The following is a 210,302-nucleotide window of genomic DNA, read 5'->3' as shown; positions in this document are numbered from 1 at the left end:
CAATAGCTGGATAGAAAGATTTGTCTGTTATCTCAACCAATACTGGCCGTATTACCAGTGCATTTACTATTAATATGCATTGTCATACAGGATGACCCCGTGACCTTTATTTTAGTGTCCCTCTCAGGTCAGACTAAGGTGAAAGATGTATACCAACAACCAATGTTGGAAGACACTCTACACACTTGAGTAGTAACGCTACAGGATGTACATACTCTCAAAAGTAAAAGCCCCGTATTCAAAATATTAGCATCAGGGTATATTTGAAGCACCAAAGGTAAACTACTCATTATGCAGAATAGTCTGTTGGAGAGCAATTTATATAATTGGGTCTGAATTTGTGGTGTATTAATATGTACATTGATTTAATATGACAGCTGATAAAGGTGGAGCTTATCTTAATTGCTATATATGCTGTTGGGTATTGAATTTGCTCCGGATATCAATAATATGCTAACCTTTAATAGTACATTGTAATATGTTATACTTTCTGATATGTATCAGAATCTGCAAGAAAAAATATTAACTTAAGTGGTAGAATAAAAATAGTAGAGTAAAAATGTTTACCTTATACAATTGTGCAAAAATAATTTGAGTAAATATACTCAGTTTCTTTCCAGCACTGACAACTATACTAGCCACGCTTCCACAGCTTTTTTATAGAAACTTAATCGGAACAAACTGCATTGATTTATTGTGCTTGTTACTCAGTAAAAAAAAGGACCGAGACCGATGTCATTGAGCAAGATCCCATTGATTTGGCAAAGTTAAATTTGTTTAACCTCGAACTCCTTTGCACACAAAAGTTCCAGTGTGTGTGTGTGTGTGTGTCTGTGTTTCTTTTTAATCTGCATGTCTATCTAAAATTCACTGCTTTGATCTTGTTGTCCGTGGCCTCCACATGTTCTGCCACAAACTACTTCAGCGAAGTGTCAGAACTCACTTAATGGACTTGAGAAGGACAACCTTGCTATAATTTATATTAAATCCCTCTTGGAAAAAGGCTGGTAAACATGCACATTGACTAAAGAAATAGTGTGGTTCCTGAAAGTGTTGTCCTTGTCGCGAAATAAAACTGTCCCAGCTAAAAGTCACAAGGGGAGTGTCGTTTAAAGAGCCATCTGTTGGTAATAGAGGAAACAAGCGTGTTACTGTCCATCCCAGAAGGTTATGCCAATAAATGTTGTCTCTGGGATTCACAGCTAAATAACACATATTTACAGGGGTCTGTGGAAAGACACAGTCGGCAACCCAATGACAACAGCTGACACAAACATTAGATTTTATCTGAAGGGTGTTAACTTGATGAGCGGAAGGAAGCGCTTAATTGATTTTAGGCTATCTATAAGCAATACGACAAAGTGAGCCGCCGCTACAATTTATATTACCTCGGCAATCTGTCTGATTTCCTCGGCTGTAGTGGACAACACAGGGATGTTTTGAACGTAAAATTGCAACGGCAAAGAAATATTTGTTTTCCCACCAGATTTCTGGCAGCCGGTTTTTCATCAGTGCACAGTTCACGCGGGTTTCACCTGCTTTTAGCAGCAACAGACAGCGAACACAAGTCACCTGTGGCAGATTATCACTCCATACCTAAAAGTTTAGATCACTGTGGAAAGACTCAAATATTCTCACTACCTCAAATATTTCACTTTACAAAATGTATTATGTTGCGTGAGTCAAATAACACTTCAGTGATTATACAGATCCTGATACATTAAGGGACTGCAGAGTCTAGACTATAGTCTGACAGCAGCTTTAGTAAAAAATAAACCCACCAAATTCCATGGAGAGGAAACATTTTTCAAATAAAATGAAGACCACATTTACAAACACTTCTCCAAAGATGGATGAGGTTCAATGCAACATGTCTCAGCTATAAAAGAAGTCAGACAATCTGATCTTGATTTGTTTTTCCCAAACAGAGCAAGTCACCTAAATAGAGCTCCAAAGAGTTAACATGTTAAGATTTAACATGTCAGCAGGTGCAATAGAGCACAATAGAATTTGACAAAATCATTTTGCTTGTTTACTGTCGTTTCTTGTGGGTCTGCTTGACTTTTGTAGTTGTTTGTTTGATGCTGGTCTGACCGTTGCACTACACACATGCTCTTTTATTCATATCATATTAAGAGGCTTTTTTCAACGATGGCTTATTGCTGTAAAACCTATCTATCTTAGATGCAGAGATGGAATCAAACCGAAAATGGCAGATTCAAATGTTTTTTTCTATAGCAGCTTTCCTCTGTTCCCAACCTATTCACTCAAGTATCACCCCAACAAAATCTTCTATTCCTCCGTTTCCTTTTCCCAAGACACCATGTTTACAACCCACAGTGGCAGTAATTTATTCATTCAGAGAGAATTCAGATGATGTTGATGACGAAGCTTTGAGCGTCCCCTCCCTGTTGTGCTGAACTGTATGTCCCACCGCTGAATCCTATTTTAGTTGGAAAGACGATGACAGATGCAAAACACAATTGAAATGCCAGTTTCGACTGCCTGTGTGACTTTAATTGAAGCTGATACAAACAAGCTTCTCATTTGCCTAAATTGATGTGAGTATACAAGCATGCTACACTGATATCATAATGAAAAAATACAATTAGTCTTTCAATACCTGTAATTATTCTTCAAAAGATTTTAATGCATCCAAGCTGAGAGAATTACTTCCCAGAGTGTTCAATCTCCATAATACACCTCTAAGGCAAAACAATATAGCGTCTGGAAGATAGGCGGGAAGTCAGCGCATAAAAATGATGCTCTAAATGTTTTAATAAGGAACAGAATAGACAGAAACTGCCTCCAGCTATTTATTACACAATTTAAAATGATGAAAAACAAAGTGGTGCATTAATAGCAGCAGCATCTCTTGGAAAAGCAAAGCTTTGAGTATGATCACTAGGTCCTAATTGTAGAGGCTTCAACTTATGACTTCATGCAATCATATTAATGTGGAGCAGGGCAGAGAATGTACTATTTACTCCGCAGGAATACTGGATAAACATAAGGAGAAAAAAAGACATTCTTTTTAAAGTACGAGGAACATAATTGTACTTTTCTTATTTCTGGATAGATGCAGTAGATGTTTCAGAAAATGTTCAACTCGTGGCATGAAAAGGGTGCTGCGTCCCTTTGTGCCGTACTTTCGTTTGAAAAAGTCAGCGAAGGAAATGTTTGATTCATTTTGAAAGACACAGACAAGGTAAAGGAAAACTGTTTTTCAGAATATTCTTCACAATGGAGAAGCTGACAGTTTGATGTGGAAATGAAATGCTAAATCATGTGCTATGTTTCTGAGTACCATGCGAGGAAACTTTAATAGGCAAGTAAATGAGCAAAGAAAATGAAGAGGAACTGGCAAAGTCTTTTAAATTGAGATAGAAAGTGACTCTGTAAGACCCTGATATTTATTAACCCATTTGTGGCCAAAGATTATGTTGAGTGAGTTCTGTTCCGGTTTAAAGTCTTAAAATATGGGGCGAACATACTTTGTGCAAGTGCAACAGTACAATTTTGGCATTTTTAGATCACATGAAACAGCACACTTATTATAATTTTTCAAATGTTGTCCGTAAGATTTTTTTTTACATCTTTTATATCCAGCTTGTTATAAATACAAAATGCCCGATTGTTTTCTGAAATGCAGCTATTTTCTTATCATACAACATCTCATATTTACAAATGTTTTTCCCTCAAATATAACGGAGCCAATTCATTTACAATATCAGTATTTTCTTCAGATTTGAGTTAACGCAAGACCAAAGAACATGTCCTTAAGATTGAAATTAAAAATGTAAGTTGCAGTCAAAATGTGAAAAAGTAGGAAATATAGCCGACAACAATCACACAACAAAATTGAAGAAATACACAGACACATGATATTTCCAGATGAAAGACCACACCAAGGAAAACATATGAATTAAATATAGTGGACATCTCAGTCTCGTATTTTCAGCTAATTTGATTCTGATATATGCACAGTCTCTGAGCATTGCAGCTCTGATTCTGTGCGTGCAGTGCTTGATTAAGATGAAGAAGAAGTAGTTTTGGTTGGGGAGCAATCGTTTTTAAGTGACTGTGTGGACAGGACGCTGCCTCACAGCAGTTTACTGAAGAAATATATTTTCAGGGGAGCCGCTTTTCGAAACAACAGACATCTCCCAACCCGTGCTGTCAGACAGGAGTAGAGTCAGCTCTTCTGTTTGTGACTTGTTGGGGGGAAAAAAAGGGACAATTTATTTGCATCAATGCAAAACACATCAATCAAACTCAACAAAAGCATAAGGCAATGCTTCTGAAACTGCATCCACAACGTAACATAATTAGTATACATTTCCTAAGCCTCAAATCGCAGCTGATGTCAGAGTCTGTGGAACTGAATGTTACATAATTCCTCATCAGACAATTAGGTTCAGACGGTTTTGTGCTATACAGTCCATGAACACCGACAATGAAAAAATATGCACTCGACGATGCATTTCCCTTGGTAACAATTTCTTTAAAATGGATTTATATAAATAAAACTCTTGATATGCTATATTGTAACAAGTTTTGATGCCACCGAATGAAAATGTATAATACACGTTAAAACAACAAAGCAACATGATCAGGCACAATACAGCCGACCGCTTTCTGTTGGGGTGCAAGCTATATGTCAGGGATAAGTGTGCTGAAATATTGCAACCCATATAAGTGTTCTGACAGAAGGACACCACTTCTCCATGAACGCTACCGAGTGAGAAGGGTATCGCCAGGCAATAAAGGGAGCCAGCTAGGATGGGAATGAAGCTAATGAGAGGCGATAAGATTCACTCCAGCCTTCAATTTCGAAGATGGAGAAGCTGGGATCTCAGAAAGAACCGCAGACTGACACGGGGAGGGAGATCTTTAACGAGAGACATCAGAGGAGGTGGGAGCGGTGATTTCAGTGTGTGTGTGTGTGTGTGTGTCTGTGTGTATGTGTGTGTGTGTGTGTGTGTGAGGCAGAACACAAGGTATGCGCCGACTGAGCCCACCAGGTACATGAATCTCTTCAAAGAGTTGAGATATCCAGGTGGTATGTCGTATCAGCGTGCAAACGTGCATGTGTACTCTTTCTGAATGTTTCACAGCCATTGGGGATATGTGGAGTGAGTTGAAAATATGTGGTTTCCTACGCTTGGCGTCGCGGTTTTGGATGTAATTTGAGGACACGAGGAACCAAGCGGAGCCTGTATTGCCACACTCAGGGATTTTGGCAAAAGTAATTTATGAATTTCTAGACTAGTCAGCCCCTTCAGAAGGAGTGGATTGTTAACACCTGACCTCACACTATAACAGGCCAAATGGTTTAAATCGAGCAGCGGGGACTCAAGGGATGCCGCCAAAGAAAGAGGGTGAGGAGGCCGAATTTCCGCTGGGCCTCGGAGAGGGGAAGTCAAGGCTTTCTTAACAGAAACAAGGAGACGATTGTCAAATAAGGTTAGAGAAAAAATAATTACACTGGCCTTCTCAAGATCGAATATAATATATATCCAGATGACTAATTCAATACCTGCCGTTTTCATAATTGACTTGCATGACACACACACACTGAGGATGTGATATCTCTCTTGGTCTTAACAGGTCCAATCCGACTGTGTCTTGAACTAGAAGCTCTCAGTATGTTGCAAATAAGAGCATTAGTCATCTCCTGAAACAGAAAAAAAGAACAAGGGGATTTTTTGCTGTTAAAATACTGGTTGAGGTGAGATTAGGCTCACAAATCGCCACAACGCACATGTTTTTTTTATTTTTTACGAACATTCAGACCTTAAACCCTGAAACAAAAGTGCAGTCGATCATACGTGCCCAATTTCCATTTTGTTACAAAGATGAAAGAGGTATTAAAACATCAAATGTGTGCTGTATTTACTTTTTTTTCACAGTGTGAGATTGCGTCTTCGCAACCTTTCAAGATCAAGCATTGAAAATGGGAAAAGAAACAAAACTAACCAGATGCTGTTATTTAGGAAGACAGAAAGCTACGAGAATACTTAAGAACATGAGTGAAAAATATGAATATTCAGAATGAAAGAGCCAATATCTTTTATTTTGTTAATAAGAGACAAACTACAGGAACCTTGGCGTTGTTGGGGACATGAGAATGTGCAGCTGTCTTGTTAGTTTCTTTTTCAAATCCAAAACAGTGACCAATTCAAACCAGTGAACATTTGCATTAAAATCATAAGCTCAAGAGGCACATAATGTCCTCGATTAGCCTGAATGAATGCATGAATGCCTCGATGAACTGAAGTCAATTGTGCCAATAATTTGACAGGACACATCATTAATATATAGGGTATTTGACTTATAAATACATAACCTGCTCAGTCAGAAATACCATAACCTAGTAACATTAAATTACCCTCACACTTGTCACAGAGGGAACAACATGTCGGTATTAACATAGCCTTAATGTATCATTAAAGGCATTTATCAAAAGAAAAAGCTGTCCAGTTTTTTTTTTCTTCTGCATGTATCAATCAGTTTGACTGATGTCTGCTAAAATTAGCCCCATTTATATGTGCTGCACTTTATATGTGCTGATTCTCTTCACGATAACAACATTTTTTATCAGTTGCTAATGTATTTACACATACCAATAGTAAACTGATTTGTGCTTTTCTTTTTAGCTGCTGGCCCTGAATATAATACACAGAAATGCAGAAATAATGTACTGAATGAACATTAACATTTACCCATTTTACAGTTATATGATGTAAGTGGTGGTAGTCATAATGGAAGAAACAGACAAAAAGTCCAATTATCAAAACAAGATATTCTTAGAGTTATTGATGCACTTAAAGCACTAAAGTGCATACAATCCAAAAGAAAACATCTACAAAACAAAAACAAACAAAAATCTTCACGAGACTTGAAAGCTTAATCTTTCCATTTCATTGCTAAAAACAGTGGAGTAGTGGAGCCATTCAGCCAAGCCTCCAACCATTAGTGGCAGCACTGGGCGCAGTAGCCCTCTCACATGACTTAGGCTGCTCGTCTTTAAGAAATATCAAATCCACCTTTTGCATTAGGTGGGCTTTTAAAACTTCCCCTCACTCTGCAGTGACTTCGATGGCTTTTGAACTGCTGCTGCTGCTGCTGCTGCTGCTGCTGCTGCTGCTGCTGCTGCTGCTGCTGCTGCTGCACTCTTTTGTAATGCTGCTTCCAACACCTGGTGCTGCTGCTGTGATTTACACACTCGCTCGCCTGCGGACAGTCGTACCATCTGGGATTACAATGCCTTGCTTTAGGGTGTTTTGGGGGGGTAATATTTTGTCCATCAGTTGTCTGATGTTCCCCAAAGTCGAACTTCAGGCCAACTTACACAAGTTAAGTGCCTTTTGTCGAATTGCAATATTTGTAAACTGTGAAGTTCACAACACTTTGTTGTTCCATGGGTTCAATGTCATGAGGTTTGCTGCTGCTATTTATTTTCATGTGTGTATTACTTTCTTGTTCAGGCAGAACATATACATATTTCCTTTGATTATCGTTGAGCACTTGCATTATAATACTCCTATCATGCTGCTGGAGATAGCTTTATATATATATATATATATATATATATATATATATATATATATATATATATATATATATATATATATATATATATACATATATATATATATATATATATATATATTTATATAATTAATATTGGCTTCATAGAAAGATTCATATTATAAAAGCAGATTTGTGATTTCAAAAGGCTAAGTCTTTTTTTATTTTTTTTTATTTAACTTGATCATTTTCTGTCAGTTGGTGGGGAAATCCTCAAGTTTGTGAAACTATACTCCAATGCTTTGTCATTGTTGAAGCCTGAAATCCTAAATCCATCATTCAAATCCTGAAAGAAAAGTGTGGACAACACATGTTTGCAGAGCAACAGCAGCTATTAGAAAGTTTGACTGTGTATTTTTCTGTGTTTGTGTCAGGCCATTAAAAATAAAAGCAAAAGAGATAAAAAAAAATAAAAAATAAAAAAAGAGCTATGAAGCGGGAAATACAATCAAGAAACCCACAGTTATATCTGCTGAAAGAGACATTATGTTTACGGATGTTATGGCCAAGTGGGAACATCTACAAGCAAAACAATATAGGACCTAAAATGTAACCCTGTGGGACCCAGCAAGTAACAGTGTGTCTGGCAAGGAAGATGATAAATTGCCGACGGTGAAAGAAAAGGTTCTCTGGGAAATGTAGTAGCTGAGCAAGCACTGTGCTGTATCTCTGATACCCAACCAGTGCTTGAGGCAGTCAATTAAAATTGCATGATCTACAGTATCAAAAGCCTCGCTGAGATGTAAAAGGATTAAGATCGAACATTCTCCAGCATACACTGTTAAAAGGTAATTTGTTACTTTAAGAAGGCATGTATCAGTGCTGTGTAGCACTTTAAAGTATCATTTGAGATTTAAACATGCTTTATGCGAGATTGGGAGCATTTCTATTGCCTCTGAACATGGCGACTGCTGAGCCTGCGTCTTGCGGCTAACGGTGCTAACGGTGCTCACAGCGCAGAGAGTGTTTAACTGAGGGGGAGTCAGAGGGCAGGTGCTTCTTTTCTGTGTTGTCAGATGGCTTTATCAACCGTAACCGCCGTATGAACCAGTGCAGAGCAGCGGCCATTAGCTATACATCTGGTGTGGTCATATGCACGCCACAAACATGCACTAAAATCATAAGTGGCCAACTCAGTTATGTCAACAAAGAATAAAGAAGCTCGTATCACAACCTACAGAAAGAGGGACTTCATGTTCTGCTCCGGTGGACATTACTCCACTATAAAAAGTTGTTTACTGCTATAATAATACTTTTAATATCAAATGTAAAAAATCGTCGAATCTAGTGCTTTAAAAAACAATAACAGATGAGATTTAGTACCTGTATTTCTGATGGTTGACGAGATTGTTAAGATTTAAAACTTGGAAAAGTTTCAGTCAGACGGAGAACCATGTTTTTCAAACTTTGATAAAGAACTTAGTGAAAGGCCTTAACGCCATAAGGGCCACAGTGGTTAATTCGGAGGTATTTCTCTCTCAACAGGACTCAACATTATCCTAAGACTTTCGTTAGGCCATAAAATGCACTTTGATTGCCCTCCATTATAGTTCAGCTATTGCAGTCACACTTTAAAGACCTCCCTCTGTGGCCTCATGCTACTGCTCAAATTCCCTTGGTTGTTTGAATGAAGTACAGTACAATGACTGACATGTGATTATCTTCACGAGTCGCAAGTTCCGGTTTGTCAAAGGTGAATTAGTCAAATTGCTCCCTCTTAACCGATAATGTGCTTGTTAGGTCTCTTTGAAAAACTCCATATGGTTGTTAAGGGCACAATAAGGGGACAGCAGCTGTCAAAAGTCTTTACCTTTTTGATTACATAATACGTTCTAGAAATAAGTATGCATGTACTTGTGGTTTTCATTTGCCTAGAAACTGGTGAAAGCCAGAAATACTTCTGAGAATACAGATATACAGCTACAAATGTAATATGTGACAGTGGGTAGGTGCTTCATTTTAGGGGTGAAGTGAAGCAGTATTACGTACAATTGTTTTGTATCCAGATTCACATACAGTATGCTCCGGTTAAACAATGACGAGTCTCCAGGTCCAAACCTATCGAGATTATATCTCTTCTGATGATATTGTATTTGCCATTTTTACAAAAAAAGAGAAAAATTTGAGGGGCACTTCAAAATGTTCTGGCTTCCTCCTTGGCCCATACTTCACTCTTCCACCAAATTCCATGAAAAATTAGATGAGTACTTTATCTCTCATCTTACTGACAAACCAAACCAAAATCAATAATTCTTTATTTTTTTGTCACTTAAATTTGTATTCATTTAGACATATTAACAATATACACAGATACACTATTTAGTTTTGTCAGACAGTAAGGATACAATAAAAAATAAAGAGATACATAAAAACAAAAACAAAGCATACATCAACTTACAATAACTCCTCCCCATTACTTTACTTTTTTTTCTTTTTCAAATCTTTACTTTAGTAAGTTTATCAATGTTGAGATACTGACCTATAACGATGTCGTGAAAATTGTTATTCAGTGCTGCCACGCTGTTGTATTTGTCTCTCCGTATATTTTCTTTCTGTTGTCATATTATCCCAGAATGCATTAGGCAAAAATCTGGAAAACTTTCTTTAGTCAAACTGACCGGAATGTCCTTAAATGTCTTTGGAAGATGGGAGAAAACTGGACAAGAAAACAGAGAATTCAGCAATGACTGTGATGCTATTATTGGTTTCTTTTATGAACCAACCTTCAAGTCTAATGAATGGGTTTGATGTAACGTAATGCCTTATGGACATGGTATTGTCTTTCATAAATATATTAACATAATACATATTTTAACAGTAGTCTATTTTGCCTCTGTCTCTCTTAAGGTGGTTACACAGTATACTTTACAATTAAGTGTAAATTACCTGGACAGTGTCTATTGGTGAGTTAGTTGGTGTTTGGGTCAGTGCACTAATCTGTTGGTCGTAGCTCATTTGAGAAAAGGAAGCTTGTACTTTCAGTTGTGGGCATTTATGAACTGATTAATGGGGGGTCATTTGTTTATTTAGACTTCAACAACAACATAAATGTATTAGAGACTGATTTTACTTCTTTTTAGATTTTCTTTTTTAATTATTAGGACTATTAGAGTTTGGTTCTTGCTGCATGCAGCATGTTAGTCCTATAGAAGAATATTGTGTTGTGTTTTAAAGGTATATTTTCATGCCATTCCTATGCTGGTCGTATACGAATGCACACATATCTTTCAGACAGTTTATCAGACCTACAATGACTGTATAAATTGATGTTGATATCCTGAGTCGAGCACTGTTGTGGCAAAATGTTTTATTATTGTCAGTGTTTTTCAGATGTCACTAAAATTGTCTCTGTCAAATGCGTTGACAGGATTTGTCAATCATCAGGAGTCGGATTTGTGACATCCGTCCTTCAAAAGTAAATGAAGTTATTTTGTCGCCTCTCTAACAAATCAAATCACCAAAACAAAGGCTCTATCTGATATGAAGCATTGTGATGCAGGAAGTATCTGAAGTTTTGTTGTTGTGTCACAGGTTTTGTTTTTATAATTCTTGCGAGTCACTCACAGTTGTTCTGACAGAAAATTGAGTTTTGATAAACTCAACATCAGGGTTCTGAAACAATAACAGTTTCCATCCTTGCTAACACTGAAATATCTGACTGTTCAAGAATGGATTATTTACGTATATGAAATTATTGACAAGAGATTTTTATCTCTCTCTCTCTCTCTCTCTCTCTCTCTCTCTCTCTCTCTCTCTCTCTATATATATATATATATATATATATATATATATATATATATATATATATATATATAGTGTGTGTGTTTGTGTGTGTGTGTGTGTGTGTGTGTCTGTGTGTGTTTGAGTCCCGCTAACAGTCCAATTAATGGCGATGGCATTGTTCTGCAGACGAGGTGAGAGCAGGCCATTATATGTCAGTCTGACTTCGCCTCCTCCTCTCGGCGCCCTGATAGGGCTCTTCTCTGTGCAGACTTGTTTTGGAGTAATGCCACAGATGGTGATGAGCCTGTGTAATCCCTGTAGATTTCCACGGTTTATAAACAGCAAGACAAGCAGCAGGTCCCTCCGATCTGAACAAACACTTCTAAATCAGGGGGTGTTTATCATGCCTGTTTGGGGTGGAGGTTGTAATTATTGCAAACAAGAGCAAACATGCAAAGAGAAATGGATTTCACAGATCTAATTGATTGGGGGACGCGCAGCAGATTTAGCTGCTGTAACCAGCTCCCCTTCTCCGCTGCAGAGCTGCATGAGACTATTAGATTTATTATAGTTTATAGAACCTGAAGTATTCATCATTTCAAAAAAGATGCATTCAAAGCGATACGGAATGCATTTCATTTCCGAGGACTATATTTGCAAAACTTAAGCACAGTTGTAAATTGGTCATTGCTAGGTAGCTCACCGAAAACAACATATTTCTGCCTCATAATAGTCGAAAGCGTGACTCTAACCCTGCATGCACAGACAGAGAGTGTATCGAGATAATTGACAAATTCCTTGGTGGAATGGAATGCTGTGCACGCTGAAAGCAGCATCAGTGTTTGCTTTCTGTCTGGCAAAAGAATCGCTGCATTTTGATGTATTGCCTCACCCCTGCTCAGAAACACATTCTTTTTGTCAGGTGATAGTCCCTCCCAATTTTCCAGACAACAATAGAAACGCCGGGAAATTGGTTTGATCCATGACATGTTGACATTTCATTTGGAGGAATCAATCAAGATCTCCCAGCAAAAAAGGGTTTATGAAATGTGAAACTGCTGAAATCAAAAGTTTCATGGGAATGGTTTTGGAATATGTTTTAAGTAAATGAGATATATCAGAGGGCCACACAAGTCACAGGAGATTTTTTTTTCTTGCACCGTTAGTGAGCGATAATAGCCTACCCAGGGGAAATTATTTTTATCTGCAAGGCTAGTTTTGTTTTCTGGTGCTTTAATGTGAAACATTTTAACTGTGCAAAAATTACAATTTAGAAAATCTGTTTTGATCGACAATACGTGACATTAAAAATCCTTCTAATGTGTAGCACTGAAATACAGGCTTTATGTTAAGTGTGCTTTTGTTTTTGTGGTTCACCTTGTTTTACATGTACAGCGACGAGAGAGTCGTCTAAAATTAGCTGCACCGTTTGAGAAACAGCAGGTAGTGCACTCTCCTAATAGACACTGGAGGTGAATTAGCCATTAGCTAGAAAGGCTAATTCACCTCTGTAACAGATGTCTTTGTGAGGGTGAAAGTGAATTTGTAAATGAAACACCAACAGAAGGGCTGTTCGAAAAATGTGTTGATTGGACCAAAGTGTATATGTGTAAATCTACAATGTTGCACCGCAGTCACGGTAAAATATTCAAATTTGCAGTTGATGTAATATAAGTCATGTTAATATGTGGTACATGTTGATATATTTACAGTAAATAAAACAGACACATTTAAAATGGCGAAATTTCTCACACTTGATGATTGTCAGGGAGGTTTTTGCTTGACAAAACATTGTCCTCCAAGGTCTGTAACTGCTGCCCAGGCTGCTTTGTTTTGACCAGAGAGCATATGTCGAAATACTCTCTTTAGAGAAGAGGTGCAAATGCATTCTAATACCTCTGCCGTGACGCCTGTCAGGTCTGCAGACCCAGCCATCGTTAGCACACGGTGCAGCAACGCACTCTAATGACCCTGCTGTGGTCTGACACGCTGTTTGAGAGAAGCATCCTAAAGTTTGAACCAGCATAAGTGCACTTTCAAATTCTGGATGAGTGTAAAAATCTGACTGTCAGCATGCTGCTTTATACTGTATTCATGTATCAGTGCTGGAGTTTGCTTGACCAAAAACATCGTTATACAACTCAGCCTTAATGCATGTTTCCTTACCTATCACTTATTTATATCAGTTTATTTTACTTTGATGTGAGCAAAGCTTGTAATTGCGTGTACCTCAGTCATCGTGTTTCCTTGATGAAATTTTCAGCTCTGTATGAATTATGTATTATTTATGCAAATTGCACTGATGTATTCCAACTCTTTCTCCAAAACAAAACTCATGAAAATATATATTTTAATTTCACTTGGCGGTAACTTCCATATGTGTGATGCTTGCGCCATCATACTAATATAATTTGCAAACACTACTTATCTGAATGTTACAGAACAAGCGGACCTCAATGTGTTGACCACAGAGTATTATTGCACCCACATGCATCACTCTGTTTAGGCTGAGATGTTTTACAGCAGTCTTTCAGCGGTGAAGCAAAGAGTGCGTTAGTCATTCCTTTTAAAAGCCAGAGGCCAGCAGTGCAGTTCTTAATACACAGGAGCGGATGCCAGCCACTGGCTGCTGGAGGAAATGGAAAAAGTGTAGCGGCCTGTCAAGGAACAGGTACAATAATGTGCTGTGCGAGAAAACGAGGTTGTGTTTTGAATTAGACAACTTACAATCTTCTTTGGCACAAACAAGAGGAATATTTTGCCTGTAGAAACTGTCTATAAACATGGTGTTGAGTTGACACACCTAAGAACATTTGTTAGTTTGGTGTGGAAACTCTACAGTACAGACTTAGCCCTCTACGAGCTGTCACTGTTGGGTTTATGCAATCGTGAAGGTTTCTTTTTTCTCGCCCTATGAGCCTGCTGGTGCCTCTCTTATATCCATACTTGCAATATATCACAGCCGTGCGGCCATCGTTCTGCTCTTCAAACCAGCGTTTCTTTAGCTGCGTCGATGGACCAGAGGGCCCCACAGCGTACAGAGCTACTTCTATACTCATGGAAATCTGGAGTTACAATACGTAACCAACGCTCTATTTCGTACAGGCTTCGCTCTTCAGGAGCTGCCGCTATTCGGTTGCTCGGTCTGTCAAGCTGACTTGCGGGGTAGCCGCGTGCTAACCGGGTGTGCGCCAAGATGATGGCCCCAACGTAGCTTTACAGGTGGGAGGTCTGACGAGGAAGTAGCCAATCTGGCAGCGCTATACGTTTTGATCTTCTGAACTTTAGGATTCCTCAACGTTTTAAAATACATTTATTTATACTTTTAAACATACATTTTATTAAACATTTAAACATACACTTAATTATACATTTAAACATACATTCATTATCTTTTACATGATTTTGCATTAATTTGCCATATTGGGATTTACACACTGTAATGATGAAAAAACTACCACTTGTGTTATTGATTTTGCCATAACCAAACACAAGCTAATTAAGCTATAGTTATAGATAGCTATAATATCTTTTAGCAGCAGAGTGTTTTGGTGATTGTTTCACTATGCGACTGAATCATATTTAGATATGATATTATTGGTACATCATGTAAAAAGTTGAATGACCTGCACATTCTTGTTTTTACCATTCCACACAATGTAAACAACAGAAGTTAACATAAAACAATTTGTTCAATGTGTGACAACTCACTCATGAAAGTGACAAGTATTTTAATGTGTTTCATTATTGCTTTAAATGCTTATACATTGTTTTTTTGTTTTTTTACACCAAACACATTTGAATCCTTTTTTATGTCTTGCAGATTAGTTGCCATATTTGCATTATATAGCCTGATGCCAATTTCTACAATGCTGAAGATGTGACACAAATCACAAGTGTGTGTGTGTGTGTGTGTGTGTGTGTGTGTGTGTGTGTGTGTGTGTGTGTGTGTGTGTGTAGAGGAAGAAGATGATATCAATACTCAGATTGCCTCAGTATGGAGAGGATGTAGAGGCAGAAGCTGGCACACTCAGAAGATTGGCAGCAGGGAACAGATGGTCAGGAGGAGAAAGGAAACATGACCAGGATGTGTAGTTATGCAAAGATAAGCAAAGGAGGTGCTGTGAGTGCTGATGAGCTGTGAGACACTGGCATCATCATTCTGTTTATAACACAGCTACCCAAGTATCACAACTTTTGGTAGCGCTTGCCGTGTCAGACTGCTGAAGAGGTCGTGCAATGCTTCTCAAACTTGTTACTCATCTTTTCTCATTTCAGCTGATAGACACCAGATGTGGTGTTTTGTTCCTTCTATTTTCTTTTGATTGATGGAGCCGTTTAGGTTTCACGCATTTGGATGTAGTACGTCATGTAACATGAGCTTCATTCGAGTTTGTGTGAGAGATACTAAAGGTTATCCTTCCTCACTTTTGACAAATGTGATGCAATGACCTTGGAGCTTAAAAAAAGAGATGCACTGACTTTTTGAGATAGTAACACCTGGACTTTACAGAGTACCGATCTGATACCAGTGGGTTATTAATAAAATGTATGCCTTTCCGTGTGGACGAGACTGGAATCAATCTTTTATGTGTATAGGGCAACATCAGGCATGACTTAAACATGACTCTTCTTAACTTTGCAAAACAAAATGCAACAAACCTGATGCAGTTCTTAAGTGAGTATTGGACCAATATCGGTATCAACACGTCTGGTTTGAATCACATGTACATCATGACTGTCATACCATCTGTGTCACGACCGGGTGTGGTGGGGCAGAGACTCAGGAGCAGAGGAGACGACAGGCGTCACGGTTAGGCAAAATCAAAAAGGTATTTTACTAAACAAAGTCACAAACAAAGATAGGTACAGGGCACAAAGACTAGAAAATCAACAACTACAGATTGAAGGCGACGTACAGACATGGGAGACAAAGAAGACAATCCTGCAAGTGACAAGCGAAAGACAACTACACAGGGGAAGACAAGCAATGAGGCACAGGTGGAAACAATGAGGGCGGGGCTTTACAATCGCAGGGGAAAGGCACACGAGGAGGGAGGAGTCTGGAACAAGAACAGGTAAAGGGAATTAACAATCAGGAAACACTGGGAAGACACACAGAAGGCACAGGGTGTTACAATCTGAGCTTCAATCGTCAGTTCAAATGCATTACATGAAACACATGAAATAGCTGTAGAAGTATAATGACAATAACTGCAGCAACACGTAACAAAACCGAGACTGCGGTTTAAAATCTTGCTGCTAATCTTGTGCAAGTCCATATCAAAGTGATTCTGGCCCCAATAAGCACAGAGTTAGGAAGCCACCATGGACTGCTTAATCCTGAAAGCGGTCCATTTTCCATGCAGTGGTCTGTGAGAACAGCAGCTGCTGTGGGCCATCGTGGACGTGAGCCCTAACACAAAGCACTTCACTATGCATATCCAGGGCACTAGGTTTTGTTTGTATCAGCAAGGATGGAGAGGTGGAGAGGGGAGCGTCTGCTTGAATATGCCACCGAGGTCCCACGAGGGAGGAGTGTGCCCTTGAAGAGATGCTCAGTTTGTAAAGTTAAGACAAAAAGCCAGTATTGATTGAATTATTACGGCTCCACGTTCCTGGAACTGTGCAATAAGGAAACAGTAATTACCTTGCTTCTCTCCTGGCACAAAGGTGACTCATCTTTCACTAGTAGTTTCTCTAGAAAAACAGTTGGGGGTCTGTTGTCCTACAGTGTTTATTTAATATTTCATTTGTAATTAATGAGCCGTACTCTGCCCAGTAGTTCAATGATGCAAGTAATACAACAGTGCACTGTGGTGCTGTGCTGAGTATCCTTGGAACCACTTCCACATTAAATTGTGCTGAAATATTTTACTTCAGCACAAACCCTCACAGCCGGAGTTGTAAAATATGTCAGATTACTTGAAAACTGCAGGCAATGTTGGATAATGGGGCTTCTTAGGATTAATGTGCAAATATTTAGACAATAGTATGCTCCAAGAAAAATGTCTTCTTCCATTATATATTAAAATAACGTTTGAGGTTTTTCCTTGTAGTTTGTCTGGCTTTATTTCCAATAATCCTCCGTTGCAGAGCGTACTGTACTTGTTGAAATAGAGAACATTGTTGTGTTGTGCTCGGTTTCAACGTACTAAATTACCCAGATAAGATTATCAGAATAAAACCCAGAACAGGTGTTACACAACAAAGTGACTCCTCCTCCTGATGATATATTAACTGCAAATAACATTATTATTAGTTAGTTATATAATATAGTTGTACAGTGTTCCATAATTCCTTCAAACAAAGCTATAAGCAAAAGGCCCTTATAGTTTACTTGCTTAGATTAATCATGGGATCCGGATTATATGAATTGATCCCAGACGAACACTCAATAGTTTTTCCGAGATTGTCACTTTGGACATCACTTCAGACTAGAACCAATACATACGAAGGTCTGTCCTTTGGCATGTATTATTAGTTTCTGAATCTGAAAAAAACATCAAATTTTCCCCAAACATTTCTGGACGTCTGAACTATCTCTTTGACTAAATCACACACATTTAAGCTATTCTATTTCATCTTCTTTTGCTAACTGAAGTAGTTTTCGATTGCATTCATTGAGCCTCCCATTAAACTCCCACTTTTAAAGCCTCTGTCTTAGAAACATTTGTGACCTCTGCACTCCGTACATTAATTTGTTTTTCTGCAGCGCACAGAAGAAAACAATAGTGAATATGTATCTCTTATCCAACATTTGATTGCATCTTGTCACAGATGGCTGTCCAAAATATTAAAATGTTTTCCTGGGGTGAAACCAATATTTGAATGCAATATTTTCATACACTGCGCCAGATAACTCAATCATATTGATGATAACTCGTAAAAAAAAAAAAAACCTGAAAAAAAGTCAAAAAGTCAATTGTCAGTGGCCTTCAAAACAAATTATATTATTGTCAAGCCTAAATGGTAAAATGTTTTTTGAGGATGAGTGATGTTTAGTTGCTGTAGGTTCAGCCACACTAGCTATGTTTGATGATGACCAACAGGTCAACTAAATAAACCAAGGTGGTTTTTCAGCAATATAGAAATAAACATCTGACGAATCCAATATGAAGGCTCTTTGAGTTATAACAGTTGAATGTTGCTAAAGGGCCTTTGGTTTCCCTTCATCACCGTCTGTGACATTGCCACACAAAGCTGAATCACTTTTGATTTTTGTTACTCATCCAACTGACTAATGCTTTAGTTGGTTGGCAGCATATGGCTGATATGAAGAGAGCATTTTTGAGTTTAGATAGCTGATCAGATTAGATGAGCATATGGTTGCACTTTTATTGGAAAACAGTCCTCACAACCGCCGTGTATAACAATCATGACAGGACACGCTGTGTAAATTAGAGTACATTTAATGCTGAAATTACGTGAGGTGCATACATTCAGACAACATGAAGGATTAATACTTATGCCGCATACAATGGAACGCACAGAGTGCTGACCTGCATGCAATTTGGTACAGAAAATCCATTATCAAATGCAGCGGGCCACCATGTCCTGTCGATAAGGCAATAAAAAAAATGAATTTTATTCTTACAGGGACGGGGAACATACAACTCTCATTATAACATGTTGTTAAAGTTCAAGCTGTGCAAAGCTTAGAGCAGGTGTTATTTCCCAGCGGACCACTGACATTATACAACTTGATGTGTTAGACACGCCGGGTCAAAACCAGCTCGGTACACAAAGTATTGCACTAATGTTGTACTGTAGTCTGGAGAGTCACCAGACATCTATGAGAAGCAGTGTTGCACCTTAAATGAGTGTCTTCGTAATGGGCAGTGATGCAGGGAAGCCATGATATATTCCCATCATTCAGAGAAATGGTATTGACTCCAAATGCTCCTCTTCATCTGTGTCTTGCAACACATGCTGCACATCATTACCCAGAAGTAGGATGCAGCGTAATGAAAATGATTTGTGGACAGACATATTGGTGTTCATCTCATTGTGCTAGTGTAGTGCTAATTACGAGACTCGGTCCATCATCAGCATGCAGCCTTTTGAAACCTCTCAAGGAAAAAAAAGGAGAACATAACAACCACACATGCCACAGTAAATCTACTGTATGTTCTCAGATAGAATGTTAAGTTGATCTCCGTTCCTCTTTACTGTACTCGTTCTCATAATAATAAAAAAAAGTCCTGCAACTAAACTGCAGCCCACGGCAGTCCAGTGTGCCAGGCTACCTTTCTAAACTAAAGAACTCCCAGCGTTCAACAGAGGAAACATACGTGCTTGATGATGTGTCTGTGGAAAACGCGATAAAAAGTTAATACCTGAGTGACAACATTTGCATTATGTATTGAGTATGTTGTGGGGATAGAAGCTCGGCTAGACTCTTCCACAGTGATCAGTCTTTGTATTCCTGATGTGTAAAATGTAACTGTTATATTCCCTCAAGGTATGCATCAAACTGCTTTGCTTTTGTGAGGGACTTTTAATTGAATCTGATGAATTTATTAATTAAGGCTGTTTTGGGAGCTCATTAGTGTGAAACCTGAACGTTTAAATCTCAGTGCATTTTCTTGATATTTCTGAATCCTACCAACACCCATGCATACTGGGAACACAATGTTTAATGCAGCATTTTCAAAGATGGACGACTCCTCAGTGATTATGAAATACAGAGTTGTGTACATCTTGTTGAAACGGGACTGATTTAAAGTGACCTCTGTTGGGTTAAACTCATCCAGTGCAGAGTTTGGCAAACCAGAACCCGATAGGAAATTTCCATGAATAATAAGTTCAGCCTTTTGCTTTGTGCTCTCTAATTAAAGCCAAATTTGTCATGGGAATGTGTAACAGTCCAACTGAGGTAATTTAAGCTGCGCTTGTCCAGTTGTCAGCTGATAAGGAAATAATATGAATAGTTAGAGCTCAACAAATACTGGATTTTTGAGACCAGTAGCAGAGCTTCAGATTACTATTGATATTGGTGTGCCTATCTTTTTTATTTAGGTGAACAAGTAAATGATTTTGGTGCAACATTTCTTCATTTCCGTCCTGTTTTAAGGTTGTGATGTCACCCGAGCAGGAGTACAGAGCATAGTTTCACACATATATATCCACCAGCATTCATCGTTTCAATGCAATGTGTATGTGTTTGCATACAACATAAAAGTTTTTTTTTTTAATATAAAGCCATTTGACTATAAAAGCGACTAAGGCATGTACTGAGCAGAACATTTCACAGTTGAAAATGTAACTTATAAATGCTCTGTAAAGGCAACACTGTTTATTATCTAAAATATCTTCAATCATGTACTATCCTCTGTGCCAACACAATTATTGATACAATATATCTGCTATAAGCTCAAAGTTGGCTGATCTATTAGTGAGGACAGACATTGTAATGGTGACCTAATGTGGAGTTTTAATGTAATGTTTCACGATACAAGAAAAAACTATTTTGTAAAGTTTAACCTTTTAAATCTCCATTTAATGAAAGGAAAGTGTGCTATATGAATGTGACACAATATCAAGGCTATTACTTCAAGTCAAAGTATCTTGTTGAAAAAGGTAATGTTAACACAAACAAAAATCAAACCCAACTGTTCAATGTCTTTGGATATGGTTTGTATGTATTGCTTGAATGACAAAATGATTTTGTCAGTCCTGATTGCGTGTGCAGCACTTTGTCACTCGCCATTTCCAAAAAGCATTCAGCCTTCACGACTGCTGTCATTCAGGCCCATCCTGAAATGGATTGTGCACCGAGTGTGTCTGGATGAGTTGTTTTTCAATCAGCCCGAAGGATTAAATGCTATCAGTGACAGGTTAATGCATATTAATGTTACTCAGCTTAGCCTAAACTATTGTCTTTTGCCTTTGTTTTGATTCTCTCTTGTGGTCTTGAACATAGAATCTTGTATTCTCATTTTTAGTGGAAACTCTGTATTGTCAATATAATTCAAAGATCAAAAAGGCCGGTGACCTTGTACATCTGACAATGCACACAATATTGGAAATGATGCAGAGCACAGAGTAGGATACGATATAACATCCCAGAGATGCACGCAAAGGAGACCGTGCTCCTCTGCATTACAGATCTGTGTCAGCAACTCAAGCTATTTCTGCTGAACCCACATGGTCAATAAATTCTCTCCGTTTAAAAGGCGCATGAGTAGAATTCCACTCTCAAAGATCTAATGAAATGACGAGGAATTGACCTTCAGGACACATGGGATTTATTCTTTACCACCAACCTCATGGTAATTGGCTTTCTATAGTAGCTTTGAATTATATTATGTATTGCGAATGTATGTCACACAAGAGTGTTCAGTGCTTCAAGGTTTAGAGTTGAAAGGCAACAATGGTTCCCGGGGGATTAGAGATGTGCGTGGTTCCAAGTTAAAAGACTAAAATGCAACATCAGCATGCGAAAGTCAATGAGCACACGTTTCAGTAAAAGGCCCCATTCTGCCTATTCTAATTAAACGCTGTGATGGATTAGATTATGCAGAAAAACACATTAATTTCTTGGTTGCAATGAAAATTAGTAATCCAAGTGAATGCTTTTTTAGATAATGAGCGGCACATGTCATTTGCATGTTATTCTCATACTGAAAGAAAAAAAAACACCCTGATGATTTAAAAACCTGGAATACAATTTTTGCACCGCAGCGTTTTCTCAGGTGATACGGCCAGGTCAGCAATTTGATTTGAAGTGGGAGTGGCGTGGAAGGCCACTGTGCAAAATTGAACCAAATTCGACCGGCAGCACGTTAAACCATGTGTAAAATCCTTGCGATGGGTTTAGAAAAACCATCCCTGGCTGGAGCAGCTGCTTTCCTCCCACCTCTGTCTTTAGGGATGGTCACACTCATGTGCACCGATCATAGGAGCCTTTGAAGGAAGACGGATGTCCAGGAGCCCATTAACCTCTCCTGTGCCTGTGCACTGATTCCTGACATGAGTGCCGACACCAGGTCACAACCTCTGGGGAAAGCAACGGCGTTTTCAAACAACACGGGCAGGTCTCTTTCTTTGACCACTGCATGCTGGCCTTTTTTCTTTTTTAATTGTACTTCTAAGAATCCAAGAAAGACACTGTGTACATTCTAGAATTTCCCAAGTGATAATAATTGTCAATTCTGCAGTGACACTTATTTTGAGTTGTCTAATGTTGACTGCAGGCTCATGTGTCTGCTAATAAAGCTGTAATGGTTTTGTGGCGGCTGTTGAAAACTGTCTAAAAAGTGTTAAATTAACACTAGCGCTGTGGGCATATTTTAATACATTAAATCACTGGAATGGATTTTTTTTTTTGCATTCTCACAGTTAAGACTAACACTGTCAAAAACATGGAGTAGAGAGCATCATCATTATTTCCTTTTAGAGCCCGAGAGAGGGCGGAGAGTTGGCACCCATGACCTTATTAGTCTATATATATATATATATATATATATATATATATATATATATATATATATATATATATATATATATATATATATATATATACATATATATATACATATATATATATACATATATATATACATATATATATATACATATATATATATATACATATATATATATATATATATATATATATATATATATATATATATATATATATATATATATATATATATATATATATATATTCATGATGGTCCTAAATTGACACCATATTGCTGCAGAGGCATATTGCTCTGCTCTGACATTTGCTAAATTATCCTTCAAAAACTCATCAGAGGATTACTGATGTTCCCTCTCGAAATCGCTGTAAGAAAGTAGCCCGTATGTGACACGGTGTAACTGTTTCGACAGTTTACCACAGATCATAACTATTTCTAGGTGTTCCCCATTGGAGAAGCGTCTTCATTAGTCAAAAAGCGTGGGCGGGACTCTTGCTCTCTGCAGCGAGTCAAAGAGAAAGGCAATAAAGGGAGGCAGGAGCTGCACTTTGCCGACGAGCATCTCTGCCGTCCTGCTAGACTCCAGTCATCACAGCCCCCCTACCCCACCCCCTCAGGATCTGCGAGAAGAAGAAGAAAAAAAAACCCACACACAGGGACTTCTCTGGAAAAGGCTGAGTTCATCAATGTGACTCCGGTCAGTCCGAAACTGCGCCGTTCACCTGGATAAGTCCATCCCGAGGAGACGAGACCAAAAGAGAAAGAGACAGAGACGAACGCGAGTGGACTGTCGACGTAATAGATTTGCGAAGGAAAAGAGAAGAATATGATTGTCAAGCGGAACTTGATCTTCATCCTTTACAGCCTCTGTTCAAGCGTCTTTAAAGGTGAGCGCTGGATGTTGCTGTATAGACGGGCGTGGTGTGCGGAGAGGCGGCGGCTGCGTTAAGTGTAGCCCGAAGCCCATATGTGCTCATGTCACACGTGAGTTCAAGCATACAGTGGAAAGAGACTTGATTTGCCTTATTTGTTCTAAATAACGTGGGTTTGCGCAGCAGTTTCGTCCGGAAGACGTGCTGGCTGTTGTCTGCTGTCAGATCCGACTGTGCTGGAATGCCTGGAAGTTGAATTGTGCGGCGCAATGGAAAGCAGAATGCGGCTGCACAAGTTGTATTGTTTCGTATGGGAGACAACTTGGATGTTGCCCTTCCTTTTGGTAGTAAGTGGCAGATAAAACATCCGGCTGCAGATGAGTCGCCGTTCAGCCGCATCCTGTGTGTATATGTGTGTGTTCATCCAGTGCCGCCTGTCCCCTGAAGCTGGCACAGGGATGCACGGAAGGTGACAGCAGCTGGTGGCGTGCGTCTAGTTTGTTGTGAGACCGCGGGTGTCATTGACTGGGTCGTTTTTCAGTCATTATGTCGGATCTCTGGGCCTTTTTTTTTTTTAAAAAAAAAGTAAATTTCCCTCGTGACATCAGTGCCTTTGCAGAGGAGATAATAAGTCTCCCATATAGCCGTGGCTGCATTAGAGTTGAGCGTTTGTCTCCAGCGCGGCCAGTTTGCGCACCGTGTTTTTAAGTGCGCGCGCGGGCGCATCCTCCTGGACCGTCAGTATTCAGACAATACGCATTAGCCACGTCTACTCGCCCATTCAAAGTTGGGGCTGCTGGGATCAGACGCAGGTCTAAACGGGTTGCGTGATGCCTCTCTGCAGCCAGGCGTCAGTGTCGACAACTCCCTTTAACTCTGCTCACCGTCCCGCTCGTGGACATGCTTGCGCAGCCACCGCCCTGTAGGCGACTTGTGCGCAGATGCATAACGCCGACAGCGCAGGGGTACATGACACAAACTCCCAGAATAAAAGCAAACAAAACACATAGGGACTCCATTTCCAATAGATTGTGTCCCACATGACAGCAAGGGGAAGATGTGTCTTTGTCACTGCTTATTCAGAAGACTGTTGGGAGGAGATAATAGAAGATGATCCTGACAGTGACCCATGAGCTGAGTGTTCATCCTAAAAAGCCGAGGAATCTATTTATTTAATTAATTAGGTTTATTATTATTATTATTTTGCTTTTGGCCATCTTTCCCAGTGGCGAGTTTTGACCCCACTCATTTGTGAGTTCATCGTCACAGTGAGTTGTCAAACTTGAAAAGCCATCAATTGTGTGTGTGTGTGTGTGTGTGTGTGTGTGTGTGTGTGTGTGTGTGTGTGTGTGTGTGTGTGTGTGTGTGTGTGTGTGTGTGTGTGTGTGTGTCTGTGTCTGTGTCTGTGTGTATAGTGTAAAATGACCAAGGATGATCAATGTGTCGAGGTTTTTTGTTATAGGAAATCTTTTTTTTGTCATGATTTATTACTATCCAGGTAGCCTTTTGTGTCTGTCCATGTCAGCATTGTATGAAAAATGAATCTGCAGGTACCTGGAACTTGCTTTGAATCCCTTTTAGTTGGTGCATTAATTACTCCTTTATCTGTGATATTGACCTTCAATAAGAATTGAATTAATGGGTTGTTTTGTAAGGAATTGCAAAGTAAATAGCAATTAAGGATAGCAATGTGGTAGTGTGTTCTATCACAAGGTTGTTGTTTGACAGCAGATTGTGAGCACATGCCACATCAGAAAAACAATAACTGTAGAGATGGACTTAATAATCAGTTTCCCGGATTACCTATTTTAGGTTCTGCAGAAGGATTTTAAAGCTGCTGAATCTAATATAACAGTTGAAAATATACTTGGATGCTTTGGGAAATGGTTGGAAGTAACATTCAGTAAGTAAGTTGTAGTTAATAAAAGGTGATATGGAACTTCACTGGCATGATTTTTAGGTTTGTGTTGGCTGCCCTGGATGCTCGGTCTCAGCTTTATCTAAACTGAAGTTAAATCAAACATCAAACCATTTTCATGTTTGAATGTCAAATGCAAATCTTTAAATCTAAATAGCAAAGTTGGAGCATTAATGCAGGCTTCAGGTGGTAAATACTTGCAATAGTTTATGACTGTGCTCAACAAATCACTTCATCATTTTTGTGCTTTTTAGTGGACATTAGACATTGCCACATTATACAGCTGTTTCAACATCTGGTCGTATCAGAGATCTTTGCAAACAGTACGCTTGTTTTGCTTTATAGTCTATACTATACTGCACTGTGTATATATTGCAAGGCGTACAGCAAAAGCTAAAAAGCGGCAAGGAGTAGCATTTGTTGCAATAATACTATTAGCATCATGTGCTAACACAACAATGTTGAGTAGAAGTGGACAACCGAATGCAAGGCCATTTTGCAACAGATTTGGGTCCATGACATCCTGCCAAAGAGAACAGGGCACAGAGGGTTTTTATCATCTTGTCCAAAAGGTCTACTAAGATACTGCCCATTTCAAGGGCTACTTTAATTATTGATGCAATGTGGCTTAAGTTTAGACACATGAACTAGGAGCACCCAGGGCACTGCGCCAAGAGTCTGTGGAGGAAGCACCCGGAAAGCACAGACCTCCGACGGGGCGGCACTTCAAATGCGATATCGCAATGGTAAATTTTGTATTTTTTTTTCCATCTGCATTGGGATCAGGATCTGCTGCAAAGATGCACGGAGGTGAGGAATTAATGGATACATGTGCCAGATTGTTTTCATTCAAAGAGCAGTTTGGGAGTAGTCGTCTGTGGCATGTGTTCCATGAATCGAGCGGCGTTAACAAGCCCATTCAACAAACTGCTGATCTAGATCTAGTTCAGGCCATGGCTTAACCTTTCAACAAATCCATTACAATCCGTAGAATTCATGTTTGAGATGCCGTGCTTGCGAACAGACAACAAACCAGCAAATGGAACTGAAGATATAACCTCGTCGCCGAAAGTACCGCGGTGCATGCGTCCTCTACGCGATCACAGCCTAATCGACAGTTAAATTGCTGTGCGCCGCATCACACACTGCAGTGGTACCGTGCACGAGACCTCAGCCTCAGCAGCTCTGTTCATGCTCCATAATGCTGGGAGTCATTTCAGGCAGCCTCATCCCTCTTGGAACAACTACACCATTAGTATTTTTGCTTAAATACATTGCTGGAGTCTTATCTACAGCTGCAGCAGCCTATGAAGTATACTGCCTAAATGTTTAATACGCTGTTGTGACAGAATAGATTTATTCTTATTTAGACTTTGTGCAAATCTATTGTCCTCCTTTCTATTGTCCTTGTGCCCTATGTGTGAGGCCCTGTTATGTCCATATGAGCACCATAGGAGCCTATAACATTCTGTGAGTTGTTGGTGAATCACTGCACCATGGTCACACAGACAATGTTCCACCAACAGCAGCTGACACCTGACAGACTTGTTGGAGCCAGGTAAGAGGTTAGATGGCAGGTGCGGCTACACTTGGTCTCTTTGACAACCTGTGGGCCGGTTACGTACGACATGTACATTGTATCATTGGTGCGTTTCTTTGTTGGTCCCAGCTTCTCTGGTTTGGTCTGACTTTCTTTCCACTCAAGTGTTTCATCACTTTCCTTCTCGCAGAGCACAAAAAGCTCCCATACACCGCCAAGGGAACTTTTCTTTTGTTTGAGCACGCAGCCTTTCATCATTTCTTATCTCGTCAGACATTTTGGCATGTACAACCTGCGGGTGGCGTTTGAGCGCTGGTGTGTGTTTGACCATAACGTGTGGGGGCAGTAATGAGGGCAAAGCATGAAATAAATGAAAGTTGCTGGTCTTTTTTACAGCGTTTAATCTGGTATAAAAACCAGGGATATCAAAACCACAGACAAAGAGAGACAAGGAGGTTGGCTTGAGGATGAATAATTCTCTCATAATGTAAAGTAAAAAATTCTTCCATGATTAAGGAGGGAATTGAGGCAAGTCATTAAAAATGCAAAAGTGCCTTGTAAAACGTTTGATATCTCCTTCAAATATTGGTCCAAAAGTAGATCCATCCGTTTCTGAGGGTTAAGAACTCGATTATTGGATTGGATTTGTGAAATTAATGAGAACAGGATATCATGTTATCATTACAAGCTTTTGTGATTATATGAGATAAATTGTTGAACAAATTTATAGAAATGCAATTGAAAAATTACATTGAAAGCATCTTAGCCATCAAAACACGTCAGAAATGCAACTTTACATTTACTAGACCACTGAACAAGTTGATGATCCTCAAAACCATGTTAATCTTCAACAATCTTCAAGCTCTTTCATAAAGAAGTATGCACAACACATGCATGTTAATGCACACATAACACATCATACAACGCTTTCGTTTTCATTTACATTCATTTTGTTGGAGATGCCAACAGATGAGAACAAAGTCAATATAATGTATATGAATGAAGACGTTCTGCTCTGTATGGTTAGGATTCTGAGTAGTATACGAAAACAATCCAATCAGCTTTGACCAGCCTACCAGTAGTAAAGAAGTACATATTTAGTTTTCAGAGTTTCAGAGGGCCAGGATTAAAATCAATCATCAAAGTGTCTCCCTTTAGCTTTCTAGTAGCCTCCAGTTGTCTGGGGCAGAAACCAGCGTAATATACAGTAGAGTGCAGTGAGGATTCCAGCAGTAGCACTCGAGAGTGAACACAGATGTGATGAAGTGTCCTACCTGCACAGCCGATTTGTCCTTTAAAGTATTACAGCATTGTGCATCACTTCAGTTCTTGTGACAATAGAACTTCCAGCTTGGAAGTTAAATCACAAGTGAACGTGAACCCTACAATCTCATATATATATATATATATATATATATATATATATATATATATATATATATATATATATATATATATATATATATATATATATATGTGTGTGTACTGTGAGCACAGGAGCGCAGGAAGCCCTTGAAATGTATGCAGGGGCGCTTCTCCCGTAGATTGGAATAATCAGGCAGCGGGAACAACCCGGTGGAGCTGAACACAAGGTATGGCAGAGGAAGGGAAGGTGCTTTACAGTCAAGGATACCCGTTGCTCACAGCTCAGGGTTAGCTTAACCCTGCAGAGCGTCTCCCAGCTGCCAAGTGCTGGCTCTGATGCTGTGCTGTATACCACTGCAAATGAATAATCCAGTAAAGGGGACAAATGTGCTCCAAAAGAGCCGCTGCTGCCCTGCTTGCCTTCTGTTGACAGATATACATCTGTAGGGATAAGCCTCAAGCCAGAGGCAAATGTGCTCAGACAAGTGAGGAGCGGGCTTAAAGATTAGCTGCTTGCTTCCCGAACCAAGCCGCGTGCTGTCAGTCTCCCTTTGCTATGCTCTTTGTCATAGTGCTTTCACACGCCATGCCCCCTCCAAGTGGGTACAGGCTTAGCAATGAAGCCGCTAGACTGTGAGGGCAATTATGCTATTAAAGATTATTTTGACTCGAATTTCAGCAAAAGAGGTGAAGACATTTTTTTTACTTGCCAGGAAGCCTGTCTCAAGATACTCCCGATAAGTTTAAAGCCATGATTGGTCACGCTGAAAAGCAGTTAATGCAGCGCTTATATCACTCTCGGGCTCCTGAAGAGGCACCTGTGTTCACACATCTGAGAAGGGAACAGAATTTACATGTGTTCCTCTGGTCCCGGACAGCTGAGTCAACACGAAACCAAATCTAAACGTGAGCGACGAGCTGCCGAAGGTGAAAGCCAAGTTTTTCATTTCTCAAGTCATCAAGGAGCAGATACTCTATTTACAACACGAGAGAACTGTATCTTTCAAGTTGCATACCTGTGTCAAAATGATCCACAGCCGAGGTAGGATGTTGTATTCTCGTTTGCAACTACATTTGTGAATGGAGGCGTATTATTGGACCAAAGTCATTTATAATGATGCTAATTGGAAATCTGCTCATGATATATATATATATATATATATATATATATATATATATATATATATATATATATATATATATATATATATATATATAATTCAGATACATTTCAGAGTACTGCACTCCCACTTAAAAAGTGGCAAAAACTTGTGGAGGAAAACCCAATGAAACCTAAATCAAATAATAATAAATACATGAATGATTAAATTACAAATATAATTGGGTAATATTGGAAACATATTTGTAAATTATTTTAGCCATAAGTTAACACAAGGCTGTAGTCCTTGAAAAAAGAAAATAATGAAATGAAGTGAGCCAAAGATAGTAAATAACTGTATTGAACCCGACGGTTCTGTCTTTTTTAATGATACAAACATAAAACATGTGGATGTCCAGGACTATGTTTACACTGTTTACTAAGTGCTAATGTGTTGTAATGTGTTGTTGGCTTCACACTTTCATTACTTTCATGATGCAAACGCAATATGTAGTTCACCACAAAAGGGTTAAATGTCCCCAGCATATCCAATAAAAATGCAGTAGAGCTGATCCCGCTTGCATATCTACTGTGAACGGCTAAAACAGGCGAAAATGAAAAACTCAAAGTTTTGAGACTATTTGGTTAGAATCTGCACAGAATAGAATAAAAAAAAAAACATTTCTGATTGAAGATTGGATGAACGGCATTGGTCTGTGCTCTTGTGAAGCTGGTCACCGTCTTACAGTGAGAGGTTTATGATGTTTATGCATTCACTATGTTTCAATATTTTGCCAAAAATGAAGCCTATGCACTTTATTTTATGCCCGTTTGCAGTGTTGACCTTTACCAATCTCTCTTGGCCCTCATCTCTGTTGAAGTGGGCTTTGTGCCTGACTATGGATGAGCTTCTGAATCTCATTCAGCCTGTGTGATGATCTCCCTTTTCTCCTCTTGCTGCAGTCTCTATGAACAAAGTTAATATATTTTTTTTTGCTCAGAAATGACAGCCATACACCATTCCCTGACCCAGCGGGCATGTAATCTGTTTTAGGCTCTCTTTTTTTCTCAGACGTACTCACCGAGACGTTATGTTTTCTGTTGAGCTCTTCTGATAATTATCACAGTGGACTTCATTCTTCTAAGAGAAAAACACACGTTTTCCTTATTTATGTCAGTGAGAGAGGTGTTAAGTGCAGATTGTTAACTGTGAAAAATTGGGTTGCATCATTATCTGTGTGCTATATATGTCATTTTCTGCTTCTGTTCTTTGGGAGGTTTCAAGAAAGCGTGATTGACTATCTGAGGTATCACACTGCAGCCCATCACCTGGCAGCCTATATGGCCATTTAAATGTGCATTGAGTTCACACAACCTTTCCTCTCCATCGTTTTATTTGTACAACGCTTCAGTATTAAGGAACAGGAGTCCTCAGTGAGCCTTGGACAATGCCTCTTGTGTAGTAAGTATTCAGAGTTGCTTATTGATTTGCTTAACGCTGGTGTTTTTAATATGTTGTTGTAATGTGTTTTATACACTCGCTGGCCGCTGCTTTTAAACGTTTCTATTTGTATGTGTTAAGACAGAAATTCCATCAGTCTCAAGGTCGATAGGATTTTGCATCACTGGGCTGCTGTGCTCATGAAGCCCCTTCAGTCGAGCGGTCAGGCCGGACGGCTGAGCTTCAAATAAAGGAGTCTCTGGAAACTAGATAGCTGGAATAAGTCATGCATTTTCATTGACTTGTAAGCAGCACATAATGGCCAATGTAGTTATCTATTTCAGGGGAATGTTTGGCATTTTATGGCTATATGATTTGAGATGGTTCGTGCACAATGCAAAATTAAAGACCCTGAAAATAAACAAAAACGATGGAAACGAGAAACCTGGTGAGGACAGTTTGTTGACTAAAAGAGAAGGGAGGTTGTTGGAAGAAGAACTTATTCACGCTTAGTCAGTTACTGTTTCACTGTTATATTCAGACTTCTCATCGAACTGTCTCCATTTAATCTTACACACAAACTTAACACGTCTTCTGATAGCAACGAGACTGGGGAATCTGTAGGTTTCTGTCTGACAGAACGTGCAGTTCCTTTGTTACCATATGACCATTTCTTGCAAATCGCTCTAAGGGAGGACGGGGGGAAAGGTTCACGGTTAGGCCGAAGACGTCATGAGGGTTTTGGTTAGTGGGTCAGGATGTGTATTTAAGAGGTGGCTCTTTGAGAGATCTTTGAGCAGACTTGGATATGCAATTTGTCTATCACGTTGTACTTCTGACTCTGCCTCTTCCTTGCAACGAATAAATGTCCTGATTAATGATTTTACCACCAGGTGTCGAGTACATTTTTCCAACAGAGGCTTGTCGTTATGTTTTGTTGAGGCACAAATAAAACCCATTCATATTCTCAGCTGGCTGAATCCCTCTCAGGGTTACAAGGAGCTCTCGTGTATCCGAGCATACACTTTGCAGAATGCGGGTAGGTGCACCTGTCCACCGCAGAGGCCATCATAGACAAACACACGATAACATTCATGTTGTGAGGCAATTCAGTGTCTCCAGTCTTTCTTCAGACTTTGAAGGTTTGTAAATGAACGAGCAAATATTATACACCTAACAAAAAGGAGCCTTAATAAAAATGTCTTCGTGTCTGGCCATATTTCGGAACATTTTCCCATGTGCTTTTTCTTTTCTCCCTCGACTCCCCAGTGGTGTTATCCCTGCAAAATAAGTAAGGTGACTGTTGATTCGCCTGAGAGAATCCAGGACAAAAAAATGTACCCATCTAACAGTTTGTTTTCTTACAGCAATTAAATTTGACAATTTTATTGAGCAAACTCGCTTGTAGTTATCAGTAGACTATAATTCCCACTGCATTCGCTGTCTGACGGCAGCAGAACATTCAGGTGAATCTCTGCATCTTTACAGTTGCATTATGCAACCGGTCCCTGACAGTTGTTTCAGAAACGTTTACTGCTGTGTCTGTTAGTGATGTTTTCTTTTTATTATTGCTGATGTTGGAACAACAAAACAATAAGCAGCTTTTTACATGCCACATGACTGTTCTAATGTGCCTAGAAGGTAGAGCTCTCTTGGTAACTATTTATATTTATGTATATGGATGGAATAAAGCCTGTGAGGCGTAAACATCCATATCCATGTGAAGTACCTTGAGTACCTTTCAAAGAGCTATACAAATACAATGAATTATTATCATTATGTCACGCTGGCTAGCCTATACATTGTAAAATAACTTTAAAATGTGCATTGCTTTACATGAGGAGGATTTTCATTTCAGTCTGCCAATGTGTAACGTGTTGAATTGATTTGAACATGCAATCAATATCCCTGTATAGAAAAGGTCCTTAATGTAAAAATGAATTTCCCTGAACTAGTGAAGAAATTCAGTGTTTGTAGATGCAATGCAGAAGCAGAAACATTCACACATCTCGCTCCAGTGCAACAACTGGAAAGTGATTTTGTTCTCCATTAAAAGCCAACTTCGTAATAAAGACACAAAAAGCACAAACTTAAGCTCACACATGTTTATACCCTTTTATTGACTTCCTCTTTAAAGGCTTCCCACAAGTCTCTAAAGCTGGAGTGTAGATACTGAATGCAGGCATATTTGCAAGTGAAGGTGGGGGATAAAAGCATTGAAACTCATGTCCTCATAAAGAGGGATCAGCAGTCTGAACGGGAGCTGCATACCGATGCAAAGGATGCCAGTGCTCAGAGCCAGAGACCATGCTTTGCTTTGCTGGGGGAAAAAAAAAGAGCCCTAAAGCCGCTAAGCTGAGAGCAAGAGGAGGAAAGGAAGAGGTGCGAAGCAGGAAGGCACACCGGAAACAGCAGAGCGAAGTAGGTGTAACCTAATCTGATATTTCCTTCATCTGCAAGGGGTTAATGCAGTTTAAAATAATGGTTCTAGCATTACATGTGAGATATTGTAGCACACTGTCTATCCACAGATCTACGCGAGGAAAGAAAGCAGAAGATGTTTCAGGGATTTAGGCATAAATCCAAATTCCAGTGTTCAGAGGAGCATTACAATTAGCAAAGACAGATGACCTCCTCTTCACGGAGACTGCATTGCATAGGGAGTCTTCTTTATGAAAAGTGTTTCACCACCTGCTGACTGCTGCATGAGCGTGACATTCTGAGGGTGTGTTCACACAGAGTTTGTCTCTTTGAAACATGTTATTCTTACCCTGGAGCATTATTGTTTCAGTGTGGTTGGGTTTGGCAGGCATGAACCGTGCCTCTCAAACTGCAGGTGTGCACGTTGAGTAACCGCTCTGAGAACGAAGGTGCAGCCGTCGTACAGCAGGACGTCTTGCGCAGTCTTGAACCAGTTTTTGTGAAGCTCCAGCAAGCTTGCTTCAAAATGACTTTAGGAGCAATGACTGACCTTCGACACAGTGTGTGTGTCTTCAAAGGTGTAAGGACCTTCCTTGGAGAGCTTAATGAAAAAATATATCAAATTATAATTATTATAAGCACTACAGATATGGAAAAGGTAGTGATATGAAGATGTTTTAAGGTAAGAATAGGAGCCTGCACAGCAGATGAGGATTCCACTTGAGACTGTTTACAATATTACCATCTATAGGATAATTTTCTTTTTCTTTTCCCTGATTCCCCAAAATTCACTGCAGCAGAACTGTGATTTCCCTGACTATAATTGTGTCCACAGTGGAGTTATGAATTGCAGCCTCATGCTCGACAGCCTTGGTCTTTGGGGAACATTTGGCCTGACTAACATCCTTTTCAGTAGACTATACAGTAATGATACAGTGGACCTACTACGTGCTCTGAAATGAAGAATAAAGGGTGCAGAGGACTTTAATTTATAAGGGCCACTGTAGCGAAAGTGTGCTGTGAAGTTAATTTCTTTAATTGCATATTCACTGACAGTTTGCATATTCTCACTACCTTCTGATATTCGAACAAAAGCTGGCCTTTAAGTACACGCATTGATTAAATGGGTCCCCCCGTATAATTGTTGAACAGGCATTCTCACCAGAGTGTCATAGGGTCTTTGATTTAAATATTCAGACTACGAGGTAAGTGGTCCTGTTTTAAATGCAAAAACTCCAGGTGTACCTGGTTTTAGCTGGGTCATTTTCCTTCTAAAACATAGCAAATTGCTTCTTTTTTTTTGCAATTACACCTTCAAAGCGACTGTGAGCAGAGCTTGAAGTCAAAATCCAAAGACGTTCCAAACCCAATATGAGGAGTAAAGGAAGAAATGGGATAATGAAGGTCAGACCTTTATAGAAACATGTGGACATGGACGGTGCTGAACTAGAAAAGCTTTCCATTTAAATGCATATTCAATACTCAAATCTGTTGATTTTTCTCGAATGGAAATACTTATGTAAATGATTTAAAAAGGACTCTTACGGTTAAGTTTAACTTCTAAAGTGTATTGTATTTTGATTCTGAAACATTTAACTTAGTCAGTTATCAGCACCCCTGTCATTAACTCCCTGCCTACATTGTAAATACTTTACTCATCTTTTCATAGGCAAAGACTTGTATTATTTAGAGCTGCAAAGAATATTTAAAAAATAGTTTACTAACAGATTCCTTAGTTTAGAGAATGTAAACAAAAGGGGAAATAATACCCATACAATGTCTTAATTAACTAAACACTCTACAATATAGGTATAGGCTTTGTCTCATAATAGATGCCCCATTGGCTTTATCCTGGTGCTCATGCAAAGTCATGAAGATGTGTTTTTTCCATCGCTTGCATCTGTGCGACCACAGTTCTGTACCCGATTTCTTTTTGCGAAGTCAAGTGAAGAAGTAAACTTAGAGGTCCCTGACAAACCCAGATGAGGACCATTGGGATGGGCACCATTCTGCTGACTCAGCTTCCTCCATAGTGGGTTCTATTCCTGTCTCTTAGCCTCACGGTTGACTTGCTTCGAAGCCTCGCATTCCTGTCTTTCCCCTTCCTCAGTCAGGATCCCTGCAGCAGTGGCTTTCCCCTTTTCCGCATCATTAACCTACCGCTAAGCCAATTATTCAGGATCTTCTGGGCATCATAAAAATGGCAGCAGATGTGATGTAATGTTGGAAATACCTGTAACTGCTCTGAGGCCAAGATGTCTGTCAGCAGGAGCCGCAGACCAGTCATCCCCCAGTGTTACCTCACCAACCAGAACTCTGGCCCTTTTACCGAAGCAGATTTTTGACCCTGTACCTTGCTATGAGCCATTTGCCAAAGTCCACGGGACAAAGACAACTCAACGTGCTCCGGCTTGCATCCACCAGGTCCAACCTGGCACCCGGGCCGTCCCATACACGACAGCGTCAGTGGCAGTGACAGGATATGGGGAACGTGTGTTCTCTTCAGGGCCCCTCACTTTCTTCTAAAGGAGCAGTTTCCTCTCAGTCAGTGTGCACAAGGGCACGACACAAACCTTTACACCCACAAGTGACAGCTCTTAATTCGCCTATTTTCATAGAATCCGGAGTAACAAAACGCAACATTTCAGCTCTTGCGCAAGCTGCGGATTGCTTTTCTTGGAACACATCTTACCGTGAAAGACTTTTCACTTCACCACCGATAATCACTATTCATTTATTTTATTTTTTCATTTATCGACGATGGATATATTTTTTTTGTATTTTAAAATTGAGAAACAATTTAATAATATTCAACCACAAAAGTTTTAGTTTCCGACATTGGAAAGTGGAAACGGTGGGAGCAATGAGCAGACATGAGTTTTACTCTCAGGATGAACTTTGAGCCCAATAAGAGTCCTGCCCTCACCAGAGTCAGTTATATCTGCTCTATCTGTTTGAAAATGCTAGAGGAAAAGATGTGCTGTTTTGGATTGTGTTGCTGAAATAGCAGGATATAAAGCCAGGATGGACCCTACAATAAGCTCTTATAATGGCCAGTCTGGATAGACCCTGTCTTTTGTGTGCTCAGAGATGATTACACATTTAGTGTCTTCCAGTACTACAGGAGTGTGAGGACATCCGGTGTGTTCCTGGTGACCTTAACTACTGGAACTGTAGCCCTCCCCCAGATAATGACCACTCTGAACCCCAGAAGCAGGCCTCATCACCCCATAAATACAGGGACCGTATGGACCGATGGTGGAAAGCCGCCAACAGTCACTTTTCAAATGGACGCATACTCGCAGGAAGCTTTTGTGCTGTGAAAAAATACTTGGTTGGCATTTTCACAGGTTCATGAAGACTGTGTTTTGTGGAGGCTGTAGTTCAGTCAAATGGCAGAACTCTCTCAAAGTGTAATGCAATTTGTCAGCGTGTTCTCAACCTGATGGGAACTATGTTTGGTTATACTGACTACATCTGTGATTGTGGAGTGTTGAAAGAGCCAAGTTCAGGACAAATTCAGGGTCACTGTGGAACAGATCATTTTTAATTATTTCATCCCAATATGGTAAGTTTAATAAAAGTCTACCGAATGGAGGTTTAACACATTACTGACGAAAACACAGAAACCACAAATGTCATACTGAAGGTGCCTGTTGGACCTGTAGCTCATGTTTCTAGACAACACAGCACCACATGGCCTGTAGATCTGTGAAATGATACTTAGGATGAGGTTTCTTTGATATACCATATTGGCTTGAAGATCTTGCAGAGCCACTTCCTTGGAAAGGGAAACATAATGTATGGAGTTTTGTCTGCATCTATAGCTTTCATCCTGATTGAACAATTGATGTGTGAGGTAGCTTGATGTAGATGTGGGCTCTCTGGACACAATTGCTTTTTGTGATACACACCAACCAATTCTGTGATGCTGGTCTTGAAGCACGGATATGGCTCAACCAGGGATTAGCATCTACAATCTGATGGTTTGCTTCACATCTACAAGGTTTCTGAAGACTCCAAGTGCTTTGTGATACCAGGTGATTCATAACTTAGATACTTTTTTGCTTCTTCGATTGCATGAAAATGTTTTTTGTACATTATTTTCTTGGAGGGAAATATGAGTAACTTTACATCACATAATCATGTCACAATAGTCAAATACATGATATTATAAAATATTTAAAATACCTGTATAACAATGAAATACTAAATAATACACAATACTAAACAAACTTAAAGTGTGTAAAACACAAACATTAAAATATATGATAATATATTCCAACAAAAACAAATTCACTGATTCACTGATGCGTGTGTGTGTGTGTGTGTGTGTGTGTGTGTGTGTGTGTGTGTGTGTGTGTGTGTGTGTGTTTGCCGTCGTCTGTGCATGTGACACCTGGATGACATCACAGCGACCGGATACGACGTTATTGATGTAACCTGGTGCCAATCTGAACATAATGCAAACTGGATGCAACAGCGCCACAACTAAACTCTCTGACCTTATTTACAATAACATCTGCATCTGGAGAACGACATCTGATCACTGGCCTTCGCATTTCACCCGTGCGTTAATGTTTTGCTCATCTTGATTGTGTCTGCACTTTGATTGGATCTCAATGTGTAAATAAAGTAGGTGGAGGGAGGTGATGGTAAACTAACTGGGAAACAAGCAAACTCAATAAACCCCTGATTGTGCTTCTTCTTCTTCAAAAAAAAAAAAAAGTTTTACATAATAAGACAATTGTTGGCTTTTATTGTGAATATTTTACAGGAAAATATGTACCAAATTAGTAAAACTTTGTTGGAGACTATTAGTCTAGTGATATTGGATTGGAACAAATATTAGAATAAAACACATGCAATAAAAATACACAACCGAAACAATCAACAACATGGACTCTCTGGCTCTGTTAAAAACAAACATGAAATGTCCAAAGCAGGGAAACACCTGCTGGTCTAAAGAGCGGCAAGACGAGAGAAAACCATATATTTCATCACTGGGATTCATCACATGAAAAAAGCATTAATTTGCACAGTGCAAGTGTGGCTGATGATACTTGTAATTGTGTCTGACTTTAAACCATTCTCTGTGCTCTACTTTCTTCAGGTTCCAAACACAATCAGTGAAACACAATCAGGATATTTTAGGATGTTCTTCTCGAACACCGCAATTGGCTGAACCTGAATTACTTGCACTTTTGCCAATGGCAACGCAGGAGCAGTAATAAGAAATATGGGTTTTCAAGATATTCTTAGCTCTACAAAGGCTTTGTCAAATGTATCCTGGATTGACAGTCTCCAGTGGGATTTTCACATCCAGTAGTAACACTGAAACTATAACCCCATGTTGTTTATTCAATATGAGATAAGATTTAACTCAGAAAATGTTGATCCACATTTGATGTGTTGCTTATGCCTTATTGACACACACATAACAGTTTGATATTCAAACACAACTTCACAGTCAGATACTGCTCATGACATTAATATTCAGAATTATTTATGTATCTAATTACAATCCTATCACAATCCCTTTTGTCATATACTTTCTAAAGAAATCCCTTTATTACATTGCGTTTCATTTTTCCTTGTGATGCTACATTGTTATCATTATTAAGACTGACCCACAAAGCAAACATATTTCCCAAATCAAATTCCAAAAATAACTAAGACAGAGATTTAAGCAAGCTATATGAAATACTTTACATTATTTATTAAAAGCATATGTATTTAAAGTAGTGATAACATATTTACCGTTTTGTGTGTAGGCGTGGGGGTCAACCTATAAAACCTTTATAAATTCAACACACTCGTTACAAAAACCAACAATGTGCATCATAAATAATGATGGTTACTATGAGCACACAAATCCATTTGGTATGTTATAAAATAATGCATATATATATATATATATATATATATATATATATATATATATATATATATATATATATGTATATATATATATATATATATATATATATATATATATGAATATAAAGATATAGAAGCATTTATATGCTTCTATATCTTTTCAGTCTTTCTGTTTTTTATATAATAAACAAATTGTGGCTTTCCTTGTATTGTATTGTAATGATTGGCTGAATAAAACACACAAACAATGATGGTTAAATGAGTGAAATGTATCACACGTTATGCTCTATTAAAGTATAATGTGTGTTAAGACACATAATTCTCTAAACCATTAGTATGCAGATGTTTTTTATAGATGTAAATTGTACAGTGAATCAAATGACCCGAAACCACAAACCTTAAATCCACTTTTACCTGATGATTTGCTCCCCTATACTTCCAATTGACAGAACCCATCTCTAATGTTGGTGTAATTCATGCAAATGAATGTTTTGTAGGTGCAGTATAATTTCTAAATGTATCCACCACATTGAGTTAAATGTAGCAGCAGCGGTTCTGGTGAGCGCTGGGTCGTACATGATGAGACCGCACTAAATGAATCACAACGGCATCTCTGAATTTAGAGGCGAGCAGTTAACCTGACGAGCAGTCAACCTTTTCATATCAAAACTATTCATTTACTACATGTTATTAATCAGCTTTGGGACTCATAGAAAAGCGAGTGAATTGTAATACATTTTCTTCATTGAGAAAGCCACTTTATGCACAATTACCCACTGCTTTTCATTACAACACATTTGTTTACGTATTGATGTTGTATTTATTGCTCTGAGGAATTACATGTGATCATCACTTTTGATTGCACTAATAGAGTCCATAATTATTCAGTGGCTTGATGTGCAACGGATGCCCCGTGCGTGTGTTGTTTCCTGTTTTAGTTTTTTAATGTGGTAAGGGCTTTCAGTTTAAAAACATTCACTCGACTGCTTCGTCTGGGATGTGTTTTTTGTTTTTTTTCCAAAAAGTCTGAGCAGATAAAGTACGGTCGCTAAGTTTGGGCATATGAGAGCGAGAGAGAGAGAGAGAGAGAGAGAGAGAGAGCGCAATGCATGTCCAAGCAACATTTAAAACTGCTAATTAATAAATGCTTTGCTGTTGCATTCATTTTCCTAAGCATTTTTTTTATGACTTGTTTTTTCCTTTGTTATATTATTCTTTCATTTACACTTATTTCCCCTGCCTGAACCAAACACCACCCCCGTAAGAGCTGCAGCGTCTGTGGCTTGATTATGTGTACATACTGTAGCACCTTATGGAAGCTTCCAGCAACATTTTGTCTTCCTCTGTACAGGAAATGGGTTCTTATTTTGTATTTAATTTACTGTACACGTACAATTATTTATATACCAAGCTAAGAAAAAAAACATAATGTTGAATGTATATGTCAAGGTAGCCCTCTCCTTCTGTTACATAAGAACTAAAGATGTGCAATAAATCAAACACATTGTCTTCTTCTGCCCACTTCACACCTCGCACTGTAAAAGAAGAAGACTTCTTCAATGTGGGGGTGTTACATTTTTTCTTCAGGTTACATTATAATCAAATCAAGCATGTACTGTATTTCCTTTACTGTATCCTAAAGGATGCTGGCAGGAAGGATTTATTTTCATAATCTCTCGCCAAGTTATCACATTACACTTTTCCTTCCATCCATTCTCCATCAGAAACTCTAAAGATGATTTAGATTTTTCAAATACATTTACAGTAATGCGCTCTCGAGTGACTTTCATTTTGTTTCTTTGAGTCGTTGATGTGAAGAGGGGTTTGTCACTTGATCAAAGAACACTTGCTGTTCAATTCTGAAAATGGAGTACATCTACGTACTGTCTGGTATCTGATCCTTTCATGCGTTGACACTGGTCTACGACATGGTGATTTGCTTAAGGAACTATCTCACAGTTATGGGGTGAAACCCTCAACATGCAGCAAGGAAAAACGGTCTCTTTGTTATATATAGTGGCAAACAGATCCCGTCATAACCGTCGCAATTGTTACATTATTCTTAAAACCAGGGTGCTTAAGTGCTTTTCGCTCCGACTCGCTCAGTCTGAAAAGCTGCACAGTCGCAGCCTTAAAGGCCTGTCTGTGTTCAGCAGTTACGTAAGTGGCCTGCATTCACAAGAGATTACAGTGGGGTGCCTGTTGCTTTCTGTTTTCACTCGCACTCTATCAAAAATGCATGTTAGGCCTAGATGTGAGGACTCAAAGTAATCATAATCATAATTAGGGTAATTATATTTCATGAGTTACTTAAGAAAGTGTGCTTCTCCCTTGAATACAGTCATGATTAAGTTATTTACTTTCTTAATTAGATAGATAGACAGACAGACAGACAGACAGACAGACAGACAGACAGATACTTTGTTCATCCTCAGTGGCAAATACTGTTTAAATAGTATGTAAAATACTCAATATATACGATACAATAAAATAGCAGAGCAGAACATATTCAATTTAAGAAAATTAAGTACAAAAAATGCAAAGAAGCAAGGTACATACAGTGTATATAATGTGTATATAAAGTATATATAACGTATATAAAGTAAATAAAGTATATACATTGTATCATAGACTGACAAGAGGTGCGATTTGGATCTGTTTATATAATCTAAACATTAGTACCCTTCACCTTATAGCTGCTGTATGTATTGTAATGTACGTGCCAGATTATTCAAAGAGGATTAGATCGCATCCACACACCAAGCTAGAAAAAGTGATCCATCCATTTTCATCAATTGTTCACATGGCATTCTGCAGACGTTCTTCAGACTTGAGTTTTATTTTGAAAACGGATTCCAGAATGGATCGATCTGAAGATAAAGGCCTCATCGTGTTTTTGTTCAATCACGATGCCAACTTTCTGTCTCATCGAACCCACTCTGTTACCACTCATGCCAATACAGTCGATCATGTACAGGAATACAGGAGGCGTCGTTAATCTGTGGTAATGTGTCTTTTGTCAGAGAACTTGGCAATCATGAAATAATGATTTGAATGACATCTCGGCGCTGCGGCACAGGAAGTGCTGTTGGATACCGTGTCATGATGAGGAATTTGCATGTACTACTTACACCCACAGTGTCACATTTCACAGATCATTGTGGCTTGAAAATTGCACAAAGACTTGTGAGTCCTACAGGGCTCATGCGTGCTCGTGCATGGGTTACAGGTATTGCATTTGTTTGTTTGGAGAGATCGAGCGAGACAGAGGAAATTCATTTGTGTTGCAAATCAACGATTTGCTCTAATGAAACATGTTAAAAGACACACTGGAGAGCAGGAGGGGCCAGAATGTATGTTTAACCAGCTCAAACTAAGCAGAGCCTGTATTATATATTAGTATTATTATATTTTATTAGCTCGTCACATACATACACGTTGTGGTTATGTGTTGGCCAGTAAGTATTTAGATCAAAACTCTTTAGTAACCAAACAAAAGGATCCTTATTGGAGATGTTTGTTAATTTTTAATGCGAGACAGATAGTTTAAGATTTAAACCAGCTCATATGCAGCCCTCTATTGAGGGTCGTAGAAAAGCTCCAAGCAATACCCATGTCCGTATCCTCATTACTGCCACTGCTCTGAGTTTCAAGAGGGTGCTTATGCTTATCAAAGAGTGAATTATCAAGCATGACATAAACAGGCCTAATTAGACCATCAATCAAGTAAATTAGTTATGGATTATCTCTCTGTAATTGACCCTTTTGTGTCCTGAGTTTAGAGGAAAACTGAACCGAGTATTTTTTACAGTAGGCTGTGGCTGTGATTTATGTTTTCCTTCCTGCCTCTTACTAATATTGAAGATGGTATTTTTTGTGTATATGCTCAGCAAATTCCAGCAATAACAATCTCTCTAGGTTGATGAGGGACTCGCTTGAAATCGTGTCTGAAGGCTTGCAGGATATCACAGGAAAGAGAATGGATAGAAAAGGGGTGGGAGTTGGTTTTAAGTGTATCATAGGCTAATACTCAAAGGCAAAGCTTGGCTATGAGCCGTCTCTGCCAATATGGCACTTTCAGGATCCTGCAATGTAAATGCTTTCTGGCCGGGCTTCTCGGAGAATCCTAAATGAACTTGACGTACTGTATCAGAGGAGATAACAACAAAAGAGCTGCCAATGTGCGGAGATGATTTGCATTGAGGCCCTGCTGGGCCTTCTGCTATACCTGAGTGAGCTCTCAGACAGGTTTCTTGACACTCTTTGGTAAAACAAGCAGAAGGCTGTGATTGTGATGTCTTGAGATGTTTACTGCAGAGCTGAGCAGAAGGAGGTGTGTCAGCAATGTCTCATCCTCCGCACAGCCCCACGAGCCAGGGGCTGTTGCTGGAAAAATGACTCAACCAAGAAGTTGAGTGAGCACTTTGAGATTTGGGCACAATGTATTTTAATTACAGTCGGTCACACTTGCAGCATATGTGACATGATCGATAGTTCACTGAAGGGATGTGTAAAGCAACAGATATGCAACCATGTGCTGGTTTCAGTTTCTCAAATTTAAAAATCTTTAACATTTCTAAGTCTTTATATTATTGTACATCAAATATCTTTGGATTTTAGACTATCGGTTGTACAAAACAAATAGATGCTTATATAATAGGGTTTGGCAAAACTTATACGAAACACACTTTCCAGACAAATTGTATCAATATCATGATATAAAAGTACAAAGATTGTATTTATATGAATCACTATTTGGTTATATTACGTGGATATTTCTTCTATTTAATGACATCTTAGAAAAACAATCTGTTTTAAACCCTCAACATGAATTAATAGCTCAAAGCAAACATAAATCTAAATTTATAAAACAGAGGTCAAGCCAAGGAGATATTGAGGTAAGCCAACAACCATCACAGCCGAGTGTAATAGCTAGAGACACCACCTGTCAGCTGAGCAAACTCGACCCCAAACATAGAACTCTTTTTACATTTCTATACCTTCTGAGAAGAAAAGGAGACGCATTAGAAGAAGTGGCATTAGATATTCAGAGCCTAACTTCTGCTGGGAAAAACAGTTGACTTTGTATTTCTAGAGAGAAGTTGGAAGTTTTCCCATTCACATCAAAACAGTTTTATTCAGAGCCAGCATCTAGCAGCCATCAGGGAGCTTCATCTTAAGGCACTTCCACATTAATTTCAACATTCAGCCATGGTTGTTGGCGCTCTTGGCTCAATATGGCATGTGTGGACCTTGGCACTTCTTTTTGTCCTTTCACAATTACTGAAAGCTTCCAAAGTTTGGAATTTAAGACTTTTGCCTAAAAGCATTTTTAATCATTTTTTCATTAATGTCAATTGCATTTAAGTCTGCATTAGTTTACAAAGCCCACTCTGCCATCTTTGTTTTTGCATGATTTGGACTTTCTGATGAAGTGCAGTGGTGCAGATTCTCACTGCAGTGAAGATGTGTCATTCTTATATTAATAGAAATAGTATCTCTCCTTATGAGTGTGTGGCCTGTTAACTTTGTAAAAAAATATCTACAAATCATATCAAGACATAACAGCAGACAGTAGCAGCAGGAGCCAAATAAAAAGTAGTGAAAGCTGCTCTGACAATGGCTGCTTTTGTTTTCAAACAATAGGCTTCTCAGTGTTTTGAAAATGTCAGTGTCTTAATTAATGTCATAAATTTAGCTTGCCATCTTTCTATGAATGCATCCAGAGGCAAAAAAAAACTCTTCTTTTACTATCAGAAAAATTCAGCCCTATCGGCACAATCAAGCTCTTTTTCTTCAATATCTGAGACACTCTGATATACAAAACTAAATGCCATGAAGATAAATAATAGATGTCTGTCTGCATCTGTTTTAGGAATGTGATTCCACACATGAATCAGAATCTATGCCTTTAACAAAAACACACTGAACACATTCAACATCTGTTGAGACTGACGTCAGATACTCTGAAATCCGATAATGACAAGATCAGGTACCAGAAAGCAAGCCTATTATTTTAGATAGGGAAGGACTGATATTGAATACTGACTCAAACTGTCGGATTAGGTATCAGCGACAATGGGGCAGATCAATTTAATTTGAATATCCATTACAAATAAATACACACACACACACACACACACACACACACACACATATATATATATATATATATATATATATATATATATATATATATATATATATATATATATATATATATATATATATATATATTTATATATATATATATATATATATATATATATATATATATATATATATATATATATATATTTGGTCATCATTAGATTGACAAAGTCAGACAAACAATGTTCAAGCCTGCTATTGCCTTCCATAGACTAATGATCCCATGTCATCTCCACACAGTGAGGCACAGCTCAATATTTAAACACTGGAATTAAATAGGTATTGAGTTTTGGGGTATCAGGGGTGAAAACGTTGTACTGGTGCATCCCTTATTTTAGAGTTTCTTGTTTAACAGTACTTATTTCATGGTGTGACTTATTTTCCATTTCTGCCATCGCAGTCATTGCAGCAGGAGGTGAAGATTGTGGAGCACTGGTGTCTTCAGTATTGGATAACTGCTGTCCTGTGTTCCTGTAGTCTGAGTAGTGATGTGTGTGTGTGTGTGTTTGTGTGCAGACGCCTGCAGGGAAGGCCCATGCTGCGGATATCTGTCACTCACGTATTCCAAAGAGCTTATCACAGAGGGAACATTTTCTGCTTCACCAGTTATTTGAATTGAGTTTTTTTTCAGTATGTCTGCGTAGTACAGATTCTTACAGGATGAAATTGGCAGTGTTAATACGAAACCTAGATTTTAAATACTAGATGTGCTGCCAAACACTTTCAAATTAATCTCACACTAGCAAAAAGCCTGTAGGAATGCATGATCTTGGCTGACCCAAGTAAAGCAGTGTGTGTTTCTATCTTTACACTATTGTGAATATCTAACTTTCTAAAGGTTACCGTTTTTTGTGAGGAAAAATCTATCTAAATGTTTGCCCTAAGTGTAATTGTCATAGCTATGAGTGAAACACTTTTGATGTGGTGGTTCAGTGCTCTCACCGCGGGTATTAATGTCCAAACCATGATGCAGCAGATGGTAAGGAGATGCCTCAGGTGAAAGTCCCTTCAAGACATCTGTTAATTGTTCTTTAAGACAAACAGGAGCTGCTGCATGCAAGACCTGTTACTGACGGTGACATCTTTCTAAGTTCTATCATTATTAATATTACTATTATCTTATCAGATGACTAGTCATATTTTTGATTAACATCAGTCACGTGCTGTTGCCACCATTTTGTAAAACAGCTATGGACTTTTGCTTTTAAGGTCAAACCTTAAAATATAAAAGTTGAGAATAATTTCTGATGCTCATCCCAATGGGCCTGACTGAATGCAAAAAAAACAACATATCATGATTGCTTGAGAGATTGTGATAATCACCTACAGTACATTACAGTAAGACTATACAGTTAATATAAAGCGTTGTGTGTTACACGGTCCCAGTTTGTGTGTCAGCTGTTCTTGTGAATATTATAGATTTATTTGAACACCGATGAAATGAATTGCCTGATCATTACAACACAAATCCAAGAAATAGTGGTTAAAGGTCCTTTGTATATGACATGCTTTAGGTGCATGCTGGTGCATGTTAGCGTGCACAACTGGCTTGCTCATGGCGGCCGACCGATGGCTTCATTGCAGAAGCGTAGCGCCCACACTCTGGTTCTCCATCAGATATCCAGGTTAGTCCTGTCTGCAGTGTAGCCTGCGCAAGCTCATGTTGAGAGCTGCAGGGAGTCACTAGATGCTTTGTTATTTCAAATTTAGCACCTTTGAATAGTGTTGATGTGCACAGTTCACAGGGTCTGGACTTTTGAATAAATGTCAGATTTAATGTCTCTCAATGCGATACAGCAATCCTTACTCATCATAGATTTTCAGACAAATAGCATAAAAGCCTTATCAAATTGCATTCTGACATTCATAATATTTGTATTTCACTTCCCATTAAATTCATTGCCTTCCACACATTGATTTGGCCTCTGTATGCACTGGCTAGACCCATACTAATTCCTCAACTAAGATATTCAGACATTGCCCTTTTTAGCAGCCCCAAAGTTTCCCTACCAACTTCACGATTATAACCAATCGGTCGCTGAGTCCGGTGTTGTGTTGTTGCCTGGAATTTATTTGTCCTCCCATAAATTATTCAGTATTTTGCATCGACTAACTGCCATACCTTTAAGGTTGCGTACTAAGACCTTGGCACACCTTGCATGTTAATATGGTCAGACTCACAAGGTGAAAGACAATCCTAAAATGACCCAGGCTTTAGTAGAGTTATACTTAGACAAAGGAGTTTTGTCATGCTCTCTTATTTTTTTGGTCAACTTTCACAACTGTTGTGCCAGGGGGTCTGTTCTTTAATTTCTCAGTCCTGCATGTCATGCTCTAAGCTTGTTGCTATCTGCGCAGCTCAGTAACAGCTTGTTGGGCAGAATGTCAGATTATTGCACTGTGGAAAGCTCCTTTGTTGTCAGGCCAACATAGTGTGAGGTATCATGGCCTGTCACCATCAGGAGGTCAATGCAGATCCTCAGTCCATCTGTCTACACACATCTACTGTGAGGACACATCCCATCCCCTCTGACACTCAATACAATTACAAGCGCCTGACAGAGGAATGGCAGGCAGCAGCCGAGATAAAACAAGCTCACTGTGAACCATATTGCTTACAGTCGATCTTGCAGCAAGTCAGGAAATTAAGTTGAACCTTTACATGGCAGTTGTTGTGGGCACCTCAGACAACCATCTAAAAGTTATTTTTTCTCAAAGGTACAAGGCTACTATACAGTTGGTCAAGAAACCCAAATGAAAATGTGTTGTAATGTGAGAAAACGTAAACATTTTATAATTGCTGAGATTAGAGAATATTGCAATCGTCTCATTTTATTAATAGTTAATAAATAAGCATGCCCTACAGTTACTATTTAAGATTGATTAATAGAGGAGCACCCATGTAAAATTGCTGAAAGTAATTGTTGGGAATAAATGATGAGAATCTAGTGGCGGGCGTGGAATTGGTACCCATGGAAGCTGTTTAGTTCAACAGCTGACCACGGCGCGCTCAGGTGTTGAACTGATCGACAGACAGCAGCAGACAATCCTGTTGAGGATAAGCTGTGAACGGTGCAGCTGAAATATTCCCCTTTTACCATGTCCACTCTCAAGAGCCATGAACAGGAAGGTCACAGTAATATGCTGTTTGCTGACGTCACGTTAGCTAACGGGTAATGAAGACCCTCAAACTTTCAAAAATTGAAATGGCTATCTCCTGCTGCCACCTGGGGCAACCACAGTGCGAAATGTCCAACTGCAGGTCTTAAAGGATGTAAAGACCGACTGATCAGCAGGTAATAAGTACTTTGCAGTATTTGCACCTCAGCTTTAACTGTGAAGTGTTTAACTGTAAAGTGATGATTGTCTTGTTAAACCTCTGGATGTACTGAAGGAAGTTAAGGTGATGACACACCAGGAGAAAACACGCCTGCATAAGTGTGACTTTGGTCTCTCGGGTAACTGCATGGTCTCACACGGCTCAGAATAGAAAACTTAGAGCACAGGCGTCGAATTGATCATCGCTGGCCATACACAATGTAAGTGGCTTTGAACAAACATTACACTGTGCCTAAATAACTTGTCTTTCTACTACACCTGCCATTACATGATCAGACAAACATGAAATCTTATAAAGCAGTCTGGTCCAATCCCAAACAATGTGTGTCTTCAAATGGTGTACATTTTAGAACTGTATCTTAAGACTTCAATAAAATAATCTGTTCTATTTCTTTACAGGGATGAAAATCATCATCAGTTTGGCTCAACTGAGTAGACTCTTAGTTGAGTTTATCAAAAACTGCAGACCCTAACACAATGTTCAACTCTATTGGTAGCTTGAAAAGTGTTGTTTTTAAATTCTTGTGAAATTTAAGAACATTTGGTAATCGGGCCAAATCTGATTCATGCGAGCTATAGCAATAAATAGCATTTATTTTCAACGCGATTTAAACTGTAAGATCAATCAATCATTTTTATTAACGTTATCTTAATTGAATCTTTCTTCCTATTCATGGTATTTTGTCAAATGTTCCAGAATGAATAATGTTTCTGAATAATGTTCAGAAAGTCATTTGATCAAAACAAAAATGTGAGGATTAATTGTTTTGTGTGTAAAGCTTGTTTTCCTTCATGACAAAGGAAGCAGGGATAATTTTGTTTTTATTCTCACCATGTGAGGTTTGTTTTTGATAACCCCTGCCATATCACTGACTCTGTAAGGCCGACATGAATCGTATTGCATGTAGGTTGAAGATTCACTGTCGTGTTGTGTGACCAATCAGCAGAGATGTGTAAATGTGTACATGTTACAGATTGTTACTTTAGACTTGTTGTTTTGCATCCAGTGGTAGTTTTATAAAGATACTTTTGGGAAAGGAATCTTCTTTTAAGAAGCATATTTAAACGTGTAAGAGAATATACATCTGACCATTTGCAGTGCCGGTGTGCTGACGTCAGCCATCTTGCTTCTTTAAACTGCATATTAGCTTAGGTACAGTAGCGCTGATGTGGTGGCTCAGGCTGCAGGCGGGCCAGTTTTTCTTCTTTTTTTTAATGTATTCAGGCAAGGATTGCTGGCCACACATCCTCACCTCCAGTCAGTCGTTGCCTCGGACTCAAATCACAGCCACACCTGGGAGCTGCCCAGTACAACTGCAGTCTTTTAATACTGATCACTGAGCTGCTGAAGGTTGCGTACCTTACTTAAGGGCATCTTTAAGGTAATCTTTTAACACATTTTCCCAAATAATAGGTGGATTTGAACAAATGACCTTCTGCTTTTATTAAATCTGCATCGGTGTACTGTCTGTACAAAAGGCATTACCTAAAGGTGGATATTTTATGTATTTTAAGTTATTTTATTTCTCATCTTGATGGTTGACAAAGTACATTATGCATATTAGTCAATCACACTATTTTAAAGTTGTACGTGATTACTGTTGCATTGCAAAATGTTAACCTTTAAGCGTTTGCAATGTTGCAGTCCGACAGGATGTTAGAAAGCATTTCCCTCACCTTGAGACCCTTTTAAAATGCTTGGTATGATCTATGGTGAACTCTTCATGATTAATATGATATGAAATGATAAAAAGAGATGACATAAAGGCTGATGGAGGAGTTGTCATGAGTTCTGCATTGGTAATGTCATCAGATTTGTTTTTTCTAACCCCTCTTTCCAGGGTGTCACTATTGTGCCATGTCGTTCTATAGATAAACAAAGATATACATTTCCATTGATCGCTTTTGGTGCGGGGCTTTGACTTATAGTCCCAAGAATTTGAGACATGCATCTACTTTGATTCCTGCTGCCAACTCAATACATTTGAGGTGAAAGAAGTTCGAAGCTCAAAGCACTGAAAAAGTCAGCAGCATGTGTTTTTCCATAAAACAGTCTCTCTGGATAATCCACGAACTTCAGCAAAAGTAGTTTTTGTTGGAATTTCTTGATGAACAAATAGTCCTTATGTTCAAAGCTTTCGATTATTCAGAGTATCCAGGAAAGGAACATTTTTGAGAGGCCAAAACTGAATTACTTTCAAATTCACTGGGGCGTCATGGGAATGGCCGTCTTGAAATCACAAGGTAGTCGGTATGTATGTAAAATATATAATATGATGTTTGTAAATTAGGATTGGTATACTTTGCAGCTGAAGTTTCAGTTCCATAGACAGGTATCTCAAAACGTCAGCATGGTTGGATACTGTTAGCAATGGCTGAATACAAAAATAAAAATAAATACTGTAATTTTCATATGAGTGAGTTGACCCTTAAAGGTTTTTCACTTGCAGATATTGAAATCACTCGAGACCTGGCTGTACAGCATATTCACAGTTCATAATAAATGTATCTACCATTGCTCACCCCTGCTTGCCCTGTCAGCTGGTTACATTTACTAAACAAGATAACCAACAAAATTTGCAAATAATCCCCATGCGGCACAAAAACGCTGCAGAGAAGCACACTCACTCGGATAAAAGGAAGAGTTGGAGGAGGCAAGAGGAAGGATTATCAATTCAATCTGATCTCCCACGCTCAGTCATTACAGCAATATGTTGTGTGTGCATTCTTCAGCAGAGTGCCTTGTAAGAATCACTTAAATTCAGGAAGATAATCATTCTTTGCCAGTTTGGGTGTAAAGGGTCTTATTATAAAAGATGATTATCCCCTGAAATGTGACATTTCAAGCAATTAAGAGCATTGCAGCTGCTGTAGGGAACACAGGATCCACGGATCTGACAAAGGAGAGCTGACAGTTGAACGTAGCATTTATACATTGAGATTTAAGAACAATTCAGAGAACTTGAGAAACCACTAACTACTCTTTGTACTCATTCAACAAGTTCAGCACTCATCTGAGCACACTTATCCTTGCAAGGTTGGAAGCTTCAAAGTCAGACAAATAGCTCCTTTTATTTCCTCAGCGGTGAGTTTGTCTCCATTATGCACCATTGGCTGTGAGCTGTGGAGTTTGCACAGTGAAATGCTGAAGGTTGCTTGAGCAAAGTGCCTTCTATACTCAAGTGAAGGACATATTTTTGAGAAAACAGGTAAGTAATTATTATTTCTATCAACAATTTGTGTCTTTGAGACAAGCTGAACTCCAAACATTCTGCTGCTGACTTAGCTCTTAAGTTTAAATTAGACTTCCTGTGGGAGAACATCCTTTCTCTGTCAATTTTCTCCTGCAGTAATCTTTTCAGATTATAAATAGGAGAAATTCTTGAAATTAATTTCATCAGTATTTTTGAATATATATTTAAATCATCGGGGGTGAAATTGTTTACACTTTGTTTTAAAATGAGAGCGATGGCAAGACCCTCAGAAGTCTGGAAGTAATGAGGATTGTTTTTACTTCTGGCATCAAGACAGGAATATTTGATGTTTTTATGTTTGATATCATAGCTGTCGTAGATGATGGTACAAATCTCAAATATCGTCATAAATTGGGGTGACAATGTAAATTTCCTCAGTTTTCCAAACATAACAAAGCTCAAGTTTTGCCTACAAAGATACTTTAGTATTTTTTACTAATTTTTACAGATAAAATGTAGGAACAAGGTTCAAAACTAGCTGATGGTGTAACATCGTAATCATACAAAGCAGCTAACTAGGATGCTGTGAACTACATCAGAGAGTAAACAACCAATTTAGAAATGTTCTAGGATGGCATCCTCATCCTCCCTAATATCATATTTACAATGATACCCAGCATTTCATTTTTTTTTTTTTAATTTGATATTTTATTAACTTATTTTTTTACAAGAGAAAAATACATCACTCAGAAGGTAAGAAAAAATACAAAAAAACAAACCATGCGTCTGGTTAAACCAAAAGGGCCACAAGGAAAAAAAACACACAAAAAAAAACAACCAAGCAGGTACATGAGTAAAACAAATAAGATATTATAATAAACCAAAACAATCAAAACAAGCCAGCATTTAAATGTACCTCACTCTCCTCTACAGTCAAATGTCCCCACCTTAATGTCGTTATGGAGGTTAGCATATTTGGGCTTCAATTTAGATACACTTTCACCTTGGGCTGGACAATAATTCAGGATGATAATGTATTGCCTTTAAATGGAATCATTCAAAAATTATGAATATTAATCAAAGAATCACCGGTTCTATCCCCGGCTCCACTAGCCAATGTCAACGCATCTTCGGGCGAGACACTTAATTAAAGGCGTTTACTCCAGTGTATGAATGGGTATGAATTATTGCAGGTGAGCAGGTGGCCCCCCTGCCATCTGTGTATGAATTGGTATGAATGGGTGAGTGAACATGTAGTGTTAAAGCGCTTTGAGTAAAAAGAAAAGCGCATTACAAGTCCATTTACCATATTTTATGATATATATCAATATCAAGATACATTTTTTTTTGCGCTATCTTGATCCCTTTGCCCTCCTTTTACTCCTCAACAATCAGCAAAGTCTGTGACACTTTGGTAAAGTCACTCCCTTATTTGAAAATAATGGTCTTGCCCTGGCACAATAAAATTGGTCCGCATGCCCTGTGTCAGTGAGGTGTGGTGTTTTTACAGAGCCTTAGTTGGATATCGGTTTCAGGGAAACATCACAAGCAATATGTGCTTTTACAGTCCATATAAATTACACTTCACTCTGAAAATACATAGCATTTGTCCGGGCTACACAATAAATCAGACACTATCAAATATTAAAGGGGAGTTATTCAATACCCACAAATGCAAATCATAATAACTGTCGGCAACGCCCACACACATACTGTACAGTGCATAGTCAATATGAGACAGTTCATAAAAACCTAGTTCAGAGTGGGTATCACAGGCGGCTTCATCCTTCCTCTCTGCTGTCTGCCGTATCTATTTTGCAAGGGCACTTAGTGCCCAGGATGATTTTAAGCCAAAGCGTTTTGCCCCCTATACCAGAACGATACGGCGTGTCATTAGGGTCGACACAGTGCTGTGGAGATAGGTCTGGCTATGCGAGAATAGAGTGGGGTTAACGCTTTAATTCCTGTCTTCAAATGTCTGTTCTGTTGATTCGTGTTGGTCTGAATCAACTCTAAATGAAATAATAAATAAACATCATAGCAGCAGTCTTGTCCATGTGAAGATTCTTAGGTTTTTGATTCATGGAGTGATCAATGCCGAGCTGATTATCAGAGTAGTGGCATGTGAGAATTATAAAAATATGAATTTGAGCTTTTAATATGATTTCTGAAGCAAAGAATCATTGTGTATGAAGTACTGTTAGTCTATGCTGGAAACTCGGGTGTGCTTTCAAGACAGATTTATGCTAAAAAGAGCACTGCTTTGAAATTAGGTCTCATTAGCATTTTGATTTAATGTAACTGGGGTTATTTCTACAGCTTCCTGTGCATTATACATATCATAATGTAATCAAAATATGCTAACTCTCATGTTGACGATGACTGACAGCAATGGATTAGAAAGAAAGTCTGTGTCTCTAAAGAAATTGTAATGGCAGTGGAATAAACATAAGAGTTTATCAGAGTTTCTCATTTATTTAATACCGTACAATATTCAGTGCAAAAGAAATCATTCTGGCTTCTATTAAACTCAGTTAAAATAAATCCATCTTAAAATGCCCAAATAAGGCCAGAACAAAAGGGTTTTCTGCATCTGCAAGAGGACATTCAGCAGAGATTTCACATCCAACACCGTCGGTCCAGGAGGTATTTGGTAGTTGTGTGCCATTGAGTGAAAAAAAAATAAACAAAGCTCTCTCGGCTGTGGAGTTTCAGCTATGTCGATATTTTAGACATTTTTTTCCACATTGGTTCAATATTAAACAGTAGTGTGGACTGGGGGTTTTAACAATTTAATATGGACTAGTCACAAATAACCACAAACGTATTTGAATATTGCATACTGAGTTATACTCAGGGATAAGACACCAGTAGATGCATGGGTGTAGACCAATCATTTTAAGAAAGAACAGGGCCTCTGAAGATCAATCTTTGATGCATACGACTGTAAACATCTGCTGGAGCAGAGCATCTCTTGTCATTCTGAATGCTGAAGTGTGAACCATGACTCTTTGGATTCAAGTTTGCATAGTGAAGTCCCCTCTTTCCACTTATAAGGCTCCTGTTCGGCTATCAGAGACTCTAATAAACAAGATATTTTCTCCTTCAACTCATCATGCCGCTCTCTGGTCAAAGTCAACTGAACTGTCAGAAGCCTGTGAGCTCATTTCCATATTGTTTGCAGTTGTATAATGACTCAAAATTAGCTTCTAATTAAATCTTAGGAATTCACACTTGAGTGCAGACAGAGTGTGTGTCTGTCTGTGTGTGTGTGTTTGTGCGCACATCTGAGTGTGTGTGGGGGCTGCGTCCACTGAAATTCATTTAGCAGTTCTTCACGGAGGAGGCAGAACATAATGAGTGATACACTCAAGCGAAAAAACATAATCATGGATCAAGTTTACTTTAAGCGCAGGTAAATGTTGCTTGTATCAGTTTCAAGCTGCAAGAATTATATTATTTAGTTCATCAGGGTTTTTTCTTTTCTTTCCAGAACTCCGGACTGATTTTAAGATGATTGCTCCACATTTAGGGGTAATACAACGTTTTTAAATTTCCCTAAAGCTGCCTGACATTATAATTTGTCTGAGACAAATTTGACAGGTCTCTTCTCAAAAACTCTTTAACAAGTTTGACACAAAGAAATTGCTGGAATTGGTTTTAGTTGTATCGATTCTGTTATCCGTGTTTCTACACCCATGGCATTTTAAGCGTGATATTTTTTCACTTGGTCTGATCCTGCCGGCTACTGCGTGGTGCTTGCTCTGACAAATCACTTATCAATAACTGCTATGTGTTGGCACAGGCTATCAATCAAAAAACATGTGGGATGCAGCAAAGTAAGTAAATGTTCCACTCCACCCAGGCCTTTTTTTCCCCAGATTCTAAATTGCACTTATCATTATTCAACTAGCTTTTGTTATCCATTTTGCTTCAATATAACATATTGATGGTTTTTAATTGCACTATAAGCTCATCTAGGCAATTTGCTAATTTACTGCACAATGTAAGTACCTTCCTGTAAACTATTCAGCTACTTGGCTGTACAGAGGCAGATGGTTTGATTTGTATGTGGTCGTTAAACCACATGTCCTCCTCGCTCATCGGTTATTTGAATTTGCATTTAAATGTGTTTGACCTTGAGACTTTGCACACGCTGCCTCCTCTTTGTTGTTTCACACCTTTAATTGGCTAATTATTTTGGGTTTGTGCTCAGCCTGCTTCATTATATTTTGTGTTTATTTTTACTTCCTCATAGGTTGCTGGTGAGAGGTGATTAGGTGGGAGATTTGTAAGTGTCGGATTTTCTCAGTAATTTAGTTTTTGAAGGATTCAGTAAATTATCTTGGAACTCGGCAAACGTAGTCTCAAACTATAACGTGTGATAATGCCTCCCATTGCTGTAAAAGGAAGTCAGATGAGCATATTAGCATAATCTAAATTGACCAAGTGACTGTGAGAGCTGTAGTTTGGTCTGGCGGAATTAAACAAATATGATAAACAGTCTCAGACTGAGTCTGCACAGGATCACAGGAGGAGAGCTTCTGAGGTAGACCCACCGATCTCAGCACAAACACAGCACAGGTGGCAGGTAACAATGTGAGCCAAGAAGCAAAATGCTGTGGGAAATTAAACAAATAGTGGTGTATTGTTGTTTGTGTTAACATAGGCGTTTGAAGCTTTAGAGACTTTTTAGAGGTTCTCAGAGAGAGAGGTGCTTTGCTTGCTCATCAACACCACGATCATTGTACGATTCTCCAACCTGTCGAGTGGTAGGCACAGTAATTGACAGTTATGACATATACTCTGTTCACTTCGTGATATAGCTGACGGATGATGACATTTGTCTTGTGCATCAGATAGAATTGCATGTGACAAATCCTGCAGGAGGAGCCAACAATGAGAGAAGCTTCCCATGGCCACAGAAAAATAGCTTTTAACTTTAAAGCTCTGCATTACTGTCGGAGTGACAAAGATGAAGCCATTGTAAGGGAGAACAAAGGTGCTTTACCTCCTTTTTAAAAAAGAATATAAGGCACAAAGTGGCTGGACTGAATACCTAACATTGTGATGGATAAAACCTACAATCAATTCTCCAGGTGTATAGTAATAGTACTCACTTGGGTAACTACCAATACAAAAAAAGAACTTGCGCAGCAGTGCCCAGGCCGAGAAACAAACATGTAAATAGCTTGTTGAAATGACAAATGACATTTTAATCTGACATCACACAAGGCTTTTCAGTCACCTTGGAAAAGCCCTCTGGTCCTGCCCATTAAGGGGCTTATAATGCCAACGAGCTGTCCCATCACAACAACAGTTTGTCATTTTGCTCAGCCATCCACCTGTGGCACAATGGTGACATGTTTACATCCCAGTAAGCCCATGACGCTGAGAGGCAAACGCTTGTCTGACGGAGGAGACACAGAAGCAATCAGGTTCCTTTTAGGTAACACAAATATTCGAAGCAGATGGAAATTGGCCTCTTGAGGATCAGTGATGAAAGCGGTTGCAATGGCTAACCGCAGTTCAGCAGGAACCAGTCTCTGTCAGATATAGACTCTTTTCATGCCCATCACATCTGTCTCTATCTGTATATACGATCTAAGTGCACACTGAAGGCTTGAGGAGCTATTCATGCTTCATGTCCGCTTTTATTGGTGCTTTAATTCCTACTAGGGAATATAAACGGGTTTGCCTGAGTTTATTTACATGCATGCAGTGTTCTGAATATTGGCTCATGCACTGGTTACTATTCCAGTGCAGGTGTTAGTCAGGATGTTCTGGACGAAAAACAACACAATCCAGATAAGGCGCTTACATGCCACAGTGGTGCAAGTAATGGAGCCAGCAATATTCATGTTCAGGGTTTACAAGACGGAGGATAGAGGCTTTTGTCTGCTTCTCAAACGGGATCCTTTGAGGCACATACAGTTAAACTGACCTGTCAGATTTGACCATCAAACAGATGTCAGGATATTCTGACATATGCTTTTAAGTATGTTCATTTAGAAATTAAAATCCTAATTTGCATACGCCTCTGTGGTGGCTAAAGGATAAATGTTAAAACCAGTCCCCATTATGTGATGCAAGCCTGGTGAGGAATCATTTAAATGTAAAATGTCAAGGCACCTCTCCATCTAATTTCAGCTTTTATTAGATTTTTATTAGAAATCCATCTCCTGTAGGATGGTAGTTTCGAGTTGCATGAAAAGTGCTTATGATGTTCTCTTTTAGTTTGTTGTGTTTTATGTTTATTCTCATTGTTGCTTTACCTTTTCTGAGGCTTAATGCAATACAGACCAAACGCCTTCATCAAGCTAAAAGATTCCTTTGATGGATTGGTCGATGCATTCAGACCGAGCCTCTTTATCTTGTTTACTCCACTTTCAAATGCTTCTCAGTATTGTGAGCAAGACCATCTGGTTGTATGGAAGCACTAAACGGCTTGCTTGTCTGCATTGCAGGAAGATTCCATGAGAATAATAAAAGCATTTTGAAAATAGTTTCCACAGACAGCTGACTATTTTTCAAAAGCCTTAGCTTTTGTTCCTAATTACATCAATGTATTATTTTATTTTTTTCCAACCTGAAATCCAATGTTTGAGGTGTATGACCTTCCAAACTTATAATGGCGACTTCAGTTGAGGTGCAAGCAGTTAAAGTAGCACACTGTAAGATGGCATTAAGTGCCTTTAATGGTGAGCACTGGAGATTGGGAGAACACGTTAAATAAAAAAAGGTGGAATATCAGATACAATTACATTTATAGACCTAAAAATGTGTCAGAATTTGTACTGTGTTATGCATTCCCGATTGTTTTTTTAAATTACTTTTAATAATATGACGTTTCGTGAATTGATCTCAAAACCGACACCAGTTTATTGAATGTTTAAAACTTGGAACAAGAACTGTGAGCGAATGCAATAAAGAATTAATGATCGATGTGTAAGAAAACTGCAGCTGATAATTTTGTCACATTCCCATATTTCCATAGAGGAAATGCTTTGCTAACTTTTCAGTAAAAAGAAAACTGTTTCCTCCGTTTTAAACCATTTGTGTTGTATTATTACAACAATGGAAGGTGCAGGCCGTTTAACAGAACTAATGGAGAAGAGCACGACCCTATTCTCAGAGGACCGTAAAGTCCCAAGATCAACAACATGAAAAAATAATGAGTTCAGCCCCTAAAAAAGCAAACACAGCAGAGCAACATAATGATACAGTAGCTGCACACTGGCTGCTCTTTATGGCCACCGTCGCTCCTCTGCATCCGACTTCAATGACCGTGAATGATTAGCGGATGTACAGAGCAGTGTGATGACATGTCCGCTGATACACATGCAGGATGTGGTTGTGATCAGCTGGTTGTATGAGCAGGGTTGGGTTGTTTTAATACATTTGAACAAAGACAATGGAATTAGAAAAGAGCCTAAGGACAGTGATCTTCATATAATAGTAAATTAGATCATGTTTAAAAATGAAAAATGTCATTGTTTTTTTCCATTTCAAAGTTACTTTTCTACTGTTTAAGTTGAATTTCTTTCCAGGATACAGAGGCATGTGTTGATGACGAATGTATTTGTATTAGTCATGTCAGAGTTGGATGTCGAGCTGAGTCACAACAGGAACTAAAGTTTGATGAAAAATAAATCTGTTGTAGCAAAGTGAAATATTGCTTGAACATAATGTGGGAAAATTGTTTTTTCCCCCGGTCATTTTTCTTTAAATGTACTTCAAGTAACTTTTTGTCAAATGGTTGAAAGGAAGAATTGCCCAGCTCCATTCTCTCTTGAATTATTTCCCGTTACAGTGGATATTTTTGCACGACGCACACACGTAATTGTATCCTTACAGCATTGATGGATGAGGCTCAAGAGTTAAAGTCGGTCCGTCCAGTGTTATTTTAGCTGTCTCTTCCGGCTTTCCCTGTTCTCTTGAGTAGACGGATGAAGGTAGGTATGGGCAGAGTGAGGGCAATGGAGTGTGGGTTGCCTCAACCCTGTCACTTTGATAGAGTGAATACATTGTGAGAGATAATGGAAACTTTCTATTCAGCGAGGGCTGGTATAAAGAGAGCCTTCCTCCTCATTCATCAACATTGATTACTGTAAAGCCCATGGCCTGGAAAGAGCATGGGAGCACTACTCCTCACAAAGACTTTGCTGAATTGCAGGTCGAGGAATCAGAAAACAACAAAAGTGCAATACTGCCCTTTTAAGAAACATCACCCCAATTTGTTTCAAGGTATAGCCCGACACGATCAGAAACTCTGGGCTTTCGGGTTGTAAAGGGTGCAGAATTGCCGAACAACGTCTAACAGGGTGCAGAGGCAAATATTGATATCGGTGCACATGCAATGACATTTTACATGAGAGGTACAGCCCTAAAAAATAAACACCATTAAAGCTGACACTGTAAATTATGATCATAAGTCACAGTGAAGACATTACATGATATTAGTGACGACTTAATAGGCCTCCTCTCACATTGGCATCTTACTAGTATATTATTTACATAAGGATGTTAAGATGTCTGGCCCCAGAGGACATATTACCAGGTCACTTTTATTACATTCATTTCATGGACAACATGGGTACAAAAAATGACCCTAGCTAAGATTTTTAATTTCATATCTTTGTTTGTTATGAATTGCTTACTCAATATTTCATTGTTTCTTAACATCACACACACGTGTTTGATGCTTTAAAATAATGATGTTTTTATTTTTTGCATAATCTTAAGTTTCTAAAGGGGCAAAAAAAAGTCAATGAGGCACCTGCACGCAGAGTTTTCTAGCTGTAGCTTTTGCTGTGTTTTATTTGAGCATAGTTTCTAAAAAAAAAAAAAAAAGTCAGAACCACTGATTTATGTTCATCATTTTTTTGAATTTTGAAATTTTACCCAAGAATTTGTAACAGCCCAACTTCTGTTTGCAGGATTCACCTGCAATGTGATGCATATGTACGCTTCTGTTGTCTATTAGTCACTGAACATACCTACACACTTTATATACACTGCAAATACTTTGAAAATGTTCCACTTTCTTTATTGTTTTATTCCCTAAATGAATACGCTCTGCTGTTTTGTTGTATATGTTGAGTATTTGTTCTTCTTCTAATTTTCCCTTGGGGATAAATAAAGCATACATATATTGATCTTAACTTAAAAAAAAAATCTTTACCACTTTTATTTTAAATAAATTGTTGAGCCCATAAAATGTTTGTACATCAAAAAAAGATTACAATAATAAACAATCAAAATCCAAAACACAAAGATAGAAAGATTTGAGGACCACATTAGAAAACTAACAAGTGTTTGCCAATTTTCCTGATAAATGACCCGTATTTATTCGTTTAGTTGCCAATGATTTAGAAACATCACAGCACTTTTTGTCGCTCTGAATATTTTAGGCCCCTGTGTGAAGGTGTTTTGCTTGTGTGCTGCAACCCCCACTTTGTCACTTCAGTTGGACTCCTTTCAAGCAAATCGGATAAGACGAGGTGGAGGCTCAACTTCCGTAGCAGTGTAATGACGGGGGATTTTGCAGTCGCAGCTGTTGAATGTGAAGTACTTCAAGTTTCAAGTGACAATCAGAACAATCTGAAAACATTTTTTTTTCTTCTTTCGCTGCTTGATGAAGCCAAAGCAGCAGCGATAATTGTCATTATATTATGAGCTGCTCAGTTTGCTTCGACACACTCCAGTGGTGTTTACTTGTAAATATTTTCCCTCCTCCAACTCCCTGGAGCAGGTAGTGTATAGCGATTATGGTTGAGCACCTCATGTTCTGCACTGCGTTACGAATCTGTTCCTTCAGCATTACTCGGGTGTCGTGTCATATCACACAGCGAGCTGGTGATCAACTTAAAAACTGCTGGATAAATAGGTTCAACAGACCTAGTTTCCTTATTCATTTGTGGGCCGCCTTCTTTACTCCCCCTGGGTGATGCTTCTCTATCCATAGCCTGCGATATCCAGTGGAAGTGAAAACTGTAGCATGATTTAAGAACAGTTTATGTTGGCAAACATGGAAAAATAAAGCTAACAGTTTGGTGATTCACATATTTACACCACTAGGCCCCTTGGCACACAAGGCCTCTGAATTAAAGCAGTTTGTAGCAAACTACAGTCTTAGGAATAGCTTTTCTATCAAGTGGCAGTTGGCTTGATAACAAGCCTGGCGTGTTAGCTTAATATAATTTCACTACAGTTGTCTGGGACAGAGTAAAGACTCTGCTCTGCCACGGCTCTGTGGCCAGAGGCCTGTGACGCATATTGAACAATCCACAGAGCGATGCTATGAAAACACACACAGAGAAATTCTGCCAGTGCTGTGAATTAAAACAAATGCCTGTAGCAGCATCAGTCCCAACTTTTTGGAACATTTTGTGATAAAGGGTGGATATGAAGTCAGACATCCCCCATTAAAACATGTCACAAACACACATATAACATAAACATCGTGCAGTTTGAGAAATGCTTGTCAATGTTGTAGACTTCTCCAGGCTTTGTTTGTGCTGACACGGATTTTCTCAATAACGTGTTTCTGGACAAATTGAAGTACAGAATACTTGCATTATCTGAATGTAAAGGCCTTTTTACTAAACATTGATGGTGCGAGGTTCGCCTCTACAAATACAATTACACACAGCCGACGTCAACAAGACTGGATGAAAGTTAGAAAATACATTCCTCTCCTCTTGATTCACTGCATGCATCTGTATTTCAAGGTTTCAGGCCCTGTGAGAGGAAGGCTTTCTTGGTGACCTGTCAAGAGAATAATGCTGCCACAATAGTTTACGATCAGAACAATAAGACATCTTGCTGAATGAGCTGCCGCATGTCTCAGCATGGAGCTGGCCCATTAAAAACCTTCTTAGTTCATTCGGGTTTCAAGGAAAATGTTCTAAAGCTCTTTCAAGGGTTATTCAAATTGATAGTTATGGCTATGTGACAGTAGCAAAGTTATAAATAACGAAGGCAGCTACATCGAGCTGAATTATTTTCAATTATATCAGTTGATCATTTAATAAGTATAAATAGGACCAAGTGATTGCACAAGAAATCCTTGATTGATACCTTCATTACGTGTCTACACAGCTCAGTACAAGCTAGGTACGAGTGCAATCCAGCAGCCAGTGCCCTCGGCAGGTAAACGCAACCGTGAATATGAAAATGAAGAGGGATCTCTGTTACAACAGCTGGTGCCTGCATTCAGTACATGTATCTTACCGATTGGTGTGACTGTTTAGCATAATGCAAGTATTGCAAGATGGCAATTCCCAGGGCTGAAATTGTTTTAGAGGAGATGGCCACCAGATGTGTCTCACCAAGTATTGTGCATATGCAAAGATTAAATTGTAGCTCTTGCAAAGTGTGTGTCAGATCACTTGCTTAAGCGCTCCCCCACAATCACTAAAATGGGAGGGAAAAGTCACAACAGCACAACATGCGCTCTGGCACAAAACCATTTTTTAATCTCAACAGTATCCAGACCACCCAAACTTTCCCTTCGGCACCAGATCTGTAGTTTTATCAAGACACAAGACCAGAGAGAGAGAGATAGTATCCTGCTTCCTCCTCATCTATACAGCTCACGTTGTGATGAACTTATCAAGTGTTATCTGGCTCACCAGGATGTAGAGATCGACTTGCAGACTCTGGCACAATGACCTAAAGAATTGCGTTTGACCTTGAAGGTGGGAGAATTTAGCTCAAGACAACATTATATTCAGGCCAGTCTACAGTCAGTGTATGTTACATAGCAATAATCAGCATTTTTCATCTGCAGTTGCATCATTTGCAAGGTTATTTTTGACCTCTTACGTATATTATCTCTAACATGATGCATCGTCGGTTCAAATGGCAAAAAGAAGTGGCTTTCCACAAGCCTGTGAATGGGTGTGCTGCAGTCAAATATCAGCAGGCTATTGTGGGCTTATTAAACATGTTGGATACTGGGTGGGGAGACAAATATGTCCTTCACACAGAGGATTAGATATTATCAGCTTGTGTTTCCCACAGCTAGCCCAGCCCTCTCAGTGTACACCTCAGGACTGCATAGTTAAGCAAACAGAGAAGCCCGGAGTCAGGCGTGGCTGCTGGCAGGCCGACGAGGATGAGCAAGGAGAATGCATGCTGGTATGCATGTAGAGAGGGACGGATATATTCCTGTCTATGAGGCCCGTTTTGATTAAGTCCTGTCTGAGTCTTCATTTTGGGTGTGTGTGTGTGTATAAGGAGGACACACTTTCAGGTCTGTTTTATTATGCCGAGACACTGGCGACAGCGTTGGCTGGTGGCATTATGTTTTTAGGTTGTCGGTCCATGCGCTCAATTCTTGTGAACGCAATATCTCAGGGAATTTGAAGACTACCCCTCAAGAATTGATGTAAATTGTGCACAAATGTCTATTCCGATGAATGATACATCAATGACATTAAGGACAGACATGGATGTGAACTGCAACATGACCACAGTGGTTCTGGTTCATTAGGTGCCAGTTAATGACAGCTAAATTATTCAGCCGGATCCCATGTCAATATCATCACACACATACTGCTGTCATGATTATCTGCTGTAATCTGCTAGTTTCCTCCTCACGCTCGACGCTGAAAATAAAAATAAACTCAATTATTAACTGCATATTTTGGCCTTTAATTGGTTTTCAATATGAAGCTGCACTGTGTGCAAATAGCTGCAGTTTTACATATAAAAGAGGTCACTTATTATTCCCATTGTGTTTAGGTAACATGCACTATGTTTATTTTAAGCTGATATCAATCATTTCACAACAAAGCAGCACCAGAGCCAAACTCAGAGTCAATTTCCAGTTATTTAGTTGGCCAGGAAACAAGGAACTATAATTGATGGAGCGGGTCATCCTATCCTCGTAGCACGCTGGGCTCGTCTCCATAGATAGCAACAAGCGGCAAGCACACTACAGAGTTGCTAATGGCATTTATTATGAGTGAAAGAGGTTTGCTGGACCCGGTCGTGTATTGTTTCTGTCATTCTGTCAAGGTTTGCAAATTGGAAAACATCTGAGGAGGACAAAGTCTCTGAGCCCACTATCAAATAATTACGGTCACACAACACGTATCTGACCAATCATTCTCTAACTGTGAATTTACCTTGCGGTAAACTGGTAACACTGAAGGTTGAGAATGATTTGTTTTTCTATCTCTGTGAGAGGCAATAGAGAAGAAAAAAAATTTGCTAAGAAAGATTTTACAGTAGCTCCACAACTTCAGCACACCGCATCATAATATTGTCACAAAAACATTAAAAGTGACAGGGAAATGGTTATATAATATTAAACAATGTGGACCAAAGAGCAATTGGCAAGGGAATGGGAAAGATTAGTTCTACCTGACCTTTGATGATTTGAAACTGATTTGATTGAATTAAACCTCAACCGATGTGACAGACTTTGTGTTGTTTTTAATCTGATGGGATTAATACTGGTTATGATTCAAGTTGCCGCTTGGTTGTATCAACTGTGGTGTGAGTACATTGTAAATATGGAATCTGTTTTGTTTTGCCTGAATGATGGGTGACGGTGGGTTTGAATTCTACTGCAGGTTTGTATGTTACAGGCTTTGTTTCTGCAGGCACAGCAGAAGGTGCACCGCACTGAAGTATACGGCACGGTGCTTTCCGTCTTTCTAATTAAGTTTGCTTGTGGCATTGGGATCTTGGGCTTTCTTGTCATGACCACCGACTGGAAATAAAACGTGTCATACTTTCTTTAGTGCCACATTCACTTGATGAGATTCTACAAAATGGCACGATCGTAGGTGCAAAGACTTACTCAGATAAATCTGTCTGAACTCTCCCATTATGTGCCAAGTGGGACACACAGATTAAATCTGCTGTTGACTCGTGGGTTTATCAGCAGTCACATTGCCCTTGGTGAGGCCTCCTGTTGCTTGACTTAAGCACAGCTTGTGGCCATGTTTGTCTTCCTTGAAAAGATATTAGCCTTTATAATTGAGACAGGAGACTGGGCGTCCAGGCGTTGATGTCCTATTTCGAGGCTATTTCTTAGTGCTGTGCCGAGTAAATTTTCTGAATGCAGATTTTAAGCCATGAGCAGCATGAGCACTTAGCTTTCTTGTTGTGTATATACATAATCAAGTTGTCATGAAGATGAAAAGCATGCAGGGGAGAAAAAAAAAGCTATTACGTACTAATTTATTACAAAAACGACAATTGGCCCATCATTTAAACAGTTATGGGTTCGTCAGTTGTTGCACAATCTCACTTTGTCTTCTATCATGTTTATACAACCTAATTTAAATTGCTACATTTGTGTCAACAGTCATTAGATAAATATTAAAACTGACAGATCTATTTCATCTCAGGAAAACTGAACAGTTTTATCCCTGATCAAGTTTGTCATAGACCCTGTTTTCACTGGCTATAGTCACTTAATTGCAGAATTGATTGCCGTTGATTAGAGTACAACACTGATATTAGTTGGTGGCGGCAGACAACAGATGATATCTGTCTTACCTGATTGCGGGTGGCTTATATAAATGACCCCATTATAATCAGGGAGATTGAGCAAACTTTAGATCTGTTTTGAAGCTGGAAGCTCCGTCTCTATTAAGTGTGCAGTTTGACCTGAAAATCACCAAAAAAATCATGTTTGGAGGGCTCTCAGGAAACTTTGCATAACGTCGTATGTGATTTAAGGAAGGCAGCTCCTCTACAGCTGAGGGGGCTCTTTATCAACAGAACTGAAAAGGAATACGACTTAAGTCAGACAAGTTGAGCTGCAGAGTTATTTTTGTACACAGATGGGCATTGCAGCCTACAAAACATTACCAAGCACCTCTTTAACTGAACCATCAAACATTTCAATAACTATCTGGATGAATATGTCATATAAGGCAGTGATTACATGATGGCTCAGGATAGAGATGATCTTGTCGTGTCTGTATACATACAGCCTAAAGTGGTGCAGATTCTTGTACATTTAAGTGTTTGTAATTACACAATGCCTCATGAAATGTGTTTGTGATTTATGGTTATTGTTTTGTTCACAGCATTCCCTCGGTGGAATTGGAATATCTAGCTAACACATTTTTTTAAAATTGAAATGTCTTTAGGCCTCTAATGAGTAAAAAGACTTAGTTATAACAGCGGTGTAACCTCTTCACAATAGACTATTGATGCTTTAGTTTTTCTCTCTATTACTGCTGAACAGTTTTCTGGCAGTCCAGTGATGAAGCAGACAGTTTTGAGATGAGATCACTGTGCAGACCACCACTTTATGTTTTGAATTTAGCTATCCGACTTTGGCAACATGACATTCGCAAGGCAGTGAGTTCATCCTTTGAGGCTGTACTCTTTTAAGTGGTTTATTATCTCTTTTACTGTATCTATATTTCAGTAGTGTCTAAAATATGTGCCAGAGACCGTATCTGTCTGTGCCATTTCATACTTGGTGCCAGTGGCTGGCAGTTTAGTTCCAAGGGCACTAGAGCTGCAGCCCTTTTCAGACTAGGCAGTAGGATATGAGTCATAAGCTGAAGATTACGCCAACCAGTGGTCGATGAAATGGCAGACGGGTGAGAACTTGTGAAGCATCCCATTAGCTATGTGCTGTAACCGTTATCTCCCTAATTACTTATTCACTTTGGGATAATTACAACTGGATGTCACCATTTTAGCTGAGGAGGTGGTAGAACAAAATGACTGACTGCTGGAATAAGTGTTTTCTGTGACGCAAATCTATTCACTTCACAAAAATAAATCCATCATGTTTATGGTAAGGCCTGGCATACTGCATTGTTTTAAATGTGATCATTCAAATGAATGAAATAAATATCTATGGAACTCAAATGCACAAATTATCAGCATGTAACTGTATGTAATATATATATATATATATATATATATATATATATATATATATATATATATATATATATATATATATATGTTTAAAACTCTTTATTCAATTATGGCTGGATTGTCAGGGGCTATGGGGAAATGATACTCCACTGATGTTGAATAATTAGATTAGGACAATAATAGGATTCAATATATTTCTTTGTCCTCTGTGGCAGATATTTTAATATGAGCTGAGATCCTACCAGGCCATTAGCCAGATGGGTCAGAGCAACTTAATCTCCAAACAATGTCTTCAATGAGGAAATGACCTAATTAGCTTTATAATACGCGAAACACTACACAGTGATCTGCAAATGAAGAAACACAATATTTGTAGTTCCGTATTAAGTGTTAATATGCGTGTTTTAAGTGACGGCAGTAAAGCAGACAAGTTGTAAAGGCACAATGACACACCTTGTCAAACCTAATACTCAAACATATTAGTAAATTGCTCTTAGTTAGGAAGAATATTCCTATTGATATTTTTCGACCCTTCTGACAAACTCAGACAGTTGAAGATAAAAGGCTCTAAAATAAACCTCTCCTATCAGACGCTCTCATGTATTTGAATATGCGACTGATTTCAGAGGTGAGAACCTGCTCAGTTAACCTCCATTCTCTTTGTTAAGTGATTTCCAAAAGGAGCCTCTTCTCCATAAAGCCTCTCGAACCCCCCCTGGGTGCCATCATGGAGTTTTGCTCATCTGGCGACGTAACACGGTTCATTTGTTTTGAGATACAACTGATTAGCTTTTATTTACGGAAATTCAGTCTGTTTTGACAAGCTGCTCCGTTGATTCAGGAAGTAAAGTGTAATGGGCTCGACACATGGTGGGCGACAGAAGACAAAGCCAGACGAAACACGCCGCCCCCCCATGTGAGGGATGTGAGAATCGGCTGCTTGTGAATGTGGGTGCTAGTTGTGCTCGCTGAACAGCCCTGCGAGCGGTTATGTTAGGAAAGGAGATGAACTGCATCGCTTTGTATTTGTCTGTTTTTAATTAAACAATAACTAGAAGAGGACAAAATGTTTCACATGATGCCGTTCACAAAGTAGCGTGTACATTGCTTGCTGTGTGGTGACACCGAAATAATTAAGAGTTGAAAAGTCTTCCGCTTCGTTCTGATAACGCGGCGGTTTGCAATGCAGTCTATGAGAGCAAAAATAAATCGGGAGATTTAGAATCTCAAGGAAATGATGTAGTTCCACAAAACATTTTTTTGTGGTATTTTCTTTTGCATTTGTAGTGAAAGCAGACTAGAAACATGGCAAAAGAGAGAGGGGTTCAAATGGAACAGGTCCCTGGATGGACCCAAACTAGGGAAGCTGCATTAACACGAAGCTCAAGCGTACGTTCAATAAGGAAGACGATGCCTCCTCTCCAGTTCATTCACAAAGCTCAGTACCAGTCTCACAGCGGTTATCAGCTGATTTGGGGCGTGTATGTTAAATAAACCAACCAGTCAGAGACGGTGCAAATTCCGTAAGCCAATCACAGTGTTGCTGTCAAAGTTTGAAACCGTTTCCCTGCTCTGCTTGCTGTCTGTCAGTTGACATTTCAGCTCAAACCGACGCGACCCTCTTCCACCGCAGGCTCCTCCTATGAGCATTCAGTCCTGCTCATCATTCATCATCGGTTTACTGCAACTCCCTTCTTCAACACCGCCACCAGTGTCTGGACTCCAGGGGGGATTCTGATGGTGCAGATGTCAGCATCACTACCCCTTGCTTATCTTAAGTCAGGATAGAGTTCAATCACCAACAGACACTATTCAAATATATGCAATTGTTATAAATTATTGTTAAACTCTGAAAGTCTCTCCTGTTTGAACTGGTGAATCTCTGAGACCACTTGGTAACCACTACACTGTCCACTGGGTTTCATTTAAATTAAATTGAGGTGACGAGACTTGGCCTACTGTGTCTTAATGCCTCAACGCTCCCCTTAAGTTTTACAACATGTCACAGGCATTTTATTTAAATATCTATTGAAAGGAGACAGCCTTAAAGAATAACATTTCTACTGAAACACAGACAAAGCAGTAAACTGATGCAACATTCTTATTTTTCAAGATTAGCATACGATTTATCAATAGGTTTTGTCCAAATGACATAATCTGTAATTCAGTGGCAGTTATCCAATTATAACACTGGAGGTGCCGCACTATGCACCTTTTCTGTGAAAGATTGCGCCCCAAAAAAGGAGCGAGGAAGAGAAAGTGTGTGGGTGGGTGTGTTTGCAGCTAATAATCCAGCAGCACACAATAGCTGTGGTGCTGACTGACGGTGGCTATCTATCCCATTTATGAGCATTGGGGATTGTGGGAATTACACATCTTTACACTCACCTAACAACCACCCACAGCCTTGTTTGGCATCACCTTGTGCGGCCTGCTGTTAGTTCTGAATGAATTGTGTTTAACTGGGGATGGCGGCTACATTTGTGAGGAGGCAATATTGGGCCTTGCAGGCAAACTGGATGCTCAAAGAGGAGGCGTCGTTTCCAGTTGAAGTGGCCATTGTGACATGGTTTTATTGTGTCTGTGGCTGCTTTTGATATGCCTCTGTGTTTTCTTCTAATATCAGAACGGCAGCTAAAACATTACGCAACAATGGAGAGAGGTTTCATGTTGCAGGTGCTGAATACTGCAGCAGAAGAGAAGAAATACATATACAGCACAAGGTGAATGGTCTGGTGCGTGGCCGTGATTGGACAATAGTTTTACCCATGGGTCGAATAGAGGCCTCGGCCTCGATTTATTTAACTAGGGTTACAATATAGTAACTTAATTAATGCACCATTATGCCATGATACTTCCCTTTATATATTGAAAGCTCATGCTTGTCACATCCGATGCCCGTAGGCATAAATGGAAGTGTGAATGACTGTCTGTTAAAGCCCTCTGTTGAGCTGTCCGTTAGGTTTCCCCAACTTTCTGCTCAAAGCGCAATGATGGGACTGTGTCCATGACCCTGAATAGCAAAACAGGGGTGAATGAATTATGCATCTTAAATCGTTAATTTTCACATCTGATTGAATGTCCAGAGTACTCGGGCACATTTAGGACGTGATGCATCATCCTCGCCTTGAACGATGTGGCTTCCCTTCAATCCCATTAGCCAAAAGCTCGGTTAGCGACTAAGCTTCTGGGACTTTATTGACCTTTGTGGTACTTCAGCTGCTATATTGTGCACCAACCATGTTGTTTATTTGAAATGAAATATCTCAATAATATGCACCAAAAAAAACAAGCCATAGACGTGTGACAAGATTGATCTTTCAAGCAGAGCACAGTTTCAGCCTTGACATTGATCAGGGTCGATTCTCGGATCCTTTTCATTTCTGAACATTAATTCGCATGTTTTCCTTTCCCAGTGTGAAAGTAGTGCCTTTTTTAATGAAGTCACCTGTAATCAAGGACTTGTTTTGTGTAAATACACATTCATAAAGCTGTTGATTGTGTTGTTGAAGATAATGAATGTATTTCTTAATTCAATATAATAGATTAAAGGCCCTCTTTGCATCACTTGAACATCAGCCTCCTTAAAGGTTATTTTCTTCATAATGTAATCTTGAAGTTTGGTATGGTGTCATTATTTCTTTGGCCATGAGCCGTCAATGATTTATTCATTTTTTTGCTCACACGTAAAAATGCCAGGATTGTCACACTTGTGTCTCTTGAGATTCCACAGTTATTTGTCAACGTTCCTTCTTTCATTTCATCCGTGAATCATACGATGTTTATTTATTTATATATTTCCAAAACAAGATCCATTTGTTTTGACAGATGCTTGTTCTGGGGCAGCGGCCAAAGCTCAGCTTGATTTTCTGGATTGTCACGGAAGACTTGTGGTTAAATCTTTGTTGTCAGACAAACAAAATTATTAATTAGTCACATTGGTGAATAATTATCTCTCTGTAACTGTTGAACTTGTTTCAATTGGGGGGGACGGAGGACATTGATTTCCGTTTGGAGCAGCGCTTTGACCTACTTGTCAGTTTGGCCGTCGTATAAAGCCCAGATGTAGCTCGAGTGCTTATTAAAATCTTTTTGGAAGGCTTCTGCAGACAGACAAATTCATGTTGGATAGCAGGACAGTCTGGATTGAATTATCACAAGAATAACAGCTGACATATTTTTGAAAGATTGAGAAAGTTTTCATTGGCTTCAGGCGCAGCGGTTTAGTTTATGTGTCTGAGCTGATGTTGTGTTTTGAGCAGAAGAATTACTCGTGGAAGATTTAAGCCGGCCGATCAGGAATCCCTTGAGATTTTGACAAGTCATGCCCTTCATGCAGTAGCTGTTAATTATGTGTTTAATCGTTTAGGATGTCTTTACTTTCAATCTTAATAACTCACCCTTTCCCCTCAAGCACTTAGCAAACGCAGTAGATTAGCAGTCATGTTTGAAGGTATATCTCTAAAGGTGACGGCAATGTCATTTTTCACGGGGCATAAGAAGTGGCGGCAGGCAGAGATTTCAAGTGGGCTTACAACGGAACCAAAAGGCGTGTGATTTACAAAGTGGAAAGGAAAGTAGAAACACATCTATTTACTGTTGCTCGGACAGCCCCGAGTGATCAGATTTTTATCCTCACAGGTAGCTAATAAGCTTTTATCGCAGAGGAGGTTTGTTCCTTTCTTTGTGTGAGGACGGAGCTGCTGACGAACATTTTTTTCTCAGGCGCGTGTGCTTATTTTACTGTTTCACATCAATTCAAAGGCCCTGTTTGTTCTATAGCCTCCTCATGGAGCAACAATCCTCATATAATGCCATAGGTGGATCACGCCTAAAAATAAAAAGCTGATTTTTTTATTAATTCCTCGTTTTCAATATTTATAATATTCCCTGGTTTCCCGAAATTACAATCTGCTTCCGTCAGTCAGGGAGGTTATCTTCATAGTTTACAGTCCCAACTAAAGGTCAACGTTACCCCAGAGAGCAGCCAGGAAATGTGTTGCACTTTTTTTTAATCCCCAATCAGTTTTGGATTGAGTGGCGACGCTTTATCGTTTGAGCTTTGTTTTCTTCGCTTTGATAACGTTGGATTGTAGCAAATCGTTTTATCCACGCAGATGTTTGCAGCGGCGACGTAGTTAACAGTTCACACAGCCGTGCTCCGGCAGCTGGCGTTACCTCCGAGGACTGGTCCAATCACAAGAGGCTTTCATGTGTCTTTCAATTTGAATAGTGACCTCTGTGACTCAGCGGCACGCTGGAGATGTGTTCTGCAGGTTGCAACGCTAATCTTGGCTGAAGTCTAAACAGGGGTTTATTAGCAATGCTGCGTACACGCATAACAAATTCCCACCGCAGCTACATTTTTAAAGCTTTTGAGTATTCTGGAGGTGTCGGCAAGGATATTTGGAGGTGAGTTTAATTAGAGCACAACTCCCATCTGCAGTGCTGGCAAAAGAATGCTTAATAGCTTGAAGACACAAGAAAGCCGCTTTTCATGTCATGGTTTTGATTTCTTTACTCTTCACTTTATTTCTCTGTGTTCCTGCAGGATAGGTGTAGAAACAAGAAAAAAACCTTCTGTTCAAGGCAGGACAAGTATTATGACAGACATATAATAATCTTTCTTGCTTGCAGAATTGGTTAACCTCGGGCGCTCAAAGTATTTCTTGAAAAAAAGCTGTCTCTCTCGCTCTCTGTTGCTTGCATGTAAATGCATTCAAATATGAGCGAAAGCAAAGTGTTCTTTTCCTCTAGAAATGAGCCAGCAAGAGTCTGCAGCACGGCGACACAAGGGAAGGGTAATTGTTGGTCATGTATATCTTGGCAAAATGTTGGCTCCTTAAACACCTCTTCCAAAGAATAATTCATTACAATTGCGGCCATGACCTTATGATAATATAGGAATCTACACATTCTATTTTGTAATGGGGTTCAAACGGCAGTGAATTAAATGGAGGGAAAAAAATCATTACCTAAACAAAGTCATTTCCAGATTGGATAATTATTTATGTCTCTGTGTTCTGTGTGTAAGTAGGTCATGATACATAGTCGTGTTCCCACCTGTTTTACTCATTTCCAAGGCCTCACAGAGCCGTCTTTCTTTCACACTGAGCTCCACTAAAGGCTGATAACTGGATAATGGCGTTTTAACATGATCATCCCTCTGTTAAAGACTCTGTGTGGATTGAGCATACCTGTGAGAGAGTGAATGACAATCATATTCCCAGATTAGTCAGTGAAGATTAGGAGCGATGATGAGCTCTCTGCTGAAATAGCAGTTAGTGTGTTTCAGCGCACGTTCCATCGAGACACGGGTCAGTGTGTGTCAGCTCTCTGTCTCTGTCCTGTTGTATGGCTCTGTTTCAAAAACATTGTCATCTAACAGTGCAGAAATTAAGATTTCATGGTTACTTCTTACATAAATAGAATATTACAGCCAAGGACATTAGTTTTGTTCTCCCGCCAATCCTAGAATATTAATAAAGGTGTGATAAAGGCTAGTTCACCATGGCACAAAATTGTCTTAATACTGCATATCTCCAGCGGTAGTTAACTAAGTCTTAACAATGACTTTGCTACAGTTTGAGATTCCTTACTTTAAAACTCAATTTTCAGCCCACACTGTCTGAGACTCAGAGTCATAAATGTAAAAGCAAAAGAGTAATATTTAGGAGTATATATATATATATATATATATATATATATATATATATATATATATATATATATATATATATATATATTTCCTCTTCCAAGAAGTAAAGACATCCAGTTGAAATCCAGTACCTCCACAAAATATGTTTCTATTTGATCTCTATTTTTAAATCTCTACTTTCAAGATATGACGTTGTTTGTGACCTTTTCAAATCAAATGTAATTTGTAAAGGCTTTAAGCAGTACTACCAAAAGCACATTGTTGTATTAGTTTTGGCATGACAGCATCTGCTCGGCTCCACTTACATTTCCACTTACACTTACACAGGCCGTCATTGAAACTATGAACATGAAAATGAAATGGTCACAAATTGACTGACCTTTGTTTTGTTTTTTGTTGGAACAAGAATAAAAACGTTGCTTAACCACATCGGGTGGATATAAAGTAAAGGTCCCATTATTCTCTTGGGTTTGTCTTTCCCGTGTTCGACCAGTTTCAATGTTCTTTACCTTAAATGCATTTTTTACTCATTTTGACGGGGGATTAAGAGCGCCACTGTTTTCTGTAGTGAACACTCAACATGAAAGCAGAGCAGAGGGGTGACCTCTCGCTCTGTCTCTCTCTTGATGTGGCGTTCAGGTATGAATCAGACAGCCAGCTGTGACGGCTGATCATGGAAGCTGTCAGCCAGAGAACTTCTCAAGGCAGTCCAGGTTCATCGCCAACCGCTTCCGAGCAAGATTGATGCCAGTGCTGCGTTGAAAGATTGCTCTCTGGTGCAGTCATTGGGCACGGAGATTGAGGCTCACCCATGGCAGAGCAATGGTGACACGACTCATCACCGGAGAATTATATGGAGAGAAGGGAGATGGAAAACACAAGGTCCCTACTCAATCAATCCTGTTTACTGGAAATTCCGAATGAGCATCAAATTGGAGGATCAGAAGACAGCAAAACAAGAAGCCTGGAGCTGACTAGCTTTTTATTCACAGGGCTGCCGTTCGGCTCACAATGGATGTTTTTTTTATTATTGTTTTTTCTTTTTTTTTTACCAAATGTTACTTGATGTGCTGAGTAACACAGCATCACACGGTTCTCAAACAAACCAGCAACAAATAAAGGCTTAAACACACAACAGCAAAACCCAAATTCCCCATGCATTGCACTGTTTCGCCCAACCATGTGCAATAGTAAACCCTAGTTACATTCTATAGATAGAGGAAAACCAGCTACTGGGGCTTAAAAATATGCCTTTCAGCAGAAATGTGGCAGTTTAGCTGAATTCTAAGTACACAGTCGCTGTCCACTACAGGCTTGTTTAACAGTGCATGGTATGCGGTGGAGTGCTGCAATGTCATCCTGTCACAGAGAAATGTCAAAAGCTGTGTTAATATTTGGTTTCCTGCGCATCCATAATGTGGCTCTTGATAAGGAAGCCATTTGTATTGTCATTCTCACTCAGACTGATACAGAGTTTGTTGTGGGACTTTTATTCAATAACAATTTTTCAAGTAAGATAAAATTGTTTTCATTCTGTCCAGACATAGTTTAAAAATGGCACATACCCATATTGCTTGCTTCATTTGTTTCTTTTTTTTTCACGGTCCATCATTATTTCATCCCCTAATCGTTGTATTTGTTTTCACAAAAGTGCCTTGTGCTCAATGATTTTCTTTTAAGAATAGATGGGCTCTGCAGACAATTATTTTACCGGAGTGAACGATTAGCTCTCTAAACAAATTCCTCTACCTAGTCCCACCAAGGAGGACTGAAGGTCATCCATCTGTCTGATTCCATTTTTCCTGTGCTTTGTTGTTTAGTTGCTTTTCCAATATGTGAGGAGAGTCATTCCGTTCAATACACCGCCTGCCCCGGCACTACTGCTCGGCACAGTAATAAATCACAACACAGAGGAACAGAACTTTATTTGCATTCAGCTTCCGTCTACTTTTGAAGTCGCCGATTTGAAATTGAATTTTTCCCCTCCCAGCTCTCTCTTTCTCCTCAGTAAGAGGCTATGATCTCACAGCTCTGCGCTATCTACCTTGTTTTTCAGGGGGAACCTGATTCAGCTTGAATCTGTTAAAGCACAGCCAACGTTTGCATAACCATATAAAATGCCACTTGCAGGTTACCGTGTTCTCTGCTCAATAGCAGGAAATCTGTGTGTGTGTGTGTGTGTGGGGGGGATGTTTTAGTGCAGTAGTCTTTCAATCTAGCAAAAACATTAGAAGGTGCATGGTCATTTATGTCACCATAAGTTATGGTGATTACGCTGAGAGGAGAGGGCGGCTGGGGCAGGCCCAGAGGATGCAACCCGCCACCAGATTTTGGAAGATAAACAGCGGGGCATGTGGCAGGATGTTGACTGGCTCCCTCCTGGCTTCGCAGACTGCAAAGGGGAATCTATCACGCCAAAGAGGCCATAGCCTCCAGCCTTCTCCCTATTGCTCCCTCTGCATTACGCGCTCGCACACACATGCACATTCACACGAGCGGGCCTGCTCAAGGGCTGGCCCCTTCCACTTGACCGCTCTCGGTGGCAGAGAGGGTATATACTCCCTGGGACAGTGGCACTCTGTTGTCCTCCTGGAGATGGAGCTCAGCCCCTCCAACCTGCCTCGCTGCCGAGAGCTGGCCCACATCGAGCCCCGTGTGCTGTGACCTTCGTGTCCTACAAGCAAAGGTGAAACTCTGGGCGATTCTGGAACGGCAGCCTGCATCCAGCTCCTTGTCGGACGATCTTTTCTCATTCTGAACAAATTAGAGATATTGTTTTCATTCATCTGTGAGTCAAATGAGTAAAGCCAGGCCAATCTGCTCCGCTCGATCGGATCTGAAAATCACTGGCAGAGTGCTGATGAAGCCAAGAGGTTGTTCCACTTGGATTTCATTTCAATTTGAGCCAACCTCCCTTCCTCTTGGAAACAGAACCAATGAACTTCCATGCATCAGGATGCATTTAAAGTACACGCCCCACATATTCCGCCCATGTTATATGATATGTTATATTTGTAAAATATATTAAGCCTCAACAATAACAGTCACGTGGTTACAAACACATGCAATCACAGAACTAAATTTTAGTTTTTACCTCACTTTGTATTTTTGAAGCTCCGTAAAAAGAGGGATAGCCACAATTCTCAAGAGATTTCAGGCAACTACACATTGTTGTGGAAGGATTACATTGCTGCTATGCTGCATGCATTTAAAATATATAAATCTTGGGCAAGAAGTTTTCCTGCAACTTCTTTATTTCCTTTTCAAAGGTTCAAAAGTTTTTACATGATGCATGAGCATGAAAGTTTTGAGCAAATACCAAACTTCAATGTACCTGAATGCTTGCTTTACGCATTCAAATCATTTGTTGTGTCATAGTATCACTATTGGTGGAAGGTTACTTGGGAACAAAGGTGTTAGTTATACCCTAGAATTGTCAAACTCACCATGTACTTCACAAATGCTGCCTCATAACCTAATAGTGGTAGCAGTTTACTCTTTTGAGTCCAAGAGGTACGTTTCTGGTAGCACACCTGCTGCTTTTGTCGAGTGCAATAATTAACACTGAGAACTTTCTCAACAGGAGTCTGAGCACAGTAGCACTGGTTCAATTATTTTCTTAAGAGTCACAAGTTACTATTACCACCTTCACATAGATGGTTGTATGCACTGCTGGCCTTTGCACCATTAAATACATTACGCATGCTGTGATTAGATCTTGAGTGAAGGCATTATGTGGGAAATTGATTTGATCCTTTGAAAAATCATTCTCGCGCTCTTTAATACAGTCAATACAGTGGGCAGTAATAAGTAGCACGCAGGATTACATTAGAGGTCCTTCGACATTTTACTGGGTCCCAGATTGCTTTAGGCAAAGACATCCCTCCTTGCTAGGCCTAATGAAGCATTGTGCACTCCTGTGGCAGCCTACTTAATCTCCCCACCATGGCTGCATTGTTTGAGAAGAAACCCTGTGTTGGGAGGTTGGAGGTGTGAGCCCAACTTCCCGTCAGGAGTTCACAGAGGCAACATAAGGTGCCATCTGTTTAGGTGTGCAGTCCAAGTTGTTTGAGTTGTTTAAGTGTTTTTAGACTTTTTTGATGCGATGATGCACATCATTATTTTGGTGGTTCTCAAATGATTGTGTGTCTCTGTTCGCTGCTGCCAATATCTTTAACTCTAGCATTGAAAGCACAAAATGGTGGGAACATACAGTAAATCCTAGTATTTCATTATATGTTTGTTTGTTTTGGAAATGAAACAAACATAGTGACAACAAAAAATGTTTACCCTTTAATGTCAACACTATAACTAGTTATGTCTTATCAGCCAGGTGAAAGGTTATCTGAAATCCAAAAAAATATGCAACTTTTCTTTTCACTATATCCTTCTATCGCTGCATCGTTATGCTTCCCTTCTGACAGTTAAAACCTTGTTCCTTGTTAAAGCACAAGCATAAAATGAGCTTCACATACAGCAGTACTCAAATAACCAATTAATTTTCACTAATCTACAATATTGAAAAGGATCGCAGAGTCGGCTGCTGTGCCAGTCGCCGCACTGTTTGGACGACAATTGCAGCACAGATTCAGAAGAGAAGGAATTTGGGTTGATGGCTACCACTGTAGGTTGGATCTGCTCACTTGTCACAGTTTGCCACGCTGGAAGCCAGCAGCACATATACAGAAAAAAAAGTTTGACACCATCCTTTTGTCTCTGAAAATGCCGGAGCCCTGACACTGCTGAATGCCGACTGGCTTTTCTTCTTTATGATTATAGAGGCAGCGAGTGCTTCACCAGATGTCATCACGCTGTTCTGTTTATGTTGGCATGTTGAGGGGTGAAACATTGTTATAGAAATGCATTACCACCCTTCATTAAACTGAGACCAATCGCAGGCAGGATTATGGAAATGAACCCTGATATGAGAATCAGTATGCCCAGGACAGCGGTGCCAAGCAGAGCTGGCTGGGAAGCTCTCACTCGGAGCCAAGAGTCTCTGGCTCCAGCAGTGGAGAGCATGTGTTGGTCCCGATGTTGGAGTTACTTTGCATTTTCGCTCCTGACAGTCTTCATCACCCGTTTGGAAATCGTGGAGGTAATTGGGGAATATGTCAGCACAGAGATAAAAAGGAAGTCATTAACTCCTTTTGGAAAAGGCTTTTATTCCTTATTGTTTGACAAAGTGAGAGCAGTGGTCAGAATGATGCAAATCACAGTGGAAATCAATCAAGAAATGACCTTAGCCATCTGTGCATCACCCTGTTCTTTATCACATCAGACTGGCTGGTTACAATCTGGCACGTATACATAGGCGCATACGTACAGACACAGAGAGGGAGGGAGACACCACAGTCATTAGCAGCATATTTCGGAAGAAATCACTTCAGTTCTGTCGCTGGAACTGTTGCAATTAATCTACACTGCTTGTTATTTCACAAGCCGCTATTATAAGCCGGGTGCATATTCCGTTGAAACAAAAGAAGGGATAAATTGAACACATACTTTTAGATGTGGCTGTATTCGACAATTGAAACAGTCTAATTCAGCATTTTATAATAACATTAAGTGGGCTGCGCACAGTGAGACTAATCCCGTCAGCTCAGGAAGGGAGCAGTACCTGCACAGTAGCTCCAAGAGTGCTCACATTTCCACACAATAAAGATGGACATATTCCCAAGTGAGCACCACTGGGCACATTTTTTAATATTTCCATAAAGAAGAACCTCCATCGGGAGAATCAGCATCTCTGATTGTGTGGCTGCCCAGAGAAGTAAAGCTCCACAAGGCTGAAGGTAATGGCCATATTGCCTGCAGCTCTACCAGGGGAGGGATGAGTCTTGCCGGAGGCCACTGTCAGGAGAGGAGGGCTGAGCTCAGTACTTGTCACGGCTTCTGTATGAAAACCGCTTTGAGATCCCTTCCCCAACAGAGTGCTTTCCTAAGTATTGGCGGAGGAAATTCATGCTGATATTAACTGTTGCTGCAAAGCTCTAATGCGCACTCCATGAAATGATGATTAGATGACAGCAGCTGGAAAGATGCTCTGATTTGAAAATTAGACCGTATCAATTATTCAAAGATTCACCTGGCTTCTTTGCTCACTTCCGGGCCCCAAGATTCATTGATGCTCCTTTCAAGTCTCTTTGGGATGTTCACGGAGTGGCAGAAGCAGCTCGTATGGATGGCTGTGTAAAACAAGAACAACAGTACTGTTGACTGATGTCCCGTGTATCCATAATTAAACTGAACATCATCCCTGGGGCTTGATATCTATCAGAAAAGATGAGTCATGCAATGGGCCTATGGAACAGCATGAAATAATGCCCTTGGTTGTGAGCACTTTGTCATTGAGCCACAGATCACAATGACCAGACCCCAAGGCACCACAGACCACTAGCAGTGCACATTATTACAGAAAGGCCTGTGGTTCTGATGTGATGTAGAGTTCACCCTGAGGATGTTCACCACAGTCTTTTATGGTCATTCTGTCAGTGATATATTGTACATAATTCAAAATGAGTGGCAATGTGAGGCCTTCTTTAATAGCCTTTAGAATCTCCCAGAGCAGATTGTTGGTTTACTGATGTCTTTTTAAGTGCAGAGGCTCTTTTAGCTTCTTTGATATTAAATTGTGTCTTTGCAGGATTGTGATGAAAGACAAAATGCATCACAGCACATTTTAAGTCTTCTCCCCCACCACGGTAATGACAGCATGCACTATGATCAATATATTTAGGTTCTTTGCAGGTAGTATTTACAGTCTACATTCCCTTGCTGTGGACAATCACCTCCCCTATAGCCTAAAAGAAGGAGAGAAAATGGTTTTGATGGACGCATCACTGAGAGCTCTCTGTGAGGGATTATACAGAGGTTAGTGTAAGAGGTGCTTCTCTCTTCCGCAAAGCACTTATGAGACCAGGCAAATGTTTTAAGCTATTGTATGTGCATTTCAATACCAGAGATATTGGTTAAGTTACCAGAGCTATTCTTCTGAGATGTTGCATTGCTGCCGTCCAATCCCTCTTACTTTGAAAAATCCCAAGGGTTCTACCATTTGTTAATACATCATCCCTTGCATAATCAGTTAATAGAGACATTTGGCATTGAGAATGACAGCTAAATCTAAGGTCAAAGAGGAGAAGGAAGGGAATCTGTGAATTTGGTGCAGCTGAACACTGTTACCCGATGCCAACATATTGGGTAGCTCTGGTTGCTCTTTCTGGAAGTCTCCTGGGTCCCTCTGGGAGCAGAAACACGATCAGATTTATAGGGCAACAGCTGCCACCCCGCTCTCCTCAAGCTACTTGGCTGCAGGGAAATTTGTTAGTATTCATTCTCATCACTGATAATTTGATATCCATGTTTGACCGAACAGTATAATGATGATAATTCTTAAGAGTGGCAGCTTATCCCTGACTGCTCCACTAGACCAGTCCATTTATACATGTGTGTGTGTGTGTGTGTGTGTGTGTGTGTGTGTGTGTGTGTGTGTGTGTGTGTGTGTGTGACAGAGATAGACCGTATAGATATTATTGACAATTCTTGGAGGATTTCACTATAAGGAGGTGTTGAAGTGAGGTCAACCACTTAATCTGTCGGCACAAGGTTCATCTGTACAATCTGTGGTTTTTGAATGCTTACTACAAGTCTGTTGTAGATGTGATACAAGGAGGTGGTATTTTGGTTTAAAATATCCATATGATGAATTGTCTGTAAAAGACAATCAGACATTTTACACCAAACTTTAGGATGACTTGCTGAAGCGATTGGGCTTGCCAATTCATATAACACTACTTTATAAATGTGTTGTCCTAACAGTTGTGGAGATACAGTCTTGTGTGTCTCTGTATTGTATTTTTTATTGTATTTCCTGTTTCCCTCAGTTTGTCATGTATGGCTGGAGTTGCAAATTAGTTGTGAAAGACTGTCAATTAATGTATTGGACTATCAACTAAACTATTTTAATGAAGTTTATTTGACTGCCAAAAGTAAAATTCACCTTGTATAAAGCTTTGTTATTTATCACAGTACCCAATATGACATACATATTTCTATGTGCCTCTTCTTGATCAGTTAGAGGACACAAGTGCTGCTACCACATGAATCCATTAGTAATAAACAGCTAACAGTGTTTTCATCTCGTGATATAACATTCTGGGTTCCGTTTCACATGTTGAGAACCACTGACTAAACTAAAAGATCTCACTAAGCCTCCCTCTATTTGTGATAAAAGTAGTCTTGTTTGTTGAACTCGATACGAAGGCCCAACAGTGCCAAATCCCAAGAGGAAATAGTGTCAGCTCCACAGATGGAGCGGTGTGCCCTACTGGACCTTCCATGTAGGATGTCTGAGTGGTTTGTGCTGTCTGGCTGGAGAGTTGGAGGAGTTGTTCAAAGAGTCACCGCTGATAGTCCTGGGGAAGCCAAAGCTCGATAGTTTTAGTGAAAGAGAACATTCATGACGAGCCGATGATACAGTCTACTGCAACCTCTGCCTCTGTCTTCTGCCTGTGCTTCCTTGCCAAAATTGGATGCCGTCCTTCTGTCATGAGCCATTGGTTCTTTTCAGCAATGTGAAACCTGTTCAATCTGGCTCTTTCTTGTGTGCTAATGAAATTGAATGAACAGAATGCTTGTCAAAACAGAATGAGTGGTTACTATTCATGAAAGAACATCCGTTTGTCGAAGTGATACTGTAGATTTACCCCATGTTACGTTTTTTAAGTTGTCAACAGAAAAGTTCAACAAACACATTTTACTTCCTAAACGTTGGTGGATGATTCTTGATGAGTAGGTCTTAGACTACACTTTAACCTGCATGTACCTTCCTTACACACACTCTCACACACTGATCTGGTGTTTTCCAAAACCAGCAGCCTACCTACAGCATAGCTAAGATGCTCATTAGTTCTCTTTTTTTGCTGTGGATCCTGGGCCAGATGCTTACGCTGTAGTAGTTCTGTCAGGCCAAGCTGCTGGTGTCTGAAATAATGGTACTGTAGGTGTATGGGTATAAAAAAAAGTGCGGTGAGTGCACTTTCTTTCGCTACAAAAGAGGAATAATGAAGTACATGGTCCAGGTTCCCATGGGTGTTGTAATTCCATTTGCAAACCTGACAATCTGTGATGTGTACTCTTTTTTCAGGAGCAGAGAACATGATTTATTTGCTTCGCTATTTTTGTCTGACCTAATTGGACATTATTCACATCACATCAATGACAGGTGTAAATGTACCAAAGGAATATCAAAGTCACATAGTATTCCCCAAAGGCTGACAATATAGATATTCTTGCTTTATAGTGGAATAAGAAATATGTTGTGCTTTCTGTCCTTGGTTAGTGTTATATTTCCCAAATCTGTCAGCTAAACCATGAACACAGAATCATGAATCAACTATGAGACACAGAAAAAGAGAGAGGAATATTGTGACAAATTCAGTCCCGTCTTTCCACCTTTCCACCGTGTCGATTACTTGATCGCGCCCAAACTGTGACCACATGTGGCCACATAAACTGATGTTCTGCCACCTGTGTCAACAAATCATAATAAGCTTACGGTCCTCTTTTGAGGGTTGTGTGCTGTTCCAACCTTCACTTTTACTGTAGTTCATGTGTAAAATGTTGTTTGAGCTGCAATCTGCAGTCCAATATCAGCTGCCCTATAAAACCAGAGCAATCTCTCCTCGCGGCTCTGTTATGGGATTTTCATCTCACAACACGTGTGTCAGTAATGCTGTCCAGATACGGGAGCTGTTGGTATACACTGAGGCTTTGTATGTCACGCTTAACTTCATCAAGGATATAATCTTTGATCAGCCTATCTTGCGATGATGATTTAGTTCCACTTAAAAAATGTAACCCTTGTATACCATTTTACCCAGAAATAAATAAAAATGTTGGTGGAGAGATCATCATGATTATCTAAGTGTTTGTACTTGGATGTTCTGCAAAGCAGTATCTTCAATTGGGCATGTGGGCATCTCACAGGTGATTTTAGCTGCATTAGCTGCTGGGAGTAGAATGCATTTTCCCAAACGATACGTTGCATATACCTATGTTCACCATTCGGAAAGATTTAGGGCTACTTCAAATTATGAGTGCTCACAAAATGTATTTTCACTATTTTAACAGGGAGCAAGTTGCTATCTCAGCATGTGTGATTAGATTCAGCACAAACCTATTGCTCAAAATAAAAAAGGGTCCTTTCATTTTATTTATTTATTTATTTATTTTTTGCACCATCAGTCCATTATAGTGCTAAACAGCTCTTTTGCTTGTACATGTCTGTGTTTAATTGTTTTTACTTGCCCAAAATTAAATCGCCTTCATGGATTAATAAAGGTGTTTTTTAATTGAGTTGAGTAACATTGTCTTACAATTTATATTACACTTTAATTGTGTGGGTGGCTAGGTTAGTCGTAGTCCCATTAATCATATTGTAATAACAGTCAATCAATTTACTTTGTGTAATACGAGGGGGGTCGTTGTTAATGTTTGACTTGTCATCCGCTACCCCCTCTGCTTTAGCTCACACCTTTAAACATCCATCAGATGTGCTGTAAAACCAATCTCACCACCCACATTTATTATATGTATACTCGCACGTATTCCAGCAGCAGTAGACATCTGATAACTTTGCTCATTTAATAGTAAAGCAGCCACATAAAAAGTTGATGTAGTCACAGAGTTTAGCAACAGATTGACAATCCTTGTCAAAAAATTAAAAAAAATAAATTTAATCTCAGATCACTTTAATATTCCTATAGTATAGTATTTTCAAACTTGGCCCAGGATAAACATAATCATCTTCTGTATGTTTAGCAACTAATCATATGAGGCTTTGAATTGCGTTATTGAAATTATATTAATTTCGGAACTAGAACAATAATAATGCTGAGCCCTTTTTGGCCCACAATACACACTTCTTGATTTAGATAAACCTACAGAGTAAAGGCTTAAGTGCTTCAAACTGGCCTGATTTGAAGAAATGCTTCCATTCATTCATTTGTAATTTCATGTAGCTAATCTGGCACTGCCTGTAAAATCTGGTGAAATGTTATGTTGTTTTTCTGCTGAAGATGTGAATCCATGCACACGGCATCCATTAGCACCATAACAAGCGATCATGAATGAACCCTTAATTGTTTTTTATTATGTAATACAGATTACACGAATCTCCAGCAGATGGGGTTTGGCTTGTTTAATTGATGCAAGATGAGTAGTTGAACTGGATAAGAAAACATGGCAGACTGTTTCAAGTCTGAGAGGGGATTTTTCTTTTTCATGATGAGCTGTTGATTTTCAGGGACAATTGGCAGTTGTGACATTTGTAAAATAGCAAGGACGAGATTCAGTTTGACCCTTTACTGTGGTCACATGATGAAGGCAACTCTTCGTCTGTTGAATAATCAAAGAAATACGTGGCTTGTAGTACCTGAAAATTAACATTCATCTATTTTCCATTTGTCATTTTGTGAGTTTGTTTTGGAGGTCAAATGGAAGCAAAGCTTAAACTTTTCAAAGGGTTGGAATAAATACATAAAAATCGTTGATTTAAATTAAATAAACTAGTGCTGAATGGTTTGGTCACGCTTCTGCTGATCGTATAATATCTACCATACAAAGAACATTCAGGGACAACAAATGAGCATGCAAATTAATGATATGATAGGAGAAAAAACATGTTTTATACTAATACAAATTGTTTAAAATTGCTGTCATTATTATCGTCAGGGTTCTTTTTTTCGAAATGGTGATTTTTGTTTCAAAATGCATGTTAATGAATATGATGTGCAATGACTAATTTGATATCGGAGCAGACTTTCACCATTCAGAACAAAACCAGTTTGATTTGAAGTCATCCGTTTGCACATCTAAAATATCATTAATTTCCGTGTCAGACTTTTATTAATATTTTAACTACCGTGCATATTAGATGTACCACTTTGGATGTAAATACTTGATATCAAAACCTGTCTGGACACAGATTGAACACACATGTCCTATCTCACAAGGTTAATCTATCCCAACAACCAACAGCGGGCAATCAATCTTTGCGGAGGAAGAGTATTCTTTCTGTCCATCTTGTGAGGAGTGTGATGGAGGGCTCAGCCAGGGACATCACTTAGCTATCACCCCACCCAGACTCCGCCTTTTCTCTAGGGCCTGAAATGGTACTTCATCAATGGTGTGCGAACAGCCCCTTCCCATGCCGTGCATCCATCACTTCGGACACATAGCAATCACGACACATTAGTCGGAGGGGATTTAATTTTGATTGCGGAGAGGTTGCTTGAAAGGCGGTGTTAATAAAAGTAGGGTAAACACTTCGGCATGCCTTTTCTTTGTGGCGTATAGTAAACAAACACATGAATGATATCCTGCAGGAGAGAGCGTTTTGTAGTCAAGGGCATTCAGTGTGGCTTGACTGGGATGACTGCTGAACTGACAATGCTGATAAAATTGAAGCCCTTGTTTTTCTGTCAACATAGGGACATGCGCAAATCTGATGATTGTTGGTCTATGAAGGAACTCTTGGCAAAACTGTCATAGATATCAGTTATGACATTGTTAAATTACACATTGCACAGGAGGCAGAGAACCGCATGAAACAGAGTCTTGTTTGGACAGGGGGCAGATCAGAACATGTTGAAGTTTTATTGAGAATGTGAGAAGCTTGCCCTGGCAACAGCAGTCAATCGTGATATTTTCTTATTTCCTCTGGAGTAAAGAGGAAGGCCATGAATACATAATAGAACAAAGGCAAAAAAAGTCCAGTACAAGCAACAACCCCATTAGTATTAGCCGCTTGGGCTGAACCAAAAAACAAATTCCACTTTCTCTTCAACGTTGCTGCATGGGGAATAACATATGGTGGCAACATGAAATGCTCCTAGAGCAGAATGCCGCTATTAATAAACAATGGATCAAATTCTTTAGCACAAAAGCGTTTCCTTGTGATTGCTGGACATACCAAGCCTCATTTTAAAGCACTGTCATCACCCTTGGACTCCAGCAATTGGTGGATTAGAGAGCTATAATTATCGAGCACGGTGTGAGAAAAAGGTATTTATTGGCATTATCTCAGTTCACGATGTCAGACTGACTCGATTAACTCCTCTAGTGAAGAGTGAATGAGGTTATGAGCCTTATCAGGTGGGATTGTGCCTGTAAGCTGTTTGCTGTTTGTCTGTTTGCCTTTTGTCAGTCACGAAGACCTTTTTACTGATGGCCAGGGTCCGGGAGGCTAAACCGATATTATAGTTTTTAATGGCAGCCGTGCAGATACTGTGCTCCCTCTGCAGCGGCACTGTGACACCTTTGTTCTTCCTGCCTTCAAGCAAACATGCCTTTAATCAACTTCTAGACCTTGTGCTGAACAGTAGCTTAAGAGATCTGTTAATGAAAGCGATGAAGAAGCACATGCTCTATGCCCATAGGCAAGGATTGACACTGCAACACATTGCGAAAGATGTTTGCAAAGCTATCATCCTAACAACTTATGTATCACCTCATACTCTTGGCATTGTCTGGGGTGGACAGACTGAAACACAGCACTGATGACAGATGACAGTTTGTTCTTAGCTGAAGATATCTGTGGGCATCGAGACAAAGACAACAGATTACACATGATGGATGAAAAGAGTTGACTTGCCACTTTTAGTGCATGCTCCAAAAAGTCAAATAAGTAGAACGCTGACATCCATTTCACAAGGATGCAGTAAATCTCTTCTTATCATGTGGTGACATACTTTGGAAAAGCAATACTATCTTGAATGTGCCTTTATTGTAGTTAAGCTTCAGCACTCATATACAGAAGGGATAAAGTAGGATGATGCAAGTACAAGGGAAAATTATAACACAATTCATATTTCAAAAAGAAAGAGATGGTCAGCTCATTTCCAAGATTGTTCATGAAGCTAAATACAACGATTAGCATCAAGGAATGGAAGAGATGTTCCTGTTTGGAGAGAAGAAAACAAGTGGACTCAGCTGTTTGATCCAATGGTTATCTTCATACATATAGATCTCTCCACTGCTTCTGAGAGCATTGTTCGAGCCTGTTTAAATCATTGTCAGCTGCTCCTTCCCATGATTGGAACAGTTTTGCTCCTGCTGGGAGATTAGAGGAAGTTTAGGTTACTGCGTGAGAACGTGGTCTGAATAAATACATATTCTGTTTATCAACCAAATGAATATGCCATGGTAGTTAGCCAAGGGAAACTTTCTGTTTGTTTTGTTCTACATTCATGGGTCATTTAATACTATAGACGCGTAAAAGAAGCTTTACAACTCTTTTCAAAGGCCATTCAGTTACCGTAATCTGTGGATGGTGCGGACTCAAGGTGAATGTGTGTAATTTCTCTTTCTATTTGCTGTGACATGTTGCAGAAAGACTGGATGCCCTCAGAGCACAACTTTGATGATAGCTTGTGATGGCCTGCCCAGGTGCGAGAATAACATTAGGCCTGCCGGACAGGTGGCTATGTGAGAGAGCATGGCTTGGAGGCTCAATAATGAGGGGTACACCAGCTAGACCCCCATCTGTTACCATGCACAGAACTCTGATCCATTAAATTGCGGCACACTCAAGTTTTGTCACAGATGAGAAAACGTCTACTCCTCTGAAGTGTGATAGCGGGGCTTCTAATACCTTCAAGCCATTTTAAGTCACCTGTTAAAGTACATATTAAATTGGCCATCTTGTGTCATCTAGTCTAGAACTATTTTTGCGTTGACGGTTTTTATTTTCAGGAAGAATACCTACAATAAAAAGGTACAGTATTTCATTTTTACAAAGTACATATTTTCTCCTAGCCATATTGTACTTGCTCTGCCCATGATAACCTACAGGAAAGTTATTTTTAAAGAGCCCACTCAGCCTGTGTATTTACTAATTTCAATATGTGGCAGTGCTCAGAGGAAGATGCCTCATACTGTAGGCAATGAAATGCAGTGAAGCCAGATAAGAACTCCTTAAAAACGTTTACTAAAACAGGTAGTACTAATAAAACAGGTAGTTCTTCTTCTCAAACCCACTTTTCCTTGAAGAGAATTAGTTCAACCAAATCAAAATGATCCCAGTCCAATGCAGTTGAATGGATTTGTATTTGTGGGACTCACAGTTTTGACAGAAATACATTTATTACATTTCATGTTTTACAAAAACATTTCTATTGCTTTTTTTGTGGTATTTTAAAATGCTCTTCCAAAATCAGTTTGTCAGCCAGTAGCAGAGTCTATTTCCTTGGATAATCCACTGAGCACATACTCTGTCTGTAGGGACATCTCTGAATGATCAAAAGTAAGGGGAGATTATATCAGAAAGATTGTCACCATTGGAATTGTTAGGATATGCATTGTACTGGTTTAAGCACAAGAGACAACATTTCCATTCAGTCGGGAACGGGGTAGAAATCAGCTATTATTTCAGAACTGTATGTTACTTCAGATACCATGAGGCACTATATGTGATAAAATATGCTATTTGGGAACCAACCCTTTAAAAATTATGTATGGAATGGAATACTATAATAACTGTGTGGAAAAAACTATACCCATATACTTTTTTATGTGTTCCACCAAAACATAAACAAACACCTGATCCATCTGAAAGAAAACTAAAAGAAATCCCGTTTTCACATGAAATGCCACCTCTACCTGGAAAGGCACAGAGTGACATGTGTAGGTCCCGGCAGGAGATTTTGCACATCACAGTAAATACATCTTTGAGTGCATGTACATGCTTCGGTGTTCTGCTTTCGTCACTTTCAAAATCTACTGTGACAATTACAACAATCTCTTCCTTATTTTACCTTGTTTTTTTTAGTGCCATTCTCTCTCTCTCTCTCTCTCTCTCTCTCTCTCTCTCTCTCTCTCTCTCTCTCTCTGCTAGCTCCATCCTTCTCAAACTGTGTCATCATGACTGCACTAAATCCAGCAATAAACATAGTAGAGCTGCTCAAACTAAACTCTCTAAACTCTAAACATCTCTCTAGTTGGGCTCTGCTTAGATGTTGTGCATTGTTTTAGAAGGGAAACAGAGAGTATTTTAGGGATTAAGATACATTGTGGCACAGTGGGAACTGAGCTACTGGGAATTACCCTGTCGGCAGGGGTGTTTGCGAGGCAAGCAGTTTCCTTGGATTTCCTACTTTCTGCAAAGTGGTTGCTGTGTTGCCAGAACTTGTGGTGTCAAAGAAAAGTAAATTCCCACAAACCCTGCCTGAGAACCAATCTGGGCACTGTGCATCTTCCGGCTCATTTTCAGCAGACACATTGTCTTATCCAGAGCAGGTGTGGAGGGGGACATATATATATATATATATATATATATATATATATATATATATATATATATATATAAAAAGAGATGATAAAGTTTATTTTATCATCTCACTCAACTATTGATCATAATGCTAGATAATGTACCAGCTCTAGCTGGGTGTCTCAGTCTCTTATTGATACTGACACTATGTGAAAAAAATACAAGGCTTTTATTTCTTACACAAATTGCTTCTCTTTCTTTTTTCCGCTTAGCTCTACGACCACTGCAAGCATTGTGAATTGTATTCCTTAAACCGTATCCTTACTGCGTGGGGTAAATACTGTATATTAGTTTGTTTTCAACATTTAATTGCTTTTTTTTATCATTTCCCAAAAAATATATAAAAGTTAATCATTTGCCACCTAATCATTTGAAGTCGTGGAAAGGGAAGAGGGCAAAAATAGTAAAAATTATGAAGAAAACAAAGAGAAAAGAAAAATAAAATATTAACCTCTGACCACAGTAATAATGAAGGAGTTTTTCACTCACTGGCTAAAATTGATTTTACACTGCCATTAAAGACAAGAGAATGCAGCTTAATGCCACATCATAGTAATGCTTTTTTTCCCACTGCATAGAGAGGACCAGCTGGCACTAAGCAGCTACAGAGTCCTGCCACGAGCCAAAAAAATAAAAGCTCTTTATGGTCATGCTGATTCCCTTTAATCAGTAAACGATTACATGCATATCCCAAAAGGCACTCAGCAGGAAATATTTAGACATGAACTCCAAATTACTCTTCAGGTCGTAAACACAGACAAGTGCCAGACAACTTGTTTCCAAACACTGCCACAAAAGCACGAGAGAATAAAACAGTTGTAACGCCTTATTGTCCACCTTATAAAATCATAGGACAGCATATTGAGAAGTTTGATTCTTTTAAATTAATTTTTTTTAGTGATTACATCTAAGCTACAAATTGGCATCTTTTCTGAAATTGTGCAACTTAAGCTCTCTGGCCGTCTGCAGTACCTTCACTAGTCCAGAGCAATGTGTTTGAACTCTCTGCATTGACGTACATTTGGTTCACCAATAACTTACGGAAATCTTGCGCTGTAACATCAAATTAGAATAATATCAAAATGGATGGTCCCACCATAAGGATGACAAATGGATTTGAGACTGGGGCCAGAGTAGCTGTTAATTGCATTACTTAACCTAATGCTGTAAATCATTGACATGAATGAAGCTATTAGTTGCACAAGGTTAATTTGTTGTGATTGCATTCAGCAGCATCATCTTTTCAACCAGAAGAAACATGGTTTATTAGAAATGTCTTAATTCAGAGATACAAAGACGGCATCACTGGTACGAGATGAAGGCTTCTGGCCATCTGAGTGTCAAAACGAATTAAAATGTGATGCATACAGATCAAATTTGTTATGTATGCTACAAGTAGCAACTTTACAATAATTGAAGAATACCCACTGTTGGATTTATTGTCTCCCAAAATTCCATTAAACAACATCTAAAAAAAAAGACACTGTTGAAAATAACTTCAAAATAAAATTTACATTTGACTATTTCTCATCAAACGCCACTTTTACTCTATGAAGTGAAGAGGCAGACCTGTACAGTGATACATATTTGGCATTGAACATAAAATGCCATTTAACAGCAGGATGCGTGTATTGAAATCCAAAAAATTGTCAAGACTGAAAAGGGAAACTGAAACACTTCATGACACAGATATAGAAAATGTGAACTTGGAACACTTGCTGAGTTTTTGAGCATGTACATACAATGGTACTTTATCTATTCCTTTTTGTGGGCATTCTCTTTTCTTGAAAGGCTTTTGATCTTTTTCAATGACAATTATTTATTTTTTTTGCTTTTTCGCCAGAATTCATTCAAATTATTCAATTGGCTAAATGAAGCGAATGTACCACATAAAGTTGAGTGCGTGAACTCAAGCAAAAAAGCGTCGCAAAAAAGCTTAACTCTTTTGGTGGGAGCGCAGCGTTACAAATTGTTAGCTGAGTGAGTGTAAATAGCTGTATTTAGCAATATGTGACGTAGGTATGTGTAAAAACATGCAGCATTGTATAAAAATAGTGTGTTATATTTAGAAACCAGACATTTCTCTATGAGGGAGAATAAAAATTAATTTCGACTTGCATTAACTTGAATCATGTTGCTCAGAGGATGACATGCATCACTATCATGGACCATGTTTCTGTTTCTGTTGCCACAGTTCTCTGGCCGGCCACTGGTTCAGCTGCAGCTGAACCTTGTTTTAGCCGGGCAGGCCAGGTAACATGGATCCAACAAGCCTCTTAATTTCCTCCAGCAGCCGCTTTTGAAGAGACTCCAAACAGGCACAACATGAGGCGAATGATGGAGATGGACTGTTTGCCAACATCCTGATGCCAAATCTTAAACTACTTTCCATTTACAGAATCTGAATTTTCTCTTAAAAATACAGTTTTAAATATATTATGTTTATGTGTTATGCATGTATTTGTGTGTTTTTCTATTAAGTGGCTCGTGCCTGTCACCGTTGCCACAGCCCCAGTGATTTAAACTGCTGCCACTTACAATGAGATGATAGTTTTGAACAGGGTTTGAAGGTTCACTCGCCTCCTTGCCTTCAATGGCCTTACTAACAATCACAATACATAAAGCACTATTATGTCAAATAAAGTAGAGCAGTTGGTAAATTCCAGTGTCTTTTGGCGAAAGAGTCACTCTTCACACAACTCTTGTTGACACAAAAAGGAAAAAGGAAATGGATTCATTTTAATGTAATGCTCGGCATCTTGTGCAGTTGGTAGTCTTTATGTTTCTATTAATCTTTGTGGTATGGTATTTCAAATATTTTGAAGTTTGATATTTGAGTCAGGAAGACAGTTAATGATTGTATATTACCTTTGAGGTATTGTGATCTGTTATCTCTCAACAAATGATTTGGTTTGTGACTTTGTGCACACTCATTCTTAAGGACCTGGAGAGCAAAGAGCTCAGAGTAGAGATTAAGGATATGAAGGAGAGATAAGAGATTAATGTAGCCTGATAATTTGTTTTCCTCTGTGTGTTTTGTACCCATTCCTAGAAAATAAAATATAGAGAAAATGTGATAACAATAATATTAGTAAGGATTTGGAATTGCCTACAGTCCATAAAATAACCGTTATGAAGAGAGTTACTGAGATTTTTATACCACTGCTTCTGGTTAGCTTCCCTCTCGCCTTGAGCACATGCCTGGTGGTTCAGTTGGCACCTGCATTGGACAGGTTCCTTTCCAGGTGACGCCCAGGCTGGTCTCTCGTGGTAGTTTATGACAACATGTGGCCTTCATGTAGAAATGCAACTTCCAAGGGTGGAGAACAAACCCTCTTTTGAAAGCCCTTCATTAGGGGTCAATATCCCAAAAGATGCCTCACTCTTGTCCTGGATAGCCATTATTTTAAAATTCAATGGCAACTTGAAAGCTGGTGTTTCGAGTAGGTCCTCAGCAGATTCACCCTAAAGATAAAGGCCTCGTCACTGATGGTGAATGAAATCCAGCTCTTCAGCTGCATACATAAGAGAGGCCACTAGTCAGTACAATTCCAAGGTAGCCCTGCTGGAGTTCCTAGCCAAAGGCAGATTCACAGAGTTTACCAGAATCACTCTCCTTGCCACAGGCACCCCAACACCAGGGACATGAAAGCAGTAGTTTGCATCTGCATCAGCCATGCAGGTGCACTATGGAACAGCTAACTTTGTATTTTGATAAAGGACACTGTGGCTCTGATCTGTTGGCGCCTGAGTAACAATGCCTTACAGTCCAAATCCATTTCTGCAAGAACTCAGCAATGATGGTTCTTGAATGAAAGCTGGTTCACAGAAGTTAGCAACTTCTCAACTAGCAAAACTAAAAGCGGTTGTTAGCAGCGTTCCACCCACAGTTGGTACAACCTTCTTGTTTGCAGAAAGTGTGGAATGGAGTCGGTGATTATGAGCGTTTCCTCCATGAAAAAAGTAAACGGGGCATCAGAGGAGGTCAAACTCTGATGCTTCCTCCTTGTTATGGAAATCACTTCTCCATCCCCTGATCTGAAATTCCTCCTATCCCCCCAAGAGTGACAAAAAAGTCTTATTTTTGCAATGTATAGAAATTGAAAAGAAATTGGAAGTGCGTCCTAAAAATAAAACATTCATCATATACTGATGCCTTTTGTCAATAAAACTTCTCAAGACCAGCAAAAAGACATTGAGCAAAATATGCTTTTCTTGTACAACTTTCCATTTAAATCTGACTGTACCGTTGTTTCATACCAAATTTATATGTCAGTGCAGAAAAACAAAGTCGTTGCAGGTTTTTTTGTTCTTGAACCACTCAGTGCTAAGAGCCCCTCATTGTAACATCTCCAACGCGACATGTTTTCATTCTCAACAAGTTTTCAATTCAGGCTGATGTGTAATAAAGCGCAACGTTGTTTGCGAGCCCAGGTGATTTATGAAGCATCTAATTCATATCAAGGTGGAAGTCGATGACTTCAAAAGGCTTTAAGGATGACACTTTGAGAATGTGAACAGATTCATCAAAGTGGATTATCTTTGCGGCCGAAAGTACTCTCCAGAGGTTGACCTTCTTTAGAATTCCATCACTGGGACATGGAACACCACTCTGAGTGTGTTTTGAAAGATAAGGGACTGATCTGCCAGGAGAGTGATCAAGTGAGTGTGTGCAAGTGCGCCTCACATGTGGTTACGTTACGACATAGAACTACCCACTGTTTCAGCACACAACATTTGTATGAATTACGTTTAGTCGAATGGGTTTGTCACCGTTGACCGCAGGCTCTCTCCCAGTTGTCTGGCATGTAACGACCTTGAGAACCTCACCTCCAATTCTGTTTTTTTTTTCAACCCCTGAGGCATGAGACGGGAATGGAGGCCTGACATGACGGACCAGTGACGAATCAAAATGAACACACCTGACCCAGCAGTTCAATTCAATTATGCATTTACTTTCACACACCATGATTTCCATAAATGGCGTCCAAACTAATTTTGACTTCATTCAATAGATGTGACATGTATTTGCTCCAAGTTACCAGCATTATCTGTGTTTTTACAGCTTGAAATCGTCTGTGCTTGAAAAGAACAAGGGCAGAGTGTCTACTTTACCTTTAAATATTTTCAGACTACGAGGCAAAAGATAAAAAAAAGAAAATTGGAGGTAGGCCCAAACTAAATTCCAGGTGTCACGCAGGGTTTTGACTTCATGTATACACCTGCAAATAATATATCCAAAACTGACTTGCACTCACAGCAAGACAACTGTAAACACGTCTTGTATTCCTCCTCTGATCAGCACACAGTGATGAGAAGATGTAATACAGCAAACTACAACATTATATTCCGCTTGTCACTCCCTCCTGCTGTTCATCACATCTCTCTTAGGAAGATTTCCTAAATACTAGGTTACATTTTGAACATAAATGTGTCCCGGGGAACCAATTCCTTCTGACACATTTTTTGTGTGGAAGTATAGTCATTGAGTGTCCTTTTTACCACACTAAAGTATTGTACTTTCAGCAAAAACTGTAAATCACACAGCATAATGGCATGTTAGGGTCCAATTCAGACTACATTAACTTAAACAACCGTTTGCATCCCAACTTTAGTCAAAGTATAAATTGAGCGAATAGTGTAGAAGAGAAAAAAAACTAAATTTCATCTTGGAAACGATTGGAATTATATTGTTTCATCAAATTGAACATGATGGATGTCAATATAATGGGTGTTTCTCATTTTAGCCTTGTTCCCAAGTTTTTTCTTGTGTGCTCTACAAAGTCTGACAGTATCACCATCATGCGAGGCTGAAGCTCGAGGAGAGGAGTGGTGTTTGCGCCATTATCCTGGGGGTTGGCAGATAAAGACTTTGGAGGTTTGAGTCCTGGATCGCCTGAAGCGGGGAGCCTCATCTGCATGCACAGGGCCTCAGCAAGGCATTGCTGCAGCCACATAATGTCAAGCAATTTTCTGTAACACAAGACATTCTAGTAGAGCGATGAGTAGCGACGGATACTCCAAAATCACTTTGAAACATCCCAGTTTCTATCAAATAATGCTCAGCTGGACTGAAAGTAGCCTCATGGTATGATCTCATGCACCTTGTGGTTTGCACACCACAAATCATCTTGCAGGTAATGCTGAGTGATAGAGGAACTGCAGGCAGGTTGTCTTTGTTGTGGTGTGTTTCCCCTATCGCGATACCACAGTGTTTCATTGTCTAGCAATCCTGTACAGTTTTTTGTGAAACACACACACACACACACACACACACACACACAAAAACACACACACACACACAAATGCTCCTGCAGCCCAACACTAATAACGTTACATCAAAACTTCACTCCAAGTTTTCAAAATATAAAATATATTCTCTGATCAAATAAAATAAGATGCCACTTTTAACACATTCTCTTCATCTGATTGGTTGGTTTGGCCCTATAAAATCCGGAATATTCTCTTTTACAATAATTAACCACATTCAAATTAAATAATTGGAATTAGTGTATGATACTGTCCCATTCAAAGCGTCCTTGAGCCAGACCTTTTTGGAGGCTGCATGCTAACAGAAGTGAGATGGTGTCTTTTCATATTAACTCTCAAGTCTAAATTCATGTTGCTGCGTTAAAAACATCTTATTTGTCGAATGAGCTAATGGAATGGTAAATCTTATATCAAATCTTTGTTTTTGCTTCAAGCAAAAACCATTTAAGTGCCATGGTGAAGTTCAAGGCTGCTACGGATAGAGTGATGTGGAGGAAAAACAAAGGAAAAGAAGCAAAGTAATTCACAACGTCATTGCAGGCTGAAAGTTATACACTCTTGCTTTTTTAATGGCTGCAAGCTCCCACTTCAAAACTATGATCATGAATTAAGAAAACATTAACCTGTGATAGCTGTGTGAATAGATCTCTTGTGATAAGGGTAAAAAAAAGGACAAGGAACATGCCCCAAATATATACACAAATATCTTATTATACGTCAATGTTTACTCCACTTGTTTGTTGTAACCCTTCTGGAAATTCCCCTTTGCCTTCATATTTGAAGTTGATTAAAACGAGCCTCTTGAAATGACCTATGTATCCAGAATGTCTGTTATATTGTGCAAGTTTGCAAAGATTTTGTTAGAAAATAGAATTGCTGTAGTTTTTTATTGTAAAATGGTGAAAAAGTGGTTTTTAAATCACATTTGTATTCATTTTCTTGACATTGACGTGCATATGTATTTTTAAGAAGTGCCGGTAAGTGATTATGTGATGTTTTAAAATCACACTTAAAATCAACAAATGAGTTGTAGAAATGAGGAAAGGAAAAGTGTTTCTGCATCTCTAGTTTGACTGACATTCTCCGTTGCGTGTACAAGGATTGTACATTTCCATTCATTTTTACAGATACCAGTGTGGCGTGAAAAGATGAGGAGGTTTGATTCACCACACAGTGGCTATAACATGACACAGTAGTTTGAAAACACGTTTTCTCAATTACGCTGGCTTGCCTTTCCATGTTTGTGTTGCTCTAACTGGAGGAACACTCGCAGCTTTCGTTACATGAAGTGCTCCGATAGAAGCACAACAGAGACAAGATGAGAAAATTGAAGAAGGGATTGGATTGGGGCCTTGTCGCGAGGTACCACATATACGTGTGCCTGTAATGCTACCTTTCAAAGTGCTCGAAGTGTGTTTAAATTGTGGTGGTTTTATTAGACCAGCAGCAAAGATGCAAGCGTCTGCAGCAGCGGATGCTGCAGGGGAGAAGAGAGCACGCTTGTGTCGTTTTCGAAGGCAGTCGTTGCTGTTCGTGGAGGAGTTGGCACTTTGAATCGGGTTATTCATTCGGTATTATCGCTGTAAAAAGCTGGAGGCTCTGACCATTTCTTACAGCTCAACCTCATCAATAATCCACTAAAAGGCTAAATTATTCACAGTACTCTGGACACACAGGTGAGAGGATATTACAGCTGCTGAACTTTGCCAGCTGTTTCACCTCATGTTGATTAGATTGCAAACTTTTTACCTCCATTAACACTCACAGCTTTGTGGTGCTGTATTTTAATTCCCTCCCACACAAAAAAAGCTTTGTTTTCAATCAAGAGCTCTGCACAATGGCAGATATTCTTCTACAAAATACTGTGTTCCTCTCCTGAAAGTCTGGAACTGGATTTACAACATTTAAATTGCTTTGAATGAGATTATTATATACAGATTATTCATATTTGTTCAAATCGAATCCTAGTGTGCGCTATAGCTGCTGGACATCTTGGTGGATGGTTTCAGACGAAGTGAAGCGTCGCACTAATGCTGGAATGATTAGTTAATTAATGAGTCATTCAACAGAAAATTCATTAACAATTCTCGTAACAAGCCCTCAATCGTTAATATCGTAAGAAGCATTTTGAAAATGTTTCGGGATAAACCATATGATTCAAATACAAAACAACGCTCAATAGAGAGGGAGAGAGAGAGAGAGAGAGAGAGAGAGAGAGAGAGAGAGAGAGAGAGAGAGATTCAGATCTCGGATGTTTTCTCAGAAAAGCCTGAGATTTTACGTACCTGCTGCTGTTTAATTACCACCAACGTGTACAGCTAATTAAACTGCCTCGTGATGCCGTGTATGTGTGTGTGTGTGTGTGTGTGTGTGTGTGTGTGTGTGTGTGAGCTGAATATGATGAAGTGCTTCCCTGTCAAAGGGTTAGTTACAGGCACGTTGTCCCAGGAGAGGTTGCTGTGTGACACTTGCAGAGGGAAAGCAGTGACCCCTGTGATGGCCAGCTGAGGGACCGAGAACAGCTCTCACTGTGCTAGAGGACAAACCTCTCAGTGGTCGGTTAAACTAATCACCGCAGGGACGAGCGGATATTGCTTTGTTACAGGCCCGCGTCCCCACTTCAGAGACGACAGACAAATGAATGGACTTCATTCTGTCGCATGTTGAGCCTAACACAACGGAAATACAGCTAACAAGCAGCCTGACTTACTGCTCCAAATGTGTGCCTCTTGTGGCCAAACTGGCCAAAGTCCCATCTCTCTGCCTCGTTGTGTTGCTCTGCCTCTCGTTGCTATCTTATCTCATTATCATTGACACGCGATTATCCATTTTATTGTTTTGTTCCGGCACATATTGCACTCATCCGTCTGGTGTGGAATCCTTGTTTATCCTGTTTTTTTTTCTTCTTCTTCCATTTTGTCTCAACGTCTTTATGCCTTCACTGGGAATGTTATGTGAATCTAGGGAAGGTTTTTTTCTTTTCTTCTTCTTCTTGTCCAGTGGGTTGTCTTTGGATGAGGCTGTAAAGCTGAATTGTTAAAAATGACACTGGTTTATCTGAGAATATTACTCATTCCAACTTAACTTGTCTGTGATGAGTGCACTGTTTTCCATGAAGCAAAATAATGTATTGTTTACAAGTTACGTAAAAATACTCCTTCGTGTTTTGGAGTTTACTGTTCTCGACTTAAGAGGTGGGCATGAAAGATTGGGCCATTGCTGCAGGGGAAAAACAACTACAATAGACCATTGTAGTACCAATCACTACATTTTGCAGTCATGACCTACAGTGACACACATTATGAATCATCTTATGAGGAGTGTTTAGCATTCTGCACTAATTGTTCACAAAACGAAGCATAGCTAGAAAAATATGTGGGAGGTTTTAATGTTGAGTAGTGTAAATGAACTGCTTTGTTTGGAAAAGAAGACGATTTTACTCCTATTCAAAGTCCCAAAGTTAATAATATTGCTTCCTTAGAGTCATTAAAAATAAGGCCCTGATATATATATCTGACGGATTACAGGTGAAAAACTGATACTACATTTGGTTATATTTGATAAGTTTAAGAAAATGTGTTTATATATATATATATATATATATATATATATATATATATATATATATATATATATATATATATATATATATATATATATATATATATATATATACACATGCATATATGTATTCAGTTCAGGTAATCCTATTAAACAGACAGCAAGGTGTTTACATTATTTTTAAGCAGTGTTGGGTTTATTTAATGCACTCATGCGTTCAACCACGCGATAAATGTGTTAAACACATTGACATTCTTACAGAGAAGTGTGTTGTTTTGTGCCATGCTATTGATTTTCAATGAACATCCTCTTAGGAATGTGAACGTGTTGTACTTTTCATTGATATGCTTGCCATGTATTTGCAAACATTTCCAGTTCACAGCAAGGATAATCTGATCATGGTGTCTGACTTTGTCAACACTATTACATTTTGAGGGAGTCAGAGATTAATAACTTCCACGTAAGGAGAAAATAGAACGAGGCACAGGCTCGGGAGCATACAGAAAGATTAATGAGTGTCAAAAAACAAAGAACTCTCCTTTCTGTAATAGAATGGCATGTGTTTCATTTTTAAAGTCTTCACAGTGTGCTCTTCAGAAAGGACATTTTTCAGGGATCACTAAGAAATGACCCATTTTTATAGAACACTGAACACTTTTTAATCTGAAAAAATACTTTCCCACAAGGCTTCATTCCATCCGTTATTGGTATTGTATGAGAAACATAACGTCTATTTATATACATGTTCACGTTACAGAAATGATATTTAATTTAACGTGTAGAATCGGCCCGGTGGTATCTGGTTATTGAAAACAAAAGTCAGACTGCAGAACAACGTTTCCCAGTGTACGGAAAACAAAAAGTACCAACATGTACACCAACATACACACTCGCACACAAATAGCCATCTCTGCAAACATGTCATCATTGTTATGATGGCGCCGAGCAGTTATATCAGCGGGTAAACACATTATTGCAGCATTGATGAGCATGTTGAATACAGATGCAACTTTGAGCAGCAGAAACACGGCTGAGAAGCCCAAAATGATCCCGGACAACAGCAGAAACAAATGAAGTGTGCATAGTGTGAACAAGGTAGCGGCATCACCAGCTGGAAGGCAACAGTGTGCTGTTAGTTGTTCGACATTTCCCATAATAGACAGGATGTGTCAGCACACAATGAATTGTAGACCAGAGGTAGAAGAGAGGTAAATACTACAAGAGGAGCTTATTTCTCGAGAAACCGAGAAATGCTCTTGTCAGTCAACCTCCGCGTCCAAGATACAGCACTGTGTAACTTCCAGTTGGTACACATTTTGGTCAAGCAAGGACAACTTCCAGTGCTGCTTCACATGCCGCTCAGTTAAAGGCTGTATGCACTGTAAGAAAAAAATATGCAGGGAAAGAAAGGTCAGGCAATGTCTTGTAAAAGAAGAAAATAGAATAAGAAGATGTAAAAATCTTATGACATGGAATAAATAATGCTCCTCTTTTTTCAGTCGAGGCTTTTCACAGCTGGATGTCAACTTCAGGATGCATGGAAGCACGAAAACCTATCGAAATGAGATCCTGCAAGCAAAATCACATTCACTGATAAATCAGATGTGCGCTGAAAATAAATATAACCTCCTCCCCAACAGATATACTTAAACTTGCAAGATCTTGCAGGAAGACCAGCAGTCAGTTCTTTCATACAATTTTCAGTTTTTCTGATGTGTGCTATAAATTTGTGACATCTGGGGCAAAGGAAAAACTTGCCTTTCTCAAGAGGTGTCTCATTAAATCTATAGTGTTTCCATTACTTTTTGTGTGCGCACAAAGAGAGACACAAACATGTCACCTTTGAGGTGAGTGGTTGCCTGTTTGATCCTCTTCCTCTCATCTTGTGACCTGGGGAAATCCAAATGTGAAGGTTTAATTCCAACCTAATGTTCAACTTCTGTCTTCTTTTTTTCTTCTTAAAATAGGCAGTACTGTAATCTTAGGTAAGCAAGTTTCCTCTTGCGAACCGTCGCTAGAGAAAAGTCAGTGCACCTCAGCTCTTTTGACAAAGTTTTGCACATTAAAAAGCTGTTGCTTTAACTCTCCAATCTCAACAGTGTTTCCACCCCCACAGACATAGTGCTGTAGTTTATTAAGTTGGGGGGGTGGGGGTCTGGAACTGGGCCTGTTCTATGCTGTGTGGTGCTTTGTCTTGTGTTGGGCACACAGCTCTACTTCTGATTAGCATTCAGTGCTGATTTTGTTGTTCATGCAATGAGTCCTTTTCAAAATCGTACTGGCAGATATACCGTTAATCTCTTCTTGTCTGAAGTCCTTGCTCACAATGTTCTGTCCTCATTACATCTGACGAAGTGTCTCTACGTGAAAGACAGCAAAGCACTTTTCTTTATGCAACCAGTAACACTGGAGACAAACAAGCACCTATCTCCTGAGTGATGATGAAAGGAAGCTGTTTACCAAGCTGCCATGTTAGCCTGAGTAGTGTATTGCACAGAAGGTGAAAGTTGAAAGTTATTGAGTAGTATTCTTCCCAGGCACAGATTAGACCGTGAGGTGTGTGCGCGTGTGTGTGTGTGTGTGTGTGTGTGTGTGTGTGTGTGTGTCTATATATATATATATATATATATATATATATATATATATATATATATATATATATATATATATATACTCTGAACACTGGCACTGTAGAATATGAAAGTCTCCCTCAAGCCTTAAACAGACCTTTTCACCGTTGACCTGGTTTGTTGGTCATTTATCAAATACAGTAGTGCATATCATTTAGGTCATATTAGCGAATACATAACGGGTGTTTCTTTTGCCCTGATGTGTGTGAGTGTGTGTGTGTGTGTGTGTGTGTGTGTGTGTGTGTGTGTGTGGGTGTGGGTGTGTGTAAATAACTGCATACTACCCTCTTATTATTTGTTTTGGAGATGTTAAATAATTCATGACTAAACTGGTTTTATGGGTCATATTTGTATTCATGTGTTCTAGTGTCTACAATGTTGTATTGATAAGTTCTAACATTTGACGTGTCGTGACACGGTATGGTATGAATAAATACCCATCATAGTACTTCCATGTCCACATTCTAAACATTTAATCTTATACTACCTGACAGCATGGGTGGAGTGAATAATCATGGAGTTATCATAGTTACTCCTTCATACTGTACTATCTAACCTGCTCTTCCCTTGCTTTACCCCCTCATGCTATCAGTGGCTGGGACAAAAAGCAAAGCGAAAGGTGAGTTATTGCCTCCATTTTCTTGCTACATGATTTATGTTGCACACAGTTCCCAATAAACAATGTTTGGATCGCCCTTTTATCTCCCCCAAGAGCCCGGGAAGCATTAACATACGCTGCTTTCAGCAAAGCTTTCTGGGTATTTTTTAACCTTTATTTCTCCAGGAGAATTTTGCCGAACATGCTCACGCTTTTTTTTTTTATAGATACAACCTGCTTCCCATATGTATAGATTCATGCATTCACACCAGGGAGCGGCCCGCCTCACCCACTCATGCTTTTTTTCTATTTGGTCATTGTGCAGCTCCAGTGGAGCAGCTGGGGGGTTGTTCCTGGTTCAAGGACACCAGCGGTAGATGAGGGAGGAGAATGTTTCTCATTAGCTTTCCCAACCTAGATTTCCCCAGAAATACTGTGCACTCAAACCGGAGACCTTCTGGTCACAAGCCTGCTTCTCATACTTTTTATTCTACCGCTGCTCTTCAGTAGCCTAATTAATGCTTTGTCCTTATATTTGGCGACGTCGGTATTCACATCATAAACCTTGAATCTGATCTAGTGCCATATAAATTGTCTTATTGAGATTTATTATGCACTGAGCGTAAAGATCCAGCACCTAGGATGTTTTTATATTGTGTATTTCTTGTTGCCAACCCACAAATTACTACTACCATTTGAGAAGAAATATCCTGCAACAGATTATTTGATGATTCACAGACCGTTTCCCTTCCTTTCATATTGGATATTAATTTTCTGTTATTGTTCATGTTCTTATTGCTGCTGATAGAATTGAAGAATCAGAGCATCAATAGACTAGTGTCTCAGTGGCTTTGCCTGTGTGCTTATTGATGTCGCTGTGTAGTAACGAGGGGATTGTGTAAAAAGAAAACAATATGCCAGTTCTTCAGATTTATTTGCTTTAGTTGTGCAGTTGACCAGTTTGACATTTTACTGTTGTCTTTCCTGTGTGACAATGAAATGACGAGCTTCCCAACATTCTAATCAGAGTCATACGCTCATGCATTATTTATTGTAGTCCACTGTTTTTGTTTCTTTGGCGATTTATTTGTTTCTTTTGTTAGTTTTTAGTGAATATGACTTCAATCAAACCCACTAACAACTTATGTTCCTACTGTTCATGAATCTTTTTCCCCCTCCCCCCACCTTTTCAAAATGCAATGTTTTCTAATTACAGAAGTAATTCAAGGGCAAGTTTTTAATTAACAGAAGATACACATTCAGCATCCGAACCTCTAGAATCTCATTAAACATTGAGAAGCCTTTTTCAACAGCACTTTCAGCTCCAATTATGGTTAATACATTGGTAGCACTTTATAAATGCATTGTATTAATAATGATTAAGATAACTAATACGACCACATGTATCAGTCTTGAACATCCATTCATTGGTTTTTATCAGCTTGCATACTAATAACTGCAGTGTCATTCGTCGAGTAACTGTTGAAGTAGAGCGTACAGTAGAAATCATTATAACATAAAACATGCCTTTGGATTTATACAGCGAGACCTACCAATTGATTTATAGCAATTCTGTAACCACAGTTATTGATTAAAGTGTAGATACTGTTAAGAGAGAATAGATTGAAGGCACTCATAATGTTTCTTTTGTTTTTATTTTTACTTGCTTGCAGTTGGGCAAGCGCTTCTGAAATCTACTTGTTCAAAGTCCATATAAACTTTCCTCTATTCAATTTTGTTTTATTATTTAGTGGTTTATAAAATAACAACCAGACTAAAGTTTAAGATTAAAAGTTTTTTCTTGTCTTTTTCTTTCAAAACTGCAGGAGACAGGAGACTCCTGATTGATCTAAATGCTCGATGCACGAGCTAATAAACTCATCTGCTGTTGTTTTGTCACCAGTGACCAATCAGTGCTGCACACGCGGAACACAGATGAGAAGGAAGCTAGACTCAAATTGTGTTAATTGATTGAGCACATTTAAAAACAACAGAAGTTAACCTTTTAGCCTCCATCATCAGCTCTGGGGAAAAAATATGTTTTGTCATTTTGACCACTTGGCCAAGTTAGTTGCTCGATTTACGAGCCTCACGTGGCAGTGTAATTGCCCCGACAAGCAAGTCCCTGAATGGCTTCATTAGTGAAATTGCAAGTCCATCCAAATCGTATGTCTTTCATGTGAAAGTAGCAACGCAACTTGTACTTGTGTTTTGTTTTCTGCAGATGTGAGAAAAATGCTGAAAAGTTATTCGTAGTGAACCACATTGCAGAGGTAAAACATAGAAGTCATAGAGTACAATTGTGGTATGTAAGCATTATCAAGGGCACATTCAGGCAGGTTGAATGTGAATTTAACGGTAATTGTATTTCTGATAGAGGTTATGATACACTTTAAGAGGACAACGCAAGGATTCTCCGTGTGATAAGATTTCATTGAACATCTAAAACATTTTTCTGGTAACATTTTATAGCCGGTTTCGTGGAGATGAAGCATGAATGCATGGCTCACAGAATAGAATAAAATAAATTGCAATCAAGTTTATGTTCAACTGAATTCTTATCCATGTTGGTGGAAATGTTACGTAATCTTAATTTGAGGCACATCACATGTTCGGTCGTGCAAGTAATAGCAGTCGTATTTCCTGTTTCACCTGGAGACAGTACAGTATTTGTGACCCACTTTCTGACGCTGATGTATTGCCACTTTCCACTTCCTGCACAGCAAAAAAAAAAAAAAAAACACTGCTAAGAGTTTCGCCCAGCTGGGATATTTATTGTCAGTTCTGTGTCTTGTCCACCCCCTACCTTTCACGTACCTCCCCCACTGTGTCAAATCACAGGGGAGGACAGTGCTCAGTACCACCTCTGAGTCGAGGGAGGTTTACTTTTGCTCAGGCGCTATTCAGTAACAGGCACCAAATGTCCTTTTTGATGGAGGGTAAAGTTGACAGACAGCTCACTTCGTCTTGGTTATTTCCTCTCTAACAGGCTTCATCGGCTCCGTAACAGCTCAATCAACTGACTGCATCATTTGAGATCACACTATCGTTGCCGACTGTGAATACAATGCCGAGCTGATGCACCGTTGTCGTGCGGTGGGTCACTGCAACATTGTCATTGTGTCCATCTGATCTGCTGTGAACTGTTCTTGTTTACAGCTGATGGAAGCATTGTAGAAAACCACTATAATCCCAGAGCAAATAAAGGATGCATACGCTTGAATGTGTCTCGATAAGGTTCCACACAAACACATTTAATGCAAGAAAGATTTATATGATATTTGGAAAAACCCACCCGGAGCACTTGCACCTGAAATGAAATGAACAGTTGAGATAAATGTACTTTATTACCTCATGCAAAAGTGAGTGACATGGAGTACAATCTTGAGAAAAGTAATCACAGCCTTTGCTGTTACGTATGTTATTTGACAGAATTAATTGCATATTTGAAGGCTGCATAGTAAAATTGTAAATGTTCCCTGTTGATTTGACTTTGGACAGGTAATTTAAAGATTAGCTGCAGTTAATGGATCAGATCTAGATTTAGTTCTAATTAGCAAATACCCTTAAATAGTTGCTTAAATCTCTCCAATCAACTAGGCTGATAGCTATTTAAATGGTAAAGCTTATTGAGTGTCTCAGATCGGCAGGTTTGCCATAAACATGAAGAACATCTTTGCTGGTGTTAAACCAATAGAACCAATAAATTACACTTTCAGCTTGAATGAATTTCCGCTTGATTTTGGTGACAGAAATTACCTTTTTGTCATAGAAGGAAATTACATGATGTTTTGCCATTTTTTCTCCTTTTAATACTATTCTGAAAAGGTCACAAAGGTGAAAACAATTGGATAGGATGGAGTTACTTCATGGGCCAGTAGAGTAACAAAAGCAGCGTGTTTTACCTACTCCCATTCACTTTCAAAGCATTTCTTTTATCGACACAGTTCAAGGTATTGAACGTGTCAATGAGCGGATTATATTCATATCTTATTTAAATGCGCTTCCTCTTTTAGTTAAAATCCAGAGTTTTGCATTGATCATAGCCTCTTTTCTTTTGTTGTTAAACAGATATTTTGGAATTTTTACATATTTTCCTCTCTTGCCCTACTCATGCAAGCTTTACATATTTCATCATATGCCCCAAATAAATACGCAATTAGTACCAGCTACTAATGAAGCTGTTGCAATCTCGTAACCATTTAAAATTGCGACAGACAGAAACCACACAAGGGTTTTGCATGTATTAGTATTCTGCATACTGGCAACCTGTAGCCCACATTCTCAATAGTTGTCTTCTTGTGACTTTAGTGAATGGAGCATGTCGTTTCCATGTTTGAAGAAGAGTGTTGGTGCACTAACATACCGTTTGGAACATCAATGAGCAATCTGTTTCTAACCATCAGATAAGTTAGAGGCAGAGCTGCCGTTAATAGCAGAAGCTGTTCCTGTTTTGACATTTTGTCAAATACGCACATGAGATACTAAATCCAACATTAAAGTATTATAATACTTAAACATTGAGACCTCTTTTCGACAGAGAGCGATATTAGTACGGTAGAGATGGCTACGTTGAGTAGATTTCTAGAACCATCATGTTAACTGGTATAATTGTTTCAGAATGGAAGGTTGTGTGGATTCATTTCCAGCAGTCCTTCACAGAAGGGTCAGGATTAATCTAAGACACTTCACTCCCTTTGAGGGGGTGCTGTTGTTAGTGTTGGCAGGAAGACCACATAAATGGCACTAAGCAATAATATTAATACTACTGTGGAGCATCATGTGACAGGCAGTCATTATCTGGACAGCCCGAGACCAACACTCTGGGGCCTGATTATGGGTCTTTCTGAGCAGCTGCATCAACTTTGGGGTTAAGATCTGTTAGGTTTTAAAAAAATATATATGTTATTACATTTTCTGAACGTGGTCAAATTATCCTCACTTCCAATGAATCTCAATTTAGGGTGTGCATAACTGTCAGAGAATAATCACAGAAGTCACAGCAATCCATTTATTTTAGACACAAAACATTGAAATACAGTAAGAAACTGAGACTATCACTGTTGAATCCAGTCTGGCTTTGTGGTAACACGCACGTCTGACAATGCCCTATTAATGATGCCAAAGCAAAGTGTACGGCTCAGGGGATCTGCTGAAGATTTGTTCCTTTTTTTAATTCCATGTCAGTGAGTAATTGTAAAGTTGAAAGGAACAAAGAAGTAGTGTAGAACAGAGTACACCTATACTTGACCTAACATGTTCAGAACAACCTCATGTCAGGCTAATGGTGTATCGTGAAAGAATCCTTGGAAGAGTTGGTTGTAATTATTTTAGACAATGAAATGACAATAAACACAAAACAGGAACCACCTTCAGTAACGAACATGCGTTCATATGCTGTACAAACCTTACAAAGGCTTATTGAAGTCATATCTGCTTTCGTAACAGAAAAGAAACATTGAATTCACAAGAACATACTCTGTTTAAACATGAATAGTTTTAGAGCTGGACTAATCACTTTGGAAGGCGTTTTGGCTGACAGAAACAGCTCTTTCGTCCAGGGGGAAACTAACATTAATAGTGTGGCACTATTATCGTTAATATGTGTTTTTCAACATTGCAAGTTTACAGTGCTAAGAGGTGAAATTGTATTACATTAATAAAGCTTCTATAAAATGTGTTTTAAGTAGATTGTCCTTGACTGTGCTGTGAGAAATAACAAGCTACCAATTGTCAGTTCATGCTCCTGAGAAATTGTTCATTCAATTCAAAACATGCTTCAACTTAAAGTTGAACTTGTGAAACTATCAACATTTTCGTCAAAGTTAAAGGAATGTGTGGTTGTATTTTGACCCCGTTAATCTTATGTTTTCCAGTTAAACCAAGCATCTTTCCACTGTTAAGTCACCCAAGTTGTCAAAAAGAAAGCATTCTGTTTGGTTAAACTGTTTGGTTGGAGCAGATTCACCTGGATTTCATTATATTTTAACAATGCTGTTGTGTGCATCAATGTGAGGATACAACAGATTAAATATCAGAAAATATGCTGCTAAGGTGTTTTTAAGTGGACTGAGCATAACTTAGAAGCATTGAAACATTGGCTTCACAGATTCAACTTTATTTACATGTTCAGTTCCCTCGCTCGAACTAAAAATCAATTACCAAAGCAAGGCCAGATTAATGCATTCTACAACAATTATTTCCCCTGACAAATCTGCCATTGTCAGAGTGGCTTTACAGTAGGCCGACTCCACACTGTTGTGTAACAGTGTTATATTGCTGCTGATACAATTAGCACTATTTCTGCTAACAGAAGTCAAAAGTGCCTGCAAAACAAGCAATTAAAATCATTTGAATTTAAATTTGAAAAGGCCTTCTTGTTCAGATGAAATTGTAGAGGTGATTTGAATTATGCTGAATTGGCAGTCAAAGCTGGTCTGAGCTGGTCTGGTAGCACATCTCCCAGCCGAGGTATCCTGTCAGTAAAATGCAGTCATCTTTCATCTTGAAACCAGACTTAGCAACTGCCAAGAGCCCTACCTGTGGTGTGAAAGCTGCACTCTGATGTATGAGGGGGCAAAAGGTCAGAGACATAGCTAAGGGCAAGGCCTCAACCATAAAAGTTACCAATGAAATATTGACATCAGTTTAAAAAAACAAACAAAAAAACCCCAAATGGTTGCCAATATGGTCCCTTCACTTTTAGTCCTGGCCAAAATTCTATTTTATTAATTTAGCCCAGGCACACATTTTTTTTTACTGGGGGCTTTACAGCATAGAACATTATCTATCCTTAGACAATACCATTCGTAAGGCAAAAAGATATAAAATATAGGAATATTTAACTGTCCATTATGAGAGCAATTTCCTTTTGAAAGGATTCCCTCGTTGAAGAAAATATTTACTGGACCAAATTTGGAGGGTCATAAGCTGCTTTGTCTACAGAGGTGTACTGTAGTCCAGAACACCAGAGCCCTGGTCTTCGTACGTGGGTCAACAAAGTCGATCAAATGTCTGTATACATGTGTATATATATACATGTATGTGTAGATTACCATATAACAAGAAGTTTGAATATGTGTATGTATTATTCATTATCAGAAATTTAATCAAGCAGCAAAAATACATTGCCATTCTCTGTATTCTTATCACATGTCCACCTTAATCATGTTCAACAATAACAATGTGTCTGGTGTAACACTGTCATACTATTATGAATGCTTTCAACACATCCAGAAGTTTTCGAAGCGCTAAATAAATGCGAACAGTACGGCATACAGTAAAGTATGAGTCTGTGTAAAGTATGAGTGACAGTCTGTGCTCAGCTGCGCCGTGTGGCGTTCAATGTCCAAAGGAACATTAAAGAATCGATAGCGCTCGTACAAGAAGTCATGATGATGTGAGAACGGATCTTGGCGATCTGGAAGAACTCTCTTCCTATAAAACTAATATAACTAATATCGCTCCTTCATCAATAAGGAAGGAAGCTGGCTTTCTTGGCCGGTGGGAGTGGCCAGCTTATTCAGTAAATTTCACTAAACCTGAGTTTTCCAAACTTGCTTCGACCAACCAAAAAGCCTGACATGTGTCATCTTATCCTGAAAATTATCCAGTTAACTCAGTAAGCCAGGTATGAAGAATAGGGCCCAGATGAACTGGTTGTGTAAAACAGCCAATGTGGTCTAACAGGCAGTAATGCAGAGTGTAAAAAAACGCACTAGAAAGAAACATTTTTATGATCGTAACACATGATGAAACAACCCATAATTAAGCTTTGGTGTACCATATAAAACTAAATAGGTGAAGGCAACGAGAACTGAAATATTTCTCTCTCACAACTAATTGGAGTGTTTCCAGAAAAGCCCACCCTTCACCTGTATCTGCTCTCATAATAAATGATTCCAGCAAGATGTTTTCAGTGCGTTCAGAAAGGTTTATTGAAGAGCACAAATATTAACAATGGGTATAAACTATAGGTTTTTATTTTGGAAGGAAGGTTGGATATGTTTCTTTAACCCTTAATCCTGGAGTTATTTATAAAAGATAATGTAGTTGGTGTTACAATCTATGTGATGTGTGAAGAATCATGTCTGCTGAACTGGTGGATGAGTCATATGTGAAAGTGTCTGTTAGTTATTGTGGAGAAAGTGACTGAGCCAAATGAGGATAAATTGTTCCAACACAAGTAAAAGAGGAGTAACACAAAGATGCCAACAGGATGTTGTGAACAAAATATAAGACACACTTTTACAAAACTGAGAGCTGTCTGTATTTGTCTCACATTGGAGATGGCAAGCTCTATTATGTTTTGTGCTCTCCACCAAGGAATGCACGCCACAAGAGGCTTCAAGTTTTAATTAAATGGAATATTTATACACTGCGGATGTTCAACTTCCTTTTCTCCCAATATGCTGGCAAATAGGCCATGCAGTTTAGAGTTAGCCAATTAATTACTATTCTGTCAAGACACAGCAATTGTAATGATTAATGACCATGTTCTCAAGAGTATATTGTCTATTTAAATACCTTGTAAGTAATAATGCAAGATATTTGATCTTCTTTCCCAAACTCCTCACTTTTCAGCTTCACGGCCGTTACTGTCAACAAAAGAATTACAATGAATGTATTTGTGAAAAGTTTAAAAGTTGTTGTTTTTTTTTTTATAATAAAGCCAGTTTTTCAAATATGAAATTTTATACATACATGACATATTTAACAACTGGCTGTCGGAGATTCAGGGTTAATTTTAGTCTCCATCCAAAAGATTTAAAATTGCGGAGATCAAAGTAGTTGTATGTGTATGTAAATCACAGATTACTGAGAACATTTATGAAATAAGAATGTAATACTTTCATCCATCCACCCATTATTGTTCTATCTTGCTGTTTAGTTTTAGTGGCGTAGTTAAAATACTCTGCTTGAAATTGTTTTCATTGGCATTGCCTCAACCTAAGCTTTTTGCATCCATACATAAGTGTTTACATTGCAAGTCGACCACATCAATCTTAAACATTCAGTTTTCAGTGTGGATACATAAGTGAATCATAAAAAAAGGTTATTACATGGCATGTTGTCATTGGCAGACCACGTATGAAGTTACCATAACTTATTAGCATGCAGAAAGGAGCTCAGCAACTCCAACATCTCTATCAGCGCAAACAGCCCCCATAAAATTGAGCACCAGATATAAACTTGTGGTTTAATAAAATGCCTGGAATTAAATTCAAATGAAAATTAATAATTGTTAGCATTCAGTAATGAATGGAGGCATCGGCAATTTCATGAACTATTTTCTGAGTTATTTGTTTTCTTTTTATCCGACCTGCAGTTTACAGTTTATTCTGCAGTGGTGTGCTTGACTGCTCTCCAGCCATTCATCAAGGCACTGCTTTCCATTATTTGGTGCAGTCAGCTGAAACTGAGAAAGGCTTTTGGGTGGTATGGCTTATTCTTCCTCCCTAACGCTCTGTTCTTCTCAACAGAGATGTTCCTCGTATTTTTCTCCGTACGACCTGGATCAGTGGTCATTAGACGAGTCGTGAAATTATACACAGATCTCATATGATCCGGTTTTCACAACTAGTTTCCCGGAATGCTGGGATTTTTCCATGATCATCCTATCAAAACAAAACATTTTGTTTTACATTATCAATAATGCTAAAGCACTGAATGTATGCATCAGCTATCTGTTTTAATCCTACCTTTAAGTACAATTATAAAGATGTATATATCCCTCATATTCACATTTTAGCTGCCCATCCAGCCCACAAGACTTGCGAAATCAATAACCTAAAGTATCATATTCTTGGCTTCTAATATTGTCAGACTCAGATTCCATCAGGGTACGGTTTGAGCTGCATTCTGATAACAGCATGAAAAGGGGCTGGTTGAGATGAAATAAAATAGTTTATCCTTAATGCGCAGTCAAAAGCCAGCAATTCTGAATATATGTGTTGATATTTATACTCTACACCTGCTGCACAGCCCTGAACCCATACTAAAATGTATAGAGATGAAGAGCAGACATTTACATCTCTGTTTTAGCAAACATCATTCTGTGTTTCCCCTTTAAAACCTAATCATCAAATATGTGTGTTTACATTGAAGATGCTATCCTCTGCTCCACATTTACATTTCTACCTTATTTCAGCTGTGCAGGTAAATATTTGATTCATGAGGCAGTGTCACTTGATTCTGTATGAGAGTTAATGTCACAGTGGAGAGAGGTGTCAGCAGCATTCTGACTGTGCGAAGCCCAGCAAACAACTTGACTAATCTCATGTGTGCTGACATTGTGACTGATGATCAGTGTGCTGGTGGCCCACCTGAATGTGGACCATAATCTCCCAGCTTAGGGTGATATTGCCAGTTTCAGCTTTCACTGGAGTGGGCTCTTTGCTTCAACTGTAAAAAAAATAAATAAAAATAAAACAGCAAGCAGCTCTCAGATGTGGCCATCATAAAAATTATTGCGAAAGAGGAAAGCACTGCTAGGGGACCAATTATAGCTTTAAGCTGTAGGCCTATAAGCAGCATGATGTTAGAAATATTTTTGATTAAAAGCACCTCGGCACAAAAACGAAACAATAAAACGTTTGGATTTTAATTGATTAAGTTTTCTTTTAGAGTAAAAATTACTTAATTGTCAGTTCAGGGTTCATCTTTTCATGTTTTTAATCTTAACCTCCCTTTCTGTGATGATAAAGGGAAGCTGAATTGGAAAGAAAAAGAGAGAGAGAAACACTGATGTGATTTATTACATATTGGATTTTTCTGTTTATGCTGTTTATGGAGACCTTTCAGTTTATGACTGCCTGCATGTTCCGGTACACATTCACACTGATCTGGTACCTCTCGAGGTAAACAAACAAACAAAATAATAACATAGAGAGAGAGCGAATGCTTGGTTTGTTATGATGATTTTGTTTAATTTTAATAGCTTACACCTAGACGTTGACTTTTTCTCACCCCTTCACCTCTTGATTTACAAAATAAAGCACTCGTGTTTCAGAAGCAGCGCCTGGTGCTTTCGTCGCGTTATCTCAGGTTACTGAATCCTCACCTCACCTATTCAGGTCCCACGCTGTCTACTGTATGTGAAAACTGTTGAAGTGTAATGCAGCCGTCTTGGACTAAAAATAAGTTGCCCCTCTCATTTAGATAGGCTTGTGTCTAAAAGCTTTAAAAGAGATACAGCCATGCCAAGTATTGAAGTCATTTAGCCTGTACTGATATGTTTTGTGTTCAAGAGATGGTATAGCCTCCCCGAAGGCATTTTGCAAAAAAGAGTAGGTTTATTTCTCATTTCATCACTGCACTTCACAGAGTCGTCTTGGATGATCAATAAAGCAGACAACCTTCATACCTCCATTACTCCTCTCAGAACAGTTTGTTCCCTTTCACTGTGTTGGCTTTCATAGAAAAACAGCCATAGTCCAACGTAATCTACACTTTTATCAAGAAGCTGTCATTGCAGCTTTCCGTACCTACAGTATTATTTACTGCTAAGGCCATGATTTGTTGTATTTATTTGGATTTCATTTGGGTTTTTTGTAGATGAATGAGGCAATCCAAGTGTGAATTGGGGTGGTCTTAGTCAGAAATCCAACATTTAGTGGGTATTTATTTCAAACATTCCTAAATATGTTTTGTGTTGTGTCTCTCACGAATGAAAGAGAGATTTAGTCTTTCATTTGTGAACCACAATGTGTTGCATCTTAGCAACTTACAGCAGTTTGAATTAAAAGGTAATAAGGGTTGATATATTTTTGACTGCGACAGATGTCAGTACATGCCCACACGGTTTTAATCAGGAAAAGTAAGTGAAATTGCTGTATGGACGTACAATGGATGTGTAATGCCCTCAACCCATTATTGCCACATTATTACTAAGACATTATTTTTCAATAAAGTATTATCTGGTTGTTACCTTTGTGATAATCCTGTAATTCACAACATGTTAAGCACTTGCTATCCTCTTATAGACTCGTAATGTAGTGCTATGCAATACACACAAATAAAATCAAATATGTGTTGGAATAGCCCTCCTCATTACACACATGTGCGTCTCTAAAGGCAGGTCAGTGTGTAGATTGTCACATGGCACAGCGTCCGGGAATCAGTTTGTAGTTCAGTGACTTTGGAGGCTGTTGTTTGGCACTGTAGTGTAGAAGGAAGGCCGACCGCCTTCCAATCATCATCTCAAGTAAAATGAAAAATTCAGTTTGTACTTGACGCGGGGGATTATGTTTCCACAGAAGGGACCGTATTTACCATCCTCTAGACTGCTACAGAATGTCAAGACTGGAATTTCATGAATGCATTTGTGAAACCGAGTTAGCTGTAGACACAGTAACCTGCACTGGCACTTCTTTTAAAACTATCCTCATGACACGGCTTTACTACTAATTATGTGAACCGCTTTCATTGGCCTCGATAGCATAAAAAAAAAATACATTTCTGCAACAAGCCTTTACAGCTGTAGATAAACCAACCAGGACTCGAGGGATTGTGAATTATATGCATTGCTGTTTAGATTTGACTTTTTTTTCATATAATTATTGTGAATAGTGAGCAATACACACTGGAGACAGACAGCAAAGAATCTGGGGAGGTGGTGGGGTAGATGATATGACAAGAAAAAGTTGAAAGATATGCAGGAACTGACAACAACACGGTACCCCGTTCACAATGCATCTGCATCAATTCCTCTTTTTAATATGATATGCCGAGCTGATTTTGCTGGACTACCTACTGTCATGCAGCCAACTGCATGTGTATTATTGTAATGATGACATGATGGAACTGTGACGGGTTTGTTGATGTCATATTGGGTGATTGGGTGTAATGAGCAGATAAGTCATGTGCACTGTTGGGCTCCCATCACTCGTCAGCCTCACCTTCACCTCTAGCTGACAATGGTCTTCATCAGGACAATCGAGGTCAAGGAAGGTTCACAGACCTTCTCCCCCATTTGAGCTGGACTAATGAGGCAGACACATGCTCCCTTAGTTGAAATGTCCCTGTGGTGAACTGTACCTTGGAGAGACAGAGACAATGTCACCTTCATATTCAGGCACATGATAAAAGGACATTTTAAATCAAGAGAAGACATGCACACAGATTAGCCTGTGATTAAAATGTGTGAACTCAAGTGCTCTAACACAGTTGTCGTTTGCTGTTGTCATACTTGAAGGGGCTATTCTGGTCAGGCTCATATTAGCTTACACTTTGTCTTCTCACAATTCCCTGCAAAAGAGTATTGGGTTTTAGACATCTGTTTCTGAAGCTTGGCAGAGTTCAACAAAGCACAGGCAGGATAGAAATGCTTCTGCAATGTAATTAGGCGACTTTGCTGAGACGACAAGTACAAATGTGGAATAAGAAGGTAAAATCCAGCAAGGCTGGGTGATTAGGCCTCATTTGGATGTCTTCTGCACACTGTGACTAGCGGCTGTTTCAGGGCAAGCCATTCGCTCGGATCGAAGGTCCACAGTGTCTAGGATTATGTGTCAATTTACCACCCAGCTGCAGCTCTAGACTCTACAGCAGAACATGACTACCTCTAATTAGGCCATGCTACCAATTAGGGCCCTGCAATAAGGCAGCGAAGGCGCTCTGGGAGACTGGAACCTACCATTGTCTCCACAAAACACTGTTTTCTAGCACCAACAGCTGTCGGAGGCTGAAGTCCATGTCAATGAGGCTTTCATTAAGCTATCTTTGGTTTGCTGTGCTGTAATGAAGACGTTATTGTTATTGGGCGATATGATAACGGAACATTACATTTGAAAGGTGTCAAGTCTGAATGGTGCATTATTGTGATTCAATGAAAAGACGTAAGAACCAGTCTACAACAGCAATCTATCTATGCCACGGCCATGACCTCAAACTCTGTTTCATAATCCCACAGGTAGCCAAGGTCAGTTCCCCATAACTCAGAATGTGACGGTGGTGGAGGGGGCCACAGCCAACATGACCTGCCGTGTGGATTACAATGATAACACTTCCCTCCAGTGGTCAAACCCTGCACAACAGACCCTATTCTTTGGGGACAAGAAAGGTAAGTAATAATCCTGGGGGATAAAGGCTGTAATAATAAACTGATAAGATATGATAAAGATGTGATAGCCAGAACGCATTATTGCAGCAGCCGTCTTCATTTTGAAATTTTGTTTTGTTATTTGGAATGTACAAAATTGTTCCTGTCCCTGTCTGCCTGAGACCACGCCATTTTAGATTACACGAAAAATCCCGGTTAAGATGGAAATGCACGTAATGTAGAAACAGACTTTTAATGAATGTATGTCTTCATTGATGTCCCGGGGCACAAACTAAACGGAAATAGACTGTTTTTGAATTGAACTTTTGTAATCACGCAGCACTGACAGCGTTGTTTACAACACAGTAGCGCCTGTGGATTGTGAGATGATTGGGCTTAATTAGCATTTTAGCTGCCCTACATTTGAATAGCTGGTTTTGATGTCACTAAAAAGGAAGTGCACTGTTGCAACCTTGTGAAACAAGGTCCAAGCCAGAATGAATTATATTGCGCTCTCACCAGCCAAATCCAATTTAAAGGTGACAAAATCCAGAGTTGATACATTTGAATTGGGGTGAAAGGGGGAATAACAGTGGACTGGTCTTGTAAGGGTTGGAGTGTTCATCTTTTAGTGATTCTCACAGCATATTACCCATTCCATTTATGCTGTAGCTGCTAATACAGTATCATTGGTTCAGTGATTGGAGATTAACATTCCCTTTGAATAACAATTGATAGGAGAGGGAGATGCAAGAGTGAACCAACAGAATGAGAGTCTGGTTTGAAGAAATACTTTCTCCCATGCAAGTGATTGGATTTAGTAATGAGGTCTAAGGTGTTTTATTAGATGAAACGACATCCAAATACAATTAAACAAAAGTTAACTAAATCTTAAATAGATACTCTTATGTGAATGATATGAATGTGCCCAGATATTTGATTACAAGAAAAAATAATTATCCATAAGCATTCTTTTACTTTTTCTTTCTGTATGCTTTGCTGTACAGAATGCAACATTTCATTATTTAACATTTGAAAATGCTCAAATTCTATTAAAGAAAATCTCAAAAACCTTTACTTGTTTTTACTTTGAAGAGAGATTTAACACATGACGTATCTTTTGGTTATTTCATTTGGCAAAAAATAAGTAAGTTATGTGTGTTTTGTTCACATGTTTCATCTCCTGTGCATAGAAAGGCATAATCTGTATCCACATGAATACCCAGAAGGCTGCTGGTATGAGCATGTAAGGGAAGCTTTGAGAGCACAGTATGTATAAGCCACTTTGCCCTTCTTGGTCAGCCATTTATATTGCATGACAGAATCCTTTTCCTGAGCAATGCGGATGACAAAATGAATGTAGTCCCCTCAGCAGAGGTTGCCAGGGCTAAGTATGGGAACACTTCCTCTCCATCTCCTTTTAAACAGCCAAATGAAAAGCTTTATTGGCACAACTAATACGATGCCTGTGAGGCCATCAGGAGAAACGGGAGGCGTGGAACAACACAGGCTTCATGTGAGGAAGAGGGTGGGACACCTGGGAAGAAATCTCTACTGTGCCAAATCACCAGTTAATTGCTTGGCAGAAGGGCTGCAACTGCCCTTCTCCTGTTTGTTGTGCATTCTTGTAGGAGCCAATGAGAAATGTTGGATTCAACCTTATGCTACATTTCAGTCAAGCAACTAACTGCAGACTGGTTGAGCTCGAGGCAGGGTGTTGAACAGCTGGTCATAGACTGCTGTCATTGAGTAGATTCCATTAAAATAGCTATGTTGCATTTCCGTGTTTTCCGTGTTTAGATTTTTGCTTTCTTTTTTTTTTACCTGCTGTTTAGATTAATCGTTCCTTTTCCCTACACTTGTTGTCTCTGTCCGTTGTCTCTGTGGTCTACCTCTTTGCTTACAACAAACCCCTCGGGTGTCCATGACAGCATGGCCATATGTTAGCGTTTGATGCACATGCCTTTCCCACACTCTCTCCTCACAAAGGTAGTTTGTCATTGTGCGTGTGTAACTCTAAAAGAACCCTGCTTTTAGAGCCTTTATGTGTGATTCTGGAAGCTCGACACAAGTGATGATGATACAAATACGTCTGCTGTTCTGTCTTAAATTAAACAAAACGCTCAGCGAGGCATTTTTTATATCTACTCTTGCTCTTTCCCTTAAGCTCTGTTTGAAAGATAAGTGCATTTGTCTGAATGTGTTTGAGGGAATAGAGTATTAAAATGGCCTTTTAAATCTCATGCAGCAGCTATAGTGTTGTAAAAAGAAACATCTGTAACGAAGCTGTGGTTCCTTATTATATCATTTGGGTTTGACAGCTGCTGGGTAAAGTAAGAAAAATCTGATCTTTGACCTGACTATAATTTGTTCCATTTTAATTCAGGTCTGACAAATGAGAATATGAAGAAAAAAAAGCCCCAAAGAGTGGTTATTACCGACAAGGAGAAAAGCGACGCCTGTGTCTTTTCTGAATTTTAAAGACACCTGAAAACCTGAAGTCTACTCCAGAGTATAGACATGCTTGCATGTGAATCTTTTGCATCAAACATTCAATTTCGGACACTTTAACTACTTGGATATAGTTGGTAAAGGATATTGGTCGGATAGAAGAAGTTACCGGTACGTTGGATTTGTGTCAAAATCAGGCAATTTGTATGCATCGGTCATGTGAACCATCGACTGATGCCGTAATTGTTATGGCAAGGACAGTCTCCATTAATTAATTTAAAGATTACTCCAATTAACCTTATGTTGCATGTTGGAATTTAATTAATAGATCAGTATAAAAGATGCAGTATTAGTTTAAGAACCCATTGGGAGTCCTCACATAGGCATGTAGGTCGAACATAATTCCAGCAGTGCATCCTATAAATTGTGTGTCGAGATGTAACATTGCTGTGTAGACAAATTGTAAATCACACGTGGAATTAGGAAATGAGGTGTGTTTGCAAGCGGGAAGGAAGCAGTGGGCAGGTGGCAGCTCAATAGCTTTACGTGTCTTTGGTGAGAGTGTAAATGATATGAAGGATCTCCATCTTATCCTCTCCAATAAGAGGATCAGTCAAACCTTGTGGAGCTCCAAGAGAGTATTAACCTTGCTGGATTCCCAAAGCCAATCCTTATGGGTTGGACTGTCTCTGCACATTAGTCTAAAGCTGAACACAGCCCTCCTCTTATACCATGCCAGCTGGCTCCTTGGCACACTCTTCCCTATCCATTATGTATATCTGAGTCTTGGTTGATTGTTGCCACCTTAGAGTCCTCAGACTACACTATGGCAAAGGCCAGCATGCAGATTCCATTGCACTACCACCACAAACCTGAGACAACATAGATAAGTTCCCTTAATAGCCAGGCCAGGACATCATTCATACATGAGACCAATTAGCAGGGACTGTTGAAGGAAGTGGCTCTGTGGTGAGCTGCCACAATGAAGAAATGTCTTTTGTAGAATAATTCTTTTCATATGTTCCCAGGGTTATGTATTATTTTTGCTGAGCAGAAATGAGACCAAAGCTGTCATTTGCTATCTTCATTATTATTTACTTCAATTTTAGCTAAGTAGTGATGTTGCAGGCATGCAGGATGCAAGCAGAATCTGTTGTCATAAACGGTGAATATGAATAATGAAATTAATGGGAAGTTACCACAGGTTGCAAGTCAAAGGTGGATAACGAATCACTTATTTGAACTACAGTATGTGTTTGTATATACATACATGCTGTGGCACATTGTACTCCATTTTGCTCAATCTCAATTCAATCTCTCAGAAGTGTATGGTTCATCATTCATGACATTTAATTGGGGCATTCAGCTTAGATCATAAAGGTCACAAAGGAAAATTGATCTAAATTGGCTTGTAGTAATCAAAATGCTGTTATGTGCTAAATGAATGCTCTAATGTGAGCATTAAAACATTCATTAGCTTGAGAGAATGGAGGATAATTACCAAGGATGCAATTACTGGAGAGAGCACCAATGGAAGCACATTTTAATGTCCATCCGAGTAAACACACAACATTTGATGGTGGGTCTGTTAGAAGCAAGTGTAGCGGATACTTACCTGAGCTTGGAAATTGACTTTTGAAGTGGTAGTACTATTGGTATTAATATTGTTACTATTGTTGTTTTATTTTCATTGGAATTTAATTGGCTTTATGGACATACCTGAAAAGCCTGTGACAACTGCAGAAGAAACATGTAACTTCTAGTTGAAAACAAACATACAATTAATCAATGCATAATAAGTCAAATGTGAAGTTAAGTGTGTACGCGTTAAACACATTAAGATGATGTATTAAACAGATTGGCTTTGTTATGCTTTCCCACATTTTATTTTGATATCTTGAGAAAGAAATCCTAAGCGATGCTGAGGAATATTTCACAGGTCACCAGTTCATTCTTACAAATATTTTGTTTACTTAGGAGGAACTGTTTCATTGGCGACAAAATGTAGATGGCATCTCATAGTCACAGCTAATGTCTTTCTTCAGGGACTGATGTACTTTTAAGTGTACTGGGTTACCTCCAGCTTCACTGAAATGTGAATGTTCTATTATGGCACTATACACTCGGCTATTATCATTAATGTGAAGAGCCACTCCTGTATGTACTACACTAAGCTCTGTGACACACACACACACACGCACACACACACACACACGCACACACACACATATACGTGTATATGAGCTCTTTAGAATAATGAAGAATATGTTGTATTTAAATTCTTGTAGACGTTTGAAACCCATCTGAAAACTATTTAGATCCTTTTTGTAGGGGCTGGTCAAGTCGGTGTTTTTTTTAATTTTTTTTAACAAACCTTGAAATGTGTAACTGCCTTGAAAACCAATATAATGGTGTAACCCCACTGTGACTTGGTGTAATGAAAATGAAATTTAGAAAGTTCACATGAAAAAAGAAACTCAAAGGCAGAAAAACCTCACTGTGTACAATCAAGCTTATGTCTTGGGCCGAAAAATACATTCTGTATCATTATTCACCACTTGAAGAGGGGACGTAGCATAGCTGCCGGGAGAATTCCTGGTTTCTTTTCCTCCTTCAAGCACTGAAAATGAGTCCAATTTGAGTAGCATCTGCTCTGTGGGATCTCTAGGAGTGCGGGCAGTAACAATGGCCCTCTGGAACAAGGCCCTTTTCCTTCTCTTAATTGCAGCCACATGTGTGGTGAGAAAGAGCCCCCTGCCTGCACCACTAGCCCTGGAACACATCCAGAATCGCCCACACAGTCACTGAGTGAGCACAGCCAGCAGCAAACACACTCTAATTGCAAAGAGTGGAGCCCCTGGCTTGACTGCGGTAAGGGGGTGGGATCCTGTTCTCGCTGAAGGACAGCTAGTGCATTCACATTCCAGTACTGGATCAAAGTGGTTACAGGCCATGCAAAAATGGCCAAATGGGTACACTTGGCATTGCGGATGTAACGTGTTTTGGCTGAAACTGATCGCCGTCAGCTTGTTTCCAAGACTAATGGATCAATGTAAAATGTCCTTTTCTATCTGGACTGTCAGGAGACACTTCATCATTTTGGATTAGAAACATTGGGTAACATCTGTCTGCTGCTCAGTAGAGTGTGGACGTGATGCCATGTGATAAGTGCACTTCAAGTTTCGCTGCCTCCAGTTTTATCTCAGGACAGAGCTAATGTAGCTACCAACCAGACTGTTAGTTCCTCTCTTACACATCAACAATGTGCACTGTATTAGAATAAGTCATTGTCACAGCTGTTTTACATGTTTAACATTCTGATAACTTTTTGTGCCGCAATTGCCCTCGGTTGTTAAAACGGAACCTGACAAAATACTGTTCTCGTGGGAGACCTCAAATTGGTCTTCCGCTGACATAGTCGATGGTGCAAAGGACTGTCAGGGAAAAAAGGCAAACATTACTTTGCATCAAAGGGCTGTAGCAACAGGATCCCTTGCCCTGAGAGGGAACCGGGTGTCAGTTTTACTGATTTGAGACAGCCTTGGTAAGGCCTCCATCACAGGAGATGTACTGCACATTAAGCTGCCATGCTGCAAGGCTGTAGCATACACAAGGTCAGGCTGCCGATTTATGCTTTCTCTTAAGCAGAATGAACAATGCAGGAGCTATCTAGGGTTTGTGGGAAATGAACCTTTTCATCACATTGATTTCCTAAAGCACCTGGAAAAAAGGCTTTGTCAGCCGCTGGCATTTGGGTCTGATTGTGACGGATCTGCCCACAATCTGGGTCTACCCCGGAATGGATGCTCGTAGTAAGCTTTCCTGGCCATATGCTGTTTGAGAAATAGATAACACTTGTCTTTGGGTTATTTAAACCTTTGTTAATCACCTTCTATCCATGTGTCATTGATTCACGTGCCATGTAATGCCAGTGCCCGTCTACCAAAAACATATCCGTCAAGTTTGTCTTAAGCTTAACTGTAAATTGTTTCTCAGACATAACTTGGGTTAAAAGTGTCTGAATCAGTATTCCAGCTACTGGTATTTACATTTTAATTACTTTCAATGGTAATGTGATATTGTTCAGCAGATAAAAAAAAGGAACTCTAAACGTTTACTTTGAACATCACTTAAAATTGTCAGTGTTTTTTATTTGGTCACTGTTTATTTAGTTTAATGGATTACGGAGGTCATACGTTTCAGTAAAGACATTTCTACAACCACTCCTGCAGCAAAATCCACCTTCTTGTACAACCAACAAAAACAGAAGCACCGGCCATGTTTTGCCAACACGATGACTTCTTTTCAGACCGACCATGTACATATTAGAGATAATCAGTTACATATTTTGTTAAAGTCATAAATTCAATGTAATCACAGCTGCTGAAGCAAAAAAAAAAAAAAAAGAAACAAAAATGAGTCTGTTGTCCCTTAGCAAATCCGTCTCGGGAAACATTTATCAGTATCTCAGAGGTTGCTGGAGCTATTCATTGTTTTGTAATAGTGAAGAAACAGGGGGTTAAGAAGAAAAGTCAGTCTGTTTCTCCTTGTCTTTTTTTCCACGCGATGCAGGGAAGGAAGGATATGCAGTGGAAGTACAGTATGTCATATTGTCCAAAGCTTTGATCTTCTCAGCCAGTACTTCCATATCTTCAGAGTTCCGGTACAATGTTTATTTAGACCCCATCACCTCTCCGATGCATCCATCCACCAAAGGCTTTGCTGTTTTCTGCCAAAGCCTCTGGGCATTTTCAAGCTCTGTAGTGAGGATGCTTAACTACAAAGAACATCAGGCAGCTTTGTTTCAGGACGCGGTTTGCTTCAGTAAGACTATCAAATGTTTGTATTAAGCCCCATAGCAAATAATAAGCTGGCTCTCTGATGGTAGAGCTTGTTGTTAAATTTTAATTCTGGCTTGAAGATTGTTTTTATTTACTCTTTATTCTTAGATAACAAAGAGTCTCTAAAAAGAAACATCTTAGGGCCATAAATATCTCTATAGCCAATCTTTCTTTTTTTTCTTTCTCGTGTGTGTGTGTGTGTGTGTGTGTGTGTGTGTGTGTGTGTGTGTGTGTGTGTGATTATAAGATAATGATCATCAAATGATATGGTTTAATTGAAGCAGAGGAAGAGTGTTGTTGATAATGACCTATGTCTGTATAAATCTAATAATCATTTCAGCCAATCTAATTTAACTGTTTATCACATGGCTACTGCAAATGTTCATTACTGCAATCCAATAAATGGGAATGTAGCAGTTGATTAATGATTTACATAGAGATGTCTTCTTTATCTGATGTGATTTTACATTGGCCGTGTGAATTAAATCCTAATCAACACCTACTTCTGCTGCATTTTGCCAGATTTGCCCCATGTAATACAATCCAATAGAGTTAAAATTACTTCAGATGAAAAAGTGTCCAGGGAGAGAACTTGCCAGGCCTGAAGGGAGTGTGGATTAAGAATGTGTAATTTATTCAATGAAGAGCACTTTCCCTCATGCCCTGTGTGGTTGGTTGCATGTCGGAGCAGGTGATTTTCAATTTGAAATTGTATAAGAGATGACAGGTGCAAGATGACCTTCTTCAGCTTAGCTGTGTGGTTTCCCCAGGTTTATGAGGGTGTAAACTGAATGAGCAGTGGTGAAGGTGTCCTAAGAAAACACTGAACGGTTTCATTTCAAGGTGGAGTTTTCAGAACAGCCATTGTGTTGATTATTGTATCTTTAAGTCTCATTAGTAGTAGTGGTTGATAGTTGTAGCAGCTACTTTTAATTACTTTTAGCAGTATTGTTGTTTTGTTTTTTTACCTTCTAATCTTCCGTCGCAAACTAAAAACCCATCTTTTTCAACTCCACCTTGAATAAGGAAGGTAGCGCAGTAGTAGCACTTTAGTAGCACTTAAATATCTCTTACTGATAGCACTTTGTAGTTTGACTTTATTGAAGAAATTGTACTATCCTGATTCTTGTTGTTCTGAGTTTTTACTCACGGTTGAAATGCACTTATTATAAGTTGCTTTCGATAAAAGCGTCAGCAAAATGAAATATAATGTAATGTACCTTAAGATTGGACTAGATCAGAGCAATTTGGTTGATTTTAATACCACAATAGTACATTTTAACAATAATGATGCTCATCATGATGCAGCAAATGCACAAAACATTATGGTATCAAATAATCAAAGTAAAGTACAGTAACGTACAATACAATGGCGTATAGTACGTGCAATAAATGGAATGCATTACTGAGAAATGGTTATGCATTACATTTTTAATTTCTTAGTTTGGAATTACAATTTGCATAAAATCATTCATTGGGAATATAGTTTGTAACCCAATGTTATAAACTATTCTCTACACACAATGTGATTATGCCAATATGAAATTGACAGTTAATAATCACCAACTATTGCTCAACCTTAAACTGACCTGTATTATTTTGGCCAATAGTTACACTGAAAAATACTAAATAATTAAATAAGTACTAAGTGGTTCTGTAGGAGGCCAGGCTAAGGTTTTAATATAAATGTACAAAGTATAAAATGTCCCTGGCAGAGCCAATTTCTAAAAGTGTTTAAGTGAGTGTGAATCAATAGCTGGAGTGTAAGTGATTGCCTAAATAGATATTACAATCTGGGACTATAAGCTTTTTTTGCTGCTACGCTTCAGAGCTTCCAGCTGATGCCTTTGATATTCTCACAGACTGAATAAGATTGTCAAGGTAGAATGCAAATGTAAAGAATATGTTTTACATCACTGGCTACAGTATGTGTTTGCTGCATTTGACAAGTATTTGAAATAACTGAAAGCAGACTGCATTCAGCCATAGCCTTGTAAGGGTCATCTGAATTACAAATGGAAATTGCCGTCACTGAATTCAACGTGAATGTGCCCATAAATAAACTGTGTTTTCGGTCTTTGCTCTGTACTCTGTGTGATTCTTGGTGTCCTCCTTCCTTATTCAGCTCTGAGGGACCACAGAATCGAGCTGGTGCGAGCCTCGTCAAAGGAGCTCATCATCAGAATCAGTGACGTCAGCCTGTCGGACGAGGGCCAGTACACCTGCTCGCTCTTCACCATGCCTGTCAAGACCACCAAGGCCTTTCTCACTGTTCTGGGTGAGTAGGTCTGTTTTGGAATAGTCTCAACACGGCCAATTCATTGAGGCTAATTTGTCGTGTTCTGACAGCATAAATACATGCACATTTTGAATTATAGTCTGTTCTTGTTCTTCACCACGCTGCATTGAATAACAGAAATAACATTTAGGTTTAGGTTTGATCCTTGTCTATTAGAATACAGAATTGCAGGCTAGTTGTGTTACTATAATGAATTGTCTGCCAGGCAGGACAGCCACACAAACATCTGATTGGGAATTGTTTCACAGCTGTTTAAGATACACAGGGGCGTCGAAGGATATTCATAAATTAGCAAAAACTAACTCGAGGATGATCTTTGGCAGACGGAAAAACATTTGCCTCAGTCATCTTGAAAGACAGATTTTGTGTATTTCATCTTTGACTTTATTAAATAATATCAAAAAAACTTTCCCATGTATAGAATTCCTATTGTTGTTTTGCTTTTGTTGGCGATAGTTCATTAATATAATGGTACTGCTATTTTATGATGTCTTTATCATGCCTTTTTGTCCTCCATTCAAACATAAAAAGTTGAAATGACGTGTTCTCTTTTTAATGAGAGAAGAAAACATTACTCTGAATATCAATTAATAATTTGATTGCATGCATTCCGGGTGGTATTTATAATTTTATTTCCATGCACCATAGGAGTGCCAGGACGACCAGAAATCACAGGATTCACCAAGCCTGCCATGGAGGGGGACGTAATCACCCTGACGTGCAACACACTCGGCAGCAAACCAGCTGCCAATATCCGGTGGTTCCGAAATGACAAGGAGGTCCAAGGTAGGCGTGTGGTGTGGATTTCACAGACCATTGTATCTTCTGTTACCACTTGTTCCCTCTCTTGGAGACATCATTACTGTCAATTCATTCAGCTGCTGCATTCCTTTGTGCTCGTATTCATGCATTGTCCCACTGGCCGGGGTTTAGCGCTGCCATGATTCGCCTGGCTCACGGCCAGCAATGCTGCTGTTGTTGGACCCTGTCCAAATGTTGCTGGACTGTGGCAGAGCTGTCCACATTTCACTACATGGCCCCGGTGAAGACATACTGTATAGGAGGGCCTCGTATTGATTCTAATTATAGAGATAAGTGTACATCAACAAGTTCTGCACAGCCTTCTGTTTTCTACTGTTTGTGCCACAAGGAATGATGTACTCAGTTGATTGATTATAGGAACACAAATCAATCATGAAATAGAAAAGGTGGTCATATTTACACTCCAGGGGTTTCCTCATTGGCTTGGGCTTGTTTTCAATTTGCAGTGATATTAAACACAGAGGGTGCAAACCCTCATATTTTAGAAGCTAAAACCAGCAAATGTTTGACCTTTCTGTCTGGTAAAATGTGGTTTGACTTATGCCACAATGAAGAATCATGCTTTTAAGGGAAGGTAAACCCTCCTAAGCAGCCTGAGAGAGAGACTAGGAGAACGATTTCATGCTAACAGTTTGAGACTGTTGAGACTTTATGTTTTGTGTGGATTATATGGATTATAAAATGTACGGATCATATCACGGGTCAGAGACACGGATTGGATCACAGATCGGATCAGCACAAAAGAAAAAAGGGAGTTAATACTAATTGCCAATCGTTGATGATCCATATTGGCAGATTGTTGTTTGATTAAAGCAGTTGGTCTTCAAGAATCCAGACTTTATTTTTGCAAACGTTCCAAAAATAACTTCAACCACTCTGAAGTCAGCATAAACCATCAGAAATTCTAAATGTTGTCCTTTTATTTTGTAAAGTAAATTTATGATGTTGCTTACTTCATAGAAACACACAATTCAAATGATGAATAAAAGATGTATTTTTTACGTGAGGATCACAAATTGGCGGTAGTGCGTTACACCACGAGTGTTCACCTTAAAAGACACAGTTGTTCATTTATCCCCCGGCTACAAATTCCCTGTATGACCTACCCGCAGCGCTGTTTGCATGTGATGTGTTGTTCTTGCTGGGCATTTGTTTCGCAGGTGGCTCGAAGGTGCCGTATTTTTTTTTTCTTCTTCAAACAGGAGCAATTAGATTAGTCAAACGAGTCAAGGTGTATACAAGAACGCACAAGAATGCAACCTTAGAGAGGCCACGTAACTATTCACCCAGAAGGGGAAAAAAACAGCGACAGAGACAATGCATTAGGCAGCAGATGGTGCAGTGTGCTGATCACACTAAACCAGCAGAAGTTTTCTGCGGTTTCACACGATGTGCCTTACAAGCTTCCACTTTGTTGTACACCTCTTTCCAAACTGTCTGAAGTTCTGCACTTTGTGTTTTTATAGCTTTTATTCCTGCTTTAAAAATGTACAAAAAGACAAAAACATTTAAAAAAAAATGGGAATGGAATGTTTTTCCTCAATTTGATGGCAGAGGTAAGCCGTGTGGAGCTCTTTAATGTAACAGAGCCTGCTGTAGAGACTCAGTGTGACAGTTGCTCTTTATTGAAGATTTGCACCAGAGAGCTTTTTCTTGGTGGTTCTGTCTGTGTCTGCCCAGCACTACATGATGATTGATGGGAGAGAGGCTGAGATATGAAGTTTTCTTGTTGAAATGACATGCACGTAGATTGCTGAAAGGCCAGTGGAGAGCTGGCTCACCGCGTCACAACCAGACTTGCTGTCCGTCTCGAGAGGCACTGAGATGATCTCTCTTTTTGCTTTATGTCTTGAGGTATACTTTAAAATAACTCTTTAAAAAACTTAATATTAACATATATAGACATATGCACTTGAGACAAATGTTAAAAGGTAAATCAACAAAGATTGGGCGGGTTGGGGGGCGAAGATGAATTCATGGTCAACTACTGTCTTTTATGGACACAAATAAAAATGTCGTGCCTTCATCCCGGTTTAGCTGGCATCACAGAAGTGCATACAAACTAAATTACAAAATCAAAACATAAAAAATGATTCCCTGCGTTTATATCTGTTCATATTTGATGTCTGAAATGAAATTGAGAATTGCACATCTCTAAAACACGTCATGTGCCCCAAAGTCTACCCCACGCTAGTGTCTTGTTTACAAATGTGCTTTTATTAGTTTTACCCGTGTATGGTGGGTTTTTTATTAAGCCGCTTGGGCAAACAGACCTGGTGTGAAGCATCTCCGAGTCAAAGAGGGATAAAGAACAGAGCAGGGACTGGAGGGCTTGACTTAAAAACTTCATTTCCATGTCAAAGTGTCAAAGAGGGGGAATGTCAATCAGTGCTCCAGATCCAACTCTTTTGTAGGTGCTGCTTTAAAGCTTTCTTTAGCGAGTATGTGCTGGGAGCAGCATGTTTTGCCATTGGTTCTTCTGTGGTAGATCATTGCCGCCAGTGTCTGCTGTCAGTCAAATATATCCCCACTGGAATCAGTCTACAAAGCTCCAAGATGACAGCAGGTGTAATAGCAAAAACATGTCATATTTATTTCATGCTTTGATGATTTGTTTTTCAACAATTTATATGAGAAGCACGCAGCATTACAAACCTCAAAATGCAACTGTCATCCAGTGTCAAATAATTTGTTTGCAGAGTAAAAAGCTATACAAATTACTTGTGTCGCTGAATGACAGCAAGGCTTCAAATTCTAATCTATTGAGGAAAAAGATCCACCCACAGTCACCTTCAGTGCATACATAAAGGGTCCTATATATTCCTTTTACAGTGACACAAAGGCACATTTCAATAAACAACAGCTCTGACATGGTGACTCATTGTGTATATATATATATATATATATATATATATATATATATATATATATATATATATATATATATATATATATATATATATATATATAGTTGAAGTGTAACCTTTATAATTTAATTAGACTGCAGCATTTTGCCGAAATTAGCGTCTGTGACCAGGGTCAGCCTCATCATCTGTTACATTTTTAGAATTACCTGGGTCACGTAAGTCCAACTTGACTATTTAGGATCTGTTTAATCTTTAATTGTTCCTCTATTTCTGAAGGTTATCATATTTTACTTTGCTTCTTCTTGTTTGATATTTTTACTTTACCCCATTTTCCGTTCACCCTAGTTAGAACTTAGTCGAAAAACATTTAGAAACCACTAGCATTGTCATCCTCCTTATTTTGATGGTTAATCCTTTTCAGTTGTAGTAGTATAGTAATAGTATTTATTTGCTTTACAATTGGGTGTGTCGATATATTTATGTCTTTTGCATTCAATTAATATTACAGTAGAGGCATCACATTACTCTGCCCAGCTGGGCATTGATCTTGTGCGGCTTCTTCGAGGGAGTACAGTGCTCCAGCATCATCTGTTTGCGGAGGATTCAATGCACATCTCTGCTCTGATTTTATTAGTTGGTGATTTCCCATTTTCAGCCATTTGTAATAATGTTAACTGTGATCTAAAATGAAAACAACAGCTGGAGACCATTTGGTTGTAACATTGTTCCCTACTACTCAGCCCACCACTTGTGTTCTAGGAGTATAAGGAAATACAGTGGATCTATCTGCCAACCATTGCTGGTGTCATCTCTAACTGTTCCTAAAAATATTTTAGTGCAATAAATCATTAGATTCATATGTTGGGAAGAAATGGTATTTGACACAATGATTACAACTATACTTTTCTCGAGCTAGAACTATTCTTTTGAGTTTTTTTGGTTATCTTATTTTATTATATGAGTATCACATTGTATATTGCAATGGCCTGATGTTGTGCCTTTTTTGTTGTTGTAACTATTTTGATGTTTAGTTTACAAGTTTTGATGTTTAGTTTACATATATATATATATATATATATATATATATATATATATATATATATATATATATATATATATATATATATATATACACATTGGTCAGCAGGCAGCAGATTGAAATAAACATAAAATACAATTGCTAGATGCTTATTTCTTCAAGGCCTGATGAACATAAAACAATAATCAATCTGAAGTCATAACTTTACCCAACCAACCCTAATGTTACTCTAAACAGTCAAACGTTAAAAGAAAATTGAATCCTCCCACTGAGGTTGCGCCCTGTTAAAAGATGATTAAAGGAGCGCCCCCAGTTGCCTGAATGTAGATCTGCATGCCTCGTGGGGCTCTGGTTCAAAGCAAGTACACCTGGGCACATTCACATTCTTGTGGAAACCGCCTCTGCATGTACTCTGGCGTTGCTAGCAGCCGCCTTGAAACAGACTGGCAGCTTCTTCTACGGCAGCTCTGATGCTGCAGGCGACTTGATGAATAACAGAGAAAGCTGGAGAGATTTGTGTTTGATGCCAGAGAGATACTTACTATCCCCCCTCTGTACTTCAGGGCAAAATGCAAGGCCTCTGACTTTTCTGGTTGTTCGAATGGAATTAGGTCTTGAAAATAACCTAATTTGTGACATCAATCAATAAAAGCATGGTGTCCTCAGTGGGGTCAGTGAGGTTGAGTGTAAAACTGCATTTGTTTTGGTTTCCTCTTCCTCTTCTTGTCAGTGTCGTCTTTTTCTTTTCACTTTCATTGTTGAAGTTTTACTTTTTGTGTGCCAACATGGCTACAACATATATTGTAATTAATACAAATCTGATCCAAAAATGAGGTGCACACTTTCAAAAATGCCAAAAAAGCACACAAATAAAATATACCATTTCACAGAACTGACATAGTCAGATTTTCAAATCATGTCTTTGATGTAAGTGTAAGGTACAGTGAAAGAGAAATCCCATCTTGGGAGAGGAAGAGGAGGAGGGGGGACTTTATAGGGACAAATCTAAGGAGTATCTTCAGTGAAAAGTCTTTCTGAGGCAGTCGTCAAGTAATAACTTTGTCCTTTTTTGCCTTGTTCAGTACAGCGCTTTCCAGAAAAAGGTGACACAATAACACACAAAGCATTGACAGGAGAGCAGCAGCCAACTACAAAGAAATGCTTTCAATTATAAGTTAAGAGGAGTCTCTAAATGAAGACGACGTCACAGGGGCAGGGACAAAACAAACACAAATCCAGATCTGGAGGTGTGTAAAGGGTGAGAGTTTGGATATGAAACTAAGACAATGAATAGAAAGGTGTGACTTCAACTTTGGAGATCCACTCCGCACTGCCGGGTGTGTCTGTTTGTGTTGACTGGGATGTTTGAGAGCTGGTCCTGGAGGAGCAAACACACCCATTCAACCGAGCCAATGCGCACACTGCGCTCTCTTCACTATTCACTCTACTTTGACTTGACTTTCAAAGGCCAAGGATTCTGTCCCTCAAAGGAGATGTACAGAACAAAACAACAACAACAACAACAACAACACTGCAGCTGTCTGTGTCTCAAAAACAACATGAAATAAAATGTCATGTTTCTCAAGTTTTAGTTAATATTCAAGCTGATTTATGTTTCTGTTTCTTATTTAATTGCATGGACTGTTCTAGCAATCAACAAGTATATTGCACCCTTGTTCATGTTTACACTATATATATATATATATATATATATATATATATATATATATATATATATATATATATATATATATATATATATATATATATATACAGACTGTATATATCTGTTTTTCATATCCACTGTTTTTACTATCCAATACTGTCTACATTGCATTTATCCAGCACATTGCACTGCACCTTTACTGCTTTCTTTTTCACTCTGGTCAGATGCTAAAATGCATTTCGTTGTCCCAGTACTTGTACTCTGCAACGGCAATAAAGCTGAATCTTAATCTGTTCTGACTTTCTGCAGGCACTAAGGAGGTGAATGCAACAGGAAAATCCTTCACAGTGAGGAGTAGCCTCCAGTTCAAGGTGGACAGACGGGACGACGGCGTCGCCTACACCTGCAGCGTGGAGCATGTGTCTTTGCTAAACCCTTACATGACAACTGAGGTCCTGGAGGTCCACTGTGAGTGCAGTCGTACACCCTCTGCAGAGCTGAATTAGGTGTAAGATTAGCAATGAGAAGAAATACAAGGATTGAGATTACATTTATGTCTGCAGGTTTAGTTTTGCATTTGTTCAGGATTAGTGTAGGATTAGTTTGCAGGTAAGGGATTAGTACCAAAGCAGAAGAGGGATATGGGCCAGAGCTAAAAGCTGCCCAATGGGAAAAGAACTAATGACTGTGGTGTGCTTTGCAGTCTTTGAGTTAAAGCCTCCAACATACAGTACTGTCATTTGCAAATTGTTTGTCCCTTCTCCGCAGATGCTCCCCATCTGGAGATCACACATTCACTGATTATTCCACAGGAAGGACAATACTTCAAATTGGAGTGTGTGTCCATAGGCAACCCAATGTAAGTTGCCGTTTCTGTACAACTTAAAATAAAAAGAAGAAATATAGGCGGAAATTTGACTTAAACATAAATATTTCTTCAGTTTCCTCAATATGTCTTTACATTCAGGAAAACATATGCAGCAAGATGAAAAGAAAACAATGTATTTTCTTTCCCAGACCTGAACCGGTGCTGTGGTCTAAAGATGGAGGAGAGCTGCCAGACATCGAGCGTATGATTGTGGAGGGCAGGGAACTAACCATCACCACACTTAATAAAACAGACAATGGCACATACCGCTGCGAGGCCAGCAACCACCTGGGGACCAGCAGTGCTGAATATATACTGTTTGTATATGGTGGGTACCGTAATGGTTAGTCTTGTTAAGGATGATCGGTTCTGCCGTCACCTCATCCTCCGGGCGTTGCAGCACACTCTTTGTGCTGACTCAAAGATGCTTGGTGTTTATTACAAAGATACAAAGACAGAAGACGGCTTGTCCGTCTGTCAATTTAACTGCTCGATGGTGCACAACCACAAAAAAGCCTGTGACCTAAAAGACGTAATAACAAAACAATAATAGTAGAAAGAAATGATGAAATATCAGATGAAAGATTTTACAATAGAATCAAAAAATGGATCTTCAAATTACAATGTTTCTGTCAAATAAGCAATCATAACGACTCTTGGAACATTAATAATGTCTGTTTTGTATGACAAGTAGATTGGAAAGAGAAACGTTTGACTTTAGCCTGTTCGCAGTCATTGGTGATTCATTTATGAATACATGCAGATGTAGACTTCAGCTCCCTGTGGCCATGGAAGTGGGTACAGCTAATGGATGGACGGAAATAATTAATTACTATGTCTATAAAGTCATTTGCCAGTTAAGTTTAGGTCATCTTGGATTGAATTTGTTTTCAGTAAAAGACCCCGAAAGGGTGTTTGCAAGGTTTATCTCCTTAACTGCAAATCATGTTTTTGTCTGATCATATTTAATAGTGTGATAATGAATAGTCAGACAGTTTTAGCTTTTTGGATGTATTTGTGTTTACCTTTAAGGTAGCCATTGGTTTCCATTAATTTCAGAAAATATAAAAAAAAGTATTACATTATGAATTTGTGATCGTGCAGTGGAAATGCAGATTAATTTGTCAAGGTTCCTTTGTGTGACCTCTCAACGATATTGTACCGTAAACAATAATTAATGCAGACTTATTTAAAGCTAATTTTATTTTATGTGCTGCATAGAAATTAATGGAGACAAATGGCTGCCTGGAACAGGGAAACAAATGCAAATCTCCCGTTCTAGCGGCATGTTAAATGGACAGTACCGTTAGTACATTTCCTGTCAGATGGTAATGAAGGATGAGATAGAAAATAGTCAAAAGCTGCTGGCTTCCAACAACTGAGTACAAATGTGAAAATAGAATAGTAGTAAGTTTGTTTTCGAAAATGTATTAAATATCTGTAATTTTGTGGTTCAAATATTTAAAATGAAGTCTAATGGCATTTTTTGGACAGGCATCGATAGTACAACTGCATGTCACCAGTTTGCAGACCGCTTCCTCAAGATTTCAGTTCCAAATCTTGCCTTGGCAGTGTGCAGGATAACCCAGTTTTCCTCACTGTACTGTTCAAATCGCTACACAGGTTTAGCTTTTGGACTCTTCCTCTGAGGAAACAGGGGAAAAAGTGTAAAGGATGCAGAATGTAGCTTCTGAGTACTGCCTGGAGGAGAGATAAGTTAATCCCGAGACAGTGGAGCGTCTTAGAGAATAAAGACAGCATGGTGCAAAAACGGATCATTAAGGCCTCTGCAGCACATGGTTATAACATTTATCAAATACAGCCAAGTAAAAGTACAAAAACAAGGACAGAATATTAAAATTCAACATTTTTGTTTCCATTTTTGCCAATTAAACAGTCCCACAGTTTGTTTGGGAGCAACTTATCACAGCTCAGACGCTGGACTTCTTCAAGCTCACAGGCAGTTAGTGGATGCAGCTTCTTCTTTTTTTTATTTAAAAATGTATTTTAAAGGCAGAGAATTTTGGGGAGAGGAAGTTCTTTATTGCGGAAAAAACAAAGGAAAAGGAAAATGACACATTCGTCCTTTCAGCTTTTGTTAGCTCAGTCTCTTTTTCCTTAGGGGTAGGCAGCGATGTCAGGCTCGTCGTACACATCATCCCGTCATATCTGGGAGTCATGTGCTGGACCATCCTTTCCAACCTCACATCCACTCATTCAAATGAGTTTAAAGAGAAACATTTATATCTCTTAAATTGATCTGTGTTTTTATAGTTTCATAGGGTTGTGAGAGAGAGAGAGCTGTTTCTCAATTGTTGAAGGATTAACAGAGGAAATAGCTAAATGTACAACCCTTGGCAGCCATGAAAAATTGAGTTGAGCCGGCAAAGGATGTGCGAGACGGGCTCATTTCCACCGATGACGACAGTCATTCTTCAGAGCTACAGCGTGTCTGCCTGAATACTTACCCGGTCTCTTTGGATCATCTCAGCCTCTAAACCTAATTTGCTAATGACAGGAGAGCTGAGTAGCAATAAATGTCACCGCTCCAACGCAATTCATCACCATCTGTTATTTTGCTCCTTAGTACAGTGTATTTAATAAAGCGAGGAAACAAAAGTAGGATAATTACTTTGAGATGTGTGAAAGAGATGGTAACAGTTAGTAGTTTGGTTAAATACAGTTATGAAATGACTGCATCTGATTGTTATTCCTGCTCCTCTTCCCCTTTACCCTCACATTTCACTCTTTATTATATATTTTGACCTCAACAAATATAGTACATGATGAGTTTTACATTCTCTATGGGTATGGCCCATTTATCAACCAATCTAGTTAGCCAAAATGAAATAGATGTAAAAATGAAAAATGAGTCCTTTATCCTTTTCCCAAAAGATGTCGCTGAAAGTAATTTGTCCAACTCTTTTCATTTTATCAAATATGCATCTTTTGTTATTATTTTGCCTGTATTTACTGAAGTGATAGAGCAGAATTAACCCTCAACACAAGGCACATGGAGTAATTGATTTATTTTTCCTGCAAGTTTTGTTGACCCTGTTCCCCATGGAGAGCTTTATTTTTGCTCCCCCTCTGTTGCTGCTTTCATTTAGTAGATGTCATCACCTTTATACCTCCATCTTCAGCTCCCCTCTTCTTTAGCTGCAGTTTTTCCAGTCAGCTAACGTCTACCCTTCCTCATCAGCACCCCCCCCCCCACTCCTCCTCCTCCGTGTCCCCGCCTCAATGCTCCATGCACTCACAAACACAAAACTCAACACACAGTTGATGATTGATGAGCTAACACCCGGGCTTTGAGCTGGAAAATAGCAATGTTTTACTGGACGAATTCAACACGCTGTCGAGTTTTTCTCTTTTCTTTCTGCTTCATCTTTTAACACAGCGCTGTTACCTTCCCATCATTTTTATTGTTGTGTCTGATTAGTTTTTGTCATTGGTAGCTGACAATATGCAGATACTGTTGCTGTACCTTACCACATCAGGTAGTTACTGTTTGCAAACCACCGCACAAATTTACATCTTTACAGAAGCAGAAAATAGAAAACAAGAGTGTTTACTTTTGTATCTTAGGCTGAGTGATTTCATTTTTTTCAAATTATTTAATTACAACCAAACAATAGGAACACATGCAATTACATTTGAATAATGTTTACCCAAATGGCATGCTCCATTTGTTTACTTCAGTTCATCCCTGTTAATGGCATTCATGTTCTAGTATTTGGGTATGACTTTTTCCACACGATCACTCTGCAGGTAATACATGCCAACTGCCTTAACAGTCAAACTAGCTCTGGTGTTGTGATCGAGAAAACACAAACATTTCATAGATTTAGGTTGTGCTTCATTTTGAGAACAAACCTACCTTAAAGGTGCCATTTGGAGTTTCCTGTAAATAGTTATGTTATGTATTCAGTGCCTTACCAAAACCAATTATGAAAACTGTGACTCGAGCAACTTTCCATTTGTCAGTATTGTTATACTCTTACTTATCGTTCATCAACAATGAGTAAGAACTGCCAAATATTTTAGCTTTCTTGTTGAATATATATTTCAGGCATACACATTTTTTTAAAACAATTATAATATATATATATATATATGTGTGTGTGTGTTTATTTGTAATTTTGATGCATTAAGGATGTACATATTTAATTACGCACAACAATCTCAATCGTTACACTCATCTTGTCCTCGGCGTTATCTTGCGCTGCTCTCCCAGTGACCGATTCCAGCCTGTCCAGTTGCACATGCATGTGGCTGTGACAGCCAGCTTCGCTTTCTGTCACTTCTGCACGTTGTCAAATAAAGAAAAAAACCGACCATGCTAATTTCTCATGTTTCCTATGCGAACTTTGTGGTCACCTTTTTTATCACGGTGTTGTTCCCCCTCGTCTTCCCTTACTGCTGTCACTGTCTGCAACCATGGCAACAGCCAAAGACTTTCCAGGGCCTACAACAGGTAAATATCCCACTAGACGATCTCTGCAAGCCAGATTTACAGCGTGTGATGCTGAATCTGGATCTGGGTCAGAACACATCATGGCCTCCACCCAGCATGAGCCAAACCATCACCATGCATGGATGCTCACCCTGCTGACGCCAGCCGCTTTCTCTCCAGCCATGTCACAGGCTGCATAAGTTATCGCACAATATGTTTGTGATTTGGTTCGTCTTCGCACAATGAAATGGACCTCTTTGTCTGAGTGAAGCTGGGATGGAGAGTGTGTCTGTGCCAGTGTGTAAAAATCTGATTACAGATCATGTGATTACCTTCTGATCACATAAAAAAAAAATGTATCTGTTCATTATATTTGTCTTGGTACGCTCATGATTTATTATTTATGCATAGAATGTGGTTGCAGCAATTTAGTTTGATATGGTATTAATATGTGAGATCTGCCAGACACGATGGAAACAGAATAGAAACAAGATTCAAATTTCTTTCTTGATACAATTAAACCCCCCGAACAGACAAAATATTGCAAATTGCGTTATTGATGTCCCTTTGTACCATTGAAATTAGTTTTCCTTTTCCTTTTGTGACAGTGTTTACAGTTTCGCAAGTGTCGTCTTAGATATTCAAGAAAGTTGTTCACATTTTTTAAGTTGGTTCCAAGTTAGACATAAGAATAATGTGTGTATGTGAATTGAAGTGAAAAACTTGGTTTGGACAAGTATAAATACGCATTTTGAGCCACCCTGTCAGTGGACACTATAATTAGAAAGTCGTGTTGAGATTGTCACTCAGCTGTAGGTTGCACCAGCCCAGTAGGATATGAAAATTGCTTATGCCTCTTGTTGACAGTGGAATCACCCAAAGAGATCATTATATCCATCGACATGCAACCAAAATAAAGTTAATTCAACTGTTGTACAAAAACAGTTATCACTTCAAAGTGTGAAGAGCCTGTGTGTGACTCCATGATAAAACAAGCCTGGTGGTTCTATCCCGCATGTAGTTGTATAAACTGCATGTTTCTCGATGCCATCTCTTTTTATTTTCAACGTCCCACACTGGGTTGTTGAAAGCAATGGTTGCATTTCGTAAACAGAGTATAACAAGGTTTGTAGGAACATCCCCGCCGTCATTTCCCAGGGTCACTTTGCAAATCCGAGCACAAGCCATAGCCATCCATCAGCTTGAGATAATGAGAGCACATGAGGTGCACCGCAAAGACACAGCCACTTACTGTTTATTACAGGACCGACACAAAAGCATGCCGCTGCCTGGGAAACCTTCAGGTCGCTCTCCGCCCGGAGGAGGCCTCATGTTAAATAACACTTATTTAAAGAACCTGATCGTCGGCAGCTGAATGTGGTCGTGGGCAAGGGGAAAACCCAAACAATAGCATGTGTAGGGTTTTTGGCGAAAAAACTAAAACATCACTCAGGGCTAGACTTCAATTTTCTTGCAGCATGTTGCTGTTGCTAATGCTACCTTTTTGAATTGTGCAAAGATTTGTGGTATTTCCTATGATTACATCTTTTTTTTTTTTACCTCAATTCAAGCACTGCAAAGCAGCGATGTCAGGTTGCTCTAAATATGACAGAAGCTCATTTGGGATGGTGCATTGTTTGCGTGTGTCAAAGTGTTCAAGCGACATCCGGATTTTTTTCCATGACACTTGCAAGAATAAATAGTTTCCAAGGCGTTTGAATACATGTGAACACCTGCATTAGATAGCAGCTAAATATCTTGCAGGTGTTTCTTTTGTCTCCACTTTTCCTTCCATTTCTCTCTGTCTCTGTCTCGGTACAGATCCTAATGCTTTAGGACAGCATGGACCTGACCACGCTTTAATTGGTGGAGTTGTTGCAGTTGTCGTCTTCATCACCTTGTGTCTGATAATAGTTCTTGGACGATATCTGGCCAGACATAAAGGTAAAAGAGGTCACTTGAGCTTCCATGAATAGCAATTGCCTTGACTGGAGTAAATGTCTAGTGCTTTTCAGCGGGTGTATAACTTGCTGTATGGCTCTGTGTGTCTACAGGGACGTATCTAACACATGAGGCCAAGGGAGCGGAGGACGCGCCAGACGCAGACACAGCCATCATCAATGCTGAGGGGAACCACGTGCATGCAGAGGAAAAGAAAGAATACTTCATTTAGACTCCCTTTTCTCTTTTCCTTTGTTTCATAACAACTTTTGACAGCGGACATGCAAATGACGCTGTCTCAGCGTCATTACATGATCTGCTTGACTTTACTTATTATTATTTTGTCTTCTCCAGAAAGCTCATGCTTGTTTTTAAAACAGTTGCTGACAATATAGCCTTCTCCTTTTGTAATCAGTGTAAACCTTGTACAATTAGATGATTTCCATTTCAGTTTTATGGTGCCTAAATGCTGTACATTTTTCTGCATTTCGTTTATCGCTCGCATTAACTTTTTTCTCGAGTCTCTCATACTTTACCTGTTCAGGAATCAACAAGTTTCAAATTCAGAATCAACAAGAGATGTACTTCAACTCCAGTTTGAGTCAAGTCTTAGCTTTTTGAAAGGTTTTGCTTTAAGAGTGGATGTTAAATACATAAACAGGATTAAACAGTTCTTTTAGATGTTGCTTGGAGCTTACACAGCTCACGTTCAAAACTATTCTAAAATTGACCAAACACTTTGACAAAACAAAACATTGAAGCACAATCTATGTGATTGTCTGTCGAATCGACTCCCTCTGAGAACTGTCTGTATATTTCTGCATTGATTTACTTTCGGTTTTCACTCATGTTGTTGATTTGTACCAATGGAGAACAAGTTAGAACATTTAAGCACAAAGTCTGAGGACTAACATGGAGAGAAAAAAAAAAAAATCTACTGTTTCTTGTCTCAGGATTCAATATGAGTCGAGACGGAGAGATGGTGTCAAACAGGTGATGAAGATTTCAGTACACTTGCAGTTATCGTCATGGATGGAGAACTTTCATTTTGGTTGCCGATTTGATGTAAGATCCTAACTGAATGAGTGGAACCTTGTGGGGGTTCATTATTTATGTTGACTTGTATTGAACAACTATGCTCAATGTGTGGATATTGCTGTAAAATACTTTGCTAACGTGAATATTGGTGAACAATATTGTTGACTCTTGAGATCCCTGACATATTACAATTTGTATATTAGCGTATACAGTATTTAAAGTATTCCACAAGTCTTGTTTTTTTTCTCCATTTATCTAACCAGAGGTTGTTTTTTTGCCAGGTGGCATGTAAATAATGTGTAAGTATTCAATTTTAGTAAAAGATAAAACTCTGGTTGTAGATTTTAATTTAAGGTACCATCAGTTCCCATCACTTTGAAATTATTATACAATTTGAAAACCTTTTTTTAAAAACAGGGATTCTAATGAATTGCTTAAATTAAAAAAATATATATTCTGGTCAATATATGTATTTATTATTATGATTGACATTTATTATATAATACTATATTGATTGATATTATTGCTGTTATTACTAAAGTAGTTGTCTGACATTAACTTTTCCGTTTTTTAATTCTGTAATTTATCATTAAAAAAAACAATACAAGGATCACCGTTATGGCCTTTGAGTTTGCTGCAAACAGTACTAATGTTGAGGCATTGGTGAATCAGACATGTCCTCACTGTATATAGTCACTGTATCAAAGACATTGAACCACATTGCCAATGCTCATACATGTTATTTTGTTAGTTCAGTATGATGCTATAAATAACTCATTTTGTAAAAAGTTTTAATCGCTGTAATTAATTTGCTTTTTATGGGGGATGTGTGAGGTTTGCTTTTTTCTCAGTATTGAATATTCATTTTTCAACTATGCCACTGTAAAAAAAAAAAAGGAAAAAAGAGAGACAAAGTGCAAATTAAAATATGAACAACTTGAAAACTGCCATTTAGTTGTGACTTGATTTATAGTTTGAAATGCAGTCAAGAGTAATGCTTTTTGCTCGTGAATTACGGTCAGTGTCACAATATGAGTCTGCATCTCGACAGTTATATTAAAGGGAGCTTATGTTGATACACAGCACTATGACCAAAGCTGTACTGTAATTGTTGTTCCATGCAATTGTTAACTATTGCTTAGCCTTTATTATTAATAATAGATGCAAAGTGTTGAAGACTCAAAAAACATGACGCTCCTCAGGAAGATTGATCGAGGCTGATAGCTCCACTCGTGATCTGTGCATTATTACAGGGTGACATGAGTCTCCCCAAAGTCCTGCCTGTGTCAGAATAAAAATGTGCTATAGAGAATGTTTACTGTGCAAACAAATGCAGTCTTTACAAACATCAAATTGAAGTGTGCATATGAATAGCGTGGTATATGATGAACATTGGAGAGTTAAAAATCAAAGCATTACAAGAAGATTGGAAGCAAAAGTGCATTATACGCACAGTGCCATATATGTATGGACATGAAGTTTAATGGTCTGGAGGCGAGCATTATATAGAGGAAAGCAAATGTTGACTATAGTATCTTACGTTTAGTGATAATGTGGCTACTGCACGTACTGTAAACCCTTCCAATTTAGAATAAAAAAGAGAAGCACCTTTTATAGTCCATTATCACTGCTTCAGTGACACAGATGAATTTTTTTAAATTTTATGACGGAAATAATAGCCTTGTGCAGATTACTGAGCTCACATTAAATATCTACACATCCTTAAAGGGAGATCTCGTTCCAGGACACGGGGCCCGTGTCATTATGATCCTCCATTCTTCAGATCCCATTGACCTTGAGTATAATGTTGCTTCCCAGCAGACTAATGTTGCCATTATCAACACACTGTCCGGCCAGCCATCTGCCTGCTTCACACAACGCTTCGCTCCCCCTTCTCCTCTCGCAGAGACGCTTCCCAATGCTCACTTCATAATCATTACCATCAAAAGCCCAGCCAGTTCAAATAAACATCAGCTTCCACTATCACACTCCTTCGCATTATTAAAAGCTCAGTGCTTCGTTAAGCTATGCAAATTGAGATAGACTGTCTTGAATAATGCCTGGCAGAAAATAATGCAAAAAATCCATCATCATTTAGTGATTGGGTATGAAGGGGTGGGGGCGGAGACATTCATGTGCAATCGTAAATAGTGAGTTGGAAAATGGATTTTCTCTTTACCCTTGAAATGTGAGAACCGTACCTTGGGCAATGTAACAATCGCAGCATGACCTCTGAGGAGGCCTTGTAAGTCTTACTAAACTGATACCCACTGTACCCTGTAGGCAGTGTCCATATCAGTCCTCCAGCTCACAATAAGCTCTTATCATACCTGAACAGAAGTCTCTGACAAAATCCTTCAGGGACAAATTGATATCTTAAAAAAAATATTATTACACTTGGACATATCAGGTCTACAGCCCAATTCTAATTTAGCAATGTTAAACATTATTTCTTAAGCTAATAGTTGCATTTGGGCGGGGTACTTCACGAGTATTTGCCTTCTTCGACTGACGAGTTCTGTTTCACATTTACTTGAACCAGACTCGTATCAGCACAGTTTGTGTTAGTGACAACTGGAGGAGCCATCGCAACACTTTGCATGAAAAGCCCTCTAACTCTGACACAAATACTGGTCCTTATTTTAAATTCCAGCAAAGCATTTTATGCAGAAATAACAGTAATTCCACTTGTTTTCACTATCCAAGCATGCAATTTCCATTGTGCAATTCCCTGGGCGATTTGGTAAGGACGTGCAAGGATAAAAGGACTTCAAAGATGGTATGGGATCGCAAGGCAAATGCAGTATGCTGAATAGAAGTGAGGAAGACATCTTATTGCTCTCTCTCTCGTGTTCTTTAATTAAAGATTTAATATGCATTAGTGACACTATGAGGTACCCATTAAATCACCAATACCATGAGTCAATACTGTCTTTACCAATAATCACAACATTCCCAACTAGAAAAATCCAACTATACTTTTTATTTTATTAATATAGTGTCATCTTTCATATTGCCTGCCAGACAAGACAAATATTTTGGAAGAGTTTACTTGCAATCATTGCTCAGCACCCAAAGATGAGGTGCAAAGAGCAGACAGTGGAAGATGAAATTCAAAATTTTTCAATATCCTCTTTTTCATTTTCAAAAGTTTTGTTGTTGAGTCTGTTATCGTTGCCCTTAGAAGCTCGGGGTTGCAGTGTTTGTGTAAATGGTTTTGTCTTTGATTGACAGCTCATTCTAATGGAGAATTGGGTAGAATAATAATGGCGTGTTTACAACACTGGTGCTACCTTTGAAAAGAGTCATTGGAGAATAATCTCATCATGATGCCAACTGCCGTTGCAGTTACACTCTACCCAGCTATAGATTAGCTTAAAATGTTTCTTACTTTTACGTAACTTCAAACAGTCCATGTAATTTTTTTATATTTCATGTCTAGGTAATGAAGGTGGAGCCCAGCTGAGTCTTCTGTTGCTCCTTTTCATAATAGCTACAGCATTCACATGTCATCTGTACGGCTGCTGAATCAGAGGGCTGTAGGATATTATCTTGAGATGTGTTTAGCCTAATCATATTTGATGAGATTAAACAGATCACTCACACTTCCACTTGTGACAGGGATGAGTGGAAGTCAGAAGGAGTCAAATGATCTGGAACAAAGAACATGAGCTTGTGTATCCCCCTGGATGCATCACCATACCATTAGTCTAGATGAATGTGTACAGTCAGATACAATTCCCTTGTTTGCTGCATGAGGGCTCCCACTTTGTGAGGCAACGGCTCCGTTGTTCGAATCAGGCCACGTGCAGGCCCGTGGATTGATGACTGAAAAAGGACTACCCACTGTATTTTAAACTCATTCATCCACACTGACTCACATTCTCTGCGGTGCATCTTTAAATAATCTGCCCTGGGATTGTCTTCCATTTGATTTATTCTATATTGTATTTTTTGATCTAATTAAAACAAACTTTTCCGTATTGTTTGGCTGAATTTTGAATCGTGGAGGCCCAGGAGAGTATATAAAGGGAAGCCTTATCTTGGGTAGACTTATGTGGGGGGGAAAGCTAGTACCTGTGGCATAAGGTATGCAATAAATAGAGTGCCATCTGTTTGGATTTGAGCGCTTGAGATTCTTCCAAGGAACTCACCAGAGACTTAATTAAAGTTGGAATATTAGTGAGTGGAGGACTGATGTTCCTCCATAAAATGACAGCTTTAGGAAATCTTAGTCTTAGTTTGATAACAGATTATTTTTTCTTAAGAATGAAAAGACAGTGCTGCTCTTTTATTAATGAGTTTAGCCTCAGAGATTATTATAAAATATAATAGTAATGCTTTTTACCAGTGATGTTTTGCATAGTTGTCATGTCTTTGTAGACCATTTCACTCAGAGACGCCACAAATACTGCCGTTAATAAAATCTGCCATTTCGCTGGCTTTACTTTTTCAGACAGAACCAAACAACGCTGGCACAATGCCGCCTCAGTGTGTGATTTCAGATAGCACGCTGGCATCACCGGAGCAAAGGAGGAGACGTAAGGCTTTTTTAAATCCGATTTCCATTTGTCCTAGCGGGGTCTGCCATTTCCAGGTAATATGCACATTTAATGAAAGCCCAGGAAATGATGTTCACACGAGAAATATTGACAGCTGTCATACCCTTGTGTGTTCGGAACAATTCCATTATTACCGTTGTTAGAAGTGTGTCATTCATTATTAAAGCCCTGTAGATTGAAGAGTATTGTGAGGTTTGCATCATTTTTTTTTCCTGTTCAGCAAAAGTAAATAACTGGATGATGTCCTAACACCATTAGAAATGAGGGAAGGTGGACAGAACAGCAGTGAGCAGGATTTAAAGAAAAACTAAAAAACAATCACAAACACATATTCAATTAACATAACACACTTTCTCCCATGTATCCTATTATAGAAAGTTCCTTTTTCAAAGAACAAACACTCTCCAATGCAAACAGAATCAAAATGTGTCAATAGAGTATTGAAAAGGTTCTGACAAACTGCTGCGCCTGCAGGATGCCAGCTGTCTGGATGTGTGTGGACATCAGGCGTTGGCATCAGCCTCATTATCATCAAGGTTCCCATCACCCTTCTCTTTTTTTCAGTATTTATAGTAATGACATATGATGACATCAGGTTTTATTGCCTCCATCCATTTTCCACCGCTTATCCGGGCTCGGGTCGCGGTGGCAGCACACCCAGCAGACCGAGGTTCCCGCTGGGTGTTGGCCTCCGCCAGGGCTGCCCTTTATCACCGGTCCTGTTTGTGACTTTCATGGACAGGATTTCTAGGCGCAGCCGGGGGGCGGAGGAAATCCGGAACCCAGGCTTCCCTCTCACCCGCAACATTTTCCAGCTCATTCTGGGGGACCCCGAGGCGTTCCCAGGCCAGCCGGGAGATATAATCCCTCCAGCGTGTCCTGGGTCTTCCCCGGGGCCTCTTCCCAGTTGGACGTGCCTGGAAAACCTCTAATGTGAGCCGTCCAGGAGGCATCCCGATTAGATGCCCGAACCACCTCAGTTGACTCCTTTCGATACGGAGGAGTAGCGGATCGACTCTAAGCTCCCTCCTGATGTCCGAGCTCCTTTCCCTATCTCTAAGGCTGAGCCCGGCCACCCTACGGAGGGAGCTCATTTCGGCCGCTTGTATCCGCGACCTCGTTCTTTCGGTCACGACCCAGAGTTCGTGACCATAGCTGAGGGTTGGAACGTAGACCGACCAGTAAATGGAGAGTTTCGCCTTCCGACTGGCGGCCGCTTCCACAATAGAGGCTTTGAACAAGGTCCACTCGGATTCCATGTCCCCAACCTCCCTCAGGATGCGTGAAAAGTTCTTCCGGAGGTGGGAGTTGGAGACCTTCCGGACAGGATCCTCAGCCAGACGTTCTCAGTTCACCCTCACGACACGTTTGGGCTTGCCAGGTCTTTCCTGCCATCTCCCCCGCCATCTGATCCAACTCACCACCAGGTGGTGATCAGTTGACAGTTCTGCGCCTCTCTTCACCCGAGTGTCCAAGACATACGGCCGCAGATCAGATGCTACGATTACAAAGTCGATCATTGATCTCCGGCCTAGGGTGTTCTGGTACCAAGTACACTTATGAACCACCTAATGCTCGAACACGGTGTTTGTTATGGCCAAACCGTGGCTAGCACAGAAGTCCAACAGTCCATATCTGTATTAAAACACTTAATTCATAAATCATACTTCAGAATTGATTCATGCATTACATAGTACATATAACAAAGAACTTCTGGTAATTCATCGGGTTGTAGATAAGAAGTGTGAGAGCGCATACAAAAAGAGGGGATGGACCGATGGGATTGCTCGGGCTTGAATACTTCCAGAGCAGCGTGCCGGTCGTCTTTATGATGCCAGTCAGTGTGATGTGAGCTTCAGGGATTACTCCAGACAGACATCTCAGTAAGACAACTGATTAAATGAAGAGAGAAAATGTTTAATTCAGTCATATTTAGTATTCATGGGATGGACAGCCATACAAGAGTTCACCTTGAGGGGTCATCAGGGGAGAAGGTCCAGAATCCCAAAGAGCTCCCACGCCAAGCTTCCGCATTGCACTTGGAAACACAACTGATTGTGTTTTTAATTGCTTTGATTATCAAGTTTACTTTGGCTGAATTGAAAATGGTAATGCAACACACACACACACACACACACACACACACACACACACACACACACACACACACACACACACACACACACACACACACACACACACAGACTGATATGCTAAGAAAAAGAGTTATGTTATGCACCTCTTGTTACATTTTGATAGATTTACCAAAGCAAAATCGATGCTGAACTTCAAGTGGTGGATGTAAATTAGTATGTTCCTCATGCGTTTAATCTGTTGCATTCATGAATTACAGTCAACTTTAATATTTAATATATAAAGTGTCTTACAAAAAGAAAATGAAAAAAAATTGTGCACGTGATTGCCTGCTTTAAGAAAGTATATTTTATGATGAAAATGATCAACTGCTTACGCCACCACATTTATTATATTACAGTACAACTAACGCTCAAATATAAGGAGAAGAGTACAACTGTGCTACATCTGAGAAAGACTGTATGATTCATATTTACACAGGAGTATGTACAGTTTGAACTGTGTATTTTCTTGCAACCAGCTCAACGAATAAATATTGTTCACATTAGCTCCAGAACAATGTGGGAAGAAATCACTGTGCTGTAAATATTGTTGGGGATAATAAAGGTTTATAAGACTAAGTTTAGAAAATTCAAATTCAAAAATCCTCTGTTCAGTGTTAGCAGCTTTGAGTAATGCAAAACAATATAATTTATATTAGCTTGGCTCTGTGGAAGAGTCCCGGCTTTAGAGGCATGATGAAATCCCTGTGTTGAAATACCTCACCATGGCTTTCAAAAACTAATTCAATTATATGCATCACCAGTTCAATAGACCTACAGAATTGGGTTATTGTCTGAAATGATGAAAAAAAGGAATAATACTAGTAAATCATGTGTGAATGAAGTTTAATGTAAAAATGTTTTTCACAAAGAGTTGCCAAAATGGGCTTCAAGAACAAAGGGTAGAATTGCTGCTGTCATTTGCCAAATTATTTAGTCTTCATCAACTGCAGGCCCTTTTACTTTGCATCTTCAAATGTATTCTTCTGGAGGGAAGATGATATGATGGTAAAGCTTTCCCCTATTTAGCAATAAGCAGTATAGAAAAGTAAAACAATGGTTTATAACACACGATTATGTAGTTGAACGCAGATAAGGACATCATTAAAAGTGTTTATGTAATAATGCACATTAGCCAGCAATGCTCCTGTGAAGACGCATCTTTACCCCTATATTTTACTATATTGTCAATCATTATCTGTTTATTCAGCTGCCTCCACTAATGAATGTGCGAGAGGAATTATAGTTTTTGATAAATACTGTACAATAATAAATATGTGTATTTGGCGACTAATATAAATTGTGTGAAAAAAAACAACATATATCTTATAAACTGCTTATGAACGTAAAAAGAGTAGTAAGTAGGGAAAAAACAGAACATGTTCACAGCACAGTGGAAAGGGATTTTAATGGGGACTTTTCCTGCTAATGTTCTGGTTCATACTAGAAAATGTAAACATGTTTTGCATATGTCTCTTTAAGTTGCCCTCCCAAAGCTTCCAGTCTGCTCTAATTGACTTGCAAAAAAAAAAATGGTTCAAGGTAGTTCTTAAGTTAAATCATTTTTTTTCTGATCGAGGCAGCAGACAATAAACTGATTGGGATGTCTTATTTCACAGTTTGAAGATTGTTAGGCCCCACAGATACCCACAATAACGTACACTAGCACTGAAAATGCATGTTGGATTATATATGCCCTTTATGCCTAACCCAGATATGAATCAATAGCTGCATTTAATCCCAAATAGCTATGCATCATGTATTCATCTGTGTGGGGAAGTAGAAAAATAGGAAAATCTACAGTATTTATCGAATTACACTGTATAGGCTGGCTCATTAAATCAAGACTATATGTTTGGGTTTTAATCGATAGCTCATTGCATCAAACATGGGGTGTGAATACATCTGTGGAAAGTCAATATGGATGATGAGTTTCATGATGAAAACCAGAAGATTCCAGAAATGTTGGCAGTGGGTAAAAGTCTCAGTTGATTGATTCAGAAACTGATGTGTGTGTTTTTTTCCTCAGTATTTTCATGATCCAGCTTCTCAATGTCACCCCAGTAATTCAACAAGAGATAAGAAATATGCAACGGTCTCAACAGCCTTAACCATTTAGATTTTAAACTTAAAAAAATATGATGTCACAGGACAATGAAACATTGTGATGCAGGAAACTAGAAGGAAATGAACACCATCAACGGACCAACTTGCACCACTTTTCCCTGCTGTAATAAATTGTCAGAGACTCTTGATCAGAGGAAACACAAAAGTGTCCCAGAGATTTCCAGATTTTCTATCTGATTGACATGTAAACCCAAACCCGTTGCATCTAGGTAGGCAGGACAATGGTCAATAGTAAGTGGCCTGTATATACTTCTTAAAAAGAATCCAGGATCCTGAATCCTTAAAGTGTCGACTCTCTGTTTTTATATGTTTTATGTTTGTATTATGCATTGTAAATGTATTGGATATGATATATACAGAGTAGAACTCTTTGCTCTTTCAGGGTTTCACCATAGTGAAGGTGTTAGGCCACCACCCATCTGTCCTAAAACATCTTGTCATGGTGAGCATGAACAAAACAACCTATAAAAAATCACATATGTTGTGTGAAATTGTGTGTTTGCTCTCTTTTCCCGAAAAGGTGATTCTATCCTACCTCTTATAGACTGCACTATTTCTCTATCAGTAACCATGGATTAAGAATGCAGACGCTCAGTCAGTTACAATAACAAAGAAGAAAATGTAGCCGTGAAGAAGTAGTTTACACTTGACCTGTCAATGTGTATTGACCAGAGTTAATGATTTGCCCCTAGCTGAAGTACAAGTAGAAAGATGGCTCCATTGCCTAGATCAGTATTGCAGACAATAAAGTTAAAACTACTCGAAACCACATCATCGTTACATCTGGCAAGTAGATATCAGCAATGAACCTCTGATTGAGGGAGCAGCTGGCTATGACTAATGTTGTCAATTTCTACATGGCCATTTATAATCATACCTCGAGGCACACATGCATCAAGACTTTAGTTAGAATGGGAGTCATTTGTGGAAATGTCAAGATCATATACTGGAACATCAAAAGTGCTACTCATCAGTTCACTTAACAAAGGAATGACAGACATTCACAGTGTGCAACAGTAGACAAAAGAGCACTGATTTAGGGACAAACAAACATTACTCAACACATTTCTTTTGGCATTTTGAGTACATCTTTCAGATGTGTCATTTTATGTTCTGTATGTCTATTGTAGTTATGGCAGAAAAAATAAGGGAGAAAATCAATGAGGCATCTTAAAGTTGGCTGTGCATGGAATGAACCAAACTAACCCTGTGGGGTAAAAACAGAGATGTTTTTTATTGAAAGAGCCTACATGTCATGTAGACATAGATTTGCCCATGATTCAGAATATTAATTGTAATGCACTGTAATGTAATAGTTGTACTGGATGAATATGCTGCTGTTTATATGTTGATGTCTGAATATGCTGCTGTTTATATGTTGATGTCTGTATAACAGTTTGCATGTAAATTAATGCATTTCCTTTCTGGTGATTGTTGGGTGTGTAACAGCCCAGGGAATGCAGATAGAAGTAGGGTAGATTTGGCATAAATCATCTCCTTTTATTTTGAAATAAATGTGTTTTTTTTCTTGTTGAACAAAGATTAAAAAAGGAAGTCCTAACATGTTAGCAGATGTTCTGTTTTTCCAATTGATTTGTATTATTGTTGCTCCAATATCACAAATGTGCCTCAGAGGGCCTTGTAATACTTGTAAGCTGTGGACAGATCCATCCGGCATGATTTTCTTCCTTCTAAGGGTCCGACAGAGTTGTACAGTGTTATTTAACTAGATAACACAAAACATGATAGTAAACATAACATAAAGCCAGTGTAAACCCTGGTTACTTAGTAGGCATAGCCTCATACATTATCATAAAGGCCTCAACTGACTGATTCAGCCTCGAGACCTCACTCTAGAAACGCTACCTGAAAAATAGATTTTAGACCTATAGAAACACAAGCTGAGGGGGCGGAAAAGGTTGCTCATCCAGATTTAAAGTATCAAATCCTGGGGGAAACAAACTGGAGTTGTGGCTGCACCTCGCCTCGATAAACAAACGTTTCTGAAGAAGCAAGTTAGAGTTCTGGCTGGAGTATCCACTCTCTGGGGGCAAAGGCAGAACACGTAGAAAGAGCAGAACAGGAGACCATGCACCATCCCCCAGGACAAAAGAGATGTGGAACTAAAATCCAGCTGAGCACCTCCCTCAAGGTCATCAGGTATCTCTTCATCAGCTACCAGTTGAATGATACATACTTTAAAAAGATCAATCATTGTTATAGCAGACGCACAAATGAGACGCGTGTAGGCATTCGATTATTTTATTTTATATTTTAATTATTTTAAACAAATGGTCATTGTACTGCTTTAGTTGTGGTAAATAAGTGTTGTTTGTTGTATGCAGGTCATGAATGGTATGAAGTTGAACATCCATATATCAAAGGCAACATATAGGTTCAGGTTCTCCAACGTTGGTTATATAATGCTGCCATCTGTTGGGCAAGTTTGCAAGTAAATTCAATGCAATGCCTGAAACTACTCGTAGCTCTGTACAATGTGCAGATTTTCATTTGTTTCCCCAGTTCATTTTTTTTATTTTTTTTTTAACAAAGTCTGGAGTTCAAAATGCACAACATGGGTTCAAAATCCTTTAAGGAAATATACTCTAGTATTGCTACATCTAGTATTGCCACCATGATATTTTCATCGCAGTGGGCTGAAAATTAGATTAATCTTCAATAGCCACACGTTTTAATTACGAAAGTGTAATCCAAAATTATGCACAATTATCTAAAAACAAATCATTCAAAGAAAATTGGAGAGAGACTTTCCACGGTTACGTTATCTATAATCCATAAGAGGAATATAAACAGATTCCATAAACAGATATCTAGCATATTGTTGACTAGGTTGTCCAATTATTAATGTGGTATCAGACCTGAAAATCCTATAATAGCCTGGTTGTAATACAACCTGGTGTCATTTGAGGAAAGAAACACCTACGGCAAGGTGTGATCCTTGGAGGAGTATTAAAATTGCAAATATAACTACGGTCCTTAAGAAACCTCTCTGATAAACATCTTTTTTAATGCTTCTTTTTGAAAAAAATGCCTATGAGCTAAAAAGAAGTTTTAGTTTTTCGAAAAGTGGCAGAAATGTTCTTTCTGCTGTTTATCCCAATGAAGTCCCAGGTGTAACAGCGGCACAACATCGATGAAAAATGTGTTCACTTATTTCAGTTTTTCAGGCATATGTAATGTGCATGTTTGTGAAAATAAAAGAAACAAAATGAAACAGTAATCAAGGAATCAGTTGTTAAGTAAACACTGTAGAAGTGATTTCAATGACAAGTCACCAAGATGTATTTCTATTCTCCGTACATCTAAATACTACTTCCCTTCAATGCCAAAATATATCTGAAAGACATCACAACAACCTTTCTCATTTAAGAACTGGTAGAGCTGCCCAAGGTCCATGTGATTACCTCTGTTCCCATGGGGGTCAAACATTGCCTCTTCAAAGCCAGTGAATTTGCGCAGGGAGTCTATACTTTCAACAGCCGCGGTGTCCTCGCACGGACGATCAAGGGGAATATCCTCTCTATGTCGAATCATGATCTTCTTCCATGTCAGAACCTTCACTCTGGGAAATGGGAAAAGGTTTGGACAAAAAATAATAAACCGGGGACCTCAGCAGGCTTCTGGCTTTCACATAAACTGCTCAAAAAAAAAAAATAACAACGCTTAAGATACCTGGACCAGAACTCCTCGCAGGCAGAATGAGGACCTTCCACACACACAATACCAGGCTTCCCAGGCATGCTGAATCCAGACAGGCCCAGCTCCTTGGACCACTCCAAGATGTTCTTCCTTTTCGTCTTGTTGTAGATGTGGTGACTGTAAATCCATATTCGGCTGAACACTTCCTGTGGCCGCGGAGAGGACGATTCTTTCTTGGAAGCCGTTGATGCTGATAAGCTCTTATTAATGAAAAGCTGCAGGTTGTCTTTCACCCAGTCTACAGCGGGGAGCACACATACTTCCCCCTGGCAGTTTTTCATAAGGTATGCATTAAGATCTGTGTGGAGCTGTGTTTGCTGGGCCCTGCTGAGACTGGCACACCTAAGGCACGAATAAAACATGCTGTAAGAAGGATTCAGAGAACATTCAAGGCCACTTGGATCTAGAAGTTTCAATCCTCAAGAGCTAAAACTTTGACTTTTATTCATGTTTACTTTTAGTTCACATTTATTAAACTTTATTACATTTATTTTGTATTAGATACTGGCCATCTAAAATAATATGCACAGGAGGGTACACCGAGACGCATCCTCCCACACAGGCAGCGATTTCCACAACTTATCAACGTCGGTTAACAGGAGCATCTCCTTTTTTGCTTTTCTCCTCGTGAACTTCCCTCCATGCTCGTGGTGGTGCCTTGTGGCTCCGCGGGTCGGGTGTATGCTGCCCACACATGCATGAATGTGCCGTGTATTGAGTGGGTCGGTCTGTAACAGTAACTCCAGGGACACTTTTTTCCCCCAGTCCGCCTGTGACGTGGACTATATAGCCATTAATTAAAGGCGTACGTCTAAAATATGTACATTTTCACATCAAGCTTCCTTTATTAATAGAATTGTCCAATTGTCTCCACAGTTCAGGATTTTTATGGAATTATTTTTTATTTTTTTTTAACAGAATGTTAAAGTTGAAATGTGTGTGCTTGAGTTATTCATGGCTGCTTGATATAGAAATTCTATGAAATGTTACAATATTGTAAAATGCCAAATTGCAGGAGCTGATTTCCCATTTCATAACTGGCCCCTTTTCACACATTGAAAATATTTTGGTAAAAAAGCCTGCACATTCGAACTAGCTCTCTACTGACTTCCCTCACATTATATGACCATGTTAGGTTGCTGTTTTTAAAGTCACAATTGTGTGCTCATTGTGTAATTAATATACTTACAATAAACTAGACACATTAGTTATAAAAGTTCTTGTTTCGCATGTGAAGTCATATATATATATATATATATATATATATATATATATATATATATATATATATATATATATATATATATATATATATATATACACACACACACACACACACACACACACATTTTCTCTCTGAGATCTCTAGGCAATATTGGATTATAACATTTTTTTTTGCTGTGTACAAGTGTGCACAAAAATACTATAAATAAAGAAAATGAGTTTGTTGAAATTGTTTTGCATATGAAGAGTTGCTCACCCCTGCTACACATCAAAAGTGAATTTTGCTTACCTGACTGTTATCTCTGGTAACACACTGGGATATTCGTGAGGATAAGCACAGGACAGAATGACATTCATCTGAGTAGAGCAACAAAAGAAGAAAATAATTATGTTTTGGGACATATTTAAATCACAATGGCATATACTGTGGCAGTCGGTTATTCAGTTACCCTCTCCTTGCATGCAGTGTCCAGCGTCTGTTTGATGACAAACTCAGGTCTGGAAGAAGGGGAGCTGTCTGTTGAAGCTGAGCCTTCCACATAGTTCCTGAGCTCTGCTAGTGCCAGCTGGTCTGTAATCTCCAGCTCGTCCTGGGTGGGAAACATGCTGGTCAGCAGCTCTATCTCTGCAAGCTGAGACTCAGCCCACTCGGAGCAAGACATACTGATATAGGTAAACTAGACCCTCGATCTTTAAATGGCGTTCTGTCTCCACATTCAAGTGTTGTCCGTCGTCGAACATTCAACAGATAAAATGTATATTAGTTATGTACACGAGGACCTGAACACAGACCAGTTAAACACCTGGGCCACTTCTGCATTGCGAGTGCTGCATGCTGGTCGTCGCGCGTTGTTTCCACTCGGACTGCTTCAAGCGACGCACACCGGAAACACACGCATCTAAACAGCGGTGCCACTACCGTCACATTTCTGTTCTTCTGTTGTCTGCATGTGTCAGCTGGGATTTTTCAGCCAAATCAACGGATAGAACGTGTTTCGATAAATTGAAACGTTGTAGATCCTCTTTTTTACCCATTTTCTTACCCGTTTTTTTCTGGATGAAGGAATTAATCCATAGAAAGTGAACAAAACTGTAAACTGAAGGTTTGAGGCTTCGTTTGTGGCAGTAAGTGGACTGGACCTTGAGGATGTTGGTCTTTGACTTAAACGTTACATTACTTGTTTTTTTGTGTGTGTTTTTTATTGAATGTACTGGTACTCAATTGTGTTAAGCAGCATTGTAGTTATATTATTAGGAATACGTTATTAGTCAAACATAGCTTCACTTCAGCTAACTGCTGTGTCTAATTTACATTCATCTCTAATTTTGTTTAACGTCAGGTGAAAATGGGAAAGAAAAGGGGGAAGGACAAGAGCTCCACACAGGACGATGACATTGACATGGAAGGTAAATAATGTCATAAGTTAGGCAATTATAGAATATAAAAAACATTATCACCGTCTTCATGACATATGGCAACCCGTAGAAGGCCTCGGGTGACCTTGCTACACATGTTTTCTATCTTTATAGGTCCATCCTGCAGGCATATAAAAAAGGGAACAGATCAAACTATTTTAAAGAAACTCTCAGGGAATTCTGATTGGACGAGTTGCCAGGATTGTAAGCATGAAGAAAATAGCAGCAGCACCGTGCCACAAGATGCTGATGAGGAAAAGGAAACAACAGCCATATGGATGTGCTTGAAATGTGGCCATATAGTGAGTTTATTCAACCCATTTATCATTCAGGTTTGTAAAGTGTATGAAGTGACTTTTTGCTAAATAACCAGATGCATTTTCTTCTACCAGGGATGTGGACGCTACTCCGAGAACCAGCATGCCAATAAACATTTTGAGACTCCTCGGTCTGATCCACATTGCCTGGTTATCAGTTTGGACAACTGGAGTGTGTGGTGAGTATGTTGCTGTTGTGTGATAATGACAGTGGCATACTTTGTGTTTTTAATTGAGAAGTTCTTGTTCTTTATTGATGTGTTTACAAACTTGCAGGTGTTACATATGCGATGATGAAGTCCAGTACTCTAGAACTGGACATTTGGCTCAGCTGGTGACCAACTTAAAAAAGCTCAATTCTGCAGATCCTATCAAAAAACAACAGAAAAGTAACCCCATCTATTATTATTTTTTAACTGTACTGTTGGATGTGCATGTCTCTATCACCATGTTGTATTTGGTTATTTAGGAGTGAAGGAAGAAGACAGCCCCTTGGAAGTTGATCAGAAGACAGAGACTGTAAAGACAGAGGAAAGTGAGGAAAATGTAGACAACAGTCAACAAAAGAAAAACACCAAGAAAGAGAGTGTTGAGATATCAAAAAAATCTGGTACATCTGCAGACAACATGGTTTCAGTAAAGGGACTGAGCAACCTGGGAAACACGTGTTTCTTTAATTCAGTCATTCAGGTAAGATGGTGCTTTATAGGATGTCAATCTTGAATTGTAATGAGAGAAGTCGTGAATTATAGTTGTGAATTTTTGTTGCTGTCATTGTGTTTTCCAGAATCTTTCTCAAACACAACTCTTAAGACAGACTCTCAGCAAAGTGACAAAAGAGAGTATTAGTCTTAACATTACACCTGATGCCTCCTCGGATCTGGTCAGTTGTCATTATTTTTTAAATATATTTATTATGAAATGTAAAGATGTCTAATTTACACATTGTATTACTTAAATACTTTTTGTTCTTATGTGTGCAGGCACCTATTACAATGCAGTTAGGTCAACCTGGATCCCTGACTTTGGCTATGTGTGCACTACTCAATGAGATCCAGGAATCTAAAAAGGGTGTGGTTACACCGCGGGAGTTGTTCACACAAGTTTGTAAAAAGTGAGTGTGACTACAAGTTGAGATGGTGCTCAGCCATTCAGATGTGCTTAAATTGTAGTTCCTAGCATCACTGCATCAAGTGTTCTTCATTGTCACCTCTTATTTCTGCAGGGCTGCCAGGTTCAAAGGATTTCAGCAGCAAGACAGCCAGGAGCTGCTACGCTACCTTCTGGATGGCATGCGAGCTGAAGAGATCAAAGTAAACATTTAGTTTTGAATGTATCTCTCTATATATCCCATTGGGGAAATATCTAACTGTCCAAATGGCTATGTGTTACACTTTGACAGCAGAACAGCACTGCAGTGAATACATTGAGAATGAACAAAGAGCCAGCTGATATGTATTGCCCAGTGTTTCAGGCGTATTGTCACCAAGTCATTCAGATTCTAAATTCACAAGTCTAAAGTCACAAGTCAAGGACATGCTATGTGTGTAATGCAAAGACTTGTGGCTAAATAGCACTTGTTCCCTCTCATTTAATGAACTGAGGGATGTTGTTCTCCTAGAAAGGTTCTCTGATAGGTTGGTCCATTTTCACAGAACAAGAATGCAATCAGCGTGAAAAAACTGAAATGAATATTCTGTTAAAATATTGTACATCTTATTTATACAAGACTCTTTTGTTTTATGAAAAGGTCATTTTTATAATTTACATTTAAAGATTGTCTTTGTATTGACAGAGAGTAAGCTCAGGGATCATGGAGGCATTGAAAGAATCAAAAAAAGGCACAGATGGACAGCAGCTGAAAACACTAGTTAAAGGTAAGTAACTGGCATACTTTAATAAAGTAGTTTAAGCAAAATAAATTAAAAAGTGTCCAATATTGCTACACCTAATAGTTAAATATGGTCCTTTAACAATGAATGACTGATTTCAGAGTACGAAAAAAATGGATTTCCAAAAAACATTGTGGACCAAGTTTTTGGTGGGGAAATGACCAGCACTATAATGTGTCAGCAGTGTAAAACGGTATGTATTGTGGCGAAAAATATAGGATCACCTGTTAGTATTATGTCAATAAGCTAAATGTGCATGCTTTGAACTTACAGGTGTCTGTGGTCACAGAGATGTTTTTGGACCTTTCCCTTCCTGTTTCTGATGAGGTAAAGATTGTTTTGTTGTCGAGTAATTGCTTGTTCATATTTTATTTGAGTTGCACGCATTTTCCTTCTTGTGACTACATCTTGCAGGCGTATAGAAAGAAGAACCTGAAGAAAGCAGTTCGGAACACCAGTGAGTCGAGCCAGGATGACGAAAACAGCCCTGCTTTGACAAACGGGAATGATGACATTCCCACTGGGTCTGGCAGCAAGTACCAGCAGAAAAAAGCAAAGAAACAAGCAAAGAAACAGGCTAAGGTACATCAATTTGAAAAAAAGAGGTGTTTCAATTTTTTTTTCCTTAATTCATCATTTTAATGGATGCATGTTGAATGATTGTGCAGAATAAACATATTTAATTTTCTTGGCTTAAAGCATCAAAAGAGACAGCAGAAGATTGAGGACAGAGTCACCTTGGACAGTCTCTCATCTCCGGGCCACATGGAAAGTGATGAACAGACCAATCCTACTGCAGACACAAAGGACACGGAAAATGCTGACAATGAGACTTACAAAGAGGCCTCACCAAGTGAGGAGAAGTCTGCAGAAATCAGTGTGTCTGAACAGGACCAGAATAACCTTGACCCAGTCCAGGATGAAAAGGACAAAGAGGAAGAGGAGGAGAAGGTGGAGGAGGAAGAGAAGCAGGCTGAGGATGAGAAGAAGATGAAGGAGGAAAATGAGGTGATCGACTGCGACTCATTAACTACGTCACCAGTCGGCAATCGTTTCACCGTCTTATCAGACGAGACGCACTCAAAGAACAGCGTCTTAGACGATGACAATATATCTGACATGGATCAGGAAAGAGAAGGGGACACACAGCTGGTGAGTGAAATGGAAAAAGTAACTCTGGATGAGGCCTTCATAGAAGAACCTGATGCCTTGGATACAACTATGGAGAGTGAAGATGAGCCACTGGAGGCTAAAGGGTACACCGTAGTAAGTCAGGACCCGGAGCTGGCCTTCCGCACTCTGGCTACCAGGAAAGCCCCTGAGAAACAGGAGTGTTCAGTCCAGTCATGCCTTTTTCACTTCACAGAAGTGGAAACCCTTACGCAGAACAACAGCCTGCTATGTGTCACCTGCACGAAACGGCAGTCAAACAAAGACAAAGCTGGAGGTATGTGGGGTTTTTTTGGGCAGTGGGGTACCACAAAACAAGCTCTTTTTTTATTCTCTATGCAACTCATTTTTACATTTGTTAATCAATGAAGTTCATCTTCATTATTTGTGCTTTGATTAGGATCCAAGAAGAATGTCTACACTGATGCCTTGAAGCAAATGCTGGTCTCCTCTCCCCCACCAGTGCTTACCCTTCATTTGAAAAGGTTTCAACAGGTAAGACTGTTGAAGAACAGTTAAGCATGTATACACTTTCTATCCTGTCAGCCAAGTTGTTATTTACCCAACTGTGATCCAAATATTTAAAGAGAATAATGCTTTGTTTAGTCTTGAGACATTTCTTTTGTCTTTTTAAAATGTAGTGAAGCACTTGATTTAATGGAATTTTAATGATACTTTTGTTTTTCCCTCTAGAATGGATACAGCATTTGTAAGGTGAACAGACATGTCCAATTCCCCCTGATACTGGATCTAGCTTCCTTTTGTGCGGTTAAATGCAAGGTAAATATTGGGATTGACAGCGTTTATTCATTATTAATTCATGTATAAACCAATGTTAAATGAATCATTGTTTTATTGTACTCTGAGCATTAACCTGAGTTGTTTCCAAACAGAACTTGACAGGGGAAGAATCTCAGATTTTGTACAGTTTGTACGGCATCGTAGAGCACAGCGGAACAATGAGGTCGGGTCATTACACAGCGTATGTGAAAGTGCGACCTGAATGCCATAACACCTCATCCAACGGATTTACAGCTGAAGGCACGTGTAGGCATGACAATCAATAGAATAATAACTTGATTCTAATGTTTTATGGATCTCTCAACTAACTCATCACTTCTACTTAGGACCTGTAGAGCCACCCAGAGGATCCTGGTTCCATATCAGCGACACAAGTGTTCAGCCTGTGAGCCAGAGTAAAGTCCAGAGTTGCCAAGCCTACCTCCTCTTCTATGAAAGAATCTTCTGATCGAATGGTGCCTCATTACTCAGGAAATCCAACAAACCGACTTGCTGCTTCTGCTCCACAGGATAAGGGATTTGTCAGTGACTGTGATGAAATTATATTGATTACACAGAATGAACATTTGAAACAAAGTTTAAGATGTTCATCGCAAGGGTTTCACACAATGTTTCAATTATTAAACAGGAACTGCTGTATGTTTCTCATACTCAGTGAAAATGGTAAGGTGTGCAATGAATGTCAGAATAGACATTGGACAGATTGTGGTGTTGGATTTGTTCGCATTACAAAAATCAATTTCAGTAGGAAAATGAATTGTTGGGGGAACATAAATTTGTAAAACATATTTGTCTATTTTTATGCCATGTAATGAAATCATAATGAAATGCTTAAAAATTGGATTTTGATCCCTGGTTTGGATTGTTTTTCTGGTGCTTTCACTGAGCATGCGCAGTACGTGCTGACCAATTGTCACATGACGAGAGGAAAGTCTGCTTCCGGATGTATAGAAACGTCTTTACTCAAAACTCACCAATGGCAATGTTATCAAGCTGACATGACAGGTCAGTAAATATTTAGCCTTTTTGTAAATGATTACAAGTTTCTGTTGAGAAATATTTTAGTTTTTAGCCAACCGGAAGATGTGTTCGCTCGGTACAGTCGCTAACCGAGCCTAGCGTAAAGTCGTTCCGTTTGTGTATTATTTACAACCCTTAACGCTACATTTGTATCGTGAAATGTGGATGTTAATCGTTGCGCCTCTCCCGCAGGCCCAATTGGTTTTGTAACTTGGCTAAACATGAGTCAGCGTTTTAACTTGCTGCCCAAGTTAAAATGAAATCTATCCTGGCTGCTGGAGCAATGGACGTTGAGTTCCGTTTCGTCAGACAGCTGTCTACCTAATTTAATCCAGTCTGTACAATGTTCACCGTCGTTTATATGTTTTACTCGAGAGTTTGGAGCATACAATTGTTTTGAATGAGAAGGCACAGTGTCTTGCATAAAGGTAGGTATTTTATGCTGACCAGTTAAACACTATTAATAATGATGTACTTCTTCTTATGGCAAAGTGTTATTCAACAGTAAAACAAAAAAGTAACATCCAGTTGCACTAGTTTTGCATGGTTGTATTACAGTTTTTACCTTTGTATATGTTTTGAGTTATTTTAGTAATGCCACTAAGAAGCAGATCAGATTCCTTGAAATATTTACCCTCCCTATGAAAATGTGTATATGATGCAAAACATCCCTTGCTAAGGACTGAATTCACTAGGGCTGCAACAAACAATTGTTTCAGTATCAATTTATCTATGAAATATCAATTAAAATTGTTGCAGATTAATTTTCTGTCAACAGACAGATTAAATGTTGACTGATCACTGCAGCTAGAACCCATACTGTGGTACATTTTGACAAATGGTGTTTGATATCTTTTGACTTCCCCCTGCTACCTCTGTCACACAGGTGGAGCTTTTTAAACCATGTCTTCCCAAGCGCCTCGCATGTCAGTGTTCACCTTTCAGTCTGCGGTGCACAGTGCCCATGTTCTCCAGTGTCTGGATGATCAGAGGCAGCAGGATGTGCTGTGCGACGTGACAGTGGTGGTAGAAAACAGGAGTTTTCGGGCCCACTGCTCTGTCTTGGCTTCCTGCAGTGAATACTTTCACAGCCGGGTCACCAGACAGAATCCCATCATCACCTTGCCTGATGAGGTTGGTGTGCTGCTGTTTATCTTGAGGATTTGTGGAAAAAAATAACACTGACACAAACAATAATCTGTGCGTGGATTTACTGTTGCAATTTTTTATTTATGAGTATTCAAGTTTTCCGGGCAAGGATATAAGGCATTTCTTTACTTGAGCACACTCATGACACAAGTCACTTCAGATTGTCCATTATCAGCTCAATATTAATGAGGCACTTTAGGCCTCCTGAAAGCAGAGAGCTCCCCAATGAGAGGCTGCCAAGTAAAATGTGTGAATGGCTAAAATGTTACATTACAACTTGAGAGCTGCAATATATTTATGCAGAGTGTAGAAGCAAGAACAGCCACTAAAAAGTTTCTGAACAAGGCCAAATTGTCAACACTTGGAGTAGGAAGCTTTTCTGCAAGATGTGCCATGGAAAATGCAGACACTGCACTATCTATTTTGTCCAGCAGTAGATGTTGTTTTGCAACATGACTGTTGGTCTAATTTGCAGCCCTTGCAATGTGACTCATGCCTGTGCACAAACATACAGCACAAACAAAGTCTGTGACAATAATAATTTTGTTTTGGGAATAGGATAGCACCATGCTGTTTTGAGCGTTGTTTTTTTTTATTGATTTGTGGTACCCAATGAGCTTTATGCTCTTGTATAGACTACACAAGTTATATGTTTCAAGGCATGTATGGAACAGCCCTAATGATCTGAATAGCCAACGTTCCTTAGCTGGTCATATTAGTTTATTATGTTGACAGTATGATGTTTTATGCAATCTTAACAGCTGCCTTTCTTTCCCTCCAGGTAACGATTGGGGGATTTGAACCTTTGCTTCAATTTGCCTACACATCAAAGCTACCCTTCACCAAAGAAAACATTCATGCCATTCACAGCAGTGCTGAGTTTTTAGGATTTCATGATTTGGAGTCGGCATGCTTTGATTTCCTCATCCCAAAGTTTTCTGAAGGCAAACGAACGTCACAAGAGGTCAGGCGTAGAGGCTGTTGTCTGAGCCGGGATCCCAATGCCAGATTTAGCATGGGCGCAGAAAGCGGCCAACCAAAATCATTGGAGTCACACAGCTCAGTGCCTTCAAGAGGGGATGAACAAACAGATTTCCCATCACAGTGTTCTCAGAGTATACAGGGTGAGACAAACAGCAGGGAAGAACACTTTTGTTTGGAGAATTGTGGGCCCCAAATGCCCCCCTTATCTTTGGAGTTAACAGCAAATGGTGTGTGCCCCATCTTGGCTTTGCCATGCCCAGACTCTGACAAAGTAGATCATCTCTCTCAGTTCTGTGAAACAGACATTTTAGATATAGGCGATGTTAGTAGTTTGGCAGATTGTGGCTTACCCTGTGAGTCGTCAATCCCAGTGGATAGGAATCTGCCTGAACTCATTGATCCGGCAGTCAGTGATGTTGAGCAGACTGTGGAGACGCTTGGTGCTGAAACCAACTGCCACCCTGGTTCATGTCCACTCAGCACATCAGAGGCAGATGATTGCCATGAGTTATTAGAGCAGAGTAATACTGGCCTTGAACAGAAAATGGGAGGTGATCTTACAGACCCTACAATATCTTCTCAATGTCACGAGGAGGGAAACGGGGAGAGGAGCAGGGTGGAGAGGGAGGTAGCAGAGCATCTGGCAAAGGGATTTTGGTCCGACCTATGTCCATCTCAGGCTCAACCACTCCCTCTGGAACCAATAAACCAAAACAATCTTGCAAAAGCATCAGACTTTCATTGGCTTAAACAGCTGGACTTGAGCTCCAGTGTAGGCGATTGTCCCTTCCTCAGGGACTTTGAGACGGGTGATGACCCGGCCCCATGCGCCGAAAGCCTGTCCCAGTCAGAGAAGAGCCCCTCCATGTCTTCCTCCCTCAACTCTGGGGACGACTCAGACCTGGACACAGATGGAGATACTGAAGCCAACAACAAAAGAGCAGCAGAGGTCATTTCGATACACAGCTAATATTTGGTTTTTAATAGTTGATATTAAGTAAAATAAATGCAACTCTAACAATGTACTCTTCAGATCCAGCTCCCCTTTCCTGTGGGGCAGATCTCAACCTTGAGCCGCAGTGCCTTCCAGCAGCTGCTGAGACACCATCACTTGACTCAAGATCAGCTTGAATTTGTCCACGATGTTCGTCGACGAAGCAAAAACCGTGTGGCCGCACAGCGCTGCCGAAAGAGAAAACTAGACGGCATATATCAGCTAGAATGTGAAATCAAAAAATTAGTAAGTTCCCTTTTAATACATCTTATATTCTTTAAATGTTGGAGAACATGATGTGATTTTGTAGCTTCGTAACCATTATTGGCCTCTATTGGTGAGTATGATTTGCAGCAATTTTGATGGAAGTACTTTTATCCTGCTAAAAAGGTTTCTGGCACAGCCACCACCCCTCTTTGCCCCTTTTCTTCATTTACCATAAGCATTAGAGGTCAGTATACAAAGTCATTTGAACACAAATCCAAGAGAATTTATCTAAGGCCTCTCAGGCAAATTTGTGATTTTGGGCTGTAAAAAATGAATTGAATTGAATATTGGAAAAGTAATGAAAAACACCATAATGATAATGCATAAACATATTTTGTTTTAGCTCCAATGCGCTTTATTTATCTGAGTCCTTTACTGTTAAGTGTTTTTAAATGTGCGTAGCTTGAGGAGGGGTAACGTGGGGGGGGGCGGGGGGGGGCGGTAGCCTTTGCTGCACAGCTAACTGGCAGGGTTATCATATGAGTAGCCCTGAACAAAATGTGCACTTATCAACCACTTTACTCAAAATGTCAATGTCTAGATGAGGAACACCAGACAAAAACTATTTGTTACAGCATGTGAATGCATCATGTCCCCCTCCTTCGATGATATTACCAGGCTGTAAATTCTGTATGACTTTTATACATTTGAATGGTAGATTTAGGTTGACAGATTTACACACTGGACCAGACCGAGCCTTTGAATTTTAGATACTGTTGTCTGATGGAATAATAGAAATGGAAGTAAGAAGCATAATAATTAAGATCCTTTGATTTGTACCTTTTGCGTGACCCTTTAATTTCACAGTTAGCTTCAGGTTGTTGTTTTTTTTGTACCAAACAAGGCATTTTATGATGAAGAGTTGAGGAAGTGAGTGCACTTAACTGTCATTCTCCCTACAGAAAAGTCAGAAAGACCGGCTGCTGCACGAGCGAACCGATCTGGTGCACAACCTGGAGGAGACGCGTCAGAGTCTGTGCGGGTTATGTAAGAGCGTTAGCTTGGAAACCGGCTCTGATCAGGACCACTTGCAGCTTCTTGCCAAGGTCTCCTCACCTGACTCCACCATCTCCTCCCCTCGCATTTTGCTTAAAGAGGAGTCGTCCCAGATCACTATCAAAGTGGTTGATTCTTCAGAGTGTGACCCAAGCAAGCCACCGGCAGACTCGGTTCAAACTGCTGCACCAGACGCTGGCGCACTGACAGAGGAGGCAGTTTCTGTCCCTGCATCTCTGCTCAATGCCTGCTTGGACATGAACACCAGTTTATAATTGGACTTAATTTCCATTGTCATTTCTAACCTTGCAGGACCACAGAGCAGGCGGTGGAGTCTGAGTGTATACTACAATCCCTTTTCTGGATATATACGCTTGTCTGTATTTTACTGAATGATTTTCGGTCGGACATTAGTATGTTAAAGTGGCATAGAACAATTTAAAATGTCCTTTGCGGTATTCCTTATATGCATTTCACTGTGGTAAACACAGAATCTAGTGTTCGCCATTTGGAAAGTGCAGAAATTTATCCCAAATGTTTTGCATTTTTTAAATGAGGAGGACGTCTTTAAAATTAAGTTTAATTAATTAAATCAAGTTTTTCTAAATGAAACTCATAACCTGACTGTTTTGTTGGCTGAAATAATTCTTACACAAGCATTAACACATTTATGAAAATAAGATGTTTCTTTTCTTTTGAGCTCATTCATTATATTCATCATCTTTCTATTCTTAACACTGTATGTATTTTCTACCACTATCCTGTTTTTCTGATTAATTATGTGCAGCACTAAAATAACCTTTTTTTTCTTTCTATTGGAATTGTTACAGCTAACATGTATTCTCAGCAGCATTATTTGAATGCCAGTACATAATTTTAATGAACAACTGTCAGCTTCTCCTGATGTTTGAGGATTAGTTAAAGTGTTACAGGGGAGCACAGGAAATTATGATATCTGATGCAAAACGTGCCTTATGCGGTAGTATAGTATGAATACAGGCAGATAAAGGCAATCTTTTTATGATCTCAAGCACTGTTGCACATTAACCCAGACCCCACATTGATGGCATTATTTTACATCTGGCTTCATGTTGAGTATTTTGTATTAAATGCTTTCATGGATTACAGATTTAAATAAACAACATTTTGTACCATTCAGCGTTGTTTTTTTCTATCAACAGAAATAATATCCACCCACCAATGATGCACAGTACCACAGTTTGGCCAATAGATGGAAGTGCAACTCAATGAACCTCATCAGCTATACTGACCCTCAATTGACTGCAAACGGAGATACAACTTTTGTCAAACAAAAAAAAACAACCTGAAACATGTAGTGTCACTGATGTCAGACTGTTTAGTCATCAATGGTGAACATGATGTAATCAACATAACAAACTGGAAAGTTGAGATGGAGCTGTAAATGAGGAACAGGAAACTGATTCAGAACTTCTTGCACAGCTATTAACAAAATGACTGTCTCCTAAAGGTCACACAAGGATGATGTTTTATCAACATGGATTAATAAAAAGCTCCATGTAAACCACCGGATAGCAACATGATCGTGGGTAATAATACTGCTTGTATCTTGTAGTTTGAAATGAACAATTATTTGATCTGCAGTGCGACAGATAATCATGATGAAGACTATAGATGGGACTAAATCAAGAGTGGAAATTAAAGGCAGACTCAGTTGAGGCTGATAAAGTGAACTATAAAGAGTGAATGTATGCAGTAACAGTGCAGACAGGAAGTTGGATAAAGTTAAGTGTGCCTGACAGCCATTCCTGTAACCCAGCAGTGCAAACTGAGTAATAGATGTAATATGTATGTGAGGAAGATGCCTCCCCAAACTAACACAGACTTATAATTATACAGTGGAACATAAAATGCAGTGTTTGAATATGTTTATTTATTGTACTATAAATCATTGGGTTTTTTATTTAAACAAACAGCAAAAACAAGTCATTATTAAACCAACTCTCCACATACGACACCTGCAGCTGTTGCGTAAATAGCCTGCGTTTGGCATGTACCAAAACTGTGGCAGATAATCCTCTCTTGGCTATGAATGTCTACTACTATTTTGGGTACCAGTAAGTGGTGTTGTTTGGACTGACAGGTTTACCATTAATCATGATAAAGTATTGCACATAAATTGCTAAAATAAATCTGATATATAAGAAACGAGGTTCTGATGCTTCCTTTGACAAGAGCAGCGCTTTAGCTACCGGCAGCATGCATGTGGTTACGTTTCAAAGAACTTACATTGAAATCTGTTGTTGAACTATTTCATCGTCATCCAATGAAAATAAGAAAGTCATACAGTTTGAAGTATTTCATAATATTAGTCCTCTTCCTTTCGTCACAGCAGCCTTAGTAGACTTTATTTATTTATTATTTGATTTGTAACACATTGATGCCCATGTAAGCCATTTTAAATCGACGCACAAGTGAAATCCATATAATTACTAGCAAAAGAAACAGATTGATTGAGCGTGATGCTTACTTACTCATTACAAGCCACCTTCCCCACCTCTGGTTTTAGCTGCTTGTTGTTGTAAATATTTGTATGATAAATAAGACTGCAATGCTATGAAATTGACACACAAGTTTGAACAGAATAAGTTGCAACACAGAAGCAATCATGGTACAACTAAAGATGAATTCTATTGTTGGTGGTTTTCTGTGTCTGTAGACCTGTTTCATATTGAAAGTGTAATTACAGTATATCCATCATTGAGCTGAAATAGCAAACTAGGATAAAGATTTGTTAAACGTATTAAGTTAATGGAGTGCAGGGAGCTGTAATGTGAAATGACGCCGGTCTGAGCGCTCACTCTTATTTCAGAGTGGAGAAGAGCTTGGATCAGGCTTGGTAAAACAAACTAGTATTAAGCAGAACAGCCGCATTACAAAGGCACTTTTAACAGTGAAGAAGCTATTTGGTCAAGACATTTAAAATAGCTGCTTTAACACAGTGCTGAAGGTTACAGTGGTAATTACACAGGCAACCTCGAAGCCACCAATCAAACTCAAACCTATATTTCAGAAGTCAACCCTCATACACACTAAAAAAACAAAGCTTTGAAAAGTCGTGTTGTATCTAAATCATAGTCAAAAGGATTAGATGATGAAATTCCACAGAGACCATATCATGACACACATCTGTAGACAATCCTCAAGTCGATGTTTATCACAACTGGCATCACCTTCAAATACCAAAGCGCCCCAAAGCATTTTGAATTGGACCTGTTTTTGATATACCCTCCTCAGAAATTAGGATTCTTCCCCAGTGTTTGGGTCTTTTATTCACAGTTTGGATTTTGGAGCATTGTAGTGCAAAAAGTAAGATTATCCTCTTTTGCAAGCTACACAGGAAGAGAAACTTGATTTGAGGAGGAAGCAGCTGTGCGGCATGGCAAGGTCAGAGGCCCTTAATCCGCGGCCTCATTCATGCGAGATTAAAAACCTGCTCTGAGTTCTGATTAAGAACGCAGGGTTAGAAGATTAAAGACCAGCAAACAAAATGAAAGCAGTTTAAGTCCAATCCTGGAATTCATCAGAATACCAAAACCTTAAACTGTCATTACAACGTGAGATTAATGCAAAGCCCCCTTGAACTCTGTATCTGTCTTGATATGTCTTCTGTGTCAGAGCTTGTATTTCCTTTTTTATCAAAAATCTAGATGAAGATTTCACACTTTGTCATTTCTCTGCAGCTCCCTTTTTTTTCCTTTTTTTATTGATCCTAATGAAACATTTTCAGTTTGAATTGGCCACACAATACATCATATATTTTATAAAGTGTTTATATATGTGACATATGTAAGGTTGCTCAAACCTGCAAAGGCCCATTTGAGTCGAGTGTGCATGTTCTCTCTGTGTTAGTGTGAGTTTTCTTCCTCTATCAGTCCAAAGACATGCATGTTAGGTTTATTGTTTATCGTAAATTCCCCCGTAAAGTGTGATTGTGAGTGTGAATGGTGGTTTGTGTTTATGTGTTAGCCCTGTGATTGACTGGCCCTCTGTGTCCCAATGTCAACTGGGATTGACTCCAGACCCCCACCCTCCTCCTCCCAATGATAAGCGCTTGAAGGCAGCGGATGGATGGGTTTACGTATGTCCCTTTTACCTACTTTACACAATAATTCCAGTCATTATCCTCTGACAGACAGACTCCACGGTACTTGGGTAGCAAGGATTAGGAAACAGAAGGTGAGGGGGAGAAACAAGGATTAGAAATAAAAACATCTGGATGTTAGTTCGCTTGCGAAAGAAGAGAATATATATGCTAATAAAATTGGCAAACGCGATTTAAACTGGACTACAGGAAAAGTCCAGTCTGCTCCAAGAGCGCGAGGCTAACACTGACCACAGAGATATCAGCCATCAAGTTGGTCATAAAAAATGGATCCATATATACTTTCATCATATGACAGACATTAGTTCAACAAAAAAGTACACAATCCAATGTTAGGAACATCAGAAGAATATAAATCAATAAAAAGTTCTCGACTTGATATTGAGTGTCTTCTCCTCTGCAACATCAATGCGCCAATTATTCAAAAAAAAAAACTTCCAGAGAACCTTTAGTAAACATTCTCTGAAATGTCTGTAAATGTTCCTGTAAGGTTTTCTTTTAGACGTACAGAAAACCTTAAGGGGTCATAACTGAAACTTTTAAAGAACCTTTAGAAGAAGAAAAAATGTCTGAGGTGTTATGCAAGGTTGTAAAAAAGTATTTTTTAGTAAACATTCAGAGAACCCTGAAGGAGTAATCCCTGAAGGTTCTGTGAAGGTTTTTTTTAAACCCCTACGTTTAGAGAACCTTCAGGAAACATTCTATTTAAAGAACCATTAGAAAACCTGCAGGGAACATTCCATTTAGAGAAAGATTAGAACTCATGCAGGGAACATTCCATTTAGAGAAAGATTAGAACTCATGCAGGGAACATTCCATTTAGAGAACCATTATATAACCTGCAGGGAACATTCCATTCGGAGAACTATTAGAAAACCTGCAAGGAACGTTCCATAAAGGTTTCTCTTAAGGTTCTTAAATGGCTGACCAAAACTTCCAAAGAACCTTCAAGGACTGTTCCCTGAAGGTTTTCTAAGTATTTTTCAAATTCTTCTTTGCTATTTTTTTGAGAAAAGTTAACTTTTCCCTCCACATTAAATGTCCTTCATGGACAATTCTTTGAAAGTTCTCTGAAAAATCCTGGAAGGTTTCAAGGAGACCTACAGAGAACCTTCAGGGAAGATTTCCTTCAGATAACATTTGGAAAAGCTTCAGGAAGTGTTCCCTCAAAGTTCTCTAAAGGTTCTCAAATGGTTCACAAAAAACTGTCTTTTACAGTTTTTCAAATCCTTCCTAAATCATTCAGACAACCTTGAGAAAATGTTCTCTGAGTGAACCTTAATTGATGTGCTGCAGTCACTATGAACTTATAAATGAATACCATAATACTGTAATCTCTCATTGAAATGAGAAAAGCTAGGAGGCTCTGCAAACATCAGATTAACAAACAGCTGGTTGTACACTGACAGATTATATTCACACTTGCTTTCTTGTGTTAACAGTCCTCGCTGTAATGGATTTCTAACACTAAGCACTGGCACAATTTGTACAAAGTACGAGATCTGTCAAAGAGGTTATACTATTTACCAGTCATGCCGAAATTCTTGGAATTTCATTTGGAGTCAAGAGCAAAGTGCCAAAGCTAAAATTATACCTGCAATTCTGCCAGCTGCATTGGTTTGTAATTAACTTACATTGAGTCATTTTTGCAGTGCAGAAAATATTCCCAAAATTAAAGAAAAGCTGCCATCCAGAGAACAAAGTGGCACACATGTGTGCTCGTGTTGATAGAGCACAATGCAATTAAACTCCAATTTGGCCTTCTTCGCAGAAAGAATATCTCTCTTTCAAAATAAACAGATCCCAAATGTTGTCAAATGTATTCCAAAGACGACCGTTTGACATCTGCATTGTGCTGGTGGTGGAAAAGGTGCTGCTTTTTGAACAATTTAAAATAACATTTTAAACGGGTATATGGGATTCATCTTTATTCATACATTTACATCAGTGAAAAGAACAGCCTTAAAATCAAAATAATAAAAAAAAAAAAACCCTTGATAGGGGCAGATTCTTTTCATAAGGTTTGTTTTGTACGGCAAAGGACTTTTTGCTATAGCATTACACTCGTGGTACTTTAATAGTTCAAATCTGCACAAGGTGAATTCTGATTTCATGTCAAATGTCTTGTATGTGTCTCAATAGATTGACAGTTGACATTCATTCAAACTCCATTAAACAGTTGAATTTAAATCTCAAACTTTGTCCAGGAACAATTAATTGTACACTTTTTTTTCGAATCTGTTCTCCAGTGACACAAATGAGATGATCCAAACTGCAATGTCATTGTGTGTATGCTCGTGATGATACGATTCTCATTGAATGTTTGGGCTTTCATTTCCAAATCAACATTATTTTGAAACGATGCAAGGAATCTGTCAAATATCTAATAATTATAAACACTTATCAATCATAACAGTTGTTTATAAATCTCACTCAACTGTCCTTACTCACAGGCATAATTATTTCAAACCTAAAATGCTGTCACGTCATCCTTCATGTGATAACGAATCTATAATGCAGAGACAAAACACGCTACGCTCAGTCGTCCTGTCATATTTGGGGAAAGAAATAGTTAATTGCATCTGCAGGATTTTCTAAACCGTGTGACTAGTCCTGCACAACTTAAACTAGTGTTTTTTAAATGCTTAATGTGCCGCTTTACACCAGTGGTGAATAAAGATTTGCAAAGTAATAATAGTTGGTTGATTAGTGAAGAATCTATTTATGCCAAAAAAATAAGACCTTGGTGATATACAGAGTAATATGCAAGCAAACCTGAGGTTACGTAACTCATAACCCCTGTTCTCTGATAACATGAGACTGTGAAGTGTCTCATGAAAATTGTTCCCCAGAAACAGCCAAAATAAATGGTAAAAAATAAAACTCAAAAGTATCAAAATGATCAAATATTCAAAATGGAAAAGCTGTAATTTGAAAGACATTCTATTTCAGGTCAAGCGCTCAGGTCATCTTGCTGTCATTCAAACGCTTCATGAATGAAGTCATGGAGTCGTTATAACAATTATATAACTTCTCCATCCAGTAAAAGAAAAGGTTGTGCATGCAGAGGAGGGAGCAATCAACACCAATACAACCAGAAATAAAAAGTTAAAGGATGTAATGTTCTCACATAACTTTAGTCATTCTGAAACAATTCCAACATGACGAAACATATACATGCATTTTTTTGAACTTCATATGATCCAAAAGCAACAAAAAAAGTATGAACAATATGCAACTGATGGCCTGAGTGTTAAGCGACTTGAATACAACTTTGTGGGAACACTCATTCAAACAAACAAAGTGGAAACAACCGTCCTTACATGAGTACATACAAAAGTGGTAAGAGGAAGTCCTGTTATGTCAAAGTTACTGTGCGCTATAAATATGAAAATTGCAAACATTTTATAACAGAATACTTTCAAACCTACTGCAGTTGTTGAAATTAGCATGTCAAACATGCCTCAAAACACTTACCATTACTTACCCACATCATCATGGCATGAAAACAAATGATACAGTTTTTTTGCAACAAAAAAAAACAGCAAGGCCAAGAAGGTCAAGATTCAAGATGTCAGAAGTCAACAACCATCTATCATCATAAAAAGGGTTTCAAATGTATTCTTCCAATTAGGACTAAATTGTTCATGTGCTCTCGGTCAAAACAACTAAAACCCTCTACATAACCCCGTAAAAAGTATTTATTTTTTGATTGTTACGATGCAGTTCAACACACTTCAAAGTTGTGTTGGCCCTGTGATAACTGCAGTCCTCTGAAGACAACAATGACAACAGGAATGTGTAGTACAGCTCTTAACAGTCTTCAATTGAGTCCGCTGTTGTGTCAATACTTGTTGTGCCATTCACACTGACCAACACTCACCTCCTCAATGTCCAAGTTTTTTCTGGATTTGTAAATAAACTCTCCGATTGCTACAAAAACTGAAAGCACTAGTCCAGCTGCCAGGACAATGAAGATTCCTCCTATGTTCTCCACACCCAGAGCACTGGCCTCTTTGCTGTCCTCCTCTGGACAGCCGTTTCCTCTCCACCATTTCTCCTTCATCATGTGCAGCTTTCCTTCCTCCTGAAGCTGCAAGATGGCGATGGTGATCTTGTCTCTGTAAGGGGAGCCTAGAGCAGGATAAAAAACATTATTGCTGCCATTACCAGCGTCATACTTTCTTGATTTGCTGTTTAGCAGACAGATATGTTGTGTTTATTGGTTATGTTTGTTACTGTGTAATTTGTTATTCATCTCTCTTACCAATCGGGGTTCCCACTCCGTAGCCCTTTGAGTCTATCAAGCCTCCAATCTGTGTGAGATTGCAGTTACGCTGACTGATGTACTCAATGCTGGTGGACTCCATCAGGAGAGCGTAGTCTGTGGTGAGAACCCTCTGAATCCCCTCGCGGTTGTTTTTCACCAGAGCCGTGTTTTTTCTACTGCTCATGAATGCCCACATTTTCTCATAAGTTGAGATCTTAGATTTCTGTTGAATCAGGATTAATGGAAGTTTACAACAATATACGTACATTGATGGTCAGCACAACAAACAACAACACAGAGGATATTGATACATGGTCACTGGTAGACGCTTGTTTTTAACATGTCAAATGAAAGAAGCTTCTATCTGCTGCTTGGAGCCATCATCCGGATGCATGGCAGGAGATTGGATGTGACAAGTCTGTACAAATCTGCCCAAGTACATTCAATTATCTCATTCAAATTAAGTTGCTGTGCTAAAAACAAAACAATAAATCCTTGAATTTGTTGTGGAAAAATTGTCCATAAGCTCCTATAAATCTGCTTGTATGAGGACATGTCAAAGACACTAACCTTTAACCCCCTACCCATGTTACTGTAATGGCTGAGGACTGATGACTAAGGCTCAAATGTCAGGTTTATTCATATCGAAACTGATGTTATGTTTTGCATGCCTCCCTCCATTGCTATACCGTTACTTCCCCAATTACTATTCAGTGGAAAGGAGATTACCTTAAAAAAGGTCATGGTGGAGCCGTCTCTGACAGCACCATACTCTATTTTGGTTTGCTTGGCCAAGTCATCTGCAGAGTCAATTGGTGAGTCCATTCTCTCCACAGTGAGGAAGGCAGCCAAATTGGCAGTGTAAGAGGAGATTATGATCAATGTAAAGAACCACCATATTCCACCGACTATCCTTGTCGAGAGGGCTTTAGGCATCAGTTCGGATCCTGTAAGATAAAAACGCAGGGTGCATTATGAACACTAGAAACAAACACATTACTAGACAACAGCAATATGTTATGTAACACAACAGAGCCACAACGCTGACAGTCTTCTTCTTTTTCCAAGCACACCACAAACATTTTGAAAGGAATGGTTGAAGAGAAACTACTTCCAGGTATAACACTGCATGATGACAAAACACTTTAACAATGGCAGGAAAGTGGGCCAATACCTTGCTGCATAAGTGCTCCAACTCCAAACCAGACACTGTTTATTAGAGTGAAGTTGTTTTCAACCACATCTGAGTCTGGGTTGCAGGGGTGAGGGTTGTACCACTCATAAGGAGTAAACCTGAAGGCAAAGCATTCACAATTATTCATATATACATAATTCCATGACCTTATAATGACACCAAATGTAGGCCTGTTGCAACAGTTGATTTTTACTCATCTCTACCAGCAATATCTCTGTTTTTCCAACTCCTCTTAACGACTTACATCTTAACATTCTGACTCAATTCTGACCATTCACACAGAAACATGACTGTGGGGTGTTTTGGCAGCAGTGTGCAACAACACTTTAGATATTTGTTGCAGCCAAATTGAATGGTTGACTATAAATTAATCCAAATGGCCAATTAAATGTTCAACCAAAGTGAAATGTTATTTTAGATAACAGTGTTTCCTAAAGTGCAACCAACTACAACAAGCATATACAAATAATTATATCTGAAGCAAGAGATAGTCATTTTATACACACACACAAATGTTAGTCCCATTTATTAGAAATTGCTTTTATGCTTTTACCTGGCAATAACGAACAGCACACAGCTGACACCGAGGCAGGCCAGTAGCACATACATCCAGATATCAGGAGACAGTGGGTTGAGGAAGGAGAACACTCCTGGATTGGTGCCATTGGGTTTGTGGTAGAGGATGCTAATCCCCAGTGTCATGAAGGGCTTGGAGAAATCGATCACCTTTTCCCTCACATATGTGATAGTGAGAGGGGCCACGGCGAGGTCCGCCACCTGATACAAAACAAAAACATCATGCAGAATGTCAGGTAATGACAGGCCATACCGATGATTGCTCAGATATTCTCTTACATATACTATTGATTGGTACTCACGTGATCAATGAGTTCTCGCACCATGCCATTCCACTCCCCCTTGTCATTCTGAGCTCCATATTTGCCATCGGTCACCAGCTTTACCTCATAGGAGAAGCCCAGAATGTTGGAGAGCTCTTTGAGCAAGTCCAGGCAGTAGCCCTCAAAGCGATCATTCCCATACAGGGGCTTATCAGATTTCTTATACATGACATATGGATTTTCCTGGAACAAGGCGCATAACATACTTCATCAGTTTCATCAGCACATTCTTGATCAAATGCTGCCTGCTAATTACTTCAGTTCATACCAGGATAGTTGTGACAATGAGGGTCCTGTTGGCCATTGAGTCCGTCACATTTGTGGATGAGTCCTTGTTGTTTTCTGTTAAATTAAGGCCGGTTTGGGAGTTCCACACACCTATCTGTAAATTACACAAAAATCAAATAACCACACTCAAAAATCTCTAGTTGTCCAAGTCACCTTGACGTTATCACAATAGGGAATGCAAAGAAGGGAAAAGAAACAAGTACGAAGAACTGACAAATTACAGCAGAAGAACAAACAGAGATTAGAGAGTGGAGTAGGGAAAAAAGTAGAAACACATATAAAACTTGAAATGCCTTGTCCAACCAGTACCTAAAACTTGTCTTTTTTTGTTTTTTAAAGGGAGACATCACAGAGGGCAGCACGTAGAGTCAAATAATAAATAATAATAAATGGTGCCAATATTCCTTCAGCCTGCCAGGGCAACTAACGTACAGACCTTTTTCCACACTTTATTCAGGCGGTTGTTGCCCGCGATTGTCTTGCAGAAATAATAAAGAAAAGACATTTTAATGACAGAGCTCTGAACGTAAATGGAAAAACAGTAAACAATGATGATGAATTGGTTTGATGACAAATGTGGAAAATAATAACTCTTCTGATCACAGCTCTTATTTCTGACCATTCAATTTAATCTTTACTTCCAACTGTTTTGACTTAAGTTGAATGTATTTGTAGTGCATAGGCCTGTTCATGAAATAATGCAGAGCAGCATTGTCAAAGTGTTTAAAGAAACATTCACAAACTGTTGACCTTAAAAAGTACAACTACAACTATTTGCAAGAGCTGTGGTAAAGCAGTTCAAAAAGTTTCTTTTCAGGGTAAATTAGTGACCGGATGTCAAAACACGGTTTCACAGACAAAACATCTTTCTGCAATTTTAGAAAAGAAAAGAGTTTACAGTGAATACCAGTCGCTCTTTGTGTCTATTCTCTCTACTCTGCTCAGCTGTGCTTGGATGTCAACAACAACAGAATGTACTGACAATAAAGACGGGTCAGAGTCAGATAGTTCACCTTCTCCAAGCCATCTTCCTTGAGGCTGATGACATCCAAATCAAATTCTTTCCGCAGGCCGTCTGTCTTGTTTATAATTATTTGTCCCGTCAAGCCGTTCCACTGTGCCTGTGGCAGAGACGGCGCAGAAAACAAAACCAATGAATCCCTCCAGTTTTGTTATTTTCATAGACATGAATGCAAAGTCAAGCAGAAACCTGGAAAGATGAAAACAGTTTTCATAGAATGAATAATTGATGAGTGCTACATTACGCAAAGAACATTGACAGAAGCTAACTGCATCTTAATGGTCCTATTTGCATTGGCTGGATCCTCAAAGGAAATATTAAGTATCTCGGAGTACATAACATGCTGGACAGTGATGTAAATGGAGCAGGCAGGCATGGCCTCTGTCTAAGTGGAGAGCAGCGGGGGGGCAGCAGAGCTCAGAGATATTTGAATGCAGTTGATAATGAAGTGAGCTCAGCTGAATAACAGTCAGGTTAAATCTCTGTTACAGGGGCTTAGAGAAATGAGCTGCTTCTCTATTTTGCACTGATGCAGGGAGCTGAGAAGTCAATGTTTTATGGGAAGAAAGCAATGCACCTTCTGTAAATTTGCCAATGTCCAGTCAATGGCGTTTCATAATGTAATTATTGCTTGGTTGTGAATCAGTGGACAGAAAATATCATTAAAAGAGCAGTTCAGGCCATGACGTCTATAGTCTATATCAAACCTCATGTCCCTATTAAAGACTTTTCTTATTTATGTTTAATATAAATCATCTAATCCTACATTAATAAAAACAAACACACACTGCTGCTCCCTCAGTTATCTATAATCATTGACAAACTGGAAATTGTGACTGATAATCTACTGCTTGGTGTGAGCAGTTTCCTATTTCTGCACAGTTGGTGTTTTGAGGAGGAAAAAAACCTGATTCCAACATGTGGATGATTATGGGTAAGCATAACAATAATAATGTTATATTTGAAAATGGACATAGATAATAATAGACAAATACGTTTGGGAAATAAAGCCGGTATATGGGAGTAGAGCTGTCTCACTTGTTTATCTTTAAAGGACGTGAGTTGAGGCTCACGGTGGTGCCGCTCACAGTGAGTGTGCATATTAGGAACTAAAAATGATTGGGGACACTAGGAGTCACACAAACCAAATGCCAATGAACACATGGTACTAGCAAACGCTTCAAATCACTACAAATCACACTGAAACTCTCTGAGGGAAAAAAATGACTTCTGAGGATAAGGGGGAACCCGATTGGGTCTTTGGGTGGTCTCTTGCCTCTTGTCATACAATCTAATCATCTGGGTAAGTGTCCTGCTTCACCATCATTAGATTCTACCAAATACTCCAAATTCATTCGACTCTCTTGCTGTATCAGCCCGAAGGATTTTTTTTTTGATAGAAATCAATTACAGGTGTATTGAAACTAAGAGATGCCGAATGATGCTGAGCCTTATGTTTCATCATCTTGTCCTTTCGGCCTTTAAACAGAAACTTACATCAGTCAGTTTGTATCTGAAAATAATTACATTTAATCTACTGGAACCAAAATAAATGTATCCGGATCCATTAATATGTGCAATATCTGCGATATGTGGCAATGCACACACACAAACATAAGATCCCAGATTAAACTTCATGCCATCACAGAAAACGTTTCCCCTTCATTACGTTACTGACATCTCTTTCTAAAGCAACGATCTTTTGCATCTATAAGAGATTGCAGGGTATCATTTGGAGAAGTTGATCTTTGATTAGTCCGCTTCACACAGTCTTATCGCACACATCTGTGAGGCCTCCTTAACCCCTAAGTCCAGATTGATTTGTGTCATTAAGTCTCTTTTTAAATCCTCACCAATCAAAAGAGTCTCTCTCTTGACCATGTGTTGGTCTCATTACTGTACATGTTGTGTTGACATGGATCCTCTCAGATTGAGGAAAAGGACGAGATTGAGATCCAACACACCACTTAAACCTCACTGATTTTTTATAAATATACTGCACAGGCCATCACGTCATTGTGTGAAAGACACTGATTCTTGTACTCCTCCTGCAGGCCTCGATAGCAGACCTTCACAAACAAACATGCTCTGCCTGTTCATTGGTAAGTTGGTGAGTTCTTCATGAAACTTTCTCTGCCAAACTTAACTATAAGTATTAAATATGTGATACAGCCTTGATTCCTGCAGGGGAAATTGTATGTTTGCCTTCCGTTGCCGATGCAATCAGAGTGCAGGCTGAGTCAGAGAGCAGCACCCCTCAATTCAAGGACACACAAACAACATAGTTATAAAACACAACCTGAAAGGACCACATCAATAGTTTGTTTTAATAAACTTAACTTAAATTATGTAAACTATGCTACCGCTGATTATTTTCCAAAGCTAACCACAGATGTCTTATGTATTTTACAGCAACCAGGCAGCCACTAGTATGTGTACAGTATCCAGTTCACCTTGCAGAGACCTGAAAATGACTTTCTGTAAATGATCCACCACGGTAACATCAGGTCTGTTTTGTTTGTTGTCCATGTTACATTATGGTGTGCTGATATAGTGCAGACACGAATCAATAAAGTTTCAAGTTTCTTGATAGAGTGAAACATGAAGGAAATCAAATTCTTGTGGTGTACTGCTTAATAACATTTGTTTCAATATGTCTCCTTGTCCCGTGTTCCCCTCTCCTGTCATGTCAGACCTGCAACCCTCCAGCAGTTCCCTCAGTCACCCGAGCTCCACCTGCCACACGCCTGCCTCCCATTTCGTTTATGTAAAAACACAAATCACAAGTCTAATGACAGACAATATCTGCTACAGCTTTACAGCTGAAAAGATCATTTACTCACACCTTGCTCTCTGGACTGTGTGGCATGTCCTGTGCCCTTCAGCATTCTCTCTGCACTTACAATTGAAAAGTTCATTTCTCAAAGAAACATCTCATTAGAAAGTATAACACAACCAGTGAGACTATTAAATTATAATTAATATTGTTTTCAATTTGAGTTTAAATGACCTAAGATCTACTCTACAGGATACAGTCACTATGGCATCGTTCACACTTGAAACTATGAGAATCTAGAAAAAGATATTTTTGAACAAGTATTTAGGAAGTCTAGGATATCTTATTTCTCATTATCTTATTATCTAAGCCTGTGAGTACCCTTTATAACAAGTCACAGCTCTCAATGGACAGCTATCATCAGGAGCCCTCTGAAAACCCACTTTATCTAAGACCCAACATGAAGAACGTGACGTCAATCCCTAACTCTTAAGAAAAATTATCTTCTCAATTTCTTCATCCTAATCTTCACATGCACTTCTTGTTCATGACATCAGATCTCCTCACTCAGACACTATTGTGTCTGCTCTTGCAGCCAGGGAAATTAAATTGGCTGTGAAATGGATGGATGGATAAAAGAAGAAGGGCAAGTATCACACATTCATAAACCAAACTCACGTCTTTGAGCATGCTCATAAAGCGTGATCCAAAGCGCCAGGGTTTATGTCGGTGGCACTGAAGGGAGCTGACAGTGATTTGGGAGGCCCGCTGCGAGGCAGCAGCCACCATGTAGACGGCATCGTACATCAGAGCTGCTTCTGTCTGAAAAAGAAACACGGCTGTCAGCATCCATCAGCAGGGAGTCCGTCATGCACTTATCACATAGCGAGTGTTGCTGTACTATACATGCACAGCAGCATATGGTTTCTCAAAGCAGCGCCAGTTTTGAAAACACAACCAGCGACAGTGAGCACAATGTGGTGACTCATGTTATCCAGAATACCTGTGTGGGTGATAGGGGCTCAGATTAAGCCTGTGCAGTTTCCTAAAATAGGCTCTGTGTTTACACATTTATATTAATCTGTCAGTGATTATGTCTGGATGTTGAGAACTGTCTTATTTGATATTCAAGCATAGTTTCTGGTACAGAAAACAACTTGGCTGATGACAAAAATATTGTTTCCAACCTTGCTCATCTGACAGGGTCAGGCCATGTAGTTTACATTTTATATTTAGCTTTTTACAGAAAGTGAACTTTCCTTGACCCTTTGAGCAAGTTGCTTACAGTAGACTAGATGAACAATCCCAATGCCATCAGAGAGGACATCGTTTAGATGAGAGCGCCCACTGAGAGGCACAGCCCCTTCACCTGCTGGACCTTTGGCATGCGGAATGAAAGGAGGAAAGTAAAGTTGCTTACTGTCATCATCCCCTCCATCATTCCCGTCTCTGCTTTGGAGGGAGCCTGCAGTCGCTCCATGGCCCACCTCTCTACCACCGAGGCCACCTGTGGACTGTCTATGTTGAGCAGTCGGAACCCCGTCATGTTGACCCCGCTGTAGCGGTACGGCTCCAGGTCAAGGGAGAACAGGTCCTGTCGAAGTACAACATCATCAATATAGAATGAATGTGATCCTTAAAACATATCCAAAAGTGGATGTGAGTTATTCGGCGAGGGTAAAGGAACAATTTGCCCTGAAATTACGCCAAGGGCACTGAAAACATCCAGCAATGTTATTAGAAAACAAACCACAGATGTTTGAGTTCATCTGCATAATCTTTGCATAACAGAATCACTTCTCAGCATGCGTAGGATAGAGGGACACTATTCAATGGTTCATTGTTATTGTATGCATATCCATAAGGTATTCAATTCCTGTTTCAGAGAGAAACTCATAAGTCAAAGTTCCTGTCAGAAAAGTGCTTTGATAACAATATTCTTACCAGTGTAGTGAAGAAGAAGTGGTAATATTCAGTCATCATCCCCATGGACAAGATCTAAAAAAGAATAAGAGACAATATATTCACATTTTTCTCCAGGCAGCCAGGATAAAAAATATGTTCTTTCCCAAAAAGGATCCAACCACATCTGTTACCAAAAGACTCTTTCAAATTTCTAAAGACCCATTTTCCAAATTGCCTCATTTAGTTTTGTAAGTATGTTTTGCAATAACAAGTATCCACGTGAGTTGGCCATGTTAGCGGATGTTTCTAATCAATCTTCTGTTTCTTAAAGTGTACGTCTGGCTCAAAAAAAGGCTCTGCTTGGATTTGGCAATATTCATAGGATTTCTGAAGGGGATAGAAGAAGACTTAACTTGCACAAGTGAATATTAAACCAAGCACAATGCAGAAACACAAAAACAATTCAGACTGCTCTCCATTGAAAGATTCAAATTGAATTCCTGAAACAACATTGCACTTTGGGTGTCAAATAATAAATTAAATCCTGAAGGCAATTGCTTAGTATAGACTACATGCTAGTAGATGTTGGTTATTCACCTGCTTGAGAACATCGGCTGACGTTTGGTACGAGCAGTCAAAAATGACGTAGAACTCCTTCCCCTTCTTCATCTCTTTCAACAGAGGACGGGCATCTTTGCTTCCTGTTGGCAGCTGGCGGATCTTGATTTTAATGCTGTATCTGGACGGAGCTTTGATCAACTCTTGCAAACGAATCAGTCCTTAAATTAAAAGCCAAAAAGGTAATAATTAGGCTTGACAATCTCATTAACAACAAACCCACCCTCTGGAGGCATTTTACTCCAAATGAAAAGGTTATGTATGATTATAGTGGATTATAGGCTATGTAATTAACACATGATCAGCTTTTGATTCTAATTAAATGTTTTGATTTCATCGTATTTTATTTTCAAATACAATTAATTTATCTGCTTCAGTGACTGTATGTTCAGTGACTGTATGTTGCAGTCTCAACATACATACATATATTTAGTTTCACAATTAAGATGGATATTCTAGAGACATTACACAAACAGAGCATGAGACCATAAAAAAAAAAAAAAAATCTGCTCTCTCAGATGAGATAAGGTGAGGGTTCCCCTTGGTCCATCTGAAACTTGGCAAGGTAGATTCAATTCTGAATCTTGCATTCTAATGTTGGATTATTTTGTAAGCATCCCACAACATAATCCATTGGTTACAGCAATTGGCATACATTCAAAGCCTCATGGGTTGGGAACAGGTTTATTAACATCGTTGTTTCTTCATTTATGTAGAGGCACTGCAATGTATCAGTATGACAGTTTACAACCATTTATCTGAGAATATGGACAGAAAACCCTATAAAAAAACCCTGCTAAATTAGTCTAGCCAGTAGAACGTTTGCTCATCACTTGAACCGCTATTTTTTGCTATTTCCATTGTTTTCTTAACAGCAAATAAGGGGGGTATAGGTTTAAGTCTCTAACTTGAGCACAGTAATCAAGAATTGTCTCAGTTATTGTATTTTGAAAGTGTTAACCGAAAGTGGTAGCACACTTTTTTTTCCTACATTGACGCAAATTTGATATCGCAGTTCATCACTGTGCCACAAGGGGGCAGTGAGCACTCTTGAATACACTCAGGTCAATTGTCATCATGTCCACCACGTTACAGGCTACATTTTATAAAATATAATATTGTCACATAAAAAATGTACCACGCCAACCAATAAACACTCTCTTAAGCCAGAATCCTGTAATTTTAGCATAATTCTAACTAGTGCTCGCTGTTAGCTCACGAGCTAGCGCTGACCTCACACCTGTTTTCCATCGCGCCTTGTCGAGTGCTTTTTGAACTTAAGTAGACAACACTGAAAATTCAGCACAAAATAAAAAGTGTTTGCAGCAGCTAGCTCCCCGATAACCACAGAAGGCCCGACTCGGGCAGCGAGGACGCGGTCAGTAGCAGCAGAAACAGAAGCTTATAAATCGGGGGGTAGGCAAACTTTTTAGATCAGGGGTCACAATGAGTTTTAAAACTGCCGGGTCTAGCATAGTAATGCTGCGTTCACACCAAATACGAATGTTATTTGGGCGAGAAAGGGGGCGTGGCTTATCTCCGTAAAAACAGCTTTCGCCATCTACCATGGAAATAACCACTAGCTCTGCTTTATACTAAATTCCACATACGTCGGAACATCAAACTCCATCGTGTCAGTGTTAATAATATTATCCGTACGCTACCAGCTCGACTTCAGGCGGACCAGCAGCAGTTTGATTCAGCAACAGCAGGATGGCAGTGATGATGGGCGGAGCTTCTCAACGATGGTTGGCGTACCCAACGCACATTTTTCACCCGAGTTGAAAAATGTGCGCGGGGTTGCAAATGGTTGAGAAAAAGCCTTGCGAATATTCGCTTTTTCGCCCGAGTTGAAATATGTGAAAGCCAATCAGCATTGAGAAGCTCTGCCCGTCATCACCGCTATCCTGCCGTAGCTGAATTCAACTTCCAGGAGCACTGGAAGCAGCTTTCAAAATAAAACAGTCACATGAGGCTGGTGTAGATTCGAACCGCTACGGATGTTGCATTCGACGTTATAGAGACTTTTGAAAAGTCACTCCGGTGTGGAGTTTGTGTTGTCGAGCTAAACACCTCCAGCATATAACACTAATCATCCACAATGAAGCCAGCTAGCAAAATTGCCTCAGCAAAGCTAGTGTGTGACATATGTTCGTGATCCAAAAAAAAAAGAAGCCAGTGTGCCAGCCTCTGCTCCATGCAGATAGTATGGCACACGACTTGTTGATGCAATGAAATATGAATCTTTTCAACAGCAGGACTACAATATATATATATATATATATATATATATATATATATATATATATATATATATATATATATATATATATATATATATATATATCCAAATGACCTGTTGCAATACATTCTAAGCAACATGCACACGATGAGAATATTAGTTTCTGCTTTACCCGGGTAACGTGTAACCGGATTAGAGAATGGGGAGCACCTTGACCTTCTACATATCTGCTGCTGTGACTGTTGAGTCTGGCCTGTGGAGACCATTTGCAAACACAAAGTCAAAGAGGATGCTCTTAAAAAGGTAAGAGACATTACATTGTTATTTGTGCTACAGTTTGGAGGCTGGTTGCTAATTCAGATTGTTGCAAATTGTCAGATGATTCAAAGCACATTTATCATAAATCATTATCTCTGTGACATTATTCTTTAATAATAAAAAAAAAAAATCTGTCTGCAATTTTAGTGATGATATGAAATCATCAATTACTCTAAAATATTGTTGAAGTCTGAAACCTAGTTTAAATTTCCTGTTAGTTTTACAATATAAATACCAGACCACCAAGATGCCAACTGAAGGTTGAGAACATTTTCAGATCATCTGTTTTATTTAGTGATTTTTGATAACATTTGCACAGAAGCTTGTCAAATCAAAGTCTTTGCAGGAGCATCTTGAATGAAGAGAATCAATTCTAGACGTCCACTCTGTTTCCTGTAGTTTCAGATGAACTATGTATGATCTTGTTATTATTAAATGTTTTCCCCCATCTGTGAAGCTGAACATTGGGGTTCTCTGGCTGTATTGTAAGATAATGAACAATGTCAGTTAGTGAAAATTCCAATTTATATGAAACACAATATTTTTGTTGGCATTCATCAACCACACCTCCCATGAGATTTTGCGGCCAGGATTTGTAAAAGCTAATATTGTTCAAGTCATATTCCTTAATGTACAATGATCAACAACATCAACTGGACTGCAACAGTTGTACAAGGATGTTCATGACTTAGCTTAGTATTAAAAACCGTGGCGGTCTCTCCTGTCTCCCACCAGCACACACTTTAGTGTTCAGGTTCCACACTACTGTCACACAATCAGCTCAACACAAACAGTATTCACACATGCACAAAACTAACATCCAATTTACAACTTTTTGGACGTGGTCACATATTTGGACATATTTGGCTGCTGAAGTATGTCAATGCTTTACTGGTTTCACTCACCAGTTGCATCCTCATAGACAACAGTGACCGTCTTCCACTTGTAGTACTGTACTATGTCCAGCACAGCTCGGCTTATGGAGGTATATTCCGGATAGAGGTTAATGTAGAAGCTGTCTTTGTTGTCCACTGAGGGGTGTTTCCAGCGTGTCTGGATGTGTGGGACTTCCAGGGCGTTACAAATAGACTGCACCGCACTGACCGATGAGCTGTGAGAAGGGCCAAATACGGCCCCAACGCCCAAAGCCAGCTGGTCACAGGCTGAAGTAATGAAACAGAAAGTGGAGAGCGAAAATAACAAATGACCAACAGGAAAGGTACTTGTGTCATAAACAATCACTTAAATGAATTATTCAACACAGATAGCTTTCAGAATGAAATGAGATCATCCTTACCTCTTCTTGAAGCCTCAAAACTGTCATATAGGTTTATTCTCTGGATGTCATAGGTCAATGTGGTGTTTGGCATTAAGGTCCGGTTCCTGTTAATGTTGGTTACAGCAAATTTAAAGGCCAGTTCTTCAACACTAATTGGCTCATTCTCAAGGGTCTCAAAGATGCCGCCTGGAAGAAGAGAAGAAACAGTGGTGATGTAAAAGCAACAGTCAGATCACAATGAAGTAATATCAGAGAAACTATTGATTGGATGACTTGTCTCAGCTTCATTATTCTACCCCTTTATAGCGCTTGAAGGTACAACAACTTAATTCTAATAGTTGCATAATGTGGCCTAGTTCTCTATGTTAACTTGGACCACATAATGCTACTTAGGGACCCGGTTGAGTTGACAGGATTTTAATCTCATTCAGAGAAAAGCTTGACCTTTACTGACTTCACCCTATTTACATGGCCTGAATTTCACCAGCTGACACAATGCCATGTGGGATGATTTGGCGAGGTAGACATGCTTCACCGACCGTTCATTATAGACCAGCTTCACAGCTAATCTATGTAGGGGCTTTACATATACAGTAATACATTATCTTGGCAGACATTTAATAACATATGCCATCTTTTTCTCCTCTCTGTTCCTTTGCAACCGTAATTCAACAGATGAACCGCTGCACTCATTCGCCTCAAAGTCATATTTCTAATCTTTAAATGTACTGCTCTAGACAACAATCACCTTCAATGAAATCACACTTAACCGTGTCCCCATCGGCTTCTGATTTATAGGATCATATAGTGAAGCCGCAAGACATAATGTAATTTACTGTGAAGCAGTTTTTCTTTTCAGGGTGCCAAAACACTATTTTCCATCTTCCATTAAAAACCCTAATGCTTTACTCTCTAAATACGTTATGTTTTCTTTCTTCTCCACATGTTTCTTTTTAACTGATTAGTTTCTCTGTTATGTGTATAAACATTTTGGTTTTCTAATAGAAGATGTGGAATGGTTAATCCCATGACAATATCTGTGTTGCTGATGGGACCAAGGATTTTTTTTTTTTGCAAAATGTGGTGGTCAGTCTGTAATAATCCAACATGTTCTTAATTGTTAATTATATAATTATTTTCGATCATAGCATGAGACAAAGCCAACCCCCAAACTGTTTCTAGAGAAGCTGGTTCATTGTCTCTTTCTACAACGCAGTGTAAGAGATGAACGACTGGGAGGTTGCAGTGGATTAACATCATCATCCATTCCTCTCATGTAAAAACTGCACTTTGTTTATTGTGAGACTAGAATTGTTTCATTCGCTAAAACATCATCATCAGCCGTGCAAACAGGATTTTCTTATCGTGTTTGTCTCCACAGTAATTATTTTGAGTACCAACTTGCACCTGAAGGTAACATGAGGGAGCCAACCGTCTAACATGCCGTTGTGGAAACCTGATACTCTTGTTTGTGTTACATTAAGGGTGAAACTAATACTTTGTAAGGATGCGTTAACTGGTAATTTTCCAAAAACCGATAACATCCCCGGATTACTTGTTATAGCAATATTTTAAAATCCAATGATAATCAGTTTACAATGGTAAATAGTTAATAGGATTTCTATCAATTGACTAATATATTAATTGACTTCAGACTAATGGTTAAGGACAATCTCACATAAATTATATTATATAAATATAGACAAACGAATAGCCTAATTGAAAAGGCGCCAAATGGTAATCTTACTTATGAACCTTCATAAAGTAAGGAATGACTAAAATAATCTCCCCAAATATTAACCAATATTAAAATCTGTGTTACACTGCAGTTATCTGCTGTCTTATTTGCCTCTTTATTGAAAACTTGTTCAGTAGGTGCAGTCTGACAGTGCCATCTCACATTTCCTGCTTTATAGGACGTGCAATAAACCCTGACGAATGCAAATGTCAATGTGTAATTTCAAGATACATTTCTCGTTTAAGTACAGTCATGTTGAGCCGGATGTGTGTGCCAGATCCATAGGGAGGGGATTGTGTCAGAGTTGAGGAGATCATTCTAAAAACAGTTCAACTCTTTTAATCCACTGTGCTGCTCCAAAAACAGGACGACTCTAGCATGCCATGGCTGGTTATATATAAATATATATATATATATATATATATATATATATATATATATATATATATATATATATATATATATATATATATATATATATATATACACACACACATGTTATACATTTCAGTTACATAAAGTGTAGCATGAAGAGCATTAGGATTAAGGCCAGAAAAAAACGTTGGATTGTCACTGGATTGTCACCACCTGCATAATGGACGGGCAGACTTGCGTGAGATTCAGTGTTCTTATCCCGGCTGAAAATGCCCCTGCACGTTGATTTTACCAAAGCCTTTCAAATGTAAATTATTTCAAACATCTGGCCCTGAAGTGAAAGGATTTCTCAAGTAATGTATTCAATGTTAAATGTTTTTCTCACCACATTTACATTTATGAGTGTAGATGAAAACAAGGCCAGTTCTGAACTGGGTTAGTCAGTTTCTTTATCCTGATACAAATCAAAAATGAACACTACATGTTTTGTTTTAGGAAAAATCACACGGACAATGCAAACTTCAAAGCTGAAGTTATTTTTGAAAGCTCTGCTATTTTCAAAGTAAAGCAATAAACCATGACCACAAATTATGAAAATACCATTTTGATACTACAATAGTTTGCAAATTACCTCACTTCAATACTGAGGCTACAGATGGCAATAGGTCAATGCACTCTCTAACAGTGGTTGAAGACTTGCCTGCAAAATGGTGATTGATTTGGGAGGAGAAAGGGCCTTTAAAAAGCCCCCCTTGAGACCTGGATTGTGAATGACCTTTTTCTTTGGTGTAGCATAGCCTCAAACCTCAAACTGAGAAAGCCTTGTCTGGACTCCCTGCTCATGAAAAGCATGCTTGAAAGAGCCAATCCTAATTATGGTTACCAAGCCTCATTGAGCAGCTGCTAGGTCCCATTAAAGTCATTCATTCTACCCACGGAAATATTAAACTTGTATTTCAAAATTTTAAAAAAAATCTAAATTTGCCAACTATTTTTTTTTTAACTGTGATGTATTTTCAATGTAAAAGCGGGAAGAAAAAAAACATAGTTTTGACCAGCATCACAGTGTCATTTCCAATCAACCAATGTGTTTTCCACATTCTAAGTCTTTAAAAATAGATAGTGCAGTTTGTGTAAAAAATGAAAAAAAGCTGCTGCTATTTAGATTTTCTGATTTACATTTTTGCAGCTGACCTCTTATCTCACTCATAATAACATGTCATGCATCCATCTCGATGAAATGCTGAAAATGCAGCCAAAATATGTATCGGCAAAGTGCATAAGACAAAAACAAACCTATTAGCTCCTTTAATAAACTTTAATTAATTAACTCTGCCTGGAAAAGCCAGTATTCAAACATGTGTATTTGTTTGAAAAGTTTGATAATTGTGTGTGCGATGAGCTAAACTATTTACACACAACTCTAAATGTCATCAAAAGAGAAATATATCTATTTTATTGTACTGTACTCATTGATTTTCTCTTGTAAGCTTGGTGGAAAGACACATCCCACGATGAGAGAAAACATGTATCTCTCCTCACTACCTGAGAACAGACCTTCAATGTGTGTGTTTGCAGATTATCTGCAGCTCAGCATGAAGAGCACTGGTCTAAGTAATCAATGCTGGTAAACATCAGCAAAAGACTGAACATATTGATAGTGTTTAAAGTAGCTGAGCACATATTAGTAATACACCTGAGATGATTACACACTGCATAAGGAAATGACGGATCCATCTGTTAGCTTGATTATTGTGCAGCAGAGTACAAAAGTATAATCACTCAATTATAATCACGCCCATGACCACCATCAACCTTCCAAACATCTGGAGGGAAGCAGCAACAACACTCCACTTCACGTCTAAAAGGATTTCAAATAAGCTTATATATGTGGTTGAAAAATAAGGGTGGGTCTGATTTTGATATGCATTTTCAATGAAAAGACCCAACAAAACTTTTTGAACATCACCAGGAAAATAATTAACTTAACATTTGTGGACCAATGAGATTGAGTCGACATTGATGTCCAGAGGGGCATTATGTGAGTTCCTCTACCGTTCAGGCAGACATTTGAGCCCCTTTGTGTGCGAAGAGATATTCGCACACTTAGAGCTATGCAGAGTTTTCACTTGGTGGACCTTAAAAATCCGACAACTGTTTCAGGCCGTTTTTATATAACGTATGATTGAGTCGTACCTACTGGAGCTAGCTAGAGCTGGCAGGGAAACTACTCCGTTAAAATATGTTGTGCATTCCCAACGAGGCCGGGGTCATGAAATCTGAGTGTAGGTGTAGTGTGAAGGTCATCTGTGCTTATCGTCGCAGCAACCTAAGAATGCTATGCTATGGTAAGAGCTGCGCGTGTACACTTTGGCCAGTGCCTCCCTGGAAGTTTGCTAAATTTTGGTGTTTATTTGGTTCGGGTTTTTCTTCCGTGTTTGTCGCGAATGGCATATGATAGAATACATTCATTAACAACTGAAAATGAAAAACTGCCCCAGGGAGGAGTGGGAGGAGAACCGAGATGGAAGCAAAGCTAACCCAGCTAGAACCTAAGGCTACTCCACTACCCAGCATGCTCCTGGCTGTCTGATGTCCGGTCGCGGAAAAAAAAGGTGGATAAAATCAGATTTGATGACTGTTGAGCCCATATGTTCGTCGATGGACAATGTTTTCCTGATGAAAATGTGATGATTTCGACCATATTATCTGCTGAGAGACTTATTTTTTGTTGCTTTATAAAAAAATAAATAAATGCACACACACACATACACACACACCTACTGCTGTTTTTTTTTTTTTTTTTTATCGTGCGCTTGTGTTACATATGGGCTACAACTGAATTTATTTTTGCATGCCTGTGTTACATAAATGACAATAATGATCTTTGAATCCTTGACTAAAGAAGATGCCCTTTGTGGCTTCCAGTTCCAACACTTTTAGTAGCTCTTGAACCCGACCGAGACGTCTTCCGTGGAGAAGGCAGAGACTCAGGGATGACTTGGGAAGAAATCTACATCCATGGCAGACCTGGCAGAGGTCGCTGAGGTAGTCAAAAAGCTCTTCAGTGGCACAGCGCCAGTTGTGGATGAGATTTGCTCTGAGATGCTGAAGGCTCTGGACATTGTTAAGCTGTCTTGGCTGACCACATCTTCAGTTTCAAGTGGAGGTTGGGGGCTGTGCTTGTGGAACGGCAAACTGGGTTGGTTGTTCCAATGTTCAAAAAGAGGGACCAGAGAGTGTGCTTCAATTTTTGGGGTGTCACACTGCATCCCCGGGAAAGTTTATCCTAATATACGGTAAAGGAGGCTTCAACTAATTGTCTAGACTCAGATCCAGTAGAAGCAATGCAGATTGCTTCCTGGCCGCGAAACAGTAATCCAGTGGAAGTGGAGCAGCTTTCTACCCTAGGGCTGCTGGCTGCCAATCCAGTCCACATGTGTTTTTTGGACTTGGAGAAGGCTTACAACCGTGTTCCACGTGGAGCACTGTAGGGCATACTGCAGTGATATGGGCTACCGTGGTTATTTCTATGAGCCATTAGTTCCCTGAAGTGAGAGACGTGTCCTAAACTCGGCACTCGGCCAACACCAACAAGGTGGCCTCATGGCACAGCTGGGGGAAGGAGAGGTTTGGGGATATCGACCCAGTCGGGGTGAGAGTCAGTACTTTCAAGTCCGAGGCCATGGTCTTTTCGTCCATAAAAAATAGTGAATTGTACACTCCGGGTTGGGATTAAGTCACTGCTGGGGGCCGAGTCGAAGGCATATTATATATATGTATAGATAATATAGATACATATTGCTTTGCTGGAAAAGGCCAAAGGCAAAGCTCTTGATAGATCAGTTCATCTATGTTTTATGCCTCATAAGTGGTCATGAGTTTTGGGAGGTGAGCGAAAAAAATGAAATTAGGAATATAAGTGGCTGAAAATAACTACCTTTTGTAGGGTGACTGGGCTCAGCATTATAGGCAGGGTTATGAGCTCAGACATCTGGAGGGAACTCGGAGTGGAGCAGCTGCTTTTTTGTGTCCATAAATTGATCCTGCTATGATGCTTTGGCCTGTAAACAATCCTCCCTGAACACAAGGTTTTTAGTAGTGCTATGCGGATATTTTTTAAATGTAATTTTAAAACTGGATCAAAGGATCATGGTGCAGTGCACGTTCCCATTCTGCACCGAGTTAGACAAGCATCTCACACTTTCTGTTTGCATGTTACACATCAATGCTCTCACTCAGAACCCAAGCAAATAAATAAATGCACCAGAAAGTTGTAGGTGTCTGAGATCATTTATACTTAAGTAAATACAAGTTTGAGCTTGTAAGGTAAGATATTCCTTTATTAGTCCAGCAGTGGAGAACTTTCAAGATTACAGCATCAGATAGGTAAAGTGTACACAAGAGAAACAATATTTAAAAAAAAAAAAAATAGGTGCAGGTACTAGACAAGCTTGTCTTGTGATACACTGTACGGTGCATTGTTGAAGAAAAATGCAGTCATCCATTCGCATCCCTCAAAAACAAAATAATATGTGAAGACCTGCATATTATAGCCCAGCTTTGTTTCCAATGAAAAACTTCTTCCCTGTGATTGCACAGTTCACGTTTTCTGATCAGGGCTTCATAATGAATGCAATTTATAAAGAAAGGTGGAATGTAAATCTTTGCTATAGCTACTGTTAATTACTTTCCAATATAATTTTCAGGATCACTGAGCTTCTGTCTCATCTTTAATAGGCCAGACAATGCTGTGGGGTGATGCATGCTGGGAGGTCACAAAAACAAAAGATTCTGCTCATGCTGCAGGCAAATACTGATAAAGCCTTAGGCTTAGCTTTTTATAGATGTCTGTTCCTCCCTTCAGGGCTCAGAGAAAGAGAAATAACAGGGTTCACGTTTAGGCAGCTGGATGGAGCTTTTTTAATCCAGAAATCAAAAGTATGACGTTAATATTAAGGCGCTGATAGTCCCTGATTCTAGTCTGTAATTTTGTGCCTCTGCGCAATTATCACATGAAGGAGAGTCTTTAGCAGAGGAACACAATGACGTAGTGTTTTGCTCAATCCCTTCTCCCCATCCTGGGCCAGTTCCCAGTGAGACCCCCACCTCAACACCACCACCAGCACCACTCCAACCTGGACTCATGCCAGACTGTGAATGAATGAGGAGGTCCTAACCAGTCTAATATCTTCGTTTGATGTGGATCACTGAGGTTCCTCTGTTTAAAGGATAGCTGCTCGCAACCCAACAACAAAACATTTAGACTGAAAGAATACAAATCATGTTTAATAATCTGTATCAAATCCACCTAATTTCAGTACTTTAACAAACAGCACGATAGCGTGGAGGCCAAGGCACAAGCTGCTGCTTCTGTGCTCTCCCCAACGATGAGATTTTGTCGCTGCCTGAGTACCATATTTGAGGAAGAGACTTTCTGGATGAAGAAGATTATTGTTGGTTGTTTAAGGGCTTGAGGGAGAAGATTTACCATTATTACCAACCCCAGTGAAAAGAGTGGAAGCCAGTCACAATCTGATAGCAGCACTTGCCAAGACAGAGAAATGTTAATTGAACGAAGCCACACACCATATGGGAGAGATTATGATGTGTGCGGGTCATGAAGAGAATGACAAAGATTAGGTGGCCTCGGAGAGTGATAGATGATTTAGAGAGATTAACAATATAGAGAACAGATCGGGACTGTTAGAACAGGAAGGTGGCACTGGCCTATTAGCCTTCAAAGTTATGCAACAGTACAAGTCTGAATGTTGAAGTCTTTACAAGTAGAGAGATTTTTTAAAAGTGGGCCCCGGGCATTGAACGGAGCAGAGAGCCCCAAAGCCTGAATTTAAAAAGTCCTTTTTTTTCTTGTGATGCAATCTTCTAACCCACTAGAGGAATGAAGGATAACCAATGGGAAAGGAGCAGAGCCCATTAATTTGCCCGCAAACACCACGCAGCTCATTGTCGCAAAGTTACATCAGAAATCAAAGGGGAAGAGTTGGAGCAAGAGCTCTGTTTGTCTAATTACAAGTGAAAGCAGAGTTCTTGTCAACTCTCAAAGGCTTAACAGACAACTTTGGACACAGATCCATATTCATGGACGTTATTGCGCATCAGCATACATGCACTAAGTCTAATTAACTTTTCAATTTGTTTGTAGAAGAGACGCCTCAGTTTCACTCAGACTGTCCACCCTGTACTCTTTAGCTCTGTATCCATTTCACATTCCTCAGTGCCAAGTAGATCATCATGCCAACAGTACATGCTTTCAGATGAAGTCATAGCCCAATTTAATCACTCATCTGACCAGCCTGTCAACATGGAGGAACAAAGAATTTGGCATTAGCCAACAAAAGTGGATTAACATGATGTTTATGAAAACCAATAGAGTTGTTTTATGTGGACTGTAGCACTATATGTCCTCAGTTTACCTCCATTGCGAAAAAAAAATATAACAATCAAACTTGCTGGAGAATGATACTGTACAAAAGATCAGAACATGGTAAGTCTCTGAAGGATTTTCCTTTTTTTTCTCCCAAATGACAGTCAATATAAGATGATTATTAAATAACAAATGGCATGCACCTATTAGGGTTGTTACAGGATGCTGATAATATGATTGCATCATCCAGTGACAGGAGTATTATAATCGCACAGCAACACATACAACTAAAACCGAAGGTTAATGGTTCCTTCTTTATTTAAAGTTTGCTTTGACATCGTCAGAACTTAACCTGCTTCCATTAACTGAGCTACAACACCTGAGCTGCACATTTATTACCCTGGCGGTCTCTAATTAAATACAATATTAATTTGGTTATCTTTAGAGAGAAGCAACGCTACTGTGGGATATTGGAAATAACATATGATGTAAATAAAATGACCAACCAAGGTCTTGTAATTATATAAGTATTAATGTCAACAAAGAGTAATGACATTAAAGAAAAATTTGACTAATGTACTACTTACCAATTCTCAGGACCTGCTGTGAAGTGAGCCAGAACTCTGCTATAAAGTACAGCAGTGAAAATAACAGTCCCTTCCTTTTCGCCATGGTCCTCTCTCCAGAGTCGACTTTAACATTGATATCAGTTTTTCTGCCCTTGGTAATTCATGCTGATAACTTGCCAGTCCTTGTATCCATAACGGAAATATATTGACAACCGACCCACATCCATCCCTCACACATTGTGAGGAAAAACAACAACAAAAATACACACTCCACCTGCAGCTGCAACTGTTCAAAAGAACTCCAGTTTTTCCATTCTAAAATCCTCAATGTGCCAGTAAGGTTTTGCTTCCCATGTTCACTCTCCACACATCCCTCTTATCATCATGTTTTTATTTTCTGGTGCACACTTGAATTGTCAGCTGCAACTGAGGAGGAGGACCGTGCGCTGGGCTCCTCCTGTCAAGCCTGCATGCATACAAATTGGTATTTTAGATTACCGCTTTCAAAATAAAATTCAAATTTAGAACTGGCCTATATCACAGTATTAAAATTATATTGTGGTATGAGAATAGATAGTTGTCTTAGATCTTGGAAACTTTATATAATAGTAAGCTGTAAATGTTGTCTTCTGTTGGGTTTGCAGGTTGCTTGACAGTAGAGTGATGACATTTTTTTAACTTTGTTATTATATCCACATTACTGATAAGTGTTTATCTTTTTATTTAAAAGGACATATAAATAAACCATGCAATGTCATCGCAATACTGAAGTATTTGATAAACAATATTGTGATAATTAATTTTCTCCTATCAACCAAGTGAATTGCCCACAATTCAACATATCTAAAGAGGAATAGGCTGCATATATGTCTGCCATTAAATTTGTGTGATGAACAAACTACCAACTATCCAACACGATTGTGCTGCAGATTCTGTACATTTAAGTGATTGTAGATAATTTCACAATAATGCTGTACCTCTTTATGTATTTAATTCTCTCTATCTCAAAGGCTTTAGTCATGTAAACATACAATGTGTGCTTTTTACCCATTGTTCATTGATTATCCCATGCTTTGCATGCTTTTATTCTGAAATCGAACATGCCTGGTTTTCCGTCTCTTCCTTGCTGTCCTCGGCTGACTTGACACAGCTGAGCATCCCTCCCGTGCAGGCGCTCAATTGAGGGCAAAGCCAAGCTGCTAATCCGCAAACATGGATACGTCCTGAAGATTAACTTCAAATCTGGCAACATTCGACCTCGACAACGTCTTTGCTTTGCTACACCGAGGAATGATTAAATCTTTGCTCCAGTCCTGATAGAACCGCAAATCTAATCTTCAGACTGGTCTGTGGTGCCCCCTTGAAGATTAACTACCTCAAACTGTTTATCTGACACTGTCTCATAGCAAAGTAAAGCATAATGTTCATGTTACCTTAACCCACTTGAGCTGTTTGGGATGGAAGAAGTTCGAGTTGCTCACCTGCACCAATCAGCGAGTGGTGATGATGCTCGAAACTACTGCCCCCAACGCAAGGCAGAAGCATCAGGGGTGTTTTATGGGGATTAGTTTAATCTCAGTTCATATTATTTAATTCCCCAGAAATTAGCAAAATTAGAGTCTCATAGTTAGAAAATAATGTTTCTATTCACACACTGAGTGCAAGAACACTCTCAATTGGCCAAACACGCTGTTCAATTTGAAGTCTCCACTGGAGATACACAAGTAAAAGCTGGGTAATGTATTAATTAAGTAGTGTTCAACGTTTGACCATCTTGCTTTGAAATCACAAACACAATTTTAGTAATACAAAAAATAGATACAATTATTATTACTATAGTGCAATATGATAAAATGCCCTTACTTTACCATGTGAAACACCCTGTACCTTAAACTGGGTTCAAATGTATTCCCTTAATTAATATGAATTTCCTCTGACTGGTAGAAGACCTGTCCTCAGGGTTTAGGTCACTCATCACATTATCTGGTGCCCTCTTGTGGTGACTATCGATAATGTTGAAGATTATCTCCGGCCACCATGGTGTTAGCATAAATGCCAGGATGTTATTGCTTTTATCAAACAATAATCTCGGCACATGGAGTGTTTACTGGCATTGACGCAAATCAGATTCATATAAATTAAAATGGTTTGCAAGCTCTCCTTTATGTGTCTTTAAATACCCGTTCAGGTAGTCTCACTGTTTACAATAAAATATTTTGACAGAAATTGTTTAAAAGAAATTGACTGAGTACAGTAGGACTGTCACACCAATAACAGGCTTTAAAACAATATCTATACAACGACCACAAAATATTTAGTGGCATTTGTTATTTTCTTATCGTTTCTAACGTTGTTTATCTCGGTTGTTAATTTATTCTGACTTATTTATGCCCTTCAACACAGATCAGAATCATAATCAGAAGAGTTTATTGCCAGCTACATTGAACATACAGGGAATTTGACTTGGTGAAAGGTGCATGACGATCAACAGACACATATAAATGGCTCATCCGAGCAGCAATCATGGGCATTATGCAGAGAATTTATTTTTAACAGGATCCTAGTCCATCATAGAGCTTATATAAAATATGGAATTTACCTGATCTTGACATATTTATAAAACTGCTGCACCCAAGGGAAACACACAAAGCTCGTTCAAAGCCACTAACCACTAAGCCTAAATTGTTGAGTGAATGCTACCTGCTAAATACGACGTGTTTGTCACACAAAGTTTCAATGCAGTGATCATTGCTAGTACAAACTATAACCATCTACAAGTGAGTTATTTAATCATACACTTCAGCACTGCTTTATTTGAGTACAAAGCCATCTTGACAGTAAAAGACATTAAAAAAGTAAATGCATCGAAACATACTGTACAATGATAATCACAGAACATTTAAAAACAGGATAAACAGATGATTTCTTATAAATCTCTCTATTTTGATACTATACAATTTTACAAATACAAATTACAAAAAAAAAGGTGTAAATAGTAGGAACTGAATAAATATCCTTTTTTTTACGCTGGGCATTAAGATAACTCCAATATATGAAGAATAAACACCTTCATCTTGACAATAGTGCACAAAAGCAAAGTGCTTTGTGTCTTTCATGTTTAAGCAGCAAAAAAAAACCCTCACTCACAATTGTTGTTTATATGTACACACCAGCACTGCTCCCACTGTGAGACCCTGGTTGAATTCTTGATGCTTTATATCCTATAAAAACAGGAGTGTGTGGAACCGGATAAAAACTGGACTGGTAGGAGGCAGTAGGATCACCAGCCTGTGAATATGACGTGGCGTTTTGGCTTCTGTAGAAGGAGTTGTCCGGCGTATACAGGCTTCCCACATGGTTAGAGCTCCGCATCGAGGAGTGAGGAGCCAAACCACCTTGATATGCCAATGACGCATTTTCTGGCAGACCTGGGTTGTACACAACAGGAGGGTTGACGAGCGCTGGATCATTTGTCATAAATTGAGGAGTGTTTTGAAGCGGAGTCGCAAGTTGTTGTCCAACAAAGTGTTGGCTGTGCAGAGACGGATGGTATGCTGTAGATTGGAGGCTGGAAACACTTGAGATGGGATGATACCTCATTGTTGGTTGCATGGGCGCTGGCTTGTAACTGAGCAAGTTGGCTTGTTTGTACACGTCGAATGAGCCTTTGTCTGAGGGTATACGCCGACAGACGAACAACAAAGCAGATGCAAAAAGAAAGGCGCCGGTCACCCAACCGATGTAGAGAGCCTCTCCTAGCTCCCTCCTCTGGGCATCGATTAGCAAAGGATTGTAAAAATCTCTAATGATGACATGACCTGTCCACGACACAGGGATAAAGACACAGATACAGGCCCCAAACTGCATACCACCGGCAACCATTAGGATTATGGTCTTAGCCCAATCATTATCCCGAATACAGGATATACAACGCATTCCTGCCAGAGCCACGAGGAGCCCCAGACCTGAGAGGGCCAGAGAACAGCACATCAGACCTCTGGCTGCCTGTAAGTCTGGGGGCAGGAACAGCAGAGAGTCATACACCTTGCACTGCATCCTGATGTTGGCTTGTCTGTAGCAGTTCATCCACAAGCCCTCCCAGCGGGTTTCCATCACAATTATGTTCTCCCCAATGAAAGCAGTCACCTTCCACATGGGCATCCCTGTAGTAGCCGCCGCCCCGATCAGCCCAATTAGGCCGACGAACATTGCGGCTATCTCTGAAACACCTTGAACCATTGTGCAGCCTTTGAGAAATCAGCTGTGTCCGAATAAAAAAAAAAAGTTATCTTGAGAAGACAATAATTTCTGACGCTTTAGTAAAAAATATCTCAGCGACGGAGTCAGAGAGATGTCCAAGGCAGCGTCGATCTTCTCTTCTGATGCAGTTGGTACGGTATAAGAGGTGGTTTGTTATGGGAACAAGGCTTTGCTGTCACCTGGTTGGCTCAGGGCAATGGGGGTAAAAAGAAGCTTTGCTTGTTTTGTGTTTATGGTCCCTCTGGCTAGAGTGGTATATCTGTGCCATCAACTTCATCAGCAGTAAACCAACACACCAGACGCAGCTAACAACTTCAGACATTTTTACCACTTGCCGTGTTTTTATTCTCCATAATTATATGTGATAGAAATTCAGATGCAAACAATACATTGTAGCACATTGCAGTACTACTGTTGTCCACAGGAGAGCAGAAATGACATTCAAGGTGATCATACAGAGGGAAAAGCGTCACACAGTCCAAGCCAGAAGTACCAGAAAAGTACCAGCAATTCATGAATTAGAAGTTAAAATATGCCAGATTTAAATAACTCTAGGGTTGTTGAGAAGACATACATACACAAACAGGTTGTTCCTTTTGATTTAACATTAAGCAACAACGGAGAACAACAACATTGTCATTACATCACCAAATATTTTCAGTATGAGACATCAATGAAATGATTGTACTTCAACTGTCATCACATATATTGCATAAGGAATCGAGAGTCTCCAGCTTTTGAAAATGAAATGAGATGACCAAATAGTTCAAGAGCTAATTTACTTCACTGAGCAGAGACAGAAATGTTTTGGGATGGCTTAAATATATGGAGACGGCTCAACCCAGATGTGAACGAGATAACTTTCAATCTAAAACTCTGTATTCAAAGTGACTTGCAAATTCTTATCACATGATCATGCAGCTAGGTTTTCCCTGTCTGGCTTCTTTACAAACACTAAGGCACTAAGGCGGTCCACACCTTGAACAAGCAGTCTTAAACCTGCATCCCATGTTTACTTAGACATTTTTTCCAATTATATTAGTTTGTAAGACCTCCAGGGCATCGTACCAAACTTAAACAAAAACTTACAATTGTGTTCCAAAAGAATGGACACACATACGTATGTATGTTTTTGTTTGGTATGTCATCTGTCTTGGTTATTTTTACCATGTAAAGTGCCTACAGCAACTTTTTAAAGCACTAAACAAATAAAATGCATTATTATTACTACATGTTTTTAATTTTCTAAACAAATGTCTGTGAATTTCCATCCCAATCACTCACCAATTTAGAGTTTGCTATCCTAATACTACCCATAGCTGCTTGATCCTGTATCTAATACTGGTCAAAACTTTAAGAAAAGCAGAAAGCTTTTTTTAAAAAGCTGAACAATATGAGTACTTTATATATTTGAGGGGATTGGTGCTGCAAGACGTTATTTTTTTTTACTACACAGGCGTGTGCTGAGGCACAGCTAATGTTGAAGGAAACTGGGTTAAGTATAAACTGTCGGTGTAGTTCAGTCATATGTGCCAACAACAAAAAGCATTTAACAGTTAACACAAATTGTGTCACTTTACTCATTGGTTAAAGGCTGCATGAATTGTTATATTAAGCATAGACATACAAAACTGGTCAATTAAAATAAAAAACAAGACTTTCAGTATAATATGTAATATACAACACTCATAAAAAATAATGGAAATCATTCGCTTACACTGGATTATAACTCATATAAAAATCCTGTAATCATTGCTCTTCAACAACACACTCCTCAACACTCCTCACATGTTGTGTATCATTTGATGTGGGTGATTTGACTCATTTGCATTCACAGTTCATGTATTCATTGAATTGTGTTTTGCTTTCTTTAAAAACCTTTTGAAAATGTAAAATGCGTTGCACTGCCAAACAAAGCCTTATTAAAATAGACATCTCCTTGCATTTATGGAACATGTGAACTGTGATCATCATTACTTCAGTCAGTTCAGGTGTTCAGAGATAAGCCACGCCGCTGCGTACAGAGGGGTATCTGGAATGGTAGCTGTAGTTGGTTGATGGGTGCCTTGACAGCACTGGCTGAAACTGGGGTTCTTGTCGGGGAAGTAGCACCAACCGTTGAGGCTGCAGGGGCTGTGGAGGGTAAGTCATGTAGTCGGAGTTCCTTGAGTACACGTACCTCTCTGAACCTTTGTCTTCAGCCATCAGGTTGCAACAAAGAAACATGCATCCTCCAGCAAAGAAGAAAGCAGACGACACCCAGCCGATGTAAAGAGCCTCACCGAGCTCCCTCCGCTGAGCGTCTATTAACAAGGGGTTGTAGAAGTCCCTGATGATGACGTGACCTGTCCAGGATACTGGGATAAGGATGCAGACGCAAGCCATTAAGATCATGATTCCAGCAATGATGAGGACCAGCCGCTTGGCTCGATCATTGTTTTCGATGCATGACGTGCACTGCAGCCCCAGCAAGGCGATCAGCAGACCGAGGCCACCCAACGCCAGAGCGCAGCACGTGAGACCCCGGGCCGCCTGTAGATCAGGGGGCAGGGCCAGGAGAGAGTCGTATACTTTACACTGCATCCTGATGTCGGCCTGCCGATAGCAATTCATCCACAGACCCTCATAGCGGGTTTCGAAAACAATGATGTTCTCCCCAATGAAAGCTGTGACTCGCCACATCGGCATCCCAGTGCTCGCGGCCGTCCCAATCAGCCCAATCAGGGTCAATATCAGACCCACGATCTCCAATCCTGAGTTGGCCATTGTGTCTTCCTCTTATCCCTCCAAACTCATACGTATATTAATGTGCCGACACGCTGTGACTATAGTAGGAAGCACTACATGGATTTACCTTGAATCCCAGTGGAGGAGGAGCAGGTTGATGTTCACCTGTACAGCCTCCTCCCTGTGGACAGGACACTAGAATGGGAGGGGTGGGAATTGCGACCGGTTGCTAAGAAACTGTATCCCCAGGCCTTTTTTTTTTCTTTGCACACCTACCTCAGGAGCTGCTGTAAGCCGCCACTTTGTTTATTCAGAAGTCTCGATTTACATTCTCAGATCACACTTTACAAGGAAGCCTTTGAAATAAAAGAAATAGGTTGTTGTTCAACAAGGCATAGGGGTTATATATAAAGAGATATACTTTATGATAATGTATTACCGTATCTATAGATATCACAGACATGAATCAGCTCTGGTGCTCAACATTGTCTTTTTGCTGTTTGAACTATCGTTCACCACTGTGTTGCCCTTTATGTTAGAAGGAATTTCTAGAAAATACAAACGTTATGGCGCGGAAGACAAAATATATTTGCAAAAAAAGCATTTAGAAACTGGCCATAATAGTTTGCACTTGCGTGTGTGTCATTGGGTTGATACTTGTGTACCCATGTGTCACTGTCTGTATCGTATTTCTTGTCTCGTGTGTCTGTGCTCAGAAAAAAAGCTGGCAGTTGCGACTCTAGCTTGGTTGACACGACATCTCTGGGTTGGTTTGCATTGTCGGTGGACAGGAGTGATCAGTCTGGTTTGACCAGTTTAGGCACATTTTCACTGACAACAATGGGGACAACAAAACAACTTACCTCACACACCCGTGAGCTGAACAGCAGCAGTTTCATCAGGACATTTTGAATCTGAGGCAAACCTAAGAGCTTTTGGCAGGAAATGAGACACTGGCTGACGTGTAATCAATTCACTCTTACTTCTTTAATTGTGTAATACAAAAAAACTACAAATCACTAAATTATTTTTCTCTCAACATTACCCCTTTATTGGAAACCACAATTTATCTTTTAGTGAGGCCAGCATTTTTAAAAAGAGTATGTACATTTACAACAAAAACTCAATAAACACAGGTATATTAAATGAAAAAGGCAGAGTGCATTATTTGTCTCAAAAAGCATGTCAGAAGTGATGTCAACAACTATTAATGCAGATTAAAAATACTTCTGAATGACTGATATAATTGAGTGTAAATTAAGCATATGGAAACACACACACACACACACACAGTTCATCATGATCAAAACATTATCAGTTCCATAACACATTTCAATCTGCAATACACGTGGCCATCTTTAAGAAAGGAAGGAAACATGTGGCCATTTCAAGTGATGGCGTTTGGGCATGTTAGTACATTCAAATGTGCCAAATCTTGGCAAGTAAACGAAAAAGGGAGTCCGAAATTGTCTCTGGGTTAGATTTCCCACGCTAGTACTGACTTGGTGTGTATGCTATAGACCCTGGTGGCGGTGCTGAGTAGGTGGGCTGGTACGTGTACGATGGCTGGTACGATGGCTGGTACGCTGGCTGGTACGTGTACGGCTGGTATGTGTATCCAGGTTGGTAGAGATTCATGTCGCGGTTATACACAATCCTTTCATCTGACTCCTGGGTGCGGGGAGCGTGACGGCACAGCAGGATCACGCCGGCAGTGAAAAGCAAAGCTGAGGTCGCCCAGCCGATGTAAAGGGCCTCCCCAAGCTCCCGGCGCTGGGCATCAATCAACAGAGGGTTGTAGAAGTCCCTGATGATGACATGGCCGGTCCAGGACACGGGGATTATGATAGTGAGACAGGCCAGGAGGAACAGACACCCACCAGCAACGAGAACAATGTGCTTGGTGCGAGCCCGATGGTCCACCACTTTGGTGCACTTCATCCCCACTGCTGAAACGACCAGGGCGAAGACACTGAGGGCCACAGAGCTGCACATCAAACCCCTGGCAGCCTGGAGGTCTGGCGGCAGAAACAGCAGGGAATCATACACCTTGCACTGCATCCTGATGTTGGCTTGTCTGTAGCAGTTCATCCACAAACCCTCCCAGCGGGTCTCCATGACAATGATGTTCTCCTCAATGAAGGCTGTTACCTTCCACATCGGCAGGCCTGTCACGGCTGCCACTCCGATTAGTCCAATGAAGCCCACAATGAGGGCCACTACCTCACAGCAGACGGCGTCCTGACGGTCCTTCTTCTCAATTCTCTTTTGTTCCTCCAATTCAGACTCTTGATATTCTGCATACGTCTTGGGCTGCTTCTCACTGTAGTAGGAGCCCGCGTAAGATTGGGGTGGCTTGGTGTAGCCACTGTAGGCAGTGTAAGAGGCCATCGTGGCGGTCACACGGAGAGCTGATGATTGCCCTCTTCAAGCTCTAGAAACCAATCTGAGGAGACGAGCAAGTCAGGGAACTTATACACCCACAAAAAAAATGCCCAGGGTGCAATGCAACCTTACTGGTTGAGCTGCATTACAGACACATACGTGCATGGGAACAGGAAAGAGAGTGCTGCGTGTTTTGAATGAATTCCGACTGCCACCACTAACAATCAACTGTTTGGTCTTGTGATTTAGAAGACTTAATCAAAAACTAAATTAATCATTTCATAAAGTCACAGTTGATCAAACAAAGCATGTTTCGTCTCTTTTAAAGTTCAGCCATGAGACTTGTCAACACAGTTCCAATACATGAAAAAATGTCTTTTATTTTAAACTAAATAAAAAATATAGACAGATAGCTAAAACTGTACTTTATAAACATGAAAAATACAAAATATCATCGCTGTTTCTAACTTAAAAGCTACAAATCTATTCATTAAATGTGTGGTCTTTTTGTACCTCCTGAAACTGATAGGTAAGAGATTAAAAGTAGTTGCTTGGGATACACATTAATATGTGAAACCAGAAAACTACAAATAGTCTCCCTTTTCATTGTCTCCCTTTTTTTAACCCAAAGCTAACCGGATGATCACGGATGTCCAACTGTCTCCTCATTCATATGTAAACGGAGCTGATAAAAAGGTGTTGAGCACAGGAACTTGAGTCGGATCGGTTTCACTGTAACACGGTACTGTTTGCCAGCAGTTCTCACCAAGTCAACGTCACACTGGAGTCTCCCTGAAACATTTAACCAGATAACCAGTGTGTTGGTAGTTCATTTGTGCAGTCATTGAATGACTATTTACTATTCAGCTACATTTAATTTTTTATTATAGTGTTGTTACAGTCCAATAGAGGGTTCACTCAAATGTTAGGATGCTAAATAAAAACATTATGCAATCACACAAGCAGTGAAAGAATCAAATCTTTTTTAACTATTTATGTGAATACTTTGTCATGAGTTACTCCCAAATCAAAAAGGTCAAGAATGGAGAAAAGTAAGCAGTTAAGTGACAGTTGATGAACCAAGCTGCACTAAATAATGGCGTGACGGTACAGAATTGCAAAACCAATCGTTACTGATTACATTAATAAGCATGTTCAAATACGAATAGTTTCATGTGTACAACTATCACTCAAAACTGTTCGTACTGTGAAGGATTTGCAAATGTCCCCGCTTTGAGATTAATAAAGGATGATTGTCTTATTTAGGCGTACAAAACAATGGACAAAATAAGAACAATTTATAGTTCAATAAGAACTAAATAGTCACTGTGATGATACATTTATACATAGTTTGACACAGATATTGTATAGTTTAGTGACAGAGATTAAAAGTTTCATATTTCAGGCAGTACAGTTTAGTTCTTTACAAATATCCGTGATGCTTATGAAGGCTGGATGGCGTCCTACACGCTCCCCTCTTTTCGTACATCCCTCGCCCCTGTCAGATACATGTCAGTGTAAGGCTCTTATTCCTTTGATCTACATTTGCTGTAGCTAAATAGAAGGATTACCCCTGTGATCAGCAGAATACCAGAAGTAGCCCAGCCAATGAAGAGCTTCTGAGAATCCAGCACTGTTGCGTTGTAGAAGTTGTTGATTGCAGTATGGCGTGCCAGGCTGACAGGGATGAGTGTGGTCAGAAAAGACAGCAGATACAAACTACCCCCTTAGGCCAGGGTGATGTTCTTGCTCTTTATTTTGTCGTCACAACAACTGCTCTTTTGGGATCCACACGGTGTGACAGGCAGGGAGATGAGAACCAGGATTATGGAAACACACACACACACACACACACACACACACACACACACACACACACACACACACGAGCCCCCTGGCTGCTTGCAGCTTTGGTGGGAGAATAAGCAGTGAGTCATACACCTCGCGCTGCGTCCCGATATCGGCCCGTGTGCAGCAGTATATTGTAGTGTATTGGCGTGCTGTACCCTATCCGGCCCTGGGGATGTGACTTTGTAAAAGATTCAGCTATTAATCTCATGGATAAAGGACACGACAAAGAAACCACAATTGTATAAAACGGGCATTAAGTCAGACGACAACATTTTAGACTGTGAGAGGAAGCTGTGAGAGAAAGCTGCCACGGGGAGAACATGTAAACTCCAAACAGAAATACTGCCTGGAATCAGGAATCAAACTCGAGCCCCTCTTGCTGTGAGGTGACAGTGCTAGCCACCACACAACCGTGCAGCCTCACAACCCAGGAAACACAAAGTGTGTCGTCAGTCTACAAAGAGGAGCATACATCTTTCAACTGACTTGTCTTTTGTAACTTTAAAACAAATAGTATAGACAGTTGTTGTGCTGCTGTGAAAATGACCATGTCAACTCGCCTTAACTTCAACCAACAATCCTCTAAATGTCATCAGGTGTCTTATTGTAGATACAATTGAAAAACAATGGAGGTTTTCACAGATCTCAATCAAAGAGCCACTCCTTTATCCACACTCCAGTTGGCCGAGCAAAGGTAACACCCTGTTGGTCACCATGTTTATGAGACTGTGAAGGAAAAAGGCTTGTGAGCGGGAGCTGTAGCAGGAGAGGTCACAAAACAGGAACAGAAACTGGAAAGCCTGTTGAGCAGGTTTGCTAAGTGATACTATCATCACATCCTGAGCACGAGTTTGTGTGTTTACCGTTAAAGCAGCTGAAAAAAACATCGCTGAACTGCTCTGAAATGCAAACGTACCGTGTGGTATTTTCTGTTTATTTTCTCAGCTGCCGGTATTGTAGTTTTGGATTTAGATGTAAAGATGGTTTTGAATATATAATGTAACTGAATATGCAGAAAGATCTAAGTTAGTGCTGGCGCAGTGACACAGGAGGTAACGTGCGTCTACAACAAATAGCAGTGCCACCTGCTGTCTGTACATGTGACTGCACATTCTGTGGGCCACAATAACGATGATATATTTTATATTATATATTTTATATTATATATATATATATATATATATATATATATATATTTTATATTATATATATATATATATATATATATATATATATATATATATATATATATATATATTACATATGAGGCATCATAGAAAGTGTTATTTAAAAATAACAAGACAATCTGTTACGTTGTCTTTTCATGAATTACATGTAATTCCAGATTCCTTCCCAAGCTATCGCAATTAATTCAGTGTTATTTTTTTTTTTAAGATCCAGAAATCCTCACAAGCCTGATCTATAAGTGTGTTCCTTCAAAACAAGTGCATTAGCAAAGCAATCCTGAATATTTCACCGTTATTTAGTCATTCAGCCCTGCTGCCTGAACTACAGCACAGTAACGTCTCAACTGATCCTTCCCCTGTATCTGAAGAAGAACCACAGCTTTTGTGCTGAGGGTGGTGATTGACAGGAGTGAGGGGGCTGGAGGAGGGGAATGAGCCTGAGTGACAGGATGTCACAAGAACTCCAAGACGAAAAAAGAGCAGATAGGTCTGTGGGAGTCATAACTCTTAGTGGCTAAAATCCAGATCCACTGGGACAAGGGGGCACTTAATCCAACTATTCAAAAAACATGGTGGTGAACCGTTTTAAAAGCACTTTACACAACACAATAGTCGTCCAAAACTATTTTGGTAAAGCTCATGTTTGTTTTTTTGTTGTTGAAATTGTCAATGATTGTGATTTAATAGATTTGTAGGGTTGTGGAGTAATTATCTTGCTTCCTGTAAGTGTATTTCAGTCAGTGCTGCTGAGGCTATACTTTGCTAACGCAGTTTTTCTGCAATTGGCACAATTTAATTTTTAAGTTTAACAATTTTAGCAGGATTTGACAGATGAACCTGCATTTTATCTTTAAAGTATGATTTCATTTGCTAAAAAAAAAAAAGA

General features: G+C 39.2%; 8 protein-coding genes and 1 pseudogene across 15 annotated transcripts; 3 read left to right on the top strand and 6 right to left on the bottom strand.

The window, feature by feature from the left end:
• Positions 1–23,281: 23,281 nt before the first annotated feature.
• Positions 23,282–143,149, top strand: cadm2b (cell adhesion molecule 2b). Of its 4 annotated transcripts, none has more exons than XM_068585404.1 (11): positions 23,282–23,632; positions 103,873–103,899; positions 117,791–117,940; positions 127,337–127,489; positions 128,159–128,296; positions 134,214–134,372; positions 134,673–134,763; positions 134,922–135,100; positions 139,223–139,249; positions 141,050–141,172; positions 141,283–143,149. In XM_068585404.1, the coding sequence occupies exons 1-11, from the start codon at positions 23,572–23,574 to the stop codon at positions 141,399–141,401; spliced, it is 1,227 nt and encodes a 408-aa protein (XP_068441505.1). In that variant the 5' UTR covers positions 23,282–23,571; the 3' UTR covers positions 141,402–143,149. The 4 variants fall into 4 exon arrangements, with proteins under 4 accessions (XP_068441505.1, XP_068441503.1, XP_068441504.1 ...); XM_068585402.1 differs by having other exon boundaries at positions 140,993–141,172; XM_068585403.1 differs by lacking the exon at positions 103,873–103,899 and having other exon boundaries at positions 140,993–141,172.
• A 10,181-nt stretch (positions 143,150–153,330) lies between these two features.
• On the bottom strand, positions 153,331–156,800 carry rwdd2b (RWD domain containing 2B). Its single transcript, XM_068585236.1, has 4 exons — positions 156,425–156,800; positions 156,265–156,332; positions 154,725–155,093; positions 153,331–154,614 (listed from the first exon to the last, which is right to left on the bottom strand). Exons 1-4 carry the CDS (start codon positions 156,635–156,637, stop codon positions 154,362–154,364), a joined length of 903 nt encoding a protein of 300 aa, XP_068441337.1. The 5' UTR covers positions 156,638–156,800; the 3' UTR covers positions 153,331–154,361.
• Positions 156,801–156,889: 89 nt separating this feature from the next.
• usp16 (ubiquitin specific peptidase 16) lies at positions 156,890–162,359 on the top strand. 3 transcript variants are annotated; one of them, XM_068584954.1, is made up of 18 exons: positions 156,890–157,100; positions 157,316–157,382; positions 157,506–157,693; positions 157,784–157,887; positions 157,985–158,097; positions 158,178–158,398; positions 158,496–158,591; positions 158,692–158,822; positions 158,934–159,021; positions 159,504–159,585; positions 159,702–159,793; positions 159,874–159,927; positions 160,015–160,182; positions 160,300–161,047; positions 161,171–161,265; positions 161,464–161,550; positions 161,664–161,805; positions 161,901–162,359. In XM_068584954.1, exons 2-18 carry the CDS (start codon positions 157,322–157,324, stop codon positions 162,017–162,019), a joined length of 2,589 nt encoding a protein of 862 aa, XP_068441055.1. In that variant the 5' UTR covers positions 156,890–157,100; positions 157,316–157,321; the 3' UTR covers positions 162,020–162,359. The 3 variants fall into 3 exon arrangements, with proteins under 3 accessions (XP_068441055.1, XP_068441054.1, XP_068441056.1); XM_068584953.1 differs by having other exon boundaries at positions 161,664–161,811; positions 161,898–162,358; XM_068584955.1 differs by lacking the exons at positions 156,890–157,100; positions 157,316–157,382; positions 157,985–158,097 and having other exon boundaries at positions 157,570–157,693; positions 161,664–161,811; positions 161,898–162,358.
• Positions 162,360–162,449: 90 nt separating this feature from the next.
• LOC137790580 (transcription regulator protein BACH1-like) lies at positions 162,450–168,127 on the top strand. Of its 2 annotated transcripts, XM_068584957.1 has the most exons (6): positions 162,497–162,576; positions 162,784–163,019; positions 163,478–163,725; positions 164,522–165,673; positions 165,758–165,964; positions 166,888–168,127. In XM_068584957.1, the coding sequence occupies exons 3-6, from the start codon at positions 163,495–163,497 to the stop codon at positions 167,254–167,256; spliced, it is 1,959 nt and encodes a 652-aa protein (XP_068441058.1). In that variant the 5' UTR covers positions 162,497–162,576; positions 162,784–163,019; positions 163,478–163,494; the 3' UTR covers positions 167,257–168,127. The 2 variants fall into 2 exon arrangements, with proteins under 2 accessions (XP_068441057.1, XP_068441058.1); XM_068584956.1 differs by lacking the exon at positions 162,784–163,019 and having other exon boundaries at positions 162,450–162,576.
• A 4,936-nt stretch (positions 168,128–173,063) lies between these two features.
• On the bottom strand, positions 173,064–197,398 carry LOC137790400 (glutamate receptor ionotropic, kainate 1). 2 transcript variants are annotated; one of them, XM_068584607.1, is made up of 16 exons: positions 197,025–197,398; positions 187,955–188,122; positions 187,563–187,820; positions 184,077–184,258; positions 183,519–183,572; positions 182,995–183,168; positions 182,253–182,396; positions 178,791–178,898; positions 178,214–178,255; positions 177,758–177,871; positions 177,469–177,672; positions 177,144–177,367; positions 176,570–176,688; positions 176,125–176,342; positions 175,393–175,618; positions 173,064–175,259 (listed from the first exon to the last, which is right to left on the bottom strand). In XM_068584607.1, the coding sequence occupies exons 1-16, from the start codon at positions 197,107–197,109 to the stop codon at positions 174,970–174,972; spliced, it is 2,610 nt and encodes an 869-aa protein (XP_068440708.1). In that variant the 5' UTR covers positions 197,110–197,398; the 3' UTR covers positions 173,064–174,969. The 2 variants fall into 2 exon arrangements, with proteins under 2 accessions (XP_068440708.1, XP_068440709.1); XM_068584608.1 differs by lacking the exon at positions 178,214–178,255.
• Positions 197,399–200,162: 2,764 nt separating this feature from the next.
• LOC137790808 (claudin-8-like) lies at positions 200,163–201,245 on the bottom strand. Its single transcript, XM_068585341.1, has one exon. The coding sequence runs from the start codon at positions 201,243–201,245 to the stop codon at positions 200,163–200,165; it is 1,083 nt and encodes a 360-aa protein (XP_068441442.1).
• A 2,016-nt stretch (positions 201,246–203,261) lies between these two features.
• On the bottom strand, positions 203,262–204,032 carry LOC137790695 (claudin-4-like). Its single transcript, XM_068585148.1, has one exon. The coding sequence runs from the start codon at positions 204,030–204,032 to the stop codon at positions 203,262–203,264; it is 771 nt and encodes a 256-aa protein (XP_068441249.1).
• A 1,242-nt stretch (positions 204,033–205,274) lies between these two features.
• On the bottom strand, positions 205,275–206,420 carry LOC137790686 (claudin-8-like). The gene has a single exon (XM_068585136.1). The coding sequence runs from the start codon at positions 206,382–206,384 to the stop codon at positions 205,485–205,487; it is 900 nt and encodes a 299-aa protein (XP_068441237.1). The 5' UTR covers positions 206,385–206,420; the 3' UTR covers positions 205,275–205,484.
• A 1,381-nt stretch (positions 206,421–207,801) lies between these two features.
• LOC137790294 (claudin-6-like) lies at positions 207,802–208,945 on the bottom strand (annotated as a pseudogene).
• Between the last annotated feature and the right edge of the window lie 1,357 nt (positions 208,946–210,302).

Source organism: Clinocottus analis, unplaced genomic scaffold (genome assembly GCF_023055335.1).
Source record: "Clinocottus analis isolate CAN_PGR_092001 unplaced genomic scaffold, fCliAna1.0.p SCAF_2, whole genome shotgun sequence".
Lineage (NCBI taxonomy): Eukaryota > Metazoa > Chordata > Actinopteri > Perciformes > Cottidae > Clinocottus > Clinocottus analis.
Note: the sequence above shows the minus strand (reverse complement) of the source record. Positions and strands in the feature narration are given on the sequence as shown.

Bases quoted from the DNA above. Each gene is read 5' to 3' on its own strand.
- LOC137790695 (XM_068585148.1), bottom strand. From the start codon at position 204,032: ATGGCCAACTCAGGATTGGAGATCGTGGGTCTGATATTGACCCTGATT.
- LOC137790400 (XM_068584607.1), bottom strand. From the start codon at position 197,109: ATGGCGAAAAGGAAGGGACTGTTATTTTCACTGCTGTACTTTATAGCA. The intron at 188,123-197,024 runs GTAAGTAGTACA...CTCTTCTTCCAG, and splicing joins ACAGCAGGTCCTGAGAATTG to GCGGCATCTTTGAGACCCTT. The intron at 183,573-184,076 runs GTGAATAACCAA...ATTCTTTTTTAG, and splicing joins CAGCCGATGTTCTCAAGCAG to ATCTTGTCCATGGGGATGAT.
- usp16 (XM_068584953.1), top strand. From the start codon at position 157,322: ATGGGAAAGAAAAGGGGGAAGGACAAGAGCTCCACACAGGACGATGAC. The intron at 157,383-157,505 runs GTAAATAATGTC...CTATCTTTATAG, and splicing joins CGATGACATTGACATGGAAG to GTCCATCCTGCAGGCATATA. The intron at 160,183-160,299 runs GTACATCAATTT...CTTGGCTTAAAG, and splicing joins AAGCAAAGAAACAGGCTAAG to CATCAAAAGAGACAGCAGAA.
- cadm2b (XM_068585402.1), top strand. From the start codon at position 23,572: ATGATTGTCAAGCGGAACTTGATCTTCATCCTTTACAGCCTCTGTTCA. The intron at 127,490-128,158 runs GTGAGTAGGTCT...CATGCACCATAG, and splicing joins GGCCTTTCTCACTGTTCTGG to GAGTGCCAGGACGACCAGAA. The intron at 135,101-139,222 runs GTGGGTACCGTA...CCATGGCAACAG, and splicing joins ATATATACTGTTTGTATATG to CCAAAGACTTTCCAGGGCCT.
- LOC137790808 (XM_068585341.1), bottom strand. From the start codon at position 201,245: ATGGTTCAAGGTGTTTCAGAGATAGCCGCAATGTTCGTCGGCCTAATT.
- LOC137790686 (XM_068585136.1), bottom strand. From the start codon at position 206,384: ATGGCCTCTTACACTGCCTACAGTGGCTACACCAAGCCACCCCAATCT.
- rwdd2b (XM_068585236.1), bottom strand. From the start codon at position 156,637: ATGTCTTGCTCCGAGTGGGCTGAGTCTCAGCTTGCAGAGATAGAGCTG. The intron at 156,333-156,424 runs GTAACTGAATAA...TGCTCTACTCAG, and splicing joins ACACTGCATGCAAGGAGAGG to ATGAATGTCATTCTGTCCTG. The intron at 155,094-156,264 runs GTAAGCAAAATT...TTCGTGCCTTAG, and splicing joins TTACCAGAGATAACAGTCAG to GTGTGCCAGTCTCAGCAGGG.
- LOC137790580 (XM_068584956.1), top strand. From the start codon at position 163,495: ATGTCTTCCCAAGCGCCTCGCATGTCAGTGTTCACCTTTCAGTCTGCG. The intron at 165,674-165,757 runs GTCATTTCGATA...TGTACTCTTCAG, and splicing joins ACAACAAAAGAGCAGCAGAG to ATCCAGCTCCCCTTTCCTGT. The intron at 165,965-166,887 runs GTAAGTTCCCTT...TTCTCCCTACAG, and splicing joins AATGTGAAATCAAAAAATTA to AAAAGTCAGAAAGACCGGCT.